Source organism: Polypterus senegalus, chromosome 3 (assembly GCF_016835505.1).
Source record: "Polypterus senegalus isolate Bchr_013 chromosome 3, ASM1683550v1, whole genome shotgun sequence".
NCBI classification, from domain to species: Eukaryota; Metazoa; Chordata; class Cladistia; order Polypteriformes; family Polypteridae; genus Polypterus; species Polypterus senegalus.
In genome coordinates, this window is record NC_053156.1 from 137,275,843 (window position 1) to 137,564,200 (window position 288,358).

Genomic DNA, 288,358 nt, shown 5'->3' on the forward strand with positions numbered 1-288,358 from the left:
ACAGCCATGCAAGTTACTATCCTTCTTTTATAAAATAATTTGAATCTGACAGGAAGCCAGTAAGATTTAGTTAAAAGAAATTAAGCATTTCTTCAAATAATGAACTTCAGTAGCTATGTAAAATGTCAATAGTCATAATTAAACTTTATGGAGTTGTGGGAATATTACCACTGTTAACCTTTTCATCCCAATGTCAAGCAGGCAAGCATGGACTTGTGAAACAACAAACAAGTAGTCACTGTTGGCCCTCAGGCCTAGGGGCTACCATCCATGCCATTACATCATTAAACTCATGTTTCCACCACATCACAAAGAAGTCACTCCTAAATTCAGGGTGAGACTGTGAGGATCATTTCTGTTTTGCTCCCATTGTTGCTAGATTAGATTCTGGGTCCCTGAAAAATGGATTTGTAAAATGGTTAGATGAATGATTAACACTGGATAAAAACTACTTTGAGCATTTTCAATGAATACTTATAAAGTTATATCAAAGTTATGATATAGTGTAGTAATTCCAGTGATTGATGATACGTAGTGACTCATCGGAACAGACTGTTAATATCTATGTAGCCACTACTGATAATGTGTTATTACTGTACCCTAATTTTCAAATTAAATGTCTTCAAAAACGCTTGAACCTTTTACATGGCATACTGCTTGTGTCTTGGTTATCTCACCGAGTTTTATATTATATTAAGTTTTGTATATTCTAAGTGAACTCTTTTTGTCCAGAACTATAATATCTCAGCAAAAAAGAAAATGAGCTCGTATATATGTCAGACATCCCTATTAGTACTGAAAAAGAAGAGACCTGTCTCGCCTTGCTCTGCTTTTTAATTCTAGCCTTTTTAGTCATAAATCATGTTATATTCTACTGATGCATGCTAAATACTTAAAAGTTCTTAAAATGCAAGGCTTTTCTTGCAGGAGATACCCAAGTACAGGCATGTTTCAGATGTCTGAAAACAAAGACAGAGAGAGACTGCAATTATCAACTTCTCACTTACTGACTAAAAACACTCACCACATCTTTTATAACTTTGCTTGAAAAGTCTTTTTTTTTTCTTTTAAATGGATTGTTTTGACTGAGGAAACTGTTGTAATTGAGTCACAAAAACTGTGACTCAAGCCGAGAGGAGACTGGTGCATGCCTGTTTTGAAATTAGTTCAGCCACCGAACTGACTTGACTCAGTTTGACACTCTGACACTGACAATTGAAAGCAAGTTGAGATCCAGTGCTTAGGGTTTGCTGTTGTTAAAAACATAATAGTAAAGTTAAACAGAATACCAAATAAGTATTTATTATATTATTTTACTGTAGTCATATTTATACAATGAAGGTAGGTGATAGTGGCACAGTAATTAAGGCTGCTGCCTCACATCCCCATGGTTTTTGGGTTTCAAAACCTAGCTCAGAAACTGTCTCCCCATGCACTGCTTGTGTTTCCTTATTACACCCCTTAGACATTTAGATTAGCTTAATTAAGGCCCTTATGTTGTCCATGTAAGACAACATGGACCCAGTTCATAGTCGGTTCCTTGCTCCTACTACCTGTAAACCTCTAATGGAAAAAAAAAACAAGTTTCAAAAATGTTTTGTCACTTTCTAGCCAGCCTAATCCAGACCACGGTTTGTTGGGTGCTGGAGCCTATCCCAGTCAGGCTAGGGCACAATGCAGGAACAAACCCTGGACAGGTTGTCAGGGAAAATACACACATACAACAAACACACAATAAGTACAATTTAGCACTGCCAGTTCACCTAACCTGCATGTCTTTGGACAGTGGGAAGGAACCACAGCACCCAGTGGAAGCCCACAAAGACACGGGGAGTACATGCAAACTCCACAAAGGGAGGACCCAAGACACAAAACATGATCTCCTTACTGTGAGACAGCAGTGCTACAACTGCACCATCATGCCGTCCATTCCTAAAATGTATTCATCATTTCCTCAAACACAGCTTATGGAAAAAATAGTAGAGCTGCACATTACAAAAGACAGATAAGTGTAATTCCAATTTTTGTTTCTTCTTGGCACTTGTTACTGTTGCAAATTGTTATTTTATGACCTCAGATGGCAAAGCTGCTATAGCCAATAGTCCTTTTGCGCCCAAAAAAAGTCCTTTTAGTGTTAATCTACTGCTGGAATTGCAGATAATTGTAATATATATATATTTTGTGCTGTCTTATTGTGTTTTTCATTATTTCTAGTACTGACACAAGTGGAATAAAAGGAGTTGAGGACTGTATCTCTGGCTATTGCATTATATATAGATAGATTTGCTGTACAATATGCTGTATGTTCCATTTGAATGTAGGTAGTATGTGTTTAAATATTTAAACACTGTGTAATGTATTTTTTAAGCTGTAAAAATTACAAGTAAAACAAATGCAGTTTTCAATAAAATGAAGCCCCAGTGCAATATATTGAAAAATTGCTTAAAGGGTTTCAGCCTCAATATGCTGCATTATGAAATTTAAAAAAAGAAGCTGATGCAGTAAAAAAACAGCATATAAACTAAGCAATGTTTACCAGCTTAAAGCAGTCACAGTGAAAGGACTCCTTAAACTTCTCCATGTAACACATGGGAAACAATCCAAAGAATATATTAGATATGCACTTGATTGCAGTGATACAATGATTAATTAATTCCCTTTAGGATAAACTATAGTTACTGACAGGTGGCTGTACTGCCTCTTCGTTCAGTGTCAGGCACTATATCATTCTGTCAGGAACGATATCGTATCCCTAGGGGTCCATAATTGATCACTACATGACTTCAACCAAGACTATTCCTTTTCCTCCCCTGCCGTGTCCAGCTTTAGATGGCAATACAAAAGTCTAACACTTCTAAAAGGCAGTGCATACCACAACGTGAAAAAAAAGTACTAGCCAACCACTAGCATGTGACAATAATCTATTCATAAATATTTGTTTTTAGAAAGTGTAAAATATTTTAACAGAGTTTTGACCTCAAAGTGCTATTAAGTGCCAAATGATTGAGCACATAAAACATAATGCAGTTCTAGGAAGAAATGCACAAAATGTAGGATTTATGGGGCAGGCTAAACATAAAAATGATTATTTTCTTCTAGGCTTCTCATTTTTGGCAGCTATTTTGAGGAGTGCAATGAGAAATACTGCTTGTATTAATCTGTGAGAGGAGAATCTAATTTTTGGTGGCCAAAGCTCTGTTGCAATTACCAGGAAAGATAAACGATCCTCCATAACACGGGCTGCTGGATTGGATCTGACAGCACTGGGAAAAATCCCAGCAAAAATAGCTGGACCTGAATTTAAAAAAGTAGATTTTAAAAAGTCTTTGGATCCTAGCATTTACCAGTTAAAAACTAGTATAAATGAAAGATCTATTTTGATTTCTTCTCATTCCATCATTTCTCATACGATCATTTTTCTTGTCGACTTATACTCAGTCTTCTACTTTGCAAATTATAGTATATTTCCTTAGCAGAAATCTGTATTGTTCTTAGGTGTCATAGAAGTATTGCTTCAATTATTTATGAAGGGTGTGATAAGTCGGGACAAGCTTGAGCGGCCTCATCTATTGATGTGTGATAATGGCCTTGGTGCAATAATTGTTGATCTGTTGTGCTAAAAAAAGGCAGGAAATGTGACAGGAACATTTTAAGGCTAGTGTAGTGATTTATTTTGTTCTCATGCACCTGCGTCTTCCACTGTCTGTTACATTTATTACAAAACTCAGGTAACAGCTTTTAATTTAAGTTAATTGTTTGGGGATTATTGTTGTTATTAATCTTAAAAGATTACGACATATTTCTTATCAACAAGTGTACGTCTAACATGAATACATTTCACACAATTTGAAAGCTTCATTGCCTGTAGGTATTTACTGCAGTTTTCCATCTTTATTCAAATATTGTCTTCTTTTTTTTTTTTTACTGTACTTAGGAAAAAACAGAAAGGTGTAAATCTTGGTTTGTGAACAGCAATATCTGTTAATAAATATTGGAATCCTTTGCATTACTGTCTCTTATTATGTACAAGGTGTTTGGTTACCGTTCCTAAGCTGTATGTTCAAATATTTTCTGCTTCTGTATTGGCTTTTTCTAATTTGTGTATGTATGTGTGTGGAGAGAATGGGGGGCTCTGCTACATTACAGTATGTTACATTTTTAAATTTCCATTCTCATTTATAACTTTTGATTGATCAACACGCTGTCTTTTGACAACATTTTTCCCAAGAAACAAAAGCCATCACTAGATCCTCATACTGCCTGAGAATATTTAAAATATGGTGTAATTGCAGTTTTCCACATTCCTGTGTCTCCAAGGCTTAAAGTGGAAACTGATGAAGAAAACAACACAACTCTCCAGTGGTTCCAGTTGTTGCAAAAACTCCTTGCATAAATCTGGATATTCCCCACAGCAGTAAGTATACTTTCTACACTATTCACAGTGAGTATCCTGATGTAATGTTCATTTAAATATAAAAATCCTTTCATTTGAGATTATATGACTAGAAATCATAAGGTATGTCAAATTAGATGACTGAATAATGACGCTCCAGCACAGTTTCACATTCCCAAAGTTTAATAAACTTGCCCCTTTTTCTTACAGCCAATAATGTGCTGCATGACAGAGCCAGTGTCCATGTGAAGGCTTTGCAGGTATAGCAACTTCACTATCCATCTTTGTCCTTTTTTCTTTTTTTCTATTCTATTGTGGTATGTAAAACACACAATATCAGACAGATGAGTCTCTCTTCTGTTTGTCAGGACCAAAACACCCATGTTCCTTATTCCTTGTAGCTGCATTATACACATTAGCCCAGTCCTAATATTTAAGATGAAATCAAACCTGTTGGAGCTGATTTGAGTAACTGGGGATGTCACACTCCACAACTGGTGGTCACTGTTAACCTCTGACTCTGAGATTACCTAAATGAAGTGTACGACTGATAATTAGGAAAAGTCTTATAATGTGACAAGGTCTTAAATAACACAGCTCCTGCAATTATTATGTATGATACTGAATTTCCCAATGGCAGTAACCAAAAATAATACAGGTAAAATTCTGTTACAATGAATATATTTACAACGAAATTTTCATTACAACAAAGTATTTTTATGGTCCCGACAGCTTCCCCATATGACACGAGTCTATAGAAATCTCATTACTACGAAGTACATTCAGCAGATACTTTCATTACAACGAAGTGCCCAAAAGACCTTGAAATGCCTAAATCAGTCATCCACAGAGCAGTTAGGTCTGTGGCTGCAGCTCAGTTGTGCACAACAATCCCCAAACAGAAACATTATAATTTTCTTTTTCTTTCTTCGAACTTTCCTTGTACTGTTTTTTTTTTTTGCTGTGTTTGTTTCCTGCGGTTTTCAGTGACACCTTTTGCTTATTGCTCATCAACATTTGAAAAACATCCATTGGAATTTAACTCATTGTTACCCTCCTATAGAAACGGCAGACACGAAAAAACGATAACAGTTCATAATAGAAAAAAAAACTTTACATTTTTGAGGCTCTCGATTGTTGCAAAAAGAAAAAAGATGTTGGCAGTGAATTTGGAATTTCGCCATCAACTTTCTTGAAGGACCGAGCAAAAAAAGAAGAAAAATCTCTGGTTGCAAACATATGTGAACTGCTGCATTTCAAGACATCAAAAAAGCAGTTTTTATGTGGTTCAGTGATGCTCGTTCAAGAAACATTCCTATTAATGTGGCACTCATTCAAGAAAATTTGACGTTTGTAAACTCTCTTGGGACCTCCCCCAACTAGACAGCACGCCGAAGAACATTCCGAAATCCAATCTCCATGTCTATGGAAGACTGTTTATCAGTTGCCAGGGCAACAGCAGGCTCAAAGCTATACTGCATCTTTCCAGCAAAGCAAACAGAAAATATCTCGATGGGTGGTGCAAGGTACATTGTTAAATGCAGGTAACAGGATTACTTGATCACTGATCTGGCCACGACCTTGCCTGACTGCTGTGTCTGTGTGTAGCAGAGCGGCAGATCATGCTACAATAAATAATTGTGCCGTTCCTGTTTCAAGCTGAATAAAGCTGATTTTGCTAAAGTACTGAGACTCAGCCTCGTGTTTTGGGGTGCATAGCACGACCCTGATCTTTTATGATTTGCTTCTGTGTCACTTCACTGCAGCACTATGAACCTGTTTTTGCCCTGCCCCGGTAACAGACAAACAATCTTCCACAGACACAGCAATTGCGCTTCGGGACACACTTCACCGTGTCATTCCCGTTGGGTGGGGAGTGGGGTTTCTCAAAAGAGTTCAGGAACCTCACAATATGAAGAAGAGCTTGTCCATTTCCTATCACTTATTTGTTTCTTTAGGTTGTGTATATACTGTATGCATTTATTTATTTATTTATTATTTCATTGTTTTCTTTGGTATAGTAATTCTTTTACTTCTTGTATTTTCTTTGTAATTCATTTTCTTCTGTAAAGTAGTTTACGTTGCATTTTTTTTTAAGAAAATGTGCTAATTAAATGTATTTTGTTGGAATTAATGAGTATAATGAAAATGATTAGTGAAATTAGATGAGTGGCTTGGAGTATCACAGGCAGCACTGCTGCCTTACAGCTTTATAATGATAGTTTTTCCTACATCAGAGCATGCATTTTAATAACAGTAATTAACCCTGTTTCAGTGCTGTAAACAGACAGATACAATGTTGTGTTTTGCTCTGCTTGCCACTTTTTTATGTTTTAATCCACACAAGACTGCTGCTGCTCTCGGTGCAAGGCTTTGTGGTTACCTTGAATGTTTCTAGAAGTCCTTTAGGATGGATGACTGTTGATTTTGCAGTATGTTGTTTTGCAATGTGGCAGACCACGCTTACCTTGGTGAAGTTGGGTAGTTCTCACCTATTTCTGATGGCCATGCTACTTGTGTGGAGGAGATTAATTAGTTAATAGCTCTTGAAAATAAACAAACAAATGTGCTGCCCTAAAGGAAAATAAAAACAACTGAATGAATAGACACTATGGTTCAAAGGAAATGTACTTGGAATGAATTAGTAAGTTGATCTGTTTTACACTAGGCTTTTGGTTTTATCATTCTTCTTATATAAAATAACAATGTTAATTCATTCTCTAACATTTCTAGTTTTGGTATTATATTTTTTTACATTAAAACTCAATCTGTCTGTGCCATTTGTTTGTTCTGTGTTTATTTATTTTAAATTACGTCAGCAAAATCTGTTGCACTTTTTCACCGTGATGAAAGGAGAGAAAATCATAACAAGTCCACTTCAGTTTACTGAGCCCTTGGGATTATTACATAAAATAAGATAGACCTGCACACTGTGGGATTTAACACTTAATTAGGAATGTCTGCTGTGTTATACATTTCTTGTTGAAGTAAAATAATTATTATGCAATTTTAACTCCAGTACTCCTTGGTTTGTACAGTTTAAAAGAACCATGGATGTGATAGAACAACAACGAGGATCAAACAGAGGCAGCTGGAACATGCTGAGATTGTTCTCCTATGGACTATAATAGTCAGGGAGTCTAAAAACAGTACGGTATAATATTGTTCATCTCTCATATTGTTCTAGGCAAAAAAAAGTTTTCTAACTAGATGTTATTAAGCTTTAACTCACATTACAATAAGTACAATGAGAAGTTAACACTCCACCCTTACACAATTCAGAAGGCCGTATACGCAAAAGGAACCATTTTGAGATCATTTTAAAGAATCAAAAATAAACAAGGCAGAGGCAAAGACGCCACAGGCTACATTAGAGAAGTATTAATGAATTCTTCAAATTCTGAAGAAGCTTTGTACTATGCTTCATGAGAAAAAAATGTTTTCTACTTTAAATAGTGTAATGCTTCACCTTCCCATTCAGTTTTAAAGGGTGGATTAGGATTCTTTCAGTTAAGTAAGATAAGTTAAAATGCAAGGAATGTAACATAGGAGATCACACGAGATTTATCATTGCATAATCTTATCCCATCTTGTGTTACTGCAAGTGATGCTATAAGGGGATTAAAAGTAATTGTGAGTCCAACACCTTCTTAACAAATAAGAAAATATTTTCTACCATAATAGTCTAAGTGTGGGACAGTTTTGGTGTGTGATGACATTCTTCTTAGATCAATATGCAATGATGACACAGACAAGCAAAGGTATGATGCAAAATATGGTGCTGTCTTCAATTAGTGAGTAAATAAATAATTGTTCCGGTGGAGGTTAAAATCCCAGTAAATAAGATCACTGGTAGGTTAAAATCAAGAATAAAATTATAGTCAGGATCTGTTCTTTAAACAAATAAAATCACAAGCTTCAGTACTCCTTTCACAACCATGGTCACCCACAGGGTCTACTCAGCTGGCAAAGGCACACCCCAACAAGTGCGGTCAACCTTTTTTCAGCTCATGTTGCTACCACCACCCCTCTGTGTCTGGGGGGACCCCATAAGCCCTGCTGTCTTCTCCCACAGCTGTTTTTGAGTGTCTGTGGGACCTCTCGGAGCACTCGGCTACTCCTGCTCTACTCCATTGCTCCCCTGTTGCTCTGCACAGGTCATCTTCTCCGACTGTTAGGCCTCCACTCCATTACACCAGCTCTCATTTGATCCAGACATTATCTCTGTCTTTGTCTTGGTTTTGCCATTATCTCTCTCTGTTGATTGTTTTTCTTCCCCCGCTCTTCTCTCCCAGACTCCTTTTATACCTTGTGGGTGCAGGTGCTCTGCCTGGTGACCCACGGAATGCCAATGAATAACAGTTGAGTCGCTCAGGCCTGCATGTAATAAACATTCAGCTCAATAATGAATAGCAAACTGGATTATGTAGACCAGGTGATGCTTTTTTGTGTGGTTTTCCTTCATTCATTGTTTTTGTTTATTGGCCAACTACAAATAGACCTTCTCATTTCTTATGGACAGCAAAGCAACTGAACTTATTTTCATCTGTCATACCCCACCTGTCACAAAGTGTAGGAGGTTGAATATTCAAATATGACCCTTTCAGTGTTGTATGCAACTGTTATTTTAATAAATGGACACTACATATATGCATGTTGTAAATTGCAGGCAATGCTGCAGCAGTTATTAATACTGAAGTACATTTTGATTTTCAGATTTATTGCCAGTATAGGCCTTATCTAGAATTTAACTATTTTATCATTTACCTTCTACTTGTATTACCTTGTAAATTTAGATATTTAATGTTTTATGTTGTTTTGTTTTTTGTGCTTTTTGGAAAGTAAAATGCTTTGTCAATGAGATTGCTACAAAAGATGTTAAAAAGGGTCTTATTCATCATAATGCATTTCCCATATCTAGTAAGATTATTTTGCTGAAAGGTGAAAAAATATTGTTTTTTTGTTTTTTAGAAGAGGTGCCAGAATCCACTCATGTACACCCCTACTCATGAATCAGGTTAGGTCAGGTTGGGGAGCATGCACCCACCAAATGACGAAACACCTCAGGATCCTGGTTGGCAACCCCCAGGCAGACATGCAGTCCAGTACCACCCTCCAGAAATGACCATCTATCTGCTGCAGCTAGGTGTTACTTGGCCATCCGCTTGGCCTGGTACAGCCACTCGGATTCTCAACAATTAGCCAGATCACCCTCTGGGGAATCGTGCCACATGGCTGTAGTGCCATAACTGATGCTCCCTCACAATGCAGGTAATTTGCCTCATTTGGGACCCCGTGAGCAACCGTTCATTCAACACAAAGTCAAACCAGTGGTACCCAAGGATTCTCTAAAGAGACACATTACCAAAGGAATGCCCAATTAAAAATCAATTCATTTTATGTCTGTGGGATATAAGAAGTACAGGCAGAGGAAAACCCTAACAGAAATGGAATAAGCATGTACTGTAAACTCCACAGACAACAACTGGCCAGGGATATAAACTGGTCTCCTGCAGTTGTGCGGCTCCAATATAAAAAGTATTTTCTTTTTGATGATGTCATGCATGACACATTTTTGAAATTGTATTCATCTGACCATCTGTGAGCTTCACCAATAGAATTAATCATAGGTTGAGTTGAGCTCTATGTTTTGATTACTCCCAGGACTAATTACAATGTATTTGATGTACCAGCTCTACCAGCACTGGGAAATAACAGATCAAATTTCAGCAACATCTAAAAAATGGAATATCCGTCATCAAACTAGATCAGTACACACATATGAGGAGAAACTTTTTGATGAAAAAGTAATAGCTATGTGTTTGATACACAGGGACAGCTAGTAAAGCTACAAGATAACTCACCAGAAAATAAGCTTACAAAACAAACTTTAAGTTTAAGCAACACATTTCTTTCAATACTGAAGCAACATGACAGAGGGCTGGAGCAAACTGGCATTACTAATCTTTAAAGAAGCAGTCATGGTAACAGTAGGGGATTAAGTCATCAGCATGAAGATAGTCCAGAATGTCCATATAGGTAATCTGTGAGACCTTGAAAACACAGAGCATGGGGCACATGTAGAAAGGGAATTCAAACAGTAGTTGAGCACGGGAACATTTGTTTCTCCCAAAAAAAAAACAAACTAGTGTTTATTCCTTGTTTTGTTTTAGCAGCACATTTATTTATTGGTGGTGTTAGTATTTGGTCACTTCTTTTGTTTTTGGTTTGCCCTTAGACTCTCCCATCCATGCAACATTCACCACCCAGAAGTCACATGATGAGAGGGGCAGAGAAGGATTAAAGGGACAGTTATGCTGGAGCTCTTTTTGTTTTATGACTCTCTGTGTCCCGCCATTGTAAAAGTCTATCATGAAGCTATTTAATGTATTTTGTTATTTTTAAGATTCTGGTCTTTAAAAAATTTTTGGATATGCTTTTGATCATCTATCTGTCTTCCTGGATATCATTGCATGTTCCTAGCTAGTTCATGTCTTTATGGCCACTTGAAGCATGCCTGGGTTTTCAGACTTTATTAAATAACACCTTTTATATTGTTTTTACTTTTCTGTCAGCTCATCCTGATCTGCACACCAGCCTTGTTTTGCTCTGCCAACCACTCTTTTAGGGTAATGTGCCTCCCTTTAGCACCGTGGATTCGACTGCTATGCTGGAGGAGATAAAGCCAAGAGGGTGCATTGCTTGTGTGGGCACAATATACCAGTAAACATCTAACAGATAGCTTGTGGCTATCTGATTCTGTGCATCAGTATGATAATCATAAAGAAGATATTCTTTTCTTTTTTTTGTGGCTGCTCTTTGGACCCAAAATGTAGCTCAAAACCTGCCATTAGCTTGAACTGTAATCAATGGTGTATCATTTCAAGGGACAAATTAATTGTAGTTATGATATGAGAGATACAGGGCCTTCTGAGTTTAACAGGACCTGGTGCAAATTTCATCCATCCATCCATTTTCTAACCCGCTGAATCCTAACACAGGGTCACAGGGGTCTGCTGGAGCCAATCCCAGCCAACACAGGGCACAAGGCAGAAACCAATCCCGGGCAGGGTGCCAACCCACTGCAGTGGTGCAAATTTATTCCAATCATATTTTGTACAGAAAATTACAATATTTCCTCACTCACTCAAGCAAACTTTATGTGAACTTTAAACTATTTTAAGATAGCTTTTGTTGGATACTGTTGCTGTAAGACCCCTGTGACCCTGTAGTTAGGATATAGCGGACAGACTGTTGCTGGACTTCAGCTTTCCCAGAATTAGAGAGGTACCTGACCATCTGGTTAATAAGCCCACGGTGCAGTATGGCTTTATTTAATACTCTTTTTACAGCTTCCTTCGTGTCCATCCAGGTGTGAGCTTATGACTCACACGAACCTCTAAAGTAAAAACTGATAATTAATAAGTCAAGGCTTAAGTTCTTACTGGGTTTCATGGCCTGAAACCTGTGACAGGTTTTAGGTGGGAAGCAATCCCAAGCTATAAATATAATTCTAATTCTTTTGGAAGGCTAGGCTCTAAATGTATAGTCTTAGCTTAGAAATATCTTTGCAAATAAGAAAAGACAATTAAGTCAAGGTAATTCTTTTGATAAACAAATAGCAGGTGGTGCAACTCTTAGCACTACAGTTTCACAGCTGCAGCAGACTGGGTTTGAGTCCTGCTGTTGAAATTGAACACCCAGTCGGTTGTGAATATTCCATGTTTTCTGTGCAGTGAATTGTTTGATTGGTGAATCTCAATCGGCCATGTAAGAGTGAGTATGGGTGTGTGCCTCATTATGCCAATATGAATGCCTGGCACGCTATCCAGGGTTAGTTTCTGATGTTGTCAAGATGGCCTCTAAATAACATAATAAGTGTTCAGTAACTTTATGGAAGGAGACCTTCTGCTCCAGTTCTGTTTACTGATTTACATTTGAATCACACTTTTTAGAGAACGTCTTCTTCATAATCAATTATTTTCTGTACTCCTTCCTCCATAATGCTATTTCTTTAAAAACAGTTTTTGTTTGTTGATCATTTGAAATGTACATGTGCTATATTTGTTACCATTTTTATTTAACCTAGCTAAACTGCACAGTACAGTAATGCTAACTTTATGGTGGTCATCATTCTAGCCTCATCCAATCAAAGTTGTAAAGTAGCCCTCGATCGCTGCATCACTATTTTTCTCAATATGTGAAGCAAGCCGATTTTTTTTTGTGACTGCTTTTGCTATCTTTTCTTGTACAGCTATAACACTACACTCGTTTGCTAGAGAATACAAAAGATAACTATAGGGGATTTACATGCTGTATCTTTCTGTTTGCTGTTGACGTTATTCTATTTTAGCCACTTAATTGATTACAAAAGAAACTTCTTGTATTTACATGCCTCTCATGCATCACGCTGCAGGATAACATCACTTTACAGAAGGGTTACTTCCAGATTTAGTTTGCTTTGGCACAGGACAGGCTTATAAGTAGGCTCCTTTGAGTTTGTTTAATTGTGTGAAAACCTAATAAGATTAGCATTTAGCTTGATCAGAGGCAGTTAACCTGCCTCAACAGCAACCTCGCAACATCTTGATCCCATCCGGTCATCAAAAGGAAGGCAAGTGAAACAGGTGAAACAAGTTTTTGAATCATTGCTTCTTTTCTTTAAGTTAATAAAGGGGGTAAAGGCATGCTGGTAAACTGAAGTTTAGACAAACACACAAAAAAAACCAAGCATCTGCGTGCTTTCAGAGTAACAGAAAAATAGAACTTCAGCTCAATGGATTGTAAACTGGTTACTTCACGTATAATTTCCCCTCCTGCAATTGCTTTGTTTTAGCTTGCCCTGGTTTTTATGGTTATCCTCTTTTAGTAATTGCAGGGCGGGATGGAAGTTTTCATTCAGGCTAGTGATGGACTAATCTGCTTAACCTGTAATGAATCTTAATTTTTCCAGCGTGCATTTTTATTTTTTCAAAGAAACTTGTGGTATTCTTTTGTGTTTGGCTTAAGTAAAGAAACTATCTTAAAATAAAAATGGTTGGCATATATTTTACTTTACTTTATTTGTTTGTGGGGTGTAGCTTTTTAATTTTTTTTTTTTTTTGGAAGCAGCTAATGAAAAAAAATATTTAATGATACAACTTTAAAATTTAAAAATGTAAAAAAGACTTTATATATTGTGGTGTTAGTATACTAGAAACTATAAAATTGTCATACTGTCAGGACTTATTTCAGTAGTTTTTTGGAGGACATTTCAAATTTTCCTTCAGTGCACGCTCATAGTTATTTTTTAAGCAATTATTTCTAGCTATTAAAATTATTTAAAAATATCTGTTTTTTGCAGTACAGGGTTATAAGGAAACACAAACCATGGACCAGGAAAAACCCAACCTGGGAAGGACTCCAGTCTGTCATTAAAAACACTCACAATCAGTCACATCATTTCAGTGCAGAGCTGTCAATTAATATAATCTGTAGAAAGAACTTTATGTACACAAAAATTATTGCTCAAACACAGAGAGATTAAACAAATTTCAGACAGTCAGTAGCCAGACTTGGAAGGAAAACCAGTTACTGGACCTTTGAAGCACTAGCCAGTATGCTACCATGACATCTGCTGAAATACAACTGCAGTGCCCTTGAAAAGTATTCACCCCCTTGAAATTATGTGCATTTTATTGCTATACTAGCTGAGCTACACATTTAAGATAGGTTGAAATGTAAGTAATCAATGTACATCTCAGCAGTGTAATGTCTATTGGAATGTTTTTTTGTAATGTATCTAGTAATAAAATGTATTAAATTTATCACAAATAAACACATAATAAAACTACAAACTTTTTGATGCATCACCTCTTGGAGTGACAAATGTGTTGGGATTTGTAAAAGCAGTGTTAACGTCTGTGATGTGCCACCTGTTGAAATGAGTTTTGCAACACATTTTGTTACTACAACTACAACTGTCCTGTCCTGTTGGAAAGACAGACACATAGAAACTGGACGTTCACATTAATACACAAAGACACAGTCCTTATCCTTTTATTAAGGTGGATAACTTTGAACCACAGTGGATATACTTTGTATTTTTTGATGTTGATCAAAAAAAGACTATTAAATATCAATGAAAACACAGATCTCCTCAAGAGTGATCTAAATTAATTACAAATATAAAGCAAAAGTAAGTATTCATGCCCTTCAGGTCAGTATTTAGTAGTTGCACCTTTGGCACCCATGACAGCCTTGAGCCTGTGTGGGCAGGTTTCTGTCAGCTTTGCACATCTGGACACTGCAATTTTCTCCATTCAACTCTGCAAAACTGTTTAAGCTCTGTCTGGTTGTATAGGGATTTTGAGTAAACAGTATTTTTAAAGTCCAGCCACAAATTCTCAGCTGGATTGAGATCTGGCATCTGCCTCAGCCACACCAGCACATGGACATTGAGATTCCTGTGTAGCTTTGGCTTAATGCTTGGGGTTGTTGTCTTACTGGAAAAGAAATCACCTCCCAAGGTGCAGGTTTCTTGGATACTGCATCATGTTCTCTTCCTGGATTTTTCCTGTATTTTATTGCAATTTTACCTTCACAAGCTTTAAAGGGCCTGCTGCAGAGAAGCATCTAAACAGCATGATGCTTCAGCCACCAGGCTTCAAGGTGAGGATGGTGTGTTTGGATTATACCAAACATGATTTACAAAAAGCTCAATGTTGGTCTCATCTGACAATAGAACCTTCAGAGTCTCTCAAGTGTGCCCTCTGCCATATGTTAGCCAAGATGTCATGTTAGTTTTTTTAAAACAGTGGCTTTGTCTTTTCCACTCTAAAGTAAAGTTGCAACTGGTGGAGCACCCTGACAACAGTTGCTGTAGGCACAGTCTCTCCAGTCTAAGCCAGTGTAGCTTGTAACTCCTTCAGAATTGCCAAAGGTTTCTTGATGGCGTCCCTCTCTAGTCTTCTTCTTGGATGATCACCCACTTTTTGTGATCATCCTGCTTTAGGCAGATTTACAGCTGTGCCATACTCTTTCCATTTGTAATGATTGATTTAACAGGACTCCAAGAAATATTCTGTTATTTGGATATTTTCTTGTGTTTTACCACTAACTTGTGCTTTTCAATCACCTGTTTATGGACTTGCTTGGAGTGATCTTTTTATCTTCATTGAATAGGTTAGGCAATGAAACTGACTCACCACAAGTTGGGCCTTCTACATGTGGGTGCATTTATACTACAATCAACTGAACCCTCTTAACTACTGTATAGACTGGTGAATTCCATATAACTAATTATGAGATTTCTAAAACCAATTGGCAGCACCAGTGATGATACAGAGGGGTCATATTATGTGTTTTTGTTTTCTATTTGCCCTTAACTTAGAGATTTGTTTTCACTTTGATATTAAAGAGTCTTTTTCAGTTGATCAGCATTAAAAAATCCAGTGTGATTCAATTTTCTATAACAATAAAATGTGAAAACATCCAAGGAGGTGGTGAATACGTTTTTTGGTGTTGTATTTTCAGGCAGGTTGATGTGGAAGTTGAACTATAGCCTTGTGCTTTTTAATCCAATGCCCTGGTCAACAGGCCATACTAGGAGCTCATGACAACATATCTCTGGCAAAATAATTTTTTGTTGATGATTGGAAATGCATGTAATGAAAGATAAATGCAGTCAAAATGACAATTAATGAGTCTATTTACAGACCTTAAAACACTGGTGGGTATAAAATGGCATTCTAGCAAATTACTTTTATTTTGTTAAATGTGAAATTTCTGTGTATAACACATGTAGACAATTACAATAGACTGACACTTTGAATGACTAAAACACAAAAACAACAAAGAAGAGGAAACCGTGCAGACAGCAGTGGTTTGATTTAATTTATGATTTAGTTACAACAGTGATCAGTACAAATATTCTTCTTAAAAAAAGTGGATCACCATAAGCCATTCAGTTTTTCAACAGACATATCATAAGCAGATGAGCAATTCAAGCATCAAGTCATCTTTGCAGGAAACATTACTCAAGACTGACGACTTACATAAAACCAAAATCAAAGAGCTTATCTAAACATCTGACAATGTGTCTGTTATGCTTTGCACATTCTATTTGTATTACAAGGACAGTCAATTAGAGGAGATTCGTGAGTCATTCTAGCAGGTACACTGCAGCTAAAATCTGCAGCTTGAGCTTGGAGCAGCTATGGCAAGCAAGTAATATTCTTGATAATGTAACATTTTTTCTTTAATTTTAAAAAAAATATCCTATACATCTGAGAGGTTTTTTTTTTGAACAAGAAAATTCTTCCCTGTCATTAAAACAGACCTCCCTGGAGGCTTTCAAACCCAGTAGAAATCAGTACTGTAGAATACATTTCAAGATAATATTAATTTGTAAGATGGGACTTTTTAATTTATTTTATTGACTTTTTATACAAATTACTATTGTCTTCATATGTCTAATACTGGAGTACTGTTTATTTGTACTGACTTGCCCATGAGTCAGCATTGGGGATTCACCCAGCAACCTTGTAGTTTACAATCTAACACCTTAAGCTACACATCATATTACACCAAATACCAGATATTTACTAGAGTGAACAGTACAGCAAAGCAAATGAATAAAGCAAAGCAAAGCAAAAGGTTGATCACCCTAATGCATTGCTTTAAGAACGAGCAATTTAGAACCCATCAAACATACACTGAATTTGTCATCTACAACCAGTTTTGCTGGTGTCAAACTATTGAACAGTAGTTAGGCAAAGGTTTCACATATATCATGCCATTAAAGAAGAGGCAAATTAATAACTGTTCATGATTAAATTTTACTGCAAAATGTAGAGCACAGTGAACATTCATTCCTGCTTTTATTCAGGTCTCTTGTATTGCTTAATTGTGTTGTCAGCATGCAGTGGTTTTTAAGATTGTAGGGAGCTCATTTTTTTCAACTGATGCTTAATCAAAGATAAAAAATTTCATATGTTTATGGAGATATATAACTTGTCAAAATGAATACCACATCAGATTCTGATATATGTGAAAAATTTAGCTCACAGAAACATTTTAGTAAATAAATATTTTAGTATTGTAGTAATAACTGACTCTTGTTTCACAGTTTCAAGGACTTCAGTTCAATTCTCAGCTCAATTACTGTCTGGATGATGTGTGTACACCCTCCTCAAGATTTTTTTAGATACTTTAATTTCTTAAAACTTCTCGAAGCTGTGTATGAATAAGTAAGAGTGTGTGGGTGAGTGCAACCTGTGATGGCCTGGCATCCCACCCAGCAATAATTCTTGTCATTAACCTGATGCTGTCAGGACTGTCAATCTATGAATGGAAGAAGCAGATTCTGAAAGATGATAGATGAATATCTGTCGTATCTAAATTCTTGGTACAAAACGACAGAGAAATGGAATCATCATTCTTTCATCTACATAAACTGATAAACGATCTTAAAAAAGTGACTATTACACAACCGACGATGCCCTTGTGTTATTGTAATTCCTAATTAGAAAATATTGCGTATTTGTATATGTTTAGTAGACTTTTTTTGTTGATGGCTGATACTAATATTTTCCATAAACTGAGAGTGTTAAAAATGTATTTTAATTCATTTATTGCCGAAATTTAAACTGTGAAGTTATGGTAAAGATAAAAGGTTGAGGAAAAACATTTGTTCAGTAGGGCTATGGGTATTCATTTTATTTTACTCACATTATTTGTCTTTTATTTCTTTTTGGAAAGTTATTGCAATTTGACTCTATCCAGGTTGTAATCTTCAATGATCCTTAAGTGACTGAATTTAGTAAAATTTGAAAAAGTGGGAGCTTAAACTTTTAGTTTACATTTAATTAAAGGGTGACTGATTAGTGAATGGATGAAGAAAATGAGTCCACAGTCTACTCCCCAAACCTGTACGACTACCTTCTTTGCCGTTTGGTTTTACAATGTGAAAAGGCTGCTGTCGCCATGTTTCTCTGCATGTGTTTATCCAAGAGCAGTCCAAGGTTTTATTTTGCCAGCATAGAGGTGTATTATTTCTTAACAAGAGAGATGATGCAACCTTACAACCTGTGTTTCATAATGAAAGGACAGCTACTTTAAGATAATTTCCGTAAAAGTGCATGTATATTTGGTCCCCTATTTAAATGTTTTTCTATGATTCTTTGGCCTCTACAACACCAAAAAAGACGTGTAAAAATATATTATGGCATTCACATATCATTCCCAAAATTATTCATTTTAACTTATAATTGTGAAACAGGCACCAACCATGTTGTTGTTTTGACTGAAACAGTGATTAGTGAAAGCAGTGAAAGAACAACCAGGAAGGGGAAATTATTAAAAGAAAGAGAGAGAAAAAGTATAATCACAGGACTGGCAGGGGTCAAAAGCTTGAAATGACTGTTGTCAAAACAACAAAGCAATTTTCAGTTCTAAGTGTAATATCCTTTCCCTAACTACTCATACAAACAAAACTTGAAGGAAAAAAGTTTGCATTTTTGATTCAAGCTGTGCTGCCATCATAAGCAGGGCAGTGGCGTAGCTCGAGTTCGTGCCCGCTTGGGGCGGGGCGGGGCTTCAATTTGCCACCCTCCAACATATCTGAATATGTTAAACTATTTAAATAGAAAATTAAAATGACGTATAGAGAAAAATTAAGATACATTTTGCATAGATTTATTCATATATAAAGAAACAGCAATATTTTATTATATACATTTATAAGCATCAACTAGACAAGAATATAGTATAGACGCACTGATAATCCGTGTTGTAATTATTAGTTTAATATAATCACGCTACGAAAACCACAACCAAAGTAGGGTACAAGTGATAAGTGGGGATGTTTTGCGCAGAGCAAGAACACATTCGGATTAATAACGAAATTATAAATAGTAAATTAGTTGTTTATCTTCCTAGAAATTATTATTGGTGTAATGTTTATGTTTATTTTTTCCATTACCTCATACATTTCAACTGCTGTGTCTGATGCAGAAGGACAGTCTGAACATTATTTTTCAAGCATTTGTGGTTAAAAAATTAGAGAATTTGACTTTTTTCATACATGAGTGATATTTTTCCGAACCCTGCTGCTTACACACAAATTGTACTAAGCTTTGAGGCCAATAATGCCGCCCCCAAAAATGTGCCGCCCGCAGCGGACCGCCCTCTCCGCCCCACAGCTACGCCACTGAAGCAGGGATCACACTAAAAATCAAATCAAAAACTAGCATCAAGTGTCATCGCTGAAAACTAAATGGCAGGTGTCACCCAAACATTTCACAAAAAGGCAACAACCACAGATAAATCCATCCAAGATGGTACTATGATGTAGTCACTATAATAACAATAAACTTACTCAAAAATGTCATACAAAAGTGATAGAAGCCTTGGCACCAATTTTTCTTCAGTAGCTTACAGGAGAACTGGCAAATAATAAAAACAAAAAGAAACTATAATAGCACTTTAGTTTAGTTTTGCAAAATGCATCTATTATTAATTTCATCTTATGTAACAAGACTTTAACAAAGGCTTATTTTGGTTTTCATAACACTTACAGTATAAAACAACAGTAGACCGATTATTCATCTCTGTGCTGTGTGGTATATTGACATGATGGTGGAATTACCTGTTAATAAGATGGATTCACGGGTCTTACGCTGAAAACGTAACATTAACAGAGATGTGTCTCAGTTAAGCTACTTTAGACCACTTCGAAGTGAAGTTTTGTTAGTAGGTTTCCTTGCAGAGATGAATAAACACTTTACTGGTGCTTTGTAAGTTTTATGAAGACCCAAAAAAGTGTTTTGGTAATGTCTATAAGAATAAATGAGTAATACGCGCATTTTTGTGTTTGTGAGTTCATCCATTGGAAAAGATACACTACTGAAGTCATAGAATTTGAAAAATTTAAGTGTTTCTTTTAAATGTGCTATAAAATATTAAATTAAAAATATATATATTTATATAATAGATATAGCTATAGATATACAAAAATTTTTTAATTCAGTTTACACCACACAAACCAAGGATTGGAAAGTTAATTTTGCTAAAGAAACCACATTAACATCCTATTAGAATATCCTTGGAAAAACACTAAATGATTTCTTGGTGGCATAATTTGAGATCACAAGGCACACAGAGCAACTAACCTTATGTATTCATTGCTGCAGTACGGATACTTTCATACTACTTTAGTATCTTTTTGACAGGAATCTGTAATCACTAGAAAGACATATACAGTACATGACCTTTAAAGAAAGAAAAATTTTAAATATATTTGGAGAATAAACTATGTTCTTTAATTTCCTGAAATCCTTTTTTATCGCCTTTAAAAACAAAAGTAACAACAACATTTATTTATATAGCACATTTTCATACAAAACAATGTAGCTCAAAGTGCTTTACAAAATGAAGAATAGAAAAATAGAAGACACAATAAAAAATAAACATAAGTCAACATTAATTAACATAGAATAAGTAAGGTCCGATGGCGAGGGTGGACAGAAAAAAAAAAAACTCCAAGGGCTGGAGAAAAAAAATAAAATCTGTAGGGATTCCAGACCACGAGACCGCCCAGTCCCCTCTGGGCAATCTACCTAACATAAGTCAAACAGTCCTCTTTGTATTTAGGGTTTTCATGGAAGGACCTGATGATGATGGTCACGTAGACTTCTGGCTTTCAGTCTGTCAATGTTGGTGCATCATGATGCTTTGAGTAGGTGGTGGTGGCACAGGCCGCCACCACAAAGAAACCGGAAAAAGAAACAGAAGAGAGAGTAGGGGTCAGTACGGATTTTAGAGCCACTATGAATAGTTATTGTGATGAATTGAACATACAGAGTATCAGTATTAAATTAAAGTGAGGTTATGAGAAGGCCATGTTAAAGTAATGTGTTTTCAGCAGTGTTTTAAAGTGCTCTACTGTATTTGTCTGGCGAATTCCTATTGGCAGGCTATTCCAGATTTTAGGTGCATAACAGCAGAAGGCCGCCTCACCACTTCTTTTAAGTTTAGCTTTTGGAATTATAAGGAGACACTCATTTGAAGATCTAAGGTTACGATTTGGAATATAACGTGTCAGGCATTTCGATATATAAAATGGAGCGAGATTATTTAAGGCTTTATAAACCATAAGCAGAATTTTAAAGTCAATCCTGAATGACACAGGCAACCAGTGTAGTGACATCAAAACTGGAGAAATGTGTTCGGATTTTCTTTTCCTAGTTAGGATTCTAGCAGCTGCATTCTGCACTCGTTGCAAGTGATTTATGTCTTTTTTGGGTAGTCCTGAGAGGAGTGCGTTACAGTAATCTAGTCTACTGAAAACAAAAGCGTGAATTAATTTCTCAGCATCTTTCAGTGATATAAGAGGTCTAACTTTTGCTATGTTTCTTAAGTGAAAAAATGCTGTCCTAGTGGTCTGATGAATATGCAATTTAAAATTCAGATTGCAGTCAACAGTTACCCCTAAGTTTTTTACTTCCGTCTTAACTTTTAATCCTAATGCATCAAGTTTATTTCTGATAACCTCATTGAATCCATTATTGCCAATTACTAAAATTTCAGTTTTCTCTTTATTTAGTTTGAGAAAATTACTATTCATCCATTCAGAAATACCAGTAAGACATTGTGTTAGTGTATCGAAAGAGTCGGAGTCATCAGGTGCTATTGATAAGTACAGCTGTGTGTCATCAGCATAGCTGTGGTAACTCACGTTGTGCCCTGAGATAATCTGATCTAACGGAAGCATGTAGATTGAGAAAAGCAGCGGACCCAGGATAGAGCCTTGTGGAACACCATATAGAATATTATGTGAAAGTAAGTAGTTTATTTTACAATAGTGGTTTCTTAATTGCAGTACTGTAGCTTAAAATCTCCTTTCAGAGGCACTTTGTGGTCTGTCTCATTTTTATCAAAGTTTTGACTTAAATTTAAAATGTTTGCTAACATACCTAGAATTAGAATCTATGTAGAGTTTTCAGTTACTCCATTACTTACTCCTCCTCTCGAAAACCGTGGGGTGTTTTTTTTGTGGGTATTTTTGAACTGAATATTCGTAAAGCACAAATGCAAAATTGTTTGTTGCTCTGTTCAAATTATTGAAACGGCAGAGAAATCAGAAATGTTGTGGCGTCTAAGTGTTTTATTTGAGAGCTTGTGTATCAGTAACAGTGCACTCAATTTATATATAAAAAAAAACTTTTATTGTGTTATTGAATGGAGCATTGTACTCGTATAATAAGGCAAACATCTGTGGACTTGCTGTTGCAAGGTTGAAATTAATTCAGATGTCTTTATTTTTTTCTATTGTGCATCTTGTAATCCTGTTAACTGTACCTAATGACAATGAATTATTCATGTTTTGTCAAAAATATTAGCCTTGTATGAAGGTTGTTTGGTTGTTTCATACTGGTACTTATTTAAAAAATGCTGTGCATAAAATGCACTCACATCACTGCATTTATAATGGTGTAGCAAGGCCAACATTTTTTGGTTTTTAGTAAAACAGAAGGAAAACCAAGCTGGTTTGTAATCCTAAATAAAGCAAACTACTTGTCTATTTGTTTGCACACCCTAAAAGGTCAATATAAATCATGCCATCAGTTAATCTATTTTGGGTTTTTCTTACAACTATTTTACCACTTGTGCTTTTATGTTTGCACTACTGTGGTGCACTTGCTAGAATTTCTGCCTCACTGGTCCATGAGTCTGGGTTTGAATTCTGCCCCTGCAGTCACTGTATGAAATGTGCACTTTTTTTTAAACTTTATATATTTCAAAAATATTAATAGGTAATTCTAATTGGGCCTGGCTGAGAGAGCGTGCCCTGTGATCGACTAGCACCCCATTGATACATGGTTTCTGTATTCTGACACAAAAGTGCTTAATTAGGCTGTGGCTTCTGTGAAGCTAAATTTGGAATTAGTGGGTTTATAAAGTATATGCATGTATGCTTTAAACCATTTGAACTTTAACATTTGCAGATGACAATGTAATTTAAAATAGTGTTGGATTTTGCTGTGCCAATTCAGTTTTATTCATTTGATCAGGGAATCGTGGTTGTTTACTTCTATAGACTGCACAAAAAGGCAAGCCAGTAAATGTATCATGGATTCAGTTTAAATGTTTTCCCATCGACACTTATGTAAATGAGTTAAAAATTGATAAAACCAGTAGGTATAATATTCACACAAATTACACTACTAAAAAGTATTTGAACATTTTTATAATATTCTGGAAATCTGTCTTCTGTGTCAAATTTTTAGATGTATTTTTGGACAATAGTGGGTAGTCTTGACTTGTCCGTAAACCCAAATAAGGACCAAAAAAGACAAAAAGTATGAAAAATGTTGATTCATAATATAAAGTATAAACGAAAGGGATAACACAAGGAATGAATACAGTACAAAATGTGTAAATGAAAAAAAATACCTTGTAGCCAATTGGCCTTTCTTTACAGAATTTGTCCCTAACTAACATGTGGTGTCCATTTAGCACTTATCCAGTAATTTACTTCATCAAGATTCCACTAAACAACTTTCCCCATTGTCTTTCCCCACCTCTGGTCTCTGATCTTTCATCAGCTGCTCTTGCAACTCTAAGCTCAACATATTTATGACTGAAAAACAGCAGTCTAACTACATTAGGGAATGACATTTGGGTTGATCCCCTGGACTACTTCTGGAGTCAGAACACCGTGGTGATCCTCCTATAACTCCTGCAGTTCACTCTGAAGCATGAAGCCTATTTTATACTTAATGGCTCAGACAACCCCACCAAGGCCTGTTTACCCTAATACAGTATGTAGTAAGGAACCATACTGCTGCCTGCCTGCTGTCAGATATGAGACTCCTGCTTTATTTACTAATGTCTCCTTCTGTCCTACATTATCTTATCATCCCTAGAAAATATACTTCTGGAGATCCTTTCTTTATCTGAAGACCCAACATGTCTTAGAAGTCGTGTTTATTTTATTTTGGCATGGCCACACACTTTTCCATTGCCAGTGAGCATCCTAACAGCACATCTTCTGTCTTGGATAGTGCATAATACATCATTATACCGGTCAGAACAATTCATATGTTATTCTTAAAAAGAGCTGAAGTGAATTAAGGTCAACTGTTCAATTGCCTAAGCCCATCCATCCATTTTTATGAACACACTTTAACTTTAACAGGGTTATTCAGAGACTAAGTTCTATGTCAAAAGCAATGAGCAAATATCAGAAATGCATAACTTACTCACAAAAAAGTTGCTGATTAAACTGACTGCATGTCTTCTAACTATTGGAGCACATGAATGATTCACACATTAAGACACTCATACTTCACACCCCAATGAATTAAGCTGGAGACCAAGTAGCAGATGCAAGAAAAGCTGTTGAGAACAAATTGGCTTTTATCAAGCATTTGTGATGAGTTACGGTAAAGCTAGTGGCAATGAATTTTTTCAGTAAAAAAATGAAAAAAAAGATTTTTTTCAATAAAAAATAGTAAGTCACAACATCATGGCATATGTGCTAGTAAATTGGGAGTAATATGTTTAAGATTGGTGTATACAGTGTAAAGAATGAAAATCTGCTGACACTGTGCAGTGCAGATTGAAAGCTGGAAAACAAATAGCTCAGGCAAATGAATTTGTAAGTCTAGTCTTTGTGAAACACTCTAGAAAAAATGTCTGGGTAAGTTAAGATAGACTTCAACATATTGAAGTTGCCACATTTAATGCAATACTTTCAATGTTAAGTAATTGCAAGAAGTTGGCAATAAAATGTTTTTGCTTGCTGTACTGAAATTCTCATTAAAAGCATTATTCACTTTAATTTGAACATTATTAAAAAATGTATAAAACATATATTACCAATTATGTCAATGGAAATGTGCAAATTGATTTAAGTTGCTAATTTATGTTTGCTTTTTGTAGGTGTTCCTTTCCATTTAAGAAGTGAATGGATATTAGGAGATCCCACACAGTGATGTTTATATAACTGATTGCAGTGATTTCATGCCCTATGAGGTCAAGTTTTCCTCAAATCAGAGCGACACCTTATGTAAGACAGGTTCTTCTCATATTTCTCAGATGTTATTTTATCCATATTTATATATTTCAGTTTATAAGACAGGCGTCATTACACAAAAAATCCAAATAAGAAATTAGACACAAACAATGAAGTTTTACCAAATGCCATTCTTTTGTTTATATCCCACACAAAAATTGGACAACTTATGAGATGACTACTTTCTGTTAAGTAAACAATATGAGTTACATTGTTAAAATAAAACAAGCCAAGAATTCATTTGGCTCAAAAGTATCTCTGTATTTTAGACTGGTGTTGTATAATGTAATCTTATATGCTCTTTAAAGCACCAATTGGTGGTCTATACTGACATATACCTGTACAGTCGTTACATAAAATAAAGACTGGTGTAATAAATGTAAAATAGCTTATACTGTATTTTTGTTCAAAATAATAATGTGATTGTTTATCCATCCATTATGGAACCTACTTAATCCAATTAAAAATCTTTGTAATTGAAATATTATCCACAAAAATGTTTTAGACTGCATTTTTCAATTATTAATGTCCTATATCCAGGGCTTCTTTTTTAAAATGACTTATTGGTCCAGTAGATTTTAAGAGAAATCTCAGGCCTGCATTTCTCACAGTGCTCAAGCTGTTGGGGTTGAATCATTTGGCATCTGAAGCGTTTAGCCATTTATCACTAGAATTGTTACCAAAGTGCTGCTCTTGCATTTGTTTACAAGATGTTTCAGGTAGGATATACATTAGTGTTTTTATGGGAATTTCTGTTGGGAGTTATTCGAAATGACAGATACTGGTGAGCAATGAGGAAGTCATGCCTGGCGAGTTATAACTGACACATGTTTTAGCTCCTGTGCTGTTCACCACCTTAACACCTTTGTGCATGGTATCTGCGTGTATAGATATGAACTTGTCTCATTTTTATCATGGTACATGCAAATTTGTACTGGTAGCGTAAGTACAAGTTTTTATGTGTGTAATTACCCATTTACTTTAGAAAGGTGGGTAATTAAAATATGGCTAATCAACTTCAGAGTCTGCCATCTTTACCCAGGCAGCATTAGACAAAAGGTAGGAATCAAACCTGGAAATGATGTTTTCGATCACAGGTCACACTGACACAACTGAGTTGCCGGTTACTCAAACACGCCACCTGGAGGGGACCTTTATTTACATGGAGAGGGTGTGCATACTTGCCATGGGTGGTGCCCATGCTGGGTTTTGGACACAGTATTCTAGGGTTGAGAAACAATTGCAGCATTAGCCACTTCAACCACTCTTTATTACATATTGTTCTGTTCCTCTTTCAATCTTTTGTATATAAGACTGTGATCAAATGATATCTTACTAACCCACTGTGCTGGTATAGAAGAGAAGATGATGCAACACAGGTTCTGAGGTACAGGCTTGCTTTTGCTTTGTTGTCAGCTGGATCACAGGATTGTATCTGTTCTCTTTGGCATGAGGATAATCACTTAATTATGTATAAAAAGCTGTTAAATACTCTAATTTCTTCTTTTTTACCCAATTACTTTAATTGGCCATAATAGTGTTTTGTGAAATAAAATGTAAGCAGAACAGCCATGGTGCACTATCTTCTTTAATCATTTAGAACAACCCCTATAAACAAGCACCTTACCTCACAAGCAGCCACTATTGAGCAACCCGTTCGTTTTCTGAACCTACTTATTCTCACGCAGAGTTACAGGGCTTTTTTGTTTAAGTAGAAGGGAATTCTCAAGAATCCTACATATGAAGGCAGGCAGTGTACCATAGTGGCTAAGGACATTAAACAACAAAGTTGCTGATTTAAATTCCATCGCAATTCACTATGTGATTCTGAGAAGGTCACTTAAACCGTGCCTACTAAAAAATGTGTCAACTTTGATAAAGGCACCAGACAAATACACACTAATAAAATAATAAAGATTCATTTTCTGATATAAGAAAATAAAATCAATCACTTCAACCTGAACTATTTGTATTTAATCAGTGCTTAGCTTGACCACATAGGCATAGGCACCAAACTCCACATTAAATTGATTTGAAAACAATAAAATTGACTCACACAAGGATGTTGAATAAATGGGGTTCCTGGCATGGACAAATTTCTATAAAAGTGACTCATTTAAAGGGATTGAAATGACAGTGGGATCTCCTTAGGCAACACTAACAGCTGCAGCTGTTCATTAGAAATCGACTTCTGTCAAATGTTCTAAACAAGTAATAAGCCTGAAAGCAAAAGGACTGATTACAAATTTGTAATCTAAATACCCTCCACCCCATTTTCCAAACCCATTTATTACAGAATAACTTGTTGCCAGTGTCCATACCAGCGGCTCTTGTTTGGACTCATCACTGGATGATGGTATGCTAGTTTCTTCAAAGAGGTGGTCAAACATTTCAGAAAAAAAATATCGATATTTTCTATAAATGCAAATTTCACACTGTGTCATGATTTTGAGTGCAAAAATAGGTACACAAGGTAACTAAGCAATAAGATTATTTATAGACGTGAGTTTGACATAAATTTGAAGACTAGATGATTGCAATCAGAAGAGACTGAATATACATTATATACATGGTTTTCTTACTTCTGAGTTTTTGATATATGTAGTGTTCATAAAAAACATGCTCCAAACATTATTGCTCAGTAAACTAAATGAAATGTTATTATGTTTGCATGGAAAAAGCACAGGGAGGATGATTTTCTAATTCCATTCTTTACTTAATGTAACTGACAGCTATGTGTGCGGACCCGCCAATGAATCAATATGGTGCCTAGTTTGGAAAAGAAGCAGGGGAGTTACTTGTTCTATCTCTACATCTAATATTACTGGTTGTCATCATGTGGTACATGTGACAAACATCACAGTACACTGAATTATTTACAAGAAAAAAATATATCTAAAAATATAAATTTTACAGTAATTTTACGATAATTCACAAGATAAGAAGCATTGCTTTTATGTTTATAAAGGTATACATGACACGTACATTTAGCCTTACTAAGGTATGGATTAAAACTTCAATGTTTTCTCGTTTTCTCTTCATTTTCATGCAGACTTAATCATATTTTTCATTTAGTGTTGTGTTTCCTAGACTGTAACATTTACAAAGTTTCCATTGTTTCATGAATACCTTGCGTATCTACAACACAATACATATGATAGCAAGCTTTTGGAACAGAACCTATGCAGACTACTTTACACTAAGATTTCAGTGGTACTTTATTTAAAGAACAATGTTGCCCTTACAGCTATTTAATTTATTCAGTGCTCAACAAATATGAATATGACAAAGGTTAATGAAAGTGTTTCCTCAAAAGTAAAACATTTAACATTCCTTGTAAGTGAGGTTATGCCACCATAGCAGTGCAGAAAATAAAACTAACTTGCATTATTATTTATTCAGCAAATGCCTTTAACTTAGGAAACTTGCAAAAACAAACCATAATATATATGAGTAATGAGAAAGTAAAATATTAAACAGTAGTAGTAGTGAACAAAATATACAGTACAGTACGGCTGTGACTCCATAGTTAGTAGAGCTGTGGTTGTACAGATAACAATTAAAATTCCGCTACTATTAATCCCAAGTCCTGATAAGGCTAGAAAGTGTGGCAAAAACACTGCATGTTTTCATTGCAGAAGAAGTCATGCAATTTTGACAGTTATACATACTGTATGTGTTAAGAGCGAGCATTTAAAGTATTTATTCCAATAAGTACAAACATAGTTAACTAATAAGTATCTTTGTGAAATTTTTATTAAGTATAGATGGTTGGAGGGTGAAAGGCACATTAAAAATGAGTTGTTTGGACTTCTAATTAGAATCTAGGGTTCAGGGTTGCAAGAATACCTTGGGCAGAGTGAAGTCTAAAAGAATGCCCCTAGGACTTCCAGAATAGTCCTTGCCATAGGAATGTTGACAGCAACAAACCCAAAAATGATCCCTGGTTAGTACTTAAAACCTTCTTCCAGCCAGGTGAGATGGTAGTTGGGGGCAGGGAGAATACAAGTTGTCAACATCTTGATGAAGAAGGAATAAAAAAGTAGGAACAGGAGGTGAGCAAAATTAGACCTTTGTGTGGTGCTAAGGAGATAGTGGACCAGCCATCACTTTCAATAGACAGGGGACTTTCTTGTTTTGGAAGGCCCAGAGTGAAAGAAGAGTTTGTTATATTGTGTTTATTTTTGTTGTTTCCCCTCGACAACACATGAGTTGTTTATTTACAGTAAATCCACCTTTTCTATATACAATATGTTGGCTTACACAGAGTTTGTTCTTTTTCAGAGTTGATTTGTGTGCACTACCCTATTATTCACAAGCACCTAAAAAAAGCAAAAAAAAAAATAGGAAGCACAATCACACGTACATTTAAATGACCATAGTTTATATCCATAATGAAATTTCATTAGCTGTCACAAAACCCTTCCCAATATGCAGGAGTGGGTTATTTTTACACCAGAAAATGCTGAATGTATTTTTGACCTTAAACAAAATACTGGTACAAATCAGCAGAATAAGTTGAATGAATCTATTGGTAATATGCAATATTTTTTGTTTAGTCTGTATATCTATAGGTTTAAGTGGTGAAAACATCCATTTGTTTCTATCTGCATTTTTGGTGTCAGCTAGTTATACTATATTGTATGGTTACAAGTAGCCAAGACATAACTTGAAACAAAGGACAGAAAAAATAAACCCTCCAAAAGATGGTAGCTCATTAGCTGGCACATTCACATGTAAACTTACAATGGTATAAATCACTGTCACCAATTTGTATCTCTTTGGAGCATGGGAGAAAGCAGAGAAGTGTGCGGGGATCATAGGTTTATAGTGCGTTATCACGACAGAGAGCTTCCCTATATGCTACCACACCACCCAAGAGGGAGCATCCTTCCAATATGGGACTAGCATTAGTTTAATTTAGAGCTGTGGGACAGATGCAAAATAAAACTCCCATAAATTCTGAATCAGTAGTCAACACTGAGTTCATGATGTAAAACTTGCAAGGTATGGTGCATAGTTCTTTCATAACTCTGTTCATATCCACTAGCCACACATGAACTCTAGCTACTTCATAGTGTACAGCGAGGTTGTGGATTTACAGGTTTATCTGGAGGTTATGATAGGCGTGTTACTTAAAATAAATGTTACACGAATGGATAAGAACCATCTTAAAGACAAAGTAGTTGTGTCCAATTTTAAAAATGATATTTCTGATTGCACCATACAATGACAACAGTCCATGACCAGTGCTTATGAAAATCAAATAATTATTGAACAAAAGCAAAAAACAGCATTTTTTTTTTTGCTTTCGCCCATTCATTATAATCTATTATGATTTTCATTAAGAGACTTTTTTTGTTTTCTACTGTAAAAAAACATCACAATTGAAGACACAATGCACTGGGATTTGCAGGTGAGTCCAAAGGTCTTCATTTGCTACTGCTCCAGCAGGGATTAATCCCTTTCTTGTTGTTAGGGCCACTAGAGATATTATTCATACAACAAACCTATGGGATACCTGTAATCACTTCTTCCACAATCTTCACTGGCCATTATTGCAATCTTCTTATTGTAGTTTCACATCCATCTCTGGGTCTTTTCACTATCCTTTCTGCTCCAGCTCAAGACTTATATCATTGTGGGCTCCATCTGGACTTGCACTCACCTGAGTGTGTTCTTCCTTAAGAATGCATATACTGTATGAATTACTGTGGTGAAATGCACTCCCCCTACCTAATACTTTTCAGTGGTCACTGTAAAAAGAGTATAATACTGCATTTCCACTACAAACATGAAACCACATGGAACAAGAATCTTTTATTTCAGTAACTTTTTTCCCCACAATTTTGCGGCTTGCTTTGTTCCTACTTAATATGTGGAGCTCATGCAGACCTGGCAATGTCAAAGCTTGGTTTCAGTGGGCCACACACAAAGCCAAAGATCTCCTCACAGTTTGTATTAAGTGTCTTTTAAAACTTAAGAATTTTAAAAATATATTCAGCATAAAGAAAATGAGAGAAAATGTTAGAATGCAGACTGGGTATAGCATAAAACAGTGTTGAGAAAAATATAAAAACTACGATTATAACAATGTATTATAATATATTATAATAGAATTATAATTATAATAATATCTTGGACATTGTGCTTATCAAAAAGCTAGGAAATCTGAGGAGGAGTTTGCTGAATTAAACTAAATGTTGGTACTGATAAAAGGAAACACAGTAGTTTGAGTTAAACAAAGTGCATTAACTGTTTTTAATATATACAGTATGCAAGTAATATTTAATATTATAATTTATCTGTGTGTGTATATATATATATATATATATATATATATATATATATATATATATATATATATATATATATATATATATATATATATATATATATATATAGGTTCATTCCTCTCAGTACAATTTGTGTATTTATGTATTTGAACAATGTTAATTTCAATAGGCCTGAAAATTTAGGTGCAATTATGAAGCTTTGGTAGTTACTTTCAGAGTCTAGGAGGGCAGAAGATGAAGCTATGGAAACCTATAATATATGAGTCAATGGGGTTGCTACTGGGGTAGAAATTGGAGATGTTGTAGGAAATATCATAAAAAACAGATAAGGATTCATTATTACAATGTCTAACTTATATCCTTGCTCATAATCAAAGACACATATGGAACCAGCCTGGGTATGGGTGCAGTGATTCACTATATTAGTTGGAAAATGGCATAAGAAACTATGGAAATTTGAAATGAGAAAGATTTCTGTTTATCTAACATCAGTTCAGAAAGAAGTGTATGTACTTTGTGGTCAGTGCAATCTGTATTATCAGGAGGACTAAGACAATATAGAAAATAGACTTTACTGCAAGTATACTCTCCTTTTTCCGCATACCTTTAAGGCCTCCCTTCAGGCTTATCCACTTAATATTTCTCAAATCTTACTTTTTGAAACATAATGATATCCTCCTCTGTAGTTACGTCACTTCCATTTTACCAGCACCCAGAAGACCTTACACTCATAGGGAACCGCTTTCTGTTTACTCCTTGATTAGCTGATGCATGTGCTTGTGTCTTTCTTTTTGTAGACTACTTGTTAGGATATAGTGGGATGGATAATGGATGGATGGATGTTCCACTATGAAGTCTTTTTTTTAAAGGTTTTTCATGTAGGCCAGAGGACCCATCACACCAGGTGCTTTGTGGATTTTGTGGAATGCTATATGTAACATACAATAGCTCACTTATGTATTTGTGTAAAGATATGAACAAACATGAATATGAATGCTTTATTTCATACGTTTTTACAAATATTTGTTAAGGTTTAGTCCAGTAACTGAATAAGGAATTAGATAAAAAAAAATTCAGTTAACATACAAAGGAATTTACAGTGTTACCAATATTTATTTATGAATTTTTTTAAGGTGAGAAGGATGGTTGTTAATATGCACTTTTTCACTGTATTTCTGTTATGCTTATCATGTATTCATTTTAGTGACAGCTTTAACCAGGCATGATTATTTATTGGGCTATCAGCTACAAGTGTGTGGCATATATTTCTTTTATAATTTCTGGTGCTATATGTCCAGGTGTATTAATTGTATTGCCCTGCAATTGTTAATATTTTATAAGAGTAAGATTTTCATTATTTAGCATTCTCTTTTTGTTCGTTAAATATATTTCAGTGTAATTTGCACTGTGTGCTGGTATTAGAGCACCAGTTTGATTTATGAGTGCCTGATTCAAAGTTATCATCTTTAAGGATGCAAATACAGTGCAACTATTTGGCAACTAGGATTCATCTTCTTCACTAATCAGGGATTCAGTTTTATATGTTCTACTGGACAATATGGTTTAACAACTTTTAGAGTGTGTTTCTGACAGGATCTTTCTCACTCTTTTCAGTTACATTCAGAAGTTACATTGTCTGTGATCTCCAACTTCATCCTTAAGCAGCCTAATGTTATTGAGATATCTCCCCATCAGTTTTTAATGTATTAATAAATACTGTTTCAAAATCTGTGAATCTCTGTTGTAGGTCTTACAATGTTACATTGTATTGTGAAATACACAATGAAGTTTACATTTAGCATGAAAAGACAACATTGTATGTATTTTTCATACATAGCCATACATGCAAGAGAAGGAGATATATCACGTGTAAAAAAGCATGTGTATCATGTGCTTCATCATCCCCTAAACTACAGTATGGAAGATTATTCATGCCAAAATGAAATGCAATCCGCTGTGTTAACTGGATTGCAATGCAATGCATCTGCATGAGCTGCATTTAATTTTGGTACGGTAATAATTAAAAACATCAATCAAGTGACTTTTCACTACAGCACACAGTTTTTGCATCAGATTAAAATGCAGTCCAAAAGTGTATTGCATTTTAATTCATGTCCATAGATTGAGTGTCACAACTAAAAGCATAGCACACTTATTGCATTTCACTTAGCGGCTCCTCCGTGTATATATTGCATTTCGATTTAAGACCATGAGTTAATCTTGCTAAAATTGAATGTAATCAGATGACCAATCAGTGTCAAAAGGTGGGACAAGGGGTGTCAACAGTTGGAGTAAGAGGTGTTCCAATCACAAATGTGTGTTCACCTATCACTAAAGATGGGAAACAGGGAGTTGATAAGGCAGGGGATCCACCTTCTCATTGAACAGTTGGAGGCTGGTGATGTAAATGATGATTTTATTCTGTTCTGTGTCAATTGATTGCTGGAAAGGGCTGGTGTAACAGGAGGTATATTTCCAGCTGCTGCAGTAACATCTTTAGAATGCATTCAAAGCTATTGTCCTGAAAATCTGCAGCATACGATTATGTACATTATCAACCGGTGCGTTCGTGCACCAATATTCCCCTAAATATGCATTTTAAATACCTGCAGATGAGTATGAAAGTACCAGCTATTGCTAAATGTTTTGAAAAAATTGGTCAGGACTATCAGAAGAAGAATGGAGCAATATCATATAAGCCAAGCATAACACATTATTTAGACAATTTAACATAACAGTAAACTTTTTCAGCAAGATTTAAAACATACTTCTCTCCATTTCAGTTAACCATTGCATATTGATTAAACTTATGCCTGCAGCCAGAATGTAAAAATGTTGAGTGGTGTGCCTCTTACCCCAACTGTTGATACCCCTTGTTCCACTTTTGTCCCACCTTTGGACATTGTATGGTGATTTGATTGCAATCAGTTTTGGCATTATTAATTTGTATTCTTCAATCGAAATGCAAAAAACTTGGAGAAGTCACAAATTGAAATGTTAAACACGTACAGTACTTTTCTGTGACATGCAATCTATGGATATGAATTTAAAGGCAACAAAATGCAATTTAATTTGCAATTAAAATGCTTGGGTATTGCATTTTAAAATTACACAAAAACTGTGTGCTTTAGTGAAATGCAATCAAGCATTTGGTTATATACTTCTAATTACGTAATGATAAATTATGTCAAAATTAAATGCACCATATGCATATGTATTACATTCTAATGTTATTAACATGTTGAATAATCTTCCATACTAAACGGATTGCCATTTGTGTCAAATGCTACAAAAATTATGACATATCTTATCTATGGAAAGTTGGACCATTGAAGCTTCACCCTAGTGGTTTTCTTCCAAGAGAAGATAAGAGAAGAAACCATTTGTTAAGCTTATGCAAACCTGAAAGCTGCTGGAAGACATGTGTTAAGCATGGACCTTTTAACATAATTTTATAGGCTCCTGTAGAATTGCTGGGACAGTATTTGCAATAAGGTAATGTCTTATCAATTTTAATGGATTGGAACTAAGCTCATAAGTACTGTATGTGTGACTTGGGGTTAAAAAGGATCTTCTAATCACAAGTTGTCAAGATAAAACATTTGTTCATGATTTTTTACAAATTTTCCTTGACCACTAAAAATTATTTGACCTTGTTTTAGGGGTTTTAGAGATCAAGGAATATTATGGACACATCTGACACATTGTGCTTGATAAGTAGTATTCTCTCACAATTCAATGTTGTTTTTCTTATGGGCACCACCATTTTGCAGAGCATTTGTTAACAATTGTTATATTATTGCTAGGTGAGGTCAATTACAAGTGTGCAGTGTGTGCTGTGTATAATATATCCAGGTTACATATGGGGCACTTTATTTACTTCCTTGTTGCCCTTCGTTGGACTCAACCCAAACCTTAAAACTTTCATTCCTCTGTTGTTTTGAAATAATTCTGTTTAACAAATGCTTTTTTGATTGTGTTTTAAGATTAATGTTTTGATTCTGGCTATGTCTGTGTTTATTGGTTTTTAAATTCTGCTATCTGTATTTGACTACGATATTTATCGCAAGTAATGAGCCTTGGCTATCTGATTGACTTCCCAGTTATTTTTGCTTTGATTACATTTCATCTCCTGATTTGTTTTCTAACTAAATACTGCTGCAGTGCCATTCAGTCAGCACACAAGGCTAATGAGGTATCAGTTGAGAGCATAGTGAGAGATGCAAGGAATAAAGCCATGGTAGGAAGAGAGGTAAGAGAAAAAGGTGAGGGAGATAAGGAATTAGTGTTCCAGTGAATTCTGGGATTTATCGCTTTGCACAAATTGGTATTATTTGTACTCCTTACCTGTTTACCTAACCTTGTATGTTTCTCTTTTTCATTTATCTAGGTTATTATGGATTCGGGGATGGCTCAACTGTCCCCACTTCAGGCTGCACACTATTAAAAATCAATATGTTGAATATGCCTTAGCACAAGGGTGTCAAGTTTAGACCTTGAAGGAATGCAGGGATGCAGGTTTTTGTTCCAGCCACTTTCTTGTTAAAATTTAGAACCCTTCATTTTTTGTTTTTTTTACCATAACAAGTTACCAAACAATAATTACAAATAGAGCTAGCCAACCATTATAACTAGATGCAAAATGTAAATAAAACACTTTAATTTTTTAGCTTGTTAGTGCTCACTTTCTACCACACCTGATATTTACCACACAGTTGATTTTTTTCTTTTCTTAGAGCACCATAAATGTTTTTTTTTTGTTCTTTATTTCACCTTATACAATTTCTCGTATGAGGAATTTTGTTAGTTTTCGCATACCCCTTGGGGTCAGAGTGCAAGGTCAGCCATTGTACAGTGCCCCTGGAGCAATTAAAAGTTAAGGACCTTGCTTAAGGGCCCAGCAGAGTAGGATGTCTTTTGGCAGTGACAGGGAATCGAACCAGCAACCTTTGGGATACCAGCGCAAATCCTTAGCCTCAGAGCCACCATATGTATCAAGCACCCACTTTTTACGTATTATTGAAACAAACATTGTACGATGGACACATAGGTGCTAATCAAGTTAGCTTGGTTCTGAAACTTAGAAATTAAAGACATATGTTTGAATGACATCAGTAATTGGTTATTAATGAAAAAAGTGGCTGGAATAAAAATCTGCAGCCACCATGGCAATCCCGGATCCAAGTTTGACGCCCGTGATTCAACATATGCATGTTGTTTTTATGAGTAGCACAGGGGTGATCTGGGTAATGTTGACGACTCAGCTTCAAAGTTGTTCTCTATGTGGTGTGTGCAAGATCTCACATGTTAATGTTGGTTTTGTCTGTATAATCCAGTTTTCTACAAAAGATGCTCATGTTTGGTGAACTGGTGATTTTAATTCGGCCCTGTGCTATTTATGTCAGTGGTTGTAGTGTGATAACTGTACTTACTCTTGGACTGGCACTTCATTATCCCATTCAGAGAGAATTTGCATCTTTTGCCCAGTCCTACCAGGACAGAATGCAGTAACCTTTAACGTTGAACTGGATTAAGTTTTTAAAAAAATCAATGGATGTGTAATATATTTTGATAAAACATTTCTGCACATCTGGTGCAGTCCATGCTTATAATTTCATGATGTCATACCAAAAAAAAAGAACAAAAACATAATGATCAGCAAAACAAATCCAATTTCACAGTTTTCTGATTAGATTGAAACAAAATATTGCTTTCAGCCAGCAACGCCAACACTATATGACCACACCCCACATTGCCTGCTTTCATTTCTGCTAAACTATAACATTTTGTATTCTACTAGAAAAATGTTTTCTAATCTGGGAAAATACTGTAAAATGTGAACTATTACATTTCTTTTGTCTTTTACTCAGTATGAATAGGTCATTGGCAGCAGGAAGAACATCTTCAAAGCCATGCAGAATACACCACTATTAGCTTTTCTTTTACCACAGTGATGAATTAATAAAAACACAAGATAAAAAGAACAAGGGGACTGTGGTATAAATGTGGATTTCTCTAAATCTTACATAATCCCTTTGTTTCCCTTAAAGAAAAATTAACTAAATCTGAAGTCAAAAGTCCATGTGCATGCCAAGCAAACAACATTCAGCTTCAACCTTAGAAGAAGATAATGGTGGCTCATGTGTTATCTCCACTGCATTCTCATTGATGACACAGGCACGCATTTGCTCTGCTAAATTTAAGCTGTCATCTTCATTTTCTCTGTAAAAATGGTGCAGTTGAATGCTCATTTAATAATAAACAGAAAAGGAGCACAGCAGCTGGACTTGATATTTTAATCAGTGCAATATCATCCTGAGGCCAGTCATTAGGTATCACTCAATTAAGGCTTTTGTTGACTCTATGAAGGATAGCATAGATACCTCTCGCTCCAATTATATTGTTAGTTCAGGAAGTTATCCAAGGTCTTTGGCAAATGATTCTTGTAAGACTGAATACAAAATAATTAAATCAGTATTTTAGTCAGGTTTTGTGGTGCATAAATAATTAGCGGAAAAAAATACTGACTTTAAGGATTAAAGCTTTGGTCTTTGGGGTGAAAACAGACTCTCAATGAAGCCTGAATTAAAAATGAAAATGAAAAAAGAAAACTTTAGAGGAACAAAACTATATCCTTAAGAGATTTTTGCTTAAAAGACAAACATGTCATTTAACATTGTTAAATGATTTGCGCATATCGAAGTAGAACCTTTAATTTTATGTTTTCCATAAGCATTTAGCTTTCTTTGATATACTAACATGCCGTAATGTAAAATAAGAACAACTTTTACAGCAACAACTGAAAAGTTAATTACTTACTGTATATATGAGGGTTAAACAGTTATCCTTTCCTTATTTACTGTTATTAGAAGAACTTTGTTCACAGTGTTCACTTTCGGACTAGATTTTAGGCTCGGATGAAGCCATTAACCATTTGACTTGAGGTCATCTTTCCAAGTAGTTACTACTGACACATGCTTTTCTCTTCAAAGAAAGTGATTAATCTGTTAGGAATATGACTGGAATTCTTCATACTGTCATCTGCACAACCCTGCACAGTACCCACAAGGATTATTTCTTTAATTTATTACCAAGAATCCCAGGTTAAAAATAGCCCTTTTTAATTATGTGTTCAAGGTTTCTACTGTTTCCAAGATAAAAACCACCAGAAAAGATGAGTTTATACTGGGCCCAGATACAGATAAGAAATACTTTTAATTAGTGTACAGTGTTTCTTTAACAGCTCTCCTTCGAAGGTCTCTTGCAGACCATGGAACTTGTTTGCTATGCCATGAAACTTAATGTTAAAGTGCTAACTATATAATTACTAAATAATTGCTTGTGGTTAATGTGTGACTTTTGTGCCAGTGCTTACATGAGACTAGAACATTAAACAGATCACACATTATACCTTCAGTGTTTGTTTTTATGTCTAGCCACCAAACAGAGCTTTCTCCAGACATTTTCCTTCACAGCCATAGTAACATTCCAGAGTTATTTCTGGTATCCTGGTTATCTTATCAGTTCAAACTTCTTTTCATTTGCTTAAAAGGCAAGAACACATATATTATGCCCTCTTAAAATAAAAATATTAAGCTGTCTTAACAGTGTGCGATGGCAAATCCCAACTCTGAATGCTTCTTTTGTAAGGAGGGAAAACACTACAGCACAAAATAAAATGGGCAGTGTTGTGATGTGTAAAAAGCCATGAAGAAATTAGAAGTGGTCAATATGTAGTGCTGTGAGCTCCTGAGCAGATAATTGGAGACCAATAACACATTTCATTTCTTACAGCCTATCAGGTCACAGACAGAGAACCGTTTCTGTCACAGTGCTGGATCTCACACTTGTCTAAGTGTGTGGTTAGACATAGTCCGCCGATCACAGAATTAGGCACAGTCAGCATTTAATACCAGGCAGCTGAAGAAACAGTAAAGTGATATATCTTGCAACTAGACTCAAGTTAGATATTTAGGTCTTAAAGTCAGATCAGTAGAATAAATAAATGAAATAGAGACAGTCTTCATAAATGATTTAATCCCATGCTCGGCTAGGACATAATTCTAATAATACAATGATATTTTCCACTGTTTTTTCTGTGCTAAGTTTCTATTTTTGTAGAGCATGTCCATTATTGAGATTGAAGAAATAAAGGCACATACTGACAAAGAAACGTTGTCTTTTTAAGAATAATTATATTCTTTAGTTCATTGTATAAATTTTGAATTTTAGGGTGTATTTCCATTTATCAGTAATATTTGTATTTTCAAATTTTTGAACAGACTAAAATTTTAGCATGGCTAGGCATTAATTTGAAATGCACTTAATAAACATAAAGCTTTTTTTATTTTTATTGGTCTATTTACAAATAGAAAAAGAGAAAGAATTTATCAAGAAACAATCAAATATAATATTAACTACATAAACCAATAAAAATACACTTACTTCTACAGTAAAGGGTGCAAGTCTCTGTAACCTTTGTGGGACAAAGTAGTACATTCAGATATTTAAGGTTGTCCACAAATTTGAGTTTAACAAAATATATCATTAGTTTCACTTTGTTGTTTCAAATGTGATGTGAATTTACTAGTTTTGACACTGCTGATATTTAAGCAATATTTTGTTAAGTTCTAAAGAAATCCTGATTGATTCAAAACAATAAATTAATTAATCTTTCAAATACAAAATCATGCATATGTTACTTAATTATTAATCTTTTAGGAAAAATATGAACATAACATCATAAAAATACTAGGTAGAGTTGATTTATACCTGTCAATGATTGAAAATCAAAACTACATTTTGGCCATTTTTTTAGGAATGCTACTTTAAAAATCAGTTCTAATTACAAAATGAGACATAGGTTTCAACAAAGCTTCAAGCATTGTCGTTGTTCCTGATAGTGTTTCCCCAAGTCACATTGAGAGTTCTAAAAGAAATGACAAGCATAAACGGTCTGAAGATTAATGAGGATCCCCGCAGCCTGCTCCATGTATGGATCACCAGCTTTTCTTTCATCACTGTTATTTACTTGGCTACTAAGCATGCTGCAAAATGTGAAAGGACCCCTGGCTTCAGAAATGTGAGCGAACTGAAACAAAAGTAAAGACTGAGCAGATCTCCAGGCCACTGCCTTGAAGTACTGTAAACAGCCACGGCATGGCTGAAATTACTGACTGCATTTTATATGCTATATATTTCATTTTTAAATGAAAGTTATACTGGATTTTGGCATACAGAGTTAGCAAAAACTGAAACCCACAACAGTATTTTCATTGCCTTTTCTTCCACAGTTACCCAAAATGATCTTTTCTAATCGGTCTTGCTTTGTTTTCCAAATTTACTTTTTCAGTCTACCTGAATCTTGAATGTTCATTTAGCACACTTCTTTAGGCTTTTTGCATTCATGCATTTCATAGTGTAGCATTATTACAGTAATAAGTGATACTTTGTCAAAACCGAGTAAATACTTTTCCCAATATATTGTTTGGGCGTGGTTGTGACTCCAAATTTATTTCAGAGTGGTTGACTTCAAATTCAAATGCATTGTAAATTCATTTATAAAATCTTTAAAGAAAATCATATATATATATATATATATATATATATATATGTGTGTATATTGCAGTGTTTATATGATATATATAGCCAGGTTGGGGATTATATTGGATTTCCTGCCAAGACTTAGGTGAATCATGCTAAGATGGTTCCTATGGGATTTCCTGTCTGACTGCACACTCAGAGATTCATTTTAGGCTGTTAGATGTACTGAGACATGTTGCACATTACAATTTATATATACAGTGTGTGTCGTTATATATATATATATATGTATGTATATATGTATGTATATATATATATGTATATATATATATATGTACAGTATAAATGTATGTATATATATATGTATACAGTTTATATATGTGTGTGTGTATATGCAGTACATATATCTACACTATTTGACTATGTTTGACTTACACTTTAGGGATATTTTTTACATTTATTTAATTTTAATCAATCAGTTCATTTAATAGATAAAATGTATTCATGCAAAATGAAACCAAAAGTGAAGATATCAGTAAGGGAGAACACAAAAAACAGCATAATGGAGTAGTTACTTAGCCCGATGGAGTTTACTATCTTAACAGTAAATTTGACAAACAGTTGCTCTCACCTCTCACCTATTAGCTAATACCTGGAAATATAATTTTTGACCAATGTTTGTATGGGCAAGCATATATTATACACTTTTTTCACTGACTTGAACCATGATTTGACAAGTCTGATCTATTCATTTTTTACATTGTCACCCAATCAGAGATTTACAAATACATTTAGTTTATAATTCATCCAAGTTTGACATTGTCAAAATTTCAAATTTATTTACCTTTAAGTAAGGGGCTTATGCATTTAATTTTAAAATTCATTTAACACTGACATTACCAAGGTTTCAAGTTTATTTACTTTTTAAAGCATAACAGTGCCAGGCTTATGTATTTAATTTTGAAATCATTCAAATGTTGACTTTACCCAGGATTCACTTTTGTTTACTTTTTTAGAATAATATCACTTTGACATTGCATATTTTGTAACAAAACAAGACGTAACAAAAGTGCACATTAATAAAAATGAAAAACTGTACACTGATACAATCTGTCATAATTTGCATTTATTCAAAGTACATTGCAAGAATTGTGTCAAAAAAGATTTTTACTGAGGCATAATCAAATAAAAGGTATTTGTCTAATTTAAGTGAACAGGAACATTCACAAGATTTGTGAATGAGATTCCAGCACATATTAATTAGCTTAGCTGTATTATTGAACTGAAATGGAGGATTCTGATACATGGTAATGGTGTCAGAGTACAGAGTAAGCAGCAGGGAGATTCCATCCTAGCTGATGAAACAAAGGTCGGCTCCTATGGGCATGAAGCAGTATTATTTTAAATTTAGGAAGAGAATTTTCTTTGTTTGGTTTGTAATTCAGCAGAGTGAAAAATTCCAAATAAAATATCATGGCTGGTCAAAAATCTGACACATTTCTCTGGGTCTACTTATGGATAATACATTACCATACTGATAATATATATATATATATATATATATATTTTTTTTTTAAGAACTGCATGACTTTCGTTGTGGTGTCTTATCAGTTTTGTACTTTTTTTTTCTAAAAAGTAATTCAGGAAAATACAAAGGAAAAAAACTTTAACATAATGCACTTAATCAAAAAACAAGAAATAAGAAAAGTATAGAGTGTATCGCCATTTGTTGAAGTGAAATTGTGCATTAGGGATGCTCTAAGGTAAAAGACATGTTACGTACAAAGCACATATGCACAATGTTTTAAAAGTGGTGGTTTTGCAGATTATAATTTTTTCCCTGGATCTTCTGCTCACAGATTAAACCCTGCCATTAATCAGGAAGAAGATTCATCTTCCTTTGTGTAGAGGTCTTACATATGCATAGACCAGTAACGAACGCATTTGTGATTGTAATGATCAGGCATGAAGAAAATTATGGTTTTCTGCATTGGGGATGATTTAAAGCTAAAGAAATCAAGGCAAGCAGCCTTGCATTTTAATGGTGTGTGTTTCAGTTTGTCCTTCTCTTTTGCAAGCAAACCTTTTTGTAGACTTAGTCCATAAACAGAAAGTACAATAGTAATATATATGTGCATTTTTATTAATACTCTTTCATGTTCCATAATTTTTGCTGTATGAAATAAAATATAAAGTACTGTATATACTGTAGATAGATGTCCCATGGGGGAAATTTAGGACTATACTATACTATAGTATAAAAACAGCAATATTATATTATATTATTATCACGCCTTCACTACCAACCCTGCAGTCCAGTGTTTAGCAAAATTTCCCAAACACTACCTAGCTCTGTGTTCTCAATCAGGCTTGGCTACCATCTCTATGGAGTTTGCATAGACTCCTCATTAACACATGTTGGTTTTCTACCAAATGTCAAGAACATTCTGTTTTGCTTAATTAGTGGTCTGAATAGACCTGGTATGAATCAGTATGGGGGCGTGTGTTTGTGAGAAAGGCCCACAATAAATTGGCTTCCTGATTACTGCTTTGAGCACAGTGATAATGGAATAGATTTCAGCTCCTCATGACTCTGCACTGTAAAAGAAAGACCAAAAATAAATGTTTGTGTAGCTTGTAAATAATTGTTAAAATACATCTGCTTTAAATATTACTTTTCATTCATGCAATGTAAAAGTACATGTTGGTATAACAATTGAAAAATCATGTTATCTATATAAGACAACTATTGATTTACCAAAAACATGAAGGGCCTTAATTGTTAAAATGGTTAAAGTCTTGCATGCCAATGGACTGTGAGAATAATTTTCCAATTGTGAAAAGAATTTTCTCCAAGATAAAACAGCTTAAAATTTTCACTGAGAAATTCTAGTGATAAACAAGTAGTCTGGGTGAAATTGCATCATTCATTAAATATAAAACAGTTATTCAAGCACAAGCTAGAAAATGTTTAATGGTCTAAAAACTTTCTTTTACATGCTTGTCTGTCTTTCTCTACTCCTTCTTGATTAAATCATTTTCTTCCGCTATGAGTGGCTTTGCCAAACTCTCATTAGTCTTAGATTTGAAGGTGGTACAGAGATGAGGCTTTAATAGACACATGAGAAGGGAGGAGTGGGTCTCAGGTCAGGTTTTTAATGGGGTCTCAACTTGGTATCCTGCCAGACAAGCTCCGTAAAAATAGTTATAAAGAGAAAACCAAGAGAAGATTAATGTAACTCTCCTCCACTGACCTAACCAAATCCTGCAAAGACTCTGTCATATTATTTGTATGATTTATATCTTCCATTTAGCTTGGTTAGTACGATCCTAAAAGTAATTGTGTCAAAATAAATGATGATCAATTTAAAAAGAAAACTTTTGTAACAAAACCATTTTCTACTGCCAATATAGCTATGTCATAAAAAGATCAGTTTTGGCTAAGCATTACACATTTTATATGGTCACATTTAAAAGTCTAACAAAGCACTTTCAAATCTTTAACTTTAAACCCATTAACACACAGTCATCTTTTAAAACGTATATGAAATGCTCCCATCTTCCACCAAATACTAAAAACTCCATTTGTTTTTCATTTCAGTAAGCTCCAGATGACGTTTGATGGACAATTCAAATTAATGTGGCCCATATTATTTATGTTTCGTTCTGCCGTGCCTTTTTCATATACACAATTGTATGTGCAATGCATCAGATATGTTTATATTCATTTTATCCAGCCTTTTCATCTACAACATTGATTATTGCCACTCATGTGATACATTTAGCTTGTTTATGGTTTCAGGTTTTCATCCTGCAATGACTATATAGCAAAAAGTTTAAAAATGATTTCAAACACACTATATAGCAAATCTTTTAAAAATGATTTCAAACACACCTCAGTTAATAGTGGTGCAGTTGAAAGGAAATACCATCATTAGCCTAAAAGACAAAATGTATTTACAAAAAAGAGTAATATTGGGTTTCTTTTTAGTTATCCATCGGAAATGTAGGTGCACCTGAGTTGTAGGTGTGTATATAAATGAAATAGACGACTGCCCACTTGATACTGGTTTCTGCCTTGAGCCTAATGCTTCTGTGAAAGTCCCTATCAGGGGAAGTACAAGTTTTGAATTGGAAGAATATAATCCAATGTATTGTGTCCTTGGGCCTTAAGTATATATGCTATATAAGCAATTCTTTGAAAGGCATTTTCTAATAGTCAGTCATTTTCTAACCCACTTAGTCCTGAACAGGGATGTGGGGGTCTGCTGGAGCTTATTCCATTTAGCAGAGGGCACAAGGCAGGAACAACCCTGGCACCAGTCCATCAGAGGGCAAAAAACACACGTCCAAGTACACACCCCAACCACACACTAGGGTCAATTTAGGATCACCAACTCACCTAACCTACATGTAGTTGGACTGTAACAAGGAAACTGGAGCACATGGAGGAAACCTACACAGACACATGAGAACCATGGCCTCCGTACTGCAAGGTAGCAGCAGTGCTGCCCACTGTCTAATAGGAAATGTGAATTTAGAATGGAATTTATATAATAAATAATCAGGATGAACACATTGCATAAGTCTGAGGAAATGTGGAAATACCCAGAGCTTAATAATAACCTTCTCTCCTCCAAAAATACTTTCATGAAATGTTTCATGAGCAGTAGCATCAAAAATCTTTAAGTTTCTTTTGCTTAATATCTCAGTGCAGCATGTATGTTATACCTTACCATAAACATCCATTCTTTGTCATGATCAGCCTTCTTAGTTCAGGCATTGGAGAGACACAGGTCATCCCAGCAGCAGCGGGCAGATAGAAATCCTGAGTACTTACTGCAATTAACAGCTCAAAGAAAGATTTATTTCCAGTTAATAAGCATTTACAGATTAGTAATGATGCTTCATTGTATAGCTGCTGTTCAAAAGTAAAATAAAATGTAATTGCTAAAATGAATAAATAGCTCAGTATGATCATTATATCTGAACAAGTGAGATTCATAGATGAAACAAAATTTAGAAGTAGTACAATTATGATGTACTATAGCTGCTGTAAATCAGAGAGATGTGAACATACCAACCAAAGTCAGTAAGTATTCAATAAATCGAAAGGGATGGAATATTCAGAAAAATGTCTCAAATACATATTGCACATATTGGAGTGTGAATTAGGTATATTATTATTAATATCATATAAGGCAGCAGAGTGATATACTATACAGTCTTATATTTTGTTGACTCCAGTTCAATTGTTGAATGTGGTGCCTTTTCTGTGAAGACTGGATAATTTCTCCATTTTCATGTGGGTTTACTTTGGGGAATCTAGTTTCCTTCCTCAGCCCAAAAGCATACTTTTGCATTATTTAGAAAGTTAAAATTTTTACACCGTGAGTTCTGGTTGGTGTATAAGTATACCCTACATTCAAATGACATGCCTACTATTACTCTATGATTTGGCTCCAGCACCCAGAGTAAAAAAAGCAGAAAAAAACTATTAACATTATTTATTATACAAATCAAATGTAATAGGGTATCACAATTGTGCAGTTGTATTAATTTGCAGCAAGTACATGACCTCTTTATACAGTATTTATAGATTGTTACACCCACAGTACAAATACACGTTTTAACATCAAGTTATGTTTCTAAATTGTCTCTGTGTGAGTCTACCATCTGGTCTCCTGCTCAGGCCTGGTTATTGCTTTAAAGTAATTTTTTAAGGATTAACTGTGGCACCCCAAAAGTTTCCTGAGGAAAAACATGCTTTAGAAAATGGATAGATGGTTATTTTCTATATGTTATAGTGTTCTCACCTTTAAACAAAAAACTGTACATCACTTGATTTGAAAGAAGATTAATTTCTTTTGCTTATAGTATTTTTATTTTAGCATTTTATAGGTATATTTCCCCTTTGTATAAGTAAATTATTTAGTAAAGTTCATCTCAAAGTATATAGCTATAAACAAACCTTTATAGGTGAAGTTAAATGTACATAATTCACCGCTTTTATAATATATTGCTGTTTTAATATTTTCATCTTTATTACAACAAAAAATGCAAATGAATTAATGACATTAGGAAGTAAGAGACAATCAAAATCCCTACTTTCCAGATAAAGCAATATAATTATTTACTATACATTGAAATGTTTTCTCTAGTTGTAAAGATGTTATTGTTTGCGTAAAAATAAATTTAGCTTGGATAAAGGAATTATATTGTCATCCTAATCTCAATTTTACCTTTTCCGTTCATGAAGACTTTGTTTTTTTCCAAATGTTCCACTTTTCTCTCAGACATTAGCAATTTAGGTTAATAAGTAAATTTAGTGTTAGTGCATCATAAATAAAAGAACTATGAAGCAGACTATTATGTTGTCTGAGACTGGTTCCTGCACTTTGCTCATTCTTAGTAGGAAACAATCTGGTTCAGTGCAAATTTGAAAACAAAAACAGAACCTGGAAACTGACTGAAAAATTTTGAAATAACAGTTCACTATAAATATGTACATCTTATCTTTCAATTTTTATTTATCACCTATAAAACCAATGTACAATGGGTGATAATGTAAAAATATTTAAAGGGAAAACACATCAGTACCACTTCTGGTTATGCCACGTGGATTAACTTAACAAAGTGGGATAATCTTCAAAATAAATATTTTAGTGAAAACTGTTCCCCATTACCAGTAATTGCAACATATGTCAAAACTCTAATTTTTTAATGTAGGGAATGCACTATGTTTCATGAACACCATCAGTAGAGCTATTTATAAACACATTAAAATCTGTCATTTGAAAAAGTTTAATAAATAACCAATTATTGTTTTAATTTCATGTGGCACAGTGATTAGTTTTGTTACAATGCTGATTCAGGTCTATGTATGTAGAACAGTGCTTGTTTTCCCAGTATCCCTGTTTATATATTTGTGCACTCCAGTGTTCTTCCACTTTCCAAAACAGTGCATATAAGATTAACTAGACACCTTAAATGGTGTATGAGAAAATTGTCCTGTGAAGACTCACTCAGAGCTGATCCTGTCCTTATGCGTAATGGAGCTGGGTGCTATATGCCCCATGACACTGTGATGTAAACATCAGGACAGAAATTATCAAATGAATGGGTGAATTATTAACAGTGATTAAAAACCAGAAATACTACAGTTAAAGGAGAATTTTAAATGTTTCAAATAATCCAATGAATGCAATGCACTGCACAAAAATATAATGACACCAGAAGATTAAAAAGGGAAAGGATCACACACAACAAGAAAATGAAGCATACAGCCTCAGGATAAGAATATCTGTTTTTGAATGCTATAAGCGGGCAGATCTACTGTACAGCGTGAATGTGAACATTGCCAGTAAAGAGTGCTTAAAACAAACACAGGGAAAGTCCTACTGATCAGCCAGCCACCACTCTTTTAAATGATTGTTTGTCAAGTGGGGTGTGCTAAGTCTTCAAATATGCAAATTTATGTAATTTGGCAGTACAGAATAGAAGAGTTTCAAAGTAACATAAAGCAAATATGAACACCTTAACATTGGTATAATATGGAACAAAACTCAAATATAAGTAACATTCCTTTTTTGAAGAAAATTGATGGGTTTGGAGTAACACTAAACTAGTCTGAAAATCTCACCCAGTCCAATACTATAGGTGACAAGTTAGAAATGTATGGAGTATTTCAATTAAAGTGCAGAATTAATTCTTTTCAAAGTAAAATGAAAACAGTTTTAATCACTAGCTAATACTTAATCTCTTCAAATAGGTTTTTTTTCCACCACACAATCTATTTTTAAAAATCTGCTCATGATTACCGGTACATTTTATTTTAAAGGGAATTACACCTGTCTTGAATTAAAAGAGTACAATCATTCTGTCCTTAGTATTTTGAAACCGCCGCCATGCTTATACAGAAGATTGCCTATAACCCATTCCAAGTTCACATGTCCCATTAGTGTTTTTGAAAGAGTAAATTATGTGTGTAAGTCAATTTTTGACTAAGGAATGTGAAAACAGAAATGCATTATCCCCATGCAATGGAGGCTTTATATTAGTGCCATTTATTTATTTATTTTTTTTTAAATCCGCACTCAAATTTTTCCCCCTAATAAAAGGCAAGGACTCAATATCCAGTATCAGTGATAACAAAATACAATGTATGGGCCCATTGTTTGAACTCAAAGGCACTACTGAGTATGGATTCCTTGAAACCTGATATATATTAAAATAACTTAAAATGAAATTTGTGTTTTTGGAGCTTAACCGCTTCTACTCTGTGGCAGCATAGAAAATTTTCCGCAGTAACGCCTTTTTAGTCTTATATATGGAAGGAGATTTCCACTTTTCTCAGCACTTGCCAATTAGCCCTAGAAGAACAGGGCTGCAAGCAAAGTCACTCCTCAGTCAGTTGAAACCTGCATATCTAACAGGTGGTGGTGAAATGAGTCATGTTTATCCCACGACAATGAACTGAAAGCAGGCAGATTGTTGGGGGAGTTTAAGTGTCTGATCTCAATCCAAATTCACAGCATTATTATTAAGTTACTGTTGTTACTCTATGGTGTGTGTTTCCTGTAATTTCTTGAAGATGCCTACTGATTTTTATTTCATTCATATTTACTGGCTAAGCATAATTCTCAGACATAAATATGTTACAATACAGGTATAGTGAAGTATTTTATTACAGATACAGGGTTCTAGTTAAAAAAATACCCATGGACTTCTTAACTCCAAAATGTCAAGAGTGTGTCATCTTAGTTCAAAATGATTTCTCCTGCTCTCTGCATAAACATTCCTTGTACTACACATACTAGCAATTTTCTACCTGTGCGAACTTTTACACTAGGAATTTAGTCTATCACATTTGTCTGTGACTTTATGTATGTTATCTTTGTCTTGGATCGCTAATTTACAGCATTTCTAATGTATCATATATAGACTTGAGTCAGAAGATCTGCTACTGAAATGTGATCAATTAAACATGTGGTCATATGTAGATTCCTTCATTGGTTACTCTTTATTTGTGGACATCGCATGTAATATTTTAATAACAAGCAACAGTTTTACAGGTTTGATATATTTTTCTCATATATGAAATGATTCAGTACATTGAAATGTTTTGCTCATATTCCCCTTGTGACAGCAAACTAAACCTGCATGGCACTTTGATGAGTTGTTTGTCATTTAGATGGCAACATGAGGTGTTATCTTTGATTGATGGCTGATGATAATGACAGTTTTGTATTGTGGGATTCAACAAACCAGTTTAACACCTCCCTCTCTACTTTCCAGCTCTACTAAATGTTACATTAAAAACACAACAGCACTCCAGATTTACCTTAGAGATGTTAATTAGTCAATCAATCAATCAATAAATCAAAGTATATCACAAAATGCTGTGTAAGGCCATCAAGAACATTAGCAGAAAACAAAAAGAATTTAACAATGCACTGAGTACTGCAGTAAATATAGGAAGTACAATAAATTCATTAATGACAGCAAAACAAAAAGGAAGGATTGATTGGCAGGAAAAAGAAGGCAGAATTAGAATATTAAATATCATTGCTTAAAGTGTTTAAAGGCACTTGCAAGTCATGAAGGCAATGAAGAAGTGATTTTGTAGTTACTACATAAAATACCATCAGCTGATTACTTTAGATTTATATATTTTGTATTTTCTTTAATTCTATGCCCTTTGCTATTTTCTTTATATTATTCAATTTATATATTTAAATGATATAATGGTCCAACCTACTGCACAGCACATAAAGGTTGAATGTGTTAGCACTACAACAGATGCCATATCTGAGTGAAATTTGGTGACTGTACCAGTTTTCATACATGTGTGTTTTACACATTTAAATACAACAGACACATTCCCATGTTGTACGCCTTAGTGGGTCTGCCCTCTCTAGTTTATTTTCTATATGTTTATTAAAACATTAATAAGATAAGAAATTTTGTTGGCCATTTCCCCAATACTAGCCTTAGCAGTATTACAATGAATTATAATAATCAAGACTATGGGTAAAGAAAACGAATGGAAAGACAGAAGAAATACAAAACAATGACTTGGTTAAACCTGAAGTTACTGTTTAAAAAATTTGATCAAATATGTGATATCAACATAAATATTTCATCCTTTATAACACTGACATTCCACTATCAAAGACATCATTATTAGAGAACGAAGATTTTAAATATTTAAATGATTTATTCATTTCGATTTTTTTTCAATGATTTAATGTACATTGGCAGTTTGGTTTGTACTGATGCCTTATCTTTTTGTCTTGAGGGTGAAGTTCCTTTTGCATAAAATTAACATTTTTGTTAAATAGTAGTTTTTTTTCTATGTTGTGATACAGTATCTTGTTTTTGCTTATCAATCAGAAACATACTTTTGAATACATAGATTATGTAAAATTACACTGGAAATACTGTGTGTAATGGAGAAGAAATACACAGGATACATTAGTTATGTTCTAAAATTTTTCATATTCTGATTAAAAATTAAAAAAAAATAAATAAAAATAAATATTGTGAGTATATACCTAATTTAAAATAAACCAAAGTTAAAATAGTGCTACTGGCATAACATTATACAGAATTCAACCTTAAAAATTTGTTTTACAACAGTTTTTACAACAGTCTACATTATGGGTGTTTTGGAAGAAGAAAGTGTTTTACAGATACAAATGGTGATGGAAATGCGATGACTGTTCATTTCCAATATTACCAGAAATGAGCTCAACACATTCTATAGAATTTTTACTACTCTCTGAATAGATTCACCACAAACTTTAGGTATTGCCAAACAGTGTTACAGTATTATACAGTTATTTGGCCATTTTATTTTCCAGCAATAACCTTTCAGTGTTTTTATATGAATATGATTTACAGACATGTTCTTGCAAATGAATTGCAAAACTGTTATCACCTCACTAATGAGTGTGGCATACTGTGGCTTGAAGTGGAATACTTTCAAACCACTGGGTGGCTATGTATTAGCAATCTAGCCAACTGTTTGCTTTAATTTATTAAATGACTAATACTGCTTTCATGTAAAATAAGTTAAGAAAATTGCATGTTCTTTGTTGTTCTGATTTTTATATTTGCTTTTGAAAAAAAAATCAGTTCATCCTAACAAAAGAACTGTTCAGTTTCTGCTTATATGCCAATTAACTCTTAGAACCTTTTTAGGTCAATGCAGTAGTTACCTCCACATTCTGAAGCTCAAATTGTAACACTAGTAATGTTTGTATGAAATCTGTATATTCCACTTGTATCATCATGAATTTTCTTTGGGTGCTCCAGCTTCTTCCAACATACCACTCACAATTAGATAAGGTGATCCGTGACTGTAGATTTGTGCAAGTGTACTAAATGACTGCACACTGGATTGACAGCCCATACACACTGACCTGTCAATTACCTGATGCTAGGGCTAAGGCTAGAGCTAGCTTTCACATTCTTTCACTCTAAAATAGTAAAAACAGTTTCTGAAGTTGTGCCCTAAAATGTGGTACACCTACAGTTTTTCCAGTTACTTTATACAGTGTCTTGGAATATGCTATATTTTAAAGCATCTAAATGTCTCTGTAGAAAACATCTAACACTGTACATCTTAAACAATTTTGAACAGTGTTTCCCATAAAGGATGCAAAATTATTCGTCAAAGAAACTGAAAGATAACAGTAATATTAATAATAAAATTTGTATATACAAATCTCTCCATGTTAGCATTTGCTGTGTAAAGATTAAAAATGTTTAACAATGTCATTATGTTATTCAAATATTTTTTCTGTAAAATTCAAGTGTTCTGCTTCCATGTGAAAATACAAAATAGCAAACTATTATATGCTATTGTTAAAGAAGGCAGTCATAAATGAATTTTTCAAGTCAACCAAGTTCTTCCAAGTCTCTGTTAGATCCCAGCTGCAATGTAAATAAAATCTATGGATTTTCTTAATGTAAAACATTTCCTACATTTTGCTTTAAATATATTTGTTTACAGCAAACTGTGCTTGTTTCTCTTACCGTGTTAGTTTGGATTGCATGCCTGGCCAAATTACTTGTCCAATTGTGCTCTCTTTGTCACATTTAAACCCAGAGTGTTGCCCTTAACTGTAAGAAAGCACTTTAGTCAGCAGGCTTCAAAAGACACAGAACACCACTCCACAATAAATGTGAAAACAGATCATTTGGATTGTAAGGTGGTCCCTGGCACCCTAATCAAAAGCACTAGAATGACCATCTGCTATCACCTGTGCTCCTTTACCACTCACTGACCATTATTTGAAAAGTGCTAATTTACCTTCTACTCTTTACAGCAGAGTTGTCACTTCACAGCTTGTGATAAGATTGTTGCAGCCATCCACAAATACAAAAAGATATACTGTGTTCTTTTTAAAAGCTTCCACATTCCTTAACAAAAACTCTGCACTTTACCATACTGTTAAGGAAAATGTGTCATTAAACTGGGTGTTACTTTACTAAAGATGAGACTATTACTGTTAGTGTCCTCGCTAATGTCTACAGTGAAGACTGAAGATTCAAGTGACTGAAGTAAAATAAAACATTATCTTGGTGGGTTAAGGCTGCTTCAAAATATGGATGTTATCTAGTTCAAATAATTGTCCATCTGTTAGAACTTTATGCATTTATATATGTTTGTAAGCTTATGTATGTGAATACTAATATATATATATAATCCATTCACTTTTTTAAATGTACAAATCTGCATTAAACATTATTAAAGCAACTTTCCAAAAGTTACTTGAAAATACATATGCTTTAATCAACTGTATGCTTTATACTGCATTTGTGAATACTACAGTTTTACATAAAATCAAAGGAAAGCCTGTACCAAAGATAAAGGGGATTACCTCTTAATTTGAATGATCAAAAAATACATAAATAAAAGTTGAAACAAGTTCAAATCTGTGTTTTCAATGTGATTGTAAACTTTGACAAGCCATATTTATAAGACATAATAACAATTTGCTATATTATGAAGATTAGTAATTGCTCTGCAAGTAAATTAATTTAATTTTGTATTATCATGCATATAATGCCATGAAAAATTAATATTTCTGTATCAATTTACACATTGTGCTAATTTTGTCTTTGGGGTGTCTGCTTTTGTGCTGCTGCCGAGGCTATGTTATTTGGCTTGAGCTGTATGGCTCTTTGAAAGTTTCAGTGAATTTCCAAACGGGCTGATGAATTTTCAAGTGTACACCAATATTGTGTATATTAAAAAAAACTGTCATGATAGGAAAAGCATACATTCAAACTAAAACATAAAACTGAAAAAATCATGATGATGTGAAGATTATTCAGTATTATAAAGTATTCTTTCACACTCCTATTGCTTGTATTTCCAATTTTATGTGCAACATTACACTTTTTTAACTCTCAGTTTCAATAATTTAAATTACTTTCTTAAACTGAAATAGCACTCACTATCCTCATAATATTTAAGTAAAACTATAATTTTATTAATTTATTGTAATTTGATTAATAGTTCTCACTTAGGTTAGTTAACATTATACAATCTTTGTCCTATTTTAAGTGCTTACCAAATCATTATCTCTAACACTCTATAAATAATCAGTCAAAGCAAAACTTCTAATCTTTGTGATACAACACCGGTGATGATGTCCAGGTAAGCTTGATATATTTCCTTTAGCTGAATATTGAACAAGTTTGTATGTTACACAGTACACACATTATCTCCCTAGTACGTTTAACTGTATTTACCAAATGATCAACATAATAAAGTGGAACTACTCGCACCCACCTTCATATTGCTTTCAAAGGTAAAGAGCTTAAAAGCAAGATCAAAAACAACAGTCATTCCGCATTTATCCGTCCCAGATAAATAAACAATATGAAAAATATCTTCCCGATAATTCTGGTGAGAAACATTGGGTTAATTCGCGAATAAAGTAAAACTACTACACTACTACTACTAATATTAATAAGTTGAAGGATCCGAATTCAGAGTTCCTGAAAAGGTAAACGTACTTCACACACACGCCTGCGCATATAGTGCCTTGCGTAATACAGTACCTTGCTTTAAATCCTCCGTCGTTATTTTAAACGTACATATTAAAGCCTTGGTTATGGTATTGGAAGTGCAGTATTTGCATTTTTCCACAAGTGATGCGAATTTAAAGAATTATTTTTCGTCGGGAACCACGTGGATTTTAGCAACCGGCAATGAAGTACTAGAAATTACTCCACATTACTCAAGTTTAACGTGTACATGCAATCGAACGTTTTTATTTTTGCAACCATTCACTCCATTATATTGCGGACTCCACGTGTGATACAGGTAAACTTATGTTCAATTACAGTACATTTAACAAATGTGATCCATATTATACTGTCCGCCGCTGTAAAGGGAGGCTGTAGTGGGATTCTAAACTCCGCAGGTTTCTGACCTCGTTGGTTATGGTTGCAGTAAAATTATTCTATTCAGTCGGGTAACATTCACATTATATACCTTATAAATGTGCGGTTTTTTTTTTTTTGGATGTGCGAAACCAAACCATTCGTTATATTTCTATTCTTGCTTCGGTGGTTTTCTTTCTCTAAAGTATCCATGAATGTGACGATGCCAACCGTTTCAGACATAGGAACAACACTGAGTTCTCCTCAGTTGTAGATGAAATTTATAATACGATTATTCGCGCGTGGACGCTTGTTTTTTCACTCCGTACATGTACTTTCCTGTCTCACTTCTCCCGACTGTACGCCGCACAGCCTCTGCATTTCGCAGAGCCTGTCCCGCCTTTCCTCTATTTTAATTGGTTATAAGCAGTTTCCTTTCGGGCGCATTTCCTTGACGGACTGGAGTAGCTTGTTATCAATCGAAGTGAGTGGCATAGCAGACTCTCCAGACTCCGCCCTAAAGCTCTTCATGCTATTTGAGTGAGAGACGAGTGGAGGTAGCCTTCAGAGCTGGTCTTACACAGTAAATGGGAGCGAATCTTTGTTAGGAAAGAGCACACTGGATAGCAAACTTCAAATCACAATATGGTTTCCGTACTAAGGCGCTCTCTGTGGATTACACTTGGCTTACACTTGTTAAATTATATCTGTATTGGAATTGCACAAAATGCAAAGGAAGGTAATGAGAGCAAAGTTTTTTTCTCCTTTGTAAAAAATGTTGGATCTTGTTTTTTATCTTCGCTTGTGTGATCTTCAGAAAAAAAAATCTTTAAAGAGACTGATCATCGAGGCTCAGATTTACTTCTGCATGCTTTGCGGTATTCGTGTGAGATGCTGTGGTGGTTGGCGGGGAGGGGGTGTGTGTGGGGGGGCAAGGAGGGGGTCTTCACTGAGAAAATGCGCTTGACAGCACATTGACCGGATCGGGTTCGCGTTAAAGGTAACAGCGCTCCGCCACTGAAATGTGTACTATAATATTAAAGAAATAAGATGGCTCAAAAAGGGCATTATAGTTCTAAAGCCATCAACAGACTATGTTCTTAGCTGCGGCATTTATCTCATACGCACAACCACTATGCCATTGAAATGGGTCAGAAGCGTATTCCGTGTTTGCAAACAGGACAAGCGATCGAAAGTTTCCCTCAGTGCGATTTTTTAGCATGTTTCCCTGTCTTTGCTTCTTCCAGAAGAAGATGAAAGGCAGTCCATCATGACATGGTTGCATTAAACATGATATGTGAACCGTGACACATAAAACTGAACGATTAAACAGCTGCTTATGAAAAATAACACCGATCTTTATTAAAGGCAGACGCATCGCAGTATTTCGTACTTTGATGACACTAATTGCCAGAGCCGTGCTGTACCAAAAGCATCTATAGCTGGAAAATCGAAATACTTAATACATTCAGGGTAATAACTTTTTAAAAGAATCAATGCAGAGCTGTCAGAATAGATAAACACGATTCATTAATTTATTTATTGTTGTGACTAATGCAGAGATTAGTGACTAAATGCCGAATTAACTCGTTTAAAGGACTCACCTTTTTGTTTTACTGATACTATTTCAGAAAGGTTTCCATATATATTTAAAATAACTCGACAGCATGTGTAGCAAAAGATAAGACATCGTTGAGACAGTCGTGCGTGATCAGTTCAATCAAAGCGCTTTTTTGTGTTCGGCATATGGACACAGATATGCATTTTAAGTGTTTTAAATGTAATTTGTTAAACATAAAATATGAATAAGAAATCCACTGCAAGTTGGAAAACGCATATTTTACAAAAACATTTTAACAGCCTCTGAAGAAAATAAAGCGGGCGCCTGACACCTGCTGTCTTACTTCTTTAAGCTACACTATCGCGGAAGAGAACCATCTATATATCTATACATGTACTTTTCAATTTACTATATTAAACTGAAAATGTCATCTCTGTCGCTTGGAGGCGAACTGCATCTTCTTTTCCATCTGCTGCTCTAGAGCAGATATGATGAATGAAAAGAAAGTTGCTTCTTTGTTCTAATTTTTCCTAAGCAAAATAGGCATTGGTAGTTTCTTTTTGTGACAGCTTTGTTAAATGACTTAAAGGTTATCAAAGCTCATTTAGGCTGTGGCCGACGCGATAAACAAACACAAGTGCTGCAGTGTCCGAGTCAAGACGGCCAGTAAATTAAATGAGAATAATGCTAATACCGCAATAAAAGTGATGCTTATTATGTTGTAATGCAAGCGGTTTCAAGTGATGTGTAAATCACAACGGTCGCAGGTCTAACTTGAACGGCTGAATCAGTGGACTGGCTAATGCAGTGTCCATTTTTTTTACGTATCAGAGAATTTGAGAGGTTAGTTTCATTGAATCAGTATGGAACTTGTTTTAACTTCATTTCCTTTAAATTCTTATTTTATTTAAAGACACATGGCTTTAAAACGAAACCAAAGTTGGACGACGCGTGTAAAGACGTTTAGTGAACAAATGCTCAAAGAGACACACATATATATATATATATACATGTCTTTTTATTTCTGCAGTTATTTTGCTAGATTCAAAAGCACAGCAGACAGAGCTGGAGTGGATCTCTTTTCCATCGAGCGGGGTAAGGATCTTTTATTTGCCTTCTTTTAAATGTTAACATTCCACCTGTACTCTCTGACCTTTATGCCACACTGTTATTATTATCCGGGGTCCATTTGCTGGATATATAAGTTGTAAGAGAGCTATTTTCAGTCCAGGCAATCAGGTGTAGGGCAGGTTCTTTTTTAAGTATATGTTGCCTAGATGAAAAGACATACTAATTACAGAGCAGGTCTTAATTGGGCACTTCCCTGTTGTCAATTGCGCCATTGTTGTGTGTGTTTTAAGGAAAAGTAAATTGTGATCCAAATTAGTTGCTCTAACAGTAATATGCATTCCAAAAATTCTGTAACACTTACGTATTGATAATCATAGGGAAGACGCCTTGAATTCAAGTTGTTCTGTGCAATTTAAAACAATTAAACAGTAACTTGTTTGCTTTCAACATTTCAAGGGGAGTAATTTACTGAGTAATGCCTAGTTGCTATTGGCCCCTGAGATAAGTCGTTTTTTCTATCAATCGTAAAGGACATTGCTAGTGTTACTGTATGTCGCAGTTTTACTTTTCGTATTTGGTATTTTTGTTTCATTATGTAGGAACCATTTCAAAGTACTACCATTAAGTTTAATCATGCAGCCTTATGCAATCTTGAATCAGTCAAGACTCTTCTGCCAAAATCACCAGTTTGCCTCACAAAACAATTGTTAAAGTTATGTCAAAAGAAAGAACAGTATGTCAAAACTGTTATCAGTTTTTTTGGGTATTGCATTGATTCATTTCCTTTAATTAAACTTTTTTCAATATGTGTTTATAGTAAAGTATAATTCAAGGTTTTATCACCTGAATATATATTTTAATTAGTATGAAAACATTGAATTGTATTCTTTTACAAATATTTTAGAGCTTTTTCAAGAAAAACTTATAAGTCTAATAATAAAATGTCTACATACAAATTGCACTTCATAAATAATAGAGAAATCATGTCTGCACAGAACATCTATAAATATATAACCATCAAAATGTTCATATACAGTAGTAATATATATATACTGTATATAATGAAATATACATTCAGTATATAATATATGTGCATGTATAGATAACTCAAGACGTGTCCACACACACACACACATATATATATATATATATATATATATATATATATATATATATATATATATATATTGGTGTCCGTAATGCTTGGCTCTGGTATCGCTATATTGATCCTTGATTCTGTGATGGACAAGATGGGTTCAGATAATGAATACATTTGCAACATGTACACGTGTGTTTGAATCAAGAAAAGCAAATGTGACAAAGGTAAATCATTTTTATATTAAGCAAACGATAACTAAATAATCTTTAAGAACTTTTTGCTATCTTAATACTATAAAAGGGTCCAAGTTAATTCTAAAAGAAAAGTAAGTCTAATAAATAGTATTCTTCAAACCTAAAAACAGCTGAAATTAGAGCAAAACAAATATATATTTAAGAGTTATGAAATTTCAAAGCATATGCCAAGATATTCACAAAACAAATAATATTTTTTTTAAAGTCAAAATCGGTGAGAAAAAAAGAAGTTAAAAAAGTGAGTGTATGCCTGGCAGAAAGATTAAACATTGCCATTATTAAAGTTTCTTGATGTCACTGTAGCTCTGAAAGCATTGCTATTCCCCCATAAAATGTCTAAGAAAGGCCATTTGCAGGGTGTTTGCTTATGTAAATCAAGTCAATAGAAACAGCATTCCCAGTGTCTGCAGTGGGTGTTATTCTGTAGGTAAGTGACCAGTGCTTCAATAGTTTAAACTCTGTTTAAAGACAGAAATTTATTTAATTATTTTGCTACCATCAGCTCTGTTTGTACTTGTGATTCAGATGTTTCAGTTGTTAGCTATATGTTACTCATTCTGGAATGTCATGTCTGTAATCAACCTTTCCAGAAGTTTCCATTATTGTCTAATCTTGAATGTATTGTTGGGCCTGTGTAAAATCTTGATTAAATTGTGGTCAGTGAACAATATTTAGGAATTTAAAAATAAAGAAAACAATTCAAAGTTCAGTAATCTGCCTTTTCAAAATAAACCACAGTTCATAAGCTCTAGCTAGGATTTAGCTTCTGGTTTAGATTAGTGTTACCTCAATCCTCGTTAATGTCTTTAAGCTATGCATTATTTCAGCACCTTTATTCTATGTAGAGATAGAGGTTTTCAGATTAACATATATTTTGTTTCACAATGAAACATCTGTGATAATTACATTCTGATACTCAGTAAAAATAGATTTATATTGCTGGGTTTTTTAGTAAGGCATCATGCTGGTAAATCCATTTGAAAATATTCCAGAAACATGTTTTTTCTGTGCAAAATAAATATTACATATTATGTTTTCATTTTGGAATTGCAAGACTTGCTCTATTGCAAGTTTTTGCTTATTTCTTTAGATTACATACGCTATATGTTAAGCACTCCTTACTTTTCATTAGTGCCCCATAAATTTATTTTTGGCAATTTGAAAATTTGTATGAGATATGTCTGACCCTCTTGACTTTCAACATTTACACAAATGTTTCTCAGAATAGTTTACTATGAACAGCTCATTCATTTCTCTAAGTGCTGTAAAATAAAGTAGCAAAACTGTTCAGTACAGGATTATATAACATTTTTAAATGTAAGAACTGTTGAAATATTAAGTTTTATTTTTTTCTTGAAACTTTCCAAGTCAGCTTTATATGTTAAAACTTCACGTTTTGGATATTCTATGTTAAATTAAATGTTCATAAAATAAATATTTTTAAAAGCTTGCTTCTGTCATTTTGTTTCTTCCTTTTTAAAAGTGGAAAGTGTGTAATTAAATTCTCTAATGCCATTCGTTATAGAATAGTCACCTTTTTATTTCAGATACCATGATGGTTTATGAATGAATGCAAAAAGTATATTGCTTTTTTGTTTTTAAATAATTACAGAAAGTATGTCATAGATGTTAATTTTGTGTTTTTGTTTTTCTTAGTGGGAAGAAATCAGTGGACTAGATGAGAACTACACACCCATCCGGACATATCAAGTGTGCCAGGTTATGGAACCCAACCAGAACAACTGGCTGCGGACTAACTGGATTGAAAAGGGCAATGCCCAGAGGATTTTTATTGAGCTTAAGTTCACATTGAGGGATTGTAATAGTCTACCAGGTGTGCTGGGGACATGTAAGGAAACTTTCAATCTATATTACCAAGAGACTGACTCTGATGTTGGCAGGAATATACAAGAGAGTCAGTATGTAAAAATAGATACTATTGCTGCAGATGAAAGCTTTACCCAGGGAGACCTTGGGGAGCGGAAGATGAAGCTCAATACAGAAGTGCGTGAAATTGGACCTTTGTCTAGAAAAGGATTTTACCTGGCTTTCCAGGATGTAGGGGCCTGTATTGCTCTGGTGTCTGTCAAAGTATACTATAAGAAGTGCTGGTCAATTATTGAGAATTTAGCTGTTTTTCCAGACACAGTCACGGGATCGGAATTTTCCTCTTTGGTTGAAGTGAGAGGTACCTGTGTAAGTGATGCAGAAGAAGAGGCAGACAATTCTCCCAGAATGCATTGCAGCGCAGAAGGCGAATGGTTGGTTCCAATCGGGAAGTGCATTTGTAAAGCAGGATTTCATCAAAAAGGAGATGCTTGTGAGCGTAAGTAGAAATGATTTTAATGACTAATACACAATTCAACAAGGAAGACAGCAGCCTGAAGTTGATTTAGATATATTTTAAGAATTATTGACTGGTAATATTTGAAAATGCCTGCCTAATTTGCTACTTCTTAGCGATCTGCACAATGATGTCGACATCTCTACTTATGAACCAGCTAAGTCATATTTGCAGATATTAAATATGGTACAGGGGAAATACCAGCAGAACCTTTTTTCATAAAGAATAGTAATTCAATGGTCAGCCTACAGCTAGGTTACTTATAACTTTGGAACTACTGAGATATAATTTGAAATTAGCATTAAAAGATGTAATTAGTCAGGTGATAAAATTCTACACGTTTTGTAGTTAGTTTTTGGGCTGTACACATGTATAATTTGTGTTGTTGCAAAAATAGTTTCTGTACTTTTCAAAAACACCTTACAATTTAGAACATTCTAGAAAAACACAAGTCTTCCATATCGTGCCTGTGTTATTTTTACTGAGGTGCCTAGTCAATATACTGTATAAGAACATTAAAAGTTTGACTAATGAATTGAACCATTTAGTCTACCAAGCTTGCCTGATTAAATGGTAACTAAGCAACCCCAGTTGGTCTTCCAGATATTTTTAAAAAGGTATTAAGGTTCTGTGCTTGACTACATGACATGACTACATTATTCTACATGATTCTGTAATTTGTTCTTCACAACTTTTAAGAATTATCTGGATGAGATTTTGAAACAGCTTAGCCATTAGCTAAACAAACAAGCTTGATAAACTGGATGGGCTTCTCTTGTTTGTTAAATTTCTTATGTTCTTATATTCTAGATTCTAATGATCGTTTGCACAATGGTGTGCTTCCCAGAGACTGTCTTGAATAATGTTTGCTTTGATTTAGATCATTGTCTTGGCCTATACAATTAACTGTTTAACTGAAAAAAACCTATAGAAGAAACTTTATTGATGTCTTTGTGAATTTTAAAGACCTGAGTCTCTTGGTGTTTCTTAGTAAGATAGGGTCTTTCAGTATAGCTCTGCAGTTCGAGAGCTGCTAAATCTGTTTTGTAGTGATGTGACCAGTGCTGTGCGTAATAGTCCTAATGTGGACTTACTAGTGCATTAGATAGTCTAAGCATAATTCCCCTTGATTTATATTCAGCAGTTTTTACAAAATAGGTGAACATTTTACAGTATTTGCTTTCTGAACAATTTGTGCATACTTCCTGGATGATGAGAATGTTGCACGAACAAAAACCAGTATGCATTTTTAGAAGTTGTTTCTTGAATATGAAAGTAGCCCATCTTATATTTTTACTTTTTATTAATTTTTCCAACATGTATAACTTTGTACTTGTGATTTTATTCAGATATAGCATCTGCTGTGGTTCATTCCCCAATCAGATATAAACCCTTGCCAACCCTCTCTCAGCTGAGTAGCTCAGTCAGCATTAGTGTTAACACTGAGGATAGTGACATCACAACACTTGTAACAGGTCCTGTTTTTGGAATAATAGTAATCACTTGAAAAATAACAAAAATGGTCTTCAAAATAACAACACAATTTTATTTATTTGATCATATGTTACAAAAAGTATTTACACAGTTGTTCAAAAGTAAATAAGCCATATAATAAGTAATGTAATGAAAAGTAATTTACTGGCTGCTAAAGAGAGTTAAATGAAAGACAACTTTTCCCCTCTGGGATTAATACAGTGCACCAAATACCAAAAAAAAAGTACATTCAATTTGCATCAATAGAATAGAGAATTATGTGAATGTGTGAATTGTTATGCAGTTCCTTAATTACTAGAAGGTTTTGTGGGCTTGCACCTTATAATCTGAAAGCATAATAAAGAAACATACTCTTTCAACATTTCATTGTTTAATACAATGAAAGAGACATATTGTACCAGGTGAATGATAAGAAAGTGTCATTCTTCTTTTTTTGGGGTGATCCATATACATTCCTTGAGATTAATTGGCATTTTTAAAGGCCTTTTCAAGAAAAACTGAAGCAGTAATTAAAACATTGAAATTATTTTCTAAAATTTGTCATTTCTATGAATAGATCTTTTTAGATAGTGAGGTTTTCAACTGCAAATGCAGAAAAATAATTTTTATTTTTTACACATAGTTTCACATATTTGGCACTATCCCAGAGTTCTTTTACTTGTACTGTTAAAAGAATTTTAAATATCATGAAGAATTTTAAATATTGTGGTTAGTTGCTGCTGCCTTACACTCTGAGGAGACTAGGTTCAAATCCAGACCAGTACATTTCATGTGTAATAGGCTGAGTGTTTTTATGGCCTTTGCTTTTGGATTATTTTTGAATGGCATACATATTAGATTGATTAGTGGCTGAATTAAATATTTGTGAGTGAGTGTAACATTGTGTGTAAGTGTGCTCTGAGATAGACTGGTACCTTATTCTGTGATGTTTCCTGATTTACGCCAGTGTTCTGTGGATTGGCTCTGGCCCCTAAATTGGATTAACTGAACTAGAAAATTGATGACCAGATGGAATTGTAGCTATAAAGTTGAAAGATAAGCAAAATAAGTGAATGTGCAACACATCACACATTATGGAAATAGAAGCATTAGCCTTGTAGTTTTCAGACCATCTTTTTTTAAGGTAATTTCACTGCTTTCTTAGGTATTTTAGATACATCCATTTGTATATAAGAAAAAGGAAAATCAAAGCATAATCTAATCCTCTGCTTTATACAGTCATAGTGAATGTGGTATGCACACTTCATGAATGCTGCAACATTCTATCCTTTCTATGATTTAAATGACTAACCAGATACGGTATTCATGTCTACATGTGTATAATAACAATGACTAATTCCTTGTTTGTAAGACACAGTGTTGAAGATATCATGGTAACAGCAAATTACAAAGAGTTGTCCATAATTGAATTCAGTGTTAATTTTATACTACACAGGCTCTTAATTTATAACTGTACATTTATTGACACTGGGATTAAACGATAACTTGCTCTCAAGTTTAGCCCTGTGTTCAGCTACAGAAGTGTTCATATTTTGGCAGAGTTCCAAGGCAATCGCTTGCTGAATACACTAGCTTGGAATGAGTCCAAAAGCTAATTTTCAATATTCCTCCATCCTTCTATTAATGACCCCTTATAGCACAAAAACAAATAGCTTCACCGTGCTGGCAGATTTTAATGCTCAAGGGTCTTTTTAATAATCCTGATAGGAAATAAATGTACATTTTTCTCATTTTTACTCTTAGAAATGCAGTACCCAAATTGTTAGTCACTGTGTTTTGGTAAAGCTACATCACACATGGGAATAGGCGGTGTGAGTATGGTAATTTTAATAAGTTTTAATAATGGATTTAATGATACTTTACAACTTTCTAAAGCTTGAATTCTGTGAACTTTGTAAATGAAAGTCAATGGATGAAATACATGAATCTTAAACAGATTAAAATATGTACCTTTTAAAAAAGCAAATGTAGTAATTTCTGGCAGTTTTTTAATAAGTGAAATTTTATAACTATTTGTTTATGTAATAAGTACATTTTTTAGTGTGACTAGCAAATTAGGTTTAGAATTAATTGAACCCGATCAATTCATTTTTGGAGTAAGTGAAAACTGATCTAAAGTAGTGCAGAAGATACTATTTTTGACATCAAGCCTTTGTTTTGAAATTCCACCTTTGTTATTGTGAGGAAAAATTCCAGTTTGGTTTATTATAAGGATTTTTCAGTTAAAGTTCTCATTTGCAAGTAACAACAGAAGCCGATGTTATAGGTAGGAAATGTGCAAAGAAGTTATTGTAAGGTAAACTTTTCTAATTTTTCAAGCAATTTAAGATAGACATGGGCAATAAAGAAGCCATTTTTTTTTGATTAAATTACATTTATAATATTGTGTATTTATATTTTGTATATGTTTCCTTGGAATCTATTAAACACACATTTTATTACTTATTATATACATAGTTTTTACAAAAAATCATTTGTTAGCAAAGACAATGTCCCACAATAATACTGGAATGAATTCTTTATGACACACAAAGTGTTAAATATTATCATTGCTGTGCCGCAAAATATGTGCCGCAGTCCTAAGAGACAGTGTATTTCTCTAGAGTGTGTCTTTTTTCGTGAATAACTGTGGTAAGATAGAATGGTTTATTCTGGCCTAAACACAGAATACATACAAGTGTAAAAAGGCCTGTATAAAATATTAAATAGATGGGAGCGGGGCTGTAAATGAGATGAGCTGTCAGTCATGTCATTTGAGAAGCCCTCTCTGTGCTTGCATGAGCTTTCTCTAAAATGTGTTGTGATCAAGTCATTCATCACAGCCGGGGAAGAGGGAGAGAGGGCAGCTTGTCTTTCACTTAAAAAAAAAGTCTTCACTTAACTATTTGTGCACTGTTTGTCTTTAATAAACATCATTTCTTTCTGTTTAGGAGCAGACAATACTATCTCTGCAGAAGTGTAAAAAAAACACACAACAAAACAAAATAATTCGTATGCAGTCCACAGAACAGCCTTCATTATTAGAAATTGTACATAAAAGGGAGTTTTCTCAAACATAAGCTTTTGTTTAAATGGTCCTTTTCAATCCTGTCCTTAGTTAAGAACAATAATTTCTAAAGACAGTCATTGGCATGTTAATTAAGGTTTTACTACTTATGTGTACCTGCGGCATTAGGCATAAATTAAGTGGGGGGAGGGTAGCACATTTTGAACAATGCATCTTCATTAACACATAATTAAAGACTCATCTTTAGTTGACACCCAACCACATTAATGGGTCTAGGGGAACACTATTTTAATATAATAAAAAATCTCATAAAGCAGCCTTTCTATCCATGGCCTGTCAAACCTTCAGTCTTGCCACCGTGCACTCTTTTCAAAAATGCAAAGGGAATTTATACTGAAGCCTAAATTCAAGTTTTACATCATGTTTATATTAGTAAAAAAAAATGTTATCTTTGGCTTTCTATATGGCATTTAAATTATTGCTACACTTTACTTCTGAGCATTACATCCATTTTTTTCAATAGGAGATGATACCTAATAGGAGCCACTTTTCACTTCTGAGAAAAGTTTTAGCATTTCATGTTCATTCCATGGGCAGTCACACAGCAACTGTATCAGTGGAAAGGTATGACTCAAATTTTAAAATGGCCCAGCTGTGCCTTTTTTGAAATTCTGGTTGACGTTTCAGAGACAGTGATTAATGGCCGACACCCTGCCGTTAAGAGCCGTAATTCAATAGGAAATGCATATCACAGCAAAGGTGTGTATAGTGCCTCAATGAAGACACCCAGAGGCCCAAAAGAGTTTTCTTTTGCATTTCAAATGTTGAAAAACCACCTCAGTTTGACACTAGCTTGATTGATAAGGTGTGGATTTGTGGACCAAATGTTCATGTTGTCCGTTACAAGTGTTCCAAAGCTTAATTATGTAAATGTACATGTCAGATCTCACAGGCTGTCTTGGGGTGATCTGTTAAAACGAAAGTAAATTCTTGATGGATTGGGTTAAAGTCGCTTGTCAGTATGGGGTGTGATTGAAAAGCTTTTTTTTTTTTTTGCATCATGCATTGCATATCCATTTACACAGGAGGCTCATGGACAGGTATACACTGGATATGACAAGACAATTTTTCATTTTGTACTTTTAAAAATAATAGTGCACTGAGTGTTTTTTAAAAAGCATCATTCCCAATAGTTATTAATGTCTCATTGGCTAATTATGTTGTTATAAAGCTCTGTTATTAGGAAAAAATAAAGGAGATTAAGAAAAGTAGGCTGATTAATATATTCCCAACAATGAACTGCAGATATATTGGATATTTCATACAGAATTCTTTGTTCTGTTTTGTTCTGCACAATCTTAGTCAGTGTTTAAATAGAAAAAATTCTATGAAGCTTTATTTTTAAGTTCAAGTTTTATTTTATGGCTTATGATACAGCTAAAATGTCCCAAGTAAAATTAATCTAGTTATTAGACAGTTAAAAAACACAGCATTAGGCATAGGGAAGTCAAATAAATTGGTTCTATATGAAGTTGTTGATTTTTCGTCTAAAGATGAGTAAAGTGTAAAGTTTTGAAGCCTGTATTCACTGTATACAACTTAGTCATTTCATCTACCACCATATGTTCACATACATTCAGATAATCATCCTGAAAATGAAAGGGTTAAAGTTTTCACACAAGTCACATATCACTTTCCTTGAAATGCCAGAGGGAAACTGAGTTAAATGGTAAGACATTGTCTCCACTGACACGATGTTCGCCTGTCCAATTGCATCTTTCCCAACAGACGAAAGCAAGCAATTACAAAAAAGACATCTGTGCCAAGGTTTAGATAGCTAAACTGTGTAAGCTTAAGAGTATAAGATGTATGGAACCCGGATCGATAGAAATGTCTAGACCTGTTAGCACAAATAAAGATGAAGGCTGCTGAGTAGCTTCGAAAGGTCCTTTGTTGTTGGAAAAAAAAGAGGCAAAAGCAGTGACGCTTCAGGGGACCAGGGTCAACTAGTACTATCATCCATCTTCCGCTATGGCAGTGTCCTGTCAGGTCTGGATTCACAATGCTAAACAGAAGAGGCAGGGTTTTATTGTTAACACCAGCCCATTTTCAACCAAGTGTAAATGAAGTTAATATTCACTGACCTTATGCATAGCCAATGAGGACCTCTGGTGTCACCTTGGAAATAATGCTATCTGACACCAAGCAGCAAATTTTGCAGATTATTTGTGGGGATTTTTGCTGACTAAGTAATACTTGTAACCATCACACTCAGGCTTTTGTTAAATTATTGTTGCTATTCTGATCTTGCCAGCTGACCTTTTTTTCTGTGTGAATTTGCAGAAGAACGTATTATATTCACGTCCATGACACATATGATTGGACTGATCTCCAGCTGGCCATACAGAAATATGTCATCGTGGAGCAAAGATCTTTTTATTGTTGTTTGATCAAACATCTTTATGAGCAACATGTTTGTTCTTGTTTCTATGTGTTCTACACAATTAAATTGTCATACATAAGCAATGGATTTTATCTGTTTTCAAGAATTACATTACAATTTGGAATTAAGGACTTTAAATATGTTAAGACTGTTAACAAGCTGAAACTGGAACTTTGAAAAAACGTTTACTTTTACATAAAATCTAATCCATTCAAAAGTTCTGCATCATTAGTATTTAAAAGAATATCACATATATCTATGTTCAGATCAGTGTAAATTATAATACATAGACATATACAAACTATATATATGCATTGAATTTCTGAACCCATTTTATTTATTCTGATTTTTAAATTATGGGGAGAATAGCAGAGTGAGACTGAACATAAAACAGAAACCATTCCTAGATGAGATGTAAGTCTATTGCTGAGTATCAACACTCATACAACCACACTCATTATGCTGGACCAGTTTAGAACTACAAGTTAATTTTACTAGTGATATGGGAAGTGGTAGGAATATACAGATAAAGTGAGAAAGTGCATTTGAAGAGAACATTTGAACTCTACACACAGTGTTTAACCAAAGATGGCAAAGTCCATGAAGCCATAAGTCTGGTATATATACTGATCAGCTACAACATTAAAACCGCCTGACTAATAATGTGTAGGTTGCCCTTGCAAGACTTCTTAAGGTATTCTGTGATACCTGGCACTAAGACATTGGCAGCAGATTCTTCCTGTAAGTTGTGAGGTAGGGCCTCCATGGATTGGACTTGTTTTTCCAGCACATCCCACAGATGCTCAGTCATACTGAGATCCGGGGAATTTTGAGGCCTGGTCAACACCTTAATCTCTTTGTCATTTTCTTCAAACCATTCCTGACATTTTTTTGCAGTGTGGCAGAACGCATTATCCTACAGAAAAGAGACCACTGCCATCAGGGAATATTGTTGCCATGAAGTTGTGTTTGTAGTCTGAAACAATCTTTAGGTGGATGCTGTATGTGAAAGTAACATTTGCATGAATGCCATAACCCATGATTTTCCAGCAGAACATCACACTATATCCACTGGCTTTCCTTCTTCCTATAGTGCATCCTGCTGCCATGTTTTCCCCAGGTAAACGGCGCACACGTACCTATCCATCCACATTATCTAAAAAAAAAAATGTGATTCACCAGCCCAAGCCACCTTCTTCTATATTCCACACAGAAACCGAGAGAGAGAGGCAGTTCACATACTGTATGCAGTTCAATTTACTGTTCTGCTTGTTATTACAATACTTGTAATGCTTACATACTGTAATGCTTACATAATTTAGAAAAAGTAAATCTTTTGCTTTTGCATCATACTTTTAGGAAATTTGCATTGCATTCTATTCACTGGCTACATACTTGATGCATATATAAAATGGAAAGGGTAAAGAAGTAGAACACTCAGAAAAAAAGAACAAAGAATGCAAATAACTACCATGTCCCTCCGGGATCCAGTGGATTACAAAGGCCCACTGTCTAGTGTGAGACAGCTAGGTCATTTACACTGCAAAAAGGTGAGACAGGTGTTTTTTTTTTTTAAACACAAGGAAACTCCCTCTAATCCACTGCATGCCTGGTTTTTACTTCCATACCATATTTATAGGCTTAGGGATTCTTTCTACAACTATAGTAGCCTTTCTACAGTTTACATAGGGACCAGACATTCAAATGTAAAAGTCATGATAAATGGAACTGCAACCTCGTAAAATTCATTCAGTCAAATAAATCTAAAAAAAGAAAAACTAAACAAAAAAATGGAACACATTTTTAATATAATATATTGTATGCTCATGTTTAACCTGGATATTGCTAGCATGTAAATATTTCAATATATCCTTTAATTCTATGTAATGATAACAGAATTTCTTAGCAAAGCACAATTTTATTCATTATTTACTAATTTTCTTATTTACTAATTATAGTCTTTATTGTCAGTACTATTTAAACATTGAATCATTTCAAATATTATAAGAAGTGATCACTGGAAGAAGGGTTGCAGACATGACTGGTGTCTTTTTTGAGGTTGGAGTGTTGTTGAGTAACAGGTAACTATTTCTTCACTGATCTATATGTTGTGGACCACCAGGGGGAGCACCAGCAACCTCAACCTGACACAAACAGACGTGGGACACAAGTGCAATCACACGCCTTTATTTTTTTCTCTTTTCCCATGGGAAATGCCTTCCCTTGTTTCCCACATGTACAGCACAGTCACAAGCACAGCCAAAAGCACACTTTTTCCTCCTTTTCTTTCTCTTTGTTCACCTCCATTCCTCTCGGCAAGCTTCGTCTTCTCCTACTCAATTCCCGGAGTAGTGGTTGCTGGCTCCTTTTACAATGTACCCAGAAGTGCTCCAGGTGCTCATTGGTCTACTTCCAGCAGCACTTACAGGTGTGGTGGCAGTGTTGAAATCAAGGGCTCAGCTGGGCTGCACCAAACTCCACCTCCCATGGAACATGGAGAACGAGGCACTGCTGCAGCCCAGGAGGGCTGCCACTTATAGTGTTCCAGAGAAGGTAATGGTCTAGAGATGCTCCCTCCCCTTGTCCTTTCACCATAGATTCACCCCGATCATCTGCACAGATAAAAAATTTGATAAGAAAGGTAAAGGTCTGGATATAGGAATGTGCTAGGGCATCAAAGGATCAATTATTTTTGTAGTCCAAGAGTTGTAATAGCTGAAAATCATCAATATGTTAATATCAAAATATTGCAAAACATTCTCAAAATCATTTAATTCAATTCAGGGTCATGGAGACTGGATTATAATCAAGGAAGCATTTGATGCACAGGGCCTTGGGATAAGTGCAAGTCCATTCGCAGGACCCATTCACATGCACACACCCACATAGGGTCAATTTAGAATTGCCCATCAACCTAACCAGCGCTTCTCTGGGGATGTGGAAAGAAAACCCGCCTAGATACTGGAAGAATGTGTATTTTTGCAACGAACTGTGGGATATGAACTCAGGAGACTGGATCAATGAAGCACCAGACCAACCAAACCCACATCAAAACACTTGAGATAATTTGACAGTCTTTGATAATGCCCATAAAGGTAAAACTGTATTTGAAAGGCAGTGTAAAATAATGTGATTGCAGAGAGACAATCACAATTGGGGAAATATCATAGGCAAATATTTAGTATACAAAGCTACAGTATTTAAAATGTGATTATTACATGTTGGGTATTTTAAGTCAAATCAGCTGTCATGAATATAATTATCAAATCTATAAATATATTGATTATATTTTTCAGTTTGACAAGTTTGGCAGTACTTATACAGTATTTTCTAATGAACATGAAAACAATGTGATGAGTATACAGAAGACTCTAATTGATGTTCTATATATAATGAAACAAAACATTGAAAAAATTTTGAATTTTCATTAAGCATTAGGACATAAACTTAAAATAAAATAGTGTTGATAGAATATTTTCATTAAACTGCATATCCAATAAACACATTATAACACAAAAACTTTTCAATTATACAGTTCACTTAAGGGTAAAAATGACGTGTACCCATGTACCTTAGGCATAAGATTTTACACAATTTGCCTCATGGTGGTGCCCTTTTAATGTTGATTGAGTAACAAAGATATTTGCATGTTTGAAAAATCACATGAGATGTAGTTTAAAATGTGAAGATTATGTTGGTGTTCAATTATATATTTAGTGTAAAGTTTACTGCAATAAATGCATTTGTTCTACAGTAAATGTTGGGGAAACCATATATGGATTGTTGATAAATATAAGTGACTTCTTAAATGAGCTACTTAATAAGTTATACTATGGAAAGTTCATGATGTTTCAGTTATGTTACAGCGTGACAATATAGTAATCATTGTTAACATTTATTCAGCAAACAGGCACATAATATTAATTGAGTTACTTTTCCAAGGTTGTTTCTGCAGTCATAGGATGTCTTGATATTAAATGTAATTTTGATGATTTTATTTACATTTGCAATCATAATTAAATAGATATGTTTTTGTAATAGAGCGAGTCTTGAAAAAATGTGTCTATTTGCTATATGCATGGCGATGGTGGGGGGCTCTCTCTTTAGTCACATCATCTCTTTTTTATCCGAGAGAAATTTTTTTGTTGTCGTATTAGGAAATAATTCTCTTAGTGTGTTAAATATAAATTGGTCAGTGAAACTGCAAAATTTAAACACAGTACATACCGAAGTATGATCAGTTTTATTCTGACATGGTAATAGTGGTAATTTTGACTAGTATAATGGACAATAAATTTCACTACGAATTTAACCTGTGGTTCTTTTGGTACAGATATAAAAGTCAGAATTACAAATTTAGTACCTTTGTATATCTATGGTTGAATTGGTAGCAGCCTGTTTAAACCGTACCAGTTTGCCATAAACAAGAGACTAATAATTTTTTGTTTGGTCTTTCATACATTTTGGCATTTTTTTTATTTAACCTCAGACTCATATCTGAAATCTTACCTGTTAAATCCTATTAAATTGACAAACTGACAGCGAGTCTTAAGACTCCTGAAAGCAACTAAACACAGTTCCTGCCAATTTCCTGTAACTTAATATTAAGATCAAAATAATGAATAGCATAGTGTTTGGAGACTTCATTCATTACTTGCACATCTTGTTATGTTATTTACATACTGTTCTGTTTTTTTTTTTTAGCCAAAGCATTAACTGTAAGCTCCTGATGTTAACTGTTTAATTGACTTTTTATAATTCTCTTTAACATAATCTTTTACACACTGAATATAGCAAAATTTACCAACATTGAAAAAAAAATTACTCATTTTACTTTACCAAAATATTTGGTGCTGTATTTGAAGTGCTTCATGCTAATGATATTAGCAATTTTTCTTAAATGTAATGTGAGAGATTCTTTTAAAGAAAAGTGTGGCTAATATTGATTTAATTTTGTGTAAGCAAATTATCCTAGTGTTGCATGAACAAGGAATTGATTTAGTGTACACCTCATTGGACGAGATTATTTATTTAAATTAAACAAACTGATAGATTATAACTCTGAATTCATAAATTTTTAAAATTAAAACATATTTGTCTCCTAGTTTAAATTAATAACTGAAAATCATAAGACATTTACATTTGAAACTAAAGCCATCTGAAATGAACAGCCTTCTCATTAACAATGCTTACTGTGTGGCTGTACATCTTATTTCATAATCAAAAACTAAAATACAATAATATTAAACATATCAGATAAATACCAGAACAGGATGAACTGACTAGTTTATGCTTTTTTATGTAGACATTCCTGGAAATGTACCTTGTATTTTGTTGAGTCGTATACCATTATTGATTGATAGTGTGTACAGTCTTTTTATTATTCAGAATTACCTTAATTATTTCAAAGTTCAGTAACTTCATGGTTATGAGGAGTCAAATTAGATATTATTTAGGCATTTTATTTAAGAAAGAATACACTAGGGATTTCATGTTTGTCACATGATTAGTGTATTGTACACAAAAGGCTGTATTTTAATGATTGCTTTGCCTTGTGTTGCAGCATTAAGAATCTTTGGCATGCAGATGCAATTGGTGTACACACAAACATTAATTATAGAGGAGACAGGAAGAAAAAAATGTTTTTTCGGTGTGGTCTTACAGGAAAAAAAAATCTTCTTGTACATCTCTTTCTCTTTTACTTTCCTTTGTCCACTGTCCTTTTGTCAAATACTGTATTTCCCTGACCATGAGCTGCAGATGTCTGCTGGGAATCTCCTGTGCTTATTTTTACCATTTGAGAGGAAAAGTAACAGAAGACGTACCTGCAGCTGCGGTTTGACATTGTCGTCCTAACCAGTTGTGCCTGTCACTGTAGCAGTCTGAAAGAAGTACTCAGAGAATTTAAAGATAACATTCGCTCCGGGAACCATAGCATTTTTACTGCTGATTAGTCTCAGTAGTAGGGGGCATAGGCTTTGGCAGGCCCTCATCCCTGCAGCCATTATTCTACAAATAATAGTTGTTTTTTTTTCTTTAAACCCAACACCCCCCCCTACCCGCCCCCCCCAACTTATGCTTTTTAGAAGAAAATTGTCTGATGCGGAACCAACTTTATCCCCCATTGACATTGTCAATGTTGGTGTTATTTGCTGTATGAAATACCCTAAATGAAAAGAAATTAGGCATGACAATTTGCAACATTTGGAAGACTTCATTAGTATAACTTAACATAACATGATAAATGTTGCGCTAGCTTTAATGATAACAATACTGTAAGGCAATCAAATAAAATGCTGCATATAACTTTTACAAAGTTTGATTTGTTTCATAAGGCATAGTTTATAGTGTATTTTTAGTATTTTTCATCAAGTATTGATTGTTATTAATTTCCTATATACTGTATAAGGTACAAAATAAACTATTCACCTATAACAATAAACTTGTTTGTCAGTCAGTTTATTATTGGATACACTTTGGTTATGTAATACTTCATAATCATATTTAAGAATTAATCCTTATTGTTTTAATCACTTACAAGTAGCTTGACCCAAATCCACCTACATGACCCATGTTAATGGTATATTTTAAATATTAAGCAGTATTAAAAAAAATTAACATAATAGATGTTACTCAGTTTTGTGAACATTAAGAAATCCCTCTCAAGTGTCTAAAAATAATGAACAACTTTAAATAATTAGCTAAACTAGTACATTGTAAGAAGGCCATTGCAATGGCAGCAGTGGACTTAATTTAGCTTCTTCTTATTATTATTTTCTTTTGTTAAGAACAAACTAATAGTAGTAAAAATTTATTTCCATTATATTTTACACATTCTTTAATAAATTCTTACTACCAGCATACTATCAGAATATGAAGTTAAAACAAAAATAAATATAATATGTACTCTGTCCTATTTGTTTTTATCACATGTGCATTGTGTTGCAATGGCAATTGAGGCTCTGGACCGCATGATTCTAGAATGGATTAAGATGTTTTGATAACGTGTGCATCGATGGATAATTTTGTGGTGACACCAGTATTCTTTTTGAATAAAACTCTGTAAAGAAAGCACATGCTAATCTCCAACCACAGTAATTTATAGATTTGCTTTTACAAATTCAGTCCATTTGAAATACAAATCAGACAGCACCTTTTTATTTACCTTTTTTATGACATATTTATTTTTACATCTGTGTAGTAGAATGTTTTGTTTTAAATTAATATTATACTTTATTGTGTGTCTGAATTACAGATATTCAATGCATAAGGATCCTTATTCATTTGCATTGTGTTTAGTATCCTTAATATTATATATAGCATATGTTAATTTAATTTATTATGTTAGGAAACATAAATCACCTGGTATAGTTAGAATGTTCTTTAAAGCACTTAGAAGTAAACGGGTTTCAGGAAAAGTAATTTGCAAATTATGAAAAAAATGCTCCAAAATATGTAAAAAAATACAGAAATTCACAGTCATAATTTTCTCTTTGTGAAATGCAATCCGACATCCAAAGAGGAAAGAAAACTCGTTTCTAAAGAAGCATGTTTTGAAACTGACTTACTCACTGATTAGCTCATTTATTTAGCTTATCATGTTGTCACAAGACTAACAGATTTTCTAACTTTAAAGTCTGATTAGTAAAATTACTTTTTTTGAGAGCAGTTTAATTTTTTGAGGTTACATTTCTTATCTTATAGACAACTGTCTAATATCAGCTCATTTAGAATGTTTTGCCTGAGGTTTTAGTTAATTAAAAGAAAGTAAACAAAAAGGTACCTATTAAACCATTAAATTAAACTCATAGCTTAACGGCCTCTGAAATTAGTCAACATAATTTTGAGGCCAGAGATATGTTAATTATATATACTGTATTTCAGTGGATGCCTATAATAAATTTAATATAGATATACAGATGTTTTCACTAATCAAACTTACACCACAAATATATAAATATTGTTATTATAAATATAAATATTATTACTAATTTAACCTGTATTCCCCATGCATTACAAAGTTTTACTTGTAATGAAAAATAACAGTGTATTCTTAAAGGAAGAAGAGACACTTGGAATGCAACTTAAAGCTAGCTGAATTATGTCTGAGTTGGTTAAATTCATGAAATTAATGTGATTTTCAGAAATAGTCTACATTTGTAATTAATTAAAAGACCTTACGTATAACAAAGAGGACACAATATATTTTCTCTTTTTTTGCTATGATTTTTATTTGTGGCTAAACAATTAACTAAGTCATATTTATACTTATTGCTGTACCTTTAAAAATTCACCTGTAATAATATATTAATCCCATTTTTAAAATATTGTTTTTTTTCATTATCTTTTATTATTTCTGTACCTAATCTAGTCTTCAGCATACATAATGAATAGTAAATTCAATACTATTATTGTATATTTGAGCATGGTATTAAAAAAGCTATAGAGTATACAATAATTTATAAATGATACGTATTCTGTATTTTGTATTTAGGAACCAGACTACTATGTAAAGCAGAGGAGAATGATTATATTTTATGTTTACATATGAAATGATCTGAATTACACACTGTCCCATATCATAGGCACATAGGAGACATGCAAGATCCCAAATATATGTTACTTGCATACATAAACAAACATAAAATACTGTTAGTTATTAAAGATTCAAATTGTTATTCTTTTATCCAGGGTAACATACAAGATCGGAAGACATTACAACTGTGTAAAAACATTTTTTTAGAGTTTTATCAAAGACAGATTTAGTGATTTTCGTAGGGCAAAGGCAGTAATTCAGTCTTGCAGCTTTTATGGTTTAAAGTAGAGTGTCTTAACTACTAGATCACACTGCCTAGCTGCAAATGCAATTTTGGGTGAAATCAATGCGTACAAAGTACATAATTATTGTCTTCCTTCAAACATGGTAAAAAGACAGAGTGAAATTAATTTGAATAATGTAACATCCATGTTGTAATAAAACAAAAAATACCAGTTTATGTCATTTTCAAAGTGGCTAAAAGTACTTTATTAAAGACTATATTTTGTGATGGTAAAATTTGCCAATTTTTTACATCTGTTTAGCAAAATTAGTGTGTATATTGAGTATTAGCTGTTTTTAATGACATATAGATCTAATTTTAGTCTATATGGGTTAATCATTGAAGTCAAAATTTTCTTTTAAAAACACCTATCTATAACATTATCTTTCTCTATACACTATTATACTAGAAGATTATTAAATTATCTGTATTTTTGAGCAACTGTTCTTTGGAAAATAAACAGTGAAGTACAATTTTGTAAATTGACAATGCCACAACTATGCCAATTGTCCCATCATTGTTTTTCTTTGTCAAAAACTGGTGGGTTGAATAGTCTTTGCTGAAAGTTTTCCTTCTGATTGATTTTCTTCTTTTTTCTTTTTTTCTGTGGTGACCAGGGTAAAAGGGCAAGAATTAAATAGGAAGAATGCAGGGTGAAATAACTTGCATTACATCTTTTCATATGTTTGTCTGGATTTACTTCCACGTAATCAAGAAATCCCGACACCTCTTACCTTTAACCCATTGCAGCATAAAGACATAGCAATATAAAAAAGATAAGTACAAGGCGTAGTTTCCACTCTTTGGAACAAAAAATGTAGAAGTTATGCTCATGTTTAAAACAGATTAAGAATATAATATAATGAGTGCTAATGGGACTATGTTTTAATGATGCCTGTATGTAGGAAAGTCAGTGCTGTAGTTATACTGCATTGTATATCAATGCAATAACATTACATAAATACAGTACATATGTTTTTTTCTTAAGTTGCTTATTCTAATTTAGGATCATAAATGGCTAATGCCTATTCAGGCAGCATTGGTTACAAGACAGCAAACATCTCCAAGTAGGATTCCAGTCCATCAGAGGAAACACTCACTCACACAGTCACACTCCCATAGGATCAGACAAAGCCACCCGTTAGCCTAACTTGTCTTTGAATAACCTGCATTGATATGGTTGAGGCCTATGACTTTATTAATTACCTGATTGTGAATCCATTTTTCAAAGAATATTAACATTGAAAAAGAGCTGTTTTCTTTACTGCAAAGCCTGGAGGTAGAGGATTGTGCACAATCTTACAGGAGCATGGCTTTTCAGGGGTAAATATTTTATGTTATATCTCCAGTTCTCAGTTCTAATGTGAATATTTTATAGTTATAAATTCAACTCTGCTAACTCGATAAAACAGAACAGTCTCCTAGATCTGCCAAATATTCTAGAACCACAGTTACCTCTAGTGTAAACTTGGGGTGTTGTAATGTTTCTCTTTCTTTTTTGACTTCTTGCTTTTCTCAAAGCAATGAAGAAGAAATAATATTAAGCTATATTTCTGTTATGAAATATTTCCTTTTGTTTATGTATTTGACTTAATTATGCATTTTAACAGTTTATGCCATAATCTTATATATTTCAAATTTGATGAACTGGGTGTAAATGTTTATTATCCTGATCACGAAGGGATGAGCACCAGATCATTGTACAGCTGTTGTAATGTTTGAAGCGAGCATTGCTAAACACATTTTCCTATCAGTCCTGCTGTAAACGTTTAAACAAGTAGGCACTGTTTGAAATAAGAAAATAAACTGTTTCTTTTATCATGTTTGACCCCTTCCACCTGGCATTCATTAGCAGTCGAGATGCATTCAAATCTCTGTCGTCTACTCTTCCCTTGTACCTCCTTTATCACACTAATGGGGTGCTATCTTGAAGTTGCTTTGCATTTTCTCTCTGTATTGCTTACCACTGTACATTTTTTTTTCCATATCCCTAGTGACAGCTAGGCGGATTTGACACATAATCAGCTGCTGGGGGTGAACCTAAAATGAGAAGCACATAGTTATCTAAGTCAGTAGAATCTGATGCACCTTTTTACAAAGTATATCACAAGCTAAAAGTGACAGTATTCAGGAAAAGGACAAAAAAGTCAAAAACACAATTTTATTAGTTTAGGCCCAGTGGCCTTTCATGACTCTTAAAAATATAAATCTTAGCTTGATGCCATTTGTAAACAGAAGATATCTATATACAGTAGTTATGAGTATGGATGAGCAGAATAGAACAATGACAATAAGACATATATAAGGCCTATATTTTAAGAGGACACATTACACATTACCTCAAGACCTGCCCCAAAGTCTAAAAATTTCTTTAACCACCGGAGTGCTGTGATTTGCCTAGCGATCAAAACAGTGTCCTGTCACTCGACAGGTAGATGAATTCTGTCTTTCCAGTTCTGCAGACTTTACCAAAAATGAAAAAAAAAAGAAAAACATGTTCTATTTTATAGTGCTCCTAGTAAAGCTACCAGTTTAACATGATCCATCCATCAAGGTGCATTGACCAAAAGAAAAACAGTCCTCATGCAACAGCGTCACACAGAGACATTAGTAATAATTATCAGCATACTCATGACTAAAGGAAACGGTATGTCAGGCTGTCACAGAATGTCAGCTTGTGTTCGCAATTTCATCCATCTTTTTTCTGCCTTCCTTCGGATTGTTATTTAATCACTAAACATTTTAAAAGCCTGGACACAATTCAAGAATGTTAAGTAGCTGACCAAGTATTAAACCAGAGTCTAAAACCTTGAAAACTGGTTAAAGTGAAAAGCAAGTACCTTGTCTTTGTGACATAGACCTTTTGCCATACTGTATATCTATACTGTATATTCTTTCAACTAAGGAGATGTATTGACGATATAATCAGTTTAAGGGTTGATGTTCTACTTAAAAAGAAACAGATTAAATTCCTTACCATGCCAGTGTCTGCATTAGCAGTGCTAACTTGTGTCTTTTACAGCTTGAGAATATCCAGTTTTTCAGAGTTTTCAATTATTTTCTTCATGTAATTTTCAGATTTATTTCATTGCTCCACACTGCTGTGTCCTATGTAATCTTTATCTCCACACGGGATCAATAAAGTATCAATTTAGTTCTCTATAACATTCTTAAACCCACTTAACACCCTAGGGCCACCCTAACATTTCCTGGTAGCATTGGGTAAAAGACAGAGAGCAGCCTTGAATGGGGTGCTAGTCTTTTTTACATGGGCTGATTTATAATCGCCATTTAACGTACCGTATATGACTTTTGGCATGTGGTAGGAAAACCCATTTAAATAAGGGGGTAACATGGAACTCAACACAGTCAGTTCAGAAATGGCAGCGGAACACAGAAAGATGAATTTCTAATTCAGCAGTGCTAACCCGTGTTCCGTTGTTCTGTCCCCGCAGTGTATACTTAATTTAAAAAGTATGTGCAATTTCAAAAAATACTTTAATCTATCCATCCGTTAGGTGTGTATGTATGCCTTCCTTTCAGGCTCAACTTACAAAAAGAATTATTTTTAGAAATATCATCAAGGTGTATAACTTTACATAAAGTAAAATACTCTTAAAGATTTAGTCTTACTTGAATGTGTGTGTTGATAGCATTGCCTACAGTATTGTATATATTTGTACAGAAGAAATACAAGAACATTAACACCTTTTAATTGCATGACACACTACTCTAATCTTGGGACTGACATGAATATATAAATGTGTATATGTTTTTTTGTATATATGTTGGAAATACAGATAGTATGGCGGAACACTAAGTAGTTTATTTGCCGTACAACTTCATAAATCTGTCTTTTGTTTTCAGCTACATCACTAAGTGATGCTCTTTATATGCATTATAATGTATGAGGATAAGTCAGAGAATGCCAGAAATTGCTGTGTTGCAAATTTGCTTGAATGGTGTATTTTCAGAACCGTAATGTGATGAGTATAAAGACTTAAAATAAGTAAAACAGCACATTGTGTAATCTATACTACAACAGAAACACACATTTGACTCAGACAGTTACACTGGTGTTGTTTACTACCTGGTGATTGCTGTGTTTATCTATACAGTATCATTTAGTTTGCTGTGCTCTAGAAAAGGATTTATTTTGCCGTGAACCTCACACTGTGAAATGATTCACTTTTTAATTTTTTAATCTTGTTGGAAACAAGTCATTGTTAAAAAATCCCCACAAAGTACCGCTGATCAAGTAGTTAATATGATAACTACAGTCCTGATTTTAAACAATGCCATATAAACAAAACCTTGTATAACCCTTCTAGATAAATTATGTGCAATGTTTAGTCTATCATTCTTTTCTGGCACAATTTCTGCCAATTTTTAAAAATAAATTTAGAGTAACATTTCCTAATATGAACAAAAATTTATTTTAAGTTATCTTTAGAGGATTGTGTACAAAATGCAGTCTTCTTTCATGATTTTATTGGAACTCAGTACAGCATTTAACATTGTACATCTGAGGATCCCAATCCCAAAATGACGTTTCATGGTGCGTGACAAAGAGGAAGGCTGTTTCACAATTCACCAAAATTGAGTGAAGTGCATTGTCCGAATTTATCATGGTGCAATGTCTTGCAGTGTGCCTTCATTTGAAGGTCATTTATTAGTTAGTACTCCAACTCTGTGATGTAAAAAGAATCAAGTGCACAATTGCCACCTGTGAATGAGCTGCAGAAATGCACATTCTCGTAGGCTTCCTCCTGCAGGTGGAGTGTTTGTACAGGCAAATAACTTTTTTTTAAGAGAATGGAATTTAGACATAGCAATGATCCGTAAGAGAAGGGTGATGTCTAGCACTGATTTCTGTGTAAGCCCTAATCATAAAACGTCACTGATTTTGAGGTTTGATTGACATTTTTACCCAGAGGGACAAGGGGGACTGAATTGGATGCAACACCTGCTGCTTACACTCAGCCTGTCTCTCCTGCTGGCGGTCCCAACAGTAGCACAGCAATTTTAACTGTGTAGCACATCTGTTTTTGAACTGCATTGCAGGTATTATAGGGGACAAAGCTTATCGACTGTGTTTCATTACTTAGAAGGATGCCGGCACCCTTTGCTTCATGGGGGTGTCCAATCCCCCAAATCTCATGATCGTTAATAATGTGTCACGTCCTTGTGGAGCTCGATTCTTCATGGGATACTGTAACCCCCAGATCATCAATCAAATGTCCAGGCTTCACGGTGTACACATTTGCAAGATTATTAAAATGTAATGGTAAATTGGTCATTTTATATAAAAATGTTTAGTTTAATTTATTCACCCACAGTACTGTATGTGGTTCAAATTGTTATTCAAAAATAAGAAATGTGACTTCTTCATCTTCAAATGTGATATTGCTTTTGTAGGGGTTGCGAATCAAACATTTTCTAAGGGTGCCGGGCATAGTAAAGGTTGGAAACCACTACTGTAGATCATCATATCCTTATTCGTAGATTACACCAATTAATTGGTATTTTAGGTTCTGCATTGGATTGGTTTGCCTCTTATCTTCAGGACAGGCATTTTCTGTTTCAGTTGGAAAATTTATATCAGATTCAACTGCAGTGTCATGTGGAGTTCATCAGGGTTTGATTTTGGGGCCTATTTTGTTTTCTTTTTATATGCTCTGACTAGGACAGGTCAGGTTTTAAAGACATTTCTAATCCTTCTATGTGGATGATGCCCAGCTTTATTTTTTCCATAAATCTGATGATCTTGTCAAGTTGTCTGTTGTATTTAAATACTCGACTGTCATAAACTATTGAATTGACTTCAGCTAAATGAGGATAACATTTAGGTGCTGGTTGATGCTCAAGAAAATTTTTTATTTAATGCTTGGAACTTTTTGTTCTTATTTTCACCCTTAAATTCATAATGTATGTGTTATTATTTTACCAGTTTTGATCCACATGTTAGATCACTCACTAAGTTATGCTTTTCTCAGTTAATATATGTGACCAAAATGATGTTTCTTGTGTCTAGGCCCAAGATAGAGATGCCTGTTCAAGCTTTTATGTTCTCTCATTTGGACTTTTGTAATGCACTTTTTACTTATCTTAACTATTCATTGATGGAACATCTTCATTCAGTCCAAAATGCAGCTGCATTACATATTACTACAATTTTAAGGGCATTACATTGGTTTCTAATTAACTGTAGAATTCATTTTAAAATTGTTGTTCTCACATGTTGTGCCATACATGGCCAAACTCACAAATATGTAGTGGATTTTCTCCATTCTTACTCTTCAAGTTGATCGCTTAGGTCCTCTGGTCTTTTAGCCTTAAAGTAGATAATTTCTTGAGATATTTATACTATTGCAAAATTTAATCAGCAGAAATCACTTGGATAACAATGACTTGCCGTTCAAATTAAGCTATTATGATTTATTTGAGGTTCAGTATGGACTGCCTTAGTTTCACTTCTGTTTTATTGCTCTTTAATGGCTTTGGCCAGTTCTCAACAATAATTGACCATTTGTTTGCCTGCATAGACTGGAAATTGAACCATTTGGTGTGTTTGCTACAACCTAATCTAAGTAAGTGCAAAATTGTTACTGGTATCTAAGACTGTGAATATTATAATAAAATTTCATGGAGGTAGTGAATGGTTTCATAAAAGGTCAGAGACAAAAGCTTGGGTGAATTTTTTACTAAGATTTTGGGTTACACATTGCTCCTTGGTGAGTTGGTTTATTTTGATACTTTGGTTATTTGGTCTCTCAATATTTTTCACATTGATTTTTTTTTTCATTTTCCGATCCATTTTGGAAGATCAGAAGAAAAGAAAAAGCATAATAAGTCAGTCATGTATCTGATAAGAAGCTCATCAGAGATAAATCCTGTACTGACTAGTCATTATTTCTTTCACATTTGCATTGGGTAATGACAGGATATAGAGGTCTGTATTCCTATGGTTGTCCCATGGGACTTGACCTAATGTTTTGTGGAGCAGGTAATCAATAAATACATTAAAATTACAATGGTTTGAGTCTTTACAAATATTTCTTTTTCATTAATTGCAAATGTTGCATAAATGTCAGGGTTGACCTATATCATATCATATCATATTGTAAAGTACACCTTACTTTTTTTGACAGTGTGAAGTGTGACAGCAGCAGCAAAAATTTATCATGCTAAAAGCTATACAGCTGTACAGTGAAACTTTATATTGGCTGAGAGACCTAAAATGAATATCTGCAAAGCTGAAAGAGTCCTTTAAATGACAAGTTTAAAGTCATTAAAATAACATAAGGACATATGGCAGCCATTTTCCATTATGGTTGATGAAGAAGGAGATCGCATGTTGTTTGTTTGTAGCGATGCATTTTTAATAGATGTAGTATACTAAGTCAGGCACCTCAAGCTTCAGGCATCAGTCATGCATGATAGTCAAAAGACAAATGAAGCACGACATTTGCAAACACAATATTGAACATAAAACATCACCTAAAATCAGGCAGACAAATATATGTGCATTTTATTTATTAGGATATTCAATTGGTGTCCGGCAAAGATTTTATTGAAGTTAGGCAGCACATTTGAAGTAATACAAAGTTGTCATATTCTTCAAAAATACCACTGTCATGAATGCATTTGAGTTGAGTCTGAATCATTTGAACAGTTTTTATGTATTATTTTTTTTTTTTGTTATTTAATTTTATCATCATTTTGTAACTGTATCAAGTATCAGTAACAGCCATTTGGTAGTTGTTTTTTTTTGTGATTATAGCGATGATGTCTATTACCAGATACATGTTTTACAAGCATGATTGTGTGTGACATCATTTTGTAAACATTATTTAAGATGGTGGCACATTAGCACATATGTTTAAGCTTTGGAATCGTTTTATATAAACAAAATTATATTTTTTTATGGAAAGAACAAGAGATTAGTATAAGGAATTTTGACTTCATTTTGCTGACTATTATGTTCTTTGACCCAATAATGAAAAGATTTCATTACTTTGGTTTCTTCTTAAGACTGCATTCATTCCTGGAACCTTTTTTTTAAATAAACCTTTTGGCTTACAATATTTTATCTCAGGTATAACAATCACACCATGTCAATGAGTGTCAAAGTGACACAGAAACTTAGAGTAGCAATCTCAAAGGCAGGAGACAACATTTAGTTCTTTTTTTATTCAAAGCCTCAGATTTTTTTTTAAATAATGCTACCACAATTAGTCAACAAAAGTAATTTTGTCATCAAATGCTAATATAATACTTGCTTTGCACAGGTTCACTAAACTGCAGTGGTTAAGTATTAAATGGGAGTTTCTCCTGCAGTGTTGGAAAGGGCACTTGAGCTTTGTATTCTACTGACTGATGTAAAAAGAAATGATTACTTATTTCAAACTTTATGCTCAAAGTACAACTTGAAAAATTCCCAGAATCTGTCTTTTCCAAGTTTCTTTTGACATGAATTTGAGGCAAAGGAAAACAAAACATATCCACCAGCAAAGAGTGGAGTAATATTTATAGCATGTAGGTGAGAACAGGATATAACTTACTGTGCTGTGAATATATAGGATTGAGGTTAGTTCTGTTTGGGAGGTTAGTTTTTTTTGAGGGGTTGGTGAAAGTGCAACAAAAACTTTTACAAAACAGCTATGTTGTATTTTAAGGGTGCTATGATAAAAGATTAAATGTTATTACTTTTATTAAATAGTGAGGTTTAGTGGGATGCCTCATCTAGCCCATTCTACCAAAAGCTTCAAAATGAAGGGTCTAACTGAATCCATATCTTCTGCTCAAAATAAAGTGGTAGCACTGTATGTGTATAAGTGCATACTATCATTATAGGTAATTACTCTCTACTACTTTTAGATAAGTAATTCAATGATCCTAGATTCATGAGACACCAAGTTTTACAGTGCAATGGTTTTTAGTAACCTGAAGCTCTCTGGCCCAGCTGCTTCTCATTGTTAATCAGAAACTTGCTCAGATTTTCCCAGTTTATTTGGAAGAAAAGTTGTCATATGCTTTAGTTTTTATGCCTTGAAACAAGTTAACATTTAGTTTTGATCTTTCCTTATTTAGAAACTGTAACTTACAGGTTTATAAATGTCACAATATTTATACTTCACGGTCATTATTTGATGTGTCTAGTATAGGCTTTTGAAATTTCCATCTTAAATATGTTACTATTAAATGATACGATAATTAGTTATTAATCTACAACTTCCAAGTCTTGCAGAGTAATTTTATTTGAGATACATTTTTGTACGCTAAACTGTGTAAAACTTTAAAAATAAGGATTTTCGAAGGAAAAATTACGTCTTGAAGTACTGTTGGTTACTCTTTAAGTGAAAAGGAAAATAATTAGCCTTTCTTGTTTTTGATAATTTCAATTAATTATCAACCCCCCTTTTTTCTGATATTCATGTAGGATGTTGTGGTATTATAATGCACACCTCTACAGCACCTCACCTCCCCAGTCAGTCTTACTTTCAGCTGTCTAATTTTAATTTTGGAGTCACTCTTCCAAATTAAGGCATCCTTTCAAAATTCTAAAAATTAATATTACCCAATTATGTTTTGAAAGATATTAAAAGACAAAAGTGCAGTATGAGTATAGGGTAACTTTAACTATTGTTTGAAAGTTTAACAGTAGATAGTAGTTTAACAGTAGACTACATATATTTAGTTGATTTCATTGTTCTAACAAATCCCAAGACTACTTCAGCTTTTTACATAAGATATTCTCTAAAACAGAATTTGGGAGATGGTGAAACCAAAAGTTTATAAAAGGTTAATAATGAATGATAATGGGGTATCCCTAATATTGGTACTCCATGGTGTTACTGATTGTTTTCGATTGAGTTTGCATGAAATACATATATTTGATACTTCTTTCAAGTGCACTAAATAGCTTGCAATGTACTATGACTGTGCCTTTACTGTCAGGGAACAATTGGCAGAAGACAATTTTTTATGTGTGAATGTTTCAATCACTATTTAAACAGAGAACTTTTCACAAGTTAGAAATGCACTGAAACTGTCTCTGTGTCTGCTCAAAAAAGCTCTCAGCTTGATAACAAAAGTTATTTGCTGTCAGCCTAATAGCAACCAGATGCAGGAGTAAACAGTGGTCTATTGCCTCCTGTCTCTCAGTCTTGCGGCAGTATGTTGTCTGTTCTTTTTCAAAACATTGTGGTCAGCAACAATTGTATCATCCTAGAATCTGTCAGTGACTGAGGTAATAGCTCCTGATGCCAGTAAATCTTGACAGTTTTGAATTGCGATATAGAATTTAGTTTTTGTGCTGAATTGCAGGGTTTCTGTAAAATGTTTGTTTTATTTTTATATATATATTTATATTGGTATAAATAATATTTCCTTTGTGCTTACTGCTGAAGGTTAAACTTGGGTTTAATATTTAAGTTTACTGATTAAAGTTGGCAGATTGTAAGGCAGAATAAAATAATTGTTGCTTGGAAATTTATTAAACTTTAATTTTGCTTGGAAATTGATTCATTTTAACGATACCAATTGATATAATTTGTTGTTCTCATTTTTAAGCACTTCTTTCTCCAGTTTATAACATTTCATCTTATGATGTTAGATTTTTCAGCAGTACCATCGCACCGTTAATAACGCAACTTGCGTTATTTGCCATGCCATATTTGCCAAGTAGCTTTAGCTGAGTTCAGCTCCACCCTTAAAATAAATCTGCCTCTTATACATTATCATTATAGAATTACCGGTTGACAGTTCTGAACACTGGATTGCATATATAGTATTTTTTTCATGACGTTGCCCTAAATTACAGTGTGTAAATTCACTAAAGATCCATAGCATGAAAGTTTCTTTTCAGTGTATACAGTAAAATTTGATCCACACAATAATAACATAAAAAATAAACTTAGAACAAGGTATATGTTTACTAATATGTATAAAACACAAAAAGAAAAGGAACTTTTTTGTAAAATCTTCTTAGACTGTGAAGCTTCCACCCTTATTAAAGGATTATGGAATACAAAAGACAGAAATAAGATACAAGAACTTGTGAAATATAGGGAGTAGTCAGATGGAAACGCAAATTTAGTTTTACCTAACAGAATATTTGTTCATCACATGTCACCTGAATATGGCACAGGCTCTTTTATAAATGATAAATTGGTTAAGATCTGGTGACTAAAAAGGTCATGGTATATGGATAAGTTAATTTTGCTCATCAACACACTGAGTGGCTACACACACACTTATAGATAGGGGTTTCATTGTGCTAGAGAACACCATGCCCAGCAGGAAAGAAATGTTGTTAAATCTAACTAGCCTGAATCAATCAGTGATTAGCAATGACTTGTGCTGAAGACTGCAACATAACTATAAAAAGCAAAATGTAGTCCTCACCTCATGTAATTCTTTGATCCCTTCACAGATGGAAACGAGCACTCAAATTAAATAGGGTTCTTTTAGTGTGTGCTATGCATCAGTGGTTAGTATGGTGATGAATGATTAATTTGACTATTATTATACATTTGTCTTTCCCCTGAGTAGTCTATTGCATGTCCTCTTTACATCGACGATCTTTAAGGTCAGATAGTTTCAGCTTTCCTAGGACTGTTTTGGGTTAAAATGCTTGCTCACACCCTTGACTGGAATTGTTGTCAGAGATTTAAAAATGTTTTTTGTTTAATCTTTTACCACAACCAATGAACAGGTATCAAAATCCAGAAGTATGCAGTTCCCACAATAGTTTTCAATTTCCTGATTCATTTTCAGTTAAGTTTCTGACAAAAATGCCTCTACATTCCCCCTCCCCCCCACCTCAAGTCACTAAGATTTTGTGTTTTAACTTTGCTACATGTAATTATAGCAAACCAGGAGTAAAAATCACTTTTGTTGAAATGTTCAGCATGTTCGCAGGAGTATTATTTATCTCAGGAACCACTTCTCTTGAATCACCTGCTTACATGCTCTTTCTTTGATCCAGTTATATCATCTTTTTTTGCATGTCACTCTGATTATCTTGATAGAGACAGATATTCTGTCAGAACACAAACTTAGCAGACTACCTCTGAATTTTCTAAATGTATCATATAAATAAATATGATATGTAGTAACGTATTTTAACAATACACATTAATGGACTTGTTTCTGGGTTCTAATGGTATATCTGATTGTTTTTAATATTCTGACATAAATTTGCTTTGACTGTTTTTCATTTGTTGATTTAATCAGTTCAGTATGCACAGTTATTTTAGAAAAATATATTCATTGTCTAATGTAAGCTTGTTGTATTCAAAGATTGTGCCTGATTTTAAACCTGCCTGTCAAACTAATAAAACAGTTCTAATCAATAATTTGATTAAAACAAATTTTCATACTTGTAGCAGAAGAAACTCAACACCAAAATAGATTGCAAATTTTTTTACTGTTTAAATAGATATGTACAGGTGTAAACAGAAAATCAATAATTCTAGTAATTCTATGGACAAGCTGAAATAATACAACAACAACAACATTTATTTATATAGTACATTTTCATAAAAAAGTAGCTCAAAGTGCTTTACATAATGAAGAATAGAAAAATAAAAGACACAGTAAGAAAATAAAATAAGTCAACATTAATTAACATAGAATAAGAGTAAGGTCCAATGGCCAGGGTGGACAGAAAAAACAAAAAAAAAAACTCCAGGCGGCTGGAGAAAAAAATAAAATCTGCAGGGATTCCAGACCATTAGACCGCCCAGTCCCCTCTGAGCATTCAACCTAACATAAATGAAACAGTCCTCTTTGGATTTAGGGTTCTCACGGAAGGACTTGATGATGATGGTCACGTAGACTTTTGCCTTTTAATCCATCCATCATTGTTGGAGCATCATAATGCTTTGAGTAGGTGGTGGTGGCCTGCGCCACAAAGAAACCGGAAAAAGAAACAGAAGAGAGAGTAGGGGTCAGTACGGATTTTAGAGCCACCATGAATAGTTATTATGATGAATTGAACATACAGAGTATCAGGATTAAGTTAAAGTGAAGTTATGAAAAGGCCATGTTAAAGTAATGTGTTTTCAGCAGTGTTTTAAAGTGCTCTACTGTATTAGCCTGGAAAATTCCTATTGGCAGGCTATTCCAGATTTTAGGTGTATAACAGCAGAAGGCTGCCTCACCACTTTTTTTTGTTCTTGGAATTCTAAGGAGATATTCATTTGAGGATCTGAGGTTATGACTTGGAATATAAGGTGTCAGACATTTCGATATATAAGATGGGGTCGAGATTATTTAAGGCTTTATAAACCATAAGCAGAATTTTAAAGTCAATCCTGAATGACACAGGTAACCAGTGTAGTGACATCAAAACTGGAGAAATGTGTTCGGATTTTCTTTTCCTAGTTAGGATTCTAGCAGCTGCATTCTGCACTAGTTGCAAGCGATTGATGTCTTTTTTGGGTAGTCCTGAGAGGAGTGCGTTACAGTAATCTAGTCAACTGAAAACAAACGCGTGAACTAATTTCTCAGCATCTTTCAGTGATATAAGAGGTCTAACTTTAGCTATGTTTCTTAAGTGAAAAAATATGATTATTCAGTTCATAATAATGTAGCCAAAACTATTTTGGTACACTGAGGAGCTGATTAGTAGACGGGAATGTACCTAATCTTTAAAGAGAACAAAAATATCAGATCAGCCCCATGTCTGAGGGATGGTTTTAAAACATCCAACATATCAGTTAAATTATTTTCTAAATAATATTGGTATGAAGAGTTTAAACATCAATTATACATTTTTAAAAAAAGATATATATTAGATAAAACGTTGATTTTGTTTCAGTTTTCAATTGTTTTACATATTTCATAGCACAGTGCCAACATCTTTGTTAGTTCTGCATTTGTGTGTCTTCTGAGTGTCATTATGTTTCTCTTGTGTTTGCATCAGCTTACTCCTGGGCCTCCGATTTTTTTCAAATTAATTCCTTTCTATACTGATTGATTTTTTTTTAATAATTAATTACTGTAATGATTATGCTCATGGATGTTCCTGAATCCATCTACACCTAACTTAGCTGTGCTGTTATGCTATCCTATTGCTAAAAAATAGGATTTTTCACAAAGTGAATGAATGAAAAAAACAGCATTTGATGATATAAAGTATAACTTTTTACTTTTGACAGATAAGTTAAATAAGTGGACCAATGTCATGTTCAGGTTTGTCTCCTTTGTGCCTGCTGGATAGGTTGCCTGACATAATTGTGTTAGAAAAAGCTGGTTCAGGTAAAAAACAGTTGGTTGATAAACATATTAAATCATGCACCAAAACACAAATACATGTAATTAAACATGTGCCTGTTTGAATATTTTTGGCCTCATAGCTATTCTGCTATAATGAAAGAACAACCAGTAAACCGAAAATTGCAGTTCCTAGGAAAGACAAGTTATTGAAAGAAGTTGTTTGGTGATTTAGCAAATCTCACAGGGCTGTTTTTTTTTTTGAATGATCAATCAGGTAAGTGAACAAGAATTAGAAATGAAAAAGCAGAAATAGTTTATTTAATCATAATGAGTATGAGCTCCCTGGCTTTGTAGATTTTAAGTGACTAAGTATTTGTTCAAGAGTGGTTTAACAAACATTTGGCAGTGATAGCTGCAGATAATATTAAAGCTGTTCTTCCCTCACTGGCATTTGTGATTGCTAAGCTTGTTAATTATTATTATTATTATTTGTATATGAATCACACTTTTGAGATGAGTAAGACAGTTAAGCAAATTCAGTGTACTAAGGCATGTAATGGAATATTATAAAAGAGAACTAGTGTAGAGTGATAGCTAGAAAAAGATTAAAGAAAAAGCTTTACTGTATCATCGTAAAGTAATTAATGCCATCAATTTATTTTTTTGTTGTCGTTACTCAGAATGAAGTGTGACGTTTATAAAGCCATAAATATTTAATATGAGAGAAACACTTTGGTTTTATAAAAATTGAAGCATGTGAAATTAACCCAAATTGTTAATGGAAATAAAATATGATTTAAACAAATGACAGCTTTTGTTGTTGCATACATGTTAACATTATCTATGAAAATTATTATTTGAGAAGATACCAAATTGAAGTGCAAAGACAACAAATAATAAGATTGACTTAAGTATTCTTTAAGATTCCCCTGTATCTTTCATAGCAGACACTATTGCTAGGAGCACAACTTTCAAAGTTACAAAGTCAGTCATTTTCTAAACCGCTTAGTCCTGGACAGGGTCGTGCGGGGTGTTAGAATTTATCCCAGCTAGCACACAGCACAAGGCATGAACAAATTCTGGACAGGGCACCAGTCCATTGCAGGGAAAGTTACAAAGTGTAAAACAAAATTCATGAATTCTCAAGGAGTAGTATTTAAAGCAAGTACAGAATAATGTATAGAGCAATATCAATATACATGAATGTTATCTTTTGAGGAAAATAAACACACACATATACATATATATATATATATATATATATATATATATATATATATATATATATATATATAGGGACTTACAGTGGGCAAATTATTCTGTACATATCAGCTACTATAATCTTACAGGAGGAAAGAAATTAACCAGAAAAAGGGATACCCTGAAAATGTGTGTAAAGTAACAGCCTAACTACAAAAAAAGAAAGGATAAAAAATGTCTTCTGTGCTTTTGACTACTTTGTTTTATTGTTACATTTTAATATTAATAGTTACAGAATAATGTCTTGTTCATCATGGAATCATATTGCATTTTCCCCTGCTAACTTGACAAACGGGTTAACACCTTTTCTTTTTACAAAATGAGGAATGGTTTCACCTGAATGAATACAAAAACAACAGAACTCAGATGGAGTACGATTACTTGATTAGAGGTTTTTAAAGTAGTTTAACATAATTCCAAAGGATAATTGCAAACAACATAATCATATGATTGTTTGTCAAATGCAGACAGTATTATAATTGTGGTATGTTGCAGAAAGAAGTATTCCAAATTGTGCTGAGTAAACCAGCTATTGTACTTAGTGGTGCCTTTCTTTCTTTATGGGATTGGGGAGGGTGCTTTCAACTTGAGCTAGTGTCTTCTGTGTAAACTGTTCATTCATCTACTTTTAAAAGGCCTTTAAATTGGATTCTAGGTAAATTAAATGACCATGCTATCAATTATACAGTACCGCAGATCCTTAAATGTATTGGACAGTGAGGTAAATATTTAAATATATTTAAAGTTTGGATCATTTAAGAATGTTTTTTAAACCTGCACTGGGTTTGTTTCATCCTTTCAGGCTCTTTTCTGCATTCAATTAATTTAACTAGCTCTATTTAGACAGTTTCTATAGTAGGTTAAATGTGAGTCAAAGTATTAAGGACAGTTTTTGGTACTAACATAACAGAACTCCGCCTGTCAGTGGTAAATTGAAGCATAACCACTAGATAAGTTTTCTTTTTGATCAATAACAGAGATTGGGATCTGCTATTATCTATCTAATCCAAGTGTAAATGTCTCTTTTGCTATAGCCTGTGGCCGTGGATTCTATAAATCATCTTCCCAAGATCTACAGTGTTCTCGCTGTCCTGCCCATAGTTTCACTGACAAAGAAGGTTCTTCTCTGTGTGACTGTGAAGATGGATATTACAGAGCCCCTTCAGACCCACCATCTGTGGCCTGCACAAGTGAGTTGTTTTTTTTTTTAATAAAGTGAAAAGACAAAGAACAAGCTTTGCTTAAGATATATATTAAACTTTGGATTCTAAAGGCAAGTTTCTGTACAGAAAAAAACCATGATGTCTCTGTATGGGCGAGGCATCTGATTTATGTTGTTTAAGCTCTATGAGCAGATGGCCTAGTTTTGTGTTGCAGATTTCAGTACATTTATTAATTCAATATGTTTGCTCACAATGTCTCAAATGTCTATTTTTTAATTTCATAATATCCCTTTTATTTTTTCAATCAACCTTTTTAAAAATGCCAGTATTATGTAAATACATGCAACACGTTTGTGACTTTGGTCATATACAGGTATTGCATGTGGTGGGCAGTCAATCATACAGTGAAAAATATAAATTATAAGTGCCTTATTTCTTTTCATTCTTATGTATTATCACCTTAAAAGAAGTAGTCATTGTATGTGGAAATGTATGTAGGAATTGTGGAACAATTGTTAGAAAGTTATACTTTAAATCACACTATTGCTGCTTTGGTCACTGACTTTGACTCATGGCGTGACTATGAGGAAGTTACTTAACCTGTCTGTTAAAATGTAATAATATGTAAGTAAACAACTGAAACATATTCAAATGTTGAACGTTGTCATGGGTAAGGCATTTGTGGAAAAAAAAAATAGTTTTCTTGAAGTCTTGCCTTTTCATTCGGAAAGTGCAGCAAAACTATGTAGATTAGTGCTTAAATGACTGGTAATATGGTTTTAAATAGTTACATTTCTGGTTTCGATCTTTTAAAAATTCTAAAGACTTCCTAAATTGTATAACAAACTGAAGGCAGGCATACAACTTCACAGGGGGGGCTAGTCTTACAAAAACAAATCTTCAGTTCAGTTAATTACAGGTTGATTTTGCAAAATACCTCTCAAAGTGTTTCAGGAATCACTGCCCAAACTATAGTAGACAAGCAGCAGATTATTTTGCTAATGCATAGCTTTTTTTAGGTGGAGTTCGGTGTCTTCCATTAACATAGGATTAGAAAAAAAGTTAGTCTCCTTTTGGTCTTTGAAGGGATGTTTACAGTTTTAAGTACCAAGTAAGAACACAGCCCAGTACTTAAGGGGTGGAATACTGGTTCTAATTGTTGTTGGCCTATACAAAGATATTTGTGTGCATTACTTGAAATATTGCTGTTTTTAATTCAGTATTGTTTAATGTGTGTAAAAGGGAGTTTCTACAGGTAGTTTTTGAATAAATGATTGTACTCTATCTTATAGTTTCTGATTCATTTCACAATTTTCAAAATAACACATTGAACTCAAAGTTTATTTTATTTTATACAATGATGTTCCAAAAACTTCGTATCATTAGTGTTATAGAAATTAAAACTAAAAATATACTGGAATAAGAAGTTGAAATCTTATGAGTTTTCCAAAAGTGGATACATAAGAATGAAAACAGCAATGAAAACAACTCAGTTTGATTTGTTTTTTTAGTGAAAGGTAATGCAGCGGAGCACTCAGATATCTACCATATATTAATAGAATAACTGTGAAGGTATTCACATTTTGTCAATGGATATTATGCTACTTTGCAGTGCTTATTGACTTTTAAAAATGTGGCAGGGGTCTGAAGTAAAATATCGTAACAAATGTAACATTAACACTATCCAGGAAATTCAGTTCATTCAGTAGTTTGCATTCTTAGTTGTGTCTATTTCTATTTGTTACATTTGCAGGAAACAAATTAATTTATAGATCTTTTGTCTCTTTTAGCTACATATTAGATTTAATCTCATAAAATAACCTCTCTCAAAGATTTTTTGCATATTTAAACAATGAAAAAATCAGTAATTTAAAGAATACTATTCATTATTTTATTAACCTTTCCTTTGTGTTTCTGTGTGTGTGTGTATGTGTGTGTGTGTGTGTGTGTCTGCATGTAGAGGTTCTTATTCCCATAGGGTCAATGGATAGTTTATGTACATTTGCACATAAAACAACAGAAGATTTAGATCTTTAAAGATTCCTTCTGTATAAAATATGTTACTATTGTAATTGGCCATAATTTTAAATTTCAGTGTATACAGGATGATTGACAATTTGTTAAAAGGTTGTTTAGAAACCTTTGAAGCTCCAAATCTCACATAAATATTGAAACAGATTATATGAAATATGGGATTATGAATATTTTAATGTTCACAAGAAATGCTGAACTAGTTGTATTTTTAAACTAAGTTGTTTTAAATAGTGGGTCATTGAGCTAAACATACATAAAGATGTTGGTAAAAATATGTAAACAGATTAATAATTTCCACCTTTTATTTGTAAAGCCAGTTTATTCAGTTTATAAAGCAGAAACTACTGACTTCAAAAAAGGGATTCTCTTTATGTATTTACACACTGTATGAATCATCCTGGCAGTCAATCAAGTGACAGCTGTACAGCTATCTAAAAGAGACGTCTGGGATTCTGTGTGGCGATACATGCTTTAAAAAAAAAGCTGGTGTGTTTTTTTAGAAAAATCAAGTTGGTTAAAGAAATAAACAAAATGTTAATAAAAAAATGTGAATCTACTGAAATCAAATTTCTGTTCTGATTTGTTTCAAGAAAAAAATAAATATTGTATGGATTTACAGTACAGTACATATGTGTATTTATAATATATACTGTATATACACACACACACACTCACATACACACAGAAAATGTTAACTCAAGGCTTCTATGATTTATACTGTATCATAGCATGATTTAATTAACTACAGGAGTGTTATTGATTTAACAGATGGTGCTTCGTTGAGTTCAACCAAGAGCTGTCAGGCAGTATCTTTGGTCCCTCTTCAGGTACAAATGAGTCTGAAGTCAGAGTAAATTTACTGGACATTACATGGTAACTATAGCAACATTTAAGCATCTTAAACACACACACACACATGCACACTGGAATGCCTCATTTATACCCAAAGAGGAAAAGAACATGTTGATTTTTTTCAACACCATACTTTGTTTCATTAGCTCTGCTGATGAAAAATTTTCATTGATTGATTGATACATATTTAGATTTTTTTAGCATTTGGTTGATTTTCCATTGCATTCATTTTATATTTGTACACATTTTTCATTTATCATACTGTAGTAAAGATGAACATACCGCAAATTTACAGATTATTTAGATCAATAGATATATAGATAGAAATCACTTTATTTCATATAAAAATAAAGTTAAAAAAAATGAAAATTTTATAAATTCTGATCATCTGAGGAAATAATCCTGGCTGAGCTGAACAGTTATCAGTATCATTCTAATAGAACATTTTCCATCATAAAAAACACAACTGCATATAGCAAGTTAATAAGTATTAAAAAGTTAATTTCTACTTTGAAGATAGCTACGCACCACAGTTTATTTGTAAATATGAATTAATTGAAGTTAAAGTGGAACGCAGTGGTTAACACTCCTGCATCATAGCTACAGAGTCTTAGGTTTTTATTAGAGCCCAGACACTGTCTGTATGGAGTTTAATATTCTCCATATGTATGTGTGGATTTTCATCCTGGTACTTCAATTTTCTCTCCACATTTCAAAGCCATATAAGAAATACAAATTAACTCATCCAGCCTTGGCAGAATCTGGAGTTCAGTTTCGTGTGTGGATACTATTCATGTGTGTGGAGTTCATACATTCTCCCTGGGTTTGTGTGGGTTTGCCTGAAAATATGCCAACTCTCCATCCTTATTTGAAAGACATGTACTGTATGTTAAGGTAATTGGCAACTCTATACCCAGATTATATATGAATGAGTGTTAGTATGTGTGTGAGATTCCCCTGTGTTGGTATGATGTCTGTTCTGAGCTGTTTCTGACTGTGTGTCCACAATTGAAAGCACTGACTGGCTCCCTGTGAACTGGAAGTGGATAACCAAGTTAAAAAATACAATCATCCCTTCTTATTCAGTTCTAATCTGTTTCTAAATCCAGGTCAGAAAATAAAAGAATTACATACTGAAAAACATACAAATGCATCCCATGCATCAAACCCCCCCCCAAACAACGTTCCCAAATACCCATGTTAAGCACCTATACCATCCTGGGATCTCTTAATAATATTAAACAGTTCATTCGTTAATTACCTAATTAGACATTTAGGTAGTTAATGGGAATTGTTCTGTATTAGGCTAGGTTAGGTATACAACAGATAAAGCAGGTCTTCGCTGCATGTCTTACAGAGGGACCAGAAGGGTGGACATGATGTATAGCAAAATGTAATTATGAAAATTATGTAAAGAAAAGAAATTGCACTACATTCTAAATTGTTTTTACCTTTTTCCCCCTTTTTTGGGAGAGTTTTTAAAGATTATATTGGTATTTAGGGATACATGCAGCCACTGCACAAACAAAGTTAATTAACGCATAATACTAGCTGGATGTGGTTCAGAGCACCTGGGTGCCTAAAACTTTGTAGTGAAAAAACAGTGGAACAGAGCTGTAATACTGAAAAATTGAACAAAGAAAAGTCGCATAAAGAGGAATGACTGAAGTTAGATATATTTATCTATGCATTAAATGAAAATGAATATGGAGGTCAATTAATAAAGAGAAGACTTTAAACTAATAATTAACTAGTGAATGCTAAATTCAAAAAAATAATCTATGGTATCTGGCAATAAAACACATGTGGAAAATATTTAAATGGATGAATACAATATTTTATGACTACATCCCTGACTACATTCCTATTAGTCATAAAATTTAATCCCAACAAAAGGATGCATTGTTATAGTATTCTTAAAACATGGTTATTAACTTAAAGAGAGACAGTGCAGTAAAAAAAATCTAACTATTGTGATTCACAATGTGACTGTTGGTCAGAACCATTTAATGTTAGGTCAAGGTTAAGTCGTAATTTGTAAGGAAACATGACAAGATTCTATTGTAATCTGTTGTTATTTTTTTTTTTTTTGCATCTGACATGGCAGAGTTTAGGGATAGTTGCAAAAAGCTGTTCAGAGAGGAGAAATTAATTAACTTGATCTAAAACCTAAGAATATTACAAGTTATTCTCTTTTACGGGTCATATTATCATATAAAATGGATATATTCTGATGTTATACATATGTAAATGTAGGCACATAGATATTGTACATTGTGATGTGATTGACCAGTGTCCCAGCCAGGCTGCACCCTGTTCCCTTCCATGTTCAGGAGGCCAGTTCTATGGATGGTCAGAAAGAGAGGATTGACATTCCCACTCCTGGCTAGAAGGGGGGCATGGAGATGTACTGTGACATCTGGTACACCATGACTGGCATAACAAAAGCAATGGATGGGAATCACTCACCCTGGCAGGGGGGGGAGGAGGGGGCATGCATAGTGGATGAATGAAATGGATGGCGAAACATTGCGACTGGGATGGTTAGTAGTCCCTTTCCTGGTGGGGGGCCAGAAGAAATGTGGGACAGTGGGAGACTGCCTCCCATGCACAGGTTGCCCTCCCATATACAGGGTGAGAGCATCCCTTGTGGTGAGCCCCAGTATGAATACCCCCAGGGTAGCATGGGAGTAGCATTCCAAGGGCGCTGCCGGGGAGAGCTAGTGGGAGATGAATACTCTTTTTGAGGGTGGATTCACCCAAACCAGAAGTACTTCCTGGAGACAATGGTTTAGGCACTGGAAATACTTCTGGGGTGGGTTTAAAAGGCAGCACTCCACTATACTTGGGCAGTTGAAGGAAAAGAACAAAACTTGCCTGGGAGGAGTCGGGGAGGAAGGAAAAACAGAGCAAAGCAGCTGAGTGAAAGGCTTGTGCATAGAACTGTGTAGACTGAGACCTGTAAAAACATAGTGTTATTAAATAAAAATAGTCCATTTAAGTTTGGCACTGTGTACTTTAGTTGTGCCTGGGGGTTTGGCTCTGCTACAGCCCCTAAAGGTCACAACATATACATGTAGCCTTCTGATTATATAAATGATTTTAAATCTGCTTTTATTAGACAAAGTTTGGTAATAGTAATTTGGAAATGTTTGTGCATTTCTAAAATGGCCACCAGAATCATCTGAAACCTCAGATTTTTTTCCTTGCATTATTCTAAAACAGTTACTACCATAATGTAATTAAAAATACAGTTAGCTGTATTTTCTTGCCCATTATCTGTGTGTAATGTGTTACATTTATAAAAAAATGTAATCGTTAATGTATTTTGTTACTTACTTACAGAAAAAAAGATTGTTTCCCTTTTGTCTAATAAAGAATCTTAGTCTCATTTACATAGTTAAGCTTGAATGCTTACCAAAATGTCTAGGGTTTTTTTCAAACTAATTTTAATATTTTTATTCTCATCTTAATTTTTAATCTGGTTTGCCTAAAATAAGTTCTTGAATTGATTCACTAATGGCTCATTGGGTTGAAATGTATTGCTTTTTTTCCTTCTTTTTTGCAAAATGTCATACTAGTTATTATTTAAACATTTCGCTACTCATAACTGTATAAAATAATTAGTCCTGATATACATTGACATTTGTATATTTACATTCAATTGTGGCTGAATGAATACATGTTAACAAGACTGGGTTATAAGATGGGTTTAAATACATCTCTACCAAACACCCAACATAGAAAAATTCATATATACTCTACTGCACGGAGCATAAAAGGAGATTACATTTTATCCTACAATCTCACACCCACACTTAGTTATTTTAACATAGTTATTTTTCATTAAAATCCTGAATATCTATATACCTTCTAACAAAATTAAAGCTTATGTAAACCAGACTATCCTTATAATGATTCCAGAAGGTACAATACAGTGTATTTAGCTACAGCTAGAGGCATATAGCCACTGTTGGCCTGATGGTGTTACTAGGAACTACTGTATGAATTAGAAAACTTTGCACAAACTGCATATCGAGTGTAAATAAGTTAGGAAGTTATAAATCTGTCTCTGGAGCTGTTAAACAGTGACTAGACAGCTGCTGTTTGTGCCAACATACAGCTTCACCATATGTACAGTGTTTGAATATGTATATACTGTATGTGTGCGAATGTATGTTTATATATTACATGTATATACAGTAGCACTTTTCAATAACACTCCCTGTGCAATGAATGACATGGTATCTTTATTTGTAGATAATCACTTTTGTCTACTTTATCCTTGACCTATACCTGGATGCACTTGCTCAGATTTTAGTTTACTAATGTCTGTTTTTCAACTTATTTCTTTCTTAAGTTATCATGTAACAAGGATATGTGATATAAAATCCCTTTACTACTATTTATTTGTGAAAGGGTATACATTCTCTAACCAGCTTAGCCAGTTTTTCAGCTTTCAGTGTCATCAGCATCCTAGGGTTCCATAATATACTTTTTTCTGGAATTAAACACTATACCCCAATCCCAGCCTATTAATGTTGTGGCCAGGCTGCACTTTCAGTTGTCCTTTTAAATGCCTTTCATATGCCTCCACAATATTGTTTTCTGAAGAAGCTGTTGTGATCTTGTGAATGTAATGTGACTTAAGTCAGTCAGTGAAAATAGTTAGCTATAAGTTTGTCATCTGAAAGAACATTTTTTTTAATATTTTGATTTGTAGCTGTGAGTACAAGCTAAAGCTATATATGTAAAGCTATGTATATATGTAGCTGTGAGTAGTAGCTATGTTTAAAGTAATGATGTGAATGTAAGATAATAGAACTAATGCCTTTTTATTTAATGAGGGAAGTTTCAATTGTAAACTTGGATTTCAATAGTTTTTAGGGCTGCACAGCTTTTCTGTTTCTTTTTTTTTTTGGAAATTATTGCATATAATAACTTATCTCCAATAGTGTCGCCTGTAATACCCCAGTATAGGATCTTGAATCTGCCAGTTCTCTATTTGAAGTGGTTAATTAGTTTTTTTCCACATTTAATGCATTGGAAATTGTATTTATTTAGTAATTTGGCTGATTATTTATTTTCATTGCATTTTTAAATTTTATCAAGTCACATTCAGTACTCATTCATAAGAAACAGAAATCCTGGGTTTAGATTATAAAAGATCTGTTTTCTTAGAATTTAGAGTTATGCCCTTCTTTCCTTGTGTGAGATCATCTCTCTTTGTACTGTAGATTAGTTAATATTTTTTAAATTACAATAGTCATCATTTCCCCAAACATTCATTTAAGATAAGGAAGGTCATGTCCAACAATACGGAATATCAGAATTGCATGTAATGCTACTGCATTGACTTGTGATTCTCACCAGTGAAAGGTACCTTTTTTCCTTTTCCCAATTTAGGAATGTACTGTATCACTTCAGGTGACTGGATATCATTTACTATAAAAGCTTGAAAATGAATCATGTATTTCTGCTTGTGTCTGTCTCCTTAGGAAAACATTCCTTCTTCTATTAGCCTACATGTGTCAGAAATATAAATGTGTCTATTGATATGTGAATACATAATTTACATAAAAGTGCCTCATAATAAACTGAAGTAGGCTATATAATCTTGAATTTACTGTACAGACTAGAAAGCAAATGATATAACCTACTTAATGCTTTGATGTAGCAAATGAAGGATGACCAGAAGTATTTTGTATTTAGTTACCCTTTTAAACAAGGTGTTAATGTTTTGAGTAAGAGCTTAATCATAGCTTCCTGTGATAGCACCAAGACACAACTGCTAGTCTGCCTTCTTTCCATCTGTAACCGTTTGGTTAATTTTATTCAGCCAGATAAAAATGCAAGATGCTATACTGCAGACATGGGTGTTGCAAGCTTTAGCACTTCTTTGGGGCTTAGCCCCCTCTCTCCCCCTCTCTTAATGATGATAGTGAAAGAGCAGGTGAGGTGAGGCGGTGAACCCCCGATGGAATTTTGTGCAGTCGAAGAAAGAATCCTCCATTGAGTTTAGAGCAGTCAAAATTCGAAGGGCAGGGTCTGGATGTCTGACATCAGGGGCTAAAGCCCCAGAATCCGCTCCCCCCAACCACTGACGCTGCTGACTTCATGCCTGTGCATGCAAAGTTTATGTACTTTATTCAATTATCTACTTTCAGTGTCTTGTGTAGGTAAAATTTTGTTTCCCAACATATCACATTTTACATTGAATTTCATTTTTACTTGGATAATAATGACACTAAATTGCATTTCAAACTTCCAGAGAATCCATGATTCTGAATATTTCACACACACAGTATTTCAAATGAGCCTGTGTTGTAAACTGTATAAAAGGCAATACATATTTTAGTCTTATTTTCAAAGAAATTGCCTTTCATTATTAATGTTCTAAGTCAGGCAATATCTGAAACAGAAGTATTGGATTAAGATCTTATTTTGATTTTAGATCTTATTTTTCTTGCCAGAATACAATGCATTTCAATAACATGAAGAAGTTGTCTTTTGTTAGGAATGCAATTTAACTTCTTGATGCGTCAAGACCTCCAAAATTATGCAAAATGTCTTTGTAGAAAATATTATTTATGCAAACAATGGTTTGGTTTTATTACTACTACTATATGAACTTCTTTCTGCAGACATTACAAAGCTGTCTTGTACCACACAAGATGCTCATGTTTAAAATTATTTCCTGTAAAAAGACATAGGAAAATGTTTTCCATCTTAAGAAATATAAACTTTAAATATATTCGAGTGATATTTTACTCACAACACTTGTATTAACATCAAGTAGTAAGAACTGTCATGTGCATATTTCCACATTAAATAAAACCAACTCCCTTATCAGTGTAATATTAGTAAAATAGTGCTTTTTTAACATTTTCTGTGCAAATATACATTTTTTAATCTGTTTTGCTCTCCTGTGTAACGCATTTCTCTGTAAAGCTCTATCTTGAAAGCTAATTTTCCACTGATACAAACCTATACTAGTTTCACATATAGATAATATACAGTAAGTCAAAGGTTTACCTTACTATATATGAATTGTCAAATCTTTCTCATTTAAAATGGACTGTGCTCCCTAATGTATAGCATTGTTAGAAAAAGTATACTTCAAACAACTAATCAAATTAAGAAGCCATCAAAAGCTTCCTGCTATTCTTGTAACAGGAAATATTGGAATAAAGTAACTGCCTTTATGTAACTTAATTGTGCACTTCTGGTGGTTTCCTAACATCTGCTTGAAGCTTTACCTTGGAAACCTTTGTGAGCTATAGTATAAATATAGAGCATGCCTATGCTAAAAGTTAAATTTAAGATTGGGTTTAGTGAAAAGTCAAGCAAAATGACACCTTTTATTTGCTAACTAAAAAAATTACAATATGCAAGCTTTCGTGGCAACTCAGGCCCCTTCTTCAGGCAAGATCTAATGGCCCTGAGTTGCCTCAAAAGCTTGCATATTGTAATCTTTTTAGTTAGCCAATAAAATGTGTCATTTTGCATGACTTTTCACTACATTCATAATGGCTAACACGGTACAACACCCCAGTAATACAGATTGGGTTTAGATAAGGTGAATGAATATACTGTATACTGTTTGTATGCACAGACACGTAATGCATATACAAATGTAATTAAGCAGCATTGATTATTATTGCAATATCTCATTAATAAAATAAGTAAGTAAAGCAAAGTTTTTGCAGGTGAGGCTGCTGCTTAAAATCAGCAAACCTCTTTAATTATTTGAGATCCCTGTAAAATAATAAAACATGTACATGCTGAGTCACTCCAGAATTTCAGTTTCATGATTTTTATTTACTTCCAGTGTTTAGTTTACCTACATGTATTCCCCACCTTACCACTATATGGGGAGGGGTGTGGGGGTAAAACAGCTGTATCATCTTTCACTAAAATGGATTAATTAATGACGTCTGTCCAGTTTAAGTTAGTTGCTTTCTTAATAACAATTAATAGCACCCCTACTTGTCAGAATTTGTGTTAATTCCTATAATTCTCTGAAAAACTGAGTAGAATTTTTTCATGCAATTAATCTTTTGGATGCTGTGCTTTTTAAATATAATCATCTTAATACATATACTATATGTGTATTGTATCTCTTAATTATAGCATTAGGCTAGAATGAAAATAGAACATGTACAAGAAGGTATTTTAATTCTTATCATGGATTAGTACATTATGTCCACTTTTGGACAACTCAAAAATTTCACAAATGTGCCACCCTTTTTGACCCCCTCCCCTATATTGTACATATGCATCCAACTTGAAAATCATTTTTTCATCAGTTTAACTAAATCACATATAGTAACAGAGCAATTCTGCTACTTTCCTGTCTCCCTACCAAAGGGCCCCCATCAGCACCACAGAACCTGATTTACAACATCAACCAGACTACAGTGAGCCTGGAATGGAGCCCCCCTGCAGACAACGGGGGCCGGAATGATGTCACCTACAGGATTGTATGCAGACGATGCAGCTGGGAACAGGGTGAATGTCTACCCTGTGGCAGTAATGTTGGATATGTACCCCAGCAATCTGGATTAGTTGATACATATGTCACCATTATGGACCTTTTGGCCCATGCCAACTACACGTTTGAGGTGGAAGCTGTGAATGGAGTCTCAGAACTCAGTCGCAACCAGAGACTCTTTGCTGCTGTCAGTATTGCCACCAGTCAAGCAGGTAAGATGATCTGTAAGCTTGAATATTAATAACTATACATACAGTATGCTAGGAGTGAGAGTGGTTCTTGTGTTGTATTAGTCATAAATAGAAGAAAGAAGATTAGAATGAATTCAGAAATGGATTGCTAAAACATAGAATAATGCAAAGAATATTATTTATAGGTTTAGGTTATGAAAAGGCTGACTGTAACAGAACATTTTTCTTGTAGTATGTTTTAAGAGTGATGATAGAACTGTAATGTTAAAATTTGTTCAATAGGAAAACAAATACAGTATTACACTGCATATTTCATATAATTATGAAACTGAGAAAAAATAGTATCTGCAAGTAGGTAGGTAATTATAGCTTTTGCAAATCTATATTTGGAAAGTATTTAGTAATGGCTTTAATGAAATATGTCAGTTTTCATTCTTTTGACCAGCATGACTTAGGTATCTTTAAATATATAACAATTTTTACATTTGTAGTAAAGCAATTCTAATTGCTTTGTTTTTCTTTGTAGTAAAAGCATATCATTTACCTGTATGAGAAAGGTTAACCTATAAGTGAAGAATTTGTAATGTAATTTTATTTTCACAAATTACTTAAGGATAAACAAATAAAAGTTCATTTTATATAATGTGGTATTTTCATGCAAAGTTTAGCTAAAACTATGTAGAAGCTTGTGAATGTTCTCGATGCAAAGGTTACTTTGTCACTGTTTCAGATCTCAGTAGAACAATTTACAGTAATTTAGCATACACAATATAATTACTGAAACAAAATGTAAATTATTTTGAGAGTCAAGTAGTAGAGTGGTTAATGCGTCTACTTAACAGCTCTAGTGACCTGGATTCAATTCCCAGTAAACTCTGCAAATACATAGATTGATGTAATTGCTTTTGTGTCTGCTATGTGAATTGTATATACTTGCACACTTCTTGGAGTAGCTGGTAGGTCAAAGGAGTCCCCAATGGATTTTATTTGGCCCATAGCTAATGAAAATTCAACTCTGTATGTATTGGTCACAGCATAGTAACAAGGTTTTTTAAAATTCCAGCACTAGTCTCTGGAATCACACCAGTTCCAAACAATAAGAGTTTAAGATAACCTGTAAAAATTGGAAATGTTCCTATTAGCTAATTCTACTTGGGTAGAATTACTTGGGTCGGCAGTCTTCATCAGATTACATGTATCTACCCTCAGTATTCTTTGTGTTTAAGTTGACATTGCAGGCATTGTGTACAGTACTGTATATCCTAAATGCATGTTCATAGCCAAACAGATTTAACCAGTCAGTCAAATGTAAATATAAAAGTTACTTTTTCTTGCTTGGATGAGTCGCACACATTCTGTAGGACAAGTATTAGGCTCAGGCTTTCCCTTCTATATATCTTAAAATATTAGGTGTCTATTGTGATCGTTAAAATTTATATAGCTTATCTATTTACAACGTATACCACAGTGTCATTCTTTGGAACATCTTTGGCAATTTGTATCTACAAACTTTGTAACTCGGATCCAACATATTTTTTTTAGCAGAAAACGTTTTTCAACCTCAGTAAAGAATTAAGGTGAATGGAGTTACTGTCATTCTTAAGAATGCATAAAAGTTTTTCACCCCCAGCAAAGAATGCAGCTGAGTAAGGTCAAGGTCAATCTTAAGAATGCAACCCCTTAGGAAGTATTTGTCCGCAAAAATGTTAATATAAACTAAAATGTGCATAGTATGGGTGTTTTACATAAACATTGCTTATGGTGGCTGTAAACCAATATCAGGAAACTGTGATCTCATTGCAAACGACTCTATGGCCTGTGAATGCACAGAAAAGGAATACGGTCTGGTACTTGCATTTAATTTTAGACAACCAGATTCCACTAGGTGGCAGCACTTTATAAATGGCATATGCAGTTAATGAGTTCCCACTCTTGTAGCCTGTGATTCTTGTGACTGTAATTAAACTTGAGTGAGTGTGTTACCAGGTAGTGCCTTAGAACAAATGGCTAGCCAAAAGTGCAATTTGAGGCAAATAAGAGGAACAGGAAAAGGAGTATACAATATTCTAAATGCATTAAAACAAACAAAAAAGGTGCACTTTCAAATTCATTTAGTTTTATTTGCTTAATTTTTCCTTATTATTTGACTACTTCTTAACATATTATTCAGCATGAGTTTTAAACTAAAGAATTTTTTATATCAAATTCAGTTTTTAAGATGTCCAAATGTTTCTATAAAGAACACAATCAAATTAGCAGGCTTCTACTGTTCTTTTAATCATGCGTATTTATTTAATTAAAGATGAGTAACTGGATACCAAATACTTCTTGAGAACTGTGAAATCAGCAAAATTGCTCTTTGCGTTTTCTAATTCAGTATCATGTATGAACAGGCTCATTAGAAGTTTTTACTGGTCTTGGAACTCAGAAAGCTTGATTAAAAATGAACTACTCTTGTTTATAATATTTTAATCATTACTCTGGCTAGAACTCTTGATTGTATCAATTTATATTCCCAGCATATGAATTAAGAGTCATTCTACATGTTATTTAAAAATTCTAAGTGTAAAAGAGATCATCACAGTCTCAGGTACAGCAAGCAACCAAAAACACTATGCACAATGTGAGTATCTCGGTGTTGTAAAATATTTCTTGGTGTTTTGCAGTATTATATATATATATATATATATATATATATATATATATATATATATATATATATATATATATATATATATATACTCAGCAAAAAAGAAATGTCCTCTGACTTTCAACTGTTTTACTTTCAGTAAACTTAATGTGTAAATATTTGTATGAACACTACAAGAGTCAACACCATAAGACATAAACTAAAAATGTTTCACAATGTGTCCCTGAATGAAGGGAGGCTCAAAATCAAAAGTACCAGTCAGTATCTGGTGTGGCCACCAGCTGCTTGAAGTACTGCAGTGCATCTCCTCCTCGTGGACTGAACCAGATTTGTCAGTTCTTGCTGTGAGATGTTACCCCACTCTTCCACCAAGGCACCTGCAAGTTCCTGGACATTTCTGGGGGGAATGGCCCTAGCCCTCACCCTGCGATCCAACAGGTCCCAGACGTGCTCAATGGGATTGAGATCCGGGCCCTTCCACTGTGAGGATGATCAGCTGTCCTTCCTGTCTCCCTGTAGCGCTGTCTTAGGCGTCTCACAGTGCGGACATGGCAATTTATTGCCCTAGCCACATCAGTAGTCCTCATGCCTCCCTGCAGCATGCCTAATGAACGTTCACGCAGATGAGCAGGGACCCTGGGCATCTTTCATTGGGTGTTTTTCACAGTCGGTAGACAAGTCTCTTTAGTGTCCTGCGTTTTTAGAACTGTGACCTTAAATGCCTACTTTCTGTAAGCTGTTAAGGTCTTAACGACCATTCCACAGGTGCATGTTAATTAATTGATTATGGTTAATTGAACATGCATGGAAAACGTTGTTTAAACCCTTTACAATGAAGATCTGTAAAGTTATTTGGATTTTTAAAACATTATTGTTGAAATACACAGTCCTGGAAAAAGGGATGTTTCTTTTTTTGCTGAGTATATATATTTATTTATTTATAAAGCACTGTGACAGAACAGTGCAAAAGTGTGTGTTAGGGCCTTTGTTGAAGAAAAAGGAAAAAACTTTCCCCTCTGCCAGTACAGAAAAACTAAAGATGCCATGTTGGAGGAAAGAATGAGTTGGAATCATACCATTGAAGATATACTAGCATGCCTTTGATTTGTTAGTTAGTTCTGCAGTAACCATAAAGTCAATGGTTAAGTTATTACAGCTTGTCAGAGTGGCATAAAGCATTGTCTCAGTCATTTCCTCTGAAGGGAAGACTTGTTTTTTAAACTAAAATCTTTCGTTTTGGGTGGAATCCGAGAAACTGTAAATGTTGTTTTTATTTTGCTCAGGTTCATATTCATGCTTTACAAATCGTGCATCCAAGCAATTAAATTAGGTCAGAATAACAACATTGTCTTTACCTTCAGTTGCTTTTCAGAGTAAATGGAAATTGAATTAAATTCTCCTGTCAGAAACTGCAACACGCCTACAGTTACTGAAAGAGACCTCAGATTTAAGCTTTATAGTAAACATAGCTGGTACGTGTTTTAAATGCTACCATAAAAAGAGCTTTCAATGTTTTTCGTAGAAATATATAGGACTATGATGAGAAAATTAAGATTATGCATTCATTTATTACTGTACGCATTTGATGCATGCCTTGGTGCTAAAAAGTATAAGAGAAATCATGAAAAATATTACTTTACTTCATGTTCCTACTGTATGTTTTTACAATTTGCTTAAAGTATTATTTATATTTAAAGTAAAGTAATGTTAACACATTGACTATCTTCTATAATTTGGGAGAATTTTCTGTTCCATGTGCCAGCTACAAGTTCATTTGAATGTTAGAGAATATACAATTTTATTGTTTGTTTCTGCACATTAACAAATTGTGCATAATTAGTATATTAAAATAACAGTATTGTCAATATCAAATGTATCTGTTGTGGAAGAAGCCCGGATCACAGACAGACACAGGACTCCCAATGTCCAGAACACACACATTTATTTTGCTTCTTTCTGCACACAGCACCAAACAGTGTACAAATAGCCACAAAATGCTTACAGTCCCTTCTTTCCTTTTGTCTCTCTCAATTCTTCTGCTGACTCTACTCCTCTCCTCACAAGCTCCATCCTCTTCCTCTCTGGCTCCCTGAATGGAGTGAGGTGGCCTCTTTTGTAATGCACCCGGATGTGCTCCAGGCGCTCCCTGATGTTGTTCATGTAGCCCTTCCTGGTTTGGCGGCAGTGCTGCATGGGCACCCGGAAGCACTCCAGGTGTACCTGGTTCCTGTTCCGGCAGCACTTCCTGGTGTGGCGGAAGTACAGCGGTCTATGGCTCTGAAACCATCCAGGCACCACCTGGCGGAGGCCACGGGCCCCCACAGATGTGAGCTTCCAAGCTCCGTGGCTCCAAAGCAAACCAGGGTGGCTGCCCTCTCGTGTCCCGGGCAAGGTATTGTCCCTCTCCCGGTCCTTTCATTGCCCAGCCATCCACCACACTATTTTTACTATGGCAGTCAACATTTTTAACTGGTGATTGCAAAATTGTCCTGTGTAAATGACAGCACAGATGTGTGCATTATTAAGCACTGCAACAGCCTAGCATCCTCTCCAGGGTTGTTTACTGCCATGTGCTCAGTGCTATCATGATGAGCTTTGGCCCATTGAATTCAGTACACAGTAAAATCACCAGTGTTAAATCAACTCTGTAAGTGTTAAAATTAACACTTTTGCAGTGTTTATATAATTCTTTCTGGCCAGAGTTAATTCAACTCTCATTCCAGTGTAAGGAATTTAACTCTATCTCAGTGTAGTTCAATCTACTCTGTTAGTGTTAAATAATAAACTCTCGATAGTGTTGTTTTAACTCTTACTAAAGGTGAAACGTTTAGTCAGGAGAGTAAATAAGTAACTCTAGTTAGTGTTGTTTTAACACCATACAAGTGTGATTCATATCTACAAAGAGTGAATAAAAAACCCTGACTGATGCAGATTTAACGCTGATTATGGGTTCATCATACATATGAAGAGTGAAAGCAAACTGAACAGTGTTAACATTAGGCCTGCATCCATTGGAATAAAAATTTTAAGTCTAAGTTGACATTTTAGTAACATTTGTGGACAAAAGAATTTCAGTTAAATTCTTCTTGTCTTGTCTTAAGGGTTTAAAAATGTTAATAATTCAAATCTACACATATTTAACTTTTTTATTGAGCAAAAAAAAAAAAATCTGGGCTTTTTAAATAAGCCTCATCTCGTCTGAATCATTATGAAACTGTCCTCAGAATGTCAACAATACAAACATTTTGTATTTGACTAAATACAACTTAAATAACTTACTGTCTGTAATTACACTCAGACATGAATCCAGTATAAAAGTTTATATCAAACAATGGAGAAGCACCACATACATGTTGTCATCTGTCATAATTGTCATCTGTCAAATATTAGTCATTCAGTAGTTTAACGTGAAGCTATTTTACTCTTGGGGACTCTCCCGTCTTGCCTACTATTTTGTAGATGGCTGTTTGTATGAAAGTGTAGAAGTTTATGAGTGCATTGTCATATGTTAAATTAAAAACAAAGTGAGCTTTGAAAAGCTCGTCGAATGCACTGAGGGAACCAACCACCTGACAGGGGATGAGATTTTTGTCAAGGACTACATTAAAGTTGTCAATCTGGTCTTGGCTTCTTCCTACAGCAAGGATGTATGGCTGCCGTCCTTCTCTTTGCTGAACATGTTCATCAATGCTGTTACAAGACTATAAAGAAACAAGAAAGCATTACATTAATCAACTAGGCCTACTAAGAACATGGGATCTATAAAAACAGTTTACACACACCATTACCTTATAATACACAACAAGGCGATAAGCAGCACTGATTTTGGCAGTTCTCTTGCCTCCCGGTTGAGGTGGAAGGAGATGAACGAGCAAAAGCAGAGTGGCCAAGTCACTGTCCCATTCTGACAATAACAAAGATGAATTAATGAATTAGCCTTAACCCATCATATACATTTGTTGCTACACAGGTCTTATAACTAAAAAATAATAAAATCTTTGTTTCTGATATAATAATAAGGTAATAGTATACGGAAATACAACTTACTGCAATTGTCTTCAGCGATTGTCTGTTTTCTTGCTGATGAGATGAGGGAACGCACAGCAGGAGTTAAAGTCAAGCCCATGGCTTCCTCAATGATTCCTGGCTTGAATACAGTGTCCCACTTTTCCAGCAATGTATTAGCTGTTTCAGGATTGAAGAGTAGTGTAAAGTCTTGGTTAACCTTTAAAACACCAAAAACATGCATTTCAGGACCATTAGTTAATTTCACATTATTATTTTCACATTATGCCAATCACTGGATAAACCTACCAGTCCTTTGGTGTCAAAAAACCGGGTAAATGTTTTTAGAATATCCATGGTTTTATCTGGGTCATGGACAAGTCCATGTCTGTGATGGAACGTTTCCTTTATCTTAAAGAAGATCTGACCATCTTCAGAAGTATGGCGAAGCAAGGCAGTGGCCTCTCTCACTGCGTCTTCATCAAAGTGTACTTCAGGGGTGATGGATCTCTTCAAGGGAGGTTCTCCCAGGTCAGAGCTAGCTGTATCACCCTTAGCAGCACGATGAGATGTATTCCTCTGCACCGTCTTTAGTCGCCAGGCAAGGTAGCCAGTTCCACTAACAATATCATAGAAGTGCTCCTGCACAATTAAGAAACAAAACATTCACTTATCACTGTGGTCACAGTCAAAGCAAAATACACAATAGAGTTCAAAAACAAGTACACTCACATAGCCCTTCTTTGAGTATGGATCTCGCAATGCTGGAAAAAGTGTCACAATACGAAGGGCATTCTGCTCCCTTTGGTTCCGTGTAGGAATCCGCCTTAAAAAGATTGAAAGGATTTCAAAGGAAAGGTGTATTTAGCCAGTATTTTTAAGATCAACAGCTGGTACATCCCAAATACTGCCTGACTGCATAATTATGCAAAGTATAGGGAATAATAAGGCTAAATTGAGATCAAATTACATAGGAGAAAAATAAATGGACTTACCCATGCATCTCTATCATGTGTCCAACCAGTATGTTGACAAGAACACGCCTTGTTTTACTTGTCAGAGTGTTTTTGAACCTGTGCTCAGCAAGTATGGCATCGCCACCAGCTTTGTGGTTTAAGGCAGCAAGGACAACCTTCAAAACAACTCAAATACATGAGTTCTGAATTCAGTATTTAAAGTTGTTAACTGATTAGATGTGACTAACAATATAGACTTTAAGTAACTTATACAAATGGAGAGAGGCCAATGTTATAACTAAAGGGCACATAATATGACCATATGGCAAAATATGACAATGCTAACAAACAGAGCAAGACAATGACATTTATGTTTTGATGCTGTAGAATTACAAAAAATGCAAATGCAATGCAGAGATAAAATTTAAAACCTCTTTGGCAGCAGCTGCTGAATCTTCAAATTTTTTAGACCTCTTGGCCGGATGCTCCGTTGTTTGGTCTAGGTCACTTGATGAACGGCTAGATAAGGACAAATTATCAGTGCAGGAACTGCTTCCTGGAGCTAATATCTCCAATTCTGGAAGGAACAATAAGCATTCTAAGAGATGAGGATATGACAAAATGAAAGAGAAGAGAACCAAACCTACCAGTATTGTTGTCTCTGATTGTTAACATCATGTTAGGTTTTGCTTGAAGTAAATCATGTAAAATGTCCTCCTCAATCTCAGTTTCATTGTCATCATAAATACGAAGAGCTGTCCCTGAAGGCAGTCCAAATTTATTGGTGATCTAAAAATGAAGAATGAAATTTACTCCAAGCATGAAAAAAGCACTACAGCAAAGACCTCAAATCAGATATGAAACTTACCTTCATTTATGAAGTCCACATATGTAAATCCATCTTGAAGCTTGATGAATTTTTTGGAGTTCCAAAACTGAACTTTAACAAGCATGACTTACACCTGAATGAGAAACAGTAAAAAATCACACAAAATGAGAACAACTTGCGTTTAAAATAAATATCGCGTATGCACAACATAAAAAAATCTCTTTAGAGCTTTGTGGATTCATTTTTTCTGTTTTAACTTGTATTAAGTTACATAAACGGCTCTTGGACAGGAGACGTTCACGACCAGCACACAGGACTTTTCCAACCGGCCAGTCCGCCACTGCACTGAACCATGTCACACTAAAAAGTTTTAAGTATATGCCAGTTAAATGTATTTCTCGTAGCACACTCGCTACACATACATGCATTTTAAATGCAAATTAGTCAGCGTTAAAATGGAAGCCCGGTTTTTACCCTGTTTTCATGTCTGCTTCAGTGGTGTTGGCTAGACAAATGTACTTAGCCTAGCTTTAAAAGAAGCCACGAAAACTTGCACAGACAAGTACTGGAATTGTAATACTATTCAAAGTTAATGTTGGGTTATCTGTGTAATTTAAGTTATGGTAAAAACGGGTCAAAAATATGAAGCTGATATAAAACTGAACAGTGTTTTATTTTAATGCATTTACCTCGTGCGGAGTTCTTCAAAATTGTAAAATGGCGCCTAGAAGAGAAGTACGATAACAATGAACTATTTCAACTATGAAGGTAATACTGTTAAAACAATTAACATGCAGCAAATTTCACAACAAATTGTACATACTTATTCATAAAACCATAAATTAAAGCAAAAACCAATCGATTTATGGATTATTTCTGTACCTCAGTAATTTCACCTGCCTCAGGACTTGTCTTCCCCGCCTAATGAATGGGAAGAGCTTTGATTAACTTCTAGCCAGTGTTTTCTGATTGGAACACTATAAAACAACTCACTTACTGGTGACTTTTCAACTATGTTGGTGTTAATAACATTTTAATGAACACTGGAATCAACTCCAGGCAACTCTGACATGAGTAACACTGGAAATTCAACACTAGCAATTTTGCTGTGTAGGTTTGAAACATATTATGTGGTAACAGTTTTATGTCAAAAAAGTGCATTTTGCCAAGTTATATTGGCAGTGAGATTGCATTAGCTTTTATCATCTGCTGTGGATTGCAACCTATCAGTGATCAAAGCGCAAGTCTTGTTTTCACAGACTACAAAACTACAGCATCACAGGCTGAGCAAAAGATTTTTCATAGGCCTGGGGTATGCAAGCAGTAAAAAGAATTATTTGCGTTTTATTTTTCTTTTAATTTTATATTTACTAATTTGCTCTGTCTGATTTTTCGCAATACATTTCTAAATGCAAATAATATGTGATTAGTAGAACTGCTATTACTTATCTACATTACAACCCTTGGAGCCATAATTACCTTATATGTATTCTTGCATTTCTGCAAGAAGTACACCAAATTAAAAGCTTATTTTTACAATAAATTATGCCAACTGCTCGGCCTAACAAATATTGAACATTATTTTAAATATAAATATTAAACAGGTTAATTGACAACTTCAGTCAAACTTTTAAACGAAAGAAGACATATTTTACTATAGTAATTTCTTCAGCAAAGCTGTTATAGAGGCAATGGGCCATGAACAAAATGCACTTTATCTTTAGTTGGGTCTTTTTTAACATCATGGAGAATTTAAAACAGGAAACTGTACCTAGAAATTTATTGTAATAATTCACTTAAGGCCAGAACTATGCCATAAACCTCTTTCTATTCATCCATCAATTTTCTGAACAGTGTTACTCTATTATAGAGTCATGGGGACTCACAAACTATTCCAATAGCATTTATCACAAGAGAAGAAAGCATGTGCAGATCGTACACAAGTCCATTGCAGGGCACACCATTGCTCATTTGTTCCAAGCCAATATAGATATATTAGCTTATCCAATGTTCACAGGAAACCAGAATGTCTGGAGAAAATGTAAAGAGAATGTGCAAGCACAGTGGCACAGTGCAAGCACAGATGGCATAGTGGCAACATGTGCAATCTTTGCCTCTTACAGTACTGGAATCAAACCATAAAGGGAACTTTTGTTTTATGACTTAAAACTTTTTAAACATCACCACTCATTGACTTCTGCCAAAATCAACTTCATCTGTACAAGTGTATAAAATGTGTACATGAAAATCATTTGTAGGAGAGAACAATCCTGGAGGCTTAAGTCAAGCTGTTTGGAAGTTAGGGCACAGTGTACAAATTGCTAAATGTTCAGTGGAGTGTTACCTTTGAGTTCATATTGCAAGATAAGCTTCCTGATGCTGGTATTTGAGTTTACTGCATAAGAGGGGGTGCTATTATTAAATCTGTTTTTTTTTTCAGTTAGATGCTGAGAGAGTTCCAACATAGCTTAGGAGGCTTACATAATAACCTATTTAGCAAATGCACATTAAATAGTGAAAGTGTCAGTGTTCACTATGAGCAAAAAGTAGTTGCACAATTTCATTGTATGCAGTCTGCCTCACCGGCATAACCAAGCTCTACTTATTATTATGATGTGTTAAAGTGCAACGCTGTTTTTTAATTCAAATACATAATAAATACAACTTTACACTCTCTAATTACATAACAGATTACAACTCCCTTTCTTAAACCGTGGTGGTAATAAAGGGCTGGATGGAAACTGACATGATAATTTCCTTTAGACTGTCCTAACACTACCTTCTTACAAACAGAGTAGCGTGATTGATGACTGGATGGGCTGTTCCAGTCTCCCACCCTTTACACTGTCACGCAGCCTCTAATCATGCAAAACCACTTTGTGCTAATCAGAAAACAGACGGTACTGTATCTCACCTCTGTCACACAGATTTTCATGGCCAAGTAACCTCATCCACCTGCAGGTGCTTGTGTAATTACACAGAACTCCATGATTTATAGGAGCCTTCTAACAATTTTAATTTAGTTCTACTAGAAAGCTGCCCTCATACTGAAAATACAAAGGTAATTCAAATAAATTAGTCCACTTTATTGTTATTCATAGCATTCTACCTGTTATCATTCAAAGGCAGTTTTAGTACATTTAAAAATGTTAACTCTTCATGAATTGTCATATAAAACTTAGCCAAGCCAAAGTTTTGGCCAGGCACAGATAGAAAGCTCAATTAAGTTAAAAAAAAAATGGAAATGCCATGGGGGGTGGGATTGTAATCACTTTGTACACCATTTGCCAAAGGGTCAAGCACAAAGAGAGAGATAATTGCTACTAGCCAGCAAAATGAATCCGAGATGAGCTGAATGGGATGATGTATGTTCAATGACAATATATGTGACAAAGATGTACGTGTGCTCATGTTGTGGCCTGCCTCATCAAGGACACAAGGACACAAAAAAAGGAGACCTGTGAGGAACAATTACCATGGCTTTAATGTAAACGGTTCATAATTATCAGCAGCAGCAGACACCAAGTAATTAGTGACCCAAATTGTAACTATGTTTTGTCAAATGTGAGTAGAAGTGAATAACAACGAAACATTTATCAGTAACGCTAGGCTGATAACACTAGGGGTCCTAATTATCTCTGATGTACCTCCAGTGTTGTGTCATTGTGAATAAAATATTCTGTTGTAAAAGATGTATTTTAATTAACTGTTGGCTTTTAATTAAAAAATGTTGCTTGAAAAGAGAAATAATAATTTTAATTGGCTGTAAAGAAGTACAGTTGTGGGTTAAAGGGTGGCATGTAAAACATTCTTTTTGAAACATTATCCTTATTGTGATAGTCTGATCTTGCACATAAGCTTAGAAAAATATGTTCTCATTTTATCATGTTTATAGGTATGCGTTTGTGTGATCCTGATAATTCTAAACAGCAATACACTGTAAAAATCGTTGTGACTTGTCATTGGGAAATGTTTATTTGCCAAAAAGTAACTGTGATGAAATCCAACGAAAAAATCTTACCGAGTTTATAATTTCTTAAAATATATGCAGAACTTTTAATGTCTCAATACTTCTGCTTTTATTATTATTATTATAGTGCTTTGTGTCAGCAAGAGAGTTCCATGTAGTTTCACAGAAAATGACAAAGCAGGCCATCAAATTACTAGAATAGCCTACACAGAATTCTCGTGAAAAAGAAGAAAACATTGAAAGCAATTATAAATCAGTTAAAACAATGATTTGTCCATTGGCTAAATGTGATATTAACTTGTTTTCTCGTACCACAGTCAAAGAACCTTTGAAGTTTCATTTTTCTGTAGGCTGGGAATGAAACGCATGGGCGAGTTTTAATTGGAATGCCTTAGTATCTAAAAACTGACCACTTCCTGGGATCACTTGAGGTCATTGGTGTGAACAACTACAAAATTAAACCCAACACTTTATTTTTTCTTTTTGATTAACCTTTAGTAGCAAGGATAGAGTAGGGTTACCTGCAGGTTGATGTTCACAGATGGTAATCACTCAGTGATCCCTTGCTTGTGTCACAAACTTTGACTGATAGCAGATGAAAAGTTCATTGTACTCATGTTCTCATTTGCTATTTCCCATGATGATGTGAGCTTTTATCCTGACGTAATTATATCTTTAAAAAGAAAAGTTTCTAGGTGAAAAAAAGATATTATTCATTAAACCCTTTGTAATAGTAACTTCTTTTTTGGCTTCTGCAAAAAGCCATTCTAGATGGAAAAAAATGAAGATTTTTGTTACTTTTAACAAAGAGTTTTCTTTTTAGAATTTCAAGGATTACTCTTCCAACTTTGGAAAGAACTACCAAAACATTTTATTCAGAATGTAAGTGCTGCTTCCATTCACTTTTTGGGTTCACATTCCTGATGAATGTAAAGGAAAAAAATCTTTAACAAAAATGGATTTCAGGGGAGATTCATTTTTACTGAGAAAGCATTTTTCCACAGTGAAAGCAATGGTCATGTGAGCATATACCTGGATAAAAATGTATTCAAAGTATCTGCAATCAGCAATGCAGAATAAAGTGTACTTTACAAGGGCATTCACAGTTCTGCTTTGCCTTAGCTAGAAGAACAAATAGCATAAATAAGAAGGAGCAAAGACAAGAAAAAGAAGCTGCAGAAATTGATTACTCCTGCTGACGCCTGCCTTTTGTAAGACATACCTGCAGAGAGAACTAACAGTAAAGCACAAGTGCTTTAAATGAGAACATGATATTCTCTGGTGTTACAACAGAGCTTCTACTAGTCACAGAATAATTGGAAATCAATGTTTGTAATTGTTCATTCTTATTTCACATTGAGATACATGGCACAGCAGACCTCCTGTTGCCCATCTTTCCAATAATGCATTATTTTATTATGTTTCATAAGCATATTAAATTCTAAAGGGAAAGGGCTCTGCAAAATGCTATTATGGGATTCACCTAAATGTCAATTTTTATGGTTTCTGCTATGAATAGAAACAGATGTTTTAAATGTATTTTTGCATTTCAGTAAGTCTGCAGAGTACATGCATAATCCAGTTGATTTAAGTAGAAATTTGAAAAATGTAGTTCAGGTGCAATAAATCCTTCATTTATACAAAGTATGTCTTATTGGTTAACCTGGTTAAACCTTTACAAACAATGGTGTATGCTTATTCATTATGTATTGCTATAGCTACATTTTCACATTTAAATATGCACATTTTTAGTTTTAATTGTGAATAAATAATATAGAATACTAAAGGGAAACAGTTTTTTAAAACATTAGGAATTTTCTGTATTTTACAGCTTATTCAAAATAAAAGAATGGCCTTTGTAAATGGCACATGGTTATTATTATCACTTTTTTTCCTTAGCACTACATGATTTTTTTTCACAAGTGGCTGTGCACATTGGAATATGGCAGTCTAAATGCATGACAGGCTTCCATGAACCATGTAATAAGTTAATATTTACGTGATCTACTGTCACTTAAGTAACGACAGCACTTTCTTGCTTCCCTCCCTCCCTAACACCTTGTTTCTAAAGTGCTGTCAGCATTTATTTTGTCAGAAACCTGCTAGTCTGTGTACTGGAAGTTTTGCTTGTGTGTGAATTTTTTGCTCATGTTTCATTCTTGCAGCTACTGTATATTCCTACCCTTTTGTGACTATAGGGAGTTTACATCATTCAATTTAAAATTCTGGATTGGCTTTTAGTCAGAATTGTGGATTTCATGATAAGATAAATGTCCTTTTTAATATGGTGCAGTAATTAGCTGCTCATCTCTAAAGTTATGTGCTTGAATTATGGCTGGAACACCACCTGTGTGAATTTTATGTCTTTCTTCCATGTCTACATGGATTTCGGGTCTTCCCAACCACGTCCAAGAGATGTTCTGGTTTAGGCTAAATGGCAACTCTAAATTGGCCCAGTAGATGTGTGTCCTGTAGTAGACTGGGTTTTGTGCAGTGTTGCCCCCTGCCTTATACCCATTACTGCAGAGATAAGCACTGACTTTCTGTGTTCTTCGATTTACTACATGGGTTAGAGGGTGGAAAAATAAATTTTTTTTTCAGATCTTTTTGACAACTTTTTTGTTGTTAATAGTTGTGACATATAATCAAAGTGTTCTCTAATTTTTAAAGAATGTAGATTCACTGTTATTCACCTATAGCTACAGCAGTTTATAGATTATCTTGCATATAGGAGGGCATACAAGAAAAAAGACACACTGTCATAGAGTCATAGGCTCAGAGCTTTCACCAGCCAGTGAGACAGTAGACAGTAGATAGGTGTGATAGGATGTATACTGTGCAACCTAAATGTACCCAATGTTTTTATTGAATTTCTAATGCATACTTTAATGAAATACAAATTCAATGCATATTTAAATGAATCTATCTAAGTAATAAAAAAAAGTAATTTGCTGAAGAATTACACTAAAAGCTAAACAAATTTGAATATTTTCATGTATCTGTGTGGGTACTTCTGTTTTCATCCAGTTTATATTGGCACAGTATGCCTAAGGTTGATTCTAATTTTGTACCCTGTGCGACTTAGGCACTGGTTAAATGGGTTAAGAAATGGATGAATGGATAGCATTCTAATATGCTATCTTCATAGGCTTAATTAATAGGGCAATAGGTATTGCAGGGTCACTGTTTGAATAAATTACTTTCAGTTGTTTCAGGTTTATGTTTCTTTATATGAATGGTCATGGAACAGGAGGATATTAATGGTGTTGAGGGTAATTCTTGTTGCTCCAATTCTGAGAAATAATCATGCAGATGTTTTAAGTTTGTGCTGTCCTTTGAAACAAAGTACCCCTGCACTGTTGCCACCCCTCAGACTCAGAAGCAATTACACCTGTTTAAAGAGTACATCTCAATGACATCTATAGGCCATCTGTCCTTTTATATAAACAGTCAGGCTTTATTGTAATTCCTTCAGATGCCCTTGTGACATGCACAAGGGTGGAGAAATCTCAGGCGCCTATTGTGTTTCTTTAGTAGAATACATTGCATAAACCTACTTCTTAGCCATAAATTGAACATAATCAATCAACTGTCTTGTAGCCATATTTTCTTTCTGACACTGGTTTCTGTGTAGGTTCTCTTCTCAGCAACGCTTCATGAAATATACATTTTCAATGGGAGCTACTGGCACCGTATACTGTATATGCTTGACAACAAATGAACTAAAAATAACAAAATTAACTAAGCAGCAAAAAGAATGCAGTAGACCAATAAAAATATTCTGACCTTGAAGTAGAGAGCTTAGATTCTAAAGTGTTTAATAAAGCAATTTGTATTTAAACATAAAATATGCCCGATGCCATAACATAGTGACAGTACTATAGATGGATCTGTATTACTAAACACTGTCAACACTAGTAGTCTAGAACTTCAGACAGAAAGCCTCAGTTGTAGTAAGAAAGAGAGCCCTATGCATGACATATGTCTGGATTACGTGTGATTTGTACATATAGAAACTTTCATGTTTTACTTCCAATATTTATTATTTTTCATATATATAACATAACCTTCTTAAACCTGTCTAGCCCAGTTTGGCACTGCTAAGGGCAAAAAAAAAATCTCAGCAAGACAAGGAACAGTCATAGACATACACAGTCACACACACACACACACAGACACCTTAGAATTGCAAAGAAAACTAACATACATATCTTTAGATATTTCAAAAGAAAACCAGAGTTCCCACAGAAAAAAAGAAAAAACTACCCAGACTCCGCACAGACAACAACCAGCCATGGTATTCAGACCAAGAATGTTATATCTGTGACGTACTATAGCAGTAGAATTCACTGTGGTACTCTGTGCTCCTATACATTATAGAATTATTGCAGTTTTTATTAGTTGCTGCAGATTGTATAATGCCACTGTCAATTATATTTAGATTTATTACATTATTCTTATTTCTTTTTAAATACAATCTTGCATTGCACTGATAGAATAAGGATTTTTTTTTTTTTTAAATATGTAATGTTGCGGGCGGCACGGTGGCGCAGTGGTAGCGGTGCTGCCTCGCAGATAGGAGACCTGGGTTCGCTTCCTGGGTCCTGCATGGAGTTTGAATGTTCTCCCTGTGTCTGCGTGGGTTTCCTCCCACAGTCCAAAGACATGCAGGTTAGGTGCAATGGTGATCCTAAATTGTCCTTAGTGTGTATCTGGTGTGTGGGTGTGTGCCCTGCCCAGGGTTTATTTCCTGCCTTGCACCTTGTGTTGGCTGAGATTGGCTCCAGCAAACCCCCGTGACCCTGTAGTTAGGATATAGCGGATTGGATAATGCATGGATGGATGGATGTAATGTTGCAGTAGATAGTCAAATGGAAGTAATCATTCAACACCTATTCATACCTAATTACAGTACTTTGAAGTACTAAATGGACACATATGACAGTAGCATGTCATTGCCCCCCTAGTAACTGCTTTGTCTTAGGCCACAACATTTCATAAATGTCACATGTTATTTTGCCTTCCATTGAGTAAAGGAAAAATGTTTCTTGCATGCTCCAGCTACAGTCACAGCTGGTAAGTCTCAACTATCATGTTAAGTCTCAATTATAATGAAAGCCAAACACTGCACATTATTAAAAACATACCATCCCCACTGTGAAGCATGGTGGTATAGTAGCTTACTTAATGATGTGTGGATTCTTCTCTGCTCTGCTCTTGTAACGGTAGATGGTAAAATGAAGGCAGCAAAATACCGGGAAGTCCTTTGTAAGTAGCATGCATTGTTCTAATAAAGTCATTTGGTGATGGGGCTGGTGGTCATAAATTTTCTACCTGTACACTGAGAAAATGTGATCATTTGGGTCAAGGAAGTATGAAAAGGGTGGTGGGAACTCCACTGATGCCTGCTTTTGGGCAGCAAAAGATTCCTTGACAAGTCTAGAGAGGTGAAAACTGACATTGTCCCAAAATACCTTTTGGCAAGTCAGGGCTCACTACTCCCCGCTAATTCTAGTATTATGAAAGCCCACCAAGAAGGAAGATGTTTTGTGTTGTAGGGTCTAAAGATTGGAGTGTGGTGAGTTTGGTGTATTCTCTGTCAAAATCATGGGGTACTTGTTCAATTCAAGAAATGTACACAATGTGAATTCATGAGTCCATAACTTTTACTGTAAATTCTACGATTTTATTTGTGAACAAGTTTGCAATGATACAGTAATGTAAGAACTTTGTGTATGTAATACTTTACATTGTTTAGTTTTTTTATCACATATTTTTGAAGCAAGAGAAAAATTGTACAAATGAGACAGCACTATATTCATCAGCCTTTGCCATACTTAGGCCATAGTTGACTACATGATATACATTTTTGGCCTGAATTAGATTTGAAATATTCCTTTAGTTTTCCATTCTCTATTCTTACACCCCTCCATAACCCCACTATATCACCACAAATTCAGACACTCATTTCTCTGACAAGGCCAGAATCTTGTCCTTGTTTGACAGCTGTATGTTGCTCCATTCTCATCAACACAATCTACTGGGAACTTTGCAATATACAGTATGTGCTTATGAGAATTGATTTCTCGCAATTTACACCTGTTAGCAGCGACTGACATAGAGCGTGATTGGTGACTTTCATATATGGGAAACCTTCCAAAGAATTGACTGAACATAATGTTGCTTGTCACACTTTCCTTTTCTTTAGAAAAAAAAAATATTGCTAGTTATTTGAAGTATTTTGCATGTAAGGGTTTGTGCAACAAAGAAATGTATTCATGCAAGTGAAAATGATAGAATCTAATTGAAAACAATGTAATCCATTTTGTTTAGCAAGCCGTAATTTCATTGATTTTATGTCAGCATTGTGGAATTTGTGTTTATAGGTTTGCAAAAATGTGCTTTACATTTGCATTTTGTGTGAAAGCAGAGGTTATGTAATGTTATCGGCAAAAGAGTTAATAGCATGGGTTTTTGACACACTGTTTTAAGAAGGCAGATAATCATTTAAAGATTATGTTTAAGCAATTTAGAAAAACTACTATCCTGTAAGTAATGCTTGTCCTAAATACTGTATTTTTAATCCATTATTGTTTGTGCATAGTACGGAAAGTGTATGATATATGTAAACTATAAAATGAAGACTAGTTAATAAGAGAGAAATTTAAGCGAAGTGCAAAAAAGCATTCACTTTAACGCTTGCACAGTTCTCATGACATGTCTGTGGTAATTTATATTGTCATTTTATCACTACAAAAGGGATATTGTCCAATACATTTGTAAGCATAACACTCTGGGGAGCGATAAGGTTATTGATTTATCACTTGCTGCTTTTTTATGGTCTCACTTGCCATTACGGCATTAAATGGTATGGATTGATTGAATCCGAAGATTCCCAGCTGACTGCTGGCATGTGGTGTAATTTTCTAGTTAAACGGATCCTCTTTTGAAGCTCTTGTTCCTTGCCTTACATTACCTGGGAGCCTTTTATTTTATCTTTTTTCTCTACATGCGGTAATCTGATGAGAGCTGGTCAGTGAGGTTCAACTCAGCAGCTGCAAGAAAACTGTGAGGTCTCACAAGGAAAAGGTTTGCTGCACTTAACCTGTAGCTTTCTATAAATGCCTTCTGATTTGTCTGTCACCGAATCCGTCAGCAATGAATAATTTTCATGGACGGTGCACTTTAATTACGTTCCCATTTAAATTGCATTATCATGCCCTATCTAGGTAATTAATCTTTCCAAGTATTCAGTTTCAGCCTTTTATTACTGGCAGACAAGCTCCTAAATCCCCAAGAATCATGTGTGCTTGAATGAAGGCTGGTTCAGTGTTGCCCCTGATCCTGTCTTTTCCCTTTTTTATTTTATCATGTATTGGAACTCACAGAGAGGAAGAAAGCTTTATCTTCATTCAAGAGGATGAATCTCCTTTACCTTTTCCTTTCCCATCCAAATCCTTTCACATTCTTTTCAGACTGTGGGAGCTCTTTGAGATCCTCCTGAAAAAATAGAAATATCCACAAAGCTAAAGATTGGTACCACATGTTTCATTTTATTTTGTGATCCCATCCCAGAAAATGGCAATCATCCCAAAAAATTCCAAAACAATCATGGACAATTTTTCTCTTTCAAACAATTGAAGTGAAGAGCACTACAAATACATAAGTCAGGTTTGGTTGAGTTCCTTTTTTAATTCATTACTTTGTTGGATTATCAAATTTAATAACTTTGTCTTGCCTATATCCTTCCTAATCTGGTTCAGTTTGTTTCAAATCGCACCTTAGCTCAAGTACACAGTTTAAGGCCTGTTATTGATTAAGGTCACTAGTGTTGTGTTTCGTTTAAAAACCCCATCTGCCAGTAGGTCAGATGTACTGCTTAAATACTGTGGTTATGTGAGATTGATTATCGATCTGAGATGCTACAGTGATTCATATGAGGTTTCTAATGATTTTAACAGGTCACTTACTTTTCATTAAACTAAAGTTTATTATTTTAGGATTCATAATTATTACTCACAAAATACTGCTTTACCAGCACAATAAAGTGCATATATCTAAGAACAAGTCTCTGTGGATCTTTAAAGAACCATGTTTTACTTTTTTTATTGCAGTGGAATGATATGAGCCTTTGACTATAAAAATAAATGGCCTTGCAGCAGAAGTGATGGCCTATCTAACCCAAAGGACAATGATAAGAAACAAGAGAACACTGCATTCTTTAATAATCTTCTCTTTTCTTAACCCTCAGTACAACTAATGAGTTTCTTTTGAATGATTGATACTAATTGCAGTAAGTACTCCTGAGTCGGAGTAGAGTGAATGACTGTTGTGCAGGTTATGAGCTGGATGAATGATTAAAATCTAATATGATGAATGTTAGGGAGATCGCTTTTTTGACTTTGTAGCAAGGCCACATACTTCTTAGAGAACAAAGTGAACTTAAAAAAAAGGTTATAAAAAGTGTGTTAAACTCAAATGAAAAATATCAAATCTCTTCAAAGAACACAGCATAGTTTGCATAGTTTAAAGGCATACATCATTTCTAATTGTTCTCAACAGTGCTGGCAGTTCTTGTCTTATCAACAAAATCAAAGTATCTACATCAAGTACTTGTGACATTAATATCTGAAATGAATGTTTAAAAAATAAGTTAACAAAATCTTTGCCACATAAAAAAATTGTAAAATTAAATAAAATAATATGCCTGCATTTTCTAAATATACTCTTTCACACACATTTTGTCAGAGATCATTTGGTTTGAGACAGCAACCAAACAGACAGAACAGTAGTCCCTTGTAATGCACATTCACTGATACGTATGCCAAAGTTCACTCACACAGGGCTAGTTTAACATAGTCTGCGTTCGTTTTCAGATTTCTTCAGTCTTTAAATCCACAGGGACACAAAATATGGTTCCTTCTGTGTGATTTTTGATATCCTGTTGTTCACCAGGGAAGGCAGCGACACTGAAAGCTGAAGACCTATCACTAGAGGCTACTTGCAACTTGCAATCCCAGCACTACATGGTCGTGTGTCAGTGATCAAGTCCACCAGCATCCCTGTGCTCTAATTAAAAAAATATGTACTATATCTCTGAAAAAATACCCCAATTGAAAGTTTGATTGTTCTAAAGATGTTCGAAAAATGTAATTGATCTATTTTAATAAATAACTAGTTTGGTTGTTTTGTGCCATTATATGTAAAATGAAAAGGTGCAGTTAGTTAGTTTTGATTCTTTTCTAAGTCAGTTATGTTTTATGTATAAACATAGCAACAGCAATGTACTGCCCATTTAAAGTACAGGAATAAAGCTAATACAGTGGAACCTTGGTATACGGTACGTCCTTAATTCGTTCCAGACCCTTTGACTTATACCAAACAGGACGTATACCAAACAAATTTTTCCCAGAAGAAATAATGGGAAAATGATTAATCCATTCCCATGAAAAAAAAAATCCTATTGCTATTGGCATATTATACATTGATGGGGTTATATAAAATAATTTAAACACTGCTTAATATTAAAATACATAAATACAAAAGCAATTAGATAAAATAAATGAAAATTTTACCTCACTTTACTTTTTAATAACATCTTTGTTTTTCACAATCGTAGATACCGTCGTTCTCGGCAAACGGTATGCAACAGCCATGTCCCGGATACGCATTCCACCTTCATACTTTTCAACAATCAATTCAAATTTACATGAAAAAAACACAAAATCACGTTGTGACGATGCAGGTTTGCTGTATGCTCCCATCTGCTGCCGGGGAGCCCTTGAACCCTACACCGTCGGTAATGTGCCTCACTGCTAACCTCATCGGTAAAGCAAGGGGATGGTGAAAAAGTGCAAAGTGCTTTTATTAAAACAATTAACAAAACAAGGTGTTTAAATTAAAGTGCAGTCTCCAAAGTTCCAATAAATAATCCATAAAATCAGAAGTGAAACGTGGAGGTTAAAAACATTAGAAAAAAGTATTCTTAAAAACAACAAAGTTAAAATACAGCGGGAAGCATTCTTTAAAAATAAAAACAAGAAGAAGCCCAGTGCCTTTTTACCTGGCGGAGCCCCCCGCTTCTTTCTTTTTACTCCCCTTCAAGCCAACTCGCGCTTCTGTTTATCAAGATAAGCAGCCCTCTCTCTCTCACTCACTCACCCTCTCGTCCGTTTTTTCTTTTTACTGCACTTCTAGCTGACTCGCGCTTCTGTTTATCAAGATAAGCAGCCCCAGGAACAATCATGAATGCGGACGGTCCCTCACAAGTGCACTTTGGTTCACTGAATACTAGCAACTGGCGCACTAACGCTCGTGGGCAGTTGTGGCTTTGTCTCGAGAGAGGTAAACAAGGTTAGCACGCGAGTCATATTCCAAACAAAGGTCATATACCAAGCAAAATTTTTCGTGCCCAAACAGGACTTATACCAAGTTGGACTTAATCCAAAGCAGACGTATACCAAGGTACCACTGTATTTCATTAATGCCTACATTAATATAATATCACTAAAATATATTTGCATAACAAGATTAAAAATCATTCCTGAGTTTTATAGTGTATGTACCATTCCATATGCATTATTCTCGTTTACTTACCATATTGTGTATTTCACTTTGCAAATATGAAACTCCAAGTGAGTTTTTTAGTTTAGTTATATTTGGGAAATGGCAAGAATGTATTTATATTTTTATATAACTATCCATCAGTTTTCTAAACCTGCTTATCCAGAGCAAGGTCAGAGGGAAGTTGGAACCTATCTCAGCATGCAGCAGGCACAAAGCAGGAACAATCCCTCAACAGGGCTCCAGTCAATCATAAGGTGTATGCGCATGAGCCAATTTAACTACACCAGTTCACATAAATTGTATGTCTTTGAACTGTGGTAGGAAATCAGAGCACCCAGAGGGCATCCATGCGGGCATTGGATAACATGCAAACTCCTTGCAGGGAGCAGCCGGACATGAACATCAGTGTTCTTGTGGCAAAGCAGCAGCGCTACCACTGCACCACCGTGCATCACTATGTATTTCTAATTTTGTTTAAATATTTTTATAATATAATGCAGGTTATAACTAATAAAATAATCTTAAGCCTAATGCATACGTATTTGGCAAAATGTAACATATCACAATACAATGTGAAGGACTGCATGTTTTTTTAAAAGTGAAATTCAGTCAAAAAGATGTTTGATGTACTATGTGTATTTTGTTTGTCTATAAAGTACTGTTTTATTCCCTTTTTTAATACAATTACCTCGGATGCCTCCATATTTTATTTTTAAAACCATTCATTCACAACATTAGTAGTTTTTTATCTCATATTTAGCATATTTTTAATTTTTTATTTATCAATTTTCTAACAGAAAAGAATTGTTGCAGATTTTGCACTTGTAGGTCAATCAGTTTTAAAAAATCATTTTTTAAAATCACTATGGTGGACATGATAAACCTTTACAGAAAGAAATGTATTTTACATGTTGATAATTATACAGGGTGGTCCAGATCTAATTATGCAGATCCAGATTGTCTGGATGACTTTGATTTATGCAGGGACGATTCCAGTTTGGCACAAAGATGATTCTTCATGTTGTCAGTTCACACACTTCTCGATGGTCCGGGATTTTTCGGGTGATTTTTTATGTAATAAACTTAATAAGTTATAGCGTAATGAAAATTGCATAATTAGATCTGGACCACCCTATACAATGAGATTTTGTGCCATACACTGTCAAGTCATAGAAAATTAACAACAATCAAGAATGCATTTTATTCCTGCATAACCTAACATAAATACTAAGAGCTTTTTATTACATTGACCTAGATGTTAAAATCATGAAATGTAAAAATTACTTGCATTTCATAAGGTGAAATGTGTGAAATTTAAAATTACATATATTCATTTCATGAATCCACTTAACCCAATTCAGGGTCTTGTGCAGTATTTTATGTAAATACATTATTCTTACTGAAAATAAAAAAAACAACAGAAGCCAGAAATCCTGTGAGCTGATACACATTTCTAATTCCACACCTTAGTATAACCTTGCTAACATATTCAACATATAAGTCACAACTTAATATTTGTTTTGACAATGACATTTTCCCTGTTGCCTATTAAAACATATGTACTTAGGCAAACATGTGCAAATAGCATGTAGTGTGTCTAGTTTATAAAAATAAAAGAAACAAGATTACGACAGTAGCAACATTTATTCTATAGCACATTACCAATACAAAACATGTAGATCTAAGTGCTTTTCAAGATGTTAAAAAAACAGATATTAACAAATGTGTAATTCACTTTTTAAGTACAAATCCAGTTTTTGCAAAGCTTAGTAAATGGTGATATGATTGCCATTATACAGTACCTTTTTATTTAGTTAGTCATTTTATTTATTTTTTTTTTGTTTTAGGTATTGACATTTGTTGCTAAAATAGGAGGCTGGCAGTCATTGATATTATTTCATTCAAATAATGTCCACTCTAACTGAATATGCATAATTTCTCATTAAAAAGTATGAAAGGATTGTTTGCTTAGTGTATCAATAACAAATAATGTTACAACTGTGTATGAGTCACTGTTACTGAATTAAAGTTATTTCTTGCATGGTTCATCATAATCTCATCTAATAGCAAGAGTTACCTTATGCCACTGCAAAAATTTATTTTTATAAAACCTTATGTAATGAAAATGTGGTTTTAAAAATGTATCATCTTCCACTTGTCATTTGATAGTATGTCACAATGTAAATGTAAATATTATACAGGTAAGACAAAAAAGTCCAAGAAAAGATACTGTCACAATTTTATTATTCCTTAGTATTTCATTTTCCTGTCAGTTTTACCCATGCTCAAGCTATGTTTGCTTAGAATTAATGCATAGCAGTTGCTCTGAGCTAAAAAGCTACTAAACCTTTTATAGCTGCAGCGCCCCACCTGTGACTTCTTAGCTTTGCTTATGTAGAACATGTGCTGTAAGAAAACATAAAGTGGAAAATGCTTAATCAGTTTGAAGTAGTTCAAGTGTTTCATTTCCTGAAATACCAAATGTTTGATAAAGATGAAATCCATGTTAATAGCCGCTGGGATTAAATAGCCACCACTTGCAAATTCCTACTATCTCAGGATTTTAATCATTTAAGTGGTAAAAAAAATACTCTTTCACAGACACTCAGATATATATATATATATATATATATATATATATATATATATATATATATATATATATATATATATATATATATATATATGATCAATAGTAGAAGTCACAAAATTCCACTGGCCTTGAAACTTCACACAAGAGGTACAAACCAGCTGTTTGTTACTCATTACAGAAATCTACAGTTATAATGCCATAATAAATAGCCTTTTTTAGTGGCATTGGAGGGCAGCTTATTGTGAGTTGTGTTACTGAGAAACTTTCAACTGTTATGTTATTTTTAAACTAGTTTAATACGGACAGAAACACATATTACTTAAAAAACAAGTGGAAAGCCTTTAAATGACTACATAATGCCCTTTTGGAAGCTTCATCTTTATTACGTATTATGTTTAAATGGGAATTGTATTGATTTTTTATGACAGTTGTGTCAGAAATAGTCACAAATGAATAAGTGTCATGCCTGTGGCAGTCTTCATTTCGTCAGGGTTTGCAGTATATTGCCTCAGTATATCGACTTACTGATTGATTGAAGAATGAGGGTTATTTGTGTGCAATCGCTTTAATCTTTACCAGCACTAGACAGCATGGTGCCTGACAGTGTGTCAGATTCATGTAATGATGTTGTTAGATTTATTTTCAATCTTTCCCTTACTTCAATAGTAAATAAACCTGCACAACAGTCTTTGTATAATGTGCTGTACCTGCAACCAGCTTCCTACAACTATTGTATTTCTTATAAAAACAGTTGCCCCATGCTATATTTTTGTGTTTACCCCCAACTGCATCTACATTTTTTATGGTTGAGTAATGTGTAGTTCAATGTTATAACCCACCCCCACCCCCTTCCCGCCCCTGCTATTTTCTGTTATTTCTGGATTTTTAAAAGAAAGTTGGAATGATTTTCATCAAATTAAAGACCAGTCATAAAATCATTTTTATCTTACCTTTCCTTCCAAAAATTCCGCACTTTGATAACCTTTGACCCAAAGGAAAGTAAGGCTATGATATACATTATGTTTAACTCTATTAAAGTATAGGTATTGTTCTTAAGACATAGATTAATGTGTATATTTGAAAAGATAATGTTAATAGGTAAATTTTTATAAAGAATGGTAACAATACAGAAAAAAGATTATTTTCCATATGACAGGGCAGCATTCATTTTTACCTACTTCTTTGTTTAATGACCGAGTGTTTTATTCAGCCATGTTGTTAAAAGACATAAAAGATTTGCTCTGAAGACAAACTAGCAACAAGCAGATACAAATAATCTTATGTGAATCTCCAAACTAGAAAACTAAAAAGATGTTTATTTTCTTAGAAGCAAGTTAATAACAGATGAAGCCATCAGTGCTTATGGAAAACACTATATCAGGCCTCATTCATTACTGTCTCAGTGGTCTTCAGTGTCTTGTAATGCCCAGATGCCCTATCTTAGCATTAAAGATAAGATTACTTGCTCAGTCTTTTACCTGTTCACCCTGATGTAACATAAAATTTCCCTAAAAATTAAAACAATGCTGAAAAAGCTAAAATGAAATAATAATTAAATAGATTTAGATTATTAACGAACCTCATGAATCCTAAGCCTTTTGTCTCCAAGAATTTTATACAACCCCCATGCTTAATTTTAGCTGGCACACCTGTTAGTTTTCTCGGGCATATATCTCATCTCTCCGAGTTACATCATTCTTCAAGTAACACTGTTTTAACAAAGTGGAGAAAGTGTAGGAAAGCCATCTGGTCCAGAAACTTCAATAATTCAACAAAACTAACACTAAAATGATTATGGTTTTCCACAGAGGGGATATGGGAATGTTTACCTAGGCAGATGGAGACACATCTGGACTGGAGGGCTCTCACATGAATCACATTCGAAAGATCTATAGCTTTTAAAAGTTACACATCACCACACTAGACACTTTGTTTTTACAAAGTAAACCTGCTTCAACTGTTTGTAGGTTCAAATAGATAATTGTTTTTATATTTTAAATTAAATGTATTATTGGACATTTATTTCCGGTTTAGCAGATAGTCTACAGTACATGTCATAAAGGCCACCCATATATATTTTAACTTAGAAAATTTGTTGTGTGTAATTTCACTTACTGCACTTAGCAAAGACATACAGTAATTTAATATAACTTTAATTCAATTTGTTGACATGTGTTATGCTAAATGATATGGCATTCAGTTGGTGTTAGCAAGTAAATTGCTCTTTTCCAGTTTTCACTCTCATATGGAAGGCTTCTACATTTGCTGCAGGGTCAATGTGAAGTGTTTGTTTTACATAGCAGATTTGAAGAATTAAAGAGGATTGCATATGGCAGACAAACATATTGCTGTCTGTGAACAAAAATCTTCTGCTAATTAATTTCATCCTTTACATTTTGACATCTGTTACTAAAAATTATTATGGGCTGACAGCTGTTAATTTTTCTAAAGTATTTCAGATTTATTACGTTTTATATTTATGACATATTAATGCATGCTGCTTAATAAATCACTGTCTTGTACAGTGATATTTGTAAACATATTTAAATTATTAATTTGAAATGTACATCAATTTTTAAACAGTAATAATGATAGATTTTTGTGAGTTTTGCAAAAGGCCACTTATCTGCACGAATCCATTTTAATATAATTGCAATATAATTTAACAGTAAATGTGATATGATCAGTATCTTTTGTGGGACACATAAACCTTACAATGGTATTAACATTTTTACATATGATGCTAATGCAGGCACTCCCTATGTGAATTTTAAAGTTTTGTTTCCCTTCTTCACCTGTGTTTTCTCTGGGCATCCTCAGATTAGCCTAATTGGTGTCTTATAAGTGAGTGGGAGTGGGTTGTCCATATGATTTTATATATTATTGATGGCAGGTATTACTACAGTACAAGAGAATCAGATAAAGAATTACAAAGATTCTGTAACCAAAATTTTAACAGCCTCATTTACAGCTATAATAAGAGTGATATATACACAAAAACATGTGTATGTATGTCTATTTAAATATTGCAACTATGACGCATCACTAGGCATTGAAAGCCTATGGGGCCAGTAAGTGCCATACCCCTTTTGCCCACAATATCCTGAAGGGAACAGCTGGCAAAAATCATAACTTTTTTGCCTCTGAAATATAGACAGGACAATTCCTTTTAGTTTGATTGGAAAGTTTAGCTCTTTAGATCATCTTTATCATCATATTTTATAATATAAAGAACAAAATAAGCTACAACTTTGTTTTAAAGAAGTATAAAAGTTTGTATTGAAACTTTGAGTAATGTATTATAGATCATAAGATTTTGGCAAAATGTTTACTTGTAACATTGTACAGATGCATACACATAACAATGAAAACAATTAATAATAGTGCAGTATAGCGCGTCACATTCAACAGTTTTTTTTATGACACTTCTTCGCAGTTCAAAGAGTTTGTAAAAGTAAGCAAAGCAAAGCTTTACAACAGCATGTGCACATTCAGTGTTGAACAAAGTATATCTTAGAACTCCAAATACTTTTGTTCATAGTACAGTCTGTATATTTATATATATATATAAATATATATAAACACACACACAGAGTGTCTATAAATGAAATATTAGTGTGTGTTGATCGAAAAAAGAAGTTTTTTTTTCTGAATGGCTAGATGAAGAGAATTTATGGAGCCATTTAATGTAGCTCTATAAATTACAGGGTCTGAAAATAAACTTTCCTTTTCCTAGAATGTCAGCACAAAGTCAAATCGGTATTGCTCGGCCACATGAAAAGTTTTCTTAGCATGAGAAATGCTTGTGGAGTATTATAGAGCTCAAAGGCAGCCTTATTAAAGTTTTCATGACTTGAAGAGCAAATTGTATGACTAATAAAAAAGGCATTTATTTTACCCTCAAATAATTTCAAGATCTTGTTCTCACTATATATACAGCATAAATATATACAAGAACAGTATACTAATTACTGAGTACAGGTGAACATCAAATGTAAAACAATTTATTATTTTGTCATGTTTTGTGGATTTGTTTCAATTTATGTATCACTGTAATTATAATAGTAATATAGCATTATTATATGTAAACTAAGTAAAATATATGAGGTAAAGCTCTTTCCTAATAGTCATTCTGACTGCATGTATTCCTCAGCTAGCTAGGTTATCAACACTTGCAGAGATACAGGAACATGGTTACACATTCTCACTAGCACAGTAAACACTTTATTTTGTAATGGATGATCCTCTGCTTTGGAATTCAGGAAAACTAACTACTAGAATAAAAAATGTATTTCACTGATTTGCAGCAGACAATGTTACATTTTCTTCAAAATCCACCAACAGATTTCCAAATTATGGATACTTGTAGGCTTTGTCTATAAGATTGTTTCACAAACTATTACTGTATATGATCAGATCTAGTTTTCTGAGTGTCACTTTCACCCTTTCTATAATTGGGGCTCATTTCTTGCAGTATAACTGTTGGGCATCGTTTTTATTATGCAGAAGGATTTCAAAGCATATGGGAATAGGAAAAAAACACCAGACTACAGTGTCACAAAGCTGCATTGGCTATATTTTTGTTAATCCAGGAGTTGTTGTCATGCCTAATCTGTCACGTGCCATTGCTGCCTCAGTAAGACATTCTCCCCCATTGGGAATCACTGTCCTAGATTTGTCCCAAATCTGTACCTAAATTTGTTTTCTGGGCCGAAAGGCATCTTAAGTATATTGCATACTTCAGCATTTTTACCAGTAATGTACTGTATATGTATTCAGTAATGCAAAAGCTTCCGCATTGTTTGTAATATCAAAAAAGATGCCCTTGTCATGATAAAAGATATTTTAATATTTTTTGTATTCTGACAGTAAGGTAACCTCTGATTTTTATTATAACAATCATTTTCTGAAATATATTTTGAGTAATTTTATAAGGGAATTTTATTTTAAAATGTGAAGTTTGAAATCTGGTAGTTTAGGTGTAAAATGGGATAGACATTCTCACAAAGAGTTCAAAAAAATAGTCCAAGCAATTTTCTAGAGAAGGCCTTGTGTGTAAAACCCAACATGACCATTTAAATTATATACATTATATAATGCTATAGACACTGAAGTTGTGCCATCATTTTAATCAATTTGGGTTCTTTCAAAAAATTGGCATGTATGTGCAGTGTAGGATTTATATTTCATTTTCTAACTAAGTTCATTTTCATGTAGCTTGGTTGTTTTCCCTGTGCTTGTATAAATTTCCTCTAGGAATTCCAGTTCACTTTCACAGTAACAATATACTATTGAGTTAAATGGCAACTCTAGATTGCCACATCATGTGCTTGAGTATGTCCTGCAATGCTGTGACACCCTATCTACAACCCTGGTTCCAAGTTTGACGCCTGTGGGGTCTGTCTGCTAAAGTTTTCCTTTAAGTCATTCTTTTCTATTTGTATTCTAGTTCTTGATAATGATTTTTGACAAGCATTATTTTTTAGTTGTATTTACGTTATGTGGATTACCTCAAATGCTGAAGGAGCAAAGGGCACAAAGCTGAATGAAAAAATATAATGCCACATGGATTGAAAATTATCTCAAAGGATCATGCATTTTACCTGTAAAATCTCGCATTGCCTGACCTGTATTATACATATGGTTTGTGCCACAATTCAGCCTTCACTAGGCCTACCTACGGCTGCTTGTAAAGTTATAAATGTTGCATGCATTGGGATGTATCAAAGTATGGTATTAAGCTCTCAACTTTTATTAAAGGGTAAAGAGAAAAAAATTGAAATACACAGAATCTTTTTCATCAGCACTATATACAGTATTTATCACTAAATGTTTAATATCTAGAAAACAGGATAATTCTGCCAGATTAGAGATGTTTCTTTCACATTCATCAATGCGCTTTAAGTCAACCTTTATAAGAGTTTCTTAGTTTTGGCTACTCTGATGGGGGTCCTATTTACTAACTAATATGCATATGTTGCACTGTGATATGAAAGAGAACATGAAAATAAAAAAGGGGTGTTCTTTAGAAAATTCTGGAATGATCTTCATGTAGGATCATATGGATTAGAAAGATTGTAAGCTGTAAGTAAACAACAACCCCAGATAGGACAAAGCCTGTATTTAAATTATGTGTAGTGAATTCAAAGCAGTTCTGTTGAACTGCAAATTTTAGAGGATCACAAAACAACTTTGATTCATGACACTGAGCAGAGAGTAGATCTATGCAGAGTTTCTGTAGTGTTTGACTGGTAGCACACAGTCATTTGTATGAGATTAATTCACATTCATTTTTGTTATTGTATCAGTTAAAAAGGAAATTCATTGTCAGAGCTTCTGTTTGTGTCTATTTATGAATTAACACTCCATTTCTCCCCAACAAATACTGAACAGAAAGAAAAAAAGGGTTGCATTTCTGGCATTGGGCCAGGCTTTAATCAGACATGCCTAACTTCAAAGACTGTGTCTGTCTTCTGTTCCTCTTATATTTCAATACCTTACCTCCACTTGGTGTGTACGTTCCTCTTATATGTGAAGCAGCAGTGCTTCGTTTAAACTGTACATAACTGAGTTTTATTAGACCATATCCTGGAAATGTCATTTAAAATAACTTGAAATAACTTCATCATTCAGCTCTTAGAAAGTCCCACTTTGATCTTAAATTGGAAAACATTCTTCCATAAATAGGGCAATTATAAGAATACTTTGACTGATTACTCAATAACAAAATGTATATTATTCTGAACACTGTGTTTAATAATCATAAAGAATTGTGTCTTCCTCCAAGGATCATTTAACATGCTGAGCTGTTATGCTTTCTCAATGTTTATACCAGATTTAGCTCATATGGTCTAATTTCCCATAGGTTTTATATTTTTGGCATGTTTTCACCAAGGAAAACATTTTTTCTAACTACCAAGATTAAAGTTGCTTTTGTCCAGCTAAGAGTGCATACTTATATCTATCAGCTTGCTTGCCGAACCAAATAATGTACCCTTAAAAAACATTGATATACTGTACATGTGCTCAAATAACTGATATAATTCTTTAAATAAAAGGCTAACATTTTCATTTTTAAATACTGTAGCAATTTTATGTTCTCAATTCAGAAGTGTCACATTATGACATCAGTATTTAATCAAATAAAATGAATAAATTATTGTCATCAAACTTTCTTCAGTAAAGAAAACTAAGTCAAAAAATGTCCAGTTAACCTGTTGGACTCTTCTAAAAGCATGGAGAAATTCCAAGAATCTTTCAGTCTAGATAAGCCTCAAATGGTTCTAACTCAAACCATTTACATATTATAAGGCAAATATGAGCTGTAGTAGCTACACTATATCTACAGAGACTGTTTTCAACTATGTAGTCTGTATAAGAGTAAAGCTGGGAAATTTATACACTTTAGACCAAAGTTACAGCCTTACTGTCATCATCCATTATTGTAGCTCATATTCTGAATCACCATAGCTACAGTCAAACATTACTTTATCTTTTAGTTGTTACCAGTTCCTCTCTGATGCTGAAGTTCACTGTCATCATCTTTTATTTGGTTTCCCTGTTTAGTGTTATAATTTAATTTTAACAGATATCAAAATGATGTTGAAAGACTCCTGGCTGAATGCAACAGCAATTTCCAAGGATTACTCTGGTGTACTGCCCAGTTTACTAGCGTTAATACTGACACAGAAAGTTGTGAATGTAAATATTACAGTTTATGCTTAGTGCATTGGTATTTCATATTAACATATACTGTATGATCTCATAAAAATAGCCTTCTCATCATTACAAAATGTTAACTGCCTCCATCTTAGCAAACAATTACACTTAAACCTATGGCCCCTGCTGTTTAGAGTTCCCAAACTGAAGCGCCTTCTGTTGTGGTGTTCACATGTAACTTTAGTCTTTTGCATTTTAGAAGACTCAATCCATGATGCTTAATCCCTCCTGTACCCAATCCTTGCTGATGTCACTCTGTCAATATTTTATTTATTTTCCTTACTCCTGGAGACAATAACAAATTTGTTACAGTTAAGCCTATTTTTATTTGGATGTGTAATAAACATGTAATTTATTGCTTTTGGAAAAAAAGCAAAATTGTTTATATAGAGTAAGCATTGTATGCTAAAGCATGATAGGGACTGCTAACTAGCTAACTAAGAAAAATTAATAAATCAAAAATTGTGTAATTTAACTTAATGTAAACTCTGCACTTTTCACATTTAAAAGCATTATCAACCATTCCTGTGGCTTAAACACAACACGTTTAGGAGTCACATCTGAGAAGGAATTTACCCCTGAATTCTTTTTAAATTGAAAACAACAAACTGCATGAATACTAATTCAGCTGACAGTGAACTGTTTTGTGGAAAAGATAAATTACATTTGTATGAAGTTATGGACTTAAGTCTGCACATTCTTTTTGTGAAAATGTATGCTTTGTCCAGGTACTATGCAGTAGTCTTACCAAATATCCCAAATGGTTAGCATTGTTTTTGTGTTTTAATGTGTTTTTGAGAGTGTCTTGTATTGGAATAGTGACCCATCCCCATTTGGTTCCTATCTTGCTGTCAGATTAGTCCCTTTTAGTATAACAAGTTAGCACAACTTAAATCTCATCACATTAGATTGTAATAGTTTACTTTTTATTTTGCAAACCTTCACCATTGCTATGTGTGTGCTCTCATGTACCATTGCAACAATGTCTGTGATTCTTTATGATAAGTACTGTATACTGTGGATAATTTGGGCAGTTGGTTGTGCCACTCCTAAAAAGATCTTTGTTAAAATTTTTACTAGTGCTCACAACCTTTAAGTATTTTGTAAAAATATTTTATACAAAAATGTGAATTGTAGTTTTTGATGTGTGAATGATTTAAGAGGTTCAATATTAAGTAATCAGAGGCAGTCTCTCATTGTACTTTGTTTTGTTTGCAGTGTGAAGCTGATTTTGTAAAAATGTATGGCTATTTTTGCTATTCACTCATTCTATAATTCTACCCATGACCCCATCACCAAAGTCAACTTTTAAAATATTATGTGATCTGACAGTAGTTTTCTATAGAACATTCCTTGAAAATATATTATCCGGCATGAAATCTGTTGTTTCACTGAGGAATGCCCACTCAGGGACTAGATGACCCAGGTCTGGTTTAAAGTGTTTTACTCTCTTTTTTTCCTCCTTTTGTCAGTTGTGGACTATGCTTATATATTAAAGGAATGCCTTCATATTCAAAAGATCAGTGGAACTAACAAAATGTAAAAGCTATAAGAACGTCCATGATATAGTTTACAGCTGTGGTTTAAGCATAATGCATCAAACCCCTGGCTGTGCAGACTTTATTGAGGCAGGCAGATTTAAGGGTTTGTCTCATTTAAAAAAGGCTTTCTAAGGTAATCTCCAAACACTAGTCTTGTTAAACTCCTCTCCTCTTTGTACCTGGTGCAGTTGGCTTTCAATCTGTTCTTTGTCCCGTTAAGGCTAAGGCTGCTTTTGCTTTTCTTAAAGAGAATATCGGAGAATTTAAAAAATGAAGACTTTTCAAAATGTAATCTCCTTGGTTTTCTGAGCGGCTCAGAGGACAGAGAGTCTGGGAGGGGCCACAAATCACTCAGGAGACTGAGAAAAGTAAATTTCTTAAGTAACTTTCAGCTGATTGTGTTGATGCAGTCAGCGAAGATCACATCCCAAATTTATTACAGATTAGTTCCATTAATCCACAGCCTCACATTCCACCAGCTGTGAGCTTTGCAAGGTTTTTTTATATATTTTTTATAAAACAGAGCAAGAGGATTATGGTTTATTTTACAAAACTGGAGCTCACTTCTTTTTATCTCATAATTAACAAGGTCTACTTATGACAACATTTTCAGGGCCTGATATAAAAACAGTGGAGTCAGCTGCAGCAGACTGTGCTCTCTTCATGCTGGCTGAATCCACAGGGGCTTGCAGAAAATTAGACCTGCTTTTGTAGATTGTAGCGTACCAAAACTGTTTTGGATTAGATGGGGATCTGCAAGAGTAGGATTTGCTTCACCAGGTAACACATCTCTCAGTGGGGCCCACAGCTAAGACATTTTTGATCAATAGCTGTTACTATGAAGAGGAATGGGCAACCTGTAAAGTTAGTAAGTGACTATGCAGTCACCACAGCAATAAGTGTTAAAACTTTTCAAAAGCTCAATAATGTTTAAGGTTTGTCTTTATTGTCTTTCAATAGGCACTTTGAAACCACTAAGTTGTACTGATTAACTAAACTACTAAACCACCACACACAGACATTTATTTAAAAAGTTATTCTAAATTTTGTGGTTAGCATTTTTGTGTTAAAATATTTTAAATATGTTACTTTATTAAAAGAAAACACAGGAATTAATATTAAAAGACTTTGCATTCAGTATGTTCATTGTCACTGCTTCAGGCAATGTTGTAATACCTTAATTCCGCTTTGGGCTGGTTAGTGGCTTCCTCATACATATGATGTCTTTAAAGGACTAACCTCAGGCACACAAAACAAAGGACACTTAAACCTTTGCATTCCTTACCCCACACCAAAACGGATATTCTCGTACGAGTATCGGTGTGCATAATCCAGCTGCTTAGCCATTCTGACAGTAATAATGTAGGACATACTGATATTTAGATTGATTTACTTTTACCTTTCAGGCAGCATTAACTTAGACGCATTAGTAAGGATGGCTGTTTAGTGAAAGCACAACAATACTATGTGTTAAATTTAAAAGTGAAGAGATGTTTATTTTTACCTTTTGGCAAAATGCATTAAGTAACATGGGCATTGGGTATTTTAAAATAATCTTTTAAAAGTAATAATCACACTTTAACAGAAACATTTTAACAATTAAAACAATGGTATCAAACAAATGTGTTTTACTGCATGAACTAAAGTTTAACAATGTCATGCGTATTACTTTGTAGATATGTACCTTTAATTTAGAATGTGTTTAAATACTCAGCATTAAGCAGATAGTAAATATTTATTTTCTTGCTTAACATAACATGTATTTGCATGCGTTGGCCAAAAAGCAGAAGGTTAACAATAATATCAAATGAGAATTTATTAGCAGATCTCCAGTATTTCAGAAGTAATTTTGATTAGAAGTACTAGAGTGGAATATTGCTTCTAATAAAAATTTGTATATCATGAGAAATGCAATGACTTTTACCAGTGAATGAGACATTTGGATTGTGAAAAATTCCAATTCTGAAAATTAGAGATTATAGTAATAAAATGCAGTACTGATTGTTCCCAATGAGAAATGCAGATTGAAATGTAATAAATTAAACTCATCTTTAAAACAAATATTTAAAAAGTGCTTTAGAAGAAATATACTTAGACATAGTCATTTTAAACAATATGTGTACTGTACTATAATACAGCTTAACAAGCAATACAAGTTATGGTATAAGCATTAATGAATTGCATGAATTTTTCAGTCCATCGCTGTGCTGCCCTCACAGTGTTTCTTTTCATAGTGTGAATCAAAAGAGGACTATTTCACTGTTGAATTTATTTGTGCTCCCCTGTCATATTCAGTACTTTCAGGTATAGGAAAAGCAACCTACATCACTTCAGTAACATAACTACTGAAGATTCAAGCATGGTGTGAGTCATCAGCACAATGGAAGCTGGGGATGTTCATCCATGTCCTCTGTCTTTTGTCTCATCATCTTTTTGGATGTGGAATTAGAATTGCTGCATTATGCATTAATAACAGTGACAGTTTTCTACCCAATTCTTAACTCTCTGTGTAATTTACATGACAAATTTACATATTCTGTGTTCTGCCAGCAACACTGAAGATTTTAAATGCTGTTTGTATTTCAATATACAGTATGATAATCACCAGTGCATTTTGTGTTATTTATTTAATGAACTTCACTTGAAACATATCATTCCTAAGTGGTCTGGATGTTTCCCAGTAACAAAATAGTGTGTTGTTTTTAATAACATCAGTTGCATACCTGCTACACTCAATCAAATTCAGAGCACCCTTTTTAAGTTATGATTCAAACAGGTAAACTGAACTTTAAAGGAACTTGTGATGCTACCAGTGAATTAATGCTGGGTTATGTGGTTGTCAAGTGATTGCAGACTGGATATTGTTATCCAAGATCTTGTCTGAAAAAGGGGCCTGAGTTGCCTCAAAAGCTTGTATATTGTAGTTAGCCAATAAAAGGTGTCATTTTGCTTGACTTCTCACTACATCCATAATGGCTAACATGGTACAACACCCTAGTACTACAGTTTACTCTGTTAAAACAGCTAATAGTCTAATTAAAGGATAATTGCCCTTATGCATTAGCAATAGTCGTCAATATAACACTAACATTTCTTGTTAATCACACAAAGTTTAATAAGCACTTATTTTTTTGTTTACATGTTATGGTAGACAATTTCTTACAATCTAAATTTTACAAATGGTATAGGCATATGTCATCATTATCTCACTGTTTTTACCTACACGAGTAAAAATGAATTTATGCTAAAAAGAGTTCTGGAGTGTTTGGTTGTTAAAACTCACATCGTTGGCACCATGATATGGGGCTTAAAATTCTGACTTTCCCTGTTAAAGTAGAAAGTCTGGTCAACCTACAAGTGAAGGTACAGCTCTGTGTGTTAGTAACCTATGCAGATTCCCCAGTCCAAACACATGGTTTACAACAATAAAGGGCCCTGATGTGATTATGTGTGGGTATATTTATGTATATTTATAATTCTTTTAAACTAGTCATCTCTATAAAGGAATGCATAATAAAGGTAGTTAAATATAAATTACTTTTAATTCATTCAACAAGTTTTAAATTCAATTAAATTGAATGGCATTTTTGTTTTTTTCTCTCAAGTCTAACTAATGTTTAATCTTAAATATTAATTGAATTTATAGAGGAGCATAAGATAATATCTGTTCTACTACATTCTTAAAAAATGAGAAAAATGCAGTATAACTCTTGAAAAGGTACTCTGCTAAACATAACATAAATTATATGTTACTAAAAAGTAAAATCACACAGTAATAACTCAGCATTCAGATTGTGCAATCAATAGAGTGCCTTTTCCCTTATTACCAAATTAATTAACATATTATGTTTCATATTTTTTTTTTGTTTGTTTTTTTACTCACATTGTACTGGTGCCTCTTCTCAGGTGATAATGTTTTCAGACAGTTAGGAAAATTATCTTACAGTGACTGTTTATTTGCTAGTACTGACCAAGATGTAAATGTTAAGGTGGAGAATTTAGTTTTTTCCCCAACATGTTGTGATTGTGTACTCCTGCCTTAAGCCTGAATTCATTTATTCATTTACTTCTTGTAACTTCGTCATTATCATGTTGCATCGGTTACACTCCACATTTTTGTCATAGTTCACCTCCCCATGCATTAAGAGAACATGGGAGCTTTGGTGACTGATTAGGAAAAATGCTTTTTTGATTTGGGTGCCATAATGAAAGGTTTTGCAAATTAGTCGACTTAATTCTTTTATTTTTCAATGAACCTATAATTTTATTCCCTAAAAAATATGGTAATGGTTACCACTTATGTTTAAAAACAATATTTGAAAAAAGTTCCTAGGCAACATGCTGTATTCATACATTCTTGAATTCATGCTAGACTTGTCACATTTTAGTGTGGGAAATAGGCTGAATGAATTAGTCCATATCTTCATTAATACTCAGTACAGTATTGTTATTATGTTATCATTTTCTATATAGTCATGAATAACCATGTCATTAGCAAACGTTAAATTCTTTGATTCAGTTAAGGATCCCAAGCAGCACTAGGCACAAGACAGGACCCAACCCTGAATAAGGCATCAGTACAACATAGGGCACAGTTACACACATAGCCACATTCCATCCTGCATAGTCAGTGTAGAGATCCCAGGTAACCTAAGAAGCACATCTTTGAGATGTATGAGGAAAATGTACACAGACACAGATATAATTTGCAGACTCAACACGATCAGTGCCCAGGCCCCAGACTATAGCACTGGCCAGTGATTCTGTGCTACCTATCCAGTAATATATAGACAAGACAACACTTTTCTGCAAATATACTTGAAATGAAAATTCAGCTACAATACAGTGTCACTTTGAAGGTAAAACAAAGGAAAATGATACCTTGAAGACATATGTGGGAAATTTTAACAAGGTACAGATAACTGCTTTGTAGGTTTCTGCCTGGTAGTTCTTAAATGTTGCTTTTACTCTAAACAGAATTTGAAGTATTTGTTATACATAATATAATAAGCTTGTGTCAGCATAACAGAGGCTGTGACCCTCCTGAATGTGAATTCAAAGCTAGCACCATCTATTTTTTTCAGCATTTGTAGTGTGAAAAGTAATATTACTAAAATGCTTGCAACAGCCTAACCATTAGCAACAGTTTTGCACCATCTGTTTTTTTTAGCATTTGTAGTGTGAAAGTGACATTAGTAAAACACTTGCAACCGCCTGAAAACTTAGTGCTCTTACATTTTCCTCATTGAAATGTTATTCTTCTACAATGGGAATCCTGTTATGAACCACAAACATTAATAGAATTGTTGCTGCAGTATGCTGTCCAGAATAAGCAGCCAGTCTACTGAAGCCAAAGGCAATTTTTGTAGATCAGGGTTTGATTTCTAGGGGTATTAACAGTTCACCATAAAATATAAACATATTAATCAGAAGCAAAATATTTCATTTTGAAGTATTACTACTGCAAGCATTTTTATATATATATTTTTAACTATGTAATGATTTGTTAATAAAATTTGGTGTAACAGGGGGTGGCGGCTGTTATTCTGAAGAAATCCCTGTTTAGGTGTTGTTAGGGATCTTTACTTCTGATTTTTGTCCCCTTTACATGTCTTCCTGAAACCATTCCAAATGGGGCTTGTGATGAATGTTAAATTTATTTGTGGCAAATAAAATTATATACATTTACATAACATAGACGTAATTAGCAGAGTATGCTCTAATATCATGAAAGGAAGGAACCACCACTTAGCATGGGCTTTAATAAGATAATGTCTTTGGATAATTGCATACAACAGTACCAACCTCTGTGGTAGTTCCTTTGAAGTAATTGACTTTGTAGCTGTTCAGTGAAGCTTTTCTTTCACAATTTTATTCGTTGGCAAGAGTGCAGAATTCTTCTGCATCATCAATCACTTCCCTTAAAATGCTTATTTTTATTGTAAGCCCATTCCCCTTCTTACAGGACTCGCCACTGGGTACCCTTTGTTCACCAGTTTCAGCTCTTTGTGGTTGGCCTTTGGACAGTGAAAACCATTGTCCCTGCCTGGTACCAAAACATACCAGTGAAAAATTAATCTTATGCTAGCATTTTGTTTTCCTAAATCCTTGTTTTTGAGCTCATAACTTTTAAAATGTTATTGGTTATTCTATCATTTATGTGATTTTTAGAGAAGTATGTTCCAAAAATATGTTGCACCAAAATTTTGAATTTTTCTTTCATAGATTAAGGCCATCATTTTGTATTTTGTCAAGGTCAGACAATATTCTTTAATTGCTTGTGATTTTTTTTAGAACTCTAGCGCAGTGGAGCAATTACATATACAGATAGTGTGGGAGTGCTGTATGTTAAACTGTTTAGGCACCTCACTTGTTCCATTTATTTTTAAAGACAGTTAAAGTTTAGTTGGCTAGCTTTGTTGCTTTTGGCAGCCATGCAATGTTTTTACACACGACTCATATTAAATGGTCTTTTTAAGCATTAAACTGGTTGCATTTCAGATTTATGTGGCACTTGTTTGCAGACCGATTTGTTGATTTTAGACCTAGCTGAAGGTCAGACAGACAGCTTTGAATGACCAGAGGCCTAAAAGATTTGTAAGATTGACTTGGAGAGCTCCCACCAACTGAGTGTAAAGACTGTGCAGTCAGATTCAGTCTGTTTAGTTTCAACAATCAGAAAACATGTTTATACTTTGAACTGAAAAATGGACATTTGTTTACCCTTTTGAAATAAGAGTGTTGATACCAATCATACTATTAGAACAATGAAAAATCATTTTTAATACTCAGTTTCTTTTTTATAAGTATGTCAGTGAATGTGCTAATTGTGCGTAGATGCATTTGCTGTTTCTTCTTTCTTCTGTATAAGTTTGGCAAGCCTTCTTTGATTATTAACAAACAATCCTGAGCAAAACCTAGTGATTAAAAAGCTGTTAGCAATACAAAAATCATGTGTACAAGCTAACACTGTTGATCGACTGGGCAGTTTAATAAGGCAAATGACTATACTTAAGCTGTCTGTTGAATGACAGCATAATTTGGATGAAGTAAGTAACTGACAGTTTCATCTAGTTCTTTAGATTTCAGCTCAGAAACAAAGACTAGTATACTGTAACATTGCAATACTAGAATATTTAACTTTCTACCTTATGCATAGAATTATAAATCGACTGAATTATATTTAAATAACCTCTAAAATGAACAAAAACTGTACGTAAATGTGTGTTTCCAAAAAACTGATTTTTTTTTTAAAGAATGTGACATTGCACCTTTAGTGGACCTTTAAGAGCTTATTAGATGTTATTAAAGGTGATTAATAATTGACAAACCCAGGAAAGGTTGTCAGTCCATTGTAGGAAACACACATGCTGTGCCAGTTTAGAGTTACGTATTAACTTAACATGCACATCTTTGTGATGCAGAAGGAAATCCTCAGCAGACACAGAGAGAATATGTAAAATGTATAAAGGCAAGTGTCAGTGAAAATTTCTAACCCTAGACTGCATCAACACATACTGTACATTTGAATTTAATTCAGTATGCAATGTAAACTAAAATAAAATAACTTTGATACTTTAGAATTTGTAGTATCATTGTAAACAAATAATGAAAGTGAGCAGTAACTTAACACAATATATGTGAATGAACTATGCAAGTCTTGCCTCTGACTGTTTTTTAAATCCTCCTATTTGAACGGCTATAATGTGTGAATCAATCCATCATTCGGCATATAGTCTGAAATGTCACTCTCTTGTCCATTGACACTCTGCTGTTCATACACAGAAATACCTTGAACTGTCAGATCAAAGCCCAAAGACAGGATCTGAAATTATTCTCAGTTAATTAATTTCAGGAGACTCTGTTCTTGGGTTTTATCTAACTTTCTCATTATTTTAAATCACCATTTTTTATATTGGCATTTTATGTTTACTTCTTAAGCACTTACTTATGAAAATCTTAAAAAAAAAGTTAGAAAATGTATAATTTCTTTTTATAAAAGGGCACAATGTCATTAATTAATTGTACTGCTTCTTTAAAAACTTATGCTTTATATCATATGAAATTCTTTGCCACTTAGTTCTCTAGTAAAGTTTTTAATACAAATGTTAAATGCATTTAAATCATACTACGTTACCACTGATATTTTGTAATTTTTAAATATTACATTACATGTACATCTAGTAATTAAATTGAAATTTGAGATGGAGGGAAACTGCCCCACTGTTTTATTTTAAAATAAACATTTTGTGCTTTGTATAATTAGATTTTTTGATAATGATAATTCTCAGAAACTATAACTGCTTGCATATGTATTTTATAAGACTTAAACAACTCATGCTGCTTTATGAAATTAATTTTCCTTATATTTAGAGATGTAAAAATATAGGTCAAAAAGTGCAGTTCATTTCCTTTTCTGTTACAAAATGCTGGCAGCCTCCATTTCTTGGGAAATGTACTTGCTAGCAAAAATTGTCACAGCAACCAACACTGAATATGAGCTACAGGCAAAAGCTTTGTCAAACCATTCTGAGCAACTTGCACCACATTCATCAAAGCGAGGGCCTATCATGAGCTGAGATTTTATTTTCTGACTCACTGAGCCACTGCTGACTGGATGGAACAGAGAAAGTAAATTTTTTCCCATTTTTCTGTGTTGTGTGTGTGCAGTCTACTGATTGACTAAATGATCATCTCTTTTAGAATAAAACTGGTACTTTGCACATCTTGTGCCAAAATGTCCAGAGTCTGGAAATGTGTGTGGTCTGCTAGGTAGGGAAAGAGCTTAAAAGGCACTGGTCCTTGGTCAAATCCTTTCTTTGATATACAGCTACAGATATGCAATTCTCACATGAACCACAGCAGACAAGGAAGCTTGAGTTCCTTTTATCCGGCTATTGATTAAGATAATTTAGAGTTTAAACCCAGCCCAGCCCAGTGCACTTCAGGCATGACAGGTTCTGTATAATTGCTGCCAGTAGCATTTCATATAAAGATACATTTTCAAAGAAAATTAAAGATATGTGGATTTAAATATTAGCATGTGACCACAGTTTGTAAAAATTGTTTAAGAATAAAGTAAATAGCAGGTTTGGTTCAGCAAATAATCATAACATTTAAAAGCCTAACTGTGAGAATGTCATGGATCTAACACAACAGAAAAAAAGTCATAGAAACAGATCCTTTTGTTTGTTGTTGTGTAAATCCATTACAGTATATTCTCACAGAGGATATAGAAAATCTAATGCATTACCTATTGCTTCAGTGCATTGTATTTCCCTTGCCGTTCAGTTTTAAAAAATGGCACATAGATGCTGCTCTTCTGTTGGTTTAAAACATGATGAAGTGATTTAAGCAGAAAAGATACATGTATATTCAGTGTGTTTTCATTCTGGGTACTTTTGGCCTACAACATCAAATCAAAGGTAAAGGACACTTATCATGATAAAATTATGAAACTTGTACAATCCAAAAGCTCAAAAACATATTCCTCCACCTCTACCAGCTGTAGTATCACTTCAGCGATACAAACTACTGTGGCTGGGTTTGAATTCCAACACAGCCAATATCTGTTTGGTGTTAGCATTTTTATCCATGTTTGCATGCTTATTTTTTGTTTGTTTATTGGTACCTTCTTCTCACAACTAAAAGACGTATATCTTAAGATATTAGGTGTCATTAAGTTAGTCCTGTTTGTGTGAATGTGGGTATTTGTGTAAGCATGGCTTTCCATTCAAGGCTGATTTCCATTCTGAGTCTCTGCAACAGGGATTTATTTGTAAACAGTGTTACAGTCTGGTATAAATTTGAATTAGTTGATACAGGCAAACTATAGCCTGTACTATCATTACAAGCATGAATCATAGATGGAAAGAAAGAAAAAGAAAAGATGGAACAAGTCAAAAAAAGGAAATGAGAGACTGAAAAAGATAGTTGCTAAAATAAGTATAGCACTCACTTAAATAATCCAGCATAATCAGAAGAAGCCTAACTCAAAAGGAATATAATCATAAAACAGCTGGAGATGGCACCAACATGGGAAAAAGAATAGACAAAAAATTGGGGATAGGGAAATTAGTCAGCAATACATTACAAATTAGTAAAGCAGCATTTTGTGAACCTGGCCAGATTTTACAGGTTTTACTGTATACTGTAGGTCTTATATTGCTGACTAGTTAACATTCATTATTTCATGTAGTTCATACATATCAAATATTGAACATATAGCATTGCAATATGTTTTGTGCCACCTACTCAGGGTAAGCTATCTCCAGATACAAGGAAGCTTTAGCTTGCATAATTTGAGAAATCAATATTAATGTAAAATGACCTTAAGGTGGTGACAGAACTTGCTAAATGTCATTTATGAAGACATTTGTTAACTTTCACTAGGAAAATACCAATGCCCCAGTAATTAACCTCCTATATCTTCAGAAAATATAGATAGTTGCCTATACAGCATGTCTTCCATTAAATCAGATCACATTAGAAAAATATAAAACATTATTTCTGTCTCTTTAATGTGATGAAAAAAAAAAATCAAGACAGCTGTTATGTTTGCATGTAAATATTGTCAACATTTATATAAACGCAGGATTTTCAAAGGGATTATTTATATCATGCATGGATTAATAACTGAATATTAGGAAGGTTTTAATAAAATATGCTTGATTCTGCTAGGGTTGGGCTAGACTGCTCTTTATGCAAAACAGTTCTTTATAAAGAGGTTTAGAAAATCATTTTGTTAAGGATCATCTAGAAACTTCAAACAGTGGATGTAGCACTCAGGGACAGTATGACCATTTAACTGTGTTTTAAGGAAACTCTCCCTCTTTAGTCCTAGCGTTTTGATGAAACACTAAAAATACTTAATTATCCTAGTTTTTACTTGCAAACTTACCACAAGATCTTGCTTGTAGTATCAATTGGTTCGACCAGGAGCTTAACCTTTTTGTAAACACTAAAAGGAAGCAATTAACGTGTATAAGGTTGAAATTTTGCTAAATTATAACATTTGAATAAGAAAATATCTAATTGCTCATTTTACTATATTGACATGAGGGCTCCTGCTAAGTGATTATCACCATTTTTTCCTACATGCCTCATATTAGATAATGAATGAAAGGGCTTAACCATGCATTCTGTTATCTAAACTTTGACTTGGGACATGTGCTATCAAAGTACAGTCTGTGAAAGGCCTGACCAAATGAATCTGATCTGCACCTCATTCAGCTTTTTTATCCATAAACAGTTTTGCAAGTGTGTAAACCAAAATAGACAGAACTTTATTTTTCCCCAGGGAGAAATTAAGCTTTTTACAAAAGCTATTTAATTTAATAAATACAGAAATAGATGGATAAATATATTTTCTATATATATAGAAAGAAAGAAAATTTAAAAAGAAAGAAAACATCTGACTTTGCAGTCATAGTCACAGTAAGGCATTTATACAGACATATTGTTGTTGGTATAAAGGAGCCCCAGTAGCATTTCTTGACACACTTCTGCTGAATAATTTGTTGGCTGAAAGTACTCAGTGTTAGTGTGTCACAGAGAGGATATGCAGTATTGTACATAAAGACATTCCATTTTGTTTTAATTCTGTCTTTTGCAACTACCTCTAGGGTTCCAGATTGCATCCCATAACTGAGCCTGCTGTTTTAATTAGCTTGTTGATCTGGTGAGCTTATCTTGAAGCAATGTTACCAGCACAACACAACATAAAAACTGCACTGGCCATCATGGAGTTGTAGAAGATTAAAAAGATGTCATTTCCCACATTAAAGGAACACTGTCTCCTAAGGAAAAAAACACTGCTCTGCCCTTTCTTATATTGTTCCTCTGTGCTCTGAGACCTGCCCAACCTGTCATTTATGTGATCCCCCAAGTACTTGTAGAAGTACACCACTTCTGCTTTCACTCTCTGAGTAGTGACTAGACCTAGAGGTTCTTTGATGTGGTGAAAGTCAATAACCAGTTCCTTGGTTTTGCTGATGTTAAAATACAAACACTTCTCTTTGTGTCAATAATCAAGGTTCTGTACCTGACTCGTATACATTTTCTCATTCCCCATATCAATATACCCTTACCAGTGCTGACAGTTTCTGCATGTGACATAACCTGGTGTTATATTTATAGTCTGAGATGTACAGAGTAAAGAGAAAAAGAGACAGAACAGTTTGTTGTGGTGCTTCAGTGTACTCACTTCCATATTAGAAAAACAGTCATTGAGTCACACAAACTGCAGTCTGCCCGACAGATAGTCCATTATGTAGGAAACCATAAGCTCATCCACTTGCATATCTCTGAGCTTGCCCTTTAACAGGGATGGCTAGATGGTTTTGAAGTCACTGGACACATCAAAAAACATACTTTTCATAGTACTGCCAGCTTTGTCCAGGCGAGAATAAGCCTTATGAAGCAGACAGATAATTGCATTCACCATTCCAATCTTTGCCCAATAGGCAAACAGCAGTTGATCCAGGTGGTATACCACAAGAGAAATCAAATAGTCCAGCAACAGTCTCTCCAAGGTTTTCATGATATGAGTGGTCTATAGTCATTAGACTATGCAGAATGTTTTCCACATCAGCGGCACTTCCTGGAGCCTTAGTGACAGACTGAACAGGAGCAAGAGGACACCATAAAGTTAGGCATCACAGGCCTTATGATGTAGTGTATAGAGTATAGATGTAGTGTATACAGGAGATATAATTAATTTATTACTGTGCATTGCTGAGATTTTATTACAGTAAGAATTGTAGTTGGTCAAGAGGCTAAAAATATCTGGACAGATTATAACAAGAATTGCCTGATGCCACAGAGATAGATACAGTAGTTACAAAATAATTTAAGTGTCATGACTCATGTGTGTCATGCTGATCAATCGACCTTCCTTCCTTCCAAGTGGAAAGCAGTATAAAGATCAGTAAGGCACTCGAATTACTACATTTGTGGGATATATAGACGAGTTTAGCTATCATTGTGCTATTTGACCCTGAGGCCTCAGTACCTATAAACATTATCAGAGCAACCAGCTACAGTATTTATGAGAACCAGAAGTGACATGTTCTTTTCATTGAAAATAAATATATAAAAAAACTCTTTTTCTGCTAAAGTCACATAGGTATTTTAATGTGGAGTATGTTTTTTGTTTTTTACTTCTAATAAATTTATTGCCTCTGTTCCAAAATCTTAATATATTTATCAGGGGAAATGTTTTAAGTCATCAGTTATGCTGTCAAATTTCATATAAGTGACAAATAGTTAGCTGAAAGAGATTCAATTATAGCTCTGCACCTGAATTTCTCTCCAGGAAATGGTTCTAAATTGTATTCCACCTCTTCCATTTTATAAATCTTCTGTACATAATTGACACTTGTCACTGGCAATGAATTTAAATAGTAAATGTACATAACTCAAAAGAGAAAACAATGCCTCAGTACCAAGTGGACTCATTTGCTGATCTGTATACCTTTGGGCTATGTCGTTATTACTACTGCAGGTAGCATTAGTCTCCAAATAAAAAGTGAAACTGAGAAAAATAGATGAGCTAGAGATCACTGCATTGTATGGGCTCTCACCTTGATTTTATATACCATAAAGACCAAAAGATGCTTATTCCTTCTTCCATCCTTCCTGCTTGTAAGAAATGTTATTTTACTTCATCAGTTAGACTGGCATATTACATGTCAAAACTCATTCATTAAGTTGCTTTTTCAAAGTGCTGTGGGCCTCACTGATTTTGGCTATACTGCCAGAAGGGCATCCGTTGCATTTGATTGATTCAAATGTGTCTTGTACACAGCCAGACCAGTAGCAACCACAGTGCAACAATTCATAAGAGATTAGCAAATGCTGCGGTCAGAGACCCATAGTAACCCCAGATCATATACTAGAAAGAAAAGAGTCGGCACTTTTATTTGCTTCACTCTACAATCCATGAGATTATCTGTCAGTACACACACACACACACACACATATATATATATATATATATATATATATATATATATATATATATAGTATATAAATTTCAAGCAAGCTACAGTATCCTCTCATTTTGGCAAAATGGTGTTTTATGTTTTGTTAATTTTAGCTTAAATATATAATCTACAGTACCTATATTTCTTATCTGTGGTCTTCAAAACCAGCTCCCAGCTTTGCAATGTTTTAATTGTTTTTCACAATTTACTCATGAAAGAATTGAGTTTGAGCTTTTGATTTTACACAGACAAGAAAATGCATGTTTTAAATTATTATTTACAGTATACTCTTTATAAATCTGAACAAAACCTCAGCAAAAAGATTTTTTAGAACTAAGGTGATCCTGTAAAACTCTATAGAACCAATACAACCAAATGCTCTTACATTGCTCAAGACAAGTGTCTTTCTTGATGCATAAAAATATATAGTTTCTGTGTTCTCAAATAGAAATTTGTGTCATTCCATCACTGTGCACATATGAAATGGAGAGATACAGTACTACCTGAATGATGAAGTCTGCATCAGTTACATTAGCTGTATACTGTATGTACAAAAGAAGTTCGAAATAGTATTTCTAATAAACATGCAGCATATTAGAAAAGTTTTTTTTTTTTAATTTCCACAAGAAAGTACACCACAAGGCACAAGATACTAGGATACTGAATGAAGCATTTTTGTATCCCTCCTGTACTTATTTAGAAAGTAGATTGAGTTAATTGATTTGGCCTTTTAAATAAAGTAACTATTATTATGGTTTACATTCTTAATGCAACAAATCAGTTTAAATTAATTAATACATGAATACATAAAAATTAATAGTCTGCAAGATGTAGGAATCATATTATAGACACAGAAAGGTAAGAATCAATTTAGGATGAAAATACATTTTTAGTACAGCCGTGTCTGAGTATGAGCAAAGGTCTTTTAAACAGGTGAAGGAGTTAGATTTTCAACAATTTGCCATCAGATATGCAATAGGACGTCATGAAACCAGCTTTAAATTATGTCTCTTTTTGCAAAGTTTGTGCAGGTTAACCCCAAAAACAAATACTTCTGTGTGCTTTTGGTTATTTGGCTTAGAATAAGAAGGAAATACCTTTTAGACTAGCAAGCTACACTATTATTCATCCATCTTTTTTATAATAGTTTCTCCATTATACATTTCCAAGAACCAGGGTCTATAACAGGCACATAGGGCTCAGAAAAATAAACACTAATGTGTCATCAGGCATATTCAGGGGCATCTCAACACACTCTCTTACGTGCAATTTAGAGATACAAAGTGACCCAACATACACATTTGTGGGAACTAGAAGGAAGCCAAAGTATAGTGTGAAAACCCTTGCACTAATGGGTAGAGACAATGACAGCGCCAAGAATTAAACTAAATCCATAGAGCTCTGAAGCAGTAGTGTGCTACTGTGTTGTCCAATTGAATAAATAATATTCTGTTGTCTTAGGCAAAAGTAATCCTTCCAAATGAAAAGAGTGGAGCGCATCAGATGCAGTTTATTTGTGGTGTGTTTTATTGTGGAAATCAAAATTTATTATGAGTTCGACTCAGGGATGCCATAAAAAAATCCCTTTATAGAATGGCGTGTTCAGAATATATGGAGCTATTTAGTAAACTGCTGTATATAAAGAAACAATTAAGCATGATTTTGGCACTTTTTATTTTCCTATTTATAACATTTGAATAACACAACTCAAAACACACATAAATGTATTAGTATAATAAATTGCATTGATAGTTATAGTAAATATTGTACATTATTTAAATGATGTTTCTAAAGTAATCATTATAATATATCATTTCATGATCCTTTTGGAAGGTATATTAAAATAGACCTCTCAAGTATAATTAATCAATTGGACCTCCTCCTGTACTGTATACAGCTTAGTCCCTTTAAAGTGAAAACTAATTTGCAAAGTAAATAAAATGTTAGCCTCAAAAACATTGTGGCTCTGGTTACAGTCTACAAATGTAAACTTGTCAAATCCACATAAAAATTACGAAGAAGAAAAATACAGAAGAGAAATGATGGATTTCATGTAACATTTTAACGTTTTGATTCAATGATTCAGGCAGCTAAATAGAAAAAGCTAAGGTTAGCATTGTGTAGAGCTTTATTTTGTCATAACAAGAAGGATGGTGGATCAAGATTTTTTCTAGAACACACGGTAAACAGCAATGAAACATCTTTTCTTTTAGAATTTACTCTTTTGTGAGTTAATAATAACGTGTTAAAGATGGTTCTGTAGCAGAATGAAGATGGCATAGTTAAACTAATTGAGATCTGATGTGGCTGTTGTGTTTGATCCAAGTGAGGAAAAATGATGGTTTTGCTGCAGATGCACCTTACAAAATTTACCACATTTAATAATCACATAGACTTGCAAATTGTTTATAAGTTGTGATGAGAATAATTTTGGGATATTAGGACTGATATTTGTTGTTAATTATTGGAAAAATATAATAATGGAAATATTTCTACAGTGTATCTGTTGTTAACATGTTTGAACAGGCAAAACGCATATGTAGACAATTATACAAATGCATGTCCAAAAGATCTGTTCACAATCAATTACAGATTTTGGTGTTTAGACTGTTCATTAAGCTCGGGCTGCACTCATAGTCTGCTGTGGATGTTAAAATTGTTCTGTCAAAATCCATTAACCCTTTCATATCCTGGTTCATTTTGATGTACAAATGTCTTCAAATCTAGGTTTTTAGTAGTTATATAGAGGGGATTTTAATTATAAATTGTGTTTGCTTATATTGTCTGTACATACATAATTGTGAAATTACAATTTAAAAAATGTAGATTCACTATGTAGTGCTGCTTTGTTCTAATTGAAATTTTTTTAGAACTAATATAAAATTGCCCAACCCACTTAATCTGATTCAGTGTTGTGGGTGCTGGATTTTTCTAGCAGCATTTAGCACAAGGCAGGTGACAATAACAGACAGGACAGAAGACGATTACAGGGATTATTCACACAAACAGTCACATTCACGAGTAGCCAATGTGAAATCACCAACCTGGAACACACATGTTTTGGATTTAGGAGTACCCAGAGAGAACCCCACACACTCATGGGAAGAATTTGCAAACTCAACATAGACAGTGTCTGAACTCAAAATTCAAACCCAGGACATGCAACTCATTAGGCATCACTATATACCCACCAATCCTTTTTATCTTTGAATTTTATTTAACCTTTCTAATTTTAAGATGAGGTTTTACTGTAATTAAACTGAATGAATTTTATGAAGCAACCAAAAATGCATTTTAGATCTAAAGACAAAAAAGAAGAATTTCTGATTTAATAATATGAAACATGTGGACCTTTAGACTTCAAAGCAAGTTGGTTCATATAGAGCACACTGACCTTTTCCATTTTGCTATAATAATAATACATTACATTTATATAGCGCTTTTTTTATCAGTTACTCAAAGCGCTCAGCAATTGCAGGTTAAGGGCCTTGCTGAAGGGCCCAACAGAGCAGAGTCCCTTTTTGGCATTTTACGAGATTCGAACCGGCAACCTTCTGATTGCCAGTGCAGATCTCTAGCCTCAGAGCCACCACTCCACCTATATGCTATATGCTTCAGTCTGTCTTCTTCTTATTGTTTCTCATTCATCCTCACTGAAGTATATCCTGCATTTGGCTTAACTCTCAGGACATGTCACTACTAGAGTTCCTTTTTGTGCCATGGCAATGCGGAGCACATTATTTTGCAGACATGAGGACAGGTCAGTGCACACAGACATTTGTCTGGCCTTGTTACAGATGCATTCTGTATACCATACTATATGCTCAGCAGATGATGCTTCTGTTCTTCATTTTCTTCCTATGAATGACTTCAGCAATTGGCTTCATGCTCGGCAGATGTTGCCACTGTTCTTCTCCTTTCTGCCATCTCAACCTCCTAAGCAGTTTACCATAAGAAAGACGCAAACCTAATTATTTTGTGGAGGTTTCTACAAACCACATTTTGGTTCTCCAGTGTGTATCACATCATATGCTTTTAATTAAGACCAAGATCAAGGTTCTAGTCCCTGTGGTTCACGAGTCATCACGTGACAGATGAACAAAACCCTTAACATTTTGTATATACAGTATAGATTATGGTTGTTGCACAGGAATAGCTGTGTGATTTCTCCTGCTGTTTCCATGTCTTGAAAAAATATAGAGTCACGTGCAAATCAAAATGGTACATCAATTTTTTTTCATAGCAAAACATAGACCAACAATATTATTAACTTCCATAGACTCTTGCTCAACAGATGACTTGATTATGCCTTTTCCAAAATACAGGTTGAGCTTTACAGTTCCTTGTAGACATACAAATAATGCTCCTGTTGAAACCTGTTGTGATATATTCATTTTAGATTTTAGTCTCATGATGTAAAAAAATGGTAAGCATTGTGCTGTACCTAAAGAGATACAACATTTTGAAATCACAGAAATCTTTCTGATACCACTGTATTTTATATTTGTTTTAATCGTAAGGTGAAATATAAATAATTCTTAGATTATTTTTGTGCTTACAACCTTTTTGGATTGATAATCTGTGGGTATATGAACAAATGTATAGAGGACACTGTTTATGATTCCAATAGTGGTGAATATAGAGTAATGTAATATTTCTTTTCTTTCATTAGTAAGGCTAATGAAAAGAGAAAGTCCATAAAAAAATTCAAATTGTGACATAGGATAAGTGATGTCTACTTTTCCCTTTTAAATGTAGTAGTTTTTGAGACTATAATGTAAATATAAACATGCAGTATAGATATTACTTTATTAATCCCAAGGAGAAAATTTAGCTTTTAACAGAGGGTCAATAAATAATATAACAGCAACAAACAACCGCAAAAACAACTTACAACAGAAACATACAATGAATTGCTAAAAAGGAGACATCTGATTGGCTAATGATAAGCAAGCAGTGACAGTGAAACATTATAAAGGGGTATTTTCATAGGTATAAAGATGCCCCAGTAACATTTCTTGACACATTTTTGCTGAATAATCTATTGCCCAAAAGTACTTAATGATAGCATGTCACAGAGAGGATGTGCATCATTAATCATGATGGCCATCAGTTTGTCTTCATTCTGTCCACTGCTAGTACTTCCAGCAGGAATGATGTGCATCAGATACAGTAACTGAGCCTGCCATCTTAATCATCTTGTTGATTCAGTAGGCCACTCCTGAAGTGATGTTACCAGCCTAGCACAGTACAGTGTAGAAAATTACACTGGCTAACACAGAGTTATAGAACATACTGTATAAAGGATGTCACTACCCATATTGAGAGGGTGCAATATACAGTAATGATACACATTCAGCAACAACAGTAATAATAATAATAACAATAACATAACCTTATCAGACCCACAGCAGTGCATGCAAGTTCTGGACAGGGTACCAGAACATAACAGGGCAACATGAAGAAGAAAATAGTGTAGGGGTAGGCAGACATGATCTCAGGGGACCACCAAGTTTATTTGTGTTTATTGTTTGGATTCCATCAGTCCCATGGGTTATTTTGATGCTGTGTACTATCTGAATGGCTAGAATGAAACTTTTAGTAACAGTGGCTCCCATTAATTAAATTTCTGCTCTTGTGTTTTGGTGCTTTTTATTTCCTATTACATTTATTTGTCTTCATACACTTGCAATTTCTACTGAATTTTAAATAAAAGAATGTGATGAATTAATGGAACCAGTGTGAGCTTTTCCAATGTTAGCATTTCCACTTTATCTTCTATCCTTTATTTCAAAGAGGGAACATCTGTGCCACTCCAGCCACTTCTTTAATGGGCAGTGTGAACATTAATATAATTTTATGCTGTAATGCTTCAGAAAAATGGCACAGTAATCTTGCTGTAACCATGTTTGGGAAACCTGCTAATTTGAAACTTAATATTAAAGCATTAAGTGAAATTATGGCAAAATTACTCATACTTTTAAAGATGACATCAGTATATTTCAAATTAAAAGATATTTCTTATTCTATAATTGCTGTTATTAGCAATTTTGTATTGGACCTTAAACTGCAGAGACTAAGAATAAGTAACATTATAATGCAAAAAACAGATGCAGACTGGCTGGTTAATAGATGGCGCTTCAGTGCTGCATCCCTAGCTTTGGCAGCTTGGCTTGCTTTCTGGATTGGGTCACTGTCTTTACATGTCTGTATGGATTTTCTGCAGGTGCTCTTGTTCTGCCCTTAATGCTAAAGATTTTGAAGTTACATACATTAATAGACTTAATATGAACAGTTAATGGTGTGTGATAGAGCATAATTTAAGATAAATAATGAATAGATGGATGGATCGATGAGCATCAACAAGAGCAGCACAATAATATAATATAGTTGTTAGTTTTTCTTTTTTACTACTCCAGACTCCTAGCTGTGATAAATTTCTGTGTGAATTTTTACATGGGTTTCCCTGTGTCACTATGCATCCCAAAGATATGCTGTTAGGTTGATCAGTGACTCTAAAATTATCTAGTATGATTGAAATTGTGTGTGATTGTGCTGTACATCCCCAACCTTAAGGACTATGCAGAGTCTCAAAACAACAGATGGATGAACATAAACAAGCAAAACAAAAAGACACCTTTGCTAACACTAAACCACCAAAATATTCAAATGTTGGACAAGAAGTATTAATAGTAAGTAATGATCTGGAAACAAATACAATGTAACTGTGGCATTAATATTTAAAATTTCTAACAAACAGTTTTAATTAATGATAACATTTATAGGACTGAACAATAGAGTAGGTACATTTTCTTAGATTTATGCTGGCTCAATCTGTACCATATGCACTTCTAATTAATATCTTTGATGTTTAGCTTTTATGGTACCATGTTATGAAAATAGCTTTTGTGTCATTATTTTTTAGACTTAATTATAATTCACTTGTCTAATTGTCATTCATAATCCATCAATTCCAGTTTGGTTGTGCCTGGGATAATGCTATCTTCAGCTGCTTGCACTTTAATTTAAATTTCTATTATGAGGCACCAGCATTAATGAGTAGATCTTTGAATATTCATTAGCAGCAAAAAGGTGTGTGTTTGTGTGTGCGTGTGTTTTTAATGAAAATGACTCAGTATGGGATAGATTGGGCCTGACATTTGATTGCTTGAGTTTACCCAGTGTTTATTGACATGTTTTGCTCAAACAGCTCCCTCGCAGGTTAGTGAAGTTGTGAAGGAAAGAGTTCTGCAGCGAAGCATTGAGCTTTCTTGGCAGGAGCCGGAGCATCCCAATGGGGTCATCACCGAATATGAAATCAAGTATTATGAAAAAGTGAGTGCCAAGTAAATATTACAAACATAATAATAGGGCAATTACACCAACTCACATTTCTAGCATTTTTTTACTTGTTTTGTCAAGATTTTTGTTTCTCATGTTTCTTAACACAACAGGTCATGCAATTCAATTAGCTTGTTTTCAGTCTGAGAGGAGGCTTGTGTTTGTTTGATCATGTTCCCTTGCTACAGGTGATTTAGTTTATTTAAAAGTAAATTCTCTCCTATTTTTCAAGCTTTTTCTTCATATAGTATATGCATTCTGTTAGCTTGAAAAATAATATTTTATGGTTATTTTTTGTTTTGTCTTGTGGAGGCTCCCCTACATCCTTATTTATTTTATGTATTTATTTATAGAAGTAAATTAGTCCCATTTAAAAAGAATGGAATTATATACATCACCTTTTAGTGAATGTATGTCACATTAACACAAGATTCGTTAAAAACAAGTATAATTAATGTATACTACGTAAAAGAATATTATTTTTGAATTGATAAATTCAGATTAATGTAAATAAAATAAGATCTTAATTTCAATGACACTAAAAGGGTCTTTTATCCAGTTCCAATATAATATATCCCATCATTGTGAAAGAAAAATGGTGACATTTAATTTGCATATTCTACTAAAAGTAATACCGGTAGTTTCATTAAAAAATATAATTCTGGCAGTAGATAAAGTAGGAAGGCCTCTTTTAAATATACTTCAAAGTCTGTTGGATCATTCTGCAAAACAAAACAAGCAGTCATAAATAAAGCAAAGACCGTTACCACATGATGTGCAGTCTTGTTGTGCCATATTACTTTTCCTTTATGTCACTTTTTTTTTTTATGCCGGTATAGGATCAAAAGGAACGCACATATTCCACTGTGAAGACTAAAACCACATCAGCTGCGATTAACAATCTGAAACCTGGAACAACATACATGTTTCAGATCCGGGCTTTTACTGCTGCAGGCTATGGCACATATGGTCCCAGATTAGAAATAATAACACAGGAGGAAGCTACAGGTAAGCCATTAGCCATGTTAGTATTACAAGCTTTGTTGGTTGTTGTGTGTATGAAGATAGCCTATTCTCTCTGTACGTGTATGAGTTTTTCTCCCACTTCCACAAACACAAAGCTTATGTTATTGGGTGATTCTAAATTGGTTCTGCTGGTGTTTGTGAGTGAGCCTTTTGAGAAACTGATGCTGCTTGAGTGAGCTGTGGCCTTCTTGATGACCTCGATCTGGAAGAATTCTAAAAAAAATAAGTGTTAAAACTCAACTTTTTGAATTACATTTTCATTAAGTACAGTATCTAAAGTATATTCATTTTATTACTGTGTATGAATTATGTCTGTTTTAACAGAACTAAATACAATTGTTTCTTGCAATTTGTTGTCCTTTCAGCCACAGCTGTCTCCAGTGAGCAGAACCCAGTCATTATCATAGCAGTAGTAGCAGTGGCAGGCACGATCATCCTTGTCTTCATGGTCTTTGGATTCATTATTGGCAGAAGGTATGCACTTGTGGGTTCTGTGACCTTCCTCAGCAGCAAGCTGATATTTGTGAATTAAGTCTTCATTCACCCCTGGGTCATTACCTTGAAATGTAAGCTTATTCCATCATCCATCAAACAGTGCAGCAATTTAATTTGACAGATTACATTTAGTTTATTACTAATTGGAGGAAAAATTACATTAACAGCAGTATAGCCTATAGTAGTTTTTTAAGGCTTAGTAGATGCCAGGAAAACGTCCACTCCTCCCAGAGCAGGCAAGTGTAAGACTTTTTATTAGGTACATTGGCAAATTTTAAATTTAACACAATAATAATATTTTAAAGGTGATATATTTTAAAATATCACTATGCATATACTGTAATACAGATAGTGGGTAACACAGAGGTGCAATTATTACTGTTGCCTTATTTCATCAGTGATCTAGGTTCATATCTCATCCGATACACTGATTTTGTAAAGGTTTCACGAATTCCCATGTCTCTTAGAGTATTACAAGTTCCTACCTACATCCCACAGATGTATTGTTCAAGACAATCTGACAGCTCACTATAAGTGAATGTGCAAGTGGTTAAATGTGCCCAATTACTGACAGCTGCTCTGTCAAGCGAAGGTTCCTGATGTGGTGTAAATGCTGTTCTGACAGGCTTCAGCCAACACAGATCTGGATGTGCGTGTTTTGAAAATTAATTCATGATTATATATGTAGACAATGTTGGCAGTGTCATAATGGAAATTTATGGAAACATAATATCTATATATATAATTCACTAAGGCAAGACAACCATGGAAAGCACGCTGGAAGGGGCGTGAATTCACTAAGCCACCGACAAGTGAGACACCTATGGCGCATGCAGGAAGGAGCCATGCCCACCAACTCCAAGAACACTGGATACGACGACAACTCACAGAGTGACGCCCACCAACTCGGACGCGACGACACAGAAAAACCGGCGTCATTTATATTCGTCTGTCGTAGAGGTCACATGCAGCCCTGACCCACGTTGACTGTTCATAGAGGCATGTTTCTCGCGGAGGTGAATCGCCATATGCAGCGTGTAAAACGGTTTGCGAGGGGTATCCCATGGGATCCTTAAAACATTCCTTTACAACTGAGGTTAAAACACAATGAAGTAAGCAGTCTTTAAAAACTGAGTTTTCGGTTACGACGCACGACCGCATGCACCATAGCAAGCTGTTTTACACGCTACATTCAGCAATTCGCTTCCGCGACAAACATTCGTCTTCTTAGATGCTCCTGCACTTTGTACACACCCCCTTCCAACCTCGCTACTACCGTGGTCGGGGTCTTGGTGGATTATATATAGAAAGGCATCCAAAATCGCACAGAGCAATGAAACGTCTACGTGAGTCACAGGTGCATGTGGACTGTGCAAAGACAACAACGACTCGAGTTACGAGTTGGAGGTGGGCACATGAGCAGGCAGTGCATACTGAATGAGAAATCAGCACACTAGCATGACGGAGGGAGCTATGTTACTTTTCTCCCTGTGCTTAAAAATGATTAAAAAACTGGCCTGATTATGCGGTGTATGGTACGCCGCGGGTTGGCTATTAACATAAAAACTAATATGGAAGCCGTTTTGCAAAAGGCTGTATAAAATGGCTATATTATTCTTCTTCTAGAAACAAAGTCAAAGATATAGTGAGTACTCCATATCCAGTGATGAAAAAGAAATAAAATGTTTCTATTTATGAATTAGGTTTTTATGCAGATAAATCAATAAAAGACAGAAATATAACTCTACGCTCTCATTTGGAATTTAGGCATAAAAATACTGTGACAATAAATGCCCAAACAAACATTTAGCATGCAAGCAGATTTCTTTTACTGATGTTAATTATTATAAGAAAAAGTTTCGATGAGAGCAACAGATTTTTCCAATATAGATTGTTAATTTCTATTGGTCAAATTACAGCTGAGATTTCAAGACCCTCTAACAACACAATACACAGCATCCACAATATAAAATCCTTCATTATTCCTAATGTGTACGATAGAGGTGTCAAACTCAGATCACAGAGGACTGCAATCACTGCAGGTTTTCATTTCAGACATTTTTTACATTAGTAAACAATTACTAATGGTAATAGAGCATACTACACTGCCTTGATTTTAATTGCCTTGCATTGTAATTACTTTTTCTTTAGCTAGCAGCCAAACAATACAGAGATGCAAATAGTGTGGATGCTAGGAGTTGTCTTAAAACAAGTGCTTCCACAGGAAAGCCAGGGTTCAGATAAAAGTGGAATATGGTTGCATTTCATGCATGTATTATTAGGTATTTATTCACATAGAAAACTGTAGATGCATAGAAAATATTGCCAAGTAGTGTAGCTGACAAAAGCACCTTGGAAACCCACAAATTTCAGTATTGTGGAAACATTAGGTGACAAAGGAATACAAATTATGTCTGGGGTCAAGAGCCTATTCTTGTCAGTATTTATGTTTGTATGGTGTATGTTCCACTTATCTACGAGTAATTTGTAGTACATATGCAAAATACATTCTTAAGTCTATTATACCTATTATATTCTGTGTCCTCTTAAACAAATTATTTTTGCAGAAATCCTTCATATCAATTTTATTTTTTTCATTTTAAACAGTTACTGCATCATTTAATTCTTCTTTTGCTTAAGCTGAAATAATGTAAATTGTTTAATCATCCCTTTAGAAAAGGACACAAATAGTCATAAGCTGAACCTCGATTTACAAGCAACATCTAGTGTAGCTCTGCCGTGTCTTGTACATACAGTACAACATCAGTAATTCAATGAATGACATTGTAATCTTCTTTTTACATCTAGGCACTGTGGTTATAGCAAAGCTGATCAAGAAGGGGATGAAGAATTATATTTTCAATGTAAGTAATTTATATATTCTCCTAAAGTTATGCTTGTATTGAAGTAACAGAGGGACAGTTACTGTGCTTATTTTTTTATAAAGTATGGAAATCTGGGTGACAGATTCATGTAAGATATACATATGTGAAAACTGAAAGAAATTTCACATACTAGAACATTATGTTCAGTACAAAATTGTGTTGTATCTTAGCTAAATGCCATTGTCTATTCTTTGTTCCCTTAAGTAATTTGTAAATAGGTTGCATTGTTGCTTAGTTTCAGTTTGTTGTTTTTCCATTGTTTACTGTCACTCTAATGATTGTCCTTGAGATAAGGTTGCAGATTGTTGCATATCAAGTTTATTAGGTAGCAGAGGTCCAGCATGTCAGGACCAATACCACAGAAAGTAGGTTCACAGGTTCAAAGCCACCCAAGTGTTTCTAAGTAGAGCATGTAATAGCTCTTACTCACAAGCTTTGCTAGATGCCACTCTCTAGACTAATTCAATGAAAGATCAACGGTATACCCACATAAAAGTCACGTTCTTTGATATTAAGTGATGAAATTCTGCCAGAGTGATAGATGATATTTTCTTATACATTGTGGTTGTAGGCCCAATTTGTCTTGCATGCCTCTGTGATAAGACATCTCCCATCATACCTCAGGACAGCTTGTATGGACAAAGCAATTGTAAATGACAGCAGAAAATATTCTATTTTATTCAGGAAAACAATATCTGTTTAAGGCATTTAGACAGTTAATGAGATTGCACGCAGGTCTGACATGTTTGAATTTTACTTAACTACTCTTTAAATACCATTATTTTAATGGAAATGTTCCCCTTTCTTCATTAATCTATACTAACAAAAGACAAAGCTCTCACTGACTGACTCACTGACTCACTGACTCACTACTAATTCTCCAACTTCCCGTGTAGGTAGAAGGCTGAAATTTGGCAGGCTCATTCCTTACAGCTTCCTTACAAAAGTTGGGCAGGTTTCATTTCGATATTCTACGCGTAATGGTCATAACTGGAAGCTATTTTTCTGCATGTACTGTAATGGAGTTGAGCTCGAAAGCTGTGGGGGACGGAGTTTCGTGTGACATCATCACGCCTCCCACGTAATCACGCAGTACGTAGAAAACCAGGAAGAGCTCCAAAAACCGCTGAAGAAAACATAAATTATATAATTAAGAAGGCAGCGAAACAATTAGAAGCGAGCGAGTGACATATAAAACCAGATTCAACGGCTCACGTGAACTGATGCAGTGCGCAGACAAAAAGCAACAGTTCCAAAGAGTGCTGAACAAAAACCGAATTACACTGCTACGCTCAAATAGACAAACCACACGCCGGGCTAATAGTAGAGGCTTCGCCTCTAGTGCCGGCGTCTGAGGTTCGATTCCCGAGAGGGGATGCACTGAGCATGTACGCGTGCTTCCCGATTCATTTTAGCCTCGCATCCCCTTGGTTTGAGACGTATAAAAAAATATGCGGTTAACGCAGAAAGACAGATTACCAATTGAAGCTTTATGAATAATGGATACTTTATTCGCGATCAATGATTGTTTTGGTAAAGCCATACTCAGTGTATTCATTAGATGAACGGTAAAAAAGTAAGAGCGAGGGGAGGGTAACTTATTGAGGCATGCAGGCAAAACCACAATAGCACGCGGGCTCGATGTACTGTAGTGCGTGTCAACTCGATCTGAATTGCGCGATCACATTTGAAAAAATATATCTTTTCAAGTTCTATTTAGTCCATATGTGTCAAACTCAAGGCCCAGAGCCACATCCGCCCGCGTAATTATATCCGCCCGCAAGATCATTTTATATATTATTGTTATTAATGGCAATTAAGCGCTGGTAACACAATAAACTACAGATCCCATAATTCAGCGCTTCAGTTGCCTTGCCGAACACTTACCGCGTTAATCAAGTCTAGCTTATGATGCTGCAAGTTATTGCGGCTAGCCCACACGATGCCGAAGAGAAAAGGTGATTCTGAAAATAGAGCCTTTAAAAACCGATGGGAGGCTGAGTATATGTTTACTGACATTGCCGGTAAACCCGTGTGTCTTATTTGTGGAGCTAATGTGGCTGTAATTACAGAATTTAATCTAAGACGGCACTATGAGACAAAACATCAAGATAACCTGAAAGACCTGAATGCAATGCACAAGATACAGAAAGCAGAAGAGTTAAAGAAGAATCTGACACTTCAGCAGACGTTTTTACCCGTGCAAAATCACAAAGTGATTTCAAGTGAAGCTACTTTTATGGGAGACACAAATCTACCAGTGCAACTTGCCCCACTTTCCCTGTTGCCAAGTAATGTTGAACCAACTCAGCACTACGGTGTTCCCAAATACGCACTTTGCTGATAAACTGAGCGCACTGCGCACCGAGTTCGCACGGCGCTTTGGTGGCTTTGAAGAACAAAAAAAGAATTTTGAGTTGTTTCGCAACCCATTTGCCGTCGATGTGGAAACTGCACCTGTGCAGATTCAGATGGAGGTGATTGAGCTGCAGTGTAATGGCACACTGAAGGCAAAGTACAATATGCACGGCCCGCACAGTTTATTCACTCCATTCCCGCAGAAATGCTCCAGCTCCGTCTACATGCGGCTCGAACCTTGTGCATGTTTGGTAACACATATCTGTGTGAGAAGACTAACAAAACAGCACACAGGAGTCGCCTTACTGATGAGCACCTGCAGTCCATCCTGAGAATCTCCACAACACAGAACCTCACACCAAACATAAACGAACTTGTTGCCAAAAAAAGATGCCAGGCGTCCGCTCTGATAAAATGACATAAGAGCAAAGACAACTGAATGATTTGATTTGTTATTGCTGAAAAGAACAAATTTTATTTATATTTCCAGGTTTTGTTATGCACCATGTTCATATTTGAATTTGTATAATTTTGACAGGATATATTTTTATGGAGAGCAAAAGATTATAAGTTGTTTAAGGTTTGAGTTGATTTATTCAGGAATAATATTCCTGTCTGTTTTTACCATTCCTACCAAAGATATTTCTGTCGACTAAATAAAAATTCCTTCTATTTAAAATTTAAATAGAACTTAAACAAATACGAATACAAATCCACGCAGACTTGCACGTAAGAGCGGGAGTTATCCGTTTTAACAAGCAGCGTATTGCACTGATATGAAATAGCTGTGTGTGTATATATGTAGATATGTATGTATATATATGTTTATATATGTGTGTGTGTATGTATATATATATATATATATATATATATATATATATGTATTTGTGTGTATATATGTAGATATATATATGTATGTATATATGTGTGTGTGTATATTTATGTGTATATGTATAGATATGTATATATATGTTTGTTTTTTAAGGTTTGAGTTGATTTATTCCGGAATAATATTCGGTCGACTAAATAAAAATTCCTTTTATTTAAAATTTAAATAGAACTTGAACAGATACGATAGTTCATAATATCCAGGCAGACTTGCACGTAAGAGCAGGAGTCATCCGTTTTAACAAACAGCATATTGCACTGATACGAAATAGCCTGCCCATTTAATTATTTAGGAATGGATAAATAAATAAAGATTTTGTACAAATAATGTTTTTCATTTTTCTTCCTTCATGGATTCTGGCACCCCCAGCAACAGTTGCTCGCACCCCAAAGACTTTGTGTATATATATATATATATATGTGTGTGTATGTATATATGTATGTATTTGTGTGTATATATGTGTGTGTATGTATATGTATGTGTGTATATGTAGATATATATATATATATGTGGATGTATGTGTATATATGTATGTATATATGTGTTTTGTATATATATGTGTATATGTATATATGTGTGTGTGTGTGTATATATATATATACACTCATCACTCACAACAGTGACAAAACAATTACATTGACAATCATGTTACGTTATTTTCAAAATGTTTCCTTTTCTTTTTCATTACTTCTTTAACACACTACTTCTCCGCTGCGAAGCGCGGGTATTTTGCTAGTTACAAATATTGCTGAGAAGAATATCAGTGTATTTATATCCCACTAGTGTGTAGATCAGTGTTTTTCAACCTTTTTGCTGGAGTGGAACCCTGCACGAATGGTTTCCTTGCTTACGGAACCCTGTGCAAATATCCACCAGCATGTCCTATATCATGTAATAAACCAGATGAGCAGAAACGTAGCTTTTATGTTTAATCATACTATTTTCAAAATTTATGTTCGGCCTATTCACAGTTCACCAAGCATTACTAACAACAATTTTTTTAAAAAGTTACATAAAAGTTAAAATCCGCAATTATCTATAGTAGAAATTTAAGATGATACTTTTATTATAGTTACCATTACATCGCAGTAGTCAAAAGTTCAATGAGAAATTTGTGCTTGATGATTTTTGCTGAAAAGTTGAATTCTGGGTCGTGTTTTAGACAGACACACACAAAGTTCTTCTTCGACTGACAACAGTTGTTCTTGCTTCTTGTGTTTAATTGTGGTTAAAGCTGAAAATACAAACTCGCACAAGTAAGAAGTTGAAAATTGCACCAACAGTTGCAGAGCTTTCTGAGCAATTGATGGGTACTCCTTTTCAACCAGCATCCAGAATGCATCCAGGTTTAACTCTGAGTGCTTTAGCTTCAGTGTTCTGTCACTTGCAACACTAGCAAGCTGTTCCTCTTCTGACAAGGTGAACTGTCCTTTGGACGGTCCAAATTCTACGAATGGGCTTCGAACCTAGTCGTACTGGTCCATGCATATTGACGGAAAATATTTGCTGAGACCTGCCAACAGTGTGTCCAAGTGATTCAAAATCAATGGCAAAATGTCCTAATAGTTTCTGTCAACAACACTAGGAAACATTTCCACATTCCCTGCACTTGCGCGTTTCTTCCAAATTGTCCATTTTTTTTGAAAAACACTTATTTTGTCCATTGACATCAAGATATTTTCATTCCTGCCTTGCATGCCACTGTTCAAGAAGTTCAATTCGTGAAATATGTCAGCCAAATATGCTAGCTTAGAACACCAAGATTCATCGCCCAGAACCTCTGCAAAGTCCTTCAGGTTTCCTTGCGAACAGAAGACTAGCATCTCTTCTCTTAGTTTGTAGAAACGACACAAAACTTTTCCCCGAGACAACCATCGTACGTCTGCATGCTGGATGAGAGTGACGTGGTCTGCTTCCACACTTTCGCAATTAACTATTTTCACCACCATGTCCAGTACAGACTTCAGTTTAGGTCCAATTGTTTTAGCAACCAGTGCTTCTCTTTGAAGAAAACAATGAGTGACGATAATATTGGGATTCTGTTATTGTGCCAGCGAGACAAAGCCTTTGACATTTCCTGTCATTGCAGGCGCACCGTCCGTACAAATGCCAACGCAGTTTTCCCAAGTCAACTCGCAAACTGCAAATGTGAATTTATATCATCATAAACATCTTGTCTTTTTGTTGTTTCTGGCAACTATTTGCAGCAAAAAAAAGTCTTCCATAATAGCTTCATTGTCAATAAAGTGAACAAACGCAAGCAGCTGTGCTTTACCACTGATGTATGTGCTCTCTTTAGCCTGAATTGCAAAGAACCCACGACTTTTAATTTTTGAGAGAACATTACGTTCAATATCGCTGGACATGTCAGCAATACGCCTACTTATTGTATTGTCTGAAAGCGGAATCTTATTAATTTCTGTTAAAGCATAATCCTCACCATTTCTTGGCATGCAGGTAAAATTACCGTTTCAGCGACGTTATGCAGTTTCATTTTCTTAGCAGCAATCTCCGCCACAGCATAACTTGCTTTTTGAGCTTTCTTACTTATCTTGAAATTTTTCTCAAACGCAGCCGTTTGCTTCTTATTCAAGGCCAATGTCCTCTGAAAGTACTGTGCGTTTTTGTCTGATACCTCCGGATGTCTAGTTGTTAAATGCCGCTTAAGTTTAGCTGGCGCCATGGCACTATTGGCAAGTTTTTCACCACAAATAATACACAGTGGTGAAGGGCAGTCAGGGTCTCCCGTCCAAGTGAATCCCAGAGCTAAGTAGTTGTGACTGTACTGGCGAACTTTGAGTTGCGGATTGCCAGCGGCATTTTTCGGCAACTGCAGCTGAGTGGTTGCAGTGCTAACGGTAGTAGCTGCAGCTTCAATCAACTGCTCTGGAACCTGAGTATCATCGTGTGCTGCGGCGTCTTCTAATTTACGCTTCCTAACAAATCGGTCCATGTTCAAAATCAAAACAATAATTTACAAAAATTAATGCAAACGACAAGCCTAGCTGCTATTACACCACGCAAACTGCCGTTCCTGCACAACCGCCACCTATAGCTAGTGAAAGCACACCGTCCTTGTACTCTGGCCGTCATTTAACTTTGGGAGCAAGAGAGGGGCGGAGATAAGAACGGAGGAGCAGGCAGTTAACCAGCCTGTCAGGCAAATGAGAATGAGGCAGTGAAATAGACTAACAGAGAAACAGCAACTTACTAAAGAAATAAAGAACAATTAATTACCCATAAAATCACCATGTTCCGGTGATTTAGGACTTTTTCGGCAGAACCCTTGGCTAGCACTCGTTCCGTGGTACCTCGGTTGAAAAACACTGGTGTAGATTATTGTTATTGCATGTATGTAGCTGTTAAAAGAGGAAACGGTACAGCAGTCTTGTACACAAGCAACTAACCATGTCCCTAGTGTGCCACAGTAGCCTCAGGTTTTCATTGTAATCAAGCTGTTGTTTTTCCTCTGTGTGTGGATTAAAATGGATCTACAGTGCGAAGCACAAATCACTCTTTTAATGCTTTTGAAGATATTGGTACACATGAGTGAAATGATATTTTAGCTTGCCTTTACTATCACCTTATTGCAAATAAGTCTATAGTGATCATAATTATTCACATTTTTAAGAGAATAGTCAGTCATACAAAAGTTTTTAAAATACAGAGAATATTTACTTAATTATAATAAATGCAAAGAGCTAAATCATCCTGAATTAGAGTGAATGAACAGGTCAGTGAAATGTGTAAAATGGTTGTGGATTTGATGAAATCCTGGAAATAAACTAGTCTTTCAGTTTTAAAGATTAGTACCAAAACGCTACAAAAATGACCTAATAGTTCCTTGATGTTGGTTTACCAATTTTCCTCTGCATTTGACTTGCATTTGTTTCTGTTAAGCATGCACTGGTTAAACTGCCAACAAATTACACCTAATTATGTTAATTAATTCCTTTGACATCTACTGTACTGTAATAATTTTAAGTTTTAAAATGAGTCATTTAGTATTCTTTAAATATTGAAATTTGAGTCCTTAGTTTGTTTATATACTGGGGTGCTTTTTATCTGGGGTTCTGGTGTCATTTTAAAGATCATTTGAATTCTTTCACTGTCTGAATCCACTCATTCCATCAAAAAGTCACAGGGTGCCTGAACCTATATCTGTTCCATCAGTCATAGGACAGTTCATCACATGGAGTACTTATATACACACTTACTTATACAGGGCCAGTTTTTAATCACTAGTTAAGCTATAATACTGTATACCTCTTTGGAATAATGGCAGGTGTATTAAAGTCAAAAACAAAGTCACAGTCCTGGAGACCTTGGTCAACTGGCTGCCCACCACCTCCTGGTTTTTTCTATTGTAGAATTTTAAAAACAACACTCTTCTTTCCTTATCTACTGATGCATTTGCTTATTTTAGTTGCCAGATTGCTGTTATTATCTAAGCTTTGATCTACCAGATTTCTGATTGGCACACTATGAACAGTGAAACAAGGTTACTCTTTGAGTATTTTGATAAAAAATACTCTACTGCATTTTATAGTGTTTTATTTGTTAACTGCTGCATTACTCTCATTATTTAAGCTATTAACTTATGAGATGATGTCCAACTGCAGTTATTTTAATTGTCCCTAATCCTTAGGTACAATAAATATACTATTGACATCAATATTCCTAATTTGAAGTTTTCCTGATGTAATGTTTAGGACAGTACTTTCATTTTTGCCTTTCAGCAACCTCCTCCATGTGAAATATGGGTAATACATAAACATAAATAAAATCATATATGTTGATATAATTTATTATATAAATTCTGTATAATATATAATAATGTGTAAATGATCCTATATTCTCATCATCATTTTCATTCTTTGTTTTCTGGTAAATGTCGAAACAATGTGCTGGAATGACCAGGCCATCCTATACCTAGCAAGTTCTATCCACATTTCTTGGGTTGGTTCCTGGGTCTTCTTACAGTAGTCTATGCCTGGTACACATCTCACGTTAGGTACCCAGGGGCATCCTAATTATGTGCCCAAAACATATTAACTTGTTCCTGTCTATCTGGAAAGCAGTAATTCTACTCCACACTCCTCCTTTATTACTGGAGTCCTCACTATGTCACAGAGAGTGAACCCAGCCACCTTGAGCAAGAAACTAATTCCAGGCTCTTGTACTCACAATCTCATTCTTGCAGTCACTACAAGAGCATTGTGGCCCTCAGTGAAGACAGAGATGAAGACTAACTAATAAATCAAAAGCTTGCCTCTAATAATGCATTTCCTGCTTAACCAACAGTGTGTAGTACAACATCTATAAGCAAACTGCCACTGCACCAATTCTTTAGCAAATTTCACAATCATCTCTGTTCTTACTCATTAGAGCATGAGAACAATTGTGATGAGAACAGGCCATAGAGTTCAAAACGCTCACAAATAATTCATGACCTGTAGGTACTTGAATGCCTTAACTTTGCATTTGTTACTTGCAGGGAGTAATCCACTCTTTTCCAGGAGAAAACTGTGACTTCAGATTTTGATTTGCTAATTCTCATCCCAAAAACATCATGCTCATGTGGGAATTATTATAGTATGCATCTGCAAGCACAGTGTGATAAAGCTAAGGGTATTATCTGTAACGCAGAAATGTAGCCCTTAACTTTACCTTGATATCCTATCCATAAAAATCATGAACAGGAGTGGAGAAGAAACAAAACATACCCTTGGCATGGTCCAACATCCACACCAAGCAGACTCCATTTAATAATAAACTGTCTAAACACAACTCTAACTTGAAAAATATGGTGATTACTTTGCACACTGCAGTGGCCCCATAGACAAACTCCCATGATCCCTCAAGAATCTGTGCTCAAACAAAGAGTTGAGTCATTGTTCTACAGCCAACACAGCATCTGCATTGCTCCTCCTGAAGTCAATGTTTCCTATACTCATCTGAGAGCACCCTGGGTGACCTCCTTAAATACCCATCCTGAATAATCAAATTTTCAAGAACCTTATTTTCCTTTTGACCTCACCAAGCTCCATCCACACTTCTAGTATTTCTTATATTTAGGTTTAGAAAATTAGAAACTGAACAAGCAGCTCGATGAATTGACCTATTTGTTGCTAACTGTTTGAACCATTAAAAGCATTGGAATACATAGCTAAGTGGCATTTGACAGGTACAACTAAGTAGTGTTGGTTGTCTTCATTACTTCATTAAAGAAAGTAAATCACGCAGAGTTTATTATTTACTTGATAAATCAGTGGGCTGAGAGTGTTACATATTTTTTACTCTTGTTGAGCTTTCTATATGAGCATCAGACACTATTTCCTGTTTTTTTATATTGCTCTGAGATATGATGAAAAATTAATATTACCCTTGACAATAAACAGTGCCACAGTACTCTCAGTCACACATTAACAGCAGGATTTTTTCCATGCTGATGGCAAAATAAATTGTTTTTACTGTGATAGTGCATGATGTTGCTTTTGTAATCATTGTGCAGACAAAAATCTCTGTAGTGTGACATTTAAGATAAAAATGTAAGAAAATGTTTTCTGTATGTAGAAAAGACAAACAGGTGTAGTGATTTTAAACAGAGTTCTCTTAACATAATTACATTGTCTGACTTATACTGAGACAGAACCTAGGGAAAATAATTTTTGCTATAGTGTATTTTTGTATACAAAGCTAAAGGAAATCCCTCTTGCTATTTTACAGTTAAATTCCCTGGCACCAAAACATACATTGACCCAGAAACTTATGAGGATCCGAACAGAGCTGTTCACCAGTTTGCCAAAGAGCTGGATGCCTCCTGCATTAAGATTGAAAGAGTAATTGGAGCAGGTAAAATAATTAAGATTTTATATGTTTGTGAAAAAAGTTATTTACAAGACCACTTATTAAAAAAAAATATCATGACATCATCAAGATACTGTATTTTAGATGCCAGAGACTACATGTTTATCAGAATCTGTTCCTCTCATATGTGCATAAAACTTAAAGCTGTAGCGAATGCATGACTTTTGCCAAACTGTCATAAAAAGACTTTAGGTTATATCTATATATAGCAGTAAAATTTAGTAGAAGGATTACTGTATGTTGCATTTTTTATATTAAGCTTATTTGCCATTTTTGTTAAAAATACTCACAGTTCCTTGGATCTTTTCTCATACAAAAGCTATCCATGCTCCAGTCACACAGCCAGCATTTGGCTGCATTCCAGCAAATAAGAAGCACTGTGAAATCCTACAAAATAAAATCCTGCTTGTTTAGTTTCATATGCACGACTCGCATTGCATTGCAGTGATTGAATGCACATGATTATCCTCACCAGTGCACTGTACAAGTCAGGAGATGCCTACATGTCATTTAAATTTGCAAGCTGCCTGACACTCAACCCCCCAGAAACAATTTTAAATTCTAATAGCTACACAGGCTCCCTTCTAGACGTCCTAGTGGGCCTGGCATATTGGGCTCTTTGACCCCCTCCTCCTCATTCATCTAAAGTTTGCATTACAGAATGGCTTATTTTTCACATTTCACATTAAACATTTTACTTATGTTTCTCAAATACTGGCAATAGTGCTGGTAACTGGAACACTGCCAGGTTAGTTACAGTTATGCATTGCAATCATCACAGTTTTTTGTAATAACAAGTTGCAGGATGAAGCTTACACTCACAGCAGCAGTAGTGACATTTATCATAATAATACACTATTCCTTTCCCAGTTTGTCAGATATAAGCCACTAGGTCTTCTGTCTGTGACAAAATCATTTGTTTTCACAGGAGAATTTGGAGAAGTGTGTAGTGGTCGGCTAAAGCTACCAGGGAAAAGAGACATGTCAGTAGCAATCAAAACTCTGAAAGTTGGCTACACAGAGAAGCAAAGAAGAGATTTTTTATGTGAAGCAAGCATCATGGGCCAGTTTGATCATCCAAATGTGGTTCATTTAGAAGGTGTTGTTACCAGGGGTAAGAGAAAGTCCTACTATCTAATAAAAAAAAATAAAAAAAAGTTCACTGAGAAATAAAAAACTATTTGATTATTTTAATAACTAAAAGTAGACAAAATAGACGATTGCAGAAGAGATGACCTCAAACAACCACTGTTTCCTTTTTCCAGCTGCTGACTGCTGTTTAGGTCTTTTCAGAATAAGTTAGTTTTATTTAGAGATTAGATTGTTATAAATATTTACAATGCATGCAAGTATTATGTATGGCATTTGTTTTTGTAGTAAAACACAGCTTTTTGATGTTTAAGGATGAACTGTAAAATGCCTTTTTTGTACAGTTGTGTTTAATGGCCCCTTTTTCTGAAAACATTAAGCATTGTGAATAAGTAAAAAATAATATTTGCATTTTAAAATTAAAAAAATGCATGGTCCTTTTAAAGTTTAATGCAGCAAATCATTTCATTTACAGGGAAACCCGTTATGATTGTAATAGAATATATGGAAAATGGGGCACTTGATGCTTTTCTTAGGGTAAGTATAGTAAATTGCTCAGATGATAATGCTTGAAAAAGTTCATTTTAAATATATATTATTGTAGTATAAAACATTCTAAATACATTATATCTATATTTTGATAATATAAATAATACGGTATTCAGGGGTATTCATATTACGGGCCAAGTTTGTTATTTTGATGCTTTCATAAGGATCTGAGTGCAAGATATGAGTCCATGGACAAAGATAACTGAAAAATGAATAATGTAACTCACATGAAACTTGTCAGTACTGGCATCGTAAAATGCTTGAAGCTTATTGATTTTGAGCAGAATATCATGGATTTTATCTAGTATAGAGCAGTGGTTCACAACCTTTATTGCATCAAGGTCCCCCAGTGTCCCATGGGAATATGGGAGGCCCTGCTAAATAAGCTATGGTATTTACTTTCCTGTACTTCTGTTGCCAGCGCATGTTTTTGATCTTACATTTATTAACAAATTTATATTTGCTGCTAGTTCTATTACAATGCCTATACAGTATTTTAAAAATATAATACAAAATTGTGAAGTCATTTCAAACACAACCTGTGTTTTATAAGTAAATAAATGTTACTGTACTAGTACCTGAATTCCTTAATCATAACATTAAAACATTATCATTGTTTAGGTTTAAATAATAACCAGTAATTGCCAAAATATAGAAAATGTGCCATCATGGATGCCATTGTGAAAAATCCCTTTCATCCCCTCCAACCACCTTTGGAACTCTGACACAGAGTACCGCATGCGCATATAAGAAGAAATTATTGTGTTAAAAGTTTTGATTTTAGTTCATGGGAAGTCTTTTCATATTATTTAACAAGCAAAAGAGGAAAGTTCCTCTTTAGACATGACATGGGACAGTAAGAGAAAGACATTATGACAGTAGTCTAGCTGAGGTCTAGTCATTCATTTCAGAACCTTCTTAATTCAGTCCAGGAGCATAGGGAATAGAGGTACAAATTACTGCATATCAAAACAAAAACCAAAACATTGGCCATTTGAGACTATTTAAACTCCAGCTAGTATGATAGTTACCAAGCTAAAGCTCCATTCATCCATTCATTTACTAAACTTGCTAAACATAGCTGTACATTTGCAGTGAGGCAGACTACATCTCAACATCATTGGATGAAAGGCAGGAACCAACTGGGACCAGGGCACCAGTCAGTTATAGGATACATTCCCACAGATACCTGCACTTAGTCATATCTCAATAGCATAGAGTGTCAAGGGTAAACTGGAAATGCATGTGTATCAAGATATTTATTTTTCTGTTTTGCAATATGCCATGGATAGTCCATTCTCCAGTTAGATACAAACAAGATATGTTTCTATAATTACAGAGTAGAAGGTGGGTAGCAAGGTAACATAACAGGTAGTGCCACTACCTTACATATTATTCCTGGTCCTGGCCTATTATTGACCTGTGAAGTGTATGCATTTGTGTTCCTCCGAGTACTCCAGTTTTCCTCCCACATTTCCAAAGATGTGCATGCTAGATTAATTCCAGCTTGAAATCCCTGAACTAGATTTGAGATGGTTATGTTAGGTGTATAACGTTGAAAAATCTACTACTTGTTCATTTTAAGTTTTGTTTGAAAGTGTAATCATAAAGTTCTGCTGAAAAGGAAGTTGCAAATCTTTCATGACATATGAGTTAAATGTATCCTAATATGTTTGTTTATGTATGCAGAAACATGATGGCCAGTTTACAGTTATTCAGCTGGTGGGTATGCTACGTGGCATAGCAGCTGGCATGAGATACCTTTCGGACATGGGATATGTACACAGGGATTTAGCTGCACGAAATATACTGGTCAACAGCAATCTGGTTTGCAAAGTTTCAGACTTTGGCTTGTCAAGGGTAATAGAGGATGATCCCGAAGCAGTCTATACAACTTCAGTAAGTAATAAATGTTTTATTCTGTTATAAGCTAAATATTTTTTGTTCATGCCTCACAAAAAACACTATGTTCGGACAGGACACCAAATGTTTGTGCATGTAGGGGGCATATGAATGCTGAATCATGTCTTCTTACCTTCAGTTGGCACTGATTTCCTTCTTTAACAGGTTTTTATCTTTTTACTAGTTGTGTGTAAAGTATAATTGAAATTACACACAGATGCAAGTTTGCCAGAGTGCTTTTGAGACAAAATCCATGGGAGTACCAGAGTGCATGAAACACTTAATTGTATGAATATTGTGAGAAATAAGCATGAAAGCAAGACTGAGAAAAGCATATTAGATGAGGTCTAAATTGGTATACTGACTAATACTGCCTTAAGAGTTACTGGCAAAGTCATCTTTGTGCAGCTATATTTAAACAAATATTAGCTTACCAGTAATGGCACACTGCACGATAACGTACAGTGAATACACCTAACTTGAGCATTCATAGTTTTCATTCTCTTTCTTTGTACGTTTAGCATTCATTTGCTCAGAGGTTGATACGCTTGCTGCTTCCTGAGTGGCTCTTCTTTTCTTCATCCTAGCGGCCCGCTTATTCTCTTCCTTTAAAGGCATTTGTTCACGTTGAAACTGATTAAGTCTGTGTTTTTGTTGCTGGTCGCTGCTGAGAGCTGATTCTACAATAAAATAAAAATAAATAGAGGAATAATCTTGGAGGTCGATCATCACAGCAAAAGTGGATAGTAGACATCACATAGTATATGTGTACCAAATTTCAGTTAAATAGGTCAAACGGATTGTGAGCTATAGGTGATTTAAAATCCTGAACCGACAAACGAACAGCCACAGTAGCGTATTATATATAAAGATTAGAAACTGCAGCAAAATATAGCAGTGACTTTACTTATAAGAGACTGAAATACAAAGTAAACTAATGCAGCTTAGTAGGCCCAGCTAAAATCTATGTCATTGTTGCACTGCGGCATTTGCTGCACACAGGTCTTTCGTAGTGAGAAGTGAAGTAAATGCAAATGCAAAAAAAAAAATGTAAAAGTGTATGCATGCATCATTAAATGGTTGTGGTTGAGCGTGAGCCAAGTGCATTGCTCCATACACACACAGGTCTTTCATTTATATACAAGGTATGTCTAATCTACTATATATATATATATATATATATATATATATATATATATATATATATATATATAAAATCCTAAGCCTAAAAGTGCAATGATTTTATGTGACATTTTTATGTCACGTTTTTTGTCACAATTTAAATCGGGCTTATTTTAAAACCTAGACATATATGTTTGGTATCATTCTTTTCAGAGTTTATCAAATTTTAATGTGATGCTGTTAGATTTTCAGATTCTTATTCCATTTTTAAATTATAAACTAAATATCAAGAACTCGCGTCCCGCGAGACAAGAATTTGTGCCAAAAGATTTAACCATGCCCGGGGCTGGAAATAAAAGACAAAGAGTAGGACAGCTATTGTACAGGCTTTTAAATGAAGCGTCACATGAGATGCAGATCATACGGCATGGCAGCAGCAACAAGTCAGCAGCTGATTGAGTAAAGAGGAGGTTAAAAAAAAAAACTGTATTTGTTTCCCATTGTATTACCGTTTAAGAGTGGGTTTTGGAGGAGTGACTGTGTCTCCTTGGGGTGTGTTCAGCTCCCCTCTTCACAACGAGAGCGACAGAGACACAAAGTGGCTGGTACATAGCGTAGGCCGGGGAAGATGGTGAGCGAAGCGAACGGGGGGAACCCCCTAGTAAACAATATACATTTTTACATATACAGTAATCCCTCGCTATATCGCGCTTCGACTTTCGCGGCTTAACTCCATCGCAGATTTTAAATGTAAGCATATCTAAATATATATCACTGATTTTTCACAGGTTCGCGGATTTCTGCGGACAATGGGTCTTTTAATTTAAAGTACATGCTTCCTCAGTTTGTTTGCCCAGTTGATTTCATACAAGGGACGCTATTGGCAGATGGCTTAGAAGCTACCCACTCAGAGCACGTATTACATATTAAATAAAACTCCTCAATGATATACAATATGCTTCCCGCACGCTGCTTAGCACACTTAAAAGCTCTAACAGCCCGTATTGATTTTTCATTGTTTGCTTTTCTCTGTGTCTCACTCTCTGTGAGAAATACAGGCAGATACTTGTCCATCATGCAATACCATCAGGGAAACGTATGATTTGCCCCATTATCTGCTTCTGACGGAGGGGGTGTGAGCAGAGGGGCTGTTTGCACAGTGGCTGTTTGCTTAGAAGATACGGACGCGCCTGTAAAAAAATGCTGAAATGCTACCTTCACATTGATCCCTTCATTGCGCCGCTTTATCGCGGTGCTTGCATATTTAAAAGCGCACCAGCCCTATTGATTTTTGATTGTTTACTATACTCTCTCTCTGACATTCTCTGCTCCTGACAGCGCACCTTGAAGAGGAAGATATGTTTGCATTCTTTTAACTGTGAGAAAGAACTGTCATCTCTGTCTTGTCATGGAGCACAGTTTAAACTTTTCACTAAAGGGTGTTACTTCATGTCTAGAGGGCTCCAATAATGTTAAAATACGTATTTAGAAGGTTGTAAACAGGTTTTCAATGCTCTAACTGCGAATATATTAGATTTATAAATAAAGAATCCTATTTCTTGGAAATCCATTTATCTGGCTGGAGTGGATCAACCGCTATAAACGAGGGTTTACTGTATAACTGTGCGGAGAATATTTATAAACAGTGTGGGAGTGTTTCTAAGAGCTTAAAATATATAAAAATAACCATACAAACATATGGTCTCTACGGATTTTCACCCTACGCGGGGAGTTCTGGAACGCAACCCTCGCGATCGAGGAGGGATTACTGTATACATAGAAAAAAGAGGCTTACAAAAAGTATATCTGGAAAACCTTTACATACTGTTTACATGTAAAACTTTTTCTATTCAGGATATTGTTTATATCCCTGGATGCAGTTTTCTGGTGTCCTTAATCTTGTCGCTGTTCTCAAAAGGGGCAATTTGAAAGGCAAATTCTTGCAGCTATTTCAATAACTTTGCGAGCAGATATCATTAATAAAGTTGTGTTCACTCTAGTAACATATTGATGGAATACCTACATTGTGCACAGATTTCTAAGTAGTTTCTTTATTTAATTTCTATATACATCAAATTATGTAGAATTTTTCAATAGCACTCACAGTTAGCGTAATAGAACAAAAGTAGTTTTGTGCTTTGTCCTTTGTTAGTTGAAATTAAATTCTGAATGCCACATCTCTGAATATAAAAATGTAAAAGAAATTGCAATGTTCTTTTTTTGATGCAACAGCACTATTCAAAAAAGTAATTTTTAAAAAAATGTTTATACTAATGTACATTGAACTAAAGTTACAACTAAACACAGTTCATAAGTTAAGTTCTCTATATAGTGATCACTGGTCCAAGGCTCTTTAGAAATACAGAGCCGCTATTTATTTACATACATTATTTTAGTGGAAGTTCAGTCTGTTTGGTGACTTCCACTGGGTCACACAATGGTTCAAAGCTGCAAACTAAACTGTAAATCTTGTGTGTGAAATTCTGTTGCCTTAGCTCGAAAAAAACAGTGTCTGCAAAATGTGTGGTTTATGCATATAAATATCAGAAAGGAGTTTGTGGAAACAAAGAAATGAAAAAGCATACAGACACAACCTTAAGGAATAAACGTTTCTCTCCTGAAATGTGTGGCTTATTCTGTAATCATGGAATAACTACTGTTGCAGTCTTACTTGGACATAAGATAATAACACCTGTGCTTCATTACATTTTATTTGTAGCATCACCAGCAGCTGAGTACCTGCTTTTTTTTCCCCAACTTACTTTATATTCAACTGAGACAGCAATTGTGTGCTTTCAACTTTCCGTCTCCTGTTATTAAAATGCAGTACAAATTGCCTTAAGCACGATAGCCTTGACTGCTTACAATTAGTGGCTTTTACCATCTGCTTTATTGTCATTTATATAGTATTAAAAATGCATTTTAATTTATTAACACTTTAATAATAAATAATGTAGCATTACATTGTTCTACAATGAAAGATAAAAAGTATAAATAAATTAAAAAAAGCTTAAGGTAATAAGTCAAAATGTCTTTTCAGTGTATTTCTTGACTTGTTTGGAGGATTTGTGTTGACTGTTGTTCAGCTGATGAGCTTTTATCTTAGGCATACTGTGCTTTTTGAGTGCTTAACATCATAGTTCAATTAAAGAAAGTTTCTTCAATTTTACAATTAAATTGGGTATTTTCTAAATTTCATCAGTGAAAACTGTGTACAATGTTATTAATGTTAAATATTATTACATATTTTGTTTCTTACATATACGCATTATTGGAATATGTAGGTTCTGCAAATATGATCATTTATTTACAGTAGCTGAAAGATTATTTAAAACAAGTAAAATTCTCTTAGTAATTTAAAGTTACACTGTGATATCAGTTTAGTATTGATGCCGAACATTACTTTAATCTAGATTCACAATTTTAAACTTTTGGACAATAATAAATTCTCATGTGTGAGTGTGATGGGCCTAGTGTCACATCAGGATTTTATATGTTTCCCAGTACTGAAGGGACTGACTCTAGACCTGGACTATGCAGAAATTACATAATTGCATTTTTATACTGACAGCTCAATAAATCTAAATAACAATTAGAATGGGAAGAAAATTGGTGTTAAATCTCACAATGCTCTCATAATCTGAATATTCCACTAACCAAAATTGAACTTTCATTTTAAATTGTTTTACGTTTAAAGAATAACTGTTCATTGAAGTTCATCCATGTCCCTAATGAGTATTTGTGCGGTTCTTTTGATCAGGGTGGTAAAATCCCTGTGAGATGGACAGCTCCTGAAGCTATACAGTACCGAAAGTTTACGTCTGCCAGTGATGTTTGGAGTTATGGAATTGTGATGTGGGAAGTCATGTCGTACGGAGAGAGACCTTACTGGGATATGTCTAATCAAGATGTAAGTTATATTATCAGTAAAACATTTTAAAATGTCATTGAATTGCCAAGACAAATGATTTAGTTCTAAAACACTGATAATCTGATGTTTTGTATATCTTCAAAAAGATTGTGTTGTTTTTAACTGGTCTTATTTAGAAGTAGCCAAGGCTGGAAAACCTGAATTTTTTAGCATCCTATTTTACTTAAAAAAATATAAAACATTTCTGGAAACTGTTAGGAAAAATGGCTTTACACGTCAAAAATAAAATCAAGGTGGCTGAGAACCTACCTATTTGATTATAAAAAACAATTCAAAATTGTATTATTGATTCTTTAAATTAGTAATAGACTTTTGTTGTCAGGGTCTAGATGTCTTTTAACATAGCAAAGGCTGGGAATCTTGCCTCCTTTTACAGTATGTTTTAAAATAAAAGGAGTGTGTTTCAGGGTCACTCTCCATAAAATGATTTACATGTATGTTATGCGTTTTATTAACTTTTGTCATTACTAACCAGTGTATAATTGATAATGAGTAATGCTCACTAAAATGTATATTTTCATATATTACTTTTGTTCATATTTTATAGTATTTTTATATTTTAAACATCATGATTGTGTTTTGTGTTTTTGTTTCTGGTATTTCTGCGTTTTCATTTCTCTCTAATAATTTATAGCATGCCAGGTTTCCTTTAAAAGAATACATTGATGGCCTGAAATTTTGTATTAAAAAAAAAACTCCATGTCTTTCTCATAATGCTGCTAAAATAGTTTGTGGTTTTCTCAGACCCAAACAAGAATAATACTTTTTTTTTCTTTCATACAATCGTAAAATTATTATTTTTTTTTAAGAAAAAGAAGCTATAAAGGAACTAAAAAGCCTTAAAAATAACTAAAATGTAATGATCAAATACTGTAAGCACACCCTGCATTTTTCCTCATTTAGTAATGTTGAATTCATAACTGGAGAAACAGCTGTCTGTGGTCACTGGCAATGTTAAGTTCACATTGCTATGCCACAGTGGTTATTGATGTGAACAGAAATAGAAATTTCTAGTACTTCAGAGAACTACAATAGCTTTCAATGGCTAAGAAAACATTGATCTTTGGAATTCTTTTACTGAAAGTAAAAAACCATGAAATAAAAAATATTTTTAATCAAAAGATATTCATATATATCTTTTATATATATTCATGTCATAAACAAAAACAGATTCATCCTTTGTTTTACTATTATTAAATTGGGCCAGACAGCAATTGAGATACTTTTCATTATGTTGTTAACAAAAGTGGCTTTTGTAAAGAAATAGTTGAGTTAAAATTCCATGAAGGTAGTGATGTGGAACATTAAATAAAATATTTTAGGCAACTTTTCGAGAGCCCTTGTCTAGTAATATATCTGATTGGTGCATTTCTTAGCAGAAGTTTATCCTCTGATTCTGAATTAGATAGAGTGCAACCATAAGTGAAAGCCCCAAATATCCTTCATATGGCTTCCCGTCACTTAACATTCACATCACTGTTAAACCTTTAAGCTCTGTTGATTGAATGATAGACATCAAAGATTAAGAAAGACAAAACCGAATGACAAGTCAGTTAAGTGACGTTCCAAACTGTTAATATTTGACAGGTTTCAGTGTGGGAGATTTTATGGACTGTCAGCATGTGGGAAAACAAATCCTGTGGGGAGCAGAAAAAAGATATTTACATTTTCTGGACAGTTTTACTGTTTTGACAGTTTTCTTCAATATTTGATTCACGTTTAAATTGGCCTGACAAGTATTTAAGATAACTTTGAGGCAACAAGCATGTCTTCCATATAGAAAGAGGCACAAGAGAAGAAAAAGAAACATATTCCTTTCCTTAAACTCTAAGTATGCCTCAGAGGGCAATTATCGTAAATTCACATATGTCATAGAAGAGCGCGACAGCCTGAGAAGCCCAAAATTTTGTGAAAGTTAACCAGATTACTTCCTGTTCAGTCATATTACAGTATTCTGTTTTTCTGTTTGTCTAACATAGACAGCTGAATAACAATAAAACACGTTACATCATCACATCCTGCATATCAAGTTTGTAAATTAAGGATTTTCGGGTGGATCATCTCACCACATTAAATCAGTAGCCCCTTCAATGTGTATTATCAAACTAAGATCATTATCTGCTATGATGCTTTAGCCTGGATTTTGGTGGGTTGGTTCACTACATCTTCAAGGCTGTCCCTATTTTTATTAAGCATTTATCAACCAAATGCTCAAAATGAACCAGAGGTGACATATAAGGACATAAAGAATAGATCTTCATATGCAGGTGTTAATATTAAGTTAATGGCATTTCTAAGCTAACTCTATACAAAGTAAATGAGCACAAGTGGTGAATGTTCCTAGTATGTACTGGAATCCCACCCAGGAATGGTTTCTGCCTAGTACTTCCAGTAATCCAATATTGGAAAAACTCAGGCATAAATAAAGGTGGATGTAAAGACTATTAATTGAGTACAAACAGAAACAGAACTAAATGCAGTACCAGGTAGTTGATAGTTGTGTATTCAAATATTAAGCATACTTGAGAAATCTTTTTTGAGTAAGAGTTTTGTTTGTACATTTTTTAAAACTAGTTTTTATAGTACCTTTACAATTATATTTTATTAAATTTAAACCATACACCTAACAAAAACTATATATCATTCTCAAACCTGAACAAGTGTATATCTTGGTAGGATGGTGTGCCAGTACATCACAGGGCAATCAGCCACTTTGGTTTTACAATAACAGCTTTAACTTGGTGATATAAACAATGCAAATTTAGATCTGTCATATGCAGAGTTTATAATATTTATAAGTTTCTTCTGCTTGGATTATATCTTTAGTTTATCTTAAGGTAGCTAGCAAGCATTGTATAAAACAATAGCACCCTGAATGCCCAAATACTTTTTCGATGTCAAAATCTTTTAGTTAGATTGTAGAAGAATTGCTGAGATCATTGATCTGATCAAACTTAAAACTACAGTTAATTTGTAAATTATTATACTATTAGAATTTATGAGTGCGTTATTATATAACATTATATAATATTTTATATTATAAAATGATATTATGTAACTTATAAAACATTATATAAAAGTTTTTTGTTACAAGATTCAAAAATATATTGCTTATATTGCATTGAGAAACATTAATTTCTTGCCTAATTTTAATAACCTAAATGCAAGATTTCTAATTATTTCTGGATTAGAATTAAATTAATAGTAAATAATAGCACAAATGTTAAATATCCAGCTTCTAAAATCATAATGTTAGGTCATATATTTTGCATTTTTATTTGGAACGTTTATGCTTTTAATAAGGATCATTTCAATTCATTTTGGAGGATGTTGTTAGAATTTAGTGTATTTGTAATTTTCTCATGCTCACCTCAGTAGGTTAGGCTGGGTTTCATTGAAACTACTGCCTTTATTTTCATGTTTCTGGGGGACAGTATCCAACAGGTGACCAAAGATGCCACTGAAACCTGGCAAAATAGAAGAGAAAGTTGCAGTTTGCTGCTGTGCTCTGATTGCACTGTGCAGTCTTGTTATTTGGTTTAAGTGATTTACATTCAAAGTACAAATAATCCTTTCCTTTTGTTGTTATAAGTAAACAAATAACATCAAGATGTTTACAAGCAAAATAAATAAAAAATTAAGCTTTGCAACTCAATATTCTACTGTTATTTTAATTGCTGTCACTTGACTAACTATAAAACAATATGCTAACGATCATGAATTATATCCAGAAGCTAAGATCAGACTGGACTAATTATGAAGTATCTTACAGCTCTCTGTGATTTTGAAAAAAAAATGTATTATATGAAAAAGGTCACTGCAGATTTCTGTTGTAATTATTGAATTTATTTTTTGTTTGCAAGCACTGGTAATATCTGCATCTGAATGCTATTACCATCTGTTTTGAAAATGATTTATCACTTCATTGCATGGTGTAAGAATACTAATTTTATTGTTGCCGACGGTGGCTCATTAACACATGGGCACAATGACCTTGCTCTTAAAATATATTTTTATTGTGTTGACAACTGTCAGCTGCAAAGTCTTTGTACCCAGTGCTTTGTGCTTTAAAGACATGCAAGCAAAGAATTATCTACTGAATTATTCTGAAAGGAATCAAAAGAGAAACAATAGGTTTTATGTACTGAAAATAAGGTATCAGGCTCTAGTCCAAGGTCCTTATGAACTGTTCTGCAAATTACAAATAATAATGAAGATTTACTTTGTTTAAAATATGTTTTGAAGGTAATAAAAGCTATCGAAGAAGGCTACCGTCTCCCTTCACCTATGGATTGTCCCTCTGGACTTCATCAATTAATGCTGGACTGCTGGCAGAAAGAACGGGGTGAAAGACCAAAGTTTGATCAAATTGTTGGAATTCTTGATAAAATGATCCGCAACCCCAACACTTTAAAGACTCCCTTAGGCACTTGCAGTAGGTGAGAAAATGATTTCATTTATTTTTCTTTACTACATAATTCAAAAAACAGAAACTTGTCTTATATTTTTACCTTTTTATTTTATTTATTTTATAATTCATCCATCCTCTTTCTAAATTATTATCCCATTAAACCTGAATGGGACCCTAACTATTTCAGGGTGTATACTTAATGCATTCACCCACACATGAAGAAAATGGAGTTGGATAGATAGATAGATAGATAGATATTTACTTTTCCCACTGGGAAATTTAGAAAGTTTTTACAGAAGCTCAAGAAAATTTATAACACATGATTTTAATAACAACCCCTTCCAGCATTCACAAATAATTATAAAAAAGATTAAAACTTCTGACTTGGTTAATGATACGACAACAGGCACTGTAAGGCATTATATGTCTTTATGAAGGAGTCCCAGGGCCATTTCTTGACACATTTCTGCTGAATAATTTGTTGTCTAGAAGTGTTTAATTATATAGACTGCCATAAAGAGGATTTGCAGCATTGCACAGATGATAGTTTTGTATCATTCTGTCCTTCACTACTACCCCAGCAAGTCGAGAGTGCATCCCATAGTTGAGTCTGCCCCCTTAATCAACTTGTTGTTTCAGTGGGCCTGTCTTGCAGTAATGATACCAGCCTAGCACACCACAATGCTAAAAATCACACTAGACGTCAGCCAACATGTAAAGGTTGTCACTACCCACTGTAAATGAAATAAGAGTCTGCTCTGCCCTTTTTAATAGTTTTACAGTATTAAATGACTCACAATTTATATTTTCTACTTTACAGGCACTCTCAGATTTGTCATCATTTTCTAGTTTATCTGTGGCAGTATAAAACATGAACTGAAGTGGTGTTTAATTAGTTTAGAAAATGAATCTATACATGGTTTGAACCAGCTTAGTATTATTTCAAGATTGTTGGGCCCAGAGCCTAGCTAAACAGGATAAGGCAAAAAGAAGAAACTAGCCCTAGGTAGAGCACTCATACATGCATACACACTAAGTCGCATCAATTAAGTTTAGAGTCACAAAATAAGCAAACATATGCATAAATAAAATGTGGGAGGAAAATCAGAGTAGCCAAAGAAATTCCAATGCAGATACAGGGAAAACATGCAGACTCCACACATTGACCACTTCCTGTCTCTTTAAGCTGTGAGGTAGCAGCACTAACCACTGCACCAGCACCATTTTTTATGAAATTAACATTGATATTCCTTTTAAATTATTTGTTAAATTAACTTTTGAAAAAGTTCATTTTGAAAGCTGCATTACTTGTAGTTAATTACAAAATAAGTATTATCTGAAATAATACTGATTTTTTCATTGCTTTATAGGATCCTTAAAATGCACTGCAGGAATCTGTACTATGATTCTTGTTATATTAATATTCTTGCTGGATGCCTTTGTTCATCTGTTCACCTTTACAAATTAATTGTGTGGCCTGAAGACAGCAAAGTCAATAAATATGAGTTTAGGCCCTCAGCAAGTCACTGCAACTCTTATATATGTGTTCGTCCCCCTACTGATCTGGAGAACCCCAGTGTGACAATTGTCAAACCAAATCTGTTTGCTGCTAGAACATCAGCTCTCAGTGTGAGATAAAGGACATGACATTTAGACTAGCCCCTCAACAGAAAGGAAGTCGTTACTTTAGAGGTCTTCATGTTAAAAAAAAAAAAAAAAAAAAGAATAACAAAATGAAAGAAAAAAATAGCAACCCACCTGGGAACATAAAGACTCATTTTTCAGAGCTTTTTTGAGGTATTCAATATTTTTCTCAGATGTTAATACTTCATCTTCAAAGAGGTCTTAAAAATCAAGATTGATACATTAAAAGTGTGTTTTGATGAAGGGTTAAATGTTAGAAATATTAAACTACCAGTGATTTGAGCCCTGCCACTAATTACGCATAACCTTGAAATTGTTCAGGAGCTGCATTAAAATATACTTAATCTACAGTCCCAGTTGGCTGCTGTGTTTTAATCTTACTTTATAGAACTCTCACAGTCCTTTTCTTTCTCTTTATTGTACAGACCAATTAGCCCACTCTTAGATCAGAACACTCCAGATTTCACTACTTTTCGCTCTGTGGGAGACTGGTTAGAAGCTATCAAGATGGAAAGATACAAGGACAACTTCACCGCAGCAGGGTACAGCTCATTGGAATCAGTGGCCAGGATGACTATTGAGTATGTTCTGTTTCGTTTTTTTCTATTTAATATATGTGTGTCTGTTTGTAGACTATATTGTTGCAAAATAAAACAGTCAAAGATGAAGATAATTGTCAACATAAAGCATCGAGCAGTATCCATTTTTTTCTTTTATGCAGTTGCAGTACAACTGATATTTCACATTCAAAAGCTTTAATTCAGCCCAGCCAAATTTTTTTAGTTTGTGGTTGCCTTTCCTATTGGATTTTCCATGGTTCAATTTAAACCACCAAAAATGTACAAATATAAGATAAATAAATTATAACATAAAAAGTAAATTGTAAGGTTGTAAGATTGACACAGTTTTTAACCCAGAGTGAGTGATATTAACTAGACACAGAATAACTTGACAAATCCAGACATTGTTCCAAAAGTTGGACAGTGTTTAGCAGACTGAGTGACACCCTGCATGGAAAATGCATGTTCTTCTTGTGTCTGTGTTGGTTTTTCTCCAGGTAGTTCCACATCCTAGACATCTGTGCATTGGGTTAAGTAACAGCTCTACAACTGCCCTGTATAAATAAGTGTGCCCTGGCACCTTGAGAAGACAACTACTTATGTCTGTAAAAATACATTTTTAATGAATAGCTTAATGAACACACACACACACACAGGGGCCAATTTAGAACACCAGTTAACTTTACAAGTCTTTGGGTTATTAGTGAAACCTAAAATACCTACAGGGAAACTTACACAGATACAGAGAGAGCATGCAAACTCTTCACAAATGGAAACCAGCTATGATATTTGAATCCAGAAAGTTGGAATAGTGAGGTTAACCACCTCTTTAAAGTACAGTTTAAGAGAATTGAGACAAAGGGTAAAAAAAGGAATAAAGACAAGGTAAATTTGTAAGCAGAAATATCTCTTTCACTTATGCATTTTTTAAATATCAAATATGTATTTATGCTTTGAGTCTTCTGGATTTAAATAAGTTAAAATAAACATATCAAAGGAATAATTACTTTAGTTTAAACAGATGATTGTCATATTCTATTCAGATATATGAAGCCTAAAGCAGAAATACTGTGCTTTTCTGAATGCAGAACAAGAGAGAAAAAAATACCAAATAATTAAATAAGATTAAAACGACTCAGTGATTGTAAAAAACTTCAGCCTTAGTTGGGCCAACAAGAAGTCTGAATAGTGAACCAGTGGTTCTTTGTTACATTATATTATATAGCTTCTACTGTATATACAGTACAATCTAAAAATGTCAGGGTTAGCAAGCGATGCCTATTTACATTAACCCAAGCAAGTATTTGTTTCTGTTTTTCCTGATTTAAATTGCAAATGAAATGCATGAATATTTTAAAATGAATAAAATTATACTGTATACACAGTATACCCTACTCTTAAGATAACCCCCAATCAAAACATTAATATGCTGTGGTATATTAATATGATATTTAACTTACTAAAGACTATAAAGCACCACTGAATGGCTTTAATGTGTGTGTTTATATACTGTATGTGTGTATATATGTATATATATATATATATATATATATATATATATATATATATATATAAAGAAGTTAAAATTATTTGACTCTTTCTTTTCTTATTTATTTTTATGTTTTATTGAAGGATTCTAAACCCTTTACTCTTTTTTTTTTCTTTTACAGAGACATGATGAGCTTAGGGATCACATTAGTTGGCCATCAGAAGAAAATAGTGAGCAGCATACAGACTATGAGGGCACAGATGCTGCATTTACATGGCACTGGTGTCCAGGTGTGACAGACAGTGAGTCCTCCGGCAAAGGAATAACTGACTCTAAAGAGCAGCATTGGGACGTCATGTCATTTAGGCTAATCTGCAAAAAATGTGTTGCTTCCTGCATTGGACTTGTGATTCGTGGAATAAACACAGTCCTTTTTCCTCTGTGCCACCCTCTAGAAGCTGAAGGAACAACTTAACATGGTGTCCATTAACAGTGGCTGAGGGGAATGAACAAAACACTACCTGAGGCATAAATGGAACAGTCAAATCTCTGATGAACTCTACATTTTGTATTATAGAGTGCAGAGAAAATAACTGAAACCTAATTCTTTTTCCCCCTTCCATTTTTTTTAAATTGCTAAAGCATTAATTTGTCACTGTTCTTGGGAAGAATAGTGAAAAAAACAAGTTGAACTGAAGCATAAGAGGGTTTTCTTTGAAGTGGTAATGAAATCTGAAATTTTAGTTCTTTCATATTACCTCTACTGTTTAAGACAGATGAAGTCTTGGCAAAGATTAGGTCTTCCCCTGTCAGAGTACAGGGCACAAGGTCTCCTGAAGGCAGAACATTCAGAAGGGACCCAGTGGTTTGGTCATTTCATTGGTTAAAGTGGCCAAATGAATTAGTAATTGTTACTAATCTGTGGTGAAGCAGGGTTATCATATTACCTTTCAAAGATGCCGAAAAAAAATGAGTTTAGAATTCTGGATATGCTCCATCCTGTCAATCAGAGTGCATAGTCTGGGATAAATATATTGAACTTGTGTGTAATGTTTACTGCTTGCAATATTTTATTTAATGAAATAATTAATCAAAAGATATTTTTAGGCTCTAAACTTTATATCCTGGAAATTTCTACTAAATAAATAAGAATGAGAAAATAAATATCAAAAAAGAAATCTCTACAGATAGCACTCTGTAAGCGTAGTAATTAAGGATTTTATTCATGCTTGGATATTGGGTCCATTAGGATTAAAGGTAGCATATATCCTTCTTTGCAAAATTGCCATAATATGTTTTACTTGGTAGTTTAAGTCAAAACCTTTTCTATGGAAGATAAATTAACTCGAACAAAAACACAGAGCAATAATTACTCCTGATGGGACATGTTCGAAAAAGTTAAGGTGCTACATGTTATTATGAGATGCTTTAGTGTTGTAATAGTACTTTGGAAAACATCAGTCACTGACAAGGTGAAAAATGTGGGTGAAGAAACAAAAGCAGCAGGTGGCCATGATGCCATTAGTGTTTCATTCTATTCATATTTATCAGGTGCTTTCTACGAAAGAGCATATCTATTAAGATTATAGTGTGCTTCTTGATTTTTGCTATTACTCTAATTACATTTATATAATTGGGGCTCTGTAATAAAATACAGGCATGGCAAAAATAGGTGGTTTCCTGATCAACTAGTGCCATTTGTTTTCTATAAAGAATTTGTTAATAAATGTCCTCAGTGGCATTTAGTTATAGGCAGTTTGCAAATGCATGTTACCTCGTGATGGAAATTAAAGGTTCCAGCTCACTATTAGGGTTAAAAGTTTGCTATTGCTATTTTTTCATACAGTAGATTTATCCAGTTTTACAAGAAATACCCACTAATGTGTTGATTTCCAGTATTTTCATCTATGGCCAATGTAACTCTGAAGCACTTTCATATCAGCTAGCTAAAAACCTAGTCCTTGGTGTCTTATACATAAACAAGTACTCCATATTGTATCTTTTCAGATAATGCTTGTTTTCTCCTCAGACATTTATAATTAAGCAGTTCAGAATTTAAGTATAATCACAGATACTCTAGTTAGTTACCCTGAAGATCAGTCTTCCTTTTTGTTCCACTTTAAAAATTCATTTGTAGCTTTAATGAATTCTGGATTTATCATTTCATGCTGGAATAACATACAAAATATATAACATTAAAATAAGCACATATGAAAACTGGGGATGTGAAATGTATTGAAGTGCAGACCGCTATATGTAGTGTGGCTGATAATTCCAAAGACTTTAGCACTATTGATTGTGTCAGAAAGATCCTAGGGATCAGAAGAAAATTTGTATATGTTCCTGTGCAAAACTTGTACATTTTCTTTATACTATCATTTTTCTACACGCATTTCTCTGTAGTGAGTTCTGAATACATTGAAAATGCACTATATTTTTCTATCTCACTTGCAGAAGTCTATCCGCACTCATGTATTTTCAGTTGTAAATAGTTATTCTCATTTAGGACCAAAGATGGCTGTAGGATACTTGGTTTCATTTATTTTTTTTATACACTATGCTGTACAGTGTTCTGTTTTTGTCAATGTGTTATTTATTTGTGTTGGATTAGAAAATCAAATTAAAAGTCAATGGCCAAGACTATATAAACACTTTTTTTTGCCACAGAATCCTGTAAAATCATTTCTTGTTCCATTGACATTTTGCTTTGTAAACTTTGTAATAGACTGTAAATGTATTTTTGGAAATATAATACAACATCTACAGAAAGCCTTGTCCATGTTTTATCTTATAGTTCTTATTTACCATACACTGTATACCAGTAACGTGAAATAGAATGAACAAAACAAACCTACACTCTTCATCACACACAAATCTGCTTGCAACAGAGATCTGCATTAGAAAGCATTCAGAAAATATTTTAAGAAATATATCTGAAGGCAGGTTTTGATTATTCTTGGCCTGGTGCTCCTTGATCTTCATATTACAAAAATCATTTCTACTGCCAAATTAAATACTTGGAAGGTAAATGTAATCATTTTGAATCTGAAAATTTTCTAAGTATCTGATAACAGCAGTTTATTCATCTTCCAATTGTAAATATTCACTATACATCCATTTAGTTTTAACTAGCGTTGTTTAATATCTTGCAGTGTTGGACTTTAAAGCACAATGTTACTTGTTTGATTTCTGCTTCAGATGGGCACACTGTGTCACCTTCCTGTGCTTCACTTGTAAAAGATGGCAAGTGTTTTCTGATTTTGTAAGTCTTTTTGGCCAAAGTTATCTACCAATAACAGTATGTGATCTAATAAAGCACTGCATTCAAATTTTCACAAATAATACAATGATAATATTAAGGGGTTTAGTGAAGCAGTTGTGCCTTTTAATACCATTTTATAAGAGAATGTAACAAGTAATTAACAAATGTAAGTTGTCCCTTTTAAAGTTACTAATTTTTGTCCTAGGGCATATTACATGAACAATACAAACTTTTTTTCTTTTACCTAACACTATAGCAAATTTCTTATATGCAAGCTATTTTTACTTTTTCGTATACATTGTACAGAAAAAGTACAGGAATTGTGAAAAAATTTATCTCAAGATTTTGATGAATCTTGATGTTTTAGACCTTTCTGAGTCCAAAAATAACATTTTTGAAATTATGTCTGTCTGTGTGTCTGTATGTCAACATGATGATTTTGTGCACCTGCTTTATATCAAAAATAAGGAATCCTATTAACATTTGGGCCACTTCCAGCAACCGGAAGTGGTACATTAACTGAATACTTTAGCAAATTTTCAAGTAAACTATGGTTATAATTATAGGTAGATGATTACAATTTTGTATAGATATTTATAATTATAAAAAGCAAACATATGAAATTTGAGAAAAATTACTCAACCGGAAGTAATACTTTATTTAAACAACCATTCGAATTTTTTGTATCATGGAAATATAAATGTGTACACAATATTAAACATCATATTCAATATAACTCATATTCTTTCAATAACTATTATTCATTTTATTTTAATTTATATATCTTCAGTTTAACAATAACGTGTATACATTGAACATGCCATTTAAATTTAAAGATGCCATGGGAACAATAAGTTGCTAATTCCCTGTTGTGTTCCTGGTAATACATTTAATTTGATATTTTTTTATTTCAGCCATCCTTATCATAATTAAATGTAGCTAAATGCAGTTTTACTTAAAGCAATGTATTGCAACAAATATTATATAATACTAATACTTTTTCTCTGTTTTAGGTGACTGTAATTCTTTTTACTTTGCACGTAATCTAGCTAATGCATATGTAATCATGAAAAAAATTCACCACCGTTTTCGACCTCCCTAAGTGCGAAAATATGATTTTAATATAAAGTTTGATAATAATTAGAGATAAATGATTGTGTATCGATATTATCAATTAGTTATGATGAGGAACAAAGGGATAGATTTGAGAAATATTGAACAACTGGAAGTGGTTCTGATGACCTTTTCCTCTATCTCAGTATACGACAAAGTTGAGGAGAGCACACTCCCAATTTTTACATATAATTTACTAGTTGGAGGTTATATGTTAGTGAAAAAGCAGAAGCTAATATCCCAGTAAACTTTACCTTGCTATTGCTAGGTCAAGATCTGATAGGATTCCTGAGAATTTACAGCACAGGTTTACTTCTAATGATCAGGCATGCAAAATTAACATTAATGTTAGTGCTTTGAAGTACCAGCCACTGTGTTATCATTACTTCTAGACAGGAAGAATCTCATTTTTGGGCCAACAACTAAAACAAAATTTGAAGTGCAAGGATTGCCATCTCTCCTTGATAATATGATTATATGAGAGGAACAAGCTGGTATACAGTCAGCTCTTACACAGTTCAGGAATAACACCCTAAATATACATATTCCCCCCAATAATGACCACAATCATCCAGGAGTTGAGTAACAGAACATCTCAAAGGTGTTTCTTTGTTCTCTAAAGGAGTTTAATTTCCATACAAACACAGAAAAATATGTTAGTGAAGTTTTCTGCTTGAGCAAGATTGGTGAACTCAAGCAAGTTATCAGCTTCAGTCTCCCTATCCCTTCAGTTTGTTTGTCATCAACACAGGTGAGTCATACAAGTCACTTTGTCAGTTTTAATTTCTTTTGTTTTGGTGATAATTTAGTACTATAGAGCAGTGATTCTGAAGTTCAATCCTCGAGGCACCTTGTGGCTGCATGTTTTTGCCCCAAATCACTTCTTCTCTTATTTGGACTCATACCATAATTATGTAAACCATTATTTTTCAACAACCTACTGGAAATTACAAACTGGTTATGCTAGGTTTTTGAAGCAAGAATGTATGTGTTGAATACAAATTTATTAATTTTCCCTTTTTTATTGTTATAATTTAAAAATTATTTTTATTTAGGCAAATGTTTTACTAATAAGCACTTTAGAGGGTAACGTTGAAGTAGCTGCTCCTTTCAGAGTCATTTATGTTGGTGTCTACTCTGCTCAGCATTAATTTACTATATTCAGATACAATTAGGAAGCAAACTACACAGAAAAAGTAAATTAAAAATAGTAAGCATTTAAAAATAAAGAAAAAATATCAAATATGTCCTATAAGTGAAAATCTGCACTACTGCATTTTGCCTAATGCAAAATCAAAAGAAAAGTAATGGGCAAACAATTTAATTAGTGAGATCATTTGAAGGCAACAATGACTGACTGATTGAGAAAATGGTTGGAACAAAATACCTGCAGCCACAGGATTCTCCAAGACCGAGTTTGGGAAACACTGGTCTAGAGCAATGGCTCTCAAATTCAAACCCGGAGGCCCTCCATGACTGTAAATTTTTGTTACACTCTATTTCACAATTAGTGAGTCATTTTAAAATTAAATGATTTTATTATTTAATTACCTGCCAGTTTTTTCCTTTTCATTTTGCATTAAGAAAAGAACGGTACAATGATATTTACTTGTATAACAAGTATATGCAATTTTTGCTGTCTTTCAATACTTAACTTTGTTTTGTCATTTTCACTTATTTGTATTCGACTACTGACAATGCGGAGCTGAACAGACACCAGTGCAAACAAACATGAAAGGCTTATGGCCAGCTATTCCACTTATGGCAATTTGTGTGCTTATTAATAAACAATACATTAAATAACCAAAACATCAAGAAATATACAAACTGTTAAAAACAAAAAGAATGAACTATTTCTTCATTATGTACATTTCAGTGTATCCTGTTTGGATTAATGCAAAAGAAAACTAAACTGGGAACTATCAGATTGCTTAATTAAGGCTATAATCCAATAAAAAGCACAGCTTGGTTGACTTAAAACAAGTAGTGACATGGGACCTCCAAGACTGAACTTGACAACCACTGGTCTAGAGTGTAAATTTGGGGAATATGATCATTAAAAGCAAAAGTACTCAAACATTTTGTTAAAAAAAAACAAAACTGATTTGTAAACAGCTTTGCAGTAGTGCTCACTGTGAACATTAGACTGGGTAGATAGGGACAAGGAACTCCAAATGATCATTTATAAACTATTAATGATAGGGTGACACACAGTGTCATTGCCTTCCTGGCATATAGGTGAGAGACCTTAATTTTATTTCAGTAGTTTCCTTGGAAAAACCGAGAATGATTTATTTAACATAAACTACATCACAACAAATATAATAGGTGACATTAAGCTGCTAGTTCTACACACCAAATTTAAACAGTTGCTAATCTGAGGAGCAGTTCTGAAAATGTAGTTTTCTCTGAATTTCTGCCTGTGTGACACACCACTGCAAGTCAGCTTGAGGAGATTAGAAGAGATTAGAACTCTTGGTTCAAAACTTGGTGTATGACAGAGAGGCCTACGTTTATGAAACACTGGAGTACCTTGAAGAACAAATGCTACCTGCACTGGGTTATATTTGAACCAGAGTGGCACTAAATGCATTGGAAAGTCATGTGAACAAATTAGTCCAGGACAGTTTAAAATTGGAATGGGAGTGGGGAGTTTAGGACAGGCTAGGTTTAAAAGTTCATGCAAGGGAAACTACAATAAAATGAATAAATGTAATCTTTTTAAATATTATCCTGTGGTCAACGATTGACCTAAGAATACTTGTCTTAATCCATCCATCTTCCAACCCACTGAATCCAAACACAGGGTCACGGGAGTCTGCTGGAACCAATCCCAACCAACACAGGGCACAAGGGAGGAACCAATCCCGGGCAGGGTGCCAACCCACCACAGGACACACACAAGCGCCAATTTAGAATCACCAATCCACCTAACCTGCATGTCTTTGGACTGTGGGAGGAAACCCACGCAGACACGGGGAGAACATGCAAACTCCATGCAGGGAGGACCCGGGAAGCGAACCCGGGTCTCCTAACTGCGAGGCAGCAGCGCTACCACTGCGCCACCATGCCGCCACTTGTCTTAATAGTAGACTTATTAAAAATAAAACAAATTAATTTGAAATATGCAGCTACACATAAATGTGATGTTATAGTAGTTTTGTGTCCCTAGAATCAGGATTGAGGATGTATAGAGTTATACAAAGGACAGGTAATTTCACTGAGATGGAATCAAAAATACATTTGCTATATCAGGAAGCCATTTTATAAGAATGACTGATCTCAGACAATTTTACTTTAAAACCATAAAAAAGTTTGATTGTCGGGAATTGACTGGGGCTGCGCTCTTTAGCCTTTCATTTAATGGGTAAGTTTGGTATTTTTCAAGTCACAGTTATTTCTTCACTATCACGGTATATACAGTACTAATTGGCCACTTCACTATAAGCGAGGAAGATGATTACAGACAAGACTGAATTAATTTTACACACTTAAAAAAAACTGTTGTTTATTGTTCTCTTTCTGCCACACTCTCAGCAGTAGTGATTCAGCATACAAAATTCAGTAACTAGGTCTCTCTTTCTTGACTGCATAATTTTAGTCCTAATGTTTTCTATATTGCAATGACAGGATATGATTATTCTGTAGTGAGTTCCCCTTTAGGTGTGTTTTGTATCAGCACTATAATAACCAACCATAGTCTAACTAGAAAATCTGGACAAAGCAGTATAAATGTGAATAACGCAATTACCATTTAACCTATAGATATGCTATGTATTAGAACTATAGCAACAGATGATAAACTAAATAAAAAATCTGCACAAAGAAGAATACACGCAAATAACTTAATTACTGTTTCATGCTGCTGTAACACTCCGATTCAGCTCAGCTCTCCTGAGACCTTAAAGGTGGTTTTACAAAATATTAAAGTATTAACCAGCAAGAATTTTTACATTAATAGGATAGGAAAATCACTTTTCTTACATTAAGTGAAACATGGTTCAGCTCAGATGGTGCGGCAGTGTTAATTGGAGAAGCACCTCCGAATTACAGTTTTGTACATTTGGTTTGGTATTTACTCGAACCAATTAAACCATAAAGATGCCAGTTTTAGTACTTTTGAGCCTTTCAAGTATCTTGCCATGGTTGTTCAAAAGGTGTCGCAATGTCTCATATTGATCTCCAAAATATAATGCACCCTTTTTGGAATTCTCAGACTTGGTAATAATAACTAACTATGCTAGGTTCCTAATTTTAGGTGATTTTGAGTTTCATGTGCAAGAGAATCCATGAATTTATGGCACTCTTTTGATCTTAGTCAGCATGTTAGCCAGCCCACACATAAGGGAGGACACATGCTGGATTTAGTGATTTCAAAAGGATTACAAATTGATATGAGGCAGATCGTAGATATCTATATATAGGACCATTTTTGCATATTATTTGATACATAAATACTGATAACTACAGCTAATGAGAAGTGTATTGTTAAAAAAATATTTTGATACATCAGCAGCATCAAATTTACTAATATTTTAAACAATCAGTCAGATTGTAGTGCTTACCTTAATAAAGCTAGTAGTGTAACAAGTAAGGTGGAAAATTTTAATGGTAAGGTTAGAGCTGCAACTGACATAATAGCTCCTGAAAAGACAGTTAAGAAATCCTCCTGCACTATCATACCTTGGAAGATCAAAAGAGTGTCTAATTTAAAGAGAACATGCCAGAGAAATGAGCGTTCATGGAGAAAAACTAAACTGGTAGTCCACAATAAAATATGGAAGACACAGTTAACTGAATATAACAACACACTCTGCCTTGAGAGACAGTCATGTTTCTCTAAAACTATAAATGATAATGCTAGTAATCCAAGAGATTTATTTTCAACTATTGATAATTTTTTAAACCCAAATCACTCAATGGAATGCATCCTAAAAACTTCTACTGAAACTTGTGAGGCTTTTGCTGTATTTTTAAATGATAAAAATGATATGGTACATTCCCAAAAAGTTAATACTGTTGAACCCCAGCATGCCCTTTGAGGCGAGTTAATTTTTTTCACTGGAATAGATCCACCCAAACTTTCTAGAATAATTCCTCTACTGAAACCTATCACCTGTGTCCTTGACCCAAGCTTTTTTATAGAAGTCTCAGACGTCATTATGGATAGTGCACTTGACATAGTAAACTCATCATTAGATAGTGGGGTCTTCCCTAACTGTATAAAGACTGCAGTTGCTAATCTAGACTCCTCTGTCTTTGACAACTTTAGACCAATTTCTAACGTGCCTTTCTTAAGTAAAATTTAAGAAAAGACAGTTTTTAAGCAGCTAATTGATTACTTGAATAAACATTCTATTCTTGCTAAGTTTCAGCCAGGGTTTAGAAAAATTATAGTGCAGAAGCTGTGCTAATTAAAGTAGAAAATGATATGAGGGTTAATGTGGACAGAGGCCATATATCTGCTCTTTCCTCTTAAACTTGAGTGCAGCAATTGACACAATGGCCCAGAGTATTCTTATATATCGCCTTAGAGCAGTGGTTTCCAAACTCAGTCCTGGGGACCTACTGTGGCTACAGGTTTTTGTTCCAACCAGATTCACAATCAGTGATAATAATCAATAAGAACTGATCTTATTTAAGTAGCTGGTCTTTTTTATTCTTCTCTTATTCAGCATTCAGAAAAAAAATAACAGTATGGTTTTTACATTTATAAGACATTTAAAAATATTTTCTTGTTTTCCTATTATTTTCCCTTTTTTCTGTGTAGTTTGCTCCCTTCATTTAACCCTAATAGTGACAATTAACAACCAGCACAGCAGACACCCGGGATGATGAAAGCAGCAATGACTTCATTTTCAGACTCGCTAATTAGTAAATAATCAATTAAATAACCAGAACACCTGGAAAAGCTGAATGAAAATTAGATTGAAAATACTGTTAACGACTTAAAAAAGCCTCCATATTCCCCATATAACTGCTTATTACATTTTAATAAAACTCTACCAAACTTGGTTTGTAATTTCTACATTGACTCCAAAACACTGAAACTGGGAAACAATCACTCACTTAATTAGGCTAAGAGTCCAGTGAAAAAGGGAAGTCGGTTGGAACAAAAATCTGCAGCCACTGTGGGTCGCCAGGATCGAGTTTGGGAACCACTGCCTTAGAGCATGGGTGGGCCTTTCTGGCAGCATCTTAAATTGGTTTCAGTTTTACTTAACAGGTAGAAAATTCTTTGTTTATGTGTGGCGACTGTATTTTGGAGATCTATGATATTGTATATGGTTTACCACAAGGATCTATTCTGGTTCTGCTACTTTTTTCAAACTACATGCTTCCATTAGGTCAGATTATCTCAAAACATAAGGTGAGCAACCACAGATATAGTAAGGGCATTAAAAATAAACTTGAATCACTAACTGTTTGGGTGGTCCAGATCTAATTATACAATTTTCATTATGCTATAACTTATTAAGTTTATTACATAGAGAATTCACAAAAAAATGATGTTTGTTGCCGATAGATGGCAGCACCTGCCCTGCATTCCAAAATGGCAGGGAGACAGTTGTCAGTCAAACAGTGGGTGCGATGTGTTCGCCTTTTCATAATTGCATAATTATATCTGGACCACCCTGCAGTTTTAAAAATCAAGGCGGAAATAAAGAATTTAGGGGTAATTATTGACTGTGACCTAAACTTTAAATCTTATATTAAACAGATTACGAGGACTGCATTTTTTCACTTTAGGAATATAGCAAAAGTTAAACCTCTTATAACTTTACAAGATGTTGAAAAGTTAAATCACATTTTTGTTTTAGTGGAATAGATTACTAAATGCACTCCTAACAGGATTACCAAAGAAAGACACCAATCACTTGCAATTAGTGCAGAATGCAGCAGCCAGAATCTTAACTAGATAAAGGAAATGTGAGCAAATCTCATCAGTTTTAGCATTGTTACAAAGGTTACCCGTGTTACTCAGAATTGACTTTAAAATACTACTCATGGTTTATAAAGCCTTAAATAATCTTGCCCCATCCTATATTTTGGAATGCCTGACCTGACACTCCAAGTCGTAACCTTAGCTCTTCTAATGGTGGTCTGCTTATAATTCCAAGAACCAAGCTTCAAAGAAGTGGTGAAGTGGCCTTTTGCTGTTATGCAACTAAAATCTGGAATGACTTACTAATTGAAATTTGCCTGGCTAATCCATTTTAAAAAGCTGCTTAAACCCCATTATTTTAGTTTGGGTTTTTGTAGCTACATTTTAGATGTATTCCTAATAGCCTACAATATGTGGGTATAGAATTATATTCTTCAGCGATCCACATCTACTGCTCTGCTATTCTCTGTTGTCTTTTGCACTTCTTCTGTGGTGGCAATCTGTTCCACCACCACCACCTGATCAAAGCACCATGCAGCTCTCTGTATTGATGTGTGTGCCTCAGCTGTCCACGAGACCAACTTTATCAAATCCCATTATATAACACCTGGAAACAAAGAGGAATTAACTAAGAACATTTATGTTAGGTAGCATTCCCAGTGGGGGCTGGGTGGTCTTTTGATCTTGAACTGGGTGGTCTTTTGATCTTGAAACCCCTGCAGATTTTTTTTTTGTTTTGTTTTTCTGTCCTCCAGGCCATCTGACCTTATCGCCTGACTCATCCACTGAGACTTACACATGACACTGTATATACGAACGCTACTCTTCTACTTATAGATATTTTATTCTGTTTTTAAGATTTTTTCTTTGTTATTTATTCTTTAATTTCATTGCCTAATTTGTTTTTCTTTTCTTATAACTTTCTCTTTGACATCTTGTGAAATACTTTGAGCTACACTGTTTGTATGAAAATGTGCTATACAAATAAACGTTGTTTCATTCTGTATCATTGTGGCTTAGTTCTATCGCATAATCGGTCTTTTCATTGCCTCGGTATATTTTTATATTGTGCATACACAACATTCTAAACAAAGTGGATAATGCTGAGTGTTGATTGGTATTGTGAACTTAGCAATGACATGCAGGTTGCCTTAGCACTTTCCAAAATGTAAGGCTTTGATGAATAATCGAAAAAAATATAATTTGTATACACAATGCATGAGAAAAACATATGATTTAAGTATACAACAGCAGCCAGTGCTGGTTCATGCTCTGAATCAAATAAAGTCACAGTAGTTTGATGGCAGATGCATATGAAAATCTGATGATTACATAACATACTAACATTTCTGCAGCTATGTCAGACACTAGTTTTTGCAGAGCATCATTGATTACAAACTATGAGTGAACATAACCATTGATAAAACAGAACAGGAAAGACAAAAAGAGAATAATATGCAGCCTGAAACTACATCAAGGCTATAGACAACTGGTGGTGCTCAAAATGTCAAAACTCTACTTGTAATTGCTGTTTTGAGCTGGCAGAAAAAAGAGGAACACATCCTTTCCTCAAGAAAACAGTACCAGGAATTTCTGGAAAAAAAAATGAGTTCCAGCTTGTTGTCACAAACTTTTCTAAATCAAAAATTTTTAATGGAACAGGTGATAGACTTGGTCAGAAAATGTGCTATGGTCATACCAAATGCTAGTCACAAATCATGGTTCAAAGGCAACAGTAGAGATTAAAAAGTCAGATCCAATCAAAACAAAAATTCTCTCACCATCACTAATAATCGCTCTATCCTAACCTGATGCTTTCCAGTTAATATGTATACATATATATTGAGAGAGAGTTGCAGTAATGACATCACTATAGCACATTCCTTAGGAATTCTGATTGCAATTGACATGGCAACAAGTGACGGAAACAATGAAAAACAGCGTTGCTCCATAATAAAAAAACCAAACAACTTTTGAGGAGTATAAGAGCAAAATAAAAGTTTGCAAATGATTCCTCTAGGTAAAAAGTAGAATGGACATATATTTTGTCTAATCTACTCTATTTATACTGTATAAAATCCTAAGCCTAAGTGCAACAGTGACGTTTTTATGTCACGTTTTTTCCGGCTTATTTTAAAACCTTCATATATATGTTTGGCATCATTCTTTTCAGAATTTATCGAAGTTTAATGTGATGTTGTTAGATTTTCAGATTCTTATTCCATTTTACATTATAAATTAAAAAATATCAAGAACTCACGTCTTGCGAGACGGGACTTTGTGCCAAAAGATTTAACCATGCCCGGGGCCGGAAATAAAACACAAAGAGTTGCACGAGCTGCCGATCAAACGAAACGGCAGCAGCAGCAATCCAGCAGCTGATCGAGCAAAGTGTAGGTAAAAAAAATATATATATTTGTTTCCCATTGTGTCACCGTTTAACAGGTGGTTTTGGAGGAGCGACCGCGTCTCCTTGGGATGTGTCCAGTCCCCCTGTTCACAACATGAGCGGCAGAGATGCGAAGTGGCTAGCGAGCAAAGCAAGCCGGGGGGTTGGCGAGCAAAGCAAGCAGGGGGAACCCCCTAGTTTATAAAAGATGTGTAGCTTCAAAGGTGGATGTACCTGGTACGTTTTAAGGCTGTTATGTTTATGTTTGACTGGTACTCCTTGAGCACTATTTTAACCACAGGAACAGGCATATAATTTTTTAAATAATTGTTCACTTTACTACACAATTTCATGTGGCAAATAAATATAAAATTTTAATGGGAAAGAAATAAATTGAAAAATGCTAATTCTATCCTTCAATCTGCCCTTAAGGTTTCAGGAACTGAGAGCATAACTGAATAATTGGTAGGAATGTCAAACTAATGGGTACATCAGATACATAAAAACATAAGAAATGTGACATACGAGAGGAGACTATTCAATCTGTAAGGCTTTGTTTGTTTAGCAAATATCTAAGTTGAAAGGCTGTCAGGTTTTCTGCCTTAATTTATATTCAACAGTTTTAAAGGTATAACCTAACGTTTTATTGGCCTTTACCATTGTTTCTGCACAGACAATGAAAATGTTGTGTCAACATAAACTCCATACACCTCTAATTTCTTTTCAGAGGTTGCCTCCTTTAAGAAAGTGTCTCCCATCTTGTATTAATTTATCCTTTTTCCAAAGTGCGGCACTTTTCTGCGTTAAACTGCATTTTCCAAGTGTTCACCCAGTGTGTGGGTGGAGTTTTGAGAATCAATGGATAATGACTTTTGGACTTTTGGATAAGGGAATGAGGTACATGGCCCAAGCAGTTCTCTACAGAAATTGACCTTAATTGGATGAACCACTTTTAGGAAAGCCTAAACCTGGTGGTTATGCCCCCCTCAGAGGTGGTAGTGAGGCTGAGGTTGCTGGTATGATTAAAAACATCTGATGTGGAAAGGCTACAGGAATAGGTGGAAGAACTGGATATCGTCGTAGTGTTTTGTTTTTATGGCTCTTCAGTGTTGCATGAAAGACAGGGACAGTGCCGTAAGCCTGGCAAAAAACTGTAATGGTCCACCTTATTTTTTTCTATAAAGGGGGACCAAAGGATGTGTTCTAATTACCAAGGGATCACACTTGTCAGGCACACTTGGAAAGCAAATGTCAGGGTACTGGAATGTTCAACAGATGGATCCACGAGTCATGAGGAACAATATGGATTCCGTTTTGGTCATTGAATGGTGCACCACCCAATTTTCCCAATTTTCTCCAAATTTTATAAGAGAACATTGGATCTATAAATACAGAGTTCAAAGGCAGCTGCTGTGTGTTTGTGGCATTATGGCGTTAAATCAAGTCTGTTCAATGTGGGCAGTAGACTCAGACAAAAGATGCATCTTGTCTCCTCTTCTGTTCATGATTTTCATGTAACAATTATCAAGGCACAATAGATGTCTGGCAAGCAACGTGGAGTAAAACCACAGTTTCTCAGGATTCAAAGGAGCCAGCTGATGTGGTTATAATGCCATCTTGGCATCCCCCCACTGAGCATGTACAGGCAGTGCCCAGTTAGAAAAGTCTGAGGGGCAGGCTCAGACAATGCTGAAGCCAACATCTCTCTCAGCTGGTATAGAACATCTGGGAATTCCCCAGGAGGTGATAAAAGAAATTGTTACAGATGCAGAGGCCTAGTCAGCCTACCTACTGTATATATACATTACATACTACAGTATTTAAATAACAGCAAATTACTTTTCTTATAGTAATAATTATTTTTAAGTCAAGTGGGCACAGTATTTATCTTTCAATTAGCTGTGTTACCTGGCTTCACCCAGGAAATGCCCTATGACAACAGGCCTTTTTTTGTCCAAAATGAATGTTCCTTCTGAAAAAACCAGCCATCACCACCACACAACATTCAAAAATGTAAAATGTGAGAAAATGTTAAACAAGAGAATGTTAAATTGGGGTTCTGCTGTATTAGGAAAACAAATTTTGCATGTGTATGTAAAAATTAAAGTACATGATAATATCTTAAATGATAGTAATGTAAGATTAAGAGGTTAATGTAAACACAACCTGATATTTCTTGTGTACTGGTATATAAAAGTATTAAATGTAGCAATAGTAATACATAGCAAACTCAGAAGTATTTTGATAGTAACAGACTGTTGCATGCTACTATTACATTCAGTTCGTGACCAGGGGGTTCCCATATTTGAGGAACGTATTGTTATAAAAGGCGCACACATTTAAAAATGCAGCACTGCAAACATCTGCTTTTCAGCGTATATTCCTCATCAATATAATGAGCCATTATGTTCAAACATGTTTCCTTACTTCTACTCAACTACAAATAAGTCATGGTTGCATAAAGCACTGCTTCTTCCGGATCCATTTTGATTTTTGTCTGACATTTAGAATAAAGTGAATGCAACTTTCTTTTTCCTTTTCACCATGCGATCACCTCTCTTTTTTCCTGTTTAGGACACCACATCTTTAGTCGTCCATCCACACTATTGTCCCCCAACAATCACTTTTCTTCCATCATTCATTTTAATGAAGCATGGTCTCGGTGTGGTGCTAAGCATGTAAATTGGCATAATATTAATAAATATTTCAAAATTTTAAATATTGACAAGTAAAAAATTTATTGACAAATAGAAAATACACGTCAGCTAATTTTCCTTTATCTATAGCTTCAGATGTCACCATAATTTCAATCAAATTCACCAAAGCATTTTTGAGATTTTGGAGTGTTTAGTTTATCTATTGTTGGGATTTACCCATATTACCCATAAATATTGATATACTGAAATGTCCTTTTTGGTCAGAAACCACCCTGTCACATTTGAGCATTTTAACTAAAGTGCAAATAGTATTTTTGGTGATGACTATGTGAGTGAGTGAGTCAGTCATTTATTCAATTTTGTATTACATATATACTTATACATCTATATTTATCAGCACGACTGGCATCTGTTCCTTTGGGCATTTCCATTCAGGAAATTACCTCCAGCAGGCCACTGGTGTGAATGTCTCTGACCAAACAATCAGAAACAGACTTCATGAGGGTGGCCTGATGGCCCAACGTCCTCTAGTGGGACCTGTGCTCACTGCCTGGCACCATGGAGCTTGATTGGCATTTGCCATAGAATACCAGAACTGGCAGGTCCACCATTGAAACACTGTGCTTTTCACAGATGAGAGCAGGTTCACCCTGAGCACATGTGACAGACATGAAAGGATCTGGAGAAGCTGTGGAGAACATTATGCTGCCTGTAAGATTGTTCAGCATGACTGGTTTGGAGGTGGGTCAGTGATGGTCTGGGGAGGCATATCCACGGAGCAACACATAGACTTCTATGGACTCGACAATGGCACCTTGACTGCCACTAGGTATTGGGATGAAATCCTTGGACCCATTGTCAGTACCTATGCTGGTGCAGTGGGTCCTGGGTTCTTCCTGGTGCACGACAATGCCCGGCCTCATGTGGCGAGAGTATGCAGACAGTTCCTGGAGAATGAAAGAATTGATACCATTGACTGGCCCCCACGCTTGCCTAACATCCAGCAGAACACCTCTGGGACATTATGTTTCGGTCCATCTGATACCACCAGGTTACACCTCAGACTGCCCAGGAGCTCAGTTGATGCCCTGATTCAGATCTGGGAGGGAATCCCCCAGGATACCATCTGTCATCTCATTTGGAGCATGCCCTGACGTTGTAGGCATGCATACCAGCACATGGGGGTCATACAAACTACTGAGTACGATTTTGAGTTGCTGCAATGAAATTTGGGCAAAATGGACTAGCCTGCCGCATCATTTTTTCGCTTTGATTTTCGGGGTGTCTTTGAATTTAGCCCTCTGTAGGTTAATAATTTTCATTTCCACCAAACAATGTGGTATCCTTTCGTTCGTAACACATTACCCAGCCAATATCATTATAGATATTCAGCATGATTTTTTTTCCTATTGAGATCTGATGCATTTTCAAAGTGTTCCTTTAATTTTTTTGAGCAGTAATACATGTAAAATTCTTTTTACTGAGCATCTACAAGGAACTGTGTATTTATTGTAGCCACAAACTGTTATTCACTTAATTTATCTCCTGTTTTAATATTGTTGTATTCTTTATGTATTTAGTCCTGAACTTAACAACCCACTTTGTAAAATGTTTCTTAAAAAGAGCTGTTTACTTAAATGATACTTCTGTTGAAAAAATTAAATTATTTTTCGTCACATACTGTGTGATAAATGTATAGACTTTAATTAGGACTAATGACGCATTCCAGTATGTTTTTTGTATTTGAATGGAGATCATACCAGAAGTGACAATGTAGCACTGCTCTTAATCTGAAAATGAGTAATATGTAAAGTGTGCCAAGTGTTGGGGAAATACAGTCTTGCCTAGCTTTTGAATGATTCCATAATTTGAGCATTTATTAGAGTTGTGAACATGCAATACATTTTTCATGTATATTGTTTTTTTTTTCCCAAAACCCAAGTACAGTAAGCTCAGAGTACACATTTATGTTTTGGACTGGGGCCGGTTTGTGAATCACAAGCCCAACAGGTTTCACAGGTAATTTACTGTTATTATTATTATTATTATAGGAACAGGTTGCTAACTTAATTACTTGGTCCACATACAGTACATCTATGTTCTGTTCTCTATAATTTATTATAAGGTCTAGATTTTGTCATTACACACTCAATCCCCTATAATTTGCTTGTGCACACTTTAATATATCTAACAGAATTATTTAGGAATTGGAATTCTATCAAGCATATTTGGTTGAGGCAGTTGTTAGTGTCACACATTACACACATTTTCTAGGTAACAGATAGCAGCAAGAAGTGAAATATGGTGTAATTTTACTTTGCTAAAAACACAACCAGTCATAAGAACACTAACACTTTGACAAATGAGAGGAGACCATTCAGTCCTTCAAGCTTGTTTGTTTTTACAATGTTCCAACAAAAGGAGAAAATAACACTGTTTATAATAACTACAGTAAGCCGTCTCAATATCTCATCTAGGAGCTAAACAATGTCAATATTAACATATACCCCTAACTCTTTTTCAGAAGTTGCTTCCTGCATGACAGTGTCTCCCATTTTGTATTTATAATTGACTTTTCTTTTGCCCACATGTAGTACTCAGCACTTTTCTACATTGAGCTGCATTTTCCAAATGTTTGCCCGATTCTCAAGAATATCCAGAATGTCAATATAAACTGATGTGCCCACACGTCTTCCTTTATTAAATAAAGTATGTTTTGCTTTTAAACAAAATTTTCACTTTTCAAAACTGATGTTATCCTTTTGGGAATGGCAGAGACTTTATAATGTTCTAACAAAAGGAGAAAATTACACTGTTTATAAGCAATTATCTGCTTGTTAAATCATAAAAATGTTCCCCAGGCTTTCTGAAAAATTGTTCTTGACATACTTGTAATCGGCTGCACAATCAAGCATTCCTAACAATAATCAAGTGGATTGGCATTACGGTTCAACAGAAATGTTATGTCAAACATTGCTATTTGTCTCCATGTTTCATATGTAGAATTTTGAAGAGTTTACAGAATGTTTACTTTGAAAACAAATTTTTATTGAGATGTACAGATTTAATTTGCAGTGTGTCGTGTTTAGGATTTCAAACAAAGTGCTGCATTTAACCTGTATTGAATTATCAGTCAGAAAATGGATGGATGCATTTGCTCTCCCTCTGCAGGACGCACTCAGACGTCTATCCATCTTTTAAAGGCAGATGGACAATTAAAGTTAGTGAAAGTTGCAAAAGACTTAGCTGATCATGTTGCTCTTCCCACAAATGGAGGCTATGGATCTGCACTGGCGATCGGAAGGTTGCCGGTTTGAATCCCGTAAATGCCAAAAGGGACTCTGCTCTGTTGGGCCCTTGAGCAAGGCCCTTAACCTGCAATTGCTGAGTGCTTTGAGTAGTGAGAAAAACGCTATATAAATGCAAAAAATTCTTATTAAAGAATTAAAAGTGTCAAGAAAGTCAAGTAAGAGGAATGAAAGCTCACAGGATGTGAAAGGATCTACAAATGGAAGTCTGAAGAAATAGGTTGAGGTCTTTCAGTGTTGGCGTCAAAAAGGGCAAATTTGAATATCCATTTAATACAGGTTGTTATGTTAATTGTACCTACTTTATTGTGCTGTTCATAAAATGCAGGATCTTCTAAAGATTAAAAATATTTTCAAATCTCCTTATTTTCCATCCCTTAAATGTATGCTAACTTTATCAAGGAAGTTGGAACTATCACCTTCAATCTAAACAGTTTATTAAAGATATTGCTGACCTATCAGTGTCCTAAAAATCATCTTGTTCTCTTTTTGAGTTGACTTCCTATAGCCACCAAAGGGTTCTTTGGCAACAAAAACATATTCCTTGTTACATAAAAGCATATATGTATAATATTTTACTTGTTTCTTGTATTTATATTTGCATATAATTCAAAAAGCACCTATTCTCATCATCATATCTGTCCTCTATCTGCATGAAATTTAGCACACTTGTTCTTCATGGAAAATTGAAGTTTCTTCTTCATTGAGATAAATGTTCTGTTTTCGTTGAGATCTCACATAGCATAGAAGTTGGGAGCATGAACACCCACACACACCACACAAAAAACAATTTCAGGATCCCAGATTAGGACCCGAGTGCAGCTGTGCAACGGGTGACACCTCAGCATCACACTAGCTCGAATGGAGATGCACAGTGTGAGGTTTGTTTACAGTGGCTGGAGTATGAATCCTGCCTCCAGCCCCTGAGTTTTTCTTGTCCTTCCTCCAGCCCCTGAGTTTTGCTTGTAAGTTGGAGGACCTGCCTGCCAGAGCAATTGCAGGTTAAGGGCTCAAGGGCTCAATGGAGTGGAATCAGTTCTGGCACTTATGGGATTCGAACCAGCAACCTTCTGATTGCCGGTGCAGATCCCTAGCGTAACAGAACACAAGCATGTGCTTTACAAATTTTTGAAATTTCATAAACTCTAATTGTAAAACATTGAATTTCCTTTATTAACTTGTCTAACTGAAAACAGAGAAGCATTCTGTGTGAGGGGTTGCTTTGACTTTTATTTTGTATATTTTCAGATTTTTCTTGATCGACTGCTACTCCTGACAGAAAGCACTTAACCCACCACAGAGTCACAAGCACAGCAGGAGCTTTATCTGCTGCTAATAGAAGGAGCAATGACAGTGGCTTGTGTGAACCTCTGTCATACCAGCTAACCTCTCATGTTGCTTGAAGCCCCATCTGGTAAATTGAATGGTTTTCGTGACCATAAAAGTAAAAAAGTAAGTAAATTAACTTATGTAGAAAAGAATGAAGGAAACATGACTTGGTGACATGTTATACATATAGCAAACAACTTCACAGCTGCCTAACCTTCCATATTACGCATATAATCATTCAATACTTCTCTGATTATATATTTAATCAGAAAAACACTAAAATCAACACGATGAAGCAGAAACTTTGAAACCTTTTAAGAAGAGTCTGGATGAAATATTGGGGCACCTTAGCTATTACCTAATGAAATGAGCTTGACGAACAGAATTAATTTCTTTTGTTTGTCAGACTTCATACAGTATATTCTTATGATGTATCCATAAATCTTAGTGAGAGACTTCAATACTTGTATGTCTTTGAAAAGCATTATGTTAACCATAGACTGTGTATAATAATAACTGACAACACTAAGAAAGTGCCATCACCAACACATTGACCATAAAAATATAATGCACACATTTAGAGACTACTATAAGTCCTTATATTCTACTGAGTTTAAAAAAGACAAGACAAAACCTAATGCATTTTCGGATGCATTACAGATACCACAACTAGATACTCTTAGTGCAGAGGAATTGGATAAGCCTCTGGCACTATCAGAATTACTAGATGCTATAAACTCACTTAAGAGTGGGAAAGCAGTAGGCCCAGATGGATACCCTGCGGAATTTTATAAAAAAATGTCAATTAAGCTAGCTCCCCTTTTATTAGCAACATTTACAGAAGCTAGAGACAATAAAATTCTGCCTCAAACTTTTCTCCAAGCATTAATTACTGGCTTACCTAAGCAAAATAAGGACTTTTTACAATGTGCATCATACAGACCAATTTTACTTCTGAATAATGATGTTAAGATACTCTCCAAAGTCCAAGCTAGAAGGATTGAGAAAGTGCTTCCTTTGGTAGTATCAAAAACCAAACTGGATTTATTAATTGCAGACACTTAGCTTCTTATCTTCAATGCCTGTCTAATGTAATATATTCACCCACAAAGTCTAACACCCCAGGGATATTATTATCGTTGGATGCAGAAAAAGCATTTGATATGGTTGAATGGAACTATCACTACATTGGAGAAATTTGGGTTTGGCCCAAACATTTGTACATGGATCAAACTACTGTATACCAGTCAAGAAGCTTCAGTTTGTATTAACAACATTAATTCAGACTGCTTCAAACTAGAATGCAGTACTAAACAAGGATGCCCCTTGTCACCACTGCTTTTCCTAATCGCCATTGAGCCATTGGCAGTTCACTGTCGAAATGCTTATGAGATAAAGGGGATTATCAGAGAACAACTTGAACAGAAAATGTCTCTATATGCAGATGATATGGTACTGTATATATCATACTAGCAAAATACCCGCGCTTTGCAGCAGAGAAGTAGTGTGTTAAGGAAATAATGAAAAAGAAAAGGAAACACCTTGAAAATAACGTAACATGATCGTCAATGTAATTGTTTTGTCACTGTTATGAGTGTTGCTGTCATATATATATATATATATATGCACACATACATACATACACACACACATTATATATACAGTATATATATCTATTACTATATATATATCTAATATCTATATATATATCTATATATATCTATATCTCTCTATATATACTCATACATACTGTACATACATGCACACACACACACATACACACTATATATATATCTATATCTATCTGTATATCTATATATTTATATATATATATACACATACACACACACACATTATATATATATATCTATATCTATATATATACAGTAATCCTCGCTATATCGCTTTGACTTTGTGGTTTCGCTCTATCAGCGGATTTTATATGAAAGCATAACTAAATATATAACGCGGATTTTCGCTGTCATGGGTTCTGCGGACAATGTGTCTTTTACTTCCTGTACATGCTTCCTCAGTTGGTTTGCCCAGTTGATTTCATACAAGGGACGCTATTGGCGGATGACTGAGAAGCTAACCAATCAGAGCACGCAGTTAAGTTCCTGCCTGCTGAATGCAGTGTTAACCAGGAAGTCTCGTCTCGCTCATTCAGCATCAACGTGTTTCGCTGTGTAAAGAGTTGTGCTCTTTTGTGTTTATCTTTGTGCATAGTCAAGCCCTTCATTATGGCTCCAAAACAATCTGCTACTGCTTCAGGGCCGTGCCCAAGCGCAAATGGAAGATGTTAATGATTGCGAAAAGGTAAACGTTTTGGATTTGTTGAAGGCTACGATTCTTTTTATTTAAAAAGTAGGAAAGGAATATAAGATCTACGGCCACAGTGTCCTTTTAACCAGGGTGCAAAACGAGTTGTAAGTGGATGTAATAAGGCAGTAGTCCGGATGGAATCTGCTTTAGGGATTTGCATTGAAGACTGCCAGAAGAAGAACAACGGCAGTGCTACACAATCGCCTGAAGTGGCTCCTTTAAGGGCTGTAACGCTCTCCTTTGTTGTGCAGTAAAATAAAACTCATTGTTATCGGACAAGTCATTGTGTCATTGTTGGTGAGTAACCATAATTAATTTTCTACTTACAGTACTTAGTACATGTACGTGCGTTAGTGTCACTGTACACACATTTACTGTATACTATTTTTCTTGTATTGTATGATTTATTGCTGGTGGCATGTCTATCGTAATGGCTGTAACATATGTGCTATCGGAGACACTCAATATCTTTAAAATAATATTTAGGTTTTACTGTATATAAACAGTGAGTTTATATACATAATTTCAATGAATCTTACCTAATATCTAAGAGAATACAAAGGGATTATGCTGTATAACTCTGCGGGAATATTTATAAACAGTGTGGGAGAGTTTATAAGGGCTTAAAATATATAAAAATAACATATGGTTTCTACTTGGATTTTCACCTATCGCGGGGGTCTGGAACGCAACCCCACGATCGAGGAGGGATTACTGTATACACATACACACACACATTATATCTATATCTATATCTATATGTATATATATAGTAAAATACCCGTGCTTCGCAGCGGCGAAGTACTGCCTTAAAAGTTTTATTAAGAAGAAAATTAAACCTTTTTAAACTGAGGGAAAATATACCAATAATTATTTGTTAAGGATCTCTTTGTATACCACATTGTGAGTTCGGCCCTCCGGTTGTAATATGACCAAGCTGTGCACTGAGCTTACTCTTGAGCATGAAACGTACAGTTGGCCATGTGAACAGTAATCTTGTTTTAAATCTCACAGCTTGGATTGCTGCTGTCATAATCGGTTTGAGTTTCATGGTTTGTTTCAATTATGACAGTATTTGTAGGACTTGTGTTGAAGTGACATTTGGCATCTGTCAAGCGTTGTAAGTATACAACCAGTTTCATCGATAACTTCACATCCAGCTTTTGAGAGTTTAAACATTCATAAACATCAAAGTGTCCACTACTGAAATCGTCACCTGTGAATCTAAGATGTTTAAGAGGCATTGGCGGTTGTCCAAAGGTGTAAAATATTTGTCCATTTCGGTACACTTGAAAGTGACAACCGAACAATTCAGCGGCAGCCATCAACTCACATGCAGATGCATAGGTGAAGGGCTTAAGCATTTCACGCTTATAGTGCTCCTGTGTAGTATAATTATCTCCTTTACTGTCATCAGTCCACACCTTGAACCTGTCCCAGTCATTCAGTACAAAAGACACAATGTTTCTCCAGATATCAAGAGTGAGCCTGATACGGCCGTGCAATATGTAACAAAGAGAATGGAAAAGATAGGTGCCATCTCCGGGCATGGAAATCACTCGGTAAGTGACAATTGTTTGATTGATGGTGATCACCTCGATAGACATGTTAATGCGGGTACGGTTGGAATGATAAAGGAAATGGGTACCTGAACAATGTAAAGTAAGTCTAAAATACCTACACAATAACTATAATCGTAATAAATGAACAATAAAACAGCGGAGAAGCCGTGGATTAAATAAAAAGGCTGTAGTTATCAGCAGGGAGACGTGAATCCGTGGCAAAGCAAGGAAGGGAATGTAGAGACTGGAGCGACGGACAGCCTTATATAGGCAGGCAGCCAACAACCTGGGAGGCGTTGGGATGGGGGACCCAATGCCGCCACACACGGTGACTGAGCTGCAGGCTATGGACGTATATATGTATGTAAGTAGGATTCAGTTAGCGTTGGGAACCCGCGTACCAAATTTCTTGAAGATGGGCCCATAAGTAACAAAGACTGTTGAAAAGTTCAATATGGCGGCTGACAGTGGTATCATACCACCAAAATAAGTACTAAATTTCAGCCTTCTACCTACACGGGAATTTGGAGAATTAGTGACGTTGGAAAGTTCAATATGGCGGCTGACAGTGGCGTCATACCTCCAAAATAAGTACATACATTGATTCTGGTTAGCGCAGGGAAGCCACCTACCAAATTTCGTGAAGATTGGGCCATAAATAAGAAAGTTCAACATGGCGGACGTTGTTGACCGTTATGACTGCTACGCGTAGAATTTCGAAATGAAACCTGCTTAACTTTTGTAAGTAAGCTGTAAGGAATGAGCCTGCCAAATTTCAGCCTTCTACCTACACGGGAAGTTGGAGAATTAGTGACGTTGGAAAGTTCAATATGCCGGCTGACAGTGGCGTCATACCACCGAAATAAGTATGTACATTGGTTTCGGTTAGCGCAGGGAAGCTGCCTACCAAATTTCGTGAAGATGGGGCCATGAATAAGAAAGTTCAAATGGCGGACGTTGTTGACCGTTATGACTGTTATGCGGAATTTCAAAATGAAACCTGCTTAACTTTTGTAAGTAAGCTGTAAGGAATGAGCCTGCCAAATTTCAGCCTTCTACCTACACGGAAGTTGGAGAATTAGTGACGTTTGGAAAATTCAATAGTGGCGTTGTACCACCGAAATAAGTACGTACATCGGTTTTGCTTAGTGCAGGAAGCCACCTACCAAATTTCCTGAAGATGGGGCTATAAATAAGAAAGTTCAACATGGCGGACGTTCTCGACCGTTATCGACCATTATGACCGTTACGTGTAGAATTTCGAAATGAAACCTGCTTAACTTTTGTAAGTAAGCTGTAAGGAATAAGCCTGCCAAATTTCAGCCTTCTACCTACACGGGAAGTTGGAGAATTAGTGATAAGTCAGTGAGTGAGTGAGTGAGTCAGTGAGGGCTTTGCCTTTTATTAGTATAGATCCACAAAATACTGTGCCTGCAGTCCTAACTGCATTAACAGAATTTCAAAAGATTTCTGGTCTCAGAAATAATTTAAATAAAAGTGTGCTCTTTGCAGTGAATTCTCAAGCACAAAATATTAGATTGGACACCTTCCCTTTTATCATCACAGATCAGCTTAAATACGTAGGGGTAAAGATCACAAGTAAACATAAAGCTCTTTATCAACAAAAATTTGCTGTCTACATGGAAAAAATTAAGCAAGGCTTGTATAGATGGTCTACCCTTCATCTCACTTTAGCTGGAAGAATTAATATTGTCAAGATGAATATCCTTCCTAATCTTCTTTTTCTATTTTAAAACATTCCAATATACATCAGTAAATCATTTTTTAATAAATTAGATTCAAACATAACCTAATTTATTTGGAATTCAACATATTTTAAGATAGAGTAGCTTTTATCTATGGCATCTCTGCACGAGAACCATCTGTTTCCACCCTCTCAAATGTACGTAGTTTTTAATGTCTGGAAAACATTTGGGATTAAATCATTTAGAGATCTGTACATAGACATGTCATTACATTCTACAAACAATTACACTCCAAATTTAACTTTTCAGCAACACATTTCTTTCACTACTTTCAAATTAGAAACTTTGTTAAACAGAATCTGCTCAATTTTCCTCACCTCCCAACTCCCTCTATTCCAGAAAATAGAGGACTCAGACAGCATTTCCGTAAAATTCAAAAACATTTTAAAGTCCCTCCTTTACAAAGATCCCAGAGTAGGAAAAGGATCTCTCATTGAACTTCTCAGAAAAGGAGTGGAAGGTAGCAATGCACTGAATTCACTCGAGCTCCACATGCGCAAAGAATACAATTATTCAACTAAAATTACATATTGAGTGCATCTGTCTCATATAAAATTGTCCAAAATTCTTCCAGGGCAAGATCCAACCTGCAAACGTTGCAATCAAGTTCTAGCCTCACTGGGTCACATGATTTGGGCCTGCACCAAATTAACATCATTCTGGACCTAAATTTTTAAATGCCTTTCAGACAGCCTTGGTGTCACAATCCCTCCATTTTAATAGTAGAGAAGCTGGAAAGAGGAGTCACAGCCTACATTAAAAAGTGACTCTGTTTTCCGCGGAGCATTACCATCATAGGCCTCTACAGTGACGTTGTCCTCAAGCTGCCCCTCACCAGTCTCACAGAGGAGTACAAGTGCACTAAAACACGACTGCAGATGACATTGAATGATTCTCAGGACAATGTGTTGAGGAGCAACGCACAAACCTTGGCTACTGGGCGAAAATGGTGACCAGCAGCAGCGGTGAAGGAGGCAATATCAGCTCTTTAGATATGCTGACATTGTGGGGAATGTTCAGCATGGAGGAGGAGGCCTTGGCCTTACAACTAGCCGCCCAGCCTGGAATAAAGCTACTGCTCAAGCACGGTGGAGGATAGTGGTGGAGGAAGTACGTCGTCAGGAGCAGGCTGCAAGGTGGGCGAAGGCAGTCTCCCTTGGCAAACGGGGGCAGTGGACACTGTGGGACAGTGTCGAAAGAAGGAAGCTTAGCTGGAACGATGTGTGGGCCATGGAGACGACGAGTCTGAGCTTTACCATCAGAGCCACTTATGACGTCCTGCCAACACCAACCAATCTCCATCAGTGTGCCCTTTGCTTCAGGCCAGCCTCCCTCCGACATATACTCACAGGGTGTAAGACCAGTCTCACCCAAGGGCGATACACTTGGCGCCACAACCAGGTCCTAAAGAGCCTTGCTTCCACAATGGAGGAAAAACGATCTTTCATCAATGCCCTTCCACAACCAATATCTAATTACCCATGGACGATTGCCTTTGTCCAAGAAGGGGCTACAGTTACCAGGAGCAACTCCACACCATCGAAAAGAGGCCAGCTGTGCTTAGCACGCGACTGGAAACTGCTGGTAGATATTGGCCAACAGTTGAGGAGATTGCCTCTACTACCTTGAGACCGGACATGGTGCTCTGGTCCCCTTCCTTAAGGAAGGGTTACTTTATCGAGCTCACTGTACCCTGGGAGGATTCTGTGGATGAGGCATATGAGCGGAAATATCTACGCTATGCTGAGTTGGCTGCTGAAGCGCAATTTCATGGCCGGACCATGGAGGTTCGCCCAGTGGAAGTTGGATGCAGAGGGTTTGTGGCAACATCTACCGTCAAACTGCTTAGAGACCTGGGAATTAGGGGCCAGAGACAGAGCGCAGCCATCAAAGCTGCATCAGAGGCAGCGGAGAGAAGTAGCCAGTGGCTTTGGATGAAGAGGAATATATGGGCCCCCAATTAACAAACTTAGGCTGCCATACATAGGTTCATGAGATGTCAGTCATTTGGCACCAAAGCGACTCTCATGACTAATTGGGAGTGGGAAGCAAGCTTAGGGCTGATCACCCTATAGCTGGTGGCCTCTGATAAGGGTGTATAGTGTGAAAGACTGAAACAGCCCATGGGCCAGAGGAACACTACTGATGATGCGTCCCAATATTCTAGAAAACTTCTCTACTGTAAGTCTACCATTCACCATTCACCGACAAGCGTAACTGAACATATTGTACGTGCTTGCACAAGGATAGTAACATCTCGTTCTGGGTTTTGTAATCTAATCCACTAACAGCTGTGTTTGGTGTTCTTCCAGATGGGCTTAAAGTGGAGAAGGACAAACAAACTGTGATTGCCTTTACTACACTATTGGCACGTAGACTTATCTTGCTCAACTGGAAGAATCCTAACTCACCTTTAAGTCAGTGGGTAACTGATGTTATATATTATCTGAAACTGGAAAAAATCTAATTCTAATTTAGAGGATCTGTACAAAACATTTTCAAAACCTGGCAGGATCTAATCAATAATATTTTAGAATAAGCATTTAAATTGGGAAAGCAGATTCTTTCTCCTCTTTTTTATTCTATTTATTTTATTCATTTATCTATTTACTTGTTTTTACTAGTTTAAAGTTTTACTCTGTTGCCCTAGCTCTCTTTCTCATGGGTGGAGGTTGATTTGTTTTGAAACTAGTTTTGTTAAAGTTGACTTACTTGTATGGAATGTTATTTGATTTAATTTTTACATCATTTGAGTTTAAATCGACTGCCTATGAAAACTGTTTGAGATAGCATAGGCTTATCTGGGCTCCATTTTTAACTAAATGAAATGTAAGATGCTAATTAAAAACATGAACTACTAACACATGTAATTATATTCTACCATCACTGTTATTTTTGAATATGGCTTGCTGTTGCAATATTTCATGAGCAAAAATGTTGTAACTGACTTTTTGAATAATTAATTGAGTAATACATACAAATCTTCCAGCTTCACTTCAAACAGTTCTCTAAGTGTCCAAAAACACATGAATATTACACCACAAGTACATTTTCCGACTTTTTCGAATTTGCCAAATGGAATCCACTTCAGGATGAAGCAGATTTTGAAAATGAATGGATGGAATTCAACCCAGTAACAAGTCAAATTTAGTAATTCTAGCCTGCATCACGTACAGTTACCAGTAAAATGAGGAAAATATGGGGAATAGAGAGGATAATAGTAGGCCCCAGCAGCTGACACATTCTGTTTCCACTTTGGAAGAGAAGAAACAGCTATATTTACAAGGGACAACTGTTATTTGTGAGCATCATTGTGTTTGAACATCTTGAATTGCAAAAAAATGTTCCAATGCAATGCTATTGACAAACAATTTGCCATTCTTCCAAAGAAAAAAATGTGCAGCCTTAAACTGCTTATTCAGTTTAAATGGATATGCCATGTGTGAACAGTTGTTGCAACATGTGCCTTAAATACCAAGAGATTCACAATGTTATCTGTGAAATTCTGACAGAATGGATCAAATGGAAATTGAACTATCTGAAATATCATATTAATCATAAAACCCATGTAAATGCTGTTATGGTTTGACTGAGACTTGGTCACAGCTTTTATTTTTTTTTTCCTGTTTATTTTGCTGTTTTTTTAAAGTTTTTTTGTATGCTATGTTATTTTATATGTTTCTGTTTTCTTTTTTTAATTGTATTGTACTTCAACTAGTATTTTCTTATTTATTCATTTTGCTTTATCTTCATAGCTTGTTTATCTTCTTTCTTGTCTTTATGTTAAACCTAAAGGGTCAGGGCCTCAGAACACTGCAGCTGAAGGACTGACCTCCGCTCTATATAATTAATATACATATCATTTGTACTGAGGACATAGTTTTCATTCTTGTTTTGGTTGGCTCTCATCTTACCTTTTCTTGTTTTCAGTTTTCTGGAGTTTTGACTTCTAGATATTGGATTTCTGGACTTGGTTGTGGTTATTTTTAGATTTGCTTTTTTTTCTGCTTCTTTCCCTTTTTTGAATCTTTTTATTAAATAAACTATTGTTAAAAGATTACTATTTGTGTTCTTGTATGCCAGACATTTATCAGTTCCCCTCTCCCTTTTTGGTTTCATAAGCTTTGCTTCTTTTTTTGGCATGTACAAACTGAAAACCTGATTTTTGTGTTGCTGCTGTGGCTTACATTAAGTTATTAGGCCCACTTAATAACTGAGGCCTAGTTTTCAAGGGTGAAGCCTTTCTGAGTTTTGTGTCAGCCTGGCATTCACAACAGACTTTGTCACCAAGTCAGAACTGAACACTTCTGAAAAATCACCTGAAAGTCAAAACAACCAGAAAAAAATTGTACACCAGAATAAATCAACTGCAACTGAGATAATGGTTTTAATTAATAATGTCATGCTAAGTGTCAAGCTAAATGTATCTGTCGGAAATCCGTGATCACGTAAGTAATATACACTAAAATTTCAGATACCCGGAGAAGTGAAAAATGCACATTTGAATTAATGGAAAACATAAATCTGCACACTTATAGTTGACAAAAATACATATTTCATGCTTCAAAAATGTTGATTTTATAAATAAAATTTAGGAGCTAGTGATCCTGCACACACACCATTGTGTTTGCTGAAATTGTTAAGATAGAGGCTTTTAAAAGTCAAGTTAGCAGCTTAACGTTTGCATCAATCTATTCCTCATCTGATAGAACAACACTGTGTAGCACACCATGAGGATTTGCAGTATGTAGGTATTGATGATGCCTGAGGATAGATTCCTTTTACAAAGAGTACTGAAGTATTTACACCACCCATCCACATAATATCTTTGAAGATCTGTTGTGAAAAATGTGAAATTATATCATTTAAACTTCTGAACACGGCCAGATAGCTGTCTAGGCAATTAACACTAAGTACGCTGGTAGAATATTACAGAAGATAATGATCATGTGTATAAATGCTTCCTTGACAAATTAAATGAAGCCGAAACTTTTGTAGCTTTGGGTATCATTAATTATGTGCAGAACTTACCAAAATGTTTGAGATCATACTGTATGCATTTAGCTTGCTTTAAAATGTAACTTTAGCCCCAAAGAATACAATGCATAATTCATTTGTGCATACATATCCAGGCAGGAGAGAAGCCAGTGGAACGTACTGTCAGTCTTCAATGGGGGATGATGACAACTATATGACTCGGGTCCAGCAAGGTTGGGGAGCAGCATTTAGTAGACTTATGACTTCATGATGGATCCTCTTCATTGTAAATACATATTTGCCTGGTATGGTCAACTTCCAACAGAGCCGTCCATGTTATATTTGGACTATGCCCAAATAATACCCTCCTCTGATCTCATAGCTTCTGCAGACAGAAGCCGTTGGTCACTCTGGTCATATATTGATTCAGCAAACCTCACAATTTTAAAATAGCCTTGTCTATAATAGGATTGTCTTTCACATGTTTCGGGTCATCTTCCTACATAGTGTGCGTGTGTCTTTCAATAAAGGAATAATCTTTTATAAAGTAATGTGTTTGTAATAAACCTCACAAATCACAGTGTCACACACTTAAAACCTACAAGTGTCATGGGTTCAATTACCCTACCTGGATCCTGTCTTCTGCAAGTTCTTCCTATTTTAGTTTATTGACTAGTGCTCTTCCAGGTTCAGCTTATACCACAGGCAATGTTTCTTCATGTAGCGTTGAGTAATTGTTATGCTGTACATATGCCTCTTGAACGTTCATGCAAGGATGTCAATGTGTATTAGCAGCGGGAGGAAAAGTAAAAGGGATATTGTTTTGCTGATGTGCTCATCTTGCTTGCGCAACAGTTTCTCAGCTTTTCTCTGAGGTTTTACTTTGAAAACGGAGTCGCTTTCTGCTTCCAACTCATTAACTTGGGGTCGCCTTGCCAGCTCTCTGAGCTTCATGCTGTAGTAGCCTCGCACTTCCAGGCCAGACAGACAGACACACACTCTTCCATGTGTAGACGTCTGTTTCCTTGGAAGTGTAGCCCTTACCCTGACTCCACCTCTCACTTCCGGGCCAGACAGACACACATACTTCCATGTGTAGACATTTCTATGCAAGACAACTGAAAGAATTGTGCAGTCATCCAATATTACAGCCTTTCTTTCCCAGAAAGCATGACTTGCTGTTACAGCTAGTATATATTAATGATATTACAGTAATCTGAGAAGCACCATGTCAGTACACTGCTTTTTGACTTATAGGATTAAATTGTCATCTGGTGGAGTTCAATATGTACCATTTCTTAGTCTTTGTTACTGCTAAAATATTTACTTTAAAAACAGTAAACTCTATGTTTCCTGTAGTAATATTTAATTAGAGTTGAAGATTATCTTCACTGAAGCACAGATCAAATATTAGAGCTATTTAGGGCCACAATAAAGTATACTAGTGAAATGCTGAAAATGGGAGCAAAAATATGTACAGAACATTGACAAAACAACAGCTGAAAGTGAAAGACCTTAAGATGTTAAGCACATGTCTACTGTGTGATAACTTTTCATAATCAATAATTTGCAATCCCCTTGGGTATAATACTGAGAAACAAACATTTTACTAACATTTTTCCATGTTGCCCTGCAGCTCCGAAAGTACAGTGGACTCAGGCTGTATTCAGACCCCTTCACTTTTTTCTCATTTTGAAAAAATTGATTTTCCCCTCATCAAGTAGCATTCAAAACCCCAGAACGACAAAGCAAAAACAAGGTTTTAGAAATGTTAGCAAATTTGTTAAAAATAAAAACATGAAATATCGTATTGACATAAGAATTCATACTTAGTTGGAGCACCTTTGGCTGAATATACAGCCCAGAGTCTTCTTAGGTATGATATGAAAAGCTTTGTGCACTTGCATTTAGGGATTTTTTGCCATTCTTCTCTACAGATCCTCTAAGCTCTATCAGGTTGGATTGAAATAGTCAGTGTACAGCAATACTCCAGAGATTTTCAATTGGGATCAAGTCGAGGGTCTGGCTCAGCTACTGAAGGACAATCCCAGAGATGCCCCTAAGCCATTCCTGTGTTGTTTTTGCTTTATGCTTAGGGGCATTGTCCTGTTGGAATCACTTAGGAGCAGATTTTTATTAAGGACATCTCTGAACTTTGAACTTTCTCTTAACATTCTGCCACCACCATGCTTCACTGTTGGAACAGTATTCCACATGTGATGTGCGGTGCTTTGTTCACTCCAGACATGATATTACTCTTGTTTCTAACAGTCTGAGAGTCTTTTAGGTGCCTCTTTGTAAACTCTAAGTGGGCTTTTATGTGTCTTTTAATGAGAAAAGGTTTCTGTCTGGACACTCTCTCATACAGCCTGGATAAGTGAAGTGATGATTTTCCTTCTGGAAGTTTCTGTCTCCACACAAGTTTTCTGGAGCTCAGCCAGAATGACCCTCAGTTTATTAGTCATCTCTCTTAACATTGCCCTTCTCTCACTGTTGCTCACTTTAGTCGGGTGGTCAGCTCTAGGAAGAATTGTGGTTGTTCCATACTTCTTCCATTTAAGAATTATCAAGGCAACTGAGCTATTGGGAACCTTCAATGCTGCAGGAGTTTTTGTAGCCTTTTCCAGATCTGTGCCTCAACTCAGTCCAGCCTATAAGCTCTACAGGCAGTTCCTCAACCTCATGACTTGGGTTTTCCTCTGATCCATGTTGTTTTGTAAGCATAACTGTAGGACCTTATCTAGACAGGTGTGTGCCTTTGCTAACCATGAAAAATCAATTGAATTGACCACAGAGGGACTCCAAACAAGGTGTAGAAACATCTCAATGATAACCAATAGAATGGGATGCACCTGCACCGAATGTCAGCTGTCATAGAAAAGGGTCTGAATACTTGCATCAATATGATATTTTAGTTTTTTAGTGTTGTGAGATTTTGGAGGTCTTTTGAGACCCTTTCCAATGGGGCTGCATGCCGAAACACAATTGACGAGTCTGTTGAGGGTTGCTTGTCCATCGTCAAGGCAACCACAGGTTCTCAGCACCACCGAGGCAACTTCAAGTTCACAGACTCTCCGCGTAACATGTGTGTCACCCAATGGGTTATGCGGGGAACAGTATAGCCCAGTCACTGACCCCATCCCTGCTTGTTTGCTGTGTTTGCGTGTATTGAAGTGGTAACTCCTGTTCAAATAAATACCCTGACTCTTCCTGTTTTGATTGGAATAAAGTAAGGTTTTCTTGTAGTCTTTGAACTCAGCATCTTCTCTAGGGTGCAGAACAATGGCTCATGTGTAACAGTGTGAGTGTGTCTCCATGACCATAAAGTAATAAATATTTTTATTGCTTTTACAAAAAATCAAGTATTTCTCTTTCATGTTTATTCTGTTTTTGGAATATTTGTGTAATACCTTAAACTAAACTGAACAATCTGTATGCTAATATAGGAACACTGCCAGTTGCAGAGCCAACAGGAGGGTAGTGGTTGCTTGCCCTAGGCCCCATCTTAATCTGGGGGGGGCACAAATATGACAAAAAGTTAATTTAACAACATTCTAGTAGATGCTAATATAAAGCCTCATACAAATAATATATATAGTAACATTCTTGGTCCAGATCTAAGAGGGACATGTTTTTATGTTGGCCAAGGAGAAGCCTGTTATAAAATATGCTCATGAGAATGTGGAAAGAGATGTTGCAGACACAGCACATTGAGAGAAGAAATTTTCAGCCAAGGTATGTCATCAATGGCAAGCCACGGGTTTGGGTCAGCTCATGGAGCCAGGGTAAAGTGTAGCAGACAGACTGGCTCTGACCCCAGCGAAGTGAGATGAGCACACATGTGTGGTCACAAGACAAAACAGCTGAGATTGCATTGAGGAAATTTATTTAAATTAACTTTATCATCAAACTGCCATTACAGGGCACATCCAGTGTTGCAATGAGACAAGTTAGAATCACCAGAGCCACAGCACCTGGAGAAACCTTCATGCACAAATGTAAAAATGAAAGCTTACCACAGGTGGCAATAAGGCCAGGTTTGAAAACTAGCTAGGTTTGATGTTAGTCAACAATGGTACCTGTGGGATTATTTGCATATAATACTGTTAAGTGTTAGGGGGTAATGTAGGCTGCGGGTGGAGGAATGCTGGAGGGGAACCTGAAGGGATGGAGAGGGAGGAGCAATGACAGGGAGAAGGAAGTCCATTGGTCTGTAAGACACTATCTTTGCTAAATAAAAGTGATCAAGTTCTCACAGCAGAGTCAAACTCACTTGTAAAACACGACATGGTGTCAGAAGTGATCTGGCTGTGGTGAACAAGTCTCCAGTACTAAAAATTTCTCTCAACCAAATAAGCATTGGAGAATCCGCAAGAAAAGATTGGTAATCAGCGCTTGTAGGGGGCAAAATGGATACCGCCAGTGCACGCCAGCAAATCGCACAAGCTTCAGGGCCGCCCCACAACATTCAGTATTCAGCCACCAGAGCCTTTTGATTTTGATACGGCATTTTGAAAGGTTTCGCCAGGCAAGCAACCTGCATGCGTCACCCAAAGAGAATCAGGTGAACGCGCTTATTTACTGTATGGGTGATGAAGTGGATGATGTTTTAAGGAGCTTGATTTTAAGTGAGCAACAGATAAAAGAGTATGCGAATGTTAAGAATGGCTTTGATGACTTTTTTATTATTAAAAGAAACGTCATTTATGAACGTGCAAGGTTCAATATGCGGAAACAGGGCGAGACCAAAACAGTTGATTCTTTTGTCACTGCCCTATATGTCTTAGCAGAGCATTGAAATTATGGGCCGCTGCACGACACACTTATATGCGACAGGTTTGTTGTTGGATTTTTAGATTTAAGTCTCTTGGAGCGTATGCAGCGCGATAAAGACTTAACATTAGATAAAGCAATTAGAATGGCAAGGCAATCAGAAGAAGTTAAACGTCAGCAGAATACTTTGTGTAGTGACTGTAATATTGTAACAAAAGGTGCCTGTTTTTAAGGGCAGCATCCCCCATAATAAAAGGAAAGTATACCAAGTTCACACAGAACAAAAGTGCAGCAGAAAGCAGCAGTTGCCCTAAATGTGGAAGATGCCCCTCACATCCAATACAACAGTGCCCAGCATGGCATTACTTTGGAGACCCTATAGAGATAGTATCCAAAATTGTGCAGTGGTTTAGTCCAACAGCCATATGCTATTAAACTAAAGCTAGGTGCAGTGCCCTTTTCCCTAAAGACACCAAGACGGATTTCACTGATGCATAAAGTCAAAGAGGAGCTCCAACAGATGGAAAGCATGGGAGTAATTAGCAGAGTGGAGGAGCCAACTGACTGGCGTGCAGGCATTGGGGTAGTCCCAAAGAAAAACAGTGCAGTGAGATTATGCGTTGATCTCACCAAGTTAAATGAATCAGTGTGCAGAGAAAAGTATATACTGCCCTCTGTGGAACAAACTCTTGTCATGTTAGCAGGTACAAAGCTTTTTAGCAAGCTTGATGCCAATATTGGGTTTTGGCAAATCCCCCTCACTAAAGAGTCGGCTAGGTTGACAAAATTCAAAACCCCTTTTGGGAGGTATTATTTCAATCGCCTCCCACTTGGCATTGCTTCTGCACCCGAACATTTTCAAAGTCGCATGGTCTCGTATGTCACAGAAGGACTGCAGGGAGTCACCTGACATATGGATGATGTGCTTATTTGGGGGGAGATGCAAGACTGCACACACTATTAAAAAAAATCCAGGAAACAGGTATCACTTTGAATATTGAAAAATGCAGTTTAAATAAAAAAGGTGCAGCTTTTAGGTCACATTATCTCTGTCGATGGGATTAAACCAGACCCAAGAAAATCAGATGCTATACGTAAAATGCAAGAGCCTTCTAATGTTAGTGAGCTAAGGAGTTTTTTGGACATGGTAAATCAGTTTGGAAAATGTATTCCACCCTTAGCAGAAAAAGACAAACCACTGAGAGACCTGCTTTCTAAGAAAAATCACTAGGTTTGGGGATTAGACCAAGTCAAAGCTTTTGAAACTCTCAAGGAGGAGCTTGGGTTAGGAGCAGTCCTTCTGCAGAGGTGGGCAGAGGAGTGGAAGCCTGTGGCATACGCATCACGCTCACTCTCACAAATGAAGCAATGATATGCACAGGTGGACAAACAAGCACTGGGCCTGATATGGGCATGCGAGAGATTCAGAGACTACATAATTGGGAAACACATCATGATGGAAATTAATCATAAACCTCTGCTCAGCCCTCTTGGAACTCAAGCATTGGATGCACTGCCACCAAGAATTCAGAGCTTCAGGATGAGATTATTCAATTGCTCATGTACCAGGGAAAAGTCTATGGATTGCAGACGCTCTGTCACGTGCATCAGTCAGATGGGAAACAAATCGTGAAGAAGATGAATTCATGGAAAGCACCAATATTTATATTGATTTCATTATAAAACATCTTCCAGCCAGCACTGCCTACATTGAAAGCCTAAGGGAGCATCCTAAGTTATGTCAATGTGTATAGAGGGATGGCCAGACAGATCAAAATGTACTAGGCCTTTAAGTCAGTACTGGCCTCATCGTGTTTTTCTTACTGTTCTGAATGGATTGTTGTTAAAAGGGACTAGGCTGGTCATACCTTCCACATTAAGGAATGATGTGCTGTTTAAGATCCGTGAGGGACATCAAGGGGTGGCAAAGTGCCGAGAACATGCCCGTCCATGTGGCGGCCCGGCCTCAGCCATCAACTCAATGAGCTTGTACAGAATTATAGGACATGCATAAAAGAAAGAACAAATCACACCGAACCATTAATACCAACTAAATACCCAAGCAGACCTTGGCAAAGACTTGATGCTGATTTATTTTCACTAAAAGGCCAAAACTACCTACTACTAGTGGACTATCATTCTAGGTATGTAGAGATTGCTCACCTGAGTGCCCTAAAATCTACCAATGTCATAGTTCATTTGAAGTCTATTTTTTCTCGCCATGGCATACCTGAAACTTTAATCTCAGATAACGGACCACAGTTTTCTGGCCTAGACTTTGCTAAATTTTCAGAAACATACGGATTTAATAACATGACTAGTAGCCCAAACTTTCCTCGAAGTAATGGTGAAGCAGAGCAAGCTGTACAAACCATTAAAAATCTACTGCAGAAAGCTAGTGATCCATATTTAGCACTGCTTTTCTACAGATCTGCACCTCTACACAATGGGTACAGCACTGCTCAGCTGCTTATGGGAAGACGACTCTGTACTACTGTGCCTATACTCCCGCAATTGCTGAACCCCTCAGTTCCGGATGCAGTCGCAGTTGCTTTGCGGGAAAGGGAAAAGAGGATAGCAAATATGCAGATCTTTAACAAAAGGTACAATGTCAGAAACCTCAGTAAGTTGCCAGTTGGAAGTGATGTCTGGGTGAATGACTCTAGCTTACATGGAACAGTTGTTCAAGAACATCCAACCCCCTGATCATACTTGGTTGATGCAACAATACGCCGCAACCGTTGTCACCTGATCACCATGCAGTCACCTACTGCAGAAAACAAGGATGTCACTCAAGAACAAATAGAGGTGCTAACACCTTTGTCTTCCACTGCATCACCATTGTCAGAAAGTAATGTTTCATTAAACCAGCTTTCCACACCAAGAACCAGATGTGGGAGAGCAATAGTTAAACCTACGAAACTGGACTTATAAGGACAAAGAAAAGAAGTGAAAATTTTTCTAAACTGAAATTATTTAATTAATGTTAAATATTGTTTAAGGAAAAGTGTTTCTTCCAAGAAGGGGAGATATGGGATAATTTGTGTATAATACTGTTAAGTGTTAGAGTGTAATGTAGGCTGCAGGTGGAGTATTGCTGGAGGGGAACCTGAAGGGAAGGAGAGGGAGGAGCAATTATGGGGAGGTGGAAGTGCATTGGTCTGTAAGACGAACTCACATGTAAAACACGACAATACCCACCAAATCATCATGGCACCCAGTGCTTAGAGTACTATGCTGTTTCGTTAGGTATTACTAGTAAATTATGGTTCATTGTCACATATTGGTTTCATAAATTAAAGCAAAGGTCACTTTCATACAAGGGATGACTTGTTCCCTTGGACTACTCAGGAACTTTGTTAATTTTAAGTAATGGAAGTATAGTTTGATATTAACAAAAAGCTTTGAACTGATGAGATCAAATATGAATATCCTTCTACTTCCACAGTTTTGGACAGTAAGATTTGATTTACCTCTGTGCCTTTCCCACCTCTCGAAAGAATCTATATAGCAGGAACTGTATTTTTTTAATCATATGAAAGTCCACCATATCAATGTCTTTCTTTCCTTCTGTCTCTCTTTTCAATTTGACAAGCCTTGTTATCCATGATGAATGTAATGTAGTGTATAATACTTCATTTGATTCAGAGATCATTAACAGTTATCAGTTGTGATTAGTTCTTTTTCAGTCTTTCCATACATTTATCCATGCATTAATGAACCCAATTCAAGGACATATAGAGCCTATCCTGGTGGCAGAACAGGAAACAACCATGAACAGGACACCATCACTGGGCACACATGTAGAAGTTTCCACACTTGGTCATTCTAGGCCACTGAAAATCTATGATCAAAACTATCTTTGAACTGTATGAAGAAACCAAGCAAAAAATGTCCTTTCACTATCAAGTTTTTTTTTTCTTTTCCTCTAACTAAATAATAAAAGATGTTTGTTTTATTTAACTGAGAAAATTGTGGATAGCCTTGTTGCCACATTGCCATTTTACATAAGAAGTCACACGTAAAAGTGATGTATGATCGTGTCACTAGCAATGGACATAGTCATCAAAAACAATAAGGACATACTCATGCAAAAAAGTACAAAAAGCGCCCGAAAGAAAAAGAAAGAAAAAGATGGCACAATAGTTTCCATCAAGTTTCCACCATATTGATTGAATATCTTGTGATGTACAGAAATAATGCATAAATCTACAGAAAACAGGTATCTCAAAAGATTAAAGCAGAAATTAGACAAACATGAAATTTCTTGAACAGTACGTGGATGCCATAATAGTGGGTAATATTACCGACATTAGCTGGTCAACTCAGTCACCACACAGAGGGAATCCTGTCACCTATTACACAACCTTACATAGCAAGCATGACATGTACCATCTTCCAAAAGGACAAGGTCCAGGCACACCTGACTGCTTTTCCATCATAATATCTATTTGACTTCAGCACCCATCCATGACCAGTATCTTTGTATGTTGTGATGGTCAGCCCTAGGTGTTTGCCCAGGATGCAAGTGGGATGGAAGAACCTGGGGAGAGAGCACCTGTGAGGCATTACCTCCCTTGGCATACTGGAAGGCAGCTCTCAAATTGCAGATTGGAAGGAAGGCTTCCATGCAGCCTTATTGGTTCCCCTGGCACCTTCCAGGGAGAGCTGTGGAGTCCGGCAGTGTATTTCTATCACACCTGGGAGTAATTCCAGGTGATACTAATGAATGTTAAAGGGACGCTAGCCACTACTGAAGGGAAGCAGGAATCGGGAGGCAGAAGACGCAACGTACCTGAAAGGGAGTGGAGGTGAAAGCAAGAAGAAGAAGAAGAAGACGACCTTGTTGTGCTTTGAATTATACGGATAAAACTGTACTGTAAGCTAGGAATGAAGTGGAGTTGTTCCAACACGGAAAGAGTGTTGTTTGTGTAAAGATTTTGCTTTTGCCTGTCTGTGTTGGGTAAGGGAGGCTGAATATGCCCTTATATTTGACAATGTTTTATATAAATTATGGGAGCCATTCCAGGATGCCAACTCCAGTTCACTTCTTACTCTCAGTGAACCATTGCGTTCTTCGTGACTGGTGTCCCATGGGATGTACAGTGGATCCACAGTGGTTGTGTGAGCTAAAGCATACCATTTACTATTTGTTTGCTACTACAGCCAAACATTTTTTCCTTGTTTGTAATGATCCTTTAAATTAAAAAAAATAATTGCCACTATACTTTTGCACCAATTGTGTATACTTGTTTTCATGTAAACTGGGCTGCTTTTTCTGGGATACAGTATTTTGTGTCCCAAAGTGAATATGGTTACACCCTTAAATGCTTGCAAAAGCTCCCTGATTTTTACACTGCAAAATATTTGGAGATATACTTCAAACAGCAGACATTTAAAACAATATCTGGCAAAAGCTAAAAGCAGTTGTCAGTAGAGTGCTCTTGCTATGTATTAGAACCTGCCAAAACCCATTTGCTGCTGTGAGTGTTGAAAATGCTGAAGCATCTGTCAGCTTGCTAGGAGCTCTTTGCAGATGGGTAGATATACCATAACGAGGATCTGATTATGCTTTATGTTATCATTCTGATATTCTGATTATTTTATCAATCTAAGCACTTTCACAGTCTTTAAAAAGTCAACTGCAAATCAGTGTGAGATTGGTTTGCTATGTAATTTATTATAATTTCATTATTACATAAAGGGAATCTAAGATAATTAATCTGCAGCAAATGACAAAGATTTAGTTTTTTATACAGGACAAGCAATTTTTTTTATATTGCAATTCAATTGTGGTGTGTACTATGCATAATTCAAAGAGTTTTCTATAGGAAGTAAAAGCAAGTAAAATATTGACATAAGATACCTGTTTCCTTGCAAGGGAATAACAATGTTGTCTTCTTCACAGTTCATGCAGACTATAAGCCCCCTGCTTCTTTTGTTTTGTCTGCACATTTCAATTAAACCTTAGAATCTTAGCAACATTCAGCAGAGACAGTGTTGCTTTGAATCTTCTGTCTGAACATAAACACTTAGTGTTGACAGTGTCTGCTTTCTGATATACAGCATTAGAAAAAAAAAAGACTTGCTATAATCATTTTGGAAAATAAAAACAACATTTTCTAACTTTTTAATGATTTCACTTGTGTTGCCAAAAATTCCCACTAAAAAATTAAATAAAGTTCTCTAAAGATAAAGAGGACAACACAAAATGAAGCCAAGTCGTACACAGTTACTGTAATCACTAATGAGCATTTTTGAAGCATAATATCATTTGGGTGGAAGAGGTAAAAAGTAAAATTGATAAAAAGTGGCTGAAGAAGAAATATTAGTGCATGATTTTGTACTGCCTTTTAACACATGAGACTGGCCGATATAAATTTATTCTTGGGCCAATTATTCGCTTTTTTTGTTTAAAAAAGCAGAACCTGTTAAATAATAGCACTAATTTATAATAATTTATAATAGTGTGTGCCAACCAAAATCAATAAATCATTTACTTTACTGAATTGGGGTTTGTTTTTGTGTTGTAAATACCAAATGCAAATTTTTTACTGAAACTGGTGGAGCTGAGGGAGTCTGACACGTGCAAGAAGTCCTTTACTGAGCAAATAAGCACATCCACATTGATTATTGATGAACTTCTAACATGGATATGCATAAAACATAAACCCAATTAATTTGATGAGTCTCTCTTGCATTACATATATAGTCCTGGAGTTTATTTTCTCAGTTTGCTACAATATAAAATGTGCCACAAGTCCTGTGTAATTTAAATGTTTTTGGCTAGGACCTCTGTCCATAAATCACAACTCTTTTAAATGTATGATGGCAACATTATCTGAGAGCTACTACATGTTAAATCCTGGTCAGAAGTGATAATCCCCAAATCATTTCTGGGGCATGGCTCCCGAAACTCACTTTTCCCAAATAATGACAAGCAACTGTTTGCTTTTCCCTTTGGGCAAAGCCTTTGAAACACTGGGGTGCCATTCAGTCCCAAATTAATGAAGGTACATAATTTCCTAATTTGTTTAAAAAATTCCTGTCTAAAATAAGGGCTTATTAAAATGGGTAAAATAATCATTTTTTGGTGTCCAGCCAAGAATATAGTGCATTTAACAACAGCACAAGTAGGCTTTAATAAACTACTAATATTGCATTTATGTATCGAAAAAGCCTTAATAAGTAAACTATTATAACACACAATCTTCAATGAAAAGTTCAACAGAAGACATTGGTGAGCATCTGCAAAATGGAAAATCTTTTTAATTATAGTTCGGACAAGCCTTAGAGCAAATCATTGAAAGGTGCTTTTAAACAACAGCAAGCAAAAACTGCATTGCTCATGTAAAGTTAAAATAGACAAGAACATCTTTAAAAAAGACAACATATAAATGTATTTTACATTCAAAACCTTTTACAGTTACAGTATCCTACTCAATTAAAATATTGAATTTGCTTTAAGTGAGATTGCATATGAATATACAGATTCAATGACAATTACAGAAGGGGCAGAAGGTCTAAAGGAAATTAATAAATAAGCTGTAACCTTGACTATAGATGCTTTAACAAAAATCTGATTTTAAGTTATCTATCTAACACCACCTGGCACTTCATGAAAAAGTCATTGCTCCCCTTACACTTGGTAATTGGTGGTGCCACCTTTAGCTGGAATGACATCAATCAATACCATTCTATCATACTGTGCAAATTTAGACCACAGTATAAAGAGAAATGCTTTAGGTACATGTAAGTACAAGTTAAAATGTGCCATACCTCAAGATTTTTAAACTTTATGTTTAAGTAATATGAGTCAACCAACAATATCGGTATCAGAAGCTAAACATGTTCAGGCCTGGACAGTACTTGGATGGGAGACCATCTAGGAAAAACTTGGGTTGCTGCTGGAAGAGGTGTTGATGAGGCCAGTAGGGGGCATATAACCTGTGGTTTGTGTGAGGATTGTAACTGTTTAGGGCAGTAACAGGGACACTGTGCTGTAAAGATTGTGCCATCCCTTGGATGAGATGTAAAAACAAGGCCTTGGCTCTCTGTGGTCATAAAAGATCCCTGGGCATCCCTCATAAAGAACAGGGTCTATCCTGATGTCCAGGCTAAATTGCCCTTCATGGACTAATCATTCTGGCCCTCTAATCATCCCTTGTCTCTAAGTGGTTAACTATCTCTCTCATCACTTCAGGACATAATAGCTAATGTGTGGTAAGTGTACTGGTGCAAGAATGGGCTGCTGTAAGTGGCTCCCCACTCATTATGTAAAGCTCTTTGAATAGTGAGAAAAGCGCTACATAAATATAAAAAAATTATTTACTTTTATCCTAACAGTTAAAATCGCTATTATCTTCTACTATATGCACAATACTTTAAAATATTCTGATGTACCAAGCATCAGAATACTATATGAAATTTTTAATGAATATTTAATCACCATGTAACACATGACTTGAACTGAATGTTTAAACCAGTATAGCTGTCTAACAAAGAAATTGGTAACACTTTCATTTAGGTACTGCAAAAATGTGTTGACACACACATGTGCATGGGAGGCAGCTAAAGGGCCTGAATGAGGGTAATTCCACGCCAGACCAAGGGGTGGCAGAGTGTACTGACCCTTTCTCTTTTTCCACTGCAGACCGATTACAGGAAGTTGCAACTGGTCCTGGTGATGTCACTTCTGGGTCCAGGCCCAATGATGTCACTTCCGGCTCTGGGTTTAATGACATCACTTCTGGTTCTGGCCCTGATGATGTCACTTCCTAGCCTCTACTTTAAAACTGACATCTTTGCCTCCTCAAGACAATTCTGTTCTGGACTCGAATCTGTACATAAGTGTACTCTCCATTTAAATCTTTTGTAGCCAGGAATAATTATACAGGTGTCTGCCCCAAATCTTTTTGTGACTATTTTGTCTCATTTTTGACAGCATCTATTACTCATTTACACTTATGTAACAAAACCTTAATAAAGGCTTCTTTGGGTCTTCATAACACTTCTAAAACATCAGAAGATAGGTGAATCGTCTCTGTGCTGTGTGGCATAGGTCATTTGGAGGTGAAACTACATTAACCACCTTGTCTCTACTCTAAGGCCAATCTGGTGTTATGTTTTGGCCAAGATTCTTGCTCTGGCCAAGTATGGCTATTTCTGTTACTGTTGTCATGTTAGTTTATCTTTTAGTCAATATGTTAAGTGCATTATCATTTTTTATATGTTCATAAATAATAATATTTATGTAGTGTTTCTTTAAATGTCTGTGTGTTCTGTGCATTTTGTATGTGGTTGCTCAAGAGGCAGGGCCACCTGTCCATCACCGTTGTGGGACTGCTCCAACTTCTATAAAGGTAAATGGGTAATGCAGTCCTTTGCCATTCATTTAATTTGCTTGGTGGTTTGTCAACTTCTCAGTTTGATTATTGCTTCTTTGTATCTACTCTTTTTTGTGATTTTTGCTATTGTTTTAAGGATTATGATTTTTCTATGGGGACTTTTTTTGCAGAGGATCACCTTTTAGGTAATACCTTTTTGCCTAATTTATTGATATATCTGAGTATTTTTTAAAGCGTTTTGTTAATTAAAGCTAGTGGGACTTTTTTCTGTACAAATAGGAATTTCATTTGTCTTCTTACGAGACAAATTTTGATATTTTTTGAGACTGTCTTTTCCATTTTGAACTTTCAAAGCCTGTTATCCATTTTCAGGCCTAGACAGTTATGAAGCCTCCCAAATTCTGTAAGATCTACAGTGCATCCGGAAAGTATTCACAGCGCATCACTTTTTCCACATTTTGTTATGTTACAGCCTTATTCCAAAATGGATTCAATTCATTTTTTTTCCTCAAAATTATACACACAACACCCCATAATGTCAACGTGAAAAAGATTTACTTGAGATTTTTGCAAATTTATTAAAAATAAAAAAACTGAGAAAGCACATGTACATAAGTATTCACAGCCTTTGCCATGAAGCTCAAAACTGAGCTCAGGTGCATCCTGTTTCTCCTGATCATCCTTGAGATGTTTCTGCAGCTTAATTGGAGTCCACCTGTGGTAAATTCAGTTGATTGGACATGATTTGGAAAGGCACACACCTGTCTATATAAGGTCCCACAGTTGACAGTTCATGTCATGTCAGCACAAACCAAGCATGAAGTCAAAGGAATTGTCTGTAGACCTCCGAGACAGGATTGTCTCGAGGCACAAATCTGGGGAAGGTTACAGAAATCTGCTGCATTGAAGGTCCCAATGACCACAGTGGCCTCCATCATCCGTAAGTGGAAGAAGCTTAAAACCACCAGGACTCTTCCTAGAGCTGGCCGGCCATCTAAACTGAGCGATCGGGGGAGAAGGGCCTTAGTCAGGGAGGTGACCAAGAACCCGATGGTCACTCTTTCAGAGCTCAAGAGGTCCTCTGTGGAGAGAGGAGAACCTTCCAGAAGGACAACCATCTCTGCAGCAATACACCAATCGGGCCTGTATGGTAGAGTGGCCAGACGGAAGCCACTCCTTAGTAAAAGGCACATGGCAGCCTGCCTGGAGTTTGCCAAAAGGCACCTGAAGGACTCTCAGACCATGAGAAACAAAATTCTCTGGTCTGATGAGACAAAGATTGAACTCTTTGGTGTGAACGCCAGGCGTCACGTTTGGAGGAAACCAGGCAAAGGTGCAATATATATATATATATATATATATATATATATATATATATATATATATATATACAGTGGTAGCACTGCTGCCTCGCAGTTAGGAGACCTGGGTTCTCTTCCCGGGTCCTCCCTGCGTGGAGTTTGCATGTTCTCCCCGTGTCTGCGTGGGCTTCCTCTGGGTGCTCCGGTTTCCTCCCACAGTCCAAAGACATGCAGGTTAGGTGGATTGGCGATTCTAAATTGGCCCTAGTGTGTGGTTGGTGTATGGATGTGTTTGTGTGTGTCCTGCGGTGGGTTGGCACCCTGCCCAGGATTGGTTCCCTGCGTTGGCTGGGATTGGCTCCAGCAGACCCCCATGACCCTGTGTTTGGATTCAGTGGGTTGGAAGATGGATGGATGGATATATATATATATACACTCACCTAAAGGATTATTAGGAACACCATACTAATACGGTGTTTGACCCCCTTTCGCCTTCAGAACTGCCTTAATTCTATGTGGCATTGATTCAACAAGGTGCTGAAAGCATTCTTTAGAAATGTTGGCCCATATTGATAGGATAGCATCTTACAGTTGATGGAGCTTTGTGGGATGCACCTCCAGGGTAGCCTATCCGCCTCAAGGTTGTGCGTGTTGTGGCTTCACAAATGCTTTGCTGCATACCTTGGTTGTAACGAGTGGTTATTTCAGTCAAAGTTGCTCTTCTATCAGCTTGAATCAGTCGGCCCATTCTCCTCTGACCTCTAGCATCAACAAGGCATTTTCGCCCACAGGACTGCCGCATACTGGATGTTTTTCCCTTTTCAAACCATTCTTTGTAAACCCTAGAAATGGTTGTACGTGAAAATCACAGTAACTGAGCAGATTGTGAAATACTCAGACCGGTCCATCTGGCACCAACAACCATGCCACGCTCAAAATTGCTTAAATCATCTTTCTTTCCCATTCTGACATTCAGTTTGGAGTTCAGGAGATTGTCTTGACCAGGACCACACCAAAAAATGCATTGAAGCAACTGCCATGTGATTGGTTGATTAGATAGTTGCATTAATGAGAAATTGAACAGGTGTTCCTAATAATCCTTTAGGTGAGTGTATATACAGTATATATATTGTGGAGGTTGACCCGGACACAGACAGGCAGACACGTTCATGTCACCCACAAACACGTTTATTTCCAAATATATACAATAATAATTGGTCACTCAGACCCCAAATTAGTGCACAAACCCCAAAGTCACAGTCCTGGCCACAATGCCTTTCTTCGGGCCGCCTCCACTCTCCTCCCTTGCCTCGTCCTTCTTCCACCCGACTCTAGCCCTGAATGGAGACGGCCCCTTTTATACAAGTCCCGGATGAGCACCAGGTGTTCCCGGCATTCCTCCCTTGGCCATGCCCCAGTGTGGCGGAAGTGCCGGCTGACCTCCCGGCAGCTCTCCGGGTGCCGTCCTAAGTCATCCCCCCAGCACTTCCTGGTGTGGCGGAAGTGCTGGGGTAACAGGTCCCCAAGGCATTGGGGCGCCTCCTGGCAGTGACCACGGGCCCCTACAGGGTGGAGCTTCCATGCCCTGTACCCGTGGCCCCCAAAGCAAACAGGAAGGCGACCCCCACGTGATCCAGGGTGGGCACAGACCCACATCCGGTCCCTCGTGACGTCCCGGCCGGGTCATGGCCCCTGGCATCCCTGACAATATATATATACACACACACACACACTCTTCAGACCCCTTGATTGGTTTCTCTAGTTTCTTCTACTACATACTGTTTGTGAGCATTCTAACAGCAGCATGAAAATATAATAAATTATTATTATAGATGCAGTGCACACCCTTTAGGGAGCGTTCACATTTATTTCGCAATGTTGCTATATTTATTTAAATATTCAGTCTAAAAATGTAAAAGACCAGTATTTATTATATTTGTGCATTACTTTATTTTTATTTTGGATTTCCTACTGTAAGAGATACAAAAAAATCATATGCAGTGTTTACTGTGTGGAAGTGGGAAATAAAACAAATTGTATGAAAGTTGACAACGGATTATTATATACTATGCACTAAGAATAGCACAATGCTAAGAATATGTAAATCAGTTAATCATGGGACATTTGAGAAGGAGAAGAAGTCAGTGAATTGTTTAACTAATAGGCAGTTTACTGAGAATTCTTCTCATAAATTCACAGACCTAGAAAGAAAATGTTTTGCCTTCTGTAAAACTCTTGGTACACATCTAAATTATTAAAATGCAGAGATTCATGCTCCATTTTTTTAAGATGAACTCTGTGCCTTCAGGTTTAAAGAAATGGCTGAGACCATTAGAAATATTTTAACATAATGAAAAAATGAAAATATATTTTATGGCTACAAAGGCAATCTCTCACTGTATTTTTGTTGCCGGCCAATTACAACAACCTCATGGTAAGTTAGATCATTAAATCTTTTCTTGGGGTCTGAACCACAGAATGTAATTCTTTGGCCAGTTTTACAACTATTGCCCTCATAAAATCGACAAAAAGAAAATCATCCTTCATTTAAAACTAACAAAAGGCAGAAATATAGCAATAGAATTTATTTTCTCCTTAATTATATGTTCCTTTATAGTGTTCCACTCAAAAGGAACCTATAGCTGTAATGTACAGTAAATACAGTATATGCAGTTTGACTGTTTTGCTAAAGCAACTGCTTTTTAGATCAAACTGTTTGCTGCTCCATCATTTTGGATTTCTTTGCTGTTACTATAATTGTCTAAGAGGCTGAAACATTGATTTAGTAGAATAGGAAAATGTTCACATTTTCTGTTCCTTAATTTGATGGATTGTGTTTGGCACGTGTGGCAGCATGGATATTTATATGCTTACTGGCATTCATGTACATTTATATGCAACAATGTGTATACCACTTTTACAGTGGCATGGGTGTTTTGCTTTAGCTATTCAATGTTAAAGAAAAAAGGGACCTTAACTTTTGTTTTGTTCTAAACCAAGTAGGGATAAAATCCAGAACAGGAGTTAAAAGTTTTTTGTTCTGATGTTCAATTTTCAAATAGCAGTTCATTTTTAGAGGTGATTTAGCTGTGTTTAACTACACTGAACAGTACCTGTGGCGGCAGCCTGCTTTGTGTGTTTTGTTCTCTGGGGTTATTTAAAGCAGTAACCATGCAGTTCCTTTATAAGCATCACCTCTTGCCAGGCTTCACATACCACAAAGTGACATCTGCTTTTGTTTATATTCAGTTTATTGTGCTATGGTGAATCAACAGTTTATATTTTATGTGGCTGGCTGAACCCTCATGATACCATGACCGCCTTGTTTGCTTCTTCCACCCCAATCAACGGCAAGCTTCTTATGTTTGTCAGCACACCACCTGCTAGTCTTCTCTCTGTCATGCTATTATGAAAAACAGTATAATCATACTGAGGAGGACCTCCTTTTTCTCTCAAAACAGCCTCAGTTGTTCATGGCATGGATTCCTTAAGATGATGGAAACATTCTTTTGAGTTTCTGGTGAATGTTGACATCACTCATTTTCTGCAGATTTGTCAGCTGCACATTCATGCTTTAAATCTCCTGTTCTACAACATCCCAAAGGTATTTTATTGAACTAAAATCCAGTGACTGGGAATGCTAATGAAGATCACTGAAGTCTTTGTCATGTCATGTCACCAGTCTGAGATGACTATTGCTTTGTGACCTGGGGCCTCATGTATAAACAGTGCGTACGCACAAAATGTTGCATACTCCCGTTTCCACATCCATATCGCAATGTATAAAACCTAAACTTGGCGTAAAGCCACGCACAATTTCACTCTAGCTCAAACCCTGCCTTACACAAGTTCTCCGCTCGGTTTTCCAAACTGGTGGCACCCAGCGTCAAAGCAGTGGTTTTGTTCCAGTGTGGTTTCCCTTTCTTTTTCATCCCATTTTATATGCCTGATGCGGCATTATCATATACACTGAAATTAACCGCATATTGTTTATTAGTTTAAGGCATCTGATTGTAATTAACCTGTAACAATATAATGGTCCACGGAATGGTCAAACTATTCCAAATACCATAACTGCTTCAGTGTTGTTACTCTCACTGTACCTTCTTCTTCTTTCAGCTGCTCCCATTAGGAGTTGCCATAGCGGATCATCTTTTTCCATATTTCTCTCACTGCACTACTCAGAGTATTTTTATCACTGTATTTGAGTGTGGAATCACAGCTCTACAGGAGCTGATTGGAAAGAGAATTATTAGGATGCAGCATCAAGTACATGCTGCCTCAGCCATACATGCTGCTCCCATATGGCAAACATTTCAGAGCCTTTGCTGTACTGACCTCGCGGTTTAGAAAGAGTTTCATCCCAAGAACTATAAACACAATCAATCAGTCCATCAAGTGCTCCTTGTAGAACTGTTTGCACTTATAAGTACAATTACCTCACTGTAAACTTGTGATACAGTTATAATATTGCACAACCTGCGCACTTTATAAAGCACATATTTACATATAATAATGATATCATTTTTAAGATGAAATGCAGCAAAATGTATTACATTACTAGACATTAAGCCCGTTACAATAATGCAATATTGCATAAACATTAGTAGGAACAGTCTATATTAAATGGAAACAGTCCTCGACCTCATTCTATTATATATATATAATTTTTTTTTGTCAAAAATATTTTTGCAAGAAGCCTAAAGTAAAATAATAATAAAAATAAAATAGAAATGTATATGATAATACAGTAATTATAATTAATATTGCCTTAGTGTAAAACTTTGTAACAATCTGTAATACGCAATATATGAAGAAGATATTTAGGAAAAAGTTCTTATTTTTTTACCTCATGAAATTTTTCTATAAAATTTCATTATAGACAACATTTTTTGTAAATACTCTGTCTGAGTTTGGCAACAGTTTGCCTTGTTCAGGACCATCTAGAACCTTGACAACAACATCTGAAAAACTTCTAACTCTTGATAATGCCACATATAACTGACTGTGGCTGAATACTGGTTGTGGCAAGTAAATGCCAACTATTTCTAAGTTTGCCCTTGAGCTTTATTAATTGTTATGGCAAAGGCTAATGTAACTGGAAATTGTCGCCTTCTTAAGGTAAAGGGTAAATTAGTAGAAGATGGAGCCAAATCAATATGAGGAATAAAGACGTCCCCTTCAGCTGAACCTGTTATTACTTGAGCAATGATGAGGTTTCTTTTCAAGTCTTAAACAAAGAGGCAGGTTCCATTGCACAATCCTCTTTTAGTGTTTATATTCCTAAGGAGCATAATTATTGCTCCCTTTTTAAAGTTCAGTTTATGCCTCGGCATTCCTGTTGGAGTTAGCTGATTAAGAAACTCAATAGGATAGTTCTGTATATCTTGCTCAGTTGAGTTATTAATTGAGTTTGAGCTGAGGAATGTCACAGTATCTTCTTCCAAAATGTTTAGCACCTCTTCATTTATGGTATCAACAGTTCTTTGGGCAAAGAATAGATTTTTCTGCTATCTTTGAGACTTCTGCAACAGGAATTCTTTCTCCAAATAAGTCTTTGATGATATCTCCTGTGCATACAATTTTTGAAGGGATTTCAATTATGTCTTCAGGCAAACCATCAATGTGTGGTGTATCACCATTGCCAACTTGGATCAACCAGTTGCTGAATTCAGTGTCGACTGAACGGATATTGTTTGTAAGGTTAAGTACTTGGAAGTTTTGCCAAAGTTTATTATGCTTTGTACATGCTTCGACAATTTTTGTCCAGGCACCATGAGGAACCACGGGAAGTGTTTGCCGAAAATCTCCACCAAGTAAGAAAACTTTTCCTCCAAAGGGTTTGTGGTTATCCTTTATTTGTTTCAGCAGTTTGTCGACCACTGCAAGAGCTATAGAGGGGGCCATAGTACACTCATCCCAAATGAGTACTGTAGATGATTTCAAATTTTCAGCATCAGCAGAATTGAGGCGCATATTTGATATTGAGTTGTCAAGTATCGGAACAGGTAATTTGAACTGAGAATGGTATGTTCTTCCACCCTCAAGAAGATTGGCTGCTATACCTGTGGAGGCTGCACGGAGTGCAATGTTACCTTGTCCACGAACTGTGCTGAGAAGGGTTTTGTAAAGATAGGTTTTACCACTTCCTCCTGGACCATCTAAGAAAAAACAACGGTGGCAAAGGTTGTCATTTTTGGTTGTAGACAATATTTTTTCTAAAGCTGATTTTTGTTGTCTGTTTAATGTTTTCTCCATTTCTTCAATTATGTGTTTTTGAAATTCCTTGTCATACGTATTCCAAAGTAGATCAGTATTTGGCATTGTGGAAGGAAATCCAAAATCTTCAAAGGTTTTGCCATGTAGTACCAGAATGTTGGATATTTCTTTAAGTGCAATGTTACGACATATTGTGCAATCATCATTGTGTTGTTTATGCTTGTGAACTAAATCCTCAATGAGGTATTGTTCATATTTGTTGAGGTATTATAGTTGTTTAGGCATTGTGAATTGGACAGCATCTTCCATAGTGTTGTCTCACACTTCCTCATCATTAATAAGTCCTTTAGCTTTTGCGGCCTCTCGGAAAGTGGAACAGACATTTCCATGTACTGTCCTCAGATCTTCAGAGGATACTGCACCCGGAACATGTGGCAATAGTAGATGCAGACAGTAGCGCTCTGTATCTGATGTAAAATTGACAGAATACATTCTTCCAATAACTTTTTCTGCACCACGTTGATGAAATTTCCAAGTACAATTTTCAGAGTTAAACACATAGTGCAAAGGAACGTCAGAATATAATATGGTCTTTGCTTCATGTTTTTGTTGATTTAATTTGAACCTGTCAAGCTGTCAAATGAGTATCACGGTTTGAAGCTCTCTGTACCACTATGGTAATGTCATTTGGGTTGAAAAACACTGATTGTTCTTCAGGCACATGCACCGGTAATCTATGGATGGTATGTGATTGATAATGCATTTCAAACCCATTCAAACGCCATGCTGCTTCTGGAGCGCTGACATATCTTGAATTAATAAAGGTTGAGGACCTGGCCTGGACACAGACAGGCGGACATGTTAAAAGTCACCACCACACGTTTATTTTATGCAATATTTACAATTCAAAGTGCCACACAAACCCCCAAGTCCCCAAAGTCCTGGCCAAAAAACACCTTGCCTTTCTTCGGGCCGCCTCCATTCTCTCTCTGCTTCGTCCTTCTTCCACCCAACTCCAGCCTCGAATGTAGGGAGACGGCCCCTTTTATGTCATCCCGGACGAGCTTGAGGTGTGTCCCGGCATTCCTTCCTTGGTCCCGCCTCTATACAGTCATTGGCGGACACGCAAGGCACACCATTTTGCCTCCCCTCCTGCAGCGGCGACGTGCTTGCCGGCAGGCTTGCTGTTGCTGCAGCGGCTTCTTTTCCATGACTCCTGCAGCCGCCGCCACGCCGTCAAAGCCCCGGCGACCAGCATACGTCTGCCACTGACGCGGATCTGGGCAGTCCCTGCCTGCAAGAAAGAACACACGCCCGGCCCCCCAGGGCCGGCTGCCGATAGGCAAGGAACTCACCTCCCGGGTCCAGTCTGACTGAGGAGACGTCCTCAGCGTGGCCTCCGTAGACGCAATGCTGTCCCGGGCGCTTCTAGCACCGGTGCACCCACAGGAGCCTGCTGCAGTCCGGCTCCACACACTGTCGATCCGTCCTGAGGGAAAACGGCTCTCCTGCGGACCCCTGGCGGTCCATGGAGTACCTTTACCCCACGGGGCTGTGTGCACGCCGCTCCCTCGGCACGTGGGTGGGATCCCCTGCTGCACCGGGCCGTCCAGAACAAGATTTATTGAAGCAGGTCCCTGTCTTGCACCAGACGGAGCATCCTGCCGACTACGCCAGATATGGACCCAGCCCGGACACAGTCAGACGGACATGTTAAAAGTCACCACCAACTCCACTCACTTAGAATCTGGAACCAATGTAGAAAGCATTTTAAGACGGAGAAGCTTCTTTCTGTGGCACCCCTGCAAAAGAACCACCTCTTTCAACCCTCACAAACATATGCAGTTTTAATATCTGGAAAAAATTTGGAATTAACTTGCTTAGAGATCTTTATATAGACAACGTCTTTGCATCCTATGAACAATTACATTCCAAATTTAACATTCCAGCTACAAATTTCTTTCACTATCTTCAAATCAGGAACTTTGTTAAACAGAACCTTCCAGATTTTCCTCATCTTGCACCCTCATCCACGCGGAAAAAATATTGCTCAATTTCAAGGAGTTAGACTCCATCTCTACAATATATAAAATCCTTTTACAATCCCTTCCTTTCAAAGATCCAAGAGGACACTGGGAAAATGACCTCTCAATTAATATATCAGAAAAGGAGTGGAAAGTAGCAATGCAGAGAATTCACTCAAGCTCCATATGCGCAAAGCATACAATTATACAACTCAAAATTATATATCGAGCACATCTGTCTCGACTAAAACTCTCCAAAATGTTTCCAGGGCGAGATCCAACCTGCGAATGTTGCAACCAAGCCCCAGCCCCACTAGGTGACATGTTCTGGGCCTGCTCCAAATTAACATTATTCTGGACAAAATTTTTTAATTACCTCTCAGACAGTCTTGGACTCACAATCCCTCCTAACTCATTAACAGCTGTGTTTGGGGTTCTTCCAGAGGGTCTTAAAGTGGAGAAAGACAAACAAATTGTGATTGCATTCACTACACTGTTGGCACGCAGACTTATTCTGATAAACTGGAAGAACCCAAACTCTCCTCTTTAAGTCAGTTGGAAACTGATGTGTTATATTATTTAAAATTGGAAAAATCAAATACTCAGTTAGAGGATCTGTGCAGACTTTTTTCAAAACATGGCAGGATCTAATCAGTAATATTTTGAAATGATTTTATAAAGCACAGAGAATTTGTTGATTTAGGTATTTTTAAAAGCCTTAAATTTTACACCGTTTGGCTTGCTCTCTCTCTCAAGGGTGGGGATCGATCTGTTCTTAGCATAATTCTTTTTTTTTGTAAAAACTTGATTGCTATGTATTGATTGTAAAAAAATTAATAAATAAAAAAAAAAAAAAAAGTCACCACCACATGTTTATTTTATACAATATTTACAATTCAAAGTGCCTCACAAACCCCCAAGTCCCCAAAGTCCTGGCCAAACAACACCTTGCCTTTCTTTGGGCAACCTCCACTCTCTCTCCCTGCTTCGTCCTTCTTCCACCCGACTCCAGCCTCGAATGAAGGGAGACGGCCCTTTTTATGTCATCCCGGACGAGCTCCAGGTGTGTCCCGGCATTCCTTCCTAGACACGCCCCAGTTTGGCGGAAATGCCGGCTGTTCTCCCGGAAGCTCTCCATGTGTCCCTCTTCTTCTTCCCCCCAGCACTTCCTGGTGTGGCGGAAGTGCTGAGGTCCAGGGTCCCCAAGGCATTGGGGCGCCCCCCTGGCGGTGACCATGGGTCCCTACAGGGTTGGGCTTCTAAGCCCTCCACCCGTGGCCCCCAAAGCAACCAGGATGGCGGCCCCCACGTGATCCCAAATGGGCACACGCCCACTTCTGGTCCCTGAAGGCGTCCCAGCTGGGTCGTCGCCCCTGGCATCCTTGACAAGGTCTTAATTTCATTGTGATTCAAAGTACCTTGTTCTTGAATGACAACATTAGCACAATCATGACCTTTGTGCACATATTTAAAAAGGTATTTGATGCTTTTCACTGATGCACAAACTTCAACATTAATGTGGCAATTGAACTTCAAGGCTAGACAAGGATTATATGGTACAACCCAACTTTTATCAATTTTCTTTCCGTTAAGAATTATACTTTGGCCTGTATTTCTTCTCTTGTACTTTGGATAGCCATTGCTGTTAGCAATAGATTTTATTTGGAATTCCTTCAGAAAATCCTTAGAGCATTTGTCATTTGTCATACATGAAGAATTAGGATTGAGTGCTCCACATGGTCCATGAATCATATGTTTTGTTACAATTGCATGTAAGCGAGGAGTGATTTCTATATTAAGGATTTTAACAGAGGCAATTTTATCTATCAGTTCTTCATTTTTTGGTTTACAGCTTTCTTTAAGAATGAAAAGTATGTGAGCATGTGGTAAACCTCTCTTTTGAAATTCTATCACGAAGACTTTTGCTTTTAGGACTCCAAAAATATGTTTTTTACAGATATCATCGATCAGAGCTTCCAGTTTTAGGTGAAATACTCTTGCAACTAAATGTGGTTGTCCATCAACAGGTTGACCATGTTGAAGGTTATTTACAATCTCTTCCCATTTGGGATTGCATGTCATTGTAATAAAAAGATCAGGTTTTCCATATTTTCTGGCAATTGCCATAGCATCTTGATAATTTTATAGCATGTTTCTGGGGCTGTCTGCAAATGAAGAAGGCAAAATATACATTTTTCCAGTACTCAGGCCTGCTTCATTGTCTTCATTAAGTAAATGATCCATTAATCCTGAGTATTTTTCAACGCGCAATTTAGGCTGATTTTGACATATATAATTGAGTCTGTTGGTGTGGAAAAATAATAAACAGTTTGATCAATCTGGTGTACGTGACAAAAGCCATGCAGACCCTGTCTTGTCCATAGTGCACATGACAAGTGCAACTTCTTGTTTCTCCTAACGAACAAAAACCACAAGTGACCAACTTAAAGGATGTTGTAAATGCTGATCCAAGCAAAATGTTGTAAGATGTAACAGTTTGAAATTCTTGTGCAACTAAAGTCATAAGACAAAGGCCCTATAAAAAATGTGGGACACCGACCCCTCGAGGCAGACGAAGGGCAGGTGTCCTAGGACTGTGCTTCTCTGTCATTTTACCTTTACCTTTACCTCTGTGTATTAATAAAAGATTTTTTACTAACTTTAATTATATCTCTCTGTCTTCAGTCACAAGAAACGACACTATAGAAAAAGTGTCCACAGTTTTCTGGCGCCCGGACGTGGGGCAGGAGACGGCCGGCTGACTCCTCGAGCGGGAATACCTTAGCGATCCGTCTTCTTGAAGCAGACTGCCGATATTGTGAGCTCCGGCAGCAGTGCAAGCAGCTCCGACAAAAGTTAGGACTGCCCTGTCCTGAGATGGCTCCTGCGTGAGGAGTCCCCGGTCTCCTTCTGGTACAACCACGGAGACTGAGAAGGATTTCCTGACAGAGCTGACTAACATCCAGGCTGGGGTAAGTATCGTCAGGGGTTTCCGTAAAAGATAGGCTGGAGGCGGGCTTGCTGTGGAATATAAAAAGTGACTAGGAATAGTAAACGGAAAAGAAATACCTTGTTTTAAGTCACTGCTGTTGGGAAAGATAGAATAGTACACTATCCTCCGGGAATTATAATAAGGGGGAGTTACAACGGGATCTGGTGCGTGGCACACCCATAAAGCCCGAATAACTCCATTGGACGGAGGGTAGAGAATGGAATAGAAGAATAACAGTTTAATAAAACAAGGGGAATAATAAGCAAGTACGTACTGGAAAAAGGGAAAATAAATACTTTGCTTTCGCCGTGCACTGTGACAGTAACAAAGGAAATGTTATGGTATTCCACTTCTGGGAATATTAAGGGGAACGTTGGAAGCGGGTGAGTGGCAAACTCAGAAACCCAATAGTTCATTGTTGACAGAAGTAGGAATAGGATAAGACTAGAAGGGTAAATCTGCCGAAGGGTCCGGCGAAAAGGCAAAGGGAATAATGGGAACACATAACAGCAAGCCTGCCAATCGGCACCCCGAGGGTTCGAAGTCGTTAATGCTAGAAGGATTATTTTCGGAGGATCACCAGGCTCCACATACTGGTGGAAAAAAAAAGGGTCCCCTAGAAGCTCATTGAAAGAAGACAGGATTAGATTTTAAGAAGGCATGCAAAAAGTGGAATAAGCAAAGTGGGGGGAGATGGCCACTGGAAGGAGCTGGAGACATGAATGAAGTACAGGAAATTAGAAAAATATTATGTAGAAATGCACAAGGATGTTGTATGTAGAAATGTACGAGGATGTTGTAACAAAGGTCCGTGTTATGTATGACAGATGGGAGTTGGTTATTAAAGATCGTAATTTAAAGGCAGTACAGAAATGAATTATTGGCTGCAGAAAGTTAAAACTAGAAGGAAAAAAAAAGTTATTTATAGCTTTACAGAAAGTGCAAGCAGATTCGGGACCGCAGTCGAATGAGAAGCAGAAGAAGAGCGAGAAAAAAAAAAAAAAAAGACCCGTTATATCCCATACTTGTTCCTCCACCTTTCCTACACCATCCACATCCACAGCCCCCACCTTCTCCTCCGCCACCTCCAGCGCCCACCGCACCAGAATTAAAAGATGATCCCTTGGGGTCTGGTTTCTTTGAAGAATATCATTATGATCCCTCATTACACACTGATCCGGGGGATGACAAAGTAACGTAATGGGTGCGGCAGGTGGGTTTCACGATCCTAGAACCTCCATTTCACAACGCACTAGAAGTCAAACCCTATTCCTTCAGCCCCCTAATCAAAACACCACCTTTCAATCCCCTTAAAGTCCCCAAACCCACAGGCCCCTTATTGAATGCCCCTGATTGAGATCCCAGAACCCCCCGACATGATTCAATGCAACCTGCAGGAGCTAATAACCCCACTACTGTAATGATACATCGTAACTGGGACATTCAAGAGCTGAAGGACGTTGTGTCCGAATTGCCTGATCCCAAAGTCATCGGTGTGTTTAAAAAATTCATAGAACAATTACAGCAGCTGTATGATATGTATAAGCCTAATGCCGCAGAATGGACTCAGGTGCTGTGGAGAAAGCTTGGCACCACATGGGACTGTCAATCATGGACAGCATAACGGAAACCGTGGCAGTGGAACGAGGCGTTGCCTCAGGGCCGGGATGAAGGTCCCTTTATTACGCAATGGGAACATGTTAAAATAATATTAAGGACAAGTATAAGAAAGGCAGAGACTGGTCTCTTATCTCGGCTGCCAAACAGAAAAAAAGATGAGACAGTAGATGAATGGGCACACTGAATTTAAGAGTTAATGGCAACACACTCCGGCCTTGAAAATCCAGACAACCGAACTAAAACTGCAGTTCCTCTTTTGTTTCCGGACTTAGAAGCGACATTCAAAACAAGGTATCCTGTATTAGATGAGAGGCTGCCGCGTTTGAGGAAGTAAACGTCACGCAGCGCATGCTGAACAATAGAGCAAGAGTCAGACACCCAGACAAAGCTGATAGCAGCACAAATGAACTATTACACTGGTGGGGCCACTCCCGCAGAAGTCGTGGACGTGGAGGATTTTTCCGGGACAAGGGTGTGGACGGGACAAGGTAGCGGATATATGTTACCTAATCCAAGTGGATCATCCACTCAGCTGCCTCCCCTCCAGATCCAAACGCTACACCATATGCTTGTTACGGTGTGGTGAAATGGGACACTTCTGCCGCAATTGCCCTCACAAGTGCCCACCCCCTCCTCCACCACCTGAACAATTTGATGTTTCATGGACATAGGAATCCGCAGGGATCCCCAGCCCTTCTCTTCAACTACCTTTGCTCACCCATAATTCAGAGACTGATCCATTATTGACTTTGCTGGCTGGTGAATGGCACTGAAACTGTTTTCCTCGTGGACACAGGAGCCACGCGCTCAGCCCTTTCGCTGAAGGAGGTCCCTGCCTCAAGAGATTCTTGAGTTCAGCTGCATTCCAGTGATTCCACTTTAACACACTGATTTCTTTTAAATCAGCTCTGTCCAGTTAACCTCTTAGGAAGGGATCTCATGACAAAACTTTCTCTCTCCATTTCAATGAAATGTTTCCCCACACACCATCCTTCTTAAAGCCCTTCACTCATTTCCCTCCTGCTTGTTTCCCAATCTCAAGCCCCTGACACTATTGCACTGCTGCCAATATTTCCCTATAGAAGTAGACACCCCTGGCTAGAATCTTTTCTTTCTTCAGGTACCTGCCCGAAACCCTTCACATCCCCTGCATTTTCATTTCATCCACAAAAGCTGCTGCTTTGTACATCTTACATATTCACAGAATATTTTTATCTTGGTGGTTCAGTCCTCATATTTCTTTAGCTAAATCAAGCACTGTCCATTGGGTGGAAATCGGACCATGGGTAGAACAATGTCTTAATAGAACAGACTGGTTACATGTTGCCAGGTGTTTTGATACCTCAGACCATTTAATAACTAAAGTTGTGCTTCAAACTGATTTTTAGTGCATCGTGCATTGTGCGCACTTCCCTTTCTGTTTCATTGCAAACTACTTCCCTTCTTGGCTCTCAGCTTCCTGACTCTTTGTGGTCTCAGGGTAAAATGATTATGGAAGGATAGCCCATTGTGAGCCTCTGGTGATCTACCCAAAATCTTCCTTCCGCCCACACCGTGCTCAGTATCCTCTGTCTCCCAAAGCAGAGGCTGGCATCTCCGGCGTACATGCTTATCTTGTGAAACGCAGTGCGATTATTCCAATTAAATATTCCCCAGTCAATTCCCCCATTTTAGCTGTAAAAAAGGCTGACGGTTCATGGCGCTTTGTTCAAGACTTACGACAAGTGAATGCTGCAATCTTTCCTAGAGCCCTATTCCTAATCCTTCCACTATTCTTTCTGCAATCCCTCCCTCTGCTCGTTATTTTCAGTAATTGATTTAGCCAATGCTTTTTTCTATCCCTGTACACCCTGACTCAATTTGGTTTGCTTTTACTTTCCAAAGCGCCGTTGGACATGGACTGTCATGCCTCAGGGATATACTGAAGCCCCTTGTGTGTATGGACAAGCGCTTGCTCAAAATTTAGAAGGGTTCTGGCCAGACCCAGGTAGTACATTAATACAGTATGTAGATGATATTATGTTATGCAGTGCTACAGAAGAAGATTGTGCGCAGGACACTAAAAAATTACTACTGTTTCTGGGGGACAATGGACATAAAGTTTCAAAGGCTAAATTGCAATTAATTCAAACAACTGTAAAATATCTAGGTCATGACATCACAAATGGAACAAGAGCTCTCTCTAGCGATCGCATTAACACCATTCAAAATCTTCCCAGACCTGTCACAAAACAACAGGTTATGTCTGTATTGGGCATTCTGGTTACTGCCGGCAATGGATTTTGAATTTCACTGATAGAGCACAGCCATTACATGTAGCAAACACCCCTGGCCTTCCTCTTTCTGGTCAGGTGCAATGGACGAGCAGGCTGAGAAGGCTCTCTGTGACTTAAAAGCACTTCCTCAGCCCTGCTTGGGCTTCCGGATTTCTCGTCCCTTCACTCTGTTCGTGGACAAAAAGGGGGGATATATGAATGCAGTTTTAACACAATTACATGGGGATAAACAAAGGCCAATAGCTTATTTTTCGAAAAAATTGGATCCAGTGGCTGCAGCACTGCCTTAGGGCTGTGGCTGCCACAACAGAAGCTGTGCTAGCCAGTACAGATATAGTGCTCATGAGCCCCCTAACAGTAAAGGTGCCTCACGCTGTACATTCCATTTTAGTACAGGCTAAGACCTCACATCTCACTACTGCTAGGGCAATACACTATCAGAATGTACTCTGTACTCTGGCAAACGTCACGATTGAAAGATGCTCCACTTTAAATCCAGCCACCCTTTTGCCAACAGATAAAGAAGGCGAACCGCATAATTGCCATAAAGAAATAGCAAAGGTTGTAAAGCCTCGAGTAGATCTACAGGAAACACCTTTAGAAACTGGAGAAATTATTTTTGTAGACGGATGTTCTTTACGATTGGAAAACGGAACACCTCAACTAGTTACGCAGTGGTCCAAGGGGACCGCCTGCTGGAAGCAAATCGAATTTCATCAAGTTTGAGTGCACAAGCAGCTGAACTAATAGCGCTCACCCGAGCATGTCAGCTGTCTGAAGGAAAAATCATAACAATTTATACAGATTCTAGATATGCCTTTGGAGTCTGCCATGATCATGGGGCATTATGGAAATTGAGGGGATTCAAGACCAATACTGGCAAGCCCATCCAATATCAAAAGTTAATCGAATCCCTCTTAGAAGCCATGACTAAACCATCAAAGCTAGCGATTGTTAAATGTCAAGCTCACACAGGAAAGCAGGATCCTGTCAGCAAAGGAAATGAATTAGCAGACTACTTTGCTAAAAAGGCTGCACACAGTAACACACCAATCTCTTTATTCCAACAGAGAAATGACCAGGGGCCTCATGTATAAACGGTGCGTACGCACAGAAATGTTGCGTAAGAACTTTTCCACATTCAAATCGCGATGTATAAAACCTACACTTGGCGTAAAGCCACGCACATTTCCACAGTACCTCATGCCTTGTCGTACGCAAGTTCTCCGCTCGGTTTTGCAGACTGGCGGCACCCAGCATCAAAGCAGTGCTACCGTTCCTGTGTGGTTACACCTTATTTTCCTGACGCGGCTTTATAAATACACCGAAACTAACCGCATATTGTTTACTAGTGTAATGCATCTGATTGTAATTAACTTGTAACAATATAATGGTCCACAGAATGGTCAAACTATTCTAAATACCATAACTGCTTTAGCGTTGTTACTCTCTTCTTCTTCTTCTTCTTCTAGCTCCTCCCGTTAGGAGTTGCCACAGCGGATCATCTTTTTCCATATTTCTCTCACTGCACCACTCGGAGTATTTATATCACTGTATCTGAGTGTGAATCACAACAGCTGCTGATCGGAAAGGGAATTATCGATATACAGCTTTAAGGACACGCTGTCTCAGCCACTGCAAAATGTTTTAAAGCCTTTCCTGTACGGACCTCGCGGTTCAGAAACAGTTTCATCCCAAGAACTGTAAATGCATTCAATCAATTGCACCTTGTAGAACTGTTTGTACTTATAAGTACAATCACCCCACTGTAAACTTGCACTACAGTTATAATATCGCACAACCTGAGCCACTTTATAAAGCGCGTATTTACATATGATGACAATATCATTTTTAAGGTGAAATGCAGCAAAATATGTTTATTAAATTATACAGATAAAACTTTAACTTCATTTAAATAATCTATATTCTTCACTGGGAGTGTCGTTAGGATAGAATAATTAAACATGTACTACGAAGATATTTCAATGTTCTTTAAACGTTTTGAAGAATCGGCGCTAAGCTTACAGATGGCTTAACTTCTATTACAGAGCTGATTGTATGGCGATCGGTTACTTGGGGAAAGAAAAGCACCGACTACAGTGACGGCTACGCCAATATATATTGAATATAAAACAGAAAGAGAAAATAACAACACAGCTAAAAACGCAGCGACAAATTTCGGCAAAAGTTAAATGCTTGTGTCATGAGCACGAGGCGGCTATGCAGTGTCTGCAACGGACGTAGCCTTCCACTGTGCATAAGCTACCTTACTGACGGGCGGGCGAAGGAGCCACCGATTCTTCCTCTACCCAGTGCCACCACAAGCCTAGAGCCGCCCCTGAGTACTGCTGCAATAAATAATTTAATCGAAGTGAAACACATGTTTAGATAGATAGATAGATAGATAGATAGATAGATACTTTATTAATCCCGTTTAATAACGTGCTTTAACTCCTATCATCATGAAAATGACATCACATATACATCTCAGTATTTTAGTTATTCAGAGAGCTGTAATATCATGAATGTAATGGATTCTGTGTCCAGTTGGAGGAAGAGAGCCAGTTTAAAAAGCAAGTAGTGATTCACACACATAGAGCACATAGAAGATCAAATACAAAACAAAGCATTTAACGTGCTACTTTAATTACGATGTGATTTGAGAAACTGGTTAATTAAACGATTTTAAGATGAAGTTTATGATGTTCTACTTTAATGACAAAATAAACTACGTGATTAAAGTGGAAATGTCGAGATTAAAGTTGACATTTCGTGCTTTTTCCCCACTGTGTGTCTTTTTTCTCTGTACCCTAATAAGCTTTCATATGACACTCAGACAGTGGGCTTACAACTCGGCTTTTCACGGCGACTTTGATATGTGACTTCTTTTTTATTTCCGGCACTGTGCGATTTGTGAATGTGAGCTTTCAAGTTTCTCCAACACTCTGTGTCACTCGATCAACTTTCTTTTGTTGATTATACCACGGTTTATTTCAACAAATACAGTAGTATGTTTTTCCTTTGCCTCTACTTGGTATTCGCTGAAATTCTTATATTTTCCCCCGTGCTTTTCCCATTGTCTTTTCACAGAAGGCTGCGCTTAAGGGCGATTTATATTGATTTGCAGGAGGAGTTGGGGCGTAACATAAAGCGCGTGCACGAGCGTTAGTTTTCACGCTGATCGTGATTTATGTAGCAGAATAACGTGGAAGTTGGAGTACGCACAGATTCCTGCATCTGGATTTTTCTGTGCGTAAGCACATTTCGGCTTTTGTGCTTACGCCATGTTATAGTGCGAGTTCTACGCACGGCGTTATACATGAGGCCCCAGGACCCTGATAATCAAATTATTTCTTTACAGAGTGCAGCCACGGACATCGAAAAGAAAAAATGGTCCAAAGAAGGGTCCCTCTCTTAGGGAGTCTGGACTCATAAGCAAACTAACAAACCTTTTCTCCCAAAGACTTTTCCAGGTATGGCAAAAATAGCCCATGGCCTCGACCATGCTGGGAAAGATGCCATGGTCCGGGATGTTGAAAAACATTGGGAAGCTGTAGGCTTCTCTACATATGCAGAGCAATTCTGTAGACGCTGTGCATTATGTCAATGGTTTAATGTAGGAAAAGGCACACAGGTAAGTCCCACCGTTACTCCTAACCCAATGGGTCCATTTGAGCACCTCCAAATGGATTTCATTGAGCTAACACCGTCTAGAGGTTACCGATATTGCCTTGTGATTGCCGATGTGTTCTCCAGATGGGTAGAAGCTTTCCCTTCTAAGCACAATGATGCTAAAACAGTTGCTAAGGCACTAATTAAAGAAATTATTCCAAGATGGGGCATCCCGCAAGTTACAAACAGACAATGGTACTCACTTTGTGAATTCCATTATAAATGAATTAACCACCTGGCTGCAGATCAATGTACATCATTACTGCAAATATCATCCACAAAGTGGGGGTATCGTAGAACGATGCAATGGCACCCTAAAAGCCAAGCTTGCAAAAATTTGTGAACAAACCAATTTGTCGTGGCCAGATGCTCTGCCCCTGGCCCTAATGGGATTGAGGGGACAGACACACCGACAATTGGGACTATCGCCATTTGAAATTCTGACTGGACGACCCATGCCCGTTGGCATGGTTATAGGAAATGTGAACCTGCATACCGTAGACAATGATCTTCTCTCTAGTCTTACAGGTCTCCGAGCGTCCCTGAAGGAAGTCCACAAGCAGGTTAATCAGGCCTGGAGAACCAGCCCTCCATCTGAAGACTCGCCGATTCCCTTGGGCACCTGGATTCTGGTTCGAGACACCCGGAGGAAACATTGGCATCAACCTAGGTGGAGAGGACCGTTCCAAGTTCTTCTGTCCACACCACACGCCGTAAAGGTTGAAGGATTGCCCGCCTGGATTCACGCTTCACACTGCAAGAGATGGCACCCTTAATATACATACTCTGAATGTGGATTTTGGAGCGACGTGTTTGCAAATACAGGACCAAATGACTGGGGTTATGAACCTTGGCAGGCTACTCAGTATGGCCTAAAGACTCGATTCTCTATTTTAAAAGGACACGCCCCTCATGAGTGTGCCGAGAATCATTGTAACCCATTAATCATTACTCTGAAGAATCCTTCTTTGCATGATTCAGGAACTTATGTCTTAGCTGCATATGCAAGTGGTTATGATCCCCGAGGATTTTTTCAAATTAAGGTTAGGACACCCGCTCTCTCATCCCCTTTCCCCTCTCCTCCTCCTTCCCCACTTTTTACCTCGGCCGTTTAACTTTCCTTTATTCCTTATCATACCCAGATTGTTCAAAAGGGGGGAATGTGGAAAAATAATAAACAGTTTGATCAATCTGGTGTACGTGACAAAAGCCATGCAGACCTTGTCTTGTCCATAGTGCACATGACAAGTGCAACTTCTTGTTTCTCCTAACAAACAAAAAACGACAAGTGACCAACTGATGAACTTAAAGGATGTTGTAAATGCTGATCCAAGCAAAATGTTGTAAGATGTAACGGTTTGAAATTCTTGTGCAACAAAAGTCATAAGACAAAGGCCCTATAAAAAATGTGGGCAGGTGTCCTATGACTGTGCTTCTCTGTCATTTTACCTTTGCCTGGTGTGTATTAATAAAAGATTTTTTACTAACTTTAATTATGTCTCTCTGTCTTCAGTCACAAGAAACGACACTATAGAAAAAGTGTCCACATTGGCTTCTGTTTTTACATATGCATCAACTATATATTGCTGTGTAAGGCGGCCAGCATTTAAGAAGGGGTTAAAATTCTCTCTGATGGAAAGAAGGTAACTGTAGTATTGCATTTGAGTGACTCTAACTCTAGGATTGCGTGACTGGTTTGCTAATGTTAATAAAGCTTGTGGGCTGTTTTGCAAAGGTATGTCAATCCCCAACTTTGATCCCCATAGGGGAATAACAATGGGTAAACCATGGGTTCCAAATTAGGATCAAGGACACAAATTCTTTGTGTTGTTCTTTGGTTTGTATTATCTTCACTTGTTTTGCAGTGTATAAGAAGATCTCTTTCAAGTGGTGGTTCTCCATCATGATTTTGAAAAATAAAAGCAACCTCATTATATTTAGGTGCGTTATAGCGCCTTTGGTCATTTTTGCGATCTTGTACTATTGTCATGGACACTTCCTTAATAACATTCTTTTTCAACTTGGTACAACATTTTGCAGGCCTCTGCAAAAGGATCGAATTGCGCCATAAATGTACTTAATGTTTGCATAAGCTCTGAATTTATTCCTGAGTTGGCAGAAATTTGCATTCTTTGCTCTGCAGCTTCAGAAGGATCTAAAATGTATAATTGTGCAAACTGTCTGTTTTCGCCCTGTTGAGGATGTAGTGTTCCTGCTCTGTGACAAATTTAACCGTGGATTCGGAAACAGTATGGCCCATAGCCAGGAGGCGGAGAAATGTTAGCACCCATAGATGCAAATGCTAGAGCACTATTTATTGACCTTATATTTTCCATGAACTTTTTGCTGTAATGATACTGACCCATCATGAGCTGTTGTATGAAATGATGATGAAGATATACTTTTCCTTTTGAGCAACACTGTAAATTTTTGATCAGATGGTCTTTCTGCTTCAAAATGTTTTGCTTGACAAAATTTGCATATGTGATTTAAATCTCCACATGTGTGGGGTATGATGTTACACCCTCATTAATATTCACCATATCATTTTTAAGGACCATACTTTCTATTGTGTCTCTTAGTTCTTTTGTTTCCACTCACTTATTCCGGGCCAGTCTCTGTAATTGTGCATGTCGCAGACATTGTAATTGTCTTTCTTCTGGAGTAAGACTCGCTCTCTTAGCTTTTTGTCTTTCGGCATCTCTGTTACGATTTTGTGTTTGTCTTATGTCATTTATCCTGTCATCTGTGGCTGTTGATTGATGTGTCGTGTCTGTTTGAAGATCTCTTATCCTGCCTCTCTTTATTTTAGCTTGTTGCTGACACATTGATTTTTATTCATCAGCAGATAGACTTGCTCTCTTAGCTCTGTGTGTTTTGCCATTTTTCTGATGCTCATTTTCTTGTTCTTCAATAGATCTATTTGCTCGTCTTTGTCTTTCTCTTTGATAATTTTTTTACGCTCATTTTCCTGTTCTTCTATAGATCTATTTGCTCTTCTGAGTCTTTCTCTTGTAGCGTTTTTATGATGCTCATTTTCTTTGTCTTCAGTCGATCTATGTGCTCATATTTTTCTTTGTCTTTCAGCCTTTCTTTTGTTAATGTTTACTTGTTGAGCTGACCATTCTTCCAGGAGATGTTGCTTAAAAAGGGTTTGAGTGTCTGTGTCTTTTGTCCCACTTGACGTGTCCTTTTTTTTTTGGGTGGCATGTTGTTAGTAGATAGTTAGTAAAAATGTTCAGGCCACTATGTGTGGTGTGTCTCCAGCAAAGGATTTTATGTGCGCAGCCGCGAATACCCAATCAGCACTCTCCCCAGCAAATGCGCGGGACACTATGTGTGGCGTCTTCCCAGCAATGGATTTAATGTGCGTGGCTTCTACCTTTATTTGTGGCCGAGGCTATGCCATTCACTATGTTGCTTATCATGCGCGGCCGAGGCTATGCCATTCACTGGGTGCCCAGGTTCCACTTTTATTTGCTTATCATGCACGGCCGAGGCAACGCCATTCACTGTGTTGCTTATCATGCGCGGCTGAGGCTACGCCATTCACTGTGTGCCCAGCTTCCAGTATGTGTGCATCCATAGTGCCGTGCGAATGCACATGCACACTTCCCAGAAGACACACATGGACACCTGGATGCACACAGGGGTTTTATTAAAGAGGATACAGATTAAATGTTACCATCATTTAAATAATCTGTATTTTTAATAATTAAACATGTGAGTGTCACGGGAGTTAGCGCCTCGTTCAAGGATTGTTCCTGCCTCACTCTGTGTTCTTACTGGGGCTGGTGCAACACTGGAAGGATAGATGGATAGAATAATTAAACATGTACTATGAAGATATTTCAATGTTCCTTAAAAGTTTTGAAGAACCAGAGTTCTAAGCTTACAGATGGCTTAATGTCTATTACTGAGCTTATTGTGTGGCGATAGGGTACTTGGGCAGAATTGGGCGTTAGTACGTTTGAAAGAGACAGTACTACTGCAATAAATTATTTCATCGAAGGTCACACACGGCGCAGCAAGCATCTTGCGTGAGGGAGGAACAGTCTCTGGATGGGGTGCCAGTTCGTCACCATCATTGCGCCACCATGTTCCCATGTTTCATACATGCTTTAATTGATATGGTATGAATACTGAAATGATATCAAGTATACATCTCAGTATTTAAATTATTCAGAGAACTGTAATATCATGAATGTAATTAATTTTGTGTCCTGTCAGAGGAAGAGAAAGCTTGTTTAAGAAGCACATAGTGATTCACAGACATAAATCACATAGAAGAACACATACAAAACACAGCATTTAACGTGTTACTTTAGTTATGATGGGATTTGAGAAACTAGTAAATTAAGATGAAGTTTATGATGTTCTACTTTAATGACAAAATAAACTACGTGATTAAAGTGGAAATTTCAAGATTAAAGTTGACATTTCGAGTAGTTTTCCCACTGTGTCCCTATTTTTTTTCCTTTTCTGTGTACCCTAATAAGTTTTCATATGACACCCAGATGGTGGGCTACAACTCGCCTTTTCATGGCAACTTTAATATCTGACAGCTTCTTTTTTATTTCAGGCACCATGTGACTTTGTAAACATGAGCTTTCGAGTTTCTCTAACACTCTATGTCACTCGAACAACTTCCTTTTGTTGTTTATACTATTGTTTAAACCAACAAATAGTACATTTATCCTTGCCTCCACATGGTATTCACTGAAATTCTTCTGTTTTCCCCAGCGCCTTTACCATTGCCTTTTCACAGAACGCTGAGTTTAAGGGCTATTTAAAAGGAGTTGGGTAGTGGCAGCAGGTGCATGCATGTGCATTACCTTTCATGCTGACCGGGATTTATGTAGCGGAAGAACATGGAAGTTGGCATTCACACAGATTTATGCATTTGGATTCTTTTTGTGCATACGCACATTTCTGCTTTTATCCGTATGCTATGTTTTAGTGGGAATTCTACGCATGCCGTAAGGCATGAGGCCCCTGGTGTATTATCCTGCTGGAAGTAGCCATAAGAAGATGTGTAAATTGTAATAATAATTAAATTGTAATTAGTAATAAACTCACCCCAGTAATTTAATGTATTGTTAAAATGTTTACAGCAAGCTCAATTTTATTATCATAATCAGATTTTTAATATACTCAATATTCCATTATACTCAGTATTCCAATATACTTAATATTCACACTTTTTTTTAAATAGGTAAATTTTTCTTTGTTCCTGGTGCCACTAATAGGTTTCTGGGATGCTGGGGCAGGCCCTTGGACCTTGCATGTTTTTATACATACTTCTGCTTCACTGTGCAGTCTGAACTTTTCACTTACGCTTTGGGAATTGAAGATTTCAGACCATTAGTTATTTGTATTGTGATGCAGTTTAAAGGGTGCATGAATGTCTCCATCTCAATATTTTGAAGTAATCGGCATCATTATCAAGAATCACTTCGATTACTTATGAACTTAAGTAATACATATGATTTAGCACTTTTCAAACTGTATAGAACTCTTCACTGAGTGCAGTCACAGACCACTGTAACAAGTTTACACGTAAAAGCAACTACAAACTTTGCAAATTATTAATTACATAATGTATATACTAAAAAAAACAAATTTGTTTAAACACACAGCAAAATAAAGCAGCTCCAGAATGATTGACATAAGTGAATTCTAACACCATCCATCCGCTAATGTTATCACAAAACTAAGAGGTGCTGACAACGGAAAAACAAAACTCCAGTTAGCAGAATCACTGGAAACAATAAACACGAGTTATAATACCAGTTGTGGAGACCTCGACCAACTGGCCACCCAACTGGATACCACCCATCCTTCTGGGTATTCTACAGTAGTATGACTGAAGCTTTTCATTGTTTAATCCCAAGACTGCCATTATCTCAGATGTCTTTCCATGGGCAAGAATATAGCTTGGGATTGAGCAAGTGTCACAGCATGGCTCCAAGAAGAGAAACAGAAGAAAAGAGGATTAGTGATTGCTTTGTATTACTTGTATTTTAAAAAAACAGACAGAACTATTCAATTGTGTTTTTGTTGTAGGTGTTTTGAATTTAATTATTTCTTTAGCACGGTACTTGTACTGCATGACAATATATTGATAGATCTTCATTTTGTATGATATTTCCATCCATCCATCCATTATCCAACCCGCTATATCCTAACTACAGGGTCCTGGGGGTCTGCTGAAGCCAATCCCAGCCAACACAGGGCGCAAGGCAGGAAACAAACCCTGGGTAGGGCACCAGCCCACCGCAATGTGTGATTTTTTTTTTATTCAATTATCTGACTGACATTTTATCATCACTGGTGCTGGTAGCCCAATACATTGAGAAGCACTGTGTCTCTCCATAGTTCCCTCACGTGAGGCTTACTAGAAGCCATTTTCTTTCTTGTTCACACACCATGAGATGTATCCAGCTGCAAAGCCATAACACTATACATCACCGCATGTCTACACCAGCAGATTCAGCGTGGAAGTGACATCACCGCATGTCCAGACCATATAGCAGGTGACAAATCAAATTCATTGACATGCTGGCCACACCAAACCCTAACCTTAACAAAACTGACCCCTTACATTAATTAACCCCTAACCTTAACCATTTATCCTGCACGCTAACCATACTAACCCCTAACCTAAACTTCTGTCCTATAACTGCTGATCTAGAACTGCTGGCATAGACCTGCATTGACGTATAATGCTCTGGCTCTGCAAATGAGTATTATTGCACACCACTACCACCACTGTGACATTCAAGAGCTGCTCCCATGCGGCTGTAAGGATCTTTTTTATGCGGCATACCTTGTCTGCACATTCATGCCACTGGCTTCATCTCAAACTGCTTACTTGTGGTCAGAGGCAACACCATCTACCCTCACTTCCCCCAATTCTGTGTACCAATCCATGGCAGAATCCTTTCAGAGAACCTTGCCAGCCACATACCAAATCCAACAGATTTAAACAGAGGAGCAGGTCTCATAAGTTCTGTACATTGAGCGCTTGATCATCTCTCTCTCAGTTTCTTTGTTACACCTTGCCTGATGAAGGGGCCTTAGCTGCCTCGAAAGCTTGCATTTGTAATCTATTTAGTTAGCCAATAAAAGATGTCATTACACCCTACTTTCTCCTGTATCAATCTATGGCTAATACGGTACAACAGTCTACTGCTGTAACTCACTCACAGTCACACACACACACACACCCTATGTGCAGCTTTTCAAGATGGTTCTGTTCCTTCTAATAGAACATTGTTTGCCAGTCTGCATGGCCCAACAGAAGTTTCATGCCAAAAATGCCACTACTAAACAGAAATTCAACAGTAATAACATAAAAACAGCAGAAACTGTGCTCAGAACCTCACACAAATAAGCAAAAATGAGTGTCAAAATGAGAATGTTTAGTGTTATCAGCAGGGCCAGAGCACCTTATGATGTTGCAGTTGGTGAAAAAGTATTCTAACATAACATAAGGCCCACATAACACACTGACCATAGGACCATAATCATCACATCAGAACAAGTTAATCATAGTTGACAATTAGAATTATGATCTTAAAGTAATGATCTGAACAACAAGCACAGACAGTTTTTTTTGATGACCATGAGGAGAAGTATCCATCCATTATCCAGCCCGCTATATCCTAACTACAGGGTCACGGGGGTCTGCTGGAGCCAATCCCAGCCAACACAGGGTGCAAAGCAGGAAACAAACCCTGGGCAGGGTGCCAGCCCACCGCAGGGCGCACGCACACACACACACACCAAGCACACACTAGGGACAATTTATTATCGTCAATGCACCTAACCTGCAAGTCTTTGGACTGTGGGAGGAAACCGGAGTACCCGGAGGAAACCCACGCTGAACATGCAAACTCCACACAGGGAGGACTCGGGAAGTAAACCCAGGTCTCTTTACTGCGTGGCAGCGCTACCACTGCGCTACCGTGCTGCCCGAGGAGAAGGATGTAGACAAGAATGGAGCTGCAGAGTGGGTGAGCTGCTGAGATGCTGGAAACTGATCATCGGTACAGCCAACTACACGGAAAAGACAAAAACGATTTGTTTCGAACCTAGTTTTGTTAAACTTGACTTGCTTGCATGGAATGTTATTTGATTTTAATAAAATTAATAAAATGTTAAAAAAAAAGACAAAAATGAGACTGATGGCTACTGAATTGGATGACAACCTGCAGATTACATTGTCGGAAAAAGGACATAGTGAATATATGGCAGCCTAATGTGTAATAAACCAGCAGAACATTAAAACATTCGTGAAGATTTGGTAGTAGCATGTAGCAAAACATATTCTCAAAAACAGGCAGTATGGACTTTTAGACTCATTTTTACCATCATGAGTTTTCTCTAGCATTGCTACAAGATTGGGGGCAGGGTAGTTGGTTGCCTCAATGCCTTTAAATAGATGAGGTCTATGAGTGTATTTTTCTTTTTCACTTAATTTAGTAAGTATGATTTTGGGAAAACATTAATTTGGAGCTTTACCATAGGAGCAGCTCAGCCATGTGATTAAAATATCCAATACTTGTTTGTATTTACACTTATGTTGACTATGCAACAGTGGTACCAAACAAACAGAGCTTTGACGGACAGTTTCATGCATTTCTGAATGCATGGGGAGAGGATATGTGCTCAATTGAAACAACAATAAACAGAACCACCATTCTTTCTATTAATTGTCTCTAACTGATAGATCTCCTTTACATTATTCACCACCACACTTACAATGAAAATGGACATGCATTCTGTCCAGGAATTATTCATGTCTTGCAAACTATAGTGCTTGCATTTTTGCACATTTTATGAATGCTTTGCTTTTTGCAGATTATAACTTAAAGGTTTTTATACACTTGCTCTTTTTCTACTGTTAGCCTTTTATTTAAATTTTTTACATGTTTTTCCTTTACTGAATCAAGCTGAGGCAGCCTTTTATTTTTCCTGTTATTAATTTTCAAAACTAAGTAAACTCATTTATCCTTCTTAATATTTGTTTTAATAAAGTATATAAGAAATGTTGAGATCTACGAAACCGTATCCAGTACCTATGGGAAAAAACAAAGTTTTATTATTTTTAACATTTTGTTAAAAGTAATGTTTATTTATTGTATGATTCCTTGTCATATTTTTGCCTAATGGAAATATTTACTCTGACCGAAAAAGCATTAATAAGAAAATGTGCAATATTAAATCATTTGTCTTGAAGCTCAGTTGCTAATGTTTTTCTCCTAAGGGGCCTACATTTCAGCAAGTAATAACACTTATTGTTCAGGTGTTTATATATAGACATACAGCAAAATATAAATGTTAGCACATGATATTCTCTCTTTGGGGGAAACTGTGTGCTGACAAAACAAGAATTTGGTTCCAGGAAAGTCTGTAAGATTTCATTTCCAGCTTGAAGATTTTTGTTACTAAAATAATCTCTTTTGAAGTGACATGCAGGATATACTGTACACTTCCCAGTCCGGAGTGGATAGCAGAAAGCAAAGGATTTTTAATAAAAGCAGAATAGCCACAAGCAATAAAGTTCAATCATATGTTTATTGGATGGTGGTACCTCATATGGCACTGCAGTAAAGACGACACAAGATGTCCAGGATTAAAGTCTGCACTTAAGTACAATTACAGTTGTCTTAACTACCTTGAGGCTCCTAAATAGGCACTGAAGAGTTACACAATGTGGTGTATTTTCTTCACTTTGCCCACAAGCTTTTTAAAATGCCATGCCAGTAGTATATCAAAGTGTTTCTAATGGAAAATCAAACTGGAAAATGTAATGCTAGGTTAAAAAAAATATGAAACTGGGAAACTGGAATATGCAAAAATGTCAATTACATGCTTTCTCAGACAAATTTAAAATGCAAGGGTAGGTGTGTGAAATTGGTTACTCAGAAAGCGTGGTTTTTGACCTAGGCTGCACATAACATACACAGCATGCACACAAAGCCATAGCACAGTTATCAAAGATCAAAATGTAAGGCTAAAATGTGTATATATTTTGAAAACATGGAGTATATGTTTTATTTCGGACTTATGTAACTCTGTTGGTTGAGCAATAATGTCATATGGGGTTGAGTGCATTCCTCAAATAAATAGGAAAAGCCAAAAACCATCACCAGATTCTTTCTAAACTGTTTTACAAACTACAGATTTATTCTAATGACAACAAAATGACTGAAGTTTGATAAGAGGTTACTCACCTTATTTCATGCAGTTGATCCACATGTCTTCTCTCTAATGAAAATATTACTTTAAGCTAACAGATGGCATCAACTTTTACTTATCCCCTTAAAAATCCTTAGAATTTCTATCATGTGTCTTGTAGTCTCCATTGCAGAGACTGTCAATATTCAACTGTTTCAATCTTTAGCCTGGTTTACAAACTGCAGCCCTGTGATAAGCCTACTCACTCTTAAAATCAGCCCATACTAACTGGTTTAAACCCATATTAACATTAACTTAACTTACCTTTGGTGTAAAGATGTAATTTTCTTTTGTGTTTTATTGTCTCTTGCATTAAATTTCCCATGATGTAAGTCAAACTGTCGAGCCTGTAATTACCTGGATTGCGCAATTTTGCTTTTTTATGATATGATATACTAAATAGGAAAATAGCAAACTTGACAAACAAGAGGAGACCATTCAGTCCATCAGGCCCATTTGTTTAGCTGCTAGGTAAGCTGTTATCTTATCCAGAGTTTTCAAGGTTTCTGCTTCAACTATATGTAGTTTGTTCAAGAGTCCCCCAACTGTTTACACTTCCCCTTAATTTCCACTGGTGTCCTCGAGTATATGATTCACCCTTAAGCTGAAATAATTTCACTTGATCTAATTTATCAACGTCTTTAAAGATTTTAAATACCTGGATTAGGTTCCCACACAGTCTCCTATGCTCAAGAGAAAACATGTTTAATTTTTTGAGTCTATCAGAGTAGGATATGTCCTTAAGTCTACTGGTTCATTAATGGCATTTTACTCGATTGTGTGGTTCCACCCGCATAAGAGCAAAAGCAGCTGGGTGTTTGGGCATGCTGGAAAAGTTACTTGTTATGTGTACTTGCTCTTCTTCATTGTATTTAAATTTGCATTGACAAGGCAGGGCAGTGAGCAGCAGAAGCTAACACCAGCCTCTCTGTAGGTAAATAAGCAGCATTGTAGAGATAAATAGTTATAAGTAACAGAAACAGCAATTCATTAGTGGAAAATAAAGAAGAACAGCAGCTGACTTCGGTCATTAATATGAGTTAGTATAAATGGTGCGAGTGGAGAGCTTTCAAGTAAATAATAAGTGGACCGCAAAGTTAAGAGAACAGACAGAGAAAAGTAAAGTTTACCTCATTGAAAGGAAAAACAGCAAGTCGAAGGGAAGAATATTACAGGAACTTAAGAGGCCAGAAGATGTAAAATAACTGCAGCAGTCATTTAATCTAATTTCTTTGGTCTAAATTTTAAAAAATGTAACCATTTAAGTCAAATCATTAAATTTTAATCAAACAGTAAAAAAAAAGTTAAGGCACTTTTAGTAAAACTAACTTTAAAATCCTAAATTTTAATAATGACGCAAGTCCTGTTGAATGTTGGACATTTTAGATGAGGAGCCAGTTTTCTATTAGGGCTATATCTGCAAGAGATGCCAGCTGATCCAGAACCTCAAGTTCAGGGTCACTGCACTAGAGCAGGATTTGGCTGGCCTTTGTTGTAGTAGAGAATTGGCGGACCTGGCCCAGGTGTTCTTTAGAGAGAATGTGTGCACCCCTAAGGTGGCAGTTAACATGGGTTAAGAAGAGGGAGGTCATGTTTTATTAACATGCTGGAATTCTATGAGGAAACCACAAAAGGATGTGATCAAAGTGGAGCTCATGATATTATTTATATGGACTTTCAGAAAACATTTTCATAAGGTGCCACATGAGAGGTTAGGTATCAAACTAAAAGAACTGGGAGTTCAGGGTGATATTTCTAGATGGATGTAAAATTGGCTCAGACACAGAAAGCAATGGGTTATGGTGCAAAGAACCATATTAGAACTGGCTGATTGTAAGAATGTTGTTTCCCAGGGGTCAATGCCACGGCTGCTGCATTTTTAATATATAAATGGTTTGGATAGGAATATAAGTGACAAGGTGGTTAAGTTTGCAGATGATACCAAGATAGTTGATTGACAGATAATCTGGAATCAGTTGAATCATTACAGAAGGACTTGGATAGCAAACAAGCTTGGGCAAATTTGTGACAGATGAAATTTAATGTCATGTAGGAAGTAAAAATACTAGGTTTGAATACACAATTGGAGGTCTGAAAATAAAAAGTGAACCTTATGAGGAGGATTTAGGAGTCTAGACTTTCAACTTCCAGAAACTGTTCAGAAGCCACTAAGAAGGCCAATAGAATGTAAGGTTATAGAGCACAATCTGTAGAGTACAAATCCAAGGAGGTTATGCTCAAACTTTAAAACACACCGGGGAGACCTTTTCTGGAGTACTGTGTGCCGTTTTAGTCTCCAGGCTACAAAAAGGACATAGGAGCACTAGAAAAAGTCCAAAGAAGAGCAGCTAAGCTGATTCAAGGGGATGAATTATGAAAATAAAAAACATTAAAAGAGACAAACCTTCAGCTTAAGTAAAAAAAATTAAGAAGAGACATGATTGACATGTTTAAAATTATGAAGGGAGTTAGTACAGTGGATCAAGACTGTTATTTTAAAACTAGACGTTAAGCCCGTTACAATAACGGGCGCTAGAACAGTAGTGCATAAACATTAGTAGGAACAGTCTATATTAAATGGCCACTTCAAATGAATGACTGCGTAGAATATGGTGAAGTGCTAGGTATAGAAATCCTTCCTAGTTTGTATCACCTTAACTTTCATTGTCATACTAGAATTAGAATTGTGGAGTAGAAATTTACTGATATATTTTAGTTTCTGAAGATCTGAAATATGACTCCATGTAGTTAAAATTCTTCATATATCCATTATTCAAGATATTCTCTTGACTGCATGCTAATGCAATCCCAGTATATTATCCAGCCCATGTGTTTATGACTCGTGGGAAAATACCTTGCCCAGGCAACAATCTATAATTTTTAGAGACACCATGTTTAGATTATGTAGTGTTCATCAAGTCTACAATCTCCTTTGCTATTTTTCTTAACATGGGAATAACCTTTACCTAGTTTTTTTTTCTATTGTAGATGTTTGCTGATTCAGCCCTTCACTCACTCCAGTGTAATCACTCAACTGCATGTGAATCAAATCACGTGTGCTTCTAATGAAGGCGCAAAGGAGGATCAACTAAAGAATGCACAAACTGCCCTAGAATGAAGGCTGAAATAGATACTGAGATGCCACATACTTACAATTTCCAAATCCCTTCAGCACAATAATTCACACAGGACATCAGTTTTGTTTTTATTTGTCCCTGAGGTAGTTATTTTTCTTTTCCAGTAGAAACATTTGTAAAATGCTTAATTAGTTAATTTGCTATTTCCATCTTATTCTTAGTCAGTTTACCTAAGGATCTCTAAAATAATTTCTCACATTTATTTACAGAAGTAAGACAGGAAGAAATGTTTGCTTTCTGTATTAACTTCTTCCTCTTTCTCTTTTAGCATTTTAAATTTTGCTGTATCACTCAAGCCAGTTTAATTTATTCTTCTTGGTTTGTACCATTTTCCCTTTTTAAAATTTTCTGTTCAGTAATTCCATTAGTCTTATCTTTTTACAATGTCTTTATTCATCCATTTATTGCATTTTATTTTGACTTTCACTTTGCTCATGTTTCTGTTTTTCCAATGTGCATGAACCAAGGTGTGACCTGAAAGCACAATAATTATGTGTAGCTGATGTGGTTTTTTGTTTTTCAACACTATGTTCTCTAGATGCGTTCATTCATTCATTTTAGAAACCTTGTGTGTTAATTTAGTTTGTATTTTTGTTTTGCCAATACTTTTTCAAAACTTACTAAGTATCTTCAGTATTGTTTAGATAATCAGTGAGTTCTCCTTCTTTAAATCTTTATTCACAGAAGTCCCCAGGAGGCAACACGAATAAGGGAACATTTATTTTCCATAACTATAACTTCTTCTTCTTCTTCTTTTGGCTGCTCCCGTTAGGGGTCGCCAGAGTGGATCATCTTCTTCCATATCTTTCTGTCCTCTACATCTTGTTCTGTTACACCCATCACCTGCATGTCCTCTCACACCACATCCATAAACCTTTATTTTTATCCTTCCAATAAGGATTTCTCCATCAGTGTATGAGTTACCCAGAGTTTGTAGTGACTTCCCAAAATAGACAATGGAATTGACAGTTTCGGTCCTAGTGATCTGCTGTTTTAATACATTTTTGGCTGTTCTAACACAACCTGCTATAGGTATAGCACAGTATTGACTCTCTAATTAGTGAGATCATTTTGTGTTGATGTAGACCTAACATCATTTTGGCAATACAAATTGTTTTTTACTTTTTAATGTATAGACTAAGAAATTAACACAAATCTCAATTTAGCATTTTTTCTTATCTCCCTACTGATTCTCTGAGATTTATTAGTTAGTTCACTGCTTAGTGAAAAATTTCTACTCTATGATGTGTTCAAAACAGAAAATTTTACTTTTTAACCACTATATTATTAACATGTTCATCCCAGGCAGGAGTTAATCAAGAATTAAATTTTGGGGCAGCTGAGAAAGTGAAATGTCATAAAGTATATTTCATGGAGATTCAATCCATACCCACCACCCCAATCTATGCTTAATTTCTCTTATGGCTTATGACAAATATTTTTGCACCCTTCTGCGTTTTTTTTGTTTGTTTGTTTTCTTACCAGCCATTAAACAACATTTACAACCTGGTACCACAACTCCCTTATGTCCTTTGTATATTTTTGATAATTACTACATCCAGGTTCGCTGTTCCTTGTGACTCCTTTTTCTTTTACCGTTACATTATCTTGGTTCTTAGAACTTGTGTAATATCTATATTCTTACTGCTCCCCATTCATTCTCTCCTTGCTTTCTCCTGGTCTCAATTCTCTAATGAAAATAACAGCATATGCTTTATATGTAATAATATGTAAAGTATCCTATAAACGTCTACTCCACCCTCAGTCTGGTAGTAGGATTTATCCTTTCTGGTTATATTATCCTTAAACACTATTTATACAAAAATTACCATCTCATTGAGAAACCCTAATCATTAACACATCCAAATTATACAGTATCATACACCTCATAAACATATTCCCATGGTACTATTAAGTGATCCTTTGTGTACTCCAAATGCTTCTAAATAGTTTCTTCACATCTTTTGGGGTTGCCTTTCTTATTGACCCATCTAGTCCTTTGCCTCAAACTCCCTCTTAACCAGGAGGATATTTACTGTTGGGGTGTCAAGAGCGTTATCAACAAGCCCTTCATCCCGCACATTTAATCGGTCAAGTATCTGTGCACCAAAATGATCAGGAGGAAACCACTTCTCACCAATAAGGAGCTCGAGTATCTACAAGTCAAATTAATCTTAGGTGACATGCAGAAATTTAAAGTAAGAAACACCATCATTAAATGATGCAGTATTCACCAGCTGCACTGTTAAAAATCTGATCAACCTTTTTTTAAGGACTTAAGTCACCCAAGGGTCTGTTAGGGTCTTAATCCAAAACAAATAATTAAATTGACTTTGCATAAGGGCAGTACGGTAGCGCAGTGGTAGCGCTGCTGCCTCGCAGTTAGGAGACCCAGGGTCGCTTCCCAGGTCCTCTCTGCATGGAGTTTGCATGTTCTCCCGTGTCTGTGTGGGTTTCCTCCGTGTACTCCGGTTTCCTCCCACAGTCCAAAGACATGCAGGTTAGGTGCATTTGCGATCCTATATTGTTCCTAGTGTGTGGGCGTGTGTTGTGTGCCCTGCGGTAGTCTGGCGCCCTACCTGGGATTTGGTCCTGTGTTGGCTGGGATTGGCTCCCGTGACCCTGTGTTAGGATATAACGGGTTGGATAGTGACTGACTGACTTTACATAAAAGCAGTTGTACAATAAATATTATCCCACCTCACTGTAAAACTTGGACAGTCAAAAAAAATATAGCAGAACAAAAATACCATCAACTCAGTAGTATAAAAGTAATAAATAATAAGAACTCACTAATACATAAATGAAAAATATGGAATATAGAAATCGGAATACCATCAAACACTTTTTACATCATTTAATGCATGGTTCATCACATAACCAATCCCAGTGTACAATAAGCCTGACCATTACATTAATCACACTCAAAAAATCACTACAAACAAATTAATATACATGCCCAGGGTGGATTGTCCCGAAATGTCCATTAACAGTCTAGAAAAATGGCAAATCCATCCTAAGAACAGCGATAATAATAACCCCTGTATCAGAAGAATGACCAAAAATTAAAATGTCTCTGCCTGGCTACCGGTAGCCAATGTAGTTTACTAGCTGACGTAAACAGGACACATATGTTAATTCCAGAAAGAAATATGAAGAAGATCGCTGCTGTATATGGATCAGGAATAAAATCTTTGGAACCAATAATTTATGGAGACGTCTTTCCAGATGCGAGTTCTGAATAGAACTGAGAACAATATTGGTTATATATTCATTCGGTAGGAAGTGACGGGTCCAGGGAGATGAACAATGGCAGTGATATCAGTGGTGAAGTGGCTGTCAGCCTTTCGTTCTGCAGAAGGAGGAAGAGAGAACCGATTTGAGTACAGTGCCAAAACCTGGTTCGACGTGTAATTACTGTCACCAGTGCCTTTAAGCTGTCTCCCATGCACATCTGACACAATATATATGTATATATCAAAAAAGCTGCCTCTCATTTGCCAATAGGTAAATATCAGACCAGTCTTTAAATATGTAGAACAAAACCCTAAGTACAGAAAGAAATGTATTAAATAGGGAAAAAGAAACAAAAAGAAATTGATTTTGTCAAACAATATTTATAACCTGAGCCCCAAAACCTGGACACAACCAACACAAATAAAGCTACTGGATTCAAAACAGAGGTTTGTATTATACTAATACCTCACAAACGTTGCTTGAAAGGTTGCACAAACACAATTCCAAACAAATGATTCTACCTTACTTTTCTTCACTTATCTCTCCATCTACCCCCCTCCAACGAGTTACCTTCCTTTCTCCCAACTCTGACTCAACTGGAAGAGGCTGGATGGCTTCCTTTTATGTCGGACTCTGGAGTACTTCCGTTGCCAGGTCCCAAAAAGCAGGGATTGTGAATCCCTGCATCAATCCCTGGTGGCACCCATGGGATATGATAAGGGTGACTCACGACATTACAAACCCCATCATGCTCTGCAGGTGTCCACATGGTTACTGAGGTCCTGGGATGATACCATCCTGTGGATCGGGCATAATAATATACCAAAATAGAAACCTTCTGCCACTGCACCTTTTGTCTTGTCCTCCTGTCTGAGTAAGGGTCTGATTTCCATATCCAATATTGATCCTTTATACATTAGTGGGTTGTCATTATTCATTCCTTCTATACTATTGTGTTGATAATATTTATACTCTGCAATATTTTCCTTTGACTATTCAAGTACTGTGACATGGAGGTCTTAATATGGCCTTGTTCTCAACAATTCTTTCTTATAACATTCTTTACTCTCTCTATGTCTCCCTGCTCCTTCTTGATTTCTTCTCTCTTTCTCTCTCACTGTTACTCTACAGTGAATTCTACCTCTCAGCACCATTGCTGCCAAGCTGGCACTGATATGTCACTCACGTGTTCATATCTTACTCTCTCTCTGTCATTGGAATTCTTTTTTTTCCCAACATATTAATCCTTGAACTCCCTACATTGAGGTTCCATGGGACAGCCAATCGAATAGAACTTTTACCTTAAGATGGTGAATCACAGGGATGGTGGTGGTCAGTGATGCTGAGATATTGGCACTTTTAAGTAAATCTCTCATCTATCCTCATTTCCTCTTGTCTGGTGCTGCACAACACAATATCACCATCAAAAAGCACCAGGGTGACTGGTCTTTCATTCCAAGACTCAACACATCCATAAGCAGATCAAAGAGGTAAGGAATTAAAGAAGATCCCTGATACAAACCTACTGTAACTGTTGTCCGTTAACCCAACAATGCTTATATCCCAAGTCCTCACTCCCTCATACATATCCTTTACAATCCTCACATACTTGTCTTGTACTCCTTTTTCTGTCATGCATCTACAGACCTTGTGACGTGGCACTCTATCATATCATAATAATCATAATGATTCATATCATAATGAAGGCCATATTGTAGACCTTTCTGTTTTCTCAATGCTTCTTTATGAGCTGTCTTAATGCAAAGACTGCAGCAGTTCTTCCTCACCTTGACATAAAACCAAACTGTTACCTTATGATGGTTTTTTCCGTAAGCCTTCTCTCTTTAACCCCTTCACAAATTTTCATTGTGTGTGACACCAGTTTTATCCCTCTATAGTTTCCACAACAATACCCTCCACCTTTAAAATGGGTACAATTACACTAATTCTCTACTCCTCTGGTACAATAATCCCTCCTCGATCGCGGGGGTTGCGTTCCAGACCCCCCCCCGCGATAGGTGAAAATCCGCGAAGTAGAAACCATATGTTTGTATGGTTATTTTTATATATTTAAAGCCCTTATAAACTCTCCCACCCTGTTAACATTATTAGAGCCCTCTAGACATGAAATAACACCCTTTAGTCAAACGTTTAAACTGTGCTCCATGACAAGACAGAGATGACAGTTTTTTCTCACAATTAAAAGAAAGCAAACATCATCTTCAAAGGAGCGCCGTCATAAAGGAGCGTCGTCAGGAGCAGAGAATGTCAGAGAGAGCGCTCGCAAAGAAAAGCAAACAATCAAAAAATCAATGCGTGCTTTTAAGTATACAGACGCACCGCGATAAAGCGGCATTTTGTAGAGGAGCATCCGTGTCCTCTGTGCAAACAGCCCCTCTGCTCACACCCCCTCCGTCAGGCAGAGAGAGTGAGAAAGATAGAGAGAAGCAAACAAGCACCGCACGGGAAGCATATCTTATAGCATTGAGAAGTTTTAGTTAATATGTAATACATGCTCTGATTGGGTAGCTTCTAAGCCAACCGCCAATAGCATCCCTTGTATGAAATCAACTGGGCAATCAAACTGAGGAAGCATGTAACCTAAATTAAAAGACCCATTGTCCGCAGAAAGCGAACCAGCGAAAAATCTGTGATATATATTTAGATGTGCTTACATTTAAAATCCGCGATAGAGTGAAGCCGCGAAAGTCAAAGTGCGATATAGCGAGGGATTACTGTATTCACTTCCATTCATAGATCTTTTGCATTAGATCTCACAACACATGTATTCCTTCTTCTCTTAAACTCTTCAACACATTTGCTGGTATTTCATCCAGTCCTGTTGCTTTTCCATTTTTCATACTTTTCAGTGCTTCCTTTACTTCCACCCTCCTTATTCTTGGTACTAACCCTTCATTTGGGGCTGTATCCCCAAAGACTACTCTTATACTTTCTTCATTCAATAGCTTTTCAAAGTACTTCTTCCCTCTGTTCTTGATCATATGAAGACAACATTTTGATCATCGTTTTAAGTGATGTAAATCCTTCCCAGACATGTTCCTAGTCTTTGCTATTCTAAAAATAATTTTCTCTCAGGTACATCATACACCTCTTCTAAAGCTTGTGCCTTGGCTGTTGCCACTGTCCTCTTTGCCTCCTTGTTATCTCCCAATACATTTCTCTATCTTCCTACCTCCCTGGTTGCTACCATGTCTTTTTCACCTCCTTCTTAGCCTCTATCACGTCTCTTTGTCCTCAAGTAGGTTCCTACCTGTTATTCCACCCAACACCTCTTCGCATACTCTTAATAAAACTTTGCTATTCTCCTCATGCCATTTCTTCACACTCTCAAATGGCCACACTTCATTTAAAACGTTTTCTCTAAACCTGTTCCTAAGCCCTTCCTCTTTTAATCTTCATCACTTTATCTTTGGTGCTGCTTGCTTTGGTTTTATTCTCCTGCTGATTCTGATCTCCCAGTCCATCACAACCACCTTAAGCAGCACTGTCACACTTTCACCATTTATGAGCTTATTAATTCTTTATCTTTTTCAAATGAGACTTTCTACATGTTAGAAATCTGATTACAAAAAACAATGGTTTACACCATTACTGGAACAAAAAATGAACTTTGTTAAATATTTAAATTCAAATAGTGATCAAAGGTAAATATCACAATGACAAAACGTGTCGGTCAAATAATTATGCTAAAGGCAAAAACTGCTTCTGATTTCTTGTTAAAAGGACAGAGAATCAATATATTGTGTACTGTAGCAAACCTACAAACTACCATATAATTTTTTTTAAATCTTGGGAATCGGACATCTGTCAATCTATTTACTTGATTCCAGTGCCAGTTTTAAATAGCGTCATGTGGTCAATTAGGGATACAAACAGGAAATAAGACAAACCACTCATAAAAATAAAACCCAAAATATCATTATATCTAAGACAGACAGGGGAGAGCATTATACAGCCTGCAGAACATTTTAAACCTATCTCTAAAGCAACATTAAATTTTATTAAATAATCTGGCCAATCACACTTTGGCTCACTCTATTTGTTAATATGACCATCTTGATAATAAAAAATTCTAATTGACATTGCATTGTAATGGTCGGTTTCTCGGCTTTGAATAGCCTGTGCTTGCTCTCACTGTAAATGTTCTTTGAAAATGAGTGCATTTTAAACAAAACTGGACACTCAAATGCTTCTTTTCTTATCACGGGATAGAAAGCCAGAAAGTGAGAAGTCTGATATTTCAGGATATTATTGCAGTTTTCCAAGACCATAACATTATCTATCATTTTTTTGAGAAAGCGTACAAATTATGTTAGCAATTTATTAGATTAGGGATAGGAAAGCAAGGCAGCTAAACTTGCAGAAAGCTTGAAAGCACACCAAAATATTTTTTCCAAACAGAAATCTATTTGAGAATCTTTAGGAAAGACAAGTGACTTATTGGAACATAACAGTGTGTCTGGCTAATGAAAAACAATATTTGAGAGCTTTAGCTTTTCTTACTCTCTATTATTAGACAAGTAGAAGTAATACAGGCAGAGATGATCAGTAAATTGAAAAAAGAAAGGGCAGCTTCACTTATTTCTCAAATTTACTGTATAAGTGAAGACATTAAGGATCTACTTATGAAATAATAATATTGTTAGTCTGGGAATGATTCGTTTACTCTTATTATTGATTATTTAATTTAGTTGGGAATTTCCTTTGACATTCAGGCCAAGCTTCCATTTATATTTTGTTTTCTTAAAGCTCTGTATGTGAGACACAGACTTTACATTGTAGAAGAAAATTTAAAAACTGTTCTATAATACATTTTCAAGAACAGGCCATTAGTAATATTTGGACGGAATAAAATATGTTTTTAGATTTGATCTTGGTTAAGCTTAGAACAAAAAGTTTTATTTACGTGATGCTAGATTTTTCCCTTTTTGCTCATCTTTCATGTATTTTTGTAATTCATTTCTCAGCTAAGTCAGTAGTGAATTTTGTTTATAATCTCACATATGCTAGTATTTTTCTATTAATGTGAATAAAAAAAAGCTTGGATCTTGAAGATTTTTGGTTTTAAAGCAAAGCAGGTCATGCACAGTGATCTAATAGGAAACTGCTGACGGAAAGGCAAAATGGAAACACTTGGCACAAGTTCATGAAAATGATGGCGTTGACAATACTGTATTGCTGTGATCTCTGCAATAATATGTACTGTGTATGATGCAATTAGAATGAAGGTAAATTAAGCCATTATAATTCTGTACATAATGCCTATACAAAATCAGTCAAACCTGAAACTGTTTCTTTTACTGAACTAGTGCAGTAAATTTGTGAATGTTTCCGTAATATTTATTATAACAGCATAGTATTTTTCACTGAAAACTCACAAAAACAATTACCTGTTCTGCTTTTTCAAAGTCTTCAGTGAATATTTAATAAAGGTTTATGATGCCATATGTGTTAGAAATTGTATATTCATGTCCTTTACTATAAATTTAATATTAGAACAAAGGCTTATAAAGAAATACAGTTGAAAGATTCATACCTAACAGCTTGTAGTAGGAGCATGATAAACAAATTGTATGGAATGCAAGAATCTAACCATCAGGAAGGATGCACATGTTGAAGGTCTACCCCCCAGTGGAGTGCCTAATGGTGTTAACATTGATTGACTCACATAATGCTGACATGGGTAGTAGCAGTGTGAGAAATTTAACAAAAAATCTGTCTCCTTATCTGATTATATATAATAATAAGGGACATTCTGTTCACAAAACATGCTGCTGATTCAACTAAAGAGTAATAAGCTTTAACTGGCCACAGCATTAACATGAACAATGTATTTGCTCCACTCAGCTGTCTCTATGTGGACAGATGTGTGTGACTTCCTCATCTAATGTAGCCAGTGTTGACTCTAGGCTCCTGTCCTTGTCAGAGTTATAATATGAAGAACAAAAAAATTATAGAAGAATATACAGTAAAATATAATACATTATGCTATATACTCTACTACTACGATTTATAAATGTTAGAACCATTTGTTAGTTAGTTAGGTTATGTTAAATTGATAGAAGTATTTTCTTAGTTATGTTAAAATGTTTGCCTACATATTAGTGCATAGTCTATCGGAGGTCTTATAATAAACCCACGACTAAACTATAGATGGAGTATTCTAATATTTTAGTTTCCTCTGACTAAAGATTAGTCCCAGTTTATGATCTTCTTGCAATTGGTATGGCAGGGAGGTTAAACAGTTTCAAACCACATTGAACATATTGACCATACTGAATATGCCGTATGTATAGAATGTACTGAATATATTACGTAAACCATATGTAAGTTTGCCATACAGAAATATGCAAACTTTAATTACAGAATGTAACCGAAGTTTAATAAGAAAATGCTAAGTTTGTAGAAAAAAACTTTTTTCCCCTTTTTGCCTTTTATTCCGTGTATGTAAGGACCTTTTCTCTATTTTTGTGTGAACTGTTTTGCTATGAATTTTCACTAAACCTCTTTTAAAATGAACTTTATTGAACTGAGAGATTTCTTTTATTATATGTTTGACTCTACCTTAACATACAGTAGTAGGTGCTTGATTTTGTGAACCTGGAAAAGGCGTAGCTACAGTAAAAGACTAGCTGTATGTGCCTTTCTTCATAGAGCTGTAGCTCATATTCTATTAAACAGAGACAGAAAATACTGGCCAGTGTCTGGGTACATGTGTTTTAACTTCTAGTTGTACCTGTATCTATCTTTGTTAGCTCTTCATTTATGAGTGCGCCACAATCTTTCCTATGACAGATAAAAATATATGAGTTCTCTGATTCTAAAGTATCCTCTCTGCAGTAAGTGAATTGACACCAACATGCTGGTCCAGATGCTTTGAACAGACAAACATTAGAAGCACTTTACAGAATGGAGGGGACCACTGCACATAATGAACTCCAACATACTTACCAGCGGATACATCAATGAAACCCATAAAGCACCCCTGAATTAAGTTAGCAACATCAGTGTAACTTAGTATAATGAAAAAATGTGCACAGTATGGAATTCCTGTTGTCTCATCTACTGACAATGCTAAAATATCTTGACCTCATCTCTAATCTTATATATAAATGAAGCTGCAGAAGCAATAACAAAATCGTTTTTTAAGGTCTGTGACATGCCAGAATTTCAGAAAACACAGACAATGACAAAGTGAGATGCAAAGATATCATCATTCTTTTCAAAAATTCATGTAAATTATCCAAGGTTGCCCTTACTGACAGTGTTTCTTTAGGAGGCATTAGCTCTCCGGAAATGTGTTCTTTTGACATTGTGGCATGTTAAGTAACTGAAAAATATAGAAATATGACAGAAAAGGTGATATCTCTCCCATCGTGATTATGGCAGTACAGACATCACATGAGCGACAATGATATACTTTAGCTTACTTTACTGACGGTTTTTACGCGGTTACAGACGGGAAGCTTATGACAGACTTTATCAAGGTGTGGGAGTCTTGATTAAGGGTTTTCAGGATGGATGACATAATCTTCCATCCGACAGCTTCAAAGGGTTTGACTGCTTGTTCCATGTATTTATACTGTCTTCTCCACGTGCAGGGTCCTCTCTGGTCTCCAAACAAGGAAAGTAAGGATTCAGTTTCATCTCAGGAATAGTACAATGCTCCTCTCTGATCTCCAAACAAGGACGTTAAACACAAACCCCACCTCCAACAAGAATAGCACAATGCTCACACTGCAGTTTGTCCCATTCTCCAAACTAGGAAAGAAGATTTTTGTGCTGACAGAGGACAGAAGTAGACAGAATACAGAAGAACTATTCTGTCTTTTAGGCTGACTTTACAATCCTCCAGTTGTCTTTGGCTATCTAGTCTTATGTTTGGTTGTCAATTCTAAATGCTGAGCCCCTGTGTACCATACTTGGTTCGCCTGTATGAATGTATCCATAACAGTGTGCATAGAGACAGTGACATTAAAACTTCATATAATAATATATTATAACAGACAGAAACTCTGCTCTCATCCTGTCCCCTGAAAGGTAACTTTTGGCAGCAAAGCATTGATGTCGCATCTATTAGGCATCTAACAACAGCCACATTGTATTGCTTTGCTACTTGAAGGCATACCTCATGACCCACTCATGAAATAATATATATATACATATATATATTTGTAGCTAGTAATCTGCTTTAGAGACACAGAATGTAGTATACAGTATATCATTCAGTGCATGCCCAGCTGAATATGTTGGACAAACATCTCAAACATTTGCAACACGCATACAAGGTCATCATAATGCTGTCAGAAGGAAGGACCCAATGATATGTTATATATACACATACAAGTTCAAATGAACATATGTTTAACTGGGACACTGTGCAAATAAAGTTTGGTACAAATACTAAAACTGCCAGAAACCTGGCTGAATCATGGCTCTCAAATAAAAATGTTATCAACAAACATTTGGACATCAACCCAGCATATACTAAGTAACAAAAAAGACTTTAGGACCAACAATAAAAAAATGTATCACATATACAGTAAATATAGAAGCGAAGGTCTGTAATACGGTTTGCATTTTTGTAACAAGTGATCCACAACAAAGGGAGAAAATGAATCACATATCTTAAAACAGTTTTTTATTCCTAAGCATTCAACAACCTACCAGGTGTCATCATTAGAGGAAAATGATTAAACATACAGGAATTAATGGAATATAGCAAGTGAGGGGATGGGGTTGGGTGGATTAATAAGGTGGGGTTTGGAAGGTATTGCTCATAAAGTCTTTTTTATTATTTGCATGTTCATCTTTTTAAGCCTGCATTTACTGGGTTTAAGTCCCATTGTCTGTTAATGGCGTTTTCATTTGAGAGCCACGATTCAGGCAGCTCTCTGGCACTCTTAGTATTGGCCCAGAATTTTACTTTCACAGTGTCCCAGTTAAACATATGTCCGGTAGAACTTGTATTTGTGTATATCAGAGACTGTGGGTCATTCCTTCTCACAACATTGTGATGTTCCTGTATATGTGTTGGCATGTGTTTTAGAAGTTTGTTCTGCATCCTACGTTGTCTCTGTGGTTGATTATTTGCTTTTGGTCCATAAAGTATTTGCCTGGGGGTGTCTCCTATATAGGCATTGTTTGATAAATGTCTCGGGGTAGCCGCTTGATGTGAATAGGTGTGGAGGGTGAACAGAAACGGAAACAGGACTTTTCCTTGTGGAACTCCAGTGTTGCTTACATTTACATACTGTAAGAGACACAGTCCTGGATGTCATAAACTGCAGTCTGCCCAATAGATAGTTCATTATCTCAGACTCATCTGTCTGCACATTCCTGAACTTACCCCTTATCAGGGATGGCTTGATGGTACTAAAGGAACTTGTGAGAAATTACAAACCATAATCCTCACTGTTCTGCCAGTTTTGATCAGATGTGAACATGTTTGTGGAGCAGATAGTTATTTGATTTTTTCCATATCAATCTTTGTCCTATAGGCAAACCACAGTGGGCACAAGTGATCTTTCACAAGAGGACTCATATACTGTAGTATATATGCTATATACAGTATATGCTGTAGTGTATTAGGGTCTGGGAATGCATTGTTGATAACTTATGTTCAGATAAGGTTATGTGGTGTACAATCCTTTATTGAACTACACTATACCTTGCACAGATTGATAAGGAATGAATCTTTTCATTAGTTGAGTTCCATTCTTTATCTGAAGACCCATTTCTTACAACTGCCTCAAATCATCTAGGGGTGAATCTTATGAAAGATTTCTACTGTTGATTCTGAAGGAAGATTAGCCAAACCTGTCAGATCTCAAAAACATTTTTTAACTTGAATATACAAGAAGTTGCTCTAATCTTAAATTTGAGACATAAATGTTCAGAGTATAGTTGTATTATCAATGTAGGAATCATTAAAGGAATACACCGACCCCAAAATTATATTTTTATATGTTACATAACCCATGTGGCTTTTGATGATGGTTGAGAAAAAAAATGAATGTCATGTTTCCATAGAGAATATTTGTGATTCAATGGGAGCCTATGGTGAGCAATGCTGAACAACAGCAAACAATATCAAATGCATCTATGAACCATCTCACATAATCCACATGTCAAGTCATAAGATAACAAAGTGCAAAATGCCTGTAATCTTTGATTTTTTTTTTTTAAATAAATACCTCCAGAAAATGAAAATACTCGACAAACAGAAAGTCTGTTCATACAGGATAACACTTTTGAATTGAAGGACAGGACTCTTGACCAATGAGTGAGGGGAAGAGACAGCAACTGGCAACTGCCAAATATATTTCTCTCTAGACACACTCTCCCATATTTACCCAAAATCAGAGTTTTTAATGGATTCAGCTGCATAAAAGAGGATGACACACATTTAAACAACAGATATTGACACAAACAGCTTCTACTGGATACTCTGTAATCCTAGTGGCTGGTGTAGACATGAATTTTATATTAGAGTGGGATTTTTTTACATGTTGCCACTCAAGAAGCAGCAATAATAAATGAGGAAAGATTTTGTAAGCCAGTTGGTATAAAACAAGTCACAATGGAAATGACATTAAACTTTTAATTAAATAAAATTGTTTTTTGTTTGTTGTCAGTTTTAAAGTGCATAAAAGTGTAATGTCAAATCTGTCAAATATATATAAGCCCTTTTTTTCTAATACATCTATTATCTTTTTCTCTTGTTGAATGCCTTTGCAAATAATATTGTATTCTCTTTGATTTTCTTGATGCTATTTTTGCAAGCATGACAAATTACATGGCTTTGAAATATATGTATTATTTTCCTGTGATGTCCCTGTATTTGTGGATTTTTCCCTTACTATTTGTAATATTTTTAGGATGCAAATTTACCTTTAATATTTTAAATAAAAATGGAACAATTTACAGCAGACGATTGTGTGGAATAGCATTATTTCCAATATATAAATATGCTGACAAAAAATTTATGGAAGGTCTTTAACAAATTATTTAAACAGTAATGAGAATATTAACTAGTAAGTTGATATTAGAAAGTTAATTTGTTTAAACCCTGTCATTGAATGTTGTATGTGTAAACTAGCTGTGTTTCCTCGGCTTCCTTCCAAAGGAAATGGGCCTCAGTTATAGTATCATTAGTTAATCAGATTTATCAGAATTATTATTTTTTGTACAGTTGTATGTTCAAACTTCTATTTTTATATTTTTCCCTAGCCAAAGACAGACAATAAAGTTGTAACAGTGAATCATGTTGTACTTTAATTTATTATAAACTGCAATGTTGTTTACAGATTGCACATTTGGGCGGTGCAATGAATTGAACATTTTAATTTTGAAGCTGTTTTGGGTAGTGGTTTATGTGAATCAAAATAACTGCTGAAATTAAGGTTGTGAGGGTTCTTACATGATGTCGGGGGGCTGCATACTGGCCCACTACTGTAAATGTATTGCAGCGACATCATTAATCATGTTGGTTAAGAAAAGAATACGTTGGTTAATCATCATGTTGGTTAAGAAAAGAAGACACGTAAGTGTGAAATGTAAACTATGAAAGGAAGAACTTTTTTGAAGGAGTGAGGTTCAGACAAGAGAAGTAAGGGTTGTATGGAAGAGAACAGGTAAAAAGAATCAATCTTGTGAACTACAGGATATGTACAGATGTCCACCCTTCTCCTTTTTGTGCTATCTTAGATGTGTTAATGGAGCTTCTCTAGAATTTAAACTGAGAAATGTGAGAAATGTGAGAAATTTTTTGGCAAACACATCTTACGTGAGCTTTGCCAGTCCTCCCATTTTACACCTCATGCCACATGTCATTTCATCCTTGTCCTGTGGTTGAAGTTAAACTATACAGGAGGTATTCTTAGTTGTCAATGTCTTATTTTCCTTCATGATATGATAACATTTAGTCTAGCAGCCCCCCTTTAAGATTAAGGTGCCTTTATTTTAATATATGATTTTGAGGAATCCGGGGTTAGAAATCAGAGTATGTTAATGTTAGCATATGAAATCGAAAAGCCTTTCTAGACCTGATTCTCTCTCTTTTTCCTGTGAATAATCAAAGGACATGGTGTGTTAGAATAGCCCCCTTACTACAACATTCCATTCATCCATTATCCAACCCGTTACATCCTACCAACAGGGTCACGGGGTCTGCTAGAGCCAATCCCAGCCAACACAGAGTGCAAAGCAGGAAACAAACCCCGGGCAGGGCGCCAGCCACACCACAGGGCGTGCGCGCACACACACACACACACACACACACCCACACTAGGAACAATTCAGGATTGCCAATGCACCTAACCTGCATGTCTTTGAACTGTAGGAGGAAAGCGGAGCACCTGGAGGAAACCCATGCTGACACAGGGAGAACATGCAAACTCCACGCAGGGAGGACCCGGGAAGCGAACCTGGGTCTCCTAACTGTGAGGCGCTACCCACTGCACCACTATGCCGCCCTACTACAACATTATCATTGACAAACATCAAGAAATAAAATAAAAAAATAAATACATTTGTTGGCTT

At 35.6% G+C, this 288,358-nt stretch overlaps 2 protein-coding genes across 4 annotated transcripts; one reads left to right on the top strand and one right to left on the bottom strand.

The window, feature by feature from the left end:
• The first annotated feature begins 56,251 nt into the window (after positions 1-56,251).
• epha7 (eph receptor A7) lies at positions 56,252-196,157 on the top strand. 3 transcript variants are annotated; one of them, XM_039747974.1, is made up of 17 exons: positions 56,252-56,432; positions 58,285-58,349; positions 61,335-62,004; positions 94,306-94,461; positions 105,691-106,026; positions 162,030-162,154; positions 163,000-163,168; positions 163,552-163,660; positions 166,490-166,545; positions 176,543-176,668; positions 177,612-177,797; positions 178,248-178,309; positions 180,011-180,220; positions 185,106-185,255; positions 189,522-189,715; positions 191,757-191,912; positions 193,562-196,157. In XM_039747974.1, the coding sequence occupies exons 1-17, from the start codon at positions 56,339-56,341 to the stop codon at positions 193,674-193,676; spliced, it is 2,979 nt and encodes a 992-aa protein (XP_039603908.1). In that variant the 5' UTR covers positions 56,252-56,338; the 3' UTR covers positions 193,677-196,157. The 3 variants fall into 3 exon arrangements, with proteins under 3 accessions (XP_039603908.1, XP_039603910.1, XP_039603909.1); XM_039747976.1 differs by lacking the exon at positions 105,691-106,026; XM_039747975.1 differs by lacking the exon at positions 58,285-58,349 and having other exon boundaries at positions 56,326-56,432.
• A 50,752-nt stretch (positions 196,158-246,909) lies between these two features.
• On the bottom strand, positions 246,910-250,859 carry LOC120526603. The gene is given in 2 exon segments (XM_039749766.1): positions 246,910-247,058; positions 250,034-250,859. Coding segments are annotated over 2 exon segments (975 nt in total).
• Between the last annotated feature and the right edge of the window lie 37,499 nt (positions 250,860-288,358).

Bases quoted from the DNA above. Each gene is read 5' to 3' on its own strand.
- epha7 (XM_039747974.1), top strand. From the start codon at position 56,339: ATGGTTTCCGTACTAAGGCGCTCTCTGTGGATTACACTTGGCTTACAC. The intron at 180,221-185,105 runs GTAAGTAATAAA...TCTTTTGATCAG, and splicing joins AAGCAGTCTATACAACTTCA to GGTGGTAAAATCCCTGTGAG. The intron at 189,716-191,756 runs GTGAGAAAATGA...TTTATTGTACAG, and splicing joins CCCTTAGGCACTTGCAGTAG to ACCAATTAGCCCACTCTTAG.